Genomic DNA, 257,004 nt, shown 5'->3' on the forward strand with positions numbered 1-257,004 from the left:
GCCCGCTCTGATTGCCTTCATCGGAGGCAAAGCCCAGATCTTATTGCTGTCTCCTGGCTTAAAGCCACGTTTTCTCCCATCAGCACAGTTCTCCCTTAGTCCCAGTTTTAAGTCCGTGCTGCTCAACAGCTTCCCACACAGGTGTCCTGGAGGCCAGGCAAGCTCTGCACCTCTTAGTCACGTTTACTTGTGCTGTTAACATCCTTTGCGTCTTACTGTCTCTATCTGTAAGATAAGGCTGTCTTCACAGCACTTTCAGGAAGGGTTAAAGGACTTGGTATTGGTACCTTTCTTCTAGGGCCTTTGTGAAGATAACAACACAATGTGTGAGCACAATGTGTAGAAAGTTTCAGAATGGTTCAATAAGTAGTAGTTATTGATATTTATCATTATTATAGACTAGAAAGGAAAAGTTGCCATCATGAGATTAGGAGTCAGGGTGGAGGTGTCCATAGCCTCCTGAGGACCCAAATTCCGTTTCTAGCACCCACAGCAGGTTGCTCACAAACTCCTATAACCCCAGAACCCGAGGGACACACACACATACACTAAAAATAAGTAAGTAAGAACAAGTCCTGATATTTGTCAAATGTTTGAAGCTTAATATTTTTTACTTTCTTCTTCATCTTAAAGTTATATTAAAATACTACTCTTTCTATTTCTTTTCCAAATATATTATTGAAAAGTTAGGTAACTTTTGTCAGAGTTTTTTTTTAAAATATACAACATATAATCAAAGCTTTTAGTGTTTTAAGTGACAGCCAGATATGGAAGATTTGTTATGATTTAAAAAAAAAAATAGACTGCCTCAGGTGCGGTGGCTCACATCTGCAATACCAGTGCTTGGAATGCTGAGACAGGAGATTGCCATGAGTTCAAGCCCAGCCTGGGCTGGCTACATAGTGAATTCCAGGACAGCATGGATGTTGTGTTCATGTTTGCTGGGGAGATATGAACAAAGAGCTTTTCACCCCCATCAGAGCAGCAGTAACATGCGAAAGGAATGATTCTACCCAAATCCAGCTTAGATTGTTTATTGGGCTTCCTTCCAAGTCCAGGAGTAAGCCCCAAACAGCTGTAATACTTGAAGCATTACAGCCCAGCGTGGGCGATGACCTCCCAAACCCCACATAGATAGAGGCCCTCCTTTAGCCAGCTATAGAGTTAACCTTTCACCAGCTCCTCCAGAGACCACATACAGCTGGGAAGGTATGCAGGCCAGAGGGAGCAGCTCAAATCGCAGGGGAGGGTCTGATGACCCTCCCCAACATTCCTACGAGGGACTCCCAGTCTTGGAAAAAATTGCTTATGGGTACTCACACCTGCTTTAAATAAGATGGTCATGGCTGTGATGGTGTCAGGACAGCATTCAACAACACTGAACTACTTAAAGAGACCCTGCCTAAGGAAACAAAAACAAAACAGAAGCTCAGACATGGTGTTCAGTCTCTCTGCAGGTTCATCTCCTTGTAAAATCAGCATACCCCTGCGATACAGGATGGCACTTCAGACTTGGAGAGGCGTGGTTTCAGACATCACTGCCCTTTTAAAGTTCACTAGGTTTTTCTTTGCATAAGGTGTGAGCTAAATACTGCCGCACGGAAAGATATGACTATGGGCTCACCACTAAAGACTGGGGGATTTTATCGAATATCTGTGCAACTAACCGATAAGCAAATTTTACCTTCATGAGCCTTCCTAGCCCTTCTCTGGGGGCCTGCAGCTAGTCTTGGTGCCAAGGGTCCCTGTTTATCCTTTGCCTTTTGGGATCATTTCCAGTTTATGTGGCATGCCTGTTCATACACCCGTACATTGTGCCTACTCCGAAGAGTTGGATTTTGGGCAGTGAACGAGATGTATGTATTATAAGTCTGAGACCTAGGTATGGCCCTTGTCTAGAAAAGAGTTTCTCAAAAGATTCAGTTTTAAGTTGTATTTTTCTCAATGTAAAGGAACAAATGAAGTGAGCAGAGGTTCCAGATGTGAATCTGATTAGCTTAAAAGCAGGAAATAACTGTTACACCAGTTTGTGCTGGCTAGTTTTCTATGAACTTGACACAAACTAGAGTCATCTGAGAGGAGGGAGCCTCATCTGAGAGGAGGGAGCCTCAACTGAGAAAATGCCCTGACCAGATTGGCCCATAGGCAAGCATGTAGAGCATTTTCTTCATTAGTGACTGATGTGGGAGGGTCCAGCCCACTGTAGGTGGTGTTGTCCCTGGGGTGGTGGTCCTAGGTTCTATAAGAAAACAGGCTGAGCAAGCCATGAAGAGCAAGCCAGTAAGCAGCATGGTCTCTACATCAGCTCCTGTCTCCAAATTCCTACTTTGACTTTCTTCCCTGACTTTTCTGGGTCATGGACTACAAGCTGTAAGACGAAATTAAACCTTTACTCCCCACATTGTTTTTGGTCATGTTGTTTTATCATAGCAATAGAAACCCTGACTAGAACTCAGTAATTATACAAAACTACTAGCTTGCTTTCAGCAAATAATTATAGTGGCCAAATTACAGGAGTCAGGAGAAAATTAACTATTACCTGACCACCTCATAACCAGTTAACAAGACAAATAGCAGGCTGATTTCTCTTGGCAAGCAATGATAACCTATTTGAGTTTGGTTAGATCCCGGGTTCTGTATTTTTAGGGTCTGCAATTGTGACCTGCATGAATCAATCACTTGAGGCAGGTAGAACACACAGCAGCCTGTAATTCCAGCTTCAGGGTTCCTCCAACACCCTCTCCTGACTTCTTCAAGTACCTGTGCTCACATGTACATACCCCCACATACATACGCACAATTAAAGATAAATCTTTAAACCGGACAGTGATAGCACACACCTTTAATCCCAGCACTGAGGAGGCAGAGAGAGGCAGATCTCTGAGTTCAAGGCCAGCCTAGTCTACAAAGTGAGTTCCAGAACAGCTAGAGCTACAAAGAGAAACCCTGTATTGAAAACCCAAAATAATAGATAGATAGATAGATAGATAGATAGATAGATAGATAGATAGACAGACAGAATACTAAAAATATAGAGCACAGTATCATGTGGAATTTATGCCTATTTGACTGTAAATCACAAGGCTCCATAGTAAAATCCTTCTCAAGGACCAAGAAATAACAACATTTTCTAGTAAAATTACTTTCTACACTTGAATGAACAATGTGGAAAGATAGCAATTCTCCTATCTACCCAGGTCAAAACAGCCCATGAGGACCACTTGGTTCATGACACCACAAACACCCAGTGGGCGTCTTCACCATCTAAGTTAAGCTCATTTTATTAATATGTTTATTTACAGTTTTCTGATACAGGATCTCAGAATTAGTTTATTATTCATTTCAAAGAATCAGAACTCACCATTAAAAATAAAAATTTGTGCAAAAAGATTACTTTATGGTAAACTCTACCATGTAAATAATTATGAAAAAGCAACTTTTTGTTATTTTTTTCTAAAACAATATTCAGTATACATAAATCATTTAATAAATATTTACCAAGCCAGGCATGATAGATAGCTTAGACCTATAATCTCAGCACTCAGAAGGCAGAGACGGGAGGATCACCACAAGCTGGAGGTCAGGCTGGTACACATAGAAGTGAGTTCTAAGCCAGTTGGGCTACATAGCAAAATCCCGTCTCAGAAAAACCATCAGTAAATAAATATTAATAGAAAGAGCTTAACTTGCATGGTGAAAACACCCACTGGGTGTTTGTGGTGTCATGAACCAAGGGGTAGACATGGGAGTGTTTTGACCTGGGCAGACAGGGGAATTATCTTTCCACATTTTCCATTCTTTCCTCGTCTAGACAAGCACCACACCCCCTTACCAGGTGTTCTCATGTTTTCTTCCTGTAGCATAAGAAAGTAATGGTTTATGTTTAATGAACTTTAAAATGATCCTGCATGGTGTGCTTTGTTTTCATCCTCGAACTGTATCTTGGTAAGTACTGTTAGTGTCTCGTTTCTGAAAGAAAAAAAAGTAAGGTACCAAGAAGCCTTACTCTCCTGTAGTAGAGCTAGGTCTCAAACCCATGCAGTTGAGCCTTGAAGCAGCGGTCAGTCTCCCAGTACCTGGCCTCATCAATACTTCCTGTGATGAGTTAGCGTATCGCCTACTGCCTTATCAACTAAAGCAAAACTCTAAAGTTTATTTAAATATTGAGCTTGCTGCTGGAGATATCATTATCATTGGTTGAGGGCATTTGTTCTTGCAGAGGACTGGGGTTTAATTCCCAGCAACAATATGGTGCCTCACAGCCATCTGTAATTCTAGTCCAAAGGATCCAACATCTTTTTCTGCCCTCTGAGGATGCTGTATACATGTGATGCACAAAATACATGCAGATGAAACGCCCCCACACATGGAATTTTGAAATCAATATAAACTTTATACCCTTCGTTGTTATGCCCAAATCCGTGGGTCCCCACAAAAGCCAACAAAGGAGACCGAGTCCCATAAATAACAGCAAAGAGCCTTTATTTTAATCAAGTTTGCAAACTCCGTCTCTCCACATGTCCAACGTATTGGAATAACCGGAGAGCCCGGAGCTCAGTTAGAATTGGGTTTTTATAGTAGTAAAGATGGGGAGTGAGGGGTCTCTGAGGTTCAGGACCCTTGATTGGCTGACATTTGTCTAGGGGTGGGTGTCCTGGTGAAGTGCTGGTAGGTGTTTCCATCTACAGTGCTTGGAATCCCAAGAATTTCCTTTGAATGGTCTGCTCTTGGGTGAGAGTCGGGTAATATCAGCCTGCCAGGCATTGTCTCAGGGTAAACTATTGAGACTCCAGACTCCATTTACATTTCTCAACAGCCAGAGTCCCAGGTGATAATGATTGGAAGTAAAGAACTTCCTTTGGATGACCTGCCCAGACTTAGTTTTCATGGCTGGCCCCCACAGCGTAATATTTAGTTGACTTATAGAATAATTACACGACCTCTAAATGAGTTTTTGTCAATAATGAAAAATGTTTCACTAACTCAATTATGAACTTTATTCTCCTCTTCTCGGTTATAAAGCCCAGAATCTGGAACAGGGTCAGGGAGAGATCTCTTCGATAGGATAGAGGATATACACAGAAATCGTAAAGCAGTTAAATATCTGCAATTGTTAAAATGCAAACAAGCGAAGAGAGTGTACGGAGGTGACATTGCCAAATTTAATGACCTAAAACTCCAGAGCCTCTCATTTTCCTGAGTATCCTTTAATAGCTACAGAGTATAAGCCATGCTGCAATCTTTGAGGCTGACATAAAGAGCAAGATCTTAAAGAAGCTATTAATAATTGAGCATGTCTTATTCATTTAGTAAAATTAATAAACTTCAATAAATTATATTTATATCACTTGAAACAGTATTTTCTGACCAACTCTGTTCCTTAATTTCCTGAAAACGCTGTCAAATTTCAATTTTTAATGAAATCTGCACTTAGCATTGTCCCTTAAGTTAATAAATACTTAATACTCAACAGTGTGTAGAGTTGAGAACAGGCCTGCCTGCATCATTTGCAATAGTGATTGTTGTCTTCATCGTATTTGATCAGTTTTTCCATTCATTCATTCATTCATTCATTCATTCAGGTTTTCAGCCAGCATCTGTGGATAAGTAGCAGTTTGGGATGAATCCCTTACATGGTTGTTATTTGGGCAAGCGATAAAATGGTGTTGCTGCTCACAATGGAAACCATAGGGCAAGTGGCCATAGGGGAAAAAGGGGACAGATGAGTTCAGCTGGGGCATTATGAATCTGAGGAGCCTGTTTGACAGTCAGGCAAACAAACACAATAGGCGTATAATTGTGGACATCAAGTGAGACCAATTGTAAAAGACTTGAGCATTACCAGCGACTACAAATGATACCAGTAGCCACAAGAAAGTGGTTCTTGCCAGCAGTGGTAGCACACACCTTTAATCCTAGCACTTGAGAGGTAGAGGCAGGAGGATCTCTGTGAGTATGAGGTCAGTCTGCTCTATAAAGCTAGTTCTAGAACAGCCAGGACTATGCAAAGAAATCCTAGCTCCTGCCACCCCTCTAAAAATGGTTCTTAACCTAAAGACTTGGCAATCCTATGGAAGTCTACCAGTTGCTTTGGGATGTCCATTTCACCCTAAAATTAATTAATTAAATTTACATCTGCATTCACAAATTAAATACTGCAGTGCAAATTCTAATTGATCTTAATAATAAAAACCCAGAGTCAGATATTAGGTAATAAAAGCTAAAAGATCAGAAAAGCAGAGCAGCCAGCCACTATCTTACCTCTATGAAATCCTTAGACCGAATGGGATATCCTGTCTACATATCCTCAGATTGAATGCAGTGTGCTCCTGTCTCCTTCTGATTCCTCTCCACCCAGTCCATATCCCTTCCTGTCTCCACCTTCCTAGTATTGGGATTAAGCCTGTGTACTAGGATTAAAGGTGTGTGCTCCCACTGCCTGGCCTCGAAGGCTAACTAGTGGCTAACTCCACACTCTGATCTCTAGACAAGCTTTATTTGTTAGAGCACAAACAAAATATCACCACATTCCCCCTTTTTTGTCCAAAATAAAAAAAAGGTTCTAACTAATTTAAGAAAAACTATATACAACAAGTGCAATAACTATACACTATATATACAGGCAATAAATACATCAGCAATGCCTAGCTCATTTTCATTTGACAACTTCAGAGAAAATACTCCATTAGCTAACCTATCTTAATCTTGGTGAGTACTAACCTATCTTGGTGAGTACAAAATCTTGCACCTAATTTACTTTCTATCTTAACTTGCATTATCATCCAAAACTATCTTTTGATGTCTCTCAACTTTATACATTTTACACCTCTTTAGTAAGTTTCTTTTGTGAATCTTGTAAAACTATAATTATAACTATAAAGTCTTCAACTCCACCTGAGACCTGAGAAAGAAATAATATTAACTGAGTAAACAGGAAGTACAAACAAGCAACTTCCAAAAAATGTGAAAAATGACAATAACAGCTGGTTTCCTGCACAGTTGCTCATAGTTCCTCTGCAATATTAGGGCATCCATCTTTGGCCTACAGGCCTAAAATATTTGACAGATTTTTCTATGAAGCAGGATTTTTGAAGGACTGTCCTACCTTGTCTTCTCAAAGTCTAACAGGTCTTTATTTTTTATCTTGCTTGTCCAATTTGGACAGTATACTGTCAGCAGTTGAGGCAAGGGCACTTTTTTTTTTTTTGCCCAGTGGCTTACTTTTGCCACAGAGAAGGTAAACTTCGTATGGAGTGTTTTGATATTCATCATCTTCTCCAAAGTAGATTGGTGCTGCCAGGAGCCAACATGTCTTATTGGCATTAAAAAAAAAAGCTTATGTTATTAAAAAATCTTAAATGCCATATTCTAAAGATTTTTGAAGGCAACCTGTCTACTTAAAATATGTCTTTGTTTGACCTTAAAAATATACCAAATATGACTACAAGTTCAAATGTGATAGGTAACTGACTACTAACCTGCATTTCCTTATAATCCTAAATAGTTAGTAATAATAATTTTCAAGGGCTAAAAATTTGCATTACATTGTTAAATGAGTTGTATAGGTACAATACTTTGAACAAGATTAGAAATGTATGTGCACTATGTGATGGAGGAAGGTCATTGGTTAAAAAATAAAGAAACTGCTTGGCCCTCATAGGTTAGAACATAGGTGGGTGGAATAAACAGAACAGAATGCTGGGAGGAAGAGGAAGTGAGCTTAGACTCGATAGCTCTCCTCTCTGGGGCAGATGCGATGAAGCTCCGACCCAGGATGGACGTAGGCTAGAATCTTCCCGGTAAGCGCACCTTGGGGTGCTACACACATTATTAGAAATGGGCTAGTCCAGGTGCAAGAGTTAGCCTAGAAGAGGCTAGATATAATGGGCCAAGCAGTGTTTAAAAGAATACAGTTTGTGTGTTGTTATTTCGGGGCATAAGCTAGCCAGGCAACCAGGAGCTGGGGCGGCAGGAACACAGCCCGCAGCTCCCCACAACACACTATGTTTTAACAAAATTATCTCAAATTTGTATCAATATACAAAAATCCCTACCAGTGTAAAATAATTAAAACTAGAAGTTGCTTCTTTGGTTTAAAAGTAGATCCAATAATCTACCTTTTTATCCTATTTCTATATCCCCTTTTTCTTTTAAGAGTATATTTAATAATCTATCCTTATATCCTATCATATCTATATACCCTTTTTTCCTTTCAAAACAAGAACTGTGAATCTAAACTCCTCTGTTCAGCTTTTTTTCCTATTACCAATAGCAACTTGTAACCAACCTCCCTAAATGATAACAAATATCCATAACTCATTGAATGACCAAAATCACCCACCCCACCTCTTAGTCTGCGAGAGACCCCTCAAAGTATTTTCAGATGACAGAAGATTCCTTGATTGTCCCTTCATGATCTACATTCATGAGGCATCATGTTCTTAAATTTACTATCTGCTGTCTGGGAGTGACGACATCTTTAGGGGATTCCAAAAAGAAAATTTTTAGGTTAATTGTCAAATTCTGTGAGAGGTAGTTGTATCATTTGTTATCTAGTCTCTGCACAATGGTAACGTGCAGGGCTTTTCTCAAATTCTGACTGGAGTAGCCTGTGAAGCTGAATCATCTTAGCTAGTCACCTCAAAATTGTTCTGAGTAGATTATAGTCCAAAGCCAATCTTTATATAGTGTTTTTCAGTTTAGTGGTGTTATCATAGTCCTGATGGAATCATTATTATGGGATCCCATCATCTTTTTGGAAACTTCAGAGATGGCATTAGGTCAGATTTTCCCGTTTCTTGGTAATTTTTTCCAGATAGTTCTCCCTTCTTCTTTGGATTTTTATCTGTCCAAAGATCTTCAAATTCCTCAAGATGATTGTTTTTATTTTCCCAAAAAGACAAAAACAAAACCCTTCCCCAACTCTAAATTTGGGAAGTTCCCTTTTGACAAGTTATATCTGATCAAATGAAAAGAATTTGCTGGTCATAAAATTTAGTTTAGACTGAATGGTCATGCTGACTGATGAACTATCACCTCTTCTAATCAAGAGGACTCTCTTGTTCTGGCTTCTCTTAAAATTTTGTTTTATCATCTATAGGTGTTCACAATAGTCATTAGGTTCTTTAATTGCTCTGGGAAGGAGTTTTATCCTTAATGACAGGAAACAACTGAACTGAATTTGACATAGGGGCCTGCTAGAGACCCCTCAAGGTGTTTCTGGATGATAGAAGACTACCTTGATTGTTCCTTCTTGACCTACATTCATTAGTCCAATGCCTGCCCTTGCCACCTCTTCTGTATAATCCAGAAGTAAGAGGTTTTCTGTTTGGTTTATGTTTAGAAAATACATTGTTTCTAGGCACTCTCTGTTTATAATACCATTTTATGTGACCTTTTTACTGCAATTGAAACACTTGACATTATGATTTTTCTTCAAACCTCTGGAAACCACCTCTTCTATCCAAGCATCATCATGGTCATGAGAGTCAATATTGATTGTATCTTGGATCCCTTCCTCCAAGGGTGTTGATCTTGCCTTTAATAGCCTAATTATCCTTTTGCATTGTGAATTGGCATTTTCAAAAGCCAAAGATTCAATTATTATTTGTCTGTCTTCTGAATTTGGTATCATTCTAATTACTGCTGTCAATCTTTTAAGAAATCTGTGAAGGTTTTTTTTGATCACTGTGTGATTTTAGTAAATGACTCAATTTTCTTTCCTACTTCTCCAATTCTGTCCCAAGCATTTTTTTTTTTTTTTTTGATTTTTCGAGACGGGGTTTCTCCATAGCTTTTGGTTCCTGTCCTGGAACTAGCTCTTGTAGACCAGGCTGGCCTCAAACTCACAGAGATCCGCCTGCCTCTGCCTCCCGAGTGCTGGGATTAAAGGCGTACACCACCACCGCCCGGCTCCTGTCCCAAGCATAAAGCTGCTTTGAATTCAAGTCAGGGTGTGATCATTATATAGAGATTGCTTTTCTATATTTGCATAATCTCCTTCTCCAAGAAGTTGATTTTGGGAGATTTCCATACCTCTAACCCTACTTTGTTGTTCAGTGGCTTAGCCTCATCTTTTCACCCAGGTCCTCCATTGTAATTGAGAACCAGGCTTCAAGACTTCTGTAACCAAGTCTCTTCAGTCTTGAGGGATAATTCTATTACAAGTTAACCATGAGTTTAACATCTGTTTCACAAAAGGTGAATGAATGCCATATGAGACTATTGCTACCTTGAATCTCCATAAATCTAACATTTCCACAGGATTCCATTGAGCAATTAAACAGTCTTGAGGATATCTGTCATTTGGCAGTTTCTCTAAGATGCCTGGATATATTCAGGTTGGTTGTTTGAAAAACCTTAGGTTCAGAAAAATGCCTAAACCACCAACCAAACAATGTTGCAATAAAAAAAAAGAAAAGAAAAGAAAAACCTTAGGTTGTTCCTTTCTAACCTTATAATTCAATACTGAAATTAGTTCCTCTTTAAATTCCTCTGTCTGGATCTGATTATTTCTATGATCTGCTTTAATAAATTTTTCTAAGGCCTGTATCTTGACCGTTATATCCACCAACTTTTTAAAGAATAAATCAAGAATTATCAAACCAACAATAAAGATTATCAAAATGATAATTAACATTATGAAATCCCGGTTAAATTGATTATCCCTTTATTTAACTGTTCCAATTTTAAACCATTCATCATTAGGGGGTGAAAGCTGAAAGATCAGAGAAGCAGAGCAGTCAGCTACTAGTTCTTAACTCTATGAACTCCTCAAACCGAATGGGGTATCCTGTCTCTACAAGTCCTCAGACTGAATACCATGCACTCCTATCTCCTCCCGCCTTATATTCCTCTCTCTGCCTGGCCAAAACACAAAGGAAATGAGACAGTGCTTTATTAGGTCATTTTATAAAGTTTCTCTTATGTAGTGCACTGAAACATTTTCCCAAATAATACAGTGAACTCTGTACACAGGCAAAGTAGACATTCACTTCCGTGGGTTAATTAAAGATGTCTCTACTTCACTATCTCTCCTGTGATTGTACACTAGTGCTCAAAGAACTGGTTGTTCTGAAAGCAAGTACATGTCACCTGGATTGCATTCCATGGAATGTGGGCCACATTGGCTGTATAAATGATTGCAGAAATATCATTAACCCATATGATAACTTTTTCTTCTTTTTTTATTGAAAGCAGCTTTTCTCATACAAGATATTCTGATTACAGTTTCCTCTTCCCCACCCTCTTCCAAGATCCTCCCAGAACTCCCCATCCACCCAAATCAATGCCCTTTCTTTGTCTTTCTCATTAGAATGCAAACAGGCTTCTAAAAAGTAATAAAATAAAATAATAACAAACTAACTGGAATAGGATGAGATAAACAAAAGAAAAAGATCTAAAGAAAAAGAATGAGAAATAAACACATAGACACATACATTTGCATGCACAGAAATCCCATAAAAACACACCACTAGAAACCATTGTATATAAGAAAATGTTCTATAATGGAAAAAGGAAGGAAGGAATAAGGGTAGAAAGGAAAAAACTGAATTCATGCCCACACAAAGCATTATGAGACAAGGAACATCCCAAAAAAATCACTGAGTTCATTTTGTGTTGACCATCTACTGTTAGGCATGGAGTCTGTCCTTAAGTATGGTTGGATAGCCAGTGAGAGTCTATTGGAGAAAACTAGATTTTCCTATGCAGGTAGTTCCTTCTCAACTAAAGACAGCTTCTGGGTTAGGGCTGGGGGCTGTGTCCACTTTGCCTCTCAGTTCTGGAACCTTATCTGGCACAAACTTATGCAGGTCCTGTGCATACTACCAGTCTCCATGAGTTTATATGTGTATTGGCCTTGCTTTGTTTAGAAGGCCTTGTTTTCTTTGTGTCCTCCATCCCACTGGCTCCTACAATCTTTCTGTCTCCTCTTTTGCATAGCTTGCTGATTCCTGAGAGCATGGATTTGATAGACACATCCCATTTAGGACTAAGTGTTACACACATTGTTCTGTTGTGGGTCTTTGTTTTTGTCCCCATCTACTGTAGGAGGAAGCTTCTCTAATGATGGTGGAGCAAGAGCTGATCTATGTTCCATAATAGAACATCATCAGGAATCATTTTGTTGATACTTTCCTTTAGTAGAACAGTTGTGTTTAGGTTTCCTCTAAGTCCCTGGCCTGTCTAGTCTCATGTTCCTGGCCTCCCAAGCAGTGTCATGCATGGGCTCCATTTCAGGGAGTGGGCCTTAAATTCAATCAGATATTGGCTAGTTACTCCCACAAGCTTTGTGCCACTATTGTACCAGTGTGTCTTGCATGCTAGTCAGCACTGTGTTCTGCAGGGTTTGTAGCTGGGTTGGTACTTACCTTTCTCCCTGGTAGCATGCAGAGTACCTTCCAGTACCATGAACACTAGTCAGGAGTGGAAGATTCTAGGTAGATGCCAGCTCAACTTAATGTTCAGTGAGCTGTGTAGTTATGGTGACTCTTTGACAACTCTTTCTAATTTAAAGAAATATATCTTAGGTATCATTTGATACAATCTGCTCAAAGCTAGTAGTCATAGGAGCTTTTTAAAGAAAAAATGTCCTGGGCGGAAGAGACTCCAGAGGTATCAGCTTGTACGAGATGGCGAGCTTCTTGATTTATTTTCCCGTTACTGTGATAAAATACCCTGAATAAAGCAATTTAAGGAAAAAAGGTTTGTTTGGCTCACAATTCCAGATTACAGATCATCATGGCAGGAAAGTCACAGCCACAGGAAATGAGAGACCTGGTCACATTTCATCCATAGTCAAGAGCCGAGAGCAATAAAGTAATGCATGGTAATTCTCAGCTTGCTTTTCCTACTTCATATAGTCTAGGATCGCCCACCCAGGGAAGCGTACAACTCATATTAAATGTGGATCTTCCCACATAAATCAATGTAACCAAGGTAATTCTGTTGGAGACAGTGAGAATCAAAGCAGGTGGCAGCTAGTGTTCAGAGAAGTGACTGTCTGATGGAGGTTAATCCTGCCCAGCCAAGGCCTGCTGGACCATCGACTCTGGAAACTGCTGCTCCCATTTGCTAAGGCAGCTTGGTGTCTCCCCAATATCTGCACTGTAGTGTGTAATCTCATGTGATATGTATATGTAATCTTTTGATTACATCTCAAACTTCTGGGCACATATATCTGGATGGTCAGGAAGATGACTTTTCATTCATCTATATAATTTTGATGTACTGAATATATGCTGGACATGCTTCGTAACTAGATGTATTTGTCCCACAAGGACTATAGACACATAAAAGCCTGCTTTGCTCTTTTGACCAGACTAATTGCACTCAGTCAGCTCACTTTCACCTCAGAGTAAGTTCAAACTAGATTACTGTTGAAGGAGCTGCAAGCTGCGTTCCTGCCACCCAGCTCCCCCAGCCACCTGGCTAACTTATGCCCCAAAATAAAAACACACAAACTGTATTCATATAAACACTGTTTGGCCCATTTCTATTAATGTGTGTAGCACCACAAGGTGGTGACTTATCTTGCCTAACCCATATTTAGTAATCTGTGTAGCACCAGTCTTACCGGGAAAGATTCAGCATGTCTGACCTGGCGGCTTGCTTCATTGTGTCTGCCCTGGAGAGGGGAGGCATGGTGTCTGCCTCACTTCCTCTTCCTTTCAGCATTCTGTTCTGTTTACTCCACCCACCTATGTTCTAACCTATCAGGCCAAGCAGTTTCTTTATTAACCAGTGACCTTCCTCCATCAGACTACAGGCTGTTTGTGAATAGATCATAAGTTTAAAACCTTACAGCTATGCACAAGGTCAGAGTCACAGGTGTCCAACCAAGATTACTACACATAGCACCCTAAGAAAAGCATGCCAATTCTTCACTTGCCAAGTCTGCTGAAAATGACCTGTGTCTAAAAGTTGTCACTGGGCACTGTGTACCCCTGCCCCTACTCCATCTGGTCACAGCTTTACTCCTGAAACCTTGAAACCCTTGTGTTATCATGGTAAATGGCTTGGTTCCTTATCACATACCCTAGGAATGTACTTTTGACCAATAAGAGGTAATTCTTGTAACCTTTTCTTGGCTTCAAGCCTCCTATGGGGAGAGAGTTTTTAGGATAGGGGAAAGGAAGGAAGGAGGAATTAGAATTGGGACAGGAGAAATAGAACAGAAACAACGATAAAAGTCATGTTTGAAATAGCACATGAGTGACAGACTTTGTTTGCCCTCAGATACCCTAAGAAAAAAGTTTCTTGATGGTGGCGCATGCCTTTAATCCCAGCACTCGAGAGGCAGAGGCAGTTGGATCTCTGTGAGTTCGAGACCAGCCTGGTCTACAGAGCTAGTTCCAGGACAGGCTCCAAAGCCACAGAGAAACCCTGTCTCGAAAACCCCCCCACACACAAAAAAAAAAAAAAAAAGAAAAAGGTTTCTTTTGCTTGCTGTAGAATCTAATCTGAACCCTGAAGAGGACCTTGGAGCTAGACCCGAAAGGCCTGTTAACATTCTCAGAGACTAACCTTAATCTAGACAGTTCCTCACAAGTGTGCCCAAAGGCAGTTAGTATTAACTGCCACAAAAAGACTTAGCATTTTAGCTGTTTCTTTTTACTTTTCATGTGAATTAAATTAAATTTTAAGTTATAATAGACTCATTTCTGTTGGACAGTGCTGATTTAGAAACTACATAAGAGAAATGATAGATGACCACATTTACAAGCACTTTGTCTAATCCCAAAGGCTATAAAGACTGAAGCTTTACCTCCCTAAAATCCTTTAGAGTCCAGTTTTGCCAGCACCATTTGTTGAAGATGCTTTCTTTCTTCCATTGTATACTTTTAGCTCCTTTATCGAAAATTAGGTGTTCATAGGTTTGTGGGTTAAAATCCGGGTCTTCTATTCGATTCCATTGGTCAACTTCTCTGTTTTTATGCCAATACCAAGTTGTTTTCAATACTGTAGCTCTGTATTAGAGTTTGAAATCAGGGATGGTAATGCCTCCAGACGTTCCTTTATTGTATAAGATTGTTTGGGCTATCCTGGGTTTTTTGTTTTTCCATATAAAGTTGATTATTGTCCTCTCAAGATCTGTGAAGAATTTTGATGGGACCTTGATGGAGATTGCATTGAATCTATAGATTGCCTTTGATAGAATTGCCATTTTTACTATGTTGATCCTCCTAATCCAAGAGCAAGGTAGATCCTTCCATTTTCTGGTATCCTCTTCAATTTCTTTCTTCAAAGACTTAAAGTTCTTGTCAAATAGATCAATGAACCTTATCTGACACAGACATGACCAAATCAGTGAAATGTTTAGAAATGAGTGGGCAATCCACTCCTCGTTCACCTAGGAACTCAGGCTTCTGTCCCATGAACTGAAAGGCCCTGTATGATTGTTCACCAGTATCCTAAAACACCCAGGCAGCCTGAAGGTTGGAAGGGAAAGGGAGGAAAGCAAACAGCTTCCTTTGAAAGGAATGTGAGCAGGAAGCTGAACATGTGTCTTTCTTCATGGCCTTTTCAAATGGAGTTATGAATTGGTTACACCTAGTTACAAGGCTTGGGATTTCATTCTCAGTGAGCATACGTGCCCAACCTTAAACTCAAGGGATTCTGTAATTTTAAAGGAGAACAATAGTCACTGGGAGTCACATGGCAGTGTATGCCAAGTCCTTGTTTGGTGTCCTTCAGTCACGCTTACTTAGTAAGGTGCAAATAGGAATTTTTGATACATTCATAGTTTTTTTTTAAAAAATGGATTGTGAAAAATAATCTGATTAAAATATTAACTATATATAGTTTGTTAATTGAAACTCCTAACACTGCAGGAAAATAATGGGTTCCTGGAAAAGTATTAGTATATATAACACTCATTTTTACTGGGAAAACATGAAGTTGCAAAAGGAGGCATTTTTATCATCATGACTTTCCTTTTCTTTTCTCTCTGCATGAGATGTGCAGAGGTAATGTGTTACTGGAAGTGCAGTGAGGCAGCTCCCCTTGTGAGTAGCTAAGTCCCAGGAGACAGGGAGAGGCAGTTAGTAAACAGAACAAACCGTATCCATAATTGCAAGGGCTCCTAGAATGGTGATTAGCATAAACAGCCTGCAGGACGGTTATTTACTGTTCCACCTTTGGAGAGAGGACATCTGTTAGAAGTTGATAAGAAAGCTTAGTAGTTTGCAAAATTGGTTGATATATTTAATAATAGGTTTGGTGGGAATGGATAGGAATTATTAGTGCTGTCAACCAAGGAAACAAGGAGGTTTATTTGTTAAATAGAAGTCTTTCTCCATCATATCCATTCCCCTAGAATGCCAGGGAACCTGGAGTTTAGAAACTATTTATATGGATTTGTGAAGGGTTTTTCCACCACTTCTACAAAGCTGATTAATGGTTTCATTCATGGAACATGCTAGAACTATGCACACCAGCACAGGGCCACTAACCTCATGTGGCCATTGACCTTTTGAAATAAGTTAATTTGTAAGTGCAAATATACTTTTGGATTTTCTTCCAAGAGACTAGATTTTAAAGGCTTCTTAAAGTGTAAAATAAGGTCAATGATATGGCTCAAGAGGTAAAGTCACCTGCTTCCAAGCCCAATGCTCTAGGTTCAATTCCCAGAACCCATATGGTAGAAGAGAACTAGCTCCCAAAACCTGTCCTCTGCCCTCCACAGTCATGCGTGGCAGTGTGCGCCCATACACATACTCACACCACACAAAATGAATAAATGAAGGTGTAAGTTTAAAAAAAGAGTAAAATCATGATTTTTAATACTGATTAAATATTTAAATGACTACTTTAGATTGATTGGGTTAAATAAACTGTCATCACTAAGTTTTACCTGTTTCTTTTTACTTTTCATATGGAATTAATTAAATTTTAGATTATATAAGACTCAGTCTGTTGGGCACCTTTAATTTAGAAACTACGTAAGAGAAATGATAGGTAGCTATATTTACAAGGTTGAATGGCCTATTCTGCAGCACTTGTCTCACCCCAAAGGCCATAAAAATTTAAGCTTTTCCACCCTAAAATTCTTTAGACTCCAAACCAATGGAAGACCAATTGCATTTCCAGGATTATTGGTATTAGGGTAAGCCTTCTCTAATGATGAATGTTTTGTCATTCTGCTTAATACTCATCATTTATAACTATTCTAATTATCAGAAAGCCCATCCTCACACTGGGAAGAAATTTGTCCTTTGTAATTTCAATGTCTGAGCCTTTTTTCTTGAACATAATTAAGTCTAATCCTTGCATTATTTAGACATTTTGTTACGGAGACAAGTACCCAAGAGAAGCAATTTAATGATATGAAGTTGGTTATGGATTTGTTGTTGTTGTTTTGACTCTGCTTGTGGAGGTTTCAGCCAGTGGTCTCTGGCTCCATTGCTTTTAGGTCTGTGTGAGACAGAAACCTTAGGGGCTTACTTCAAGTGATTAACTCTACAGGAGATGACCTCTTAAATTATATCTCGAGTCCACGTGTGGGACTTCTAAGATGGGAGCAGGGCTGTCCCTAATGCTTTGGCTGGCTCTTGGGAACCTATTCCTTATACCAGATTACCTTGTCCAGCCTCATTACAGGGGAAGTACTTAGATTTATAACAATTTGATAAGTCATGATTTGCTGATACCCATGGAAGGCCTGCCCTTTCTGGACAGAAACAGAGGAGGAGTGGATGACAGGAAGTTGGGGTGGGGATGGAAGGAGAGGATAAAGGGGAAGCTACTTACTGTCAGGATGTAAAATAAATAAAATAAATTACACCTGCCAGGTCATTTGCTGCTGTTTTTCTGCCTGAGTCAGAAATCAGTCATTTTAACTTTTCTTAATAAAGGATCTCTCTGTGTGTATTTGCATGTATGTATATATTATGTAAATGTGTGTATGCATAGATATGTATTATATAAGTATGAGTGTATGTATATATGTATTATATAAGTGTGTGTGTGGCATGATTAATAAAAACCCAGAAACAGATATTGGGGTTCAACCTGAAGGTCAGAAAAGCAAAACAGACAGCCACTGGCTCTTACATCTACCTCAGTCTGAAATGGCAATCCTGCCTCCAAGAATGGAAAAACTTAAAGACTTGGAATCATATGTACATGATGAGAACCAGAAATTAATTGATTTGATTAACTTGTTAGAAATGTTCACAGGTCAAGATATTCAGACTCTCCAAAAGACAGTGATACATAGATTTGAAACCACTGAAGAACTTGTCAGAATGGATAAGCAAGGAAATCAGGTACAGACAAAAGACAATAGTAAAGACTTAACATTGCCAGTACCTCTCAATGACTTGCCAAGAGTTTTAGCTACTAATCCTGTTACTATTTCTGAAAAGCCAGCAAGTAGTAAATACCTAGAAGGATATACAGAATGTAAATAGGACCCTATGTGTATGAGAGATATTAAAGATATTAAGGAAGCATTAGTATCTTATGGCTTGCATTCACCATATGTGAGGCAGTTGGTAAAGACATGGGCTTCAAGAAATAAGGTTACTCTACATGATTAGCTTCAATTAGTCTCAGCTGTATTAGACCATGTATCACAGCTACAGTGGAAGTTATTGGAGAAAAGAAGCTAAGGCCCTTGGACATCAAGGTAGAGTCAGAGGGTTTGAGGCCTTCCAAGATCAAATTCTTGGTGAGGGCCATTATGCTGATTCAGACAGTCAAGCTATATACAATGAATACATCTTGTCTCTATGCTGTACAGCAGCCTTGAATGCTTGGAACCAGATTCAAGAACTACGAAAAAGAATAGAATCATATACTAAGGTTATACACAGCCCAAAAGAACCATTTAGCGACTTTTTTTAGTGCCTTATATTATGGTGGTTTTAATAATGCCCAATCCCCACAAATATGGCACTGCTCTCTCCCCATAACCTGGGAATGTAGTCTTGTTTGGATAAAGAATCTTTGCAAATATAACTAAATGGGGGATTTCAAGATGAGATCACTCCAGATTATCCAGATGGCCTTTAAAACACTGATGATGAAAGCAGAGCTGAAAGCTGTGTGACAATGAGTACGCTGCTGCCAGTGTTTTGATTTCAGACTTACTTTTTGTTAAGGTGGCCATGGTATTTTCCTCGGTATTGAATTAGGTTGAATCTACAATATAACCTTTCTTGGGTACAAATCATGTTCTTCACTCAGCTGTTATTTTGACAGTCTAAGCAAGTTATTATACCTCTTTGGGTTATTCTTTTAAGTAGTAAATTAGACCAGAGTATACCAAACTGATATATTGAAATGTTCTGATGTGAAGTACATAAATGAATGCCACCTGCAGTTTCTAAGAGGTGAAGAGCTTGTTGGGTGGTAGTGACACATGCTTTTAATTCCAGCACTTGAAAGGCAGAGATCAGCCTGGTCAATAGAACAAATCCTGGAAAGCCAGGGCTGGTTTTTGTTTTGTTATTTGTTTTTTGTTTTCTGTTTTGGTTTGTTTTTGTTGTTGTTGTTGTTGTTTTGTTTTTGAGAAAAAAGAAAAAAAGGCCAGGAACTTTAAATATTGTTCTGGGGTGAATATTATTCTAATTTCAGATAAGTTTGGAAATTCTGCCACCTTCTATGTCATCTTTCCCTCACTAATTAGAGATTGATTCCTGTTCCAAATTAGACCTCATAAATTCTCTCTTCCAGAGATTTTCAATTGAGATGTATTTATTTCATGTGTCTATGTATGAGAGAGGGTCAGTAAGTATGCATGTGCCACAGCTGTGTACTTGCAGTAGTCAGGGGACAATTTGAAGGAGTTGGTTCCCTCCCTCTACCATGTAAATTCTAGAGATCAGACTTGCGGCTGCAGACTTTGTGGCAAGAGCCTTTTTTTTTTAATCTGTTGAGCCTTTTTGCTCCCCAAGTCTCCTCCCCAGGGTTTAAGAAGTGTTTAGTTACACCCAGACTTCCACTGATTTAGACAGATTAGCCTCTAGTATATCACACTTTATTGGAGCATCTAAAATAGGTGAGACAAAGGTGCTAGTAAACAAACCCTAGAGGCCTGGGGAAGAGAATCAAAGACGCAGTGAGATAGTAGAAAGGGAAGCAAATTTTCCATTAACTTCACAGCTCTCCCAAATCCTAGCGCTAACTAGGATAGCTAGAGTGTGTTGGATTAGGTCATCAGCACAATAATAAAAGAGGGGCTTATTTTGACTCTTCGTTCTGAAGGTTTCAGTTCCGTGGTTTGTTGATGTAGGAGCCAGCCATGAGAAACAGACCACTCAAAGGAAGTTCTTCCAACCATTATCACCTGCCAGTGTAGGACTCATCAGTCAATAAGTTTAATGGAGGCCTGAGTCTCAGGAGTTTACCCTGAAGCAATACCTGGTTGCAGGAAGTATCATAAACTGAGATTAATTGAGCACCACTCAAGAACAGACCATCCAAAGGAAATGCCTAACTTCCAGCCACTGTAGATAGGATCACCTGCCACCATAGGATCACACACTCACCAGGACACCCCTAGACAAATGTCAGCCAATCAGGCATCTTGAACCATAGAAATCCCTCACCCCTACCTTTACTACTAAAAAAAACCAAACTATAAAAATCTAACTGAACCCGGGGCTCTCTGATTTTTCCAATGAGTTGGATGCACAGAGAAACCCGAGTTTGCAAACTTGTATAAAATAAAGGCTCTTTGCTTTTACTTAGGGGGCTTGGTCTCCTTGTTGGTTTTGGGGGGGACTTTGAGGATCTGGTCATAACATTTGGGGGCTCATCCAGGATCCCCCAAGTCCACCAGGACTACCACTGGTAGAGCATTCAACCAGCTGGTAAGTTTTTTGGGTTTCGTTTTGTGTTTTATGTCTGTGTCTTATGTCTTTTTGTAAGTGGTCCCAGGAACTGTAAGAGACTGTAGATGATCTAGGCGGGCATGTGAAAAGATCATAGGCAGGGTGCCTGGGGAGACATCCTCAGGGCCCTTCAGTATGAGAGTGGATCCCTCTCAGTTCTGTAGAGAGACGCGAGGGATGTTCCTGATGTCTCAGTTCTGTAGATAGACTGGTGAGTCGCACCTGCAAAACAGCTTGTGGTTGTCGTCTTTGGTTTGGTTTGGTGCCAAGAGGATTTATCTGTTCATTGTCCTGTGTATCTGTGTATTGTGTTTTTGTCCTGACTTAGACTGATGCTGACGATATGGGACAGACTCAAATCATGACTTCTTTGACTTTGATACTGGGATCACTGACTTTAAAGATAGGGCCATAAGCATAGGGGTATATTTTCCTAAAAAGGATAAGACAAATAACTTCTACCCGCTACCTTAAACATTTCATGGAAAGGAGTCAGTCTTGGCCTATAGTGCAGGGACAACACTGCCATACAAGCAAGAGTCTGTGGGACAGCACTCTTGTATGCACGGGTGGCTGGGCTGTACAGCCTTGTTGTTACAATGTAGCAAGGCTGCCAGCCACAGTTATGGGGGCGCAGATGTGCCCCAATAGGATTTCAAACACTAAACAAAGAATCTGGGGTTAATTACTATGGCTGGAGAGGTTTACAATCTTTTTCCCCCATGCTGCATACCACCCTGCCCCTCCCTTGCTGGTGAATGAGTCCCCTCAGCCTTCCCTGGGGGCTGCATGCTCTGCAGGTCAAGGACTGGCTATAAGTGTTCAGTGGCGGTGTTGTGACACTATAGCCAGCCTTCCCTCCACCAGAGCTGCTTTGGTCATTCAGATACAATGTGTTATAAATATCTGTCATCATTTAGAGGGGCTGGCTATAAATTATTATTGGTTAGGGTATAGAAAAAACTACTGTTTGTCTCAAATGTTTCAGGCTGGTATATGATTTTATGTATGTAAATTTAAAGTTATTTTTGTTATAGTTTATGCATGTTTCTGTTCTTGTTTAAAATATTGTAGACATGCAATATATTATATACCACTGAGGGAATCCACAGAAAGACTTTGGTAAGAGTTTTTATGTTGTCTGAAAAGTGAGAGAGACTTTGGTATATTGTCTGGAAGGTGAGGGAGAAAGCAGGAGACTGAAAGAATGAAGATAAGAAAAATGGATTGAAGGTATATAAAAGTTATAGAAGGTCAGAGGGGAAGTGAACTATGTTTGCTGTGGTTTCTCATACCTGCAAATATTGAATATGCTTGTTTTGTTGAAAAGATTGTCTATGTAGGTTTTCTTGCAAGCGTGGAGCTGAGACAGAAGTGGTCTGGTTATTTTTGCTGTCTCTGCCGCCATCACTGCTGTGACCACATTTACAGGCCTGACTTCAGAATTTATCACTGAGCTCTGGTTACTGAATTTGGATTAGCAGATATTCAGATGCTTTTGGGGTATAGATAATGTTAAACTGTCTTGTTTATGTGAACATTCTATAGCTTCAGATTTTTAAGTTTATTTTGTCAAATACAGTCAAAAATCTGTGAAAATTAAAATAAAACTAGTTAAAAGTTAATTAGTAACACCAAGAATTGATAACTTAAAATCTTTGCATGGGTAATTTTAAAGAAACCGTAAGACATGATTCCATTTTAAATTTTGGATTGAGACTTTTTTTTTCTAGAGTTAAAAAAAAATGGATGCCACATGATTTCACTGCCATTTTGATTAAAGGTGACCTTGGAGTGGGTCTAACAAATCTCCAAGATAGTTTGGACTGGGATAGATTTGTGCGTGATGACTCATGTCCTGTTCTAAAGACAAGATTTAAATCTCTCTCTCTCTCTCTCTCTCTCTCTCTCTCTCTCTCTCTCTCTCTCTCTCTGCCTGGTGATGGTGGCGCACGCCTTTAATCCCAGCACTCGGGAGGCAGAGACAGGCGGATCTTTGTGAGTTCAAGACCAGCCTGGTCTACAGAGCTAGTTCCAGGACAGGTTCCAAAGCCACAGAGAAACTCTGTCTCGAAAAACCAAAAAAAAAAAATTAATTAATTAATTAATTAAAAATAAATAAATAAATAAGTGTGTGTGTGTGTGTATGAGAGAGAGAGATAGATTTAAAGTATTAAAGCTGTACCTTAATGTTTTTACACTCAAAATTTTACCTAGCTTTGCCATCTAGACTTTGTTAATTTAAGAGTCACCCGGTGGTTATAAAGACATAAAGGGATTATAGGAACCAGCTGAAGTTTACAAATGTATGGCAGGACTTGAGTCCTAAAGAATGTGCAGTTGCAATAATGGATCTTAGCAGTTTTAGAAATGCCAGTGCCAGGTGATAGTCACCAGAAATACCAGCTACAGTGAAATGGAGCAGGCTAAGATCTAAAAGATAGGCTATGTATATGCTGTTGAGGTGGGACCAAAGAAGTACTTTATTTTTGATATTGCACATTTAAGAGATTTTAATTCTTTTAAAAAAATTTAAATAAATTTATAAGCCTGTGGGACATCTATGCTTATAAAATGTTTTATATTGTTAATACTTGTTAATACTTGAACTCAGAGCCATAAGCACCAAAAGCTAACCAGAAATGGAAATGTCCATTTCTTGTGATGCAGAAGACAATGACCTAAGCAGTTTGATAGAGGGTTTGGAAAGGCAGCCAAACCTATAAATCTCAACCTTTTGGAGGTTGTTATACAGGGGTAGTCTAGAACTACCTGCCTGTCAGGTGTTTGAATTGAATTTCACAACATAGACAAAACTGCACTTGTAAAATAACAATGGGAAAAAATTTGTGATGGGGGATCACTATTACATGGAAAACTATATTAAAAGGTCAAAGCATTAAAAATGTTAACTAATGGCTTTAAAATGTATTTCCTTGTTCAAGATCTATTCAGGTTTAAACATGTATGTTTAGCCTCCTTATCTTTGCTAACTTTGTTGGGTTTAAGCTATTTGGATAAACCAAGTTATAAATTTTTGTATTGATACTAAGAAGTTTGGACCTTCTCTTCTGGGGAAAGAATGTTGTTTCTATGTCAATCACTCCGGGGTAATTAGAGATCCAATGGCCTTGTTAAGGAAACGATTTATGATAGAGAACAGAACATTCAGCTGAACCTGGATGGTATGAAACTTGCTCAACTGGTCTTCTTGGTTAACCACCTTACTTTCAGCTCTTGGCCCCTGCCTTATCAACAGACCAATGCTGTTTGACTGATGGTGCTGAGGTCCCAGTGTCACTCCCTTGAGCCCCTGGACAGAAAGGCCCACGATTAGGTTTTGTCACTGCTACTTGTGAAGGGGGAAATGTAGGGCCCAAGGCAGCTTTCCCAGGGCAACTTGGTACATACCTGCCAAGGCAGTATTCTGTATGCTTCTCTTATCTTCATAGGCATATCTTTTTTTAGGTTGGGAAAGTTTTCTTCTGTGATTTTGTTAAATATATTTTCTGTGCTTTTAAGTTGAACTCCTTCTTCTATCCCTATTATTCTTAGGTTTGGTCTTTTCATGTTGCCCCATATTTCCTGGATATTTTGTGTTAAGCTTTTGTTAGATTAAATGGGTTTTTTTTTTTTGACTGATGAGTCTATTTCCTCTATTGTATTTTCAGCGCTTGAGATTCTCTCTTGAATCTATTATATTCTGCTGTTTATATTTGCATTTGTGGTTCCTGATTGTTTTCTCATGATTTCTGTTTCTATAATTCCCTCAGCTTGTGTTTTCTTTATTGTCTCTATTTCAGTTTTCAAGTCTTGAATAGTTTCTTTCATATGTTTGATTGTTTTTTCTTGGTTTTCTTTAAAGGATTTACTGATGTGTTCAAATTTTTTGTTTGTCTTTTTCTCCATTTCTTTGAGGGAATTTCTCATTTCCTCTGTAAAAGTCTCAAACATTCTCCTGAAGTTATTTTTTAGGTCATTTTCTTCTGTTTCATCTATATTTGGTTGTTAAAGTCTTGCTGTTATAGGGTCTCTTGTTCTTTGTGGTATTGCATGTGTTCTTACCTTGTCTCCTCATCTTTCCCTCTAATTTGGTGTGGTTGGGGCTATCTGTGACTCTAGTGATTAATCTTCTAGGTGCCAGTGCATCCAAGGCACAGATGGTCTGGATCTGCTTCTGTGAAGGTCTCTGGCTTGGGGTTGGTCCTGCAAAGGTCTCTGACTCCGATCTACTCCCTCAGAGGTCCCAGACTTGGGTGCGCCTGGACCCACAGAGGACCTGGCTCATGCCTACTCAGAGGTCCCAGATTCATGCCCGGACCCGCAGTAGTCTCTGGCTCTGGACCACTTGCTCAGCAGTTGCCCCCCTGTACCTGCTCCTATGGAGTTGGCTGTCTCAGATCCACAATGCTAGCTCTTAGACTCCCTCTTTTTCCTATTTCGCCCTGGGACATTAACAGCTAGATACAAACTTGTTCTGTTTTTATGACTAATTCAGTTTCTTTATTAGCTTCAATTCAAAATCATTACAGAGTGTGTCGTTCTAGTCTTGTGAAAGCTGCTAACTATTGTAGACTGTTGGGAAATACAAGTTAGTCAGTCATCTTTAAAGTACTGATATAATTAATTACAGGAATAAGCCTTATTTAGTTCCCTTTATATGTTTTCAAAGTCAAACTTAAAACAAGTAACTGGAGACAAAGTTTGTCTAATCAGATATACCTAGGCAGCCCCCATACTTCAGATATCTGAAAAATATGACATTTAAAATAATGATTAAAAAAAAATAAAATAAAATAAAATAAAATAATGATTAAAAAGCTTATTATATAAGACAGAAACTCCGGGATCCTAGCAGTAACCCAAGGTCTCCAAAGAAGATTATGGGACACCATAAAGTCTCCACCTGGATTATGACGACGCTGACCAATGGGCGAGATGCCCCAATGCAACACCTGCTGCCAGGACCTGGTCCAGACTGTGGACAAACAGCAGGACCGTGGAGAATTGATTGCACCACTTTTGCCTAGACAAAATAAGGTCAGTCTTTTCCATGTCCCTCTTCCATAGGAAAAGAAAAAAAATCCACCTTCTGGGCCTGGCTAAGACTGCTGTTTTATATACATCTGCCTCCAATGCTATGGGTATGACTAACTGTATATGGAACTGTGGTCCCTGTCATTTTTAATAGATTTGGAAACTATTTGGTCTGTACTCAGATGTACTTTATTTATCCTTCTGGGATCTCTGATAGTATTGATGGCTAGGGCAGTTATAATGTCAGTTTAGCAGCAAACATTATCCAGATCCTTCCACAAAGTTATAGCCAGCTTGTTAGCTCTAAAGCTACTAGGTCTCTTAAAAAATGTTTTAAGGTCTGAAGATGTAAAAATTCGTAAGCTTTGGGGTCTAAAAATGACTTAAGATGTAAATACATGTTAAGATATAAAAAAATGTTTCTGATTCCCACACCCCCCCCCACCCCCACACCCCCCCCCGTGGTATAGTTCTGATAAGCTGATAGAGCAATGGCTACTTACTGTTTGGGTCACAAACTCAAGATTTTAGATTTAGTCTAGTTGCCATTTAAATATGAACTAAAAGAATGTTTCTCATTGGGCCGAAGGCATCCCTGTCCAAACCATACATGGTTCTCTGGACAATAGAAAAATATACATGCTTCTAACCAAACTTCCAAAGACTCAACAGTATGAGTCTATTCCTTCTGTTTATAGATACCTGTTATCTGCTTTTTTTCTACAATATGGATTTTTTCCTTAAATACATAAATTTTAACTCCTCTTTCTAGTTTAAACTTATCTCAATAGGCTTCCACTTGGCTGGCAGATACATCTAAGTATCAGTTGCTGCCTACAACTGGCTCTGAATGGCAGTGAGCCCTGGACTTTCTGAAAGCTGATGTGGACCAGTCTAGCTGATATGAATGCTCCCTGCCCCTTCAACAGAGTCTGATGAGTGTCCCGTTGCCTGAATTTCATCCCTACCTTTGGCTAGCTTTTCAACCTGCTTGGGCCCTGATAACAACACCCCAATGTCAGCTTGAAGTAGTTGTTGAAAGAAACATGTTGTCCCATGTTCCCTGCCCAGAACAGGTTGAAAGGCTGAGACAAGGGGGAACTCCCTGGCTTGGGGGACAAAATAACCTACAGTGCCCATTGATATACCAGAAAAATAGGCCCAGAGTTGTCAATTAATGGATTTATTATCTAAAGTAGTTCTTAGGTCCCAATAATACCTCCTTAAAACCATGAGCAGGACTCATGATTAGGTCCTGTCATTGGTGCTTATGAAAGGGGAAGTGTAGGAGCCAGCCATGAGAAACAGACCACTCAAAGGAAGTTCTTCCAACCAGTGTAGGGCTCAGCCATCAATAAGTTTAATGGAGGCCTGAGTCTCAGGAGTTTACCCTGGAGCAATACCTGGTTGCAGGAAGGATCATAAACTGAGATTAATTGAGCACCACCCAAGAACAGACCATCCAAAGGAAATGCCTAACGTTCCAGCCACTGTAGATAGGATCACCTTCCACCATAAGAGACCCCTAGACCTAACTTACTCCAAACAGGCTCCACATCTTAAAAGATTCACTGTCGCCTAGGAATACCACACACTGAAGACCAAACCCTTAATACATCAGATGTGAGCCTTTAAAGGACATTTCAGACACAAATTATGCCAAGGAGATAAACCTAAAATGTGACCATCTCCTTTCTCAAGGCTTCTGCTGCAACGTTATTGCTTCTGGATGAATCTTTTTCCAAGAAGATTCTCAGCAGGGTTTTTTTTTTTTGTTTTTTTTTTTTTCTTCGAGACAGGGTTTCTCCGTAGCTTTTGGTTCCTGTCCTGGAACTAGCTCTTGTAGACCAGGCTGGCCTCGAACTCACAGAGATCTGCCTGCCTCTGCCTCCCGAGTGCTGGGATTAAAGGCGTGCGCCACCACCGCCTGGCTAGGATCAGCAGTTTTAATTAAGCGTGACAATGTCACAGCATGATAAGTATTCTGTAACTAGGGGAAAGAGATTTAAAGGCATATCCTTCCAGTTTTTATGGGTTTGTTGAATATAAAGAGTGTCTTTGTCTATTCTGCTCATAGAAACATACTTAAATGCTTTTTGCTTCTATGTTTTTATTTTATTTGGTTTGGCTTTTTTGTTTTATTATTATTATTATTGTTGTTGTTGTTGCTTTTGACTTGTATGTTTAATCCCATCTCCTTAATAGAGTCTTTACTTTATCTTAAAGTAACTTTTTCCCTAGCAAGAAGAAATTCCTGTTTTTGTGGCTTTAAATATTATTTGGCATAAAAATACCATCTAGACATCAAAAGACATGTATGTGAAGCATTTGAAACTCAGCGTGTTCTTCAGACTTCAAATGCCATCTGCTGTGTTTTCACAGCGTGGTGAGCACACTTTCTGAGGATGGGCCTTCCTGTAGTTTTGATTTCTTAAAGTGTATCAAGGAACAGGAATGGGCTAAAGCTTCTTTCCTAGCGGACCTCTTGGGAGAGACCTCAGCAGTACCCAGCTGAACACACAACTCGGGCATTTCTTCTTCTCACCTGGGCAGTCTGCCATACCTTGTCAGGTTCGGATGCCCGGCTTCCCACGGTAGGAGAGTGCCAGCACAGTGGCTTGAAAGGTGCCACAGAGAAATCTTCATAGAAAAGATTAAGGCTACATCAGAACGTCATCCACATTAAAAAATACATTACTCATTGCTTGAAATTTTTATAGTTATATACAAAGAATTTCGATCACATCTACCCCGACTTCCCTCCTTCAATTCCCCAGTGGCTCCCCCAACACATTTCCCTCCCAAATCCATGTCCTCTTCATTTTTTCTTTTTCTTTTTTTTAAAGAAAGAATTCCCTGACTGGGCAGTGGTGGTGCACACCTTTAATCCCAGTACTCTGGAGGCAGAGGCAGGTGAATCTTTGAGTTTAAGACCAGCCTGATCTACATAGCAAGTTTCAGGACAGCCAGGGGCTACACAGAGAAACCCTGTCTCAAAAGAAAGAAAACACAATAATAATAGTTCACTGAGTCCAATTAGTACTGTCCATATACACATGGGTGTGAGGCCATCTACAGGAGCACGGACAGCCCACATACACATGGGTGTGAGGCCATCTACCGGAGCACAGACAACCCATGTATACATGGGTGTGAGGCCATCTACTGGAGCATGAACAGCCCACATATACATGGGTGTGAGGCCATCTACCGGAACATGTATAACCTACTCCCAAAGAAAATGGCTATGCTTCCCTCCCTCCCCGCTCCAAGCCATCAACTGCAGATAGCTCCTCAACTAGCCTCAACTACAGCTGTCCCCTCATGAGCCCGTCTCCCATCTATGCAGGAAATACGACTGGCTTGATCTTGGGCAGGTCTTGTGGAAGTAACCACAGCTGCTTGTATTTGTGAGCGCAGCAGCTGTGGCATGTCCACGGCTATTTCACGGCACTCTTTCTCAACTTTGGGCTCTTACGTTCTTTCTGCCCCTTCTTCCGAAGAGCAGAGCAGAGGAGCCCTTTGACAATAGTGTTGTTGAATGATTCCTCAGGAAGCCGCATGTCCGTCTGTCATTTGTTCCCGCGGGGCTGAGGCTCTAACACGTGGCCTCATGCATCCCTAGGCAAGTGTTCCATCACTAAGCTGCATCCCTACCCCGTGGAGCCAATTCTCACTTGTTAAGCCTTCCTCTCCCTGCTTATGGGTGACTCCTCCTTGTGTACTGTTGTTAACGGTGCTGAACGTGAGAAAATGCACCAAAAGAATCCCTTAACCGGTGGGATTCTGGGAAAACAGCTCAATTTTGCAAAATTTATATTTTAATTATTTTTGAGTATTCTTTTTTTCTGATTTGATATGGCAATGTATATTATATTGGTAAGCTGTGTTTGTTTACTCTCACTGAGAAGTGGATTCTGGAAGCAGGGTTGCACACAGCTTCCCAACTCACATCCAAACATGCTTGCCTCAAAGTGTCCTTCTAAAGCCTTTGTCTGGGGACAGGCTAGCCCCCTAAACTCTGTGTCAGGGAGGGAAAGTCCAGGAATAAAAATATTACTCCCTTAAAAATGGCTAGAAGGTAAGCCCTTTCCAACAAATGTTACTGTTGCTTATCCCATGATCGAAAGGTGCTTTTGAGTGAAAGAGAGTGTTCACCCAGAAAGAAATCTCAGTGCAAATGGCTGCCTCAGGTTCCCTGGTCTACTTCTGCTGATGTTGTCAGGATCCCACCTGACGATGTTGTCTCTATCCACTCTTCTTCCTTCTTTTCCCTCACCTCATGGGACCTGCTCTGCCAAGGGCTTGTGGGAAACTCCAGCTGGCTGCCCCACAGGGGCTCCTCCGTCCGTTTCTGTTGGGTGTTTATCAGCTCCTGATTTGATGTTGCAAAGTTCCTGATATTTTTTTTAAAGACTTATTTTGTTTCCTGTGTGTGTGTGAGTGCCTGCACGTATGTTTGTGGACCATGTGTGTGCCTGATGCTTACAGAGACCAGATCCTGGAACTGGAGTTACCAGTGGTTGTGAGCCACCGAGTGGGTGCTGGGAACTGAACTCAGGTCCTCTGCAAGAGCAACCAGTGCTCTTAACCACCGAGTCATCTCTCCAGCCCCTGCCTTTCTTCTGTTCCTTGTTCTTTTCCTTGGAAGTCTCACCCAAGGGGACATCAGCTAATTGACTTAACAGGCTTCCCCGGTTGATTTCTACTGCTTGTTTTGAGCACTTGATCTAATATTTTGATATCTATATCTATCATCTGTCATCACTTACTATTTATTTTGACATACTATACATCTAATAAAATCCTCACTCATTCAAAACCCAAAGTGTGCCTGTCATAAATCATTGTCCAGAACAGACAGTAACACATCTTCACTGTGAGACATGGCCCAGAGTGGCAGATGCAGAAAGCAGCAACCACCAGTTAAAGTCCCCGCAGGGCAGTCCGTCCTCCCCACTTCACAGCTTCCTTCATTGTTTTTTCATGTGGATATTTAATCTTCTTACGGTGTTTTTAAAAAACATGACTGTGGTTTTCCCACATTATTAAAATTTAACACATCTTTCTAAAGTTGCTACACCCTAAAGCTCTGCATGTTGAAAATAAAATAGCACAGCAGAGATTCGGTGGCTTTTCTTGGAGTTTGTGACAACTGTGTGGTGGAGGAATGTCATTGGTTAAAAAATAAAGAAACTGCTTGGCCCTCATAGGTTAGAACATAGGTGGGTGGAGTAGACAGAATAGAATGCTGGGAGGAAGAGGAAGTGAGCTCAGATGCAGGGCAGCTCCTCTGAGAGACAGACGCCATGCTCTCCTCTTGGGGCAGATGCGATGAAGCTCCGACCCAGGATGGACGTAGGTTAGAATCTTCCCAGTAAGCACACCTTGGGGTGCTGCACACATGAATAGAAATGAGCCAAGCAGTGTTTAAATGAATAGAGTTTGTGTGTTGTTATTTTGGGGCATAAGCTAGCCAGGCTATCAGGAGCTGGGGCGGCAGGAACACAGCCCGCAGCTCCCAGGCCGGCCCACAGCTCATTCTACAACTGTGAGGTTGGAAGGTGCAGGCAGAGAACACGACCAACTGTCCTTCTTCTCTCCCCTGCAGTCTGCATGGGGACCGCGCCCACTTCATGTAGATGAGTAGGTCAGGCTGTATCTCGCTGTGGGTAATGATACCCCTCTTCTCTATGGTACAGTGAGGGGAAGGTCATCCCTAGGACAAGCCACTTGCCTCAGTGATCCATGGCAGAGCCATTACCCAGCAGGTAGGGTCTAGAGGAAATGTGGTTTGTAATGTTCATTCTGTCAGTCGTTCTTAGCAGTAAGTCATTTGATAGTGTAAGAAATTAATTTCAAATTAAAATGAATGTGAACGTGTTCTTAGAAAGCCCAAGATCCTGGCTTGAAAAAGTTGCACTGTCAACTCTAGAGGACGCATGCAGCTGCCGGACATCTGTCACTGCCATTGTGAGGTGGCTAGTCCTACAGGAACTGGCTTGAGCTTTGGCATGGCCAGCTTGATAAATAACCCGCCGTTCATCACCATGGCTTCAAGTTTAAGCCTTGGGTTCAACAACTAATGTTAGGAATGATGACAAATGCCATTGTGGGACCTGCTGCTGGAGCTGGAGGCCTAACGGACCTGTCTAGCCTCATCCAAGCAGGACAGCAGTTTGCTCAGCAGATCCAACCACAGAATCCCAAACTAATAGAACAGCTGAGACATCACATCCACAGCAGGTCATTCAGCAGCAGCATGGAAGAACATTCCTGACTTGATCAGGACCCTCACCCCCTGTACAGATAGTTTGTGGTTCTGACATGTCCACCTGTAGATAATAGCCAAAAACTAAGTAACCAAAACCACCCTACACGATGTCTGAAAATAAACCTGAGAGAGTCCATCCGTTTAGAATATAGTTTATCACAAACAGACTTGAACATAGCACAAACTCCTTCAGAAACAAATCATCAGTTACCTTGTTAAGTGCTAATACAGCCTTGGGACAAGGGCCAATCCATTTTAAAACTTTTATCATCATGTTGTATATCAGACTTAGTACAGCATATATTTGTTAAATGGTAGGGCTGTTATTGGAAAGTTCTTTAGCTACAGGTTTCCCTAGGCCGTGGTTTTGAGAGGACAATGACTAAGTGAAGAGACTTCTCATGCTGGTTTGGAAGAAATGTGCTTGGTAGCACGTCAGGAGAGGAGCTTCGGGATGTGCCCCCATTAGTAACACATGTCTGTTGTGGATACCAGTACTGTCTGTAGGGCAGCTTGTACTGGGGACAGGGAATCTTTAGAATGGGCAAGAAGGAGCGTTTGATGCAGGCGATGTTTTGGAGATACCAGATGCCTAAGTTTTCTGCCTCGATTTTAACTAATCCTGTCTGTAGTTTAGCATTGATAGCATTCACATGGTCAGTTAAGTACATAATAAAGCACACTTAGAGATCCTTAACGGTACTAGTCGGGCCAGTGAACACAGCTGCTCTGTTCATTGTTGTAGCCTAATTGTCACAGTTTCATTGGTGGGAAACTTACCTAGGGCAGTGTCTAGTTACACTTAGAAAAGCCACTGACCTGACGCCAAATTATGGAATTTCTAAGTGGAATTTAATTATGTGCCCATCTGCGATGATTTTATTTTTTTACTTTACCATTATTTGATGGGTAACAAAGGCATCTATCACTAACATTGCTCATCTATGGAATCCTCAGCTGCAGTTTGGCTCAGCATGACAGTCTTATGCTTCACTTTAATGTACTGCAATTTAAACATAACAGGAGACTTCCAATTTCTTATCATATTTATGCGTCTGGCATATGGTTAGTAGAAAGAAATGGCGTGAGGTACTAATGGCTTGACTCTAGGTGGATGAGAAAATTCTAGTTTCAAATGGAATGTGCCTATTAACCAAAAAATTGGTTAAGTGGGGGCTGTTATGATGATTTTATGGGCGATGAGAGAAGAGTGAAAGAGAACGTGATTTAAGATGAGACCAACCTCAGGGCCTTCCCGCAGCTCTTCTCAGTCTGTGCATTTAGGAGCTCGAGGTTTCAAAACTTTTTTTTTTTTTTTTTTTTGGAGGGTGTGGTAGCACACGCCTTTAATCCCAGCACTCAGGAGGCAGAGGCGCGTGGATCTCTGTGAGTTCAAGGCCAGCCTGGTTTACAGAGCAAGTTCTAGGACTGGCTCCATAGCTGTTGAAAAACAGAAATCCTGTTTTAAAAAAAAAAAAAATCAAGCCCCCCCCCCTTTGCCTTTTGTGGGACAGTGGTTTTGTAATTTCACTCTACATCAAGTGGGGGGGGTTAATTAATTAAAATTCTGGTGTAGGATCATATCATCAAATAAGATCACCATTTTAAACAGTGCTCCACGCAGTTAGGCCTCAACTTTAGAACAACATAAGGTCGCGTAAGGTTGGGGGTCTCTCCTCAAGTAGCCAACAAGCACCTGGGACAGCCAGGAAACAGTTCTGGTAGAGAACAGGGGAACTCTGACACAGAACTGGGTTGTGTTGGCTGTCACCCTCAGCATCAAGTGTTCTTCACACAGAGTGAAGTACTTCCTGCTTACATAAAGGTTAGGACTAGAGTCAAAGAAAATTCGAAGTTGACAACTAAAAGCCCAGTCCTCCAGTGCTGAATATGTTATTAATCCTAGAACACGCTTTCAGTTCAACAAAATTGGTGAATCTTCAACTAGGCAACAGAAAATACAAATTAACAGCATCAGAGATGGAAGAGAGAGTGCTTGCCTAGGAGGTGAGCCCATGGGTCCAGTTCCATCACTGCACTAAAAAAGAAAAGCATAAGAAAGGAGCAGATAAACTAGGAACAGATCCTGTGGGATATTAGAAGGGAAACTGGGGTGGGCAGCACAGGGCAGGTGGTAGTGTTGCCCAGCAGGAAGCCCTGGGTCGCCCCTTCCTAGTACTGCATGGAACTGGAGGGGCACCTGCACCTGTGATCCAACACTTGGGAGGTGGCGGAATTCAACACCAGTCTTGGCTGCACGGTGGGTATGATGTTAGCCTGGGCTACAGGAGACCCTGTTTCAAAAACAACAAAACAAAGTACCCAGTAGGATACAACTCAAACAACAACAACAACAACAAAAAAGACAATTAGAAAACACTATGACTTGCCTAGATTTTTGTATTTAACAACTTTGGGGAACCAGTCCTTGTGAAGAAGATACCCTGAACAGGCCAGACTTTGTTAAGAAATTTCCATACCTTCAATCAAAAAACAAAACAAAAACCCGATAAGCTCAGACGATCTCAGCAGTCAACTCCACCAAAGTCTTCAAGAGAGAATAATATCCATTCCATATGCCTTCCAAAAAACAGAAGAGGAAGAAAGAGTTCCCAACTCACTTGACCAGTAATATCTGATATGAATGACCAGTTCTCATCAGCGGCTGTGGAACACTGACTTCCTGTGCTAACACCCTTGGCTAAAGGTAGCTCTTCTTTTTACACAAAATAAAGGAACCGGTGTACCTTGGCTTTCACTTTGGTTTGTATCTATGGAAATGAATATACTGCCGGATGTCTCTTCCTACTTCCAAGGCATTTCTTTATTCAGTACACCTTTTACTCTTCAGGTCCCTCCATCACGTTGAAATAAATCATCACACCGCAAGCTATTTCAAGATTTTTTTTAAGTGGTCTGATTGTTCTAGTTGTCTTAAAATTCTAAGACACTTCCCCAAGTATTCTCCCCCTTGTCAGGAAAATACACTTGCTAAGAAAAAAGGATAGCATTTAATACTTATATACCTTTGAATTAGGAATGCTTGGCTCGCATGACCCCATTTCATTGGCATAGCTGAAACCGTTACTGTGCTATGTAAAACTAAACATGCCCTCTTTATGGAAATGGAATTTCATTAGCTGTACCAAATCATCAATCTAGTTTTTATAATAGTTGACACAAATCCTTTGTAAGATGACATCTTTTATTTAGAGTATGAACAGTATGTACCTATGTTGTTTATATACAGAAGAGACTTTGTAATTAAAAGTGTATAGCAGAGTAACTTATAATTTTGAATGAATGCAAATATGGTTCAGTTATGAGAGGATGCTTGAAATAATGCCGATAAAGACTGACTTGACCAGTCTCTGTCATCCTAAAGGAACCGACTTCTGTTCTCAATACTTGCATTTTGTTTTGTATAGACATTCATCAATCATGACTAATGTGAGGATCAAGCCTCCTGAATACACCTTTCATTTTTGGACCAAATAATTTGCCATGGCAATAAAAAATTACACATTTTTAAAGAAAGAAAGTTACAAAGATGACAATCATAGGCACGTGGGAGTAAGTGTTTATATGAACAAGAATTTTCATCTCTGTAAATATCTAGGGGTGTTATTACTAGGTCAGATGGTAACAGGACAGTTAACTCTCCTGTTATGCTGTTATGAATGGTGTGCTGTTCTCCAAAATGGCTATGACATTTTGCACCAGTGAGGACCGAGAGTCATGGTTGTATCCTCATCGGTCCTCAATCTTGTTTTCAGGTTGAGCTTTAATACATGTTAAAAAATAACATGGATCAGGAGGCAAGCATTGTTGCATGCTTCCGTAATCCTAGCGCTGAGGAAGCAGAGGCAGGAGGATGAGTTTGAGGGCCAGTCAGAGCCACAAAAGAAAACCCTGTTTCAAAAACCCAAGGACTGGAGATGTAACTCAGGGAGAGTGCTCACCTAGCATGTGCAAGGCCCCAACTTCAGTTAGCACCACAGTGCTAATCCTGGATGGAATCCAGGTAGAAGATAAAACTGGACGATTGCATGGGACACCCAGGGAAGATGTGCTCTTTCCTTCCTCCTTGCTCTCCATGTGACATCGTCTGCTGGAAAATAGGCATGGACTAGGGATGAGATAGAAACAAGCAATGAGGTGAATTCAGAGTTGCTCACATGAGCTCCCACACAAAGGCCAGAAAGCATTAGAAAGGAGCTGGGAGACCTGGCTTGTGTCATGCTTTTCTTTATCCAAAAGCCTTTGGAATTTTGAAGGACTCATGCCTCTGTGTATGGAAAAGAAATAAAAGCCAGTGGAAACCCCAGAGGTTGGCACCAGCTTGTGCATTCCCACCAGTGAACCTGCCGTCTTTGGAAGGAAGATCCTTTACTTTCTCTAAATTCTAGTTCTGTCCTTTGTATTAAATCTGTTCATTTAGGAAGTGATTTGACTTTGTTCCTAGGTTCCATACCATTCCTTAGACACTGCCCTTCCCCTCCTTGAACAACTTCTGCTATCAAAGTAATCCCCTTGCTTCAGGCCTACTAATATTAACATTTTGATACTTCCTGCTGGCCTCAGACCCAGGCGTATCTTCTACCACCACCAACACCCCCAGCACTTGCCTGAGAGTGTGGGACTTGAGGTTATTGCTAATTTGAATAGAAACAACAAGTGAATCAAGTGTATGGAAGGCATGAAGCCAGGAAAATAGCTAATATTCCAGATGACAGAATTAGGCCAAAGATTTCCATAAGCTAGAACAAAGAACAAAAATGAACTAACACACTGTAACTGAGTAGAATTCTGAGCTTAGATCTCTAAGTGTAAGCACAGGACGGGAAGTCAAGAGTTTCTGCTGCGAAAGATGGAAGTGTCATGTAAGTGACGGAAAAACAGATTATATTTCACATGAGTCTGTTGAATGGTGTACTAAATACTACTGTCTCAAAAAGCACAATAATTAAAATACTCCTCCTCCCCACCTTTCATATGGTGTGATGCTCTTGACCCCAGTTTACTGTAGCAGTCAGACTGCACATAGTGCTTAGAATATGGGCTTTAGTTGGGGTGTAACACACCCCAAGGCAGATAAAGAGAAATTAATGTATCTGTCTCCATGTCTTAATACAATCCAGATGCTGTACTACCAAGGTAGTAATGGATTTTTAGAATCAACAATGGACAGATTTCCTCCCTTATAAACTCAAGCTGTTCAAAGCACTTGAAACATTGATTGCTTCCCCTTTCAGATCGTGTTCCCTGGCTTTTCATCTGACACTTAAAAAAAAGAAGACTTTTATCTTTTTCTCTCCTTGTTCCACAAATAATGTTACCCAAAGTACCCCAGATCACTTGGCTATAGATTTTCCATCTCCTCCCCAAGAGCTTCAATCATCAAATTCTTATTTCTAGACTGACCTTTTTTGAACTCTTGTACTATTTAATTTATGGAATGTAAAGTATTTGGTCAATAAACATCCATTAGGAAACAAAGAAGTCTCAAAGGACAATAGAAAAATGTCAAAGGAGATTGACAAAACAAACCTAGTAGAGATTTGTTGCATTCTGAAAGCCTTTGTAGACAACACCATGAAAGTCCTTGTTTTGCCTGAATTGCGTTCTGGGAAGAATTATTTTCTTGAAAGAGTAGACTCATGCAATCTGAAGTCAGTAATAGAAGGGGGTAGGACTAGAAAGAAAGCTCAAAGCTCAATAAAGTGTTTGCCTTGTAAGCATGAGACCTGAGAACTCCTAGAACCTACAGAAAAAAGCCAGGTGTTGGCGCAGGCTCGCAATCCCAACCCTTGGTATCAAAGATCCCTGGGGTTCCTGGCTAGCCTACCTAGCCCAATGGGCAAGCTCCAGGCCAGTGAGAGACTGTTATGATCTGCTGGCCTGGTCTGTCACCCATGCACCCTGTCCCTTTAAGAGACAAGCCCTGCCATCTCCTAACCCCTCTCCTTTCAGGGGAGGTAACTTCTGCTCTTCCCCTTCCTTTCCTCCTCCACTTTCCCTTCCATAACCCACTAAATAAACTATACCCACTCTCTCTGCATGGTGTCTATCCATCTCTCACCTGCCCCACCGACCCACTGAGGTCTCTCACCTGCTGCCTCCCACCCACCTGGGACCCACAGAGTCATCAGGTGGTGGGACCCCACTGCCGCCCCTCAAGGAACTGTGCCTTAGCATTTTATCTAAACCATTACAGAGACTGTAATAGGTTTCTGAGGAACAAAAGTTGAGATTGTCTTCTGGTCTCCATACTCATGTGTATGTACCTGTACACATAATCACACACACACACACACTGGTAGTGGTTGAAGTAGTAAAGAAATGTCAACATGTTGGATGACTTGTTTAGAAATAAGTAGAGGGCTGACAAGCAACAATTTTTTCCTCACTTTCTCAGGAGTCAAAAATAATTTTGGAAATATGAATGTTTATTCTTATAATTTTATAGTTTTTTTTTTTTTTGGTTTTTCGAGACAGGGTTTCTCTGTGGCTTTGGAGCCTGTCCTGGATAATTTTATAGTTTTTATCATTTTTATCTGGATTATCTTCCCATAATGTTTGGAAACAAAAGCTACAGCAAGAAGGAAGAGGAAAGGAGGGGCATTCTTTGTTCCCTGCATTCCTGTGCCATGGAGGGAGCCAGGTGGCAGGGAGCTGAGGCTCCAGGGCAAAGGACTTAGCCCAAGATGCAGAGGGCACTGGAGGAGTTAGGCTGTTTTGAGGAAAACCCAAGGAATTCACTTAACTAGGAAAGATGGGAGGGGAGGGGAAGATCCTTTCAAATCCATGGAAAGAGAGGAGAAGAGGAAGGGAAGGAGGCAGGGGAGAGAAATGGAGGAGAGGGGAAGAGAGGAGAGGGGAAGGAAAGGGGAGAGTTAGGGGTCCAGCCCTTTGGAGATGTTGGAAAGCCATAAAGTAAGGTGTGGAATGGTGGGTACAGACATGATGGACACTGAGGAGCCCGTAGGTAGAAGTTGGGGCTGTGGCTGGTTTAGGAGGCGAAGGAGAGAACATCTTCATGCTCCAACTCTAGTTGTCTGGAAACAGAATGTGCTCCTGGGGAGACAGTGCATTTCCCATCCCTGGCAGGTGACCACACCGCAGGAAAGCCTTCGAAGGGAAATGCAGGCACGATGTGTGGGTCCACAGGATGAACCCACGCCTGTGAGTGTGTGGCCCACTGTGTGTCACTAGGCCTCTATAGAACACTCTCCTTGAAAAGCTGTCCCTATGTTTATGAGTCAAAGCACACAGGACATCATCAAAATTTCCTTGGTAGTACAGACTAAAAATGCTGAAGCCAGCGTTGTCAGCAGTAACAGCTGAGAGAAATGTACAGACTGGAAACTTGAAGGTGTTAGGAGCAGCCTGAGTCTTATGGAAAGGGAAGAACATTCCTGGTTCTCTAACATGTTTCACATGAGGAATTAGGGCTAGGTATGTAGCTCCATGGTGGAATGTTGGCCTAGCATACACAAGGCCCTAGCACCACAGAAAAAGTGAAATTGTACAGGGCTTACAACCAAGTTGTAAACAGTGAGGAAAGGCAGCATCTGCCTGAGAGCTTTGAAGACCTGGGGCTCCCACTGATGGGGGAAGAGGAAGGGCAATGGATGAAGGATCTGGGGCTCACACTGATGGGGGAAGAAGTGGAGCAATGGATAAAAGACTTGGGGCTCACATTGATGGGCAAGGGGATGGTCATGGATATTTGCAGATCAGTAACTAGGATTACAAAGAATAAAGAATGATGTCCGTGCAAGATAAACATTGTAAGATCTGTTTGGTGGCAGGAAACTGAGTTCCTTACTAACTTTCTGGGACAAAGAGGTTGCTTTAATTTAGAGCAGTGGTTCTCAAGTTGATACGAGACCCTTTGCGGGTTGTAAATCAGATATCCTGCATATCAGATATTTAAATTACAATTCATAACAGTGGCAAAATTAGTTATGAAGTAGCAACGAAATGCTCTTATGGTCGGGGCTCACCACAACACGAGGAACTGCATCAAGGGGTCCCAGCATTAGGAAGGCTGAGAACTACTGCTCTAGAGAGAGGAAAGGAGCTCTCCTTAAAAGTGGGTCCAGCCGGGCGGTGGTGGCGCACGCCTTTAATCTCAGCACTCGGGAGGCAGAGGCTGGCAGATCTCTGTGAGTTCGAGGCCAGCCTGGTCTACAAGAGCTAGTTCCAGGACAGGGTTCCAAAACTAGAGAGAAACCCTGTCTCAAAAAAAAAAAAAAAAAAAAAAAAAAAAAAAAAAAAAAAAGTGGGTCCATATTTAAAGTTACCCTCATGGATGGCAGTCTTTTCAAAAGACTATGATTAGTTGCTGTAGAAAAATATGTCAACTCTGAAATTATAAAATGTATTTGTTCATCCCTCATCTTGAGAGGATAAACATGTTTGTCACGACTCGACTGTCTTGTGAATAACCTCACAACACATAAGCAATGTGAATTTTGTTGCTTAGTTACACAGGGGAATCTCTTATTTTTTAAAATGCTTTGTGTAGCCAAAGAGATGACTTAGTGGTTCAGAGCCATTCTTGCTCTTATAGAGGACCCAGGTTTAGTTTCCATGCAGTGCCCCACACAGCAGCTAATAGCTGTCCCTAACTCCAGCTCTGGGAATCCAAAACATCTCACAGCCTCCATCTGCACCAGGCATGCATACAGTGCACATGTATACATGCAAGAAAAATACCCACACACACTAAAAAGTAAACATAAATACATCTTTATAATACCTTAAACCTTAATCAAGCAAAGTATCTTTTTATTTTATTACGTATTTATTTTAAAAATCTTTTTTTTTTGTATAGACAAGGTTTCTTGTGTCTCAAGCTGGTGTAGACCTCTATAAGTAGCTGAGGATGACCTTGAACTTTTGACCCTCCTGTCTCCACCTACCAGGTGCTGGGATTACAAGCATAAGCCACCATGGCCAACTGTTTGTTTTCTTTTCAATTTTTTTTCTTTAGGGATAGAGGTCTCACTGTGTTGTTGACATTGTTCTCTAACTCCTGAGCTTGGACAGTCTCCCTCTCCCAGCCTCCCAATATTTGGGATGCCACCAGGCTTCATGCAAAAATCTCATTTGCATCTTTCTAACGGGATTTAAAAAGCAGTACTAACATACTCCCTTCCCACAGAGTGGGGACCCAGCTGAGTCTGCAGAAGGTCTAGAGCAGCATCCATGAAAGAAGCCAGCTTCCTAGAAAAAGCTTAGGTAATGGCTGGGCTAGGGAATCCTGGGAAGATTTTCCCTCTAACTCTCTGCAGAGTAGTAACTGCATCTTCTTCCCTTGCCCAACCCAAGAGGAGAGCTGGCCTGATAGCAATGCTGTCCGTGGTCACCTGCTTGTGATGTGCACACCAGATTGCCTTGCAAGGGAACTTCTTAACCTTTTTGGATAGTTTACATCAAAGAGACCTTAGGAAAATCTAGTGGTGGCTGCCTACTATACTGAAAACTGGGCTTATAGTCCTTAGAGTGATTTTTTTTTTAAATGGCATGGTTTTTCAGCACTCTCCCAGAGACGTGAGTATGCAAAGTACATGGTCAAGTTTCATTATTACAGCAGATGTATCTCAGAAAGCTGAGGATGCATGAGTAGTTGTAGCATCCCAGGTCCTGTGCTGAAGGAACAGCATCCACCCTATCTGCTCGTCCCCAGCTGGGATGGAGGGTGTCTATCAATTTACTCATTCAACACATATCAAGAATTTTGTTGTGCGCAAGGATGCTGCTCCACTAGAGACACAAGAACTAAATATTGAAGGGTCCCTTCCCCAAAGGCATCGAGAAAGTAGATGTCCACAGTGGAGTGAAATAGGATAACCAGAGGTGGGTCAGTAAATTAGGATCAAAGCTCATCTGCTGGGTGCTATGGGAACAGAGTGGAGGGTATATCCTGATTGGTCCTGATTCTTCCAGGAAAAAAAAAAGAGAGAACTGGCCAGCTGGAGGAAGGAGAATCAGCTGCTTTTGCTAGGTGAAGAATGTGGCAAAGATTCTGAGCTGTTCAAGCAAAGGCAGGTCCAAGGGACTGCTCCCAAGACCTCCATGTGTCCTCCCTAGGTCACTACAGCCAATAACCATGTCATCGAAGAAGGACCTGTGAGCAGAGTTTTAAGTCAAACACTCCCACCCCCAACTCCCATATAATGAATGTCTCTAAAAAAAAAAAACCCTGGAGAGGTCATTCTAGACGACCTTTACACCCTGGAAGCTTGCTAGGCGAGCAGAGGGAAGGAGTGAGAAGTGTCAACAATTTTGAGTGCCTCCCACCCTTACTAGACTTGATATCGCTACTACAGGGTCATGTCATGAGTGGAAACCAATGCGAGCTCTAGGTTCTCCCTGGCAAGATGAGAGCCCTCCCGCCACAGCCACTGCTATTCCCTCCAGCGTCGGCCTCGAAGAGACGCACAGTGACTGCTCTGTGGACGAGCGGACTCATGGATGGATGAGCAACTGCAAATGTTAGTAAGTAAACACGGTCTCATTTGTAGTTACAGAAGAAGAAATGGTTTACTCAGTTTCGCCCACTGAAAATAAACTTAAGTTTGAACAGCCGTTCAACTACATCAAGAGTTGTTGCCCATTGCTGGACTGTGGATGCAATCCAATGCCCTGAACTGTAGCTTGTGTGTTATCAGAGCAGAATTTCAGTGGACATTACGTGGTGCCCAGCAGATTTCTCCCTGACAACAGGGAAGTCTCCGAAGCCAGCAAGGGTGACTCACCTTTCCATTTCTTTTTGTTTGCTTGCTTTTCAAGACGAGGTTTCTCTTTGTAACAGCGGTAGCTGTCATGGAACTCGTTCTGTAGACCAGGCTGGCCTCAAACTCACAGAGATCCTCCTGCCTCTGCCCTGCCCTCAAGTGCTGGGACTAAAGACTTGCACCACTACCACCCGGCTTTTTTTTTTTTAATTTATTTATTTTCACCTTTTCGTTCCTAAGGACCGTTCCTTGCAGCTCCAGTATGGCTTTTGCTTAAAAGACGAAGCCAGCCCCATCCCAAACAAAAGGCATCTGGACGGCCCTTCAGGGATGGATGTTTTATTGGAATACAGGCACTTGACAGAGTAAATACATGGTTACAAAGTGTTTTCAGGTTACTGGCTTTATAAAATGAATGCAAAAATAAAACCACAGTGTAGAATTCTTTTTCACCAAGTCACAGACTTGAGAAAGCAAATCCCTGGTCATGTGTGTTCATGGTAAAGAAGGCTCGTGGCACTGGCATTTCTCGCATGGTGAAACTTGTATGGTTTAAGACTCTGAGTCAATAATATCATTCCTTCTGCCATATTGAAATGACTAATGACACTTAGCACATATCACATAACTTTTACCCCCAACCTTGGGTTAAAGTGGGACCTCCAGCCTGCTAGGCCAGCACTCCATCTGAAACCATACCCTCAGGTCACACTTTACAAAAATAACAAATTAAAACTCCTTTTGTCTGGGAGGAGTGTGAAATCCTCTGAAGTCATTGGCTTTAATCTGAAGAGTTACACGGGCAAACATGAGGATCCGCCTAATAAAATCTACAGAAGATCAAACCTGATGGCCTGCTATTCTCCACACCCAACCTCTTTGAAACGACAACCAGAAAATTTGTGTTTGTGTGCATGCACTCGTGTGTGTGTGTGTGTGGTTAATGCATCATTCCATACACTGTGCCAAGTCACACAGGACAAAATGACAAGTCTTTTTTTTTTTTCAAGAAAAATCTCCTTCTTTGTGAAAGGTCAGTAGGTAGCATAACTGGTTTAAACCGGAGTCTTGGCCAAGGACCAGGAGTCTGTAACAACTTTGCCCAAAGCAGAGATTTGCCCGTTCAGATCACCAGCACCTTGCCCCCCATGGAGGCACCAGGACACACACAAATATGAAAGCGAGAGGAGCTTTGGACATGTCTCCACCCACACAAACTACTTGGATGCACTGCAGGTTCCGCACCCATATCCCAGTGGACCAGCTGCCTTGCCTATCTTGGAGAACTTGGCGGTGTGAAACACAGAAGAAGGGTTCTTGGTGTTCTCTACGATGTCTTGCCCCTTAGTGCCTATTCCTCTCTGGCCTTCCTGATGGGCACCAGCTCTCATCCAGTATCATGAACTCTCAATTACACTTAGCTTCTCATGGGGTGAGCAAAAGTGGGGAAGACGAGGGGTTCTGGAGTGGGGCTGGCATGAGCTGGGACTCCGTGATAGCCACGGCTCCCCGAGAAAGAAGGGCAATGTTTGTGCGGTTAGACACTGTTTTCCTGGCTCCTCTGCCTTGCTGGGCAGTGCTGCCGGCCATTTGGCCATCTGCCCCTTTAGCATTGGACTTTATTTATGGGAAGATTCAACAAGGTCAGAAAGTTAATGAAAAACCTCTCCCTGTCTAAAAGCAAGCCCCAAATAGCCCCTGCACAGGGCTGTGCCAGGTGTTCAGTTCCCACGTTTCCAGAGCAGTGTGAAACTCGTCAGTCCATGTGCTCGGCCCTGGGATGTTAAAGTTACTTGGCATGCAGGAAGCCATTATTCAAGGCTGTGAGTTTCCAGCAGAAAGAACAAACGATGTCTAATCCCTAATCTCAGTCCTTGAAGAAAGGAGGCTGTGGAAAAGACAGGAAGTAAACACAATTTTGGTTCAGCATGCTGAAGGCTAGGTAGAAGGTAAACAGGGACCACGGGAGATTGGCCGTAGCTTCCTTCCTTAATGGTGAGCTACCTCATGGACACCGAGTGCAGACATTCTATGAGAAGGTGAAATGATTCAATATGAGACCACACTGAGGTGATTATTACTCATCCTTTATGACTTGGAAATCCCAGAAATGCTTTGCGGAAGAGGTTGGAGGAGCTGGGGGTGGGGGAGGTCAGTAGCTAAATTCCTGCTCGAATGGCTGAAGTGTGAGATGATGTCTCTGAAGGAGATAGATGCTTGACAGCCGTGACTGAAAGCAAACTCCAAAGACCGAGCGTGAGGCGCTGCTGCTAACACGTGAAAGGAGCTTCCAGCCCGCTCCCTGGGGCTGCGGCTTTCGGGGAACCAGCTGGGAATTCTCTGAGACCCAGGAAGTACACCCCATGGCAGCTGAGTCCACTCATCCCTGATACCAACAGTTCCAGGCTGTACTCTACTTTAAAGGAGAATTCTTTTCTGTTTCCTTCAGAAAGAACAGTGGTCTTTTCATTATGGTATGCCCAGGCTTGGTACCTGATAGGGTACCTAAGAAATTCATTTGCTGAACGATCAAGCAATGTCTACCTTTGGTGATGTCTTTGGCAATGACATAAACTTGAGTGATTTCATTCATTCCTTTGTTCATTCATACATTCACTTGTTCCCTTATGAAAATAAACCAGGACTGTATGAACGGAAAGAGTGAAGGCGCTCAGGGTTTGAAACTTAAAAATTGAAAAAAAAAAACCCTCTTTTTTTCTAGACTAAATTCTCATGAGCCCTTTAATTTATAGGAAGCAAAACACCTAATCTTTTGTTTATTACTCTGCCTAACAGAGCATGCACTAGCTGCTCAAATAATGTCTGTGGAACTGGTAGCTTTTGAGTTAGAAAATTTAGCCACGCACTTTACACAACCTAAGGCTGAGTGTGCCGGTGAAATCTCTGGCCCCATCTGATTTTGCTTAAAGGATGATTAATTCAACAAAATTAACCAACAAGGAATTGATGGCAGGATTAGGAACAGGGCTTCTCGATTGTTCCGCAGACTCCCCACCTTGGAATTTTGCTCTGCATTGCCTGAGATCTACCAGCCATGGCTGACTGGGCATTTCACAGGACAGGGGTGGCTGGTGTTCACGACTTCCTCTTTCTTGTGACCTGGTAAGGGACAAATGCCACTTAAGAGGCCGTGAAGCTGACAGAGCAGGTGGCAAAGCTGGAGTCAGGGTAGACCTTTGCACTCTTGCTGAAAATACCTCAAAGTGTGGTCCCAAATTTGTGCCACATTTCAGTGAAGAGAATATGGAGGTGCCAGGTCCTGCTCTTTTAGTCTCTACCGCAGTAGTGCTCCTTCTCTGGAGCCCCTTTAACTGCCTTGCACCCCAACACTCCAGTTCTCTCATCATTTCTACTAAGATGCTAAAGCAATCATTTACAGGGAGCAATTCAGCTCCCCAGAGTTGGCCTCAGTGTTCACACCCTGTTTACATTTCCTCTAGATTTATCATTCGAATTAAGGAAATAGTTCATGATTTTTAGCAATCCACATGCAATCCCCTATAGATGGATACCTGTAACTAAAACCCTTTGACTGGTAGTTTTAAAGGGAAACCTACAGTCAAGCTGTTTTCCTAGCACTCCTCTGAGGGTTGTTCCGGGGAGCTCACATCGTAATTACTCACATCTGGGCTGCCGCTGCCTGGAGCATCCTCTACCACCCACTGGCAGCTATGCACCTGGGCAGCACTGGCTGGTTCTGTGTCCACAGCAGGGGCTGGGCTAGCATTCCCTCCCAGCACTTCTTGATCCCCAGAGACCTCATTCCTCTCCACAGAACAGAGGGGATTAGAACTTAACGCGGCATCTTCTTGCAGCGTGACTGCCGCGGCATGCACGGCCTCACCTCCTGCATGGGTGGTCTCCTGCGTGGAAACCATGGCTGGCGGCACCTTCTCAGTGGGCTCTGGAGCCTCAGGCGGCTCCCCTAAGGGACCCAGACAACTGGTGTCCTCAGGGAGCCCCCCATCAGTGGACTGAGAGGTAGGGATGCTCGCCTCTGGCAATGTCCCCAAGTCTATTCCAGGACCTTCAACTTCCGAAGGAGTAGGATGGGCCCCCTTCTCTCGGACTTCACTTTCTTCACGGTTGTCCTGCTGCATGGCAGCTGTCTGGCTGTCTTCTTCTTTTTCATTTTCTGGGGGAACAGGTATCCCCTCGTGCGTATCGTTTTCCATCACGGGGGCAGACTCCACGGACACGGTCACAGTCAACAACTCTTTCAGCTCCTTCAAGGACCCTGGAGTGGTGATGGACTCTGGCCTTTCACAGATTGGCTCTTCATCTCTAAGGGTCTCCCCACCTTCTGCCTCCGATGCGTGTGAGCTGAGGGGTCCTGCTGTATCCTCCACAGTGAGATCACTCCCCGCAGAGCTCACCACACTGGACACAGTCACCTGTTCATCCCCACCTGAAGGAGGACTGGACTCAGGGATGGGAGTACTTTCTTCTCCAGCCAGTGAGTCAGGCACAGCAGGCTGCTGCTTCTTTTCCTCTGGCTCCTGGAACACTTCATTGTCTGGAGCTCCTGGGGGCACGGCAGACACTCTTCTGGCTGGACTGGCCTGGTTAGACCCCATGGAGGTTTTGAGATCTGTCAGGCTAGATACACTTTCACTGGGCAAGGCCATGTTGTCTTCAAATAAATTGTGTTTCTTCAAGATAGCCGCCTCTGTTATCACTGGGAGAGACCAAAGAGCAAGGCATGGCATTAACACTCTGCCAAGCTAACACAGATGTTCTGATTTTACCCGGAAGTCAACGTTCCTGCCAGCTCCTCTGACTCTCCAAATTCTCAGCTTCATGACCCAGCTTAGGACAAACCTGTAGTGAGATTTTGTTTGTGTTTTAACAAATAAAGCTTGCCTGAAGATCAGAGTGCAGAGCTAAGTCACTAGAGACCAGGCAGTGGTGGCACACATCTTTAATCCCAGTGTTTGGGAGTCACACACCTTTAATCTCAGCACTAGGGAGATAGAGATAAGAGCAATATGGCTGGGTGGAAAGAGGAATATAAAGGGGAAGAGAGAGGAACTCTGGAGTCTGAGGTTTGGTGGAGACACAGTGCAGTCTAGGCAGTCTTCGGTGTGAGCATTACTTGAGGTAAAAGGTCTCTCTAGTGGCTGGCTGCCTTGCTTCTCTGATCTCTGAGCTTTTACCTCTTAATATCTGACTCTGGGTTTTTATTAAGAGCAAACCAACCTCTTCCAGGTAGCCTTTCCTGATGATCAAAACCTGCAAACTTCCCAGACTCCGAATCTTGGTAGCATTCATTCACAAATTTCTTCAACCAAGAAACCCTTGCTAGGTACCTAATCTGAGGCCAGCATTAATTCAGGAGAATAAAATAAAGTCTTGGCTTTCTAAGGGCTCAAAGTCTATATATAAGAGTCCCATTTACATGAGTGTCACCAGCTGCTAAGATGGGTAGTTAGTTTGGAACTCCACTATGACAGGGGCAGACTTCCTTATTTTGTCTGATTATATAGTGGGTATTCAGTACTAAGTGTACAGCTGAGAGAGTCTGTTTGGCCTGGAGTGTTTAAAATGAGCATTTATATGCACCTATCTCGGTCTCAAAGACATGGAGAGGAACCAAGAAAGTAACAACAGTAACAATAGTGCCTGACCATTTGCCCACAGACCTCTGTGCAAGGTTGTAGTGTCCACCAATGGCACCTCTAAGAGGGTGTCACTCGTGGTAGAGACAGAATGGCTAAGGGCAGTGAGCATATTTTTTCAGTAGCCAGCATTTGTGTCTGCTCTGACAGATGGCATCTCACAGCAGGTTTCAGGCAGAGGAGAGATTGTGGAGAAGAGGAATCTCCTTCCAGCTTACTCAGACATGTCTGCGGCAGGCTGTTCATGACCTTTGTGCAGACTCCATGTCAACACCTTTGTCTTCCTCATCTGGGACCCCCTGTGATTAGCTACTGTGACCTGAGCCTTGTGCTAGCCCAGTTCTCTTGTTGGAGGAGGTGTTTTAGTAATGAACACTAAATAAGTTTCACTCCCACAGACAGATGGCAGTCTCCTCCAAAGTATTTTCAATGTATAGCTATTCACAGTGTAATCCTAGACTGGGCCCCATTGTCCAGCGCAGCGGATGCCAGCCTCCTAAAGAGGCTCTCAGAGTGCCAAGCCATTGTCCTGTGTCTCTGGCTGAGTGGAGGGGAGGAATGTGCTGACAGAGCAATTGTTGGGCCCTGATGCTGGAGTCACCTCTGTTCAGCTGTGAAAGTCTTTTGCTGTTCTGACACAGAGTGGCAAAGACAGATCAGGACGGACCCTCAGTTCAGTCCCACTAAGCCCTGATTTCTTTCTTCTTCAGCGATAAAGCCTGAACTTGCAGAATTCACGCTTGCATTGAAAGGGGACTGGGCACACAGTGCACACCTCGAGGACGCACAGTTGAGGTTGGTCCTTCCTTCCTGCCTGTCCTTGCTGTCCCCCTGTGCAGCTCTTCCTCATTCTCACCTTACAGCCTCCCTGAGTTATTTCAGGAGTGTTTCCCATTGAGCATCCCCTCCAGGGCAGGACAAGTCATCTTTACCTTTCAGGGTTTCGTCAAGGAGGATCTGATACAAAATCTCTTCATAGACGTTCTCAACATGGATCATATTGGTATGATCTGCGAAGATGAACTGCTCGTATTTCTGAAGCTCCTGGAGAGTGAGAGATAAAAGGACGAAGAAGAAAAGATATTAATATCAGAGGAGCGCAACGCCAAGTCACAGTGAAATTCCATCTCACGCTATCAGAATGGCAAAAAAAGTCAAATGCTGGTGAGGGTGTGGAGAAAAGGGGAACCTCACACATGGCTGGTAGGTATGGGAGCTCGGTGAAGCATTATTTACATTAGTATGGACTTCCTGGGAAAGCTAAAATTAGAACTACCATGTATCCAGCTATCACTCCAAGACATGGAACCAACCTACATGCCTATCAACACATGAATGAATAAAGAAAATTGATGTGGGGTTCCCCTCTATATGCTGTAAGTATGCTTTATTTCCATTGGTTAATAAAGAATCTGCTTCTGCCTATAGCATAGCAGATTAAAGTCAGGTGGGAAATCTGAACAGAAATATATAGAGAGAGTAGGCAGAGTCAGGGAGAAACCATGTAGCTACCCAAGAAGCAAGAGGTAACAAGCTACGAGTCTTGTGGTAAAATATAAAATAATAGAAATGGGTTAATTTAAGACATAAGAGTCTGAGACCTTGGCCAAACAGTGTTGTAATTAATATAGCTTTTACGTGATTATTTGGGTCTGGGTGGCTGGGAAACTAAAGTGCAGTCTCCATCTACAAAATGGTGCCCACCATCTGAGGCATGGATCCATATAAGAGGGCTTGTAGACCCACAAAAACAGGAGCCAAGCATAGCTTCTTAGTAGCAGCACCCCCCCCCCAGACTGGCTCTGTTTGCTAGCCACAAGCAGAGGTGCAGCTTCTTCTTTAAGAGATAGCTTCCTGGTCCAAACTGGCAATATGACTGGCCCTGGCTCTTTCAGGAGGTCCCACTATAGAGCATTTAAGTGGAGTTTGTGAGCAGAGTGCCACAAGTTGCTTAATGGTGACATAGACCCACTGTGTCCCTGGAGCTGGGACAGTGAGAATGGCTTGCAGAGGCAGTGAATATACCTCCACTATGTTGGACAGGGTAGAGCCAACAGGCAAAGCTTCAGCATTAGTCTGAGCCACGACTGCTTACCATTAAAAAAAAATTCTCCTGATTAGAAAGGATTACAGATACATAATATGGCAGATTTAGAAAAAAAAGAACTCTGAATGGGTCACAGTGTTGGATAAATGTACATGGGCTTATGAGAAAGAAGAAAGAGTACAAAAAGTCATAGATTAAAGGAGTAAAGATAAAAAAATAAATATTAAAAGGTAATAGAGTAAAAAAAAGTAAGCCATGGAAAGATGGAATATAAACAGAGAGTCTGGATTATGCATTTTATTGTGCTTTCTTTGAATTTTTTGACTGCAGGGAGACATTTGATTTTGAGGGCTGCTAAGTTAAACCAACATATACATTTTAAAATTATCTTGACTTCAAAATTTGAGCCTAATAATATGTTACTTTGGAGAAGAGGTTCTGCTTTTGTTTCCACAGAAGATGAGAACCTATGGATTCCTTCCAGAATAATGTGGTTTGATGAAACAAGAACTCCCTAAAAGGTCTTCATGAAACCTAAAAATACTTTGCCCAACAAACAGCAAGAAGCAGTTTGGAGAAAACAATGCACAGATCCCCCAAATGATTGTTTATAAATGTTTGTTTTCATTTAGAGGGGGATATGATATAGAGATACATACTTTGCATTGGTATGAATCTTAGTCTATTGATGCAAATTTAAGGTTGATTTTTGTTACACTGTGTATATGTATTTCTGCTCTTGTTTAAGGTATTGTATTTGTACAGCTTATTTAAAATATAATATATAATTAAGAAATATGGATTAATAGATAGTCATATATAATAGTCAAACCATAGTTATGTTAGTTAGGTTTTCCAGATATACAGGAATATATTTCAGATGGTATTCTTCAAACCTTTCAAAGACCTACAGAATACAGCATTTAAAATGTTTTAAGAGCCGGGCGGTGGTGGCGCACGCCTTTAATCCCAGCACTCGGGAGGCAGAGGCAGGTGGATCTCTGTGAGTTCGAGACCAGCCTGGTCTACAAGAGCTAGTTCCAGGACAGGCTCCGAAACCACAGAGAAACCCTGTCTCAAAAAACTAAAAAAAAGTTTTAAGAACTTAGACTTTTCTCAACAATGAGATACATCTGTTCCTGAGAGCACCAATTTACTTTAGAGATAATGGGCACTGAAGAAATTCCTTATGGAGTTTGCTGTCATTGTGGCAAGATTAGCCATTTGGGCAAGAAACTGCTATTTCTTAGACTGCTTGACAGTATGTTGTGTAAACTGGACATGAAGGAACCCACAGGAAAAGGACCAGTGAACTTTGCCAGACTGAAAAAGGTGGGATAGTACTTAGGATTCCTGCTTCACAGAAGAAATTGCCAGACATTCTTCAGGACACAGAAGAAAGCAACTGATGAATTTTGCCAATACAAGGCAGAACAGATCATCAAATCTCCTGCTTCATTGAAAAGTCTGCTGAATATTATGGGCCTGTAGGCTGAAGATGGATATCCCAATGTTACATAAGAAGTCTGAGTGACTATTCAGGCAGCAAGATATCTCTGTCAATTCTAGAACTTTAAAAGTTGCTAACAGTGCACTTCCTGTTTAATTAGGTAATATTATATCCTTCTGGAGTCTTTGAAGAGTTGACAACAGATAGTCATAGTTTTCTTTAGTTATAATAAAAGATAAATTAGATATGATGTTAAAACTAAAACCTTCCTTTATATTTAGACAAAAAAGGGGAGGTGATGTAGAATTCCCCTCTATATACTATGAATATGTTTTAATGGTTAATAGAGAAGCTACTTCAGCAGGGCAGAATTAAGCCAGGTAGGAAATCCAAACAGAAATAGAGAGAGAGAGTAGGTAGAGTCAGGGAGAAAACACGTAGCTGCTTTAGGAGGTAGATGCCATGTAGCTGCCCAAGAAGCAAGAGATAACAAACCACAAGCTTTGTGGTAAAATATAGAATAATAGAAACAAGTTAATTTAAGATATAAGAGCTAACTTATACACCCGAGTCATTGGCAAAACAGTGTTGTAATTAATATAGTTGTTATATGATTATTTGGGTCTGGGAAGCTGGGAAATTAAAGCGCAATCTCCGTCTACAGAAAATGTGGTAGATACTCAATAAGTGGAAGTATGTCATATGCTGGAAAATGGATCAAGTGGAGATAAGTGAAATTTTCAGACCCATAAAGACAAGTATCACCTATTTTCTCTCACATACAGAATCCAAATTTAGGAAAAATCCTAAAAAAAAGACATAAGAGCCGAAGGAAGACTATTTGGAAAGAAGATTGCAGGAGAGAAGAGTAGGGACAAGGGAGGATGATGGTGTGCAAGTAGCTAAGATGCATTATGATCACAGATGAAAAGAAAAAGAAAACCATTATTTTTATAATTATTGTCTAATACTGATAACAGAAATTTACAAGATGCTTATTTTCAAGAGACAAGGAAATGTTGACTCCCACTTAACACCTCCTTGTAGAAGAGCAGGGGGACAGCAACTGGTCCTGACGGTTAAAGATGCTGAGATAACAATGCAGCCAATGTCTTCTCTTTGCCTGTGGCCTATGTGCTAAGCACCTTGCACTGTTAACTGTGGTAAGGGGGCACTCAGTCACTGATCATCCCCATCCTTTTCTGTGCACAGGGAATACATCCTTTGTACTTTAAATGGGAAAATAGCAGGGTTTTGTGTGTGTGTGTGTGTGTGTTTTCAGTTGTCTCAAGGCATTGTTTACATTAGTTTAGACCTTCTTGGAAAACCTAAAATTAGAACTACCACAGAATTACGTAGGTACCACATCCTCTTTTTCGTTATAATAACCAAAGTTTCCATCTTCATTTTTTTTATCTGATGCAAACAGTACTTTATCAAAGTAAAAGTTACATGCAGTAAAATGTAGAATTTAAAAGTGTAGCTAGATGACTTTAACTATAAATATATTCATGTGATCATAACCCAGGTCCTCTTCTAGCCCACACCCCTCCAAGAGATAAAGCACAGTCTAACATCTGTTGAGTTTTGGTTTGAGTTTTGCATATAAACAAAACCATGTATTGGCTTGTGTTTGCTTTTAAAATTTTTCTACTTTGCTGCATGGGTCAGCAGCTCATTCCTCTTTATTGATAAACATCATTCACTATATAGATAAGTTGGAATTGTTCATCCATACTCATTTGACATTGTGATTTGAATAAGAATGGCTCCCAAATGGTATAGGAAGTCCTTCTGTCTATGTATCACTTTTATTGGTTAATGAATAAATCTGTTTCAGCAGAATAGGGCAAGCTGGAGTTTCAAGCAAATAGAGGAGGAGAGAGTAGTCGTAGGTGGAGTCAGCGAGAAGCCATGTAGTTGCCGCAGGGGACAGATGATTGTGTTGGAGCCTGCTGGTAGGCTATGACCTCGTGGTGGTGCACAGATTAATGGAGATGGGTTTGTTTAAGATATAAGAGTAAGCCAGAAATACACTTAAGCTATTGGCCAGACAGTATTGCAAATAATATAGTTTCTGTGTGATTATTTCATGGTCTGGGCAGCTGGGAATGAACAAGTGGCTTTTACCTATACCCATAGGGTCATATATTTGAATGCTTAATCACCAGGATTGGCACCATTTGATAAGAATTAGGAAGTGTGGCCTTCTTAGAGGAAGTGTGACATTTGGGGTTAGGCTTTTGAGGTTTTAAAAGTCTACACCAGGCCCAGTCTCTGTCTGTGTGTGTATGTCTCTTGGTCTCTGTCTGTGTCTGTCTCTCTATCTCTCTGCCTATGGATAAGGAGGTAGCTCTCAAATACTTCCTCAGCACCATGCTGGCCTATATGTTGCCATGTTCCCTGCCATGGTGATAACAGACTAAACCTCTGAAACTGTAAGCAATCCCCCAATTACACGCTTTCTTTTATAAATTGCTTTGGTCATGGTGTCTCGTCACAGCAATAGGACAATGACTAAGACACTGAGTTTTTAATTAATGAACATTTGTGTGTACATTTTATTCTGTATGGGCGACTTAAGAACCAGTTCATCTTAGGTAGACACCTAGAAATAAGATGTAGATATATGTTCAACATCATTAGCACAGAAGCCCCTTTCTAGTTGAGAACCTAAGGATTCTGTTTTCCTCATCACCTGGCACTGATGGTCTCCAATTCCAAGACAGCTCAGATATGATACAAAATCCCTTGACTTTCCCAGTCTCCCAAAGGCTTCCAAATGCCTTGTTACCAGCATGAAGACCAAGCAGGGGTAAATAAATAAATGCCAGAGATGAATTCAGTGATCCAGGCACTTGATAGTGCTGAAGAGAGGGGCTCCCCTTAGGGAACCAAGGACTTGGCAAAGGGAGTTGATGTCTTTTGGTCTGATGGCAGCTTTCACCGCTGAGACATGGGGGTGGCTGTGGGCCTGGATTTTAGGGTTCCACCAATGCAAGGCAATAGGGCTCATTTTTGTCCACCTGAGAAGAAAGGTGGAAGACTGAGGTGACACAAACATCAGTGATCTCTAGAGCTGTAACAGACGGAAGAGGCACTGCCCAGGAAACACTGCTCATGGGAGCCTGGGTAAGCAGCACGCCACTCTGAACCTGTCTTTACTTCTATCACATGAGGAGTGTAAGTTCAGGCCTCAGCACCCCTTGTCCCTCACTCCCCTGTCACTCATCCACTGGCACCAAGAGTAACTCTGGGGAGTCCCCTAAAGAACCAAGCTCAGCTAGGGATACTGCTACCTTCCCCAGAAGCTGCTTCCCTGTGCAGCCACTGTAGTGTTCTCACATAGCATCTGTGTACCTGGCATCTGCCTCTATACTGTGAACTCCAGGGCAGCAGGGACAGTAACCTGGATCATATACTGTACATGCCACAGTACCTGGATCATGTTTCACACATTTTGGGGGTATGTTTGATGAATAAATAGAAAACATATTTTCATCTAGTTAAATAATTTTGTGGGAAGGGAACATAGGCATATTTTATGTTTCTGGGATGTGTCTAATTTTACAATGCACATCTTCCATGATGACACAATTGAACTGGATCAGATGCTTAATTTTCTGGATCAATATGGAATATTGACATCAAAATTTGGAGGGTGGTTAAGAAAAGGAAAATGCCACCATAGGCAATCCTAATGCACAGCTAGGGTAGAGTGGAATGTCACAGATCTAGGAAACTGCTACTGGAAGAACTAAGAAAAGCTCACTTAGGAAAATAAGGACTTCTATGAAGCCTCTACTATATCTACCTATAAACCTGGGGTTCCCAAAAGCTCTGACACTGATACAATGCCCTATATCACTGAAAACGCAGGGCCACAGGCTCTTTTGAAAGCAATCTCTCTCAGCTAAAAATGGCAAGATCTGTGGCTGGGGGGAATAGCTCATTGGATGAAGCATCATTTTGTCTTATATTTAGGTCCCCATCACCCACATAAAAGCAGGGGGAGGAGGCGGGGCATTGGACTGCCTGTAAACCTAGTGCTGGGGAAGCAGAGACAGGGTTCCTAGGCCAAGTTGGCTACATGGACTTGCTGATTGGCAAGCTCCAGGTTCAGTGAGATGGAGGAAGACATTCTGTGTCAGTCTTTGGCCTATACACACACAAGGCATACATACCTGAAAAGAAACCCACACTTGCAAAAACGCATGTATATCACACACACACACACACACACACACACACAGACACCATGCATACAGCTGCAGAAACCAAACAAAACACCTGCAAGAGGGGCATAAATTGAGCACATTTCAGTCCTCTCATGTTAAGAAACAGAGGGCCAGAAAGAAGGGGAGCCTCCTCCCATTCCCTCTCATGAAGAAGGTAGTGGTTAGATACGCTCCACACTTTCCTTGGGAGGGAAAATACATAGTAAGCAGCATCTCTGTGTGAAGAGACATTCTGAGGTAGATTAGTAATCCCTCAGGCTACTATCATCCATCACATATGGCCAGGGCACCCACACAGACCAATTCCTTTCTCCTTTGCTTCTCTCAGATCCTTTCCACCAAAGAAATACTCCAGGAATAAATACAAGACTGACTATGCCAATGGTTATCTGAAGAAAAAAAAAACCAGCATTTATAGACTAGGAAAACAATCAGAGAAGATTCCACAGTATAATGACACTCACAAAGGATTTTAACATTCAGTGCTTGGAGAGTCTCCAAACTGTCAAAAAGCCATTTAAAAATTCTTGGATGCTTTTTTTTTTTTTTTTATTGACTCCAAGGGAGAATGGGCCTTGAAAATGGCCAGGCTCCTCAGTAATGTTTTGGAACATGGAAGCAGTCATAGTAATAGTTGTAGGAGAGGTTGATGCCATTTGTGGAGAGCCAGCTGTGTCATAGATAAGTACTAACCGGATTCAGCTGGTGATAACTGGCTTCACAACCTTAGGCCTGCTATTCAACCACTTAGCTCCCCTCTTTAGCACTTTGAGGATGTGAATAGTCTCTTGCCTCCTCCAAGGACTGCCGTGAGATCATTTTGATGATTGATAAGAAATGTTTAACATTGTGCCTGGTGTATGATATGAACCTAACCAGATGGCAAATGTGTCATCCTAATTTCTCATTCTTGGGACACACAATACAAGCCAGGTGTGGAGGTATAATTTTAGCATGGCAGGGGTCCCAAGCCTGATGGATCACCTGGGCTATGTAGCAAGATACTGTCAAAAAAAGGGAGAGCTGAGATTAAAAGAAAAAAGAAAAAGAAGATACATATTGTAATGGTCCATCCTCTCCCTTTAAGAGGCAATCCCCACCCACTCCCTGCCCCATCCACTGAGGCAAACAGTTCTTCCTTCTGCTTCCAGCCTGAGTCCCTTTCTTTCCTTTCCATCTCTATCCCAAAGAGGCAGCTTCCTCTCTACTTCTCCTCCTCCCCACTGTTTCTTTTTCTTTCTCTGTCTCTGACTCTCTCTCTCTGCTCTTCTTCCTTCTCCCCTTCCCCCTTTCCTCTCCATAACCCACTAAATAAATGCCCACTTTCTCTGCTTGGCACACCTGATAGGTCTCTGTCTCTCATCCACTATGCAGCTCCCTGCTTGGAATCAGCTGCCTTTGTGGCCCACCATGGTCTTGGGACCCGCTGACCTTCATGTTCTGCCGCTGTGCCCCTCGGGGAACAACAGCGCTTTATTTTTACCATAACATTGGTGCTTGTGACTTGGCCACGCTTTCTCCACATTCCCTGCTGCCCACAGGCAGGCTGACTGAGGAAACGGGGAACAGGGTTTCTTTACAACCGCTCTGCACACCAGCACACCACTACGCACACCAGCAGCTTCAGTGGTGGGTTTTCCCCTTCCAGTCAGTCAACCACAGCCTTCACGTCTACAGTTGAGTCCTTCACTGGCATTCATCTCTGGTTGCTTCCCAGAGCTAAAAACGTGATCGGACAACCCAGGGTAGTCCATCCGTGTTAGCACTGCACATGCTGTATGGCGCATCCAATTTGGGGCCCAGGGTCCCTTGGATTTTTCTTTCTCTTTTCTCATAAGTGGTCCCTGCTGTGAGGGACCTCTTGGAGTGACCCCTAGCCTTTCTGGCATCCGAGTCAGGCTTTAACACCCTCCCTGTAGAGAGAGGACGCTCTTCTACAGGCCCTGCTCGTCTACAGGCCCTGCGGGGTTTGTTCGCTGTTTTCACAGGTTTTCCTGGTTTCAGCTATGGTATAAACCCTCAAACTATCAGCCTCCGGCCTGCAAATGCTCTGCCGGCGTCCCACAGGCTCCACTTCTCCTCCAACTATCCCTACCACCACTACCACTGGTCCTGCAGATTAGTTGGATCCTCGAGGCAGCTGTTTTCAATTCCAGCCTTTGCTGTCTGCCGTGGCTTGTTGCATGGCAGCTTGATGAAAGGGCGGATCACGCCTCTAGGTCTCTCGTTATGTTTAAGATTCCTGTGGCTCAAAAGAAGTGGCCTTTTCATACAACATGTGACCACTGCCATTTTGACTGAGGTCAGGTGACCTCACCACCATCTTAACTGACAGCCGGATCAGGTGACTAAGTCCCACTATCTTTACGGAGGTATACCCTGCCTGGTCCCCTGGTTTACTTATGTTTTTATCTCTGTTATATGTGTGTTTTGTGCAGTGGCATGCCTTTGGTAGGACCCACCAAGAGCATCCACTTCGTCCAATTCCTGTTCACTGTGTGCACGCACACATGCACATATAACTTAAATATACCTATGTTTACTGTTAAGTGTTATAATTGTCTGCCCATTATATCTCACTCCAGACTAACAAAGCAATAAGTCTCATGTTTTAAACTGGCATGTACTTTTAAGTTTCTTACAAAAATACTTTATATTTAATCCAATCCTGCTTTAAAATATATTAAGCTGTTCTCTACTGTTGTCAGTTCTGCTGTTAACCTTCTACTGCAAGCAGTTTTTCTTCTTTCTGTCCTTTTACAACTATAATAAATCTTACCTGCTAAGTTGAGAGCCAGTACAGTTGAGCTTGTACTCAGCTCTCCAGGCAGATTCTACAGTGTAGTTATAACTCATCAATACCTGGTAAACAGCCCTCAACTGCTCAGAGATCTGGGGAATATGGAATTTAAATATTTAATTATTAAAAAACTTTTCATAACAAAAAGAGACAGGTTGGCTCCTAGAAGCAGCACTCTACTTCCTGCAAAGAAGGCAGAAGACAAATGGGCACAGAACAACGTCCATCTGCAATTTTCTTCAGCTGTCAAGCACTGACCTCTGGGTAAAACTGCCTTTCATCTAAACTAAAGATCTCTAGACAGTGGACAGAATGACTGGAATCGACAGCCTAGCTGCTCAGGTCAAGGTAGGCTTGTCTTTCTACAGTTTGCTTAGCCTACAGGATCTTCTGGAGCCCGGCAGGCCCTGCACTAAACAGCAAAAGAAAAATATGACCCTCATCAACCATGGAGGACCCTGAGGAGTAGCTCTAGGCACCAACCAAGTAAGTTCTCTGTCGTTTTTCAATCAATAACTCATGTAAAATTTTATCCTTCTCAAAGATCTCCGATGCAGTTTGACAGCTGAGAGGTTTTGTCAGTTTAAAAGGAAAACCTCACCAAACAAATTTCAGTAAACTACAAATACAAGTTATTAAGGTATGTATCTGCAAGTTATAAAGATGTGAGGACAAATACACGTTATCAAATTTCTCTCTCATGCTGCCTTTTATAATCTTAAAAATACTTTTTATTTTGCAAAAAATATTCGTCACAGTCATTCCGATATAAGTATGCTGCTGTTTAAAACTTATGTTTTCATAAACCCAAGAAATTCTTGTGAGTTCCAGGGAGCTGAATTAAAGAATCCACCTTAAACAAGTCAGACACACCCCTCTCACTTCCCTGGTCCTAAAAAGTTTTTTTTTTCCTAAACTTAACTTTGTACTCTGTTCCCCAATACCTTAAACAGGTATAATAGACACCAGACAATTCCATACCACAAACACCGGACAGAAGCAAAGAGACCAGCTATGCCAGGATGTGACCAGCACCCAGCTTTCTCAAGTTTCCTCCAAGATGACGCCCACAAATAAGCAGGAAGCAGTCTTGAGAATCTGCAGTCCCAATTTCTTTAACCTGTTGTGCCTAACCTCCAGGCTTTTTATTATAAAAAAAAAAGAGATGGGAATGTAATGGCCTGCTCTGTCCCTTTAAGAGACAAGCCCCACCTACTCCCTCCCCCATCCACTGAGGCAAGCAGATCTTCCTTCTGCTTCCTGCCTGAGTTTCTCCCTTTTCTTTCTCTCTCTCTCATAGAGGCATCTTCTACCTCTCTCTCTTCTCCCCACTTCTCCTCCCCCCTCTTTCTCTCTCTGTTTCTCTTTCTCTCTGCCTCTCTCTCTGCTCTTCTCCCTTTACCCCTTCCCTCTTCTCCCTTTCCCCTCCATAACCCACTAAATAAATACCCACTTTCTCTGCATGCCATGCCTAATAGGTCTCTGTCTCTCACCCGCCACGTGGCTCCCTGTCTGGGACTGGCTGCCTTTGTGGCCCACCATGGTCACGTTGTCCACTGCCCACTGCTGCCACTTGGGGACCTGTGGCATTTTATTTTTACCATAATACATATTATCATATGAATTTCATAAATGATGGAAGTTGATCAAAAAAGTACAGGGGCTTTCTCAGAAGGCCAGAACTTACAGACAAGCCTTGAAGAAGCTCCAGACACTTCTTGTCGGTTGCTCTATCACACCTCATAATCATGGCTGTCCTGCAGCCCCATGCTCACAACAGTTTATGTCAGAGATTTCAGTAAACTCTTACGGAAGGTAGGAGAACAAATAGTCCTCTGTGATCACACTTAAGATCTTTTCTGGGTGTAGTGGCCAACTTTTGGTGCACATGCTGAATAAGACTGACAATAAAATGGGAGAACATCTCATCTCCTTTGGCAATCCACCACAGCCCTTGCTTGGCTCAAGTCCGGTCATTGGCCTTTGAGATTTCCTGTAGTTTGGGAGTCAGAAATCCTGAGCTATATGTGTGTGTGCATGGAGGCCAGAAAATGTGAGCCGATTTCCACACTGACCAAAGGTCAGAGAGTTGGAACTTACCTCTAGTCCTTCAAGGTTATTGTGTTTCTACCTCAAAGGTCCCACCTAGATTTAGAGCAGAGAGCTCTGCTCTATTAAGGTTATTGTCAACAGGTGTGGCTAATAGCCAGACCTTGTATTTCAGGACTAGAGAAAAAGATATGTTTCTATCTCAAAAGAAAGAAAGTCTCCGGATCCCTTAAGGAGATAACTTTGGATTCCACCTAGGGAGTGGTTTACCTACAGAATGTTTCAGTCTAGGGTGTGAGCATGACTTGTTTTGTTCTAGGTACTGAATGGTTAACTAAGGATGTAGCTTGTGCAGGGCAGTAGTTGCGCACACCTTTGATCCCAGCACTCAGGAGGCAGAGGCAGGCAGATCTCTGTGAGTTCTAGACCAGCCTGGTTTACAAGACAGGCTCCAAGGCCACAGAGAAACCCTGTCTTGAAAAACAAAACAAAAAAGGATGTAGCCTGCGACCTTCAACTGGCTTGTTTATTTCCTTGTATCATGTTAATGCAGCTTTTGTCTTATTCTTTCCTTTTGTGATCAGGGGTATTTTAAGCAATTGAAAATTAAGCTCAGGTGAATTCCAGTACTCACTGGAACTCCCTCCCTATACTATTCTATATGTCTCTCCATTTCATTATGTTCATTTGCGTCTTTATATTCTTTACTATATTTCTAAATCCCCATGCCTCTACCCTGGCAAGAGGTATTTTTGCTGAGGTTGGTCCATGACGTATGTGTGTGTGTGGGTGTGTATGTGTGCATATGTGTTGAAACATAGACTTTGTCTATATATTTGTGCATCGTCTCTGGCTGCAGTTGCACTACACAGCAGCACTGAGTGCTTGCAAGAAAAACGCCCACAAAACCTAAAACCTCTACCTGACCACCAACAAAGAATTCACCAGCCCTCTGGTGTAGTCGAGTATTTGCCAGTGCAGGAGCCCAAAACATATTCAAACGTAAGCACCAAGCGGAAGAGTGCCCATTTCCTTACTGGTTTGCATGTGGATGCCAGTGACTTCTGCAGGGTGGGCAGTGTGATTTGAATCAGTGCTTCCTGGAAGATCTTCTTCCGGATGGTGCTGCTGTCGTAATCATATTGCTGCGAACACAGAGACACACGCTAAGGAGCAGTTTTAATCCGTAACTTTCACTGAAACAAGAAAACAAAACGCCCACCCAGTCATCTCCCTTCCTCAGCCCCCACTAATTTCTGAGGATTCTCATAAGTTTGGGGCCTCAGAAATCTCTTTCTGGAACTCTAGCATAAACTGCGTCTTCGCTGTGGAGTCAAGATCCATGTCACCCTCCCCTTTTACAAATATGGAAACTGAGGCAGGATCAAGCCAAAGAAGTGATATGCTGTTTAAAGATGTGGCTCAAACTGGAGCGTGAGTTTCATTACCCCCCGAGCTGGGTAGACACAGGGGAGTCATGGATATCAGTTATGCTCTGTCCCGAAAGCAGGGTGGGTGGCTTTCAATAATGTCCATGAGGGGAGAGAAGACGTGACTTAAAGTTCCATCAACACAACGAGCACCCTGAACACCCCAAACTGCCGAGTACACAGCAGCACTGAGCGGTTCCATCAGAAACAGACCGGTGAGGACTAAAACATCCACCTGAAATTCATCAAAAAGTTCGCCCACCGCTAACTGGTTTAGTCCAGGGCTCGAGAGTACAGAGGCGTATAAGAGCACATTCAATCTTAAGAGTCAGCAAGAAGCCGGTTAGTGGTGACACACGTCTTTTATTCCAGCACTGGGAAGGCAGAGGCAGGGGGATCTCTGTGAGTTTGAGGCCAGCCTGGTCTACAGAGCTAGTTCCAGGACAGGTTCTAAAGCTACAGAGAAACCCTGTCTCGAAAAGCCCGAGGGGGGGGGGAGCCCATTTCCAGCCTGGTTTGCGTGTGGACGCCAGTGCCTTGTGCACAGGCACTCAGGAGAATTGCTGTGGGCATGTAAACACAATGGTTCAGCCAAAAGAAGAATGGCTGGAGAGGCACGCACTCCCATTGGAAGTCATAAGGCCACCAAGAAGAGAGGCTATGGGGAAAGGTAGGAGAAGTAGAACCACCAGGGCCAAGAGCCTGATTCAAACATCAGTAGGCATGTTCTTGCTGGAGGTGGAATCTGTTCTGTACTCATGGGACCACCCCTGGCAGGAACCTCTTTTTTTTTTGGTAGTAAATGGTAAGTTCATGGTTTTAACTGTAGGAGCAAGTTCATTTGAATAGGAATATGATAGTTTGAAAGAAAATGCCCCCACAAAGGGAGTGGCACTATTTGGAGGTGTGGCCTTGTTGAAGTAGGTGTGGTCTTGTTGGAGGAAGTGTGTTACTGTGGAGGCAGGCTTTGAGGTCTTGTTTATGCTCACGATATTGGCTGGTGTCTCAGACCACTTCCTGTTGCCTGTGACTCAGGATAAGAACGCTCTGCTCCTTCTCCAGCACCACATCGGCCTGCACGCCGTCATGCTTGATGCTTAACAGACTAAACCTCTGGACTGTAAATGTTTTCCTTTATAAGAGTGGCCACAGCCATGGTGTCTCTTCACGGCAATAGAAACCCTGACTAAGACAAGGAGACAATAAACAAGTCAAAAAATAAATGCTTGCAAATTGTCAGAAAATCTGTGACCATTTGGGCTGTCGCACAGAAATCCAAAATCACTGAAAGGCCAAATCTTGAAGAAGATCTGTCCTCTTATTAGAGAAGGTCCCTGGTACCTGGTGTCTGCAGAATACTGTAAGTTGCCACCTTCTAACTAAACATATAAGTACAGCTTTTACAGCTACCCGATGGGCTAGTAGTGAGGACTCTGTCTCTTTCCACACCAATTGCTCTTTTCCAAATATTTGATTTTTGGATCACTTGAACGTTTTTGCAATTACAGTGTCGCCTCTCTAAATAAAAGGGAAGTTAAGCTGGATATGGTGAAATGTAGCCAGTAGACCCAGGATGCTTGGGTTCAGGAATGCAGAACCATCAACAGCTGGACACCCATCACATAGGTCTATTTTACAGTCCATCCAATGTTTAAGGTGACTGCAAGGTTTCCAGGAAACCCCAACTCTAGAGCACATGTCAAAGTGTATGTGAGTCCCCCATGGTTGTGTATTTCCGTGGCCCCGTTAGCTCGGCTGGCTACAACACTGACCTTGAGGTATTCTAGGTTCCTTTCAACCCCAACACCTGACGATTGGGATACCTCCCTACCTCTACCTCCTTCCTCTCCTGTCTGCCTAAGCACTGGTGACTGATTTGACCTTACCCCTCAGTGCCACTGCTGGTGTGTTATTTGTGCTTCAATGGTCAACACTGCTTTTCATCGCGACAGTTTGGGCACCAGAGATCCTGCTGCCTGGGTGGCATCAAGATGAGGCCTGGAACTCTGGGTCCTACCTTAGATCCGATGGGACATCCCTCAGACCTGAGAGAATATCCTCAGACCCTACAGGACTTCAATCTTCTGTTCTAAAGCACTGTTTTCTGGAAGCCTGAGATCGCAGCTACAAGTGGATCAGGTGTAAACACCGTTTCAGCTCCAAGCTTGTGGTCCACGGCTGTGCTGAGCTTTAATAAATAAGTCCAGCTTCAGAGAAACGGCTTCCTCATCTGCCGTGGGGGGGAGGGGGGGAGTCTAATAAGCTCAGTGAGAGTCAAAGAAAATAGTTCATCTCTGGGGTCTTTTTCTTAACAGCCTTCAAACAGGCCGAAGAGACGGCTTTGTGAGTAAAAGTGTTTCCTGTCCTTTAGGAGGACCCAAATTCTGTCCCCAGCACCTACACTGGATGAGTGACAGCTGCCTGTACTCCAGCTCTGGGGATCGGAATCCTCTTCTGGCCTCCATGGGAACCCACATACAGGTGGTATGCATTCACATAGACAAGTGCAAACACGTATAAATAATAAAAACTAAAAAATATGAATCTTTGGAGTGACAACTTAGGAAAAACAAATCTTAGGAACATGAATTTTTAAAGGACTTTAAATAAGTACCAAATACATGCAATCTCCTATTGTCACGACGGTCTTATCATGGACTTATACCTAAAGTTCCTTAAATCCATCTCACGTGGCAGGTGTTCTTTCCCTTGGGCTGGCTTCTTTGGCTCTAAGTTTTGGGTTTTATTTAAAATGTTACTAATCTCGTACTTGGAATACTAGGCTGCAGCTGACCTAGTGTTATATTCTATGCAGTATCTGTCACGGTGTTTGCGGTGGCCAGCCTACACATTTGTCAGGTTGTGAAAGTAACCCCACAAGACTTCTAACGCGTTAGTGCGGACGACATGTGGTTCCTGAAGACGCCACTAGATGGCAGGAGAGGCATGAGAGTCACGCTAGGGAAACCGCGGGGAACAATGGTCATCTGTGCTTTGGAAACGGGGATGGGATGAAGGGGCGGTCAGGGCATTTCCCACTAAGGAACAGGAACAGGGGTCACAGTCTTGTCAGATGATCCCACAAATGAAGACAAAGCTCTTACCTTTAAGACACGGAGCTTAACCTTCTCGATGGTAGCCGCTGTTTTGGAAGCCTCTCCTTGGAGGTGCGGGGAGAGCAGCTGTTCAAATGTGAACACCGCGTTCTCCATGAGCTGTCCATCAATCAGGCCAACACAGAAAGAGACCACAGTCAGAGGCTGGGAACATGGGCCCGGCCTGTCTGCCTAGGCTCTGGCAGGAGGAGATGAACAGAGTTCCCCCATGGACAACTGAGGGGTGACACACGGCTCATCATACTCCCTGGATTGTGAAACAAAAAACCTAGTGGCCACTATGAGATGGGCAGAGGGTGGAAAACACCCTTCTTTATACATGTATGCATGTCTGTCTGGCTCAAAATGGCATCCTTATGTCCCCTCTTCTACCAATCATTCTTAACGAGAAAGAAGCCCCGGTACGAAGGGACTTGGAACCACGGTCTCATTGTAGCCATTCTCCTCCTCCATGCTCTGGTGCCTCAGACACAGATCACATGACAAGGTGGGAGAAGGGCCCACATCTAGAAGGACATAAGTCATCTGCAGCACATACTCCCTCTATTGACACCCTATTGTCCCATTCGGCCCTCTTCCTCCTCGAGGCTAGTGTTCTGGTTGGAATATGGAATGGTCCTCGTAGGCTCATTCCTGTTTATGAATACTTGGTCCTTGGTGGGAAGGCACTGTGTGGGGAGGCTATTGAATCTTCAGGATTTGGGACCTTGCTGGAGGAGGCGGGGCCTTGCTGGAGGAGGCGGGGCCTTGCTGGAGGAGGCGGGGGCTTGAGGAATCTATAGCATCGCCCCTCCTCCAGCTCAAGCCTTCTCTGCTTCCTAGTCACCAGCCATGATCTCCCACCTTTGAACTCCAGCATGACCTCTTGCCTTGATGGAACTGTCCCCTCTCAACCCGTAAGCCAAAAGGAATCCTTCCTGCCTTTTGTTGTTCCTGTTGAGTATTCTGTCACAGCACTAGGGAAGGACATTAACAGAGCTGAGAGGAGAGGCAGGGTCAGGGCTCCATGGCAGTAATTGCTACCACACTGGGAACAGGGCTTCACTGTTCAGGGATATGATGCAGCTCAGATGGCTTAGTTTGTAGTTGTGCCTGTGTTTGTTTCTCCAGGATCCAGAACTATCCAAGAGACTGTTTTAATACTGTTGCGTAATTTTGCCATTTATCCCTTATATTTTTTTTAAGGTAGGATTTCATTCAGCTTTGAATGAACTTGCAATGTGGACAAAGAAGACTTTAAACCCCTGATTTGAACCTCCTGCCTCGACCTCCCCAATTCTGGAATTCAGGTGTAACTCTAGGTATCTGGTAGCCTCTTTCAGCTTCCAAGGGCATCTGTCTGCTCATGGTACACATGAGGAGACATGCACAAAAATACATGGAATAAAATACACCTTAAAAATAAAACTCAAATATGAAGCTGTAGCAGGTCTCCTTGTAATGAGGCAGGGAATTCAGCCAGTGTTTCCAGACCCTGGCTGCATGTTCGAAACAGTGGGAGATAAGTGGAGGACATTCTCTATGAGTCTCAAATACATTATAAAATATATTAACATATTATGCACACACACACAAATATATATATAAAAAACATATGAAATCACTAGAGGTGGGGCACCACAACAGTAGTTCTTAAAATTTCCCCATGTGTTTCTAATATGCAGCCGAAGTCTGAAGCCTTGACTCAACCCATCAAATAATTACCAGCTAATGCTACTTTATTTCCCAGATTCCCATTTTCTGAGGAAAGACGAAGCCAGCTGGAAGGACACCGTGTGTCCTCAGTCAACCTGACTCTGGAAAGAGGCCTCAATTCCCTGAGTGCAGAGCAGCCCCGCCGCATCTGCCATCAGGCATTGCATCTGCCATCAGGCATTGCTCCTCTCCCTCCCTCCTCTCTTCTCATCCTCATCCTCCCTGAACACCCTTCAGTTCCCACCTCTTGCATGTAGTTCTGTGTCCTCTGGACCACCAGATCAACGTGAGGGAATCTGAAGCGGCTCTGGAGATCCAGCAGGCGCTCTGGAAGCAAGGTGACTTTAGTATAACAAGGTTCCATCTTCACAGAATCCAGAGGAAGCTTCATCAACTGGTCCACGTGCTGCATTTAGTGGAAGGAGAAAAGCAAATGCCCTTAGGTGCAGGACTCTTTCCTTGATATTACACAGTACTAAGAGCTACATTTGAAATGGTCAAGCATATGTTACGAGTGTTAGTTACAATTTGCACCACTCTAAGACATCTTCAACTGTTTTATTTTTTTCTGTGGTTCCCTAGGGCAGCTCTACCGCTAGGAAAGAAACAGAAGAACCAACGAATATCAGGAAGTCTCAGAGGCACACCCAAGCAGGGGCTCCAGTCTCTTTAAGTCCTCAGTAGTCTCCAAGTCCCCACTTCCTGAACTCAGGAAGCAGCCAGGCAGGCTCTTTGGCAGTGAAAAGTGTCACTGGGCCCACAAGTCTGCATAAGATTCTTTAAGGGGAGGAAACTTGTTCCATTTTCTAAGCTTAGCTTAAAATGCTTTTAAACTTGATCAGTGGAAGCTTAAAATAAGCCGGAGAATGGGCAAAGACAGGGAGGAAATGGCTGAAAATGAGTGCTCTCAAGAGAAGCCGTGTAAAAGGCAGGTGAGTGTGACTAACATAGGAGACCCTGCTGGGACTTTTCCAAGGGCCCACGCCGTTGGGATTCACAGTATTCACTTTAAAAAGCAAACAATGGAGCGGTCGCCCTTGGGATTCACAGGGGAAAAGTATTCACTTTAAGAAGCAAACAATGGAGCAGTCTGCTGAGATGGAATTAAAGGTTAAAGGGGGAAAAGCATGGTGTTACACCTCCTTTTGTCCTACAATTGTAAATGCATCAATTTCCTTTTAAAACATTTATTTTACTTTTAATTATGAGTATATATGTGTGTGTGTGTGTGCAAATATGTGCATGTGAGTGTACGTACCCATAAAGGCCAGCAGAGGGCAACAGATCCCTGGGAGCTGGAGCCACCTGACATGGGTGCTGGGAACTAAATTTGGGTCCTATGAAAGATCAGCATGTGCACTTAACTGCTGAGCACCAGGAATATTTTACTTAAAATAATTAATGGAATAGGCCAGAGAGGAAAAGAGGGTGTCTATCTTATTACTATCAAATTGTTGAAAGTTTAAATAAGTGATAACACCCCTCGCAGACCATAACATGGAGAGAAGGCTCCTTCCACAGACAAATCAGTACAATGCAAAATTTAAATTATGTTTTGAAGTTTGAGGTCAACATCTGTTAACAAGAAAATACCTTCCAACCTAGGAGTCTGCCCCACTGAAACAAAAGTGTCAGGATATAAGGAATGTGTGCATAAACACTTACACATGTGCCTATGATGTGACAAAATGTGTGTACAAAGTTATTAATTACAGCTTTGTTCATGGTGTCCGTGATAATGGGATGGCTGAATAAACCACCTCATTCTAAACATGAAATATTATGTTGTCATTACGAAAAGTGATTCAGAACCAGATCAGTTACCTTGGAAACAGTTTCATGAAATCATTTTGAAGAAGAAACCTGTAAGCAGCTTAGTATATAAAATAACTGTATTTTTCTAAAAACAAACAATGTAAGATAACAGCACTGAAATGTGTGTTTTCTATATTTTCTAAGAGGCAGAAAAAACAGAACAGTACAAGCTGAGTTGGTGCTATTATTATTATTATTATTATTATTTTTGGTGAAGAAGTGAGTTGCACCAGAAAATGAAGGGGAATAAAGGCAAGTTAAAACACACACACACACACATCCCCCTTACAGGCATGTTCACAAATACATACACGCACACACATACACACATGCACACACACACATCTCCCATATGGGCATATGCACACATACACATGCACATATACAGCTGTAATAAGAAGCTCGAGGCATTCATGAAATGATCTTAGTTTTGTACAATCACATGTATGGGCATAAAGAAATGAGGAAAGTACAGCACAGGAGGGTAACTATGGCTTACCACAATCTATCATGTATTTTATAATGAGCTCGAAGAGCTGCCAGCACACAGAAATGAAAAATGTTTAAGGGAATAGAAGTGGTAATTACTTGTTGGATTATTCCACACCATCTGCACATATAAACTGCTGAAACAGGCATGTAGAAGCCGCTTTGGCTAAAAAAGCATTGACTCCTCAGGTAGGTCCACAGGTAACTAAAGCAGGATAAATAAAATGCTGGCATCTCTACCTTCATTAAGGGCCTGCCTGTCCCTTTTACTTTGACTGAGGCAGAGATAAAGTCATTGTCCTAAGCCTACAGTCACGTTGGATCCTAGGAGGAGCAGTCTTACAGGATGTATCCACATACAGACAAGGGCAGATACCCTTGCGGGCGAGGCTACACCTGGAGAGAAGAGAGCCTCCTGTAGGGTCAGGTGGCTCCCCAGAGGTGCTAAGGGTGATAGGGACAACCTGGAAGCTGGAGAGGGAGAACTGGCGCAGTGCTCAGGGAGACCAGGACAGCTGATGCGGTCCCACCCTCCATTTAAGCCTAAAGCACATGCCAGCACTTCAGAGACAGACTTAGTCTCTGGACTCCTTTGTCTGCTCCTCTCCCAAGGTACCACATGACCCCCTTCCTCTGCCTGTCACCATTATTCATCTCTTTGATTGGCATGTTGTGACAGATAGCCTGTTGTGGCTGCTGGAGCCAGGCTTCTGCCTTCAAAGATCTGCTAACACTGTCACACCGTAGCTCATAAATGCGTACAATTACAATATACCAACTAAAAGAAAAAACCCTTTTAACTGATATCAGGAAGGGGGAGAGAGAAACAATTACCCTAACAAGTCCTATCCTTAATAATATGGTAAGTGCAAGGCAAGCGGCCAGTGTCTATGTCAGCAAAGCTCCTCCGGAGTTCCTGTTAGCGAAGAGCATGCCCTCCCCTACTTCCTGACTCAATAGACTGAGGTACCACTGGTTCTTGACAGGCATGGCTTTATATCAGGAATCTACAGCTGTGGAAACAAAGCAGCAAGTGTTATTTAAAGTAAGGAGATAGGTTTATATATGAACAAATAAAACGCGCTAGTACACACACCGGACTTTCAGTCAGTCAACTGGAGGGCTTGGGGGTGGAGGCAGAGGGACTAGGAGCAGTTGTTAGCAGTTCTGGCTGCTAATTTTGCCTCTTTACAGACATGGAATTACATATTTGAGTTGGCTGTTTCACTTGTACAAATATTACTTTTTCAACTTAGAAACCATTAATAAAGAAAATTAGGTGAATTTAGCTATGAATGGATGGATGGATGAGTTACTTGGGTAGATGGCAGGAATACCAGATAAATGGATGGAAAGGAAAAGGAAAGAGGAGAGAGAAAGAGAGGTTAGAGGGGACTCAAAGGGAGAGGAGGGGAGAAGGAATGGGAGGAGATAGGGAGAGAGGAAGGTCAGGGGGAAGGGGTGAGAGAAAGGCACCGTGAAAAGCAGCCCAGTACTGCTGGGAACTCGGCTCCCCCCTCCCTTGCTCTCCTACCTCCTTCAGCTGGACACTGTCCTGGGTGGCATGGAAGCTCTGGCTGAGTTCATCTACTTCTTTCTCGAAGAGTGCCCGCACTTCACTGAAGCCTGAGCTCACCGGTCCCATCACCTCCTCCAGAATGGAGGCCAGGAACGGCTGCACGCTCTCTCCACAGCTTTTCTCGGCTGGCTGAGCCACCATTGCTGAGGGAGGAAGAGGTCAAAGGGCAGCATGACTTGGGACAAAATTAAGATTCACGGGCCACACCACAGCTAAATGGCCCCTGGGTGATTCTGATGGGCAGAGCAGGCTGGTATGATGGATCCTTTGCCAGCATTCAACAGGCTGCAAACCCACTGGATGCTTTGAGACCCAGGGTGTCTCCAGGACATCTCCTGCTCCAAGCTTCATCCTGCCCTGGGAAGACTGTAGTTCTCTATTTGATCTCCACAAATGTGCGATGACCAGACAAGTTCACTCTCCACGGTCATCACCACAGATGAACACTTTGTCATAGCAATAGCTTAATTAAGGCAAAACCAAAATATCTTTCTGATAAGGATGATAGGCTTAGTGATCACATACACACACACTCATACACACACACACAAGAAATCATAGCAGGGATGAAAACACCCTCACAGTCATTCTACCCTCTAGACACTGTCTTTGGTCCCAGCTCCATGAAGCTGAGCGGAGCAGGGAATCAGCATGGCTTGGGTGCAGAGGGCATATTCCTGGCCGCCTAGGTTCAGAAGCAGCAATGTGGTTGTGAAGAAGGAGCACAATGCACGGATTGGGAAGACCAACTTGGTGGGATCCAGCGGATGGACAGCTCTTTCTATCATACAACCAAAACGGGAAGAACCAGCTGCCCGGGACGCCCTTTGGCCTTCCATGGGGGGAGACAAAGAAAGCTGGTCACATTAGATGACTTTGCCAAGGTCAAGACTAATGTGCAAATGCAGGACTGTAACTCAGAACTGTTTCAGTTATTCTGGGCATGGCATTCAGGAACTCACTGCGCTGTGGGTTACGTGCTCAAGACCTGTGCAGGGCCCAGCAAGATGGTTCAGTGGGTGAAGGTACTTCCTGCCAAGCCTGATGACCTGACGTGATCCCCAGGGCCCATGTGACAGAAAGAGAAAACTGGCTCCTAGCAGATGTTCTTTGACCTCCACACATGTGAAATATGCACACCCATGTGAGCACGCGCGCACACATACACAGACACACACATACAAAGAAATGATGTTTAAAAAAACAAAAGTCAGCATTCAAGCAGGTAGCACTAATCAGACTTGGTGGTTTACCAAGGAGAGAGAACGAAGATGGCAGTGGGTGGGGAATGTGGAGGGTGAGCGAGAGGGGAGCCGGGAGCGGATATAATCAGGATATATTGTATTCATGTGTGAAATGATCAGAGAATAAATAAAAGGCCCCTTTGATGATAGATTCAAAAACGAAACAATTTGAGTTTTGTAAAATTTTTTTAAAAAGACTTGTTTGAAACCCAATTGCAAAAGTTCTTGCCAAGAAGAATAAACTGCCGGTTAATCGGCTTCGTGAGAGGAGCGGCTGGAAAAGCATCTAATTGGGGTTTCAGGAGAATCCTGACCACTGACAACACACAGCGATGATCTCCCAGTGCCGGGGGGTGGCATTTGTCAGGTGGGTGGAGACGGGCCGTGGTCCTCTCCTCAGCATCCTCTGCCTGCTACCGCCTGCATTGTGCTCAGCCCCGACTCCACCCTTCGTCCAGTGTCCTCTCACCTGGACCTTCCTTCCTCCACCTCTGCTGGTAAACATCCTCTTCATCATGCCTTCAGGGTCCAGTTCATATGCCACACATCTGGGAAAGCCTAATGACCTCCCACTAGGGACAGCCTAATGACCCCCACCACTAAACTTCATGACCTGTGGCCTGCAGGTGTTTCCTACCAGGCTGAGTCAAGATTGAGTTCCACATATATACACTGTACCCTCTTCTAATTCAAGAGTCTCCCTGCTGAAAAGCCTAGATGGCTGGGGCTGGTGGAGCTGGAGGGGCCTGAGTCAGAGTCTGCTATACACGAGCCTCAGGTCGTCAGGGACATTCCTTAACCATGGTCTCAGATTTCTTATCTGTTAGATAGAGACCTTAGGAGCAATTATTCCGGAGTTACAGTGAGGAGGAAACAAGCTTACCATTTTCAGAGTACTCAGAATGGTTGTGACCCTTAAGGAGCCCAGAGCTGTGGGCTTTCTCATACATTCTAGTCACCTAATACTAAAGCAGGACCCTCCTTAAGAGGCCCCCAGTTTTCTGAAATGGTCCCTTTTGTTCTGGCTTCTCTGGGAGCTTTTTTATCAAATTTTCTTCCTGTCTTGGCATCTACAAAATGGTTCATGTCTTCCGTGTGTAAAAGTGTGTTGATGGGAAGCCTCTGGGTCCTCACGCTCACAGGAGCAGAAAAAGTTCGTACTGAAGGTAACTGTGGAGCAGAATCAATGGCTTCACTCCCAAGTGCCATATGGGTAGAAATGGAAAAACAACTCCTGTGGTGGTCTGAACAAGAATGGTCCCCATAGGCTCACACAGTTTAATGCTTAGTCATTAGGAAGTAGCACTAATTAAAAAGGATTAGGAGGTGTGGCCTTGTTGGGGTGGGTGTGGTCTTGTTGGGGTGGGTGTGGTCTTGTTGGGGTAGGTGTGGCCTTGTTAGGCTAGATGCAGCCACTACATCGGAGGAAATGTGTCACTGGGAGTGGACTTTTGAAACCCACTGTGAGGTTTCAAAAGTCCAAGCCTGGCCCATGTCTGTCTGTCAGCAGCCTATGGATCCAGATGCAGACTCTCAGCTACATCTTCCGTACCACGTGTGCCGCCATGCTCCCCAACATGACAATAGTGGACAAAACCTCTGAAACTGTAAGTGAACCCCAATTGAATCCTCTCCTTTATAAGAGTTGCTGTGGTCATGGAATAGAACACTAAGACAACTAAATGGTCCCCAAGCTTTCCCAAAACCCAACACCATTCACCAATGCAGCTGGCTTCCTTCTTTGTAGGTAGAGAAGCAGAGGCTGGGTTAAAATCCCTCTGCTATGTTTTCCTTCCTCCTTCCCCTCTTTCCTCTTTCTTTCTTTGCAATGCCACACTTTCTTTTCCAGCCTGGAACTCACCATCCTCCTGACCACAGCCTCCTGAATGTGAAAGATTACCAGTGAGCCCGCTGTAGCTGCCTGAATTCCCAGTGAGCCCGCTGTAGCTGCCTGAATTCTCAGGGAGTCCTCTGGACTTGCCTGAATTCCCAGGGAGCCCCCTGTAGCTGTCTGAATTCCCAGTGAGCCACTGTACCTCCCTGAACTTTGTTTTAGAAAAGGGTTTCCCATTACTTCCTTGCAAGAGTTATTTTAGGGAACAACAGCTACTCTGGAAGCTCCAGAAGATGGGGTAAAGGACTCTGGTCTAATTTCAGTCTGGGTAGTTAGGCCTGGATAGGTCTGAGAGAACTGAATTTTGGTGGGTTTAGGTATACACGGAATTGCACCATACACTCCCACTATATTGGCTGTGAGGCTGGACAATATCAAACAGAAATCACCCTGATGCTAATCTGTACCTGGTTTTGGAGGCAATGCAGAAACAGGCCCCCAAACACCACACACTTGCACAGTGAACTCTCTTCTTACCTCCTCGCAGGAGGAAGCATCCTATGAGTTCTGAAGCACACTGAGCTGCAGTATGAAGAAGCTAATCTGCAGGGCAGACAACACCCCTGGTAGACAGGCCACCGTGGGAGCACAGGATCTCAAGCTCCACAGCGAGCTCAGAAGGCACTTAGCAAACGTTCAGCGTGTGAGCAATCATCTGCTCCCCGACTATCCAGAGCCACTACTAAGGAACAATCACCGAGAGACTTACACTCCCTCCCTTCACAGAAACATTAGGCACGCTTTGCACATAGGGCTCAGGACTCTTAAGACTATGGAACTGCAGAAAGTACCCTACAGACCCTGCCAAGGTTACTGAAGGCCTCTGTGTAGGGAGGGCCAGCCATTTCCTGCCAAGGGCTGGACAATAGAGACCTGTGGCTCTGCGGTCCTAGGTCCGACTTAAGGTTCCAACAGCTCAGTTCTCTGATGTGGCCGCATGAATCAGCTTAGGCTGTGAACTTAAGGATGAGCACGACTGTGTTCAATATGACGTCATTTACGAAAACAAGCAGGACCAGGCCCAGCTTGAGGACCGCAGTTTGCCAGGCACACTCTCGTCAGGCCTTCCAATTCAGATTAGGAGACTAAAGTAAACAGAAGCCAAGTGCTACCCTCAACAACACTCGACTAGCTAGTATGTACACTGACTTGGGATCACAGATACAGATTGACCAATCCTAAGCAAAAATTGGAGGCTTTTCTCTCAAAGAAAATTATATTCTTTACCACGATACACAGGCACCCATCACCAGGCAGGAAGCAAATTCCCTCCATCTTGGGTCTACAAAGCATCCAGGGTAAGATGAGGGTCCTAATAATATGCCACTGCTTCTGGGACCCCAAATCCTGGGACACTAAAATTCCTGCTATCAAATGACACAGTCTTTCACTAGAACCTGGAATATCCAACATGCACCTCTTAAGCCTTAAGTCATCTTTGGTTTATGATACTGAATACAATGTAGACTTTACATAGCTGTCACATGGCTGTGTAGGAAACAACAGGGAATTCTGCACTTGATCACTGCAGACATTTTCCCTGGGCATTTCCAATCTGTGATTGATGGAATCCATAGATGTGAGAGCCCTGGGGACAGAGGGTCAACACATTCCCTCTCTGTGTGCATCTCCAAGGGGATGGCTCATTTATTTGGACCAGCAGGGGGTTACTCCACCAACCTCTGATCTTCCCAGCTAGGAAGTTCTTTGAGTTGACAATCTGGTCCATGTCGGAGCGGATGGTCCCTTCCAGGCCCTTTGTCAGGGCTCTGCACTCCTCCTTCAAGGCACTTAATCCTTCCGACACTTGGTGCTGAACCAGACCATAGGCCTCCTCCAGGAGCTGTAACACAGAGCAACGCATGACCCGTGACTAAAGGAGCTACAGAAGGGAGGAAGCAGGCACAGCGCAGACTCGCATGTAAACAAAACGGAGCACACATTCAAGCTTCAAGTTCTTATGTCAGTGAGACTGAGCAGGCTCAAGATAGACATTTTTCTACCTAGGAAGGAGTTATTTTAAAACAATACCACATGCCCGAAAAGTAAAGGGATGGGAATGTTCTCCTTGATAGCACAGTTGAAAAGCAACATGGCCGCTTACCCCAAACCAGGCCCGCTTCCTGTCGTTCTTCTTCCCTTTCAGTTTAGGCAGCAGATCGGTCTGAAGAGTCGGCAGGAGTTCCTCCATCACCAGGTTACTCAGGACCTGCAGGGTAAAGGAGGCCGCAGGGCATCAGTGGATGAAGGCCAGCTAGAGGTCTCATGACAGCACCCCTGGGCTACACAGGCTCAGAGGCAGGGGAGCGAGGACCGAAAGACTATGAGTGTTGACGCTGGGCATGGGACTTAAGGCTGTGCACATGATAAGCGCATGAAATCTTGGTTCACAAGTTCAGAGGCGAATATTCTTCAACATTCACAGGGAACAGAAGTGTCTCTATTCCTGTTTTCTCGAAGGGAAGAACATTTTCCTCAAATTCAAACTCCATGTTCATGCTAAAAGGACCTCATGCATTTAGAATGAGAAGAGAGCTTCTTTTTATTCCAACGTAATATTTTTAGTGATTATTTGGGAGTTTCACATAATGCACACTGATCACATTCACTTCCCAGTCCTTGTGACCTTCTCCATCCCCCAAAAAAGGAAAACAAAGAAAAAATACCAATACCAAAGGAAAAAAATACCGAGTCTATTTTGTGTTGCTCACTGGAGCATGGTCAAAACCCCAGTGTCCAGATCCTTAAAGAAAACCCGAGTCCTTCCCCACCCCCACCCTGCCGGAATCCATCAGCCGTGAAGAGCTACCCTTCAGCATCTCTATCACAGTTTTTAAGAGCTGAGAGGGAGCTTTCAATGGCAGATAGGTCATCCTTAAACAGGAGAATCAAGTTTGACTGTGACGGCCTGAGGCCGGCTGTTCTTCCAGGATCACTCTTTCTCAAGTCTCATGTCTTGTTCTCCTTACCCCTGCTCTTCCCACACACTCTTTCCACCCTTACAAAAAGAAGGGAGGGACAGAGTAAAGAAGAGGCAACAACTGCTGACCACTCCAGGCTCGCACTGCACTGCCCATTCCAGTCCTTGTGTTGACCATTCACTGCTAGCATGCCCAAGGAAAGAGCTAGAGGGGGTGCCAGGGGAGATAGAGCCGAGGTAATGGACAAAACTAGAGAAGCTCTTCAAGGTTAAACCTCTTCTAAAGAGACAGAGCCTAAAAGGACCCTGGAAAGAAGAAAGAGAATGTATCAAAGGGACAAGGGAGAAGATACTGGTGAAAACGGAAATGGACAGTGGGAACCAGAGAAGTCAAAACAGACCAGGTGCAGAGAGCTGAAGGCATTGTAGATACCAGTGTGTGTGTGTGTGTGTGTCTGTCTGTCTGTCTGTCTGTATACCTGGGCATTGCCTACTTTGAAGTATGATTTGTGAAATGGTGTATTGCTGGATATGGTTGCACATGCCTATAGTCCCAGTGCTTAAGAGGTTGAGAGAGGAGGATTGAACATCCCCAGGTCAGTGTGAGCTACATGGTGAGATCCTGTCTCAAAACAAAACAACCAAGACAAAGGCATCAGAATTGGTTCACTTGTCTTTAATTAAGCTCATATTGTTAAGCAACAGAACATTCATTGTTTCGCTGTGTCTTAAAGGGAGGGGCATACGTCCTTAACAAATGTCTCCCGGGCTGCATGGCTATGGGAGAAATATTTTTGCTTTATATTTTGGAAGGACTGTCTCTTGGTTCCCAGGAGAAGGGATTTCCTTCCAGGGACATAGAGCCATCTGGGCTAATGTCTAAGGCATAAAAGAGCTAAAATTCTTTCTTATGTTGTCTTCTCCCACTCTGCTTTCTGTATTTAATGTCATGGAACCCAGAGACCTGTTAAAATCTCAAACACTTTGCAGCAATGTCGAGAAGATGGAATCCCTTAAGAGAGCAAGCAGCTAGCTCCTTCTCTTGGATGTAGGTTATCAGATGGATAATTCTGCCATTTCCCTGTTGTTTCCTGAAAGCCAAGGTCGGCAGTGGGAATGCGCTCCACCACACACTAACTGTGAAGCACCAATCCTTAAGCCTTCCCTGTTGACGGAATGAAGACAACACTGTTTTAATGGCAGCTTTCCGTTACAGCCATCCACCGAAGAAGGGAGCGGGAAGTTGTTACACGCTTTTACTTGTCCACGTACTAGCTGGAATATCATGACTGTTTATGCAAAGTACCATTAAGAAGTCTGGACCCCGCTAGGCGAGCAATAGAAGATAAATTAGCACCAAATACTATGAAACAATTTGACATTTGTGGGCTAAGCATAATTAAGGGGACATCAAGAGTTTTCAGAGTGCTTTGTAGGAATGTTTCCAAATCTATCCTAAAGTTCTGTGCTGATCAAGGCCCCTGTTCCTTGGATCTGAGTGGTACTCCACACGTCCACTCATGAGGCCCCCACTCTTCCGCCTCTGCTCCCAGGGCTGACTTGGGGTGTCTTTGCTGCTCAGACTCACTTAACCAGGAGTCTTCTCAAGATCACAGCTCAGCTGCAAGAGCAGCCTGCAGCGATGTCTGCTAGGAGGGAGGACACTGCTAAGAAGGGCAGCAGGCAGCAGAGCACACGATCGTCTGTGAAGTGGAAATGATATTCATCCAAAAACAACTGACCCCCCCCTTCATAAAAATTCAATACATTGGGAAGTAAGGAAGTTCTTTCTGTGCTCGCTGGTCAGCCACAAGGCAGTGGACAGCCTCTCAAGGCTCACTGAATGTAGTCTTTCTCCAGGGCTCCATTGTGGCAGCGTGGAACTTGCTGGACTGAGCGACAAGCAGTCTGCTCCCCTTGAGCCCTTGGACTCCTGGGAAAGAAACTGCTGGGCTTAGTACAGCCTGAAGGGCTCCTCTCTGCTGCGGTGTGGATCTACCTAGGCGATGAAGATACAGAGACAGGGCTTTCACAGGCCTTGAAAATTCACTGATGGACTTGTGTTTGCCTCTCTTAACCACTCTCTGTGGCTAAGAGATGAATCCTCCCCACACTGTGCCTTCTTTTTTTTGGAAATTATAAGAAACTTGACATATGAAAATATCATGAAAATCAGCATGTTCAGCAATTCAATTCAATGGGTAACTCCTGGTACGCAGGTCCCACCCCGAGATTGGAACCTGTGCCCAAGAGTTACCAAGTCTGGCATGAGGAGAGAGAGCTAAGAGGGATGGAGACGAAAGCAGAACTTAATGAGAAATGACGTCACGGTTGCAAAGCCTTAAATGCAAGAATCATAATTACCCAAGTTTGTCCTTCTGCAGAAACTGGATTGGTTTTGAGCACAAGTGTGAATAGATTTGAGAAGACACAAATGTTACACACAAAGGCCAAAGAAACCCGACATTCCATTTGGGTGGGCTTGCAGTTTTCTGGTCTTTCCCACACAATGTTCCAAGAAATTTGCTCCTATTTTACAACTTAGGGTCTTAAAAAGAAAATATGCCTGGGAAAATGAGAAAGACGGGGAAGAGAAGCTAACGAGGGTGGTGAGTGGGTAGGGGTTGGGAATAGCCCTGAAGCTGGTAGGGCCTGTGGTGCCGAGGCCCGACCATACTCATCCCACAATGCCCTCCTCATCCCCTCACGCCAGCTCCATCCTGACACTACTTTGTCCCTCGCCTGTCCATTCAGGGTGACCTGACCTGGCCACTCTCCATAAGCAATGTCCTGAGTCTGTGGGCTTTTTGAGGGAAAGTAACTAATATAATAAATAAAATAACAAAGGTTCTCTGACCTCCCCATCAAATAGAATGCACTGAGTTTTAATTTTCATAATCTTATATTTTGAAAAGGAGAGAAGATGGTTGGAAATTTTAACTGCTGGGACGTGGAGATTAAAATTTCATCACACATACAGGAAACTAAATACGCCATCAGATTAATCGAAACGAACAAACCAAGCAGGGCATGGTGGTGGGTGCCTCCGATATGTGACTAAGGAAGCTGGGTTGGGTAAGGCAAGAGTTTGAGGTCAGCCTGAGGTACATGCTGAGACTCTATCCCCAAACAATAGCAACAAAGCCCAAACCACTCACTGACAGCCACACCACCATGCCCCAAACAAGCAAAGAGCACTCACGGATGGTCACACCACCGTGCCCCAAAACAACCGGAGTGCACTCACTGACAGCCACACCACTGTGCCCCCAAACACCAGAGCGCACTCACATACGGTCACACCACTGTGCCCCAAAACAACCAGAGCACACTCACGGATGGCCATGCCACCCTGTTTCCTGTCAGATTGAAAGCTGTGAGGAGGGGGTGAGACTAAGAAAGGAGGAAGCCCCTTCTGAGGGCAGGGTCTGTGTCTGACTGGACCCTTGGCCCTGTGTTACTGAAGGACTGTAGATAGGTGTGTCTACTTAGAGGGTCACACTCATGATCATCTGAATAATGTCCAGTCTCGGAGGAACAGCAACACCTCAGTGTGGGACGTTTTCTGGTCGTACAACCAGGCAGCTCTGTGGGAATCACGAACCAGTCTCCCCTACCTGGCTAATTTAAAGGCAAATAATAAATACACCTGGTCCCTGCAGCTACCTGACAGTTTTGCAGGTTGCTTTCTCTTGGGATTTTATTTGACAGTGCTCACAGCTCATATTGATGAGTAGAAAATATGTTGATGTTTTTACCAGCCTACAAATACAAATACTTAACATCCTGCCAGGCATGCTATTCTGAGACATTGCTCTGCCTGGACCTTTGCCTAAAATAACCATCACCATGTAGGCCTGCTATGCTCACGCAAGTTATTACTATGACAAGAATGACATATAAAGGGTCATTCAGCTCTCTTGCACCTTATATAGCACGTAGCACATTAGCCTAAAGGGAGAAGTAGACAGAAAACACACACACACACACACACACACGTTAGCCTAAAGGAAAAAGTAGACAGAAAACACATACACACATGTTAGCCTAAAGGAAAAAGTAGACAGAAAACACACACACACACACACACATTAGCCTAAAGGAAGAAGTAGACAGAAAACACACACACACAAGTTAGCCTAAAGGAAGAAGTAGACAGAAAACACACACACACACATTAGCCTAAAAGAAAAAGCAGACAGAAAACACACACACACACACACAACCCTGAAATACTAAACCCCGGAAAAGATCTATTAAGTATTTGTTTTCAGGATAAAGGAATGTGAACTGACATGTGATTAAGACTGTGAGTGAAGGAAGACAGGAAGCGAATGGCATAGCCCAAGCTCGGGAGATGATAAATCCCGGTCTAGCTCCATGGTTAGTGTTAGGCTCCTGGGTGGGGCAGAAGACAGCCTTCCTTTGCCATCTGTCCATGCACATATAACCCTGAGACCATCATCTGCACAGGCAGGACCATTCTCTCATGTGAGCTCTGAGCCACAAGTCCCCAGCATAATGCCTGGCATAGAGTGGGCACTCAGTAAAGTTACTGTGTGCACAACACTGTGAGGGTCACTTGGCTGTTCCGTGCCTCCCAGTTCCCTCGCCCAAGCTTCCCTTCCCACTCCTCAGGATGAACAGACTGAGGATCTGAACATTATGAAGTACCACACAGAGCATTTTAATGCAGAGCTCTCTGCTAGCTATCTGCTAGTTAAATGTGTTGTCTACTTGCTAGGCTAGTCAGTAGCAAATGCTTCTACTTCTTACACTCTGGGTTTTCTTTGGGGCATAAAGTATTGTAAATCTCAACTTCTCAAAGTTGTCCATGGCACTTCTGCAAAGTATCAGAGACTAAGAACTGTTAGAAACTCTAAAGTGTCCTTGGGTTGGGAATATACAAATACACGCGTGGGTGGACTGAGGAGCAAAGGAAAGCCTTATATTTGCCTTGCAGTGAAATGGACAGGAAAGACCTCGTGTCTGGCTTTGAGAGAGATGTTTCAGCAAAGCCTCTGCTATGTTTGGATTAATCAGTAGAGGCTGAGAAATTGTCTTGGAGCTGTTTAAACCTTGAAGAACTGCTGCGTCTGGGGAGATTCTGCACTTGGTGTACATGAGAGCTTGCAGCTGCACCGGCCTTGGTCCTAAGACACTCCTGGCAGACCTGGAGTTCCTATTTTTGATTATGGCTCCCCACGAACAAAAGGGACTGATATTTGTGGGGACTGTCTGCTTTCACGGGCAGCAAGGGCAAGATGACCTTAGTAGCCCAGCCTCTATTAACCTTGTGTGTGTTTGAATAAAGTAACTGGAGTGAGCTAGCTGGGTGTCAGTCTTTTCCACTGCTCCTTCGGAAAATGAAGACTTAGCATCTTGGTGAGCACCTCTCTCTACTGCAGCATCTACAACCCAACATCAAACATTATGTGGATATGTATAACATACTCAACACAGAGAGACAGGAAGCCTTCAGCTCAACTTCAACCAACCAGGAGCATGTCCACCACTGTGCACAAATGTCTGCCTTTGCACATTTACTGACCCAACAGAAGTGTTGTGGGCTGAATGCCAGGTCTGCTGGTCTTCATATTAGGTACCCAATGGCTCAGTGACAAGAAGCTTTCAGATAACTGAGGGAAGTGTTTTGGGAACCACATTCTATCCGGGCAGCTTTCTGCGGATCATGTGTTAAATGGCCCTGACCTCCTCCAACATAGACAGAGGATCCAGCACTCTGAGACCACATTACCTGGACTTCATCCCCAGTGATCATCTCCCACGAGCCATAGTGACCCTTCTCCTGCCGGAAGAACTGCACGGCTTCTAAAAAGGCTTGGGCTTCAAATGTCGTCTGCTTCATATAATCTAAAAGAAAGAAAGGGGGCTTTTAATAAAGAGAAAGGAGGCTTTGCATTTTTCTGTGGTTCTTCAAGTAAAAGGAAGTAGCATTTTCTGTATAACATTTCTATTATAAGTCACAAAACTATGAGAACACAGGAAACTAAGCAAGTAGTTCGTTAGGGGTCCATTTGTGTGTGTATATATATATATGTGTGTGTATATGCACCATATATATATGCACCATATATATGTATATATGTATCACTGTTTACTCGCCATCCACGCCAATAATTCCATCACTTACTTAGCGAAGCGCTCAGAACCACCATTACCTTCCCCTACCTCTCTCTCTCTCCTCCTCCCTCACCTCAAATGCTTTCCCCAGGCACCCAGTGAGTGCCACCATTAAACAAGCCTACCACACGAACAATCCATTAGTGGTACATCTGAACCCAAGCTAAAGTCCAATTTCTCTATGAGCTGACATCAACCCTTTCTGTCAAAAGCATGTCTATATAGAATGCTAATTTATGCAAATTAAAATGATAATTAATGACACATAGCACAGTACTATTTATTTAAGCACATCACCTATTTCATTGAGAACTGACAGAAATCCCAGAGGAGAGCATTGTTATCGCCTCCTTTGACGGAAGAGGCTGACAAGGCACAGAAAGCTGAATTAACTGCCGGAGGTCACACAGGCAGCGAGTGGAGAATCCGGGTAGATTTACCCTGCTTCCAATCATCACATTACACGTCCTAACTTGATGAGCTTGTCCCTCAAAAAGATATGGCTTTTCTTTCTTTTTTTCTTTTCTTTTGCTTTCTTTCTTTCTGAGACAGGGTTTCTCTGTGTAGCCCTGGTTATTCTGGAACTTGCTCTGTAGACCAGGCTGGCCTAGAACTCACAAAGATCCACCTGCCTCTGCCTCCCAATGCCTCTGCCTCCCGAGTGCTGGGATTAAAGGCATGCACCACCACCGCCAAGCAAATACTACATTTTAATGGTGTTATGTCTTAGAAATAATATCTCACCAGAAAGGAATGACTGACCAGTGGCAGGATTGAAAGTATGGAGCTGGGACTTAATAACCTTCTGGAAATTCCTTAAGCCACACTATGTGTCCTCCTTCCCAGCACCTAAAACTAGCTTGTGGTTTGTGGTTTGGTTTTGATATTTTTGCTTTTTGTTTGTTTGTTTTGTTTTTCTTAGGATTTGATGAAGTACTCACTCTATAGTCCAGGCATACTTGGAACTCACAATCCTGTCCCAGACTCCTGGGTGCTAGTATTACAAGCATGTGTCACCACACCAGCTAAAACCAGATCTTGGAGGAGGAAATGGTAACAGAATTGTAGAGATTTTGATGTGGGAAATGAACTTTAAAAACAATCATAAACCAGCAAGATGGCTCAGAGGATAAAGGTGTTTGCCACTGTGGTAGTTTGAAAGAAAACGGCCTCCAAAAGGCCTGGCCCTATTAGGAGGTGTGGCCTTGTTGGAGCCGTTAAGGCCTTGCTAGAGGAAGTGTGTCACTGTGGAGGCAGGCTTTGAGGTCTCAAATATACCCAAACCACGTCCAGGGTCTCAGGACCACTTCCTCTTGCCTGTGAGTCAAGATATAAGAACTCTCAGCTCCCTCTCCAGCACCGTGTGTGCCTGCAAGCTGCCACACTCCCAGCTGCCATGTCCCACCATGATGATAATGGACTAAACCTCTGAACTGTAAGTGAGCCACCACAATTTAATGTTTTTCCTTTCTAAGAGTTGCCGTGGTCATGGTGTCTCTTCACAGCAATGGACACCCTAACTAAGAAAGCCACCAAGCTTGATGACCTGAGTTCAATCCCTGAGATGCACTTGGTAAAGGAAAGAACCAACTCCTACAAGTTAGCTTCTGACCCTTGTCATGGCACACATACATACATACAATCAATCATTCCATCAATAAATGTAATTAAAATTAAAAATAGTCTAAACAGGCACTTTTGGGATTGCAACTTAATGGTAGAGTTCACTTAGCAGGCATTGGTTGATTGGTTGGGTTTTTTTGTTTGTTTGTTTTGTTTTTTGTTTTTTTTTTTCCGAGACAGGATTTCTCTGTGGGTTTGGAGCCTATCCTGGAACTAGTTCTGTAGACCAGGCTGGTCTCGAACTCACAGAGATCCGCCTGCCTCTGCCTCCCGAGTGCTGGGATTAAAGGTGTGCGCCACCACTGCCTGGCACAGGCATTGATTCTAAATCTGATAAACTTTACGCCCATCACACACACACACCCTTAATCAAATCACTCCTAGAATGGGGAAGCAGAGGGAGGTTAAAGGGCAAGCTTCCACTACAAAAATGGCACACAGCTCTCTTGCTAGAAACCACAGTCTATATATAATCTATCATCGTCAAGTATTGGTGCTATTAGAATGAAGGCAGCTGGCTCACTGCAGATGGGTGGCATCAGAGTTCTAGATCAGCAGAATTACTCAGTCATAAATGGTTGTTACAGGGACTGGGCATAACTTAAGACAATCAGTCTGCCCTGGCAGGTAGCAACCGAGTGTGGATTACCTTCCTTTGAGATTGGTTTACTAGATTATAAAGCACTAGGCACTTAAAAGAAGAAATACAGCTCAGGGCACAATGTCTACAAGAGTTATGGAGTCTTCATAGTCAGGGTACCATGAAGCCTAGGAGGCTTCGAAATCATGGACAAGGAACCAACATCTCTTAACATCAACACAGAGTTTTGCTCAAAGGGGAAAACTGAAAAAGTGGCCTGCCCCACAAATCAAGTTTTCAAATTGAAGTATCTTCTTTCTTGTTATTTTTCTTGGCTTGGCAACTCATTCAGTGTTTAACCTCAGAGGATTAGAAAATGAACATTAAGGTCGTCCAATACAATTGCCAATGCCAGCGGTGGTGCTCTCCCCACAGAGGGATGTGACCGGGGGCCCAGCACACTGGGAAGGACTGGATGGAGCGAGATGGAAACTGTAATTATCATGTGGAGACTCAAGATGACTCATGGGCTCTTATTTTTAACAGCTGTTTTCATTTTCAACCTAAGGAACCAAAGAGATGGGGAGAAAAGTGACTCTGTATTTAGATCAGGGGAGAATGGCCAAGAAACAGAGGTTTGGATCCCTCAGTGACAAGCAATCTGACTTCTCTTACTTCTTCCCAGGCTGACTTCGGTAACTGCAAGAGGTAGTTTATAACCTGTCCGGCCTTCTATGTCTACACCAAAACAAACTGACATGCATTCTGAAGAGAATACTGCTAAAGGTTTTTGGGGGGGAAATGGAAGAAAATAGGATTTGGAGACAATGATATTAGCTTTAGAAAAAAAAAAGCCAAAGAAGGAATGTCAGAAAGCGAGCATGCAATGGTCTGGGAATGGCACACCTTATCCTTAGAGGAGAAAGGGATAAGGGACAAAATGGTTACAAAAGAATCCACAGTTGGTCAACAGTGGAATCCAGGAAATAGAGAGCTGTCATCATTAGGACAAATAAAATTTTAACTTTTCTCTTTCTGTAGTCTTTCTGTAGATCTATGTTGCCATTTGTCGTTAGATTTTCAACTTATAAGCAAATTAAACAAATTAATTTATGAAGAACTTAGAGGGGAAATCTGCCACAGAGTAAGTTTCTCTGTGAGTGTCTATTCTGTTCAAAAATCAAAACTCAAAAGGCAATCGCTACTTCACTAAGCAAACAGCTGTGCAGCGCAGTTGTAAAATGACCTTCGTCTCTCTCTCTCTCTCTCTGGTTGTTTCAAGAGGCAGAGCTGAAGTCAGTACAGGTGTTTGAGAGAAAGCAGATTCCCAAATTACTCGATCAGAGTCCTGTTCTCAAGGGAACACATTGCAGCTGCGCAGCTGCCCTCCCTCCCTCCAGCCAATGAGGGAGCCGGGAGTTTAGCACCGCACCGTGGCCTCCAGCGTCAGTGGTTTGGGCTCTTCCGTGAAGCTTTCCCTCTGCAGGAAAGCAAGTAGGCCAGAATTCCCTTTTCCCACGTGCTGTAAGACTATACAAGGGGCCACATGTACCAGGGAGAGCAACTTAGGCATTTCTTAAAGCCTGATGAAGAAATTGACGGGGCGGTACTTCCCTAGCTGAAGGTCACACAGCTGGTCAGAGTATTAGTCAGGAACCGAAATCCTGCGTGGCCTTGGCATTCACACTTGAATCACAGACTTTGCGAGTCAGGAGTGATCTGACCAGGAGCTTTAGCTCAGTGCCGAGAACCTTCGGAATGTCGGAACAGTGCTCTCTTGGCCTTGGCTCAAACAGCTCTAGTGACAGAAAGCTCACAGTTTAATGAAATGATTCTTTCTGCTTCTGAACTGCTCAATTATTCTAAAATTTAGATTTTCCCCTTCTTTGGAGCCATTACGTTTCCGTGCAGCCCCACCGCCACACCACACACACAACCCAATTTCCCTCTTACAGAGTAAATTAATTGTCATTTCTCCTTTTCCATATGGTGGGGTTAAAATCCCAGGCATCCACTGAGAGGGCTGATTTTCCTTCAGCCACTCTTTAAAGAATTTACCCTTTGGATCTCTTTAATCTAACCTTTTTTTCTGCTTGGTGATCCACTCTTAATTCCTCATCCTCTTGGCTCTAGAACTCAATACATGGGATAGTCTCCCGCGCCCTTTCTGGCTTCTTCTTTAACGCAGCTCCAGTGTCCGGGTGACTCATGCCTTTTTTGAAATCCAATAAAATCCGTAAATGTTTTTCATATGAAACGCTTGTCAGCCTAAGCATCTCCTAACTTGCACTTCTGCTTTTTGACTTTAGGACAGCCTTTAAAGCTTAGCCACGTTAAGCGACAACTTGCTGTGATCAGCCCACTTATCAAACCATTGAAAAATCGCAGTTCTGCCCTATACCCCCTTTCATCCAAGAACCAGAAAATTTGCTAGAGTTGCCCTCTTTGTTTCTATCCAGTTCCCTGGGGGGGAAAAGTTTCCTAAAGTCAGGGGCACAGACAAACCCTGGGAAACTGTAAGCATTTTCGGAGACATGTGGGAGACACATTGTAGCCATTCATTCCACACTCAGTATCCCCCAGGACCAAGAAGTGTCTAGGAAGTCCAGCTCTTTTGGTCTCTACTGAGGCCCTCATCCACGCAGCTGCATGGAAAACTCATATTTGAGAGAGATGATTAAGAATTTTGCAAGGGAAACTGTGCTTTCCTAGGCCTCCTGGGGACAGTTATTCCGGGGGCCAGCCAGAGAGACATCATTTTTGTTTTTTTCCACTTGTACAGATTTATAACATGCCTGAGTGAATCGAAAGCCCACAGCTCCCAGGCCTGTGGAGTCGCTGTACACTGTAACTCTGGCTGCTGTTCCAGAGCTGGGCTTGGAAGTTGCCCAGTTCTTCTATCTGAAGGATAACCTACACCAAGCCCTGTTAACTGATCTGCCTAGCGATTTGGGCAAGTTATGTAACAGTGTTACTCCCCAGGGCTGCTGCGGTTCTGCCTACCACAGACACTTCTAAACTGTCCTCAGGGCCAGCTCATAGTGCCCTCCTCGGCCAGCTCCAGGGAGGATGTTTGTCCTGGTGTTTTCTCTAGAACAAGGAATGTAGCGGAGATGACCAAGTTCTATTGAGTCACTGCGGTGGATTAGAAACCATTTAATAAAATCTCCACATTACAAAAGGTTAGGAACCGAGTTTCAGGGTTAGAGCATGGATAAGTCACTCACCTCAAGATACTTTACCAATACTTCATGATTTAATGCCTCAAAACCACTTTGAGGTAATTCTGGATTCTCATACTATTATGCAACACATATTCTATATAATAATATTATATTTATATATATAAATAATAAAGACCCTTGAATATTTCTTACCCAGTTTCCATCCCCCAAGAAACATTTTTGATTATCATAACATGAAACTGATGTGGATGAAACTCAAATTTCTCATTCAGATTTCACTAATGTTACATGTATTTCAACCCCCCTCGTGTGTGCGTATGTGTGTGTATGCATGTGCACGCATGATAGTTTAATGTTTGAAATTATTTTCAAGGAGCATTTCATTGCAAAGTTTAGAAGCATAAAATTCAGGGTTTTGATTATATGGCTGAGGTATCTACCCTAAACTCTTCACTTTACAACTGATCTAATCAAGGTCTAAATAGGCCATTAACTTATATTACTAAAATTAAAGCAAAATAAATACAAATTTCCTAATTCGCTAGAATTAATAATGGCTGGAGTCCACTTTAATGGAAACTATTTATATATGACTAGCCTAAATAAACACCTATTATTACGTTATAGGGGCTAACCCCAGGTACCAAGAAGAAAACTGCTAAATTACCAGGCATCCCTGAAATACACCTTAGAAGACTATTAGACTAAAATATAAGTCTATTACTCACATCAAGTGTGTGCTAGTCAATGGGCATGGACCTATTAGGCGTAGAAGATGAACATGTCAGGAATATATGTACATACCTCTGAAATCCAGTGTCAGCTGCCCTAGGTAAGAATACAAAAGCCTAAGAACTCCCTCGGAGGAGATGGGGCCCTTCTCAACAAATGCAAAAAAATAAGTCTAATTGAAGAACAATTGTTTTGAGAAAACTTTTAACCACACAGAAGAAAACCACATAGATGAGCCATGACCAGTCATCTCATGAATTCTTAACTTGCCGATAAAACCTAAAAGACTACCAACAGAGAAAAGGAAACGGTGGCCTTTAGAATAAGTGAAGGCAGCCTGGCCTCATTTCCTTCAGATAAGATTAATCAGATTGACAGATTAGAAGACCGTTGGAAGACGTCCTACGTCTAGATCTTAGCAAGGCACTTACCAACGGCTTCCATGATTTTGATTGGTGCACCAAAGAAGTTCAGGTTGGCTAATAATGCAAATGGACCCAACAAAACTAGTTAAAATAAATGACGGGTGCTTGTTAAAGAGCTGAGGTTATTGACGTCATAGAGGGGAATCTGTAGGGTACCTTAATGTACGGTCACCTCCTTGGGAATGTACACATCTATCTATATAATCTTATTTACCTATTGACACACTGCAAACTGGGGTAGGCCCTGAGGATTTAAAGACAAAAATGGAGAAAGTTTTTGACTCCAAGGTCTCCAACGTTTGCTAGTTACAGAATCTGAATCTAAAATAAAATATAATGTGGACTAATGAATTTAGAACTTGCTCCATAAACATGACCATAAAATTATATGGCATGTGCCCCACACATTGCAGGTTCACAGCAAAAGACTGGTAAGTAGATTCTTTCTGTGAAATTCTAATCTTTAATTTCTTTCATATGTGTTATGTATATGAATAGTCGTATATAGACGACATTTGAACATCCCACAAGCGGATGAAATCTTATCCTCAGGTGCACACTATTCTGCCACTTAAAGTAAGTCATTTGTAAAGCACAAAACTTGAAGGCTGCCCCCAAGTCCGGGTTTCTGTGTTTCTGTGAGGTCAGTGTGAGCTGAGTGTGAGATCTAACCAGTCACCCACAAAGCGAGGGAGGCTGGGCTCCAGCCCTGGGGGTTACAGCAAAGTCATCGGTCGATTCTGAGATTTGCTCTTCCAAGCTTATCATTCTAGACTATCTCTCTTGAGAGAGCACCCAAAAATAGGTTGCAAATGTTTTTAAATAAAGGAAAAAAAGGCAGAGTATTTCTGAATTTGATTGAATTTGAAAAAGAATGCAGAATCTCACACAGCCTTGGAGAGAGAAATAGAGAAGGAAGTAATCCTGGCTACCGTAAAGATTTGCTGTAAGAACTTTGGGATGGAGAGATGGCTCAGAGGTTAAGAGCACTGGCTGCCCTTCCGGAGGACACAGGTTCTGAGTTCAATTCCCAGCAGCCACATGGCAGCTCACAACTGTACCTACATATCCAGGGTATCTGGCATCCTCACATAAACATACATGCAGGCAAAACACCAATGCACATAAAATAAAGAGAAATTACTAAAAAATAAGAACTCTGGCCTTGTTCCATGTAGATTCAGATCCTCGAGTCAGGACGGCAATAATACATAGTGACCGACTCTAATCCAACTAAGGAATGACTTTCTAACATCTAAACTGATCTTAAGTGAACCAGGTTCCAGTAGAATGTCAAAAGTTCTCCAACAGGGAAATGCTCTGTCATGGCTGAGTTACTTTGTAGAAGACCCGCTTGGATCCCTTTAGTAAGTCCTCTGAAGTCTCCCTATCATAGCAATTATCATTTTATAGCTAGTATGATCATGTCGGATATGTCTCTGTTATCCAGTAAGCTCTGGGAAGATAAGGGCTGCTGTTTGTATTAATCTCAGCTTCCTCAATCCCCAGTGCACATGATTAATCAAATGATCAAAGAAAGAGGAAGGAGAGAACAGAGGGATTAAGACGGTTGAGGGAGTATTAGATTAAATCTCCTGCAAGTTTCCTTCTAATCTGAGATTTCATGGTTACAGACAAAACCCTAGAGATGCCAATAATGAGACTGTCTTAACGAGCCCCCCCCACCTGCGCTTAATGCTGTAAAGAGCCACAAAAGGGATAGAGCTCTACCCCAGCACCTCCCAGATGTCAGTAAGCATCAATGTGTCCAAGATGACTTGTCCAATAGATTGCTGAACATCCTACTCCCACAGGTTCTGACTTGGTGGACCTGGGGTGGGGCCAAGAGTTTGCACATCAAATATGCATCTAGGTGAAGCTCACTCATGCTGCAGCTCAGCGACACTCTTAGAGAATCCTCCTGCTGCAGCATCGCAGTGTGTGTGATTCTCACACATCAGAAGGACCAATGGATAATAATTCCCAGTTGTGGTCCAGCAGGTCTGGGATTGAAGCCAGGGTAATTCTGTTGCCCTGGTGGTTTAAAGACACATATGGGGGACAGGAATGCACAGAAGACATAGGTATAGAAAATTCTGATGCTTGAATATTTAGGGTCTTGATTACCTTGTTCCCCTATCATCAGCATATTGGTGGAGGCTGCTCGTTCATTTCCCAGCTGCACATACCCGAAATAAGCACACAGAAACTATATTAATTGAAACACTGCTTGGCCAATCACTTAAGCATATTGCTAGCTGGCTCTTATATCTTAAATTAACCCATTTCTATTCTTTCATATTTTATCATGAGGCTTGTGGTGCGCAGGCGTTTTTCTCCTCCAGGGGAGGCTCCATGGCATCTCCCTGACTTTGTCTACTCTCTTTATAGATCTTTTCCAGCCTGGCTTTATTCTGTTAAGCCATTGGCTGAAAGCAGTTTATTAACCAATGGCAATAAAACATATTTACAGCATACAGAGGGGAAATCCCACATCAATCAGCAGATTAGGAAATGTCCTTTTTGTCAGATGTTCATCCACTTAATACAAACGAAAACTTATAGTTAACAAAGTAATATTTAAAAATGATACAAGGAGGAAGATTTATCTGAGAATATACAGGAAAACAGTAACTACTTGGGAAGGGTCAAAAGATACTGTTTGAAACCCATGACCATCTCTCCCCCTCTTTTCAGATGCAGCCACTGACTGGACACAAATCCTCGGATATAATCCATGTTAATTTCATTTTTTATTTCTGTGAGTGCAGTAGCTATGTGGCCACTATCCCGTATGTGACACACTTCTCTTCTCTAGGACAAATAATCTCAATACCCTTTGTTTTTACTTTATTTTTTCAAAGCCTTAAAAAATAAAAATGACCCACGTCCAGCCTCATCCAAATAAGGGTGCTGTCATTGGTTTCCTCTTTCTGAATTCCACAAAGTCTGCTGCTGTCTGAAGGTGAGAAGCATTGAAATGCTTTCCATGTCCGGGAGTTTATTTATCACACTATGTGACCTGACTACCTGGATGGCACGAGGCCAAGAAGATAATGACAGAATCAATGACTTTCTCTGGACAAACAAAGATGGCCCTGTGAGTAGGTTTGCGTCCCGAGGCACCAAGTTCAAAACTGGCACTCGAGGCTCTGATAACCACTCCCGCAGAGACTGCTGAAATGCCCTCAGGAGAAGGACGGCCCCAAACCTCAGCAAACCAAATGGCAGTGATCTCATTCTGTTTTGAAAAGGTGACTTTGAAAATGTTTTTCAGGCAGGTGTGGTTGATGCACACATCCAGGTTGCCTTTCTGCCCCAACCACAGAAACCGAGTCATTTGCTTCTCTGTGACATTGTGGAAAGTGATGTGTCTAAGTCCGTGCAGGCAAACCTTTACCACACAGCCTGGATGAAATGTCATGCATGCTTGTGTTTTTAAATAAACAGGGAAGATACCCTCCCGGCCACTGTCTGGTCTTTATTCTTATTAGAACTTTATCTGGTTCCTAGAAATGGCTACTTATGAACTTAGCTTAACATATTACGATAGCACAGGGGATGTCAAAGGGAGTCTTCCCGACTGATCCTATGGACAGCCCTCCCCTGTGAACCAAGAATACCAAAGTCTTAGCCACATCCGTGGGAGCACACTTTTCACAAGCAGAAGCAGGCAGTACAGGGACTGAACCAGGTTGACTCCAGAGAACGAATCGCTGGCCTGAATCGGCATCACTTCATCAAACCCTAGTCTGACATGCGACAGGGTCCAGCACAGTCTTACGGTGCTGTCTGGCGGTATTCCAAGCATCGTCATTACCAATGATGAATAGCTGCGTCTGCCTTGAACTTACCAAATTTTACAGTCTACAACATCTCATTTGATTCCCATAGCAACCTCATGAGGCAGGCAAGCCGGATGTAATCATTCTAGGTAAAAAAAAAAATGGGAAAATCCGAGAAGCAAAGAAATTTATATCACTGCCCAGGGTCATAGCAATAAATAACTCATTCTATCAGGCCATCAAGTGAGAATCAAAATAACAGGCAGACAAGGAATTTCTAGACTGATATAGACTCAATTCCAAAATGGACCTAACCTTACTGAAAACGTGTAACTATGGCCTGCCTTATCTAGGGTAATACATCTCACCTTCCTTATTTATGACTTTCTCTCAAAGACCTGAAAAACTCAATGGACCCTTACTCTCCTTTCCTTCTAAGAAAAATGAACGAGCAATAGCCCCTAGCGCCTGGAAACCTATCATCTGCCCTGCCTAGGAACCTGACAATTTGGGTTAATTTCATGGTGCCCTCCTTAGGTTTTGAGGGGCAGTAAACTCCGTAGGGCTTAAGTTCTTATGGACCAGGACATTTAAAAATAACGGGAACCCCAGCAATCATGAACCGATAAAAATAGAGTCTACATTCCCGACCCATGACGAGGAGCAGTTCATGTTTAATTTCTGGGTTAGCTGATCCCACACAGCATACCAATTTTCATAACTGCTTTAAGCCAAAAGACACTTGGCAAGCATTTTGCTATTGGGGTTTTTGAGGGCCTGGGACCCGGTATCAGTATGCATTGTCTCGCAAAGCAGCCACTTAGTACGACTTTACACTCGGGCTCAGCTGTATGATTTGTGAAAACTGGAGCGATGACAGTTGTTTTCAGGGAAGGGCACAGTTGTCTTTCTTGTTAAATAGCTGGCGGACAGCAAGTTTACAAGATAGAATTCCTGGCCGCAATGGGACGGCTAAAGGGAGAGTTCAGCTAGGGAGGCCGTGGAAAAGGAGTCTAGGATTGTCTGAACTGCAAAAGTTATAAAGTTATAGACCCGTCCCGATTTAGCGATGTAAAATGTACGTACAGTGGCTGGAAGGAGAAAAGTAAGAAACAAAAAGAGTTACGAGGAGTTTTATTCTGGATTTAACATCTATAAACTGTATTAACCATCCTTTTCGAAGATACATGTTGATTTTAAAAAACATTTAAAATATGCTAGGCACCCTCAGGAGGCTGAGGGCAGAAGGTTGCTGAGAACAGGAGGCCAGTGTGGGCTATGCAGTGACTCTAAGCCAGTCTGGGCTAGCTGGGGACCTGTCTCAAAAAAACCTGATGACAATGGTGGTGGTGATTATACATACATACATACATACAAACGTACGTACGTACGTACGTACGTACGTACAGATATACATTTACTTATCTGCATGACCATGAGCTGTCTTTATATCCCCAGTGCAGTCCCACGGCACTTTGCCCCTTAGATTCTAAAAGCGTGCCCATGAGCATATTCTAGCGTCTGTCATACTTATATGGTACCATGATTTTATAGTGCAGTAGTGACTGCCGCTTCTACCGTGGGGCTCGAGACAAGCTGCTTTGCTTCTGTGGGTCTAATTTCAAATGAGAGCCTGGCTAAGCCTCTAAAAGGCCAGTTAGTTTGTTATAAAATCTACAGTGATTTCCATGACTATATTCTTATTGGAGACAGAAAGGTCTAGACTCAAGACCACATGCCCCCTCTCTTTCCTCACCCTCTTGCCCACCCCCCAAACTCCTCTGTCTATGGGCTGTAGGAAGTCACCAGTATAGCCATAAGGATGCGTTCCATGACTGGTGTGCCTTTGCAATGCTTCCATTGGGCGGTTTGTGTACTCTCCACTCATGTTATTTCCCTCTCTGAGCTCATCAAATGGCAGTCTAATTAATTAACTGAACCCATAAAACAGTGAAAATATTTTGGTTTGCTACTTTATGCTCCATGCTGAGGTTAGAGCAAAACTGACACATATGGCATGAAATCATTGACTTAGTCACACGGGCTTGGTGCTTAAATGCCCCTTTTTCTTTTTCCTTTGCAAAATATAGACTGCCTGATAGAAGTCATTTAACACCCACCCAAACACTGAATTTTATAAAATTATATATACAGTTCTTCAGAAAAACTGTCATATATAGTTATATATAACTGTAAGGCTATTAAGACAGTCTACCTCACCAGAATTTCTCATTGATAAAATGCTATAGAACCAAATGCACTTTGTCCAAATCAAGACTATCAACTAGAGTATAGGTCAGTCTTTGATCATCCACGTTAACTTAGATTCCAAATCCTTAAAACTTTCTGCTTGGGTCTATGCTGGAGCTGTGTGTGTGTGTGTGTGGTATTTACATTTGAATGCTGCTGACTCTGTGTTCCAGGGACCCTATTTACTTTAAAACAAAGAGCAAATCTGCCCTATGGGAAGCCAGTATGTGTTTAGCGATTCTTCTTCATTCTTTGCTTAACCTGAGAGTTAGGTGGCATTTTAACAACGCTCATACAACTTGTTTCTTTTTCCCCCCTTTGCCCTTTCACTCCCCATACTGCTTTTGCTCACCTTTCATGTATCTATGAGGTCATTTCCAGACACGGTTAACTAAGGGGGATGACCCACCCTAAATGTGTGCAGCACTAATCCCATAGACCAGCGTCCCACAAGAATAAAGGAAAGGCACACACACAGAGATGGCACACACTGGCATGCACTCTCCAGGCTTCCTGGATGTCATAATGTGAGCTGTCCTCCCTCCTAGCCATGATGGACTAAAATCATGAACAAAATAAACCCTTCCTTAGTTGCTCCTTCTGCTCTTTTGAAACAGAGACAAACACTGGCTAACAGTACAGAGTTATCAAGGAGATGTCTCCTCATATCCTCGTTTAGTACCAAGCCTCCGGGATATGATGTAACTTTCACATGTACAGAAAGACTATCTCAGTCTAGACACTTCAAGGACTCAGTGGCCATGGGTGACTAGCGAGTGTCTACCTTATGGATCAAGGAAACTCAGGGTTTAAGAGGTAGTTGCTTATCCCAGTGAGGACAGAGACAGAAAGAACACATAACCACTGTACACCCAGTAAAGTTCAAACATCATTCAAAAAGGACCTGTTCTATATCAATAAAGGAAGCTCTGATCCATCAGTACACAGCTCACCTCATGGATTAAAGAGGAAATAAAATGACTTGTATCAAATCCCTGTGTAAATTAAGTTTGACTCAAGTTTAAGACCTTGGCAGTGTCTTACAGACCTCCTGATGGCCAGTGAGGAGTTGGTGCAGCTTAACTTTGAGGGCTTCCCCCCAATGCTGAATCCACAACAGGACTGCTTGGTGTGGTAGAAAATTGCTAACTACCAACGGACATAGTAGATGAGATCACTTCCAAACAGGATACAGCCTCACAACAACCCGCTTTATTTATAGAAACAGCTGGCTCACCCAACTCCTACTCTCTACCAAATAGAAAAACAGCCAAAGGGTTTGATAAATTTAGGTGCCTCTGGTACCTATTGTCAGTAGTGACTAAAACTTTGAGTTGCATGATGTAGTTACATCCCTTGGAACTACGTCAAGAATGCATTCAGTGATCAGATTCCCTGATGGTAAAACAGAGAAAGAGGAAATTAAAACAAAAAATCTCCATCCCTGCTGGATGGGTCAGAAGTTTGAATACATGACCACATGTGATTTGCTTCCTACATGCATGTGTTTTTGTAAGCCAGCAAGATGCTTCTTGTGTATTCACAGTTCCTGACGGCATTTTTGTGATTAAGGAAGACACAGTGGAATTACAGACCTTGAATGGGCTCTTAATGTCTCTTCAATTACCCCACAGCACAGCAGTGTTTATTCATTGAATAACTGTGAGAGCACATGAATTATTCTAGGCCTATTATCATTACTGATAATGGTAAAGACTACTGTGTATTAAATAGTGTGGGTTTACAGATCAAAACTAATTAGACGGAAGTTGTTTGGAAGATGTTGCTTTAATTTTTGCCCATCTCACATGTTAGAGCACTGGCACTCTCCTTCTCAAGCCGTTCTCCTTACCCCACCAGGTATTGCTTAGGCTCCAAGGGGGACATTTCTGAGTAGTCTTGAAGGCAGACGGATGTGTCATTAAGAAATCATCATGTCTTCCCAGAACTTTTCCCTTAAGCTGAAGGCTATGGTTGGATACTCCTTGACCAGGTCCCCCGAGGCTCCACGGTGGAGTTTAAGCCCCACTATTAAGACTAAGAGCTGGAACTCAATCTGACTACGGCATTGAACTGAGGGTTTTGGAGACAATTAGGATTAGACAGGAACTGGTTAAGAGGACTGACTCCTCTCCCCGAGGACCAAGGTCCATTCCCGTACCTACATATGGCTCACCGCCATCTGTAACTCCAGATTCAGGGGATCTGGCCATTTTGAGCAGCAGGCAAGCAAACGATGCACTGACATGCATGCAAGCAAAACCCAAACACATAAAATAAGATAAAAATCTAATTAGTACCACAGCATCTCTACATCTCCATGTTTCAAGTTCCAGGCTGGGCACTTTATTTGTGTGTTTACCGCAGTTTGTTCTGCAGTTCAGCCTGTATCTCCTCTACCCCAGCTATTATTGTTCACAGTATTTATTACATGTATCTATATTTATGATTTATTTTCTATTTCTACCATTGGCCCCTAACCATGCTCGACATATACTATACTCTCAATAAATATCTGTTAAATGAATGCTGCTCAGATCAGTACAGACTCTGAATTTCTAATTAAGATAAAATAAATATGAAACTTTTCATCGAAGCCCATATTTCTAGCTGACCAGTAAGTGCATTAGGCAGGGCAACATTTAATTCTAAATTAAAAACAAACATTACTACAGTCAAGAAGCCAACCAGGAATAGCAGTGAGAGTATGGGAAATCAGTTCACAGATGTTCACCACTGGAGCCCCAGCACCCTGAGCAAACACAGAGCAACTGCTTAATATGTGTTTCATAAAGGCATGCACAGCGACTTACTCTCCATGCACGTAGCTGTGGGGCAGCAAGGTAAGTTACACCAGCATAGGTTGAACTGTGGCAGGTGGAGGCATCGCAGGCAAAGGGAGGGGTCTGCCCCGTGCACAGAGGCACAACCCCATCCTCGCCAGGCAGCATTTCCAACTTGAAACACCCAAGCTAGGAAGCTTTCAACCCCACGGGGTGGAACAGAGATTTAATTTATGTCAGGTTCAGATGCAGAGACCTCCAGTAGAGTTCCATGGGGTGGGTTCCTGAGCACAGAATACCTAACTGTGATCACAGTGGGGGTGGGGGTTAAGTTGAGACACCAGGAGTAAAGGACCAAAGACAGCCTGGCATGTAGTAGGCTCTCCACGGCCACTAATACTTTCTTTTCTCTCTTTTACTCAACTGCAGGCTCAGGCTCTACCAGGGCAGGGAAAACGCCTATTACGACCCCCGGTCTAGCCCGTGAGAGTGAGCCAGGCTTTAACTTGAACTTCTAACATCACCCATAGACCAATTCATGCGATCATTTGAATTGTTTTTCAAAAATAATTTGTAGCGTAATGAGCTTGCAATTAGAATCCCAGCAGGCATTAGGAGCTAATTAGCTTCAATGAACACAAGTTAACAAATAAGAATATATGCTTAAAATAGTCAAGAAAGAATAGTAAGGGGAAATTTTCATATCAGGCATAATAGTGCACAACAAAAACCTATAATCTATGATAAGTCAAAATTACAACCACATGGTAGAGAAGAATGCCCAGATAACCTCAAGATATATGCATATCATTTTAATATTCAGTGGGAAAGTTATATTGTTTCATGAATGGTGCTGATACAACTGTCTATCCACTTAGGAAAAGACAGTAGACGGCAGAAATATTTTACATACGAAAAGGATTTCTGCACAGATGAGGGACTCCAGGGCAAAATCTAGCAATCCAGGAGCTGGAGAGATGACTTGGTGGTAAAGAGCACCAGTTGCTCTTCCAAAGGACCCAAGTTCCATTCTCGGCACCCACATATAACTTACAATCACCTGTAACATCAGTTCCGGGGACCTGATGCCCGCTTCTGCTCTCAACAGGCACCAGGTACACATGTGGGCGTATACACATACATGTAGGCAAAGCACTCATACACATAAAGTAAAATAATTCATATATATATATATATGTGTATCAATATAAAAATCTAAAAATAAATTAGAAACTACCTATATAATCTAAGGTTAAGGAAAATCTCAACAAAGGCAGGAAATCCAAAACAATACACAAGAAAAAGCAGACAGACATATCTAACTATATAAAAATTAGGCATCTTTGCACGGCAAAATATATTGTAATTAAAGGCTAATAGCAGTAGAATGAGTTAATGCTAACAGATAAATAATTAATTTGAAAAGATGTCATTAGTGGAGATATACAAATGGGTAAATATGGAAATTTTCATAGAACTCTTGTAAAACAATAATAAAACAAAAGGAGAATGAATGAGTGAAAATGGAGAATTCACACAGAGTGGAAATCTAAAGGCTGACAGCTACTAGGTGGGATGCTCGGATCCCACGGCAGTCGGGGAAGGCCCACAGAGTAAAGAAGAGAGCCATTCTGACCTGGCGGCCTGCCGGTGCTCACAAGAAACAGAAAGTCCTACCGCGATGTCGCTGCTGCCGAGGAGTGCTCTCGTGTGCTGTAGAAACGTGAAACTTTAGAGTACAGCTGAAGAGTAACCTGGTGGATCGGTTAAGTTAAAACTCATTTACTCACCGACCACACTTCCTGGGCACAGCTTTATAGAAATAAGAACATGAGGACTCATGTACAAAAGTGTTAATATAATCACGGAATTTAGTCGCTGTGAGAAAAAAGGGAAAGGCTGTTCTTAAGAGTTTGGCTGACCTGTGTAGAGCATGGCTGCCCAGAGCGGAGCATGGCTGACCAGTGAGGAGCATAGCTGACTAGTGTGGAGCATGGTTGACCTGTGTGGAGAACGGCTGACCAGAGCGGAGCATGGCTGACCAGTGAGGAGCATAGCTGACTAGTGTGGAGCACGGCTGACCAGTGAGGAGCACGGCTGACCAGTGTGGAGCACGGTTGACCAGAGCGGAGCATGGCTGACCAGTGAGGAGCATGGTTGACCTGTGTGGAGCATGGGTGACCTGTGTGGAGCATGGTTGACCTGTGTAGAGCATGGCTGACCTGTGTGGAACATGGCTGACCCGTGTAGAGCATGGCTGACCAGAGCGGAGCATGGCTGACCAGTGAGGAACATGGCTGACCAGTGTAGAACATGGCTGACCAGCATGGAGCATGGCTGACCAATGTGGAGCACGGCTGACCAGTGTGGAGCACGGCTGACCAGTGTGGAGCACGGCTGACCAGTGTGGAGCACGGCTGACCAGTGAAGAGCAAAGCTGACCAGTGTAGACTACAAGCCATGGAATATTATAATCTGTTGAGCAACGGGTTAGAAGCACGCCAGTTAATCAGTCTCCACAAGGCTGCACTGTGTACAAAAAACCAAGGTTGAAGAGTAAGGATCAGATGATCTTTTTAAAGCAGCAACCAAATAACAAACCTTATCATGTGTGCATGCACACGGGAAAACATGAGGAAGATACAGACTTTAACATTGCTTGTGAAGGAACGGAGGGAGAGAATGAGGGAAAATAGCCTAGCTGTTATGATATGATCGGAGTTATGTGCTCCTATAAACTGTGTGGGTGTGTGTATACTATATGAGTATACTATACTAAAACAAAACAAAGAAGGGGAAACACTTGACTCAAAAGAAATCACTTGGCTTTGCGTGTCTTACACGCACACCCCAGCCTACTGCTGCTACCAACAACCCTGTACTCAGCCTCGCCGCACCCACCTATCAGATGACGAGCACGAAGCACACCATGTGTAAGGTTATTTCCAGCACTGGTGTCCTTGTTCGATGCCTCCTCTTCCACAGTCACTAGGGTGAGAGAACTAGGTTTGATTTCTGTTTCCCTAACAGCACTGTAGCTTGTGGAAACCAGGCAACGGGATCCAAAACAGAAACTGAGCACATTCCACTACCTGCTTTCTGTTTCACCCACTCTGACTTTTGTTCTCTTAGCCTGGCCACGCTCATTTCCATGATGCTGTAACACTGTCACAGTGCACGAGCCATGTGCTGGGCCCAGTTGGCCTAGCCCACCATGCAACTGGAAGGCCTAGGTGCCAGTTCCATGGACAGAATTGTGAGGATGCCTTTGCTATGGAAACTGAGATCTGAGTAAGGAAAGGAGACAGTTAGTGATGGGGTGCACAGCAGTCAGTCTCCTCCATGGGTCACCCCATACCCTCAGATCACCCCCATAGCCTTTAGAACCATCATCGATCAGCAGTCACATGCTTCTATCATCGATCAGCAGTCACATGCTTCTACAAGCCCAAAATCAAAGCCAGAACTTTAGGAAAGAGTGAACTGAAGGAAGAGGGTGGCAGAACGCTCACATCAAGGTGTGGACTTGAGGAAACAGAAAATAAAAGAAGACCTGAAGAGCAAAGTCCCCTGAGCCAGCTGGAGAGGGCCTGAGCAAGGTGCAATCGGACATAAACTGTGCGGTTAATTCAGGACTGCAGCCTGAGATGGTGACAAGGAAAAGAACGTGTAGTGGTGGTCATCCAAGAAAGCCGAGGCTGTAGGAAGATGGAGACAAGAGTCAGATTTCAGTGGCGTGTGTACTTCCCTGCAGATATCACCGACAAACAGGAATGAAGGACACAGAGACAAATACCTCAAACTTACGGAGAAAATACATACTTTGCCAACATACTAAAAATTTCAAAATATTATGAAATCATCTTCAAAAGGCTGAGGAATCGTAATTTATAGGCTAATTAGCTTTAATTATCAACTTGTCATAGCAGGGCATCACCTGAGAAGAAATCCTCACTTCAGAAACTGTCTCGATCAGATCAGCCAATGGACATATGTGTGAGGGATTGCTATGATTTATCAGTCGATGCAGGAGGGTCCAGCCCACCGTGGGTGGTGCCATTCCTAGGCAGGTGGCCTGGGCTGTATAAGAAAGCTATCTAAGCAGGAGACTACAAGAGAGCCAGCAAGCAGTGTTCCTCAGGGTCTCTGCTTCAAGTTCCTGCCCTGACTTCCCTCAACGATGGGCTGTGTGTGACCTGAAAATATAAGCCAAGCAAGTCCTTTCCTCCCGGAGTCGCTTTTGGACAGTGTTTTATTGCAGCAACAGAATGAATCCAGAATGGTTTACAAGCTACCACTTTTATCTGAGATTAAACATCATGAGAGAAATATGTTGGTTTAGGATAGGAAAATGAAACAGAAACAGTGATTGTTTTGTGGGATATAATCTAAGGTATTACTTTATAAAATTATTTTTGTACTTAGTAATAATGTCTGTGACCTATGGGTCAGCAGTTATAATGATTTCCTCATATTAATCTTATATAATTTGCAAAGTAACCATGCGAGTGGGCACTGAGTGTCCCTGTGTAGACCCGAGAACAGTGAAGAACAGTGAGAGCCACACAGGTACTAACTAGTGTTAAAGTCAAGATTTGACCCCAAGATAGCCTGACTTGGCACACACCACTTACATCCACCGTGCCTAACACTTAACACAAAGAGCATCCCTTTGAAAGATGTACTCTCGCTTCAGAAAATGCCTCCTGCCTGCTTCAGGTCCACTTCATGAAGAGAGATTCACTACCACTTCCAAGTGGGTTTTTGTTTAATTTTGGTTTTGTTTTCCACATTTAGTTCTCAGTCCTCCTCGTGCACAACTCACTCTGCCCAGAAATGCCTCGGTCAAACTAAATACCGTATTTCTTCTTTTCTTTCTTTTGTTTTGTGGCAAGGGCCTCACTTTGGGCCCAGGCTGGCCTGGAACTTATGGCAATCCTCCTGCCTCAGACTCCCAAATGCTACAGTTCTAGTTGTGAGTCACCACAGCTGGCTTTAGCTCTTTTTTTCACGTGTTTTCTGAACCAAAGGTAAGCAAGATTGCTCTGTGAAAGGCAAAATATCATAGTATTTCAGGCTCTGCCAGTCATGGTACTTTCTGCCACAACTATTTGTCTCTGCATTCACAAAAGCAGGCAAGAACACCTGGGCAGACAGTGTGGCTGAGTTCCACACCAAACAACTGGCATCCAGGTTGGTCCTACAAATCACATACATCAACTCTTGCTCTAGATCACAAGGGTTTCAGGCGAATATACCATGTAATTTCTTCACAGATTCCTTCTCTAGAGCAGTCTAAATCAAACCCCCCTCTCATAACTTCTTTGGCACATGGTATACACACACCTCAGTCTGTAACTAGTTTTCTCTTTGATTACTAGTACGTCCAAACTGGATTCCTGACACCTAGCAATTGCTTGGGATAAAAAGATGCCCAGTCAGTATATGTTAGCAGAAGACTAGGGGCAGTGGAGGAAGAGAGAGGAGGAGGAGGGAAGGGAAGGGAAGGGAAGGGAAGGGAAGGGAAGGGAAGGGAAGGGAAGGGAAGGGAAGGGAAGGGAAGGGAAGGGAAGGGAAGGGAAGGGAAGGCAGGTAGGTCAGCCTTCATATTTAACTATGCTTTGTGTGCTACAATACAGTTTATCAGAAAGGCACAAGTACCTCTCTCCCTACTACTGTGCATTTTTTTCTTTCATTAAAAATCATTCTATGTGTATCATGTGTATCTGTGTCTTGCCTGCATGGGTGCCTGAGCACCATGTGTATGCTTGGCATCAGCAGATGTCAGAACAGGATACCGGATGCCTTGGAACTGGAGTTATAGACAGTTGTAAACCACCATGTGAATGCCAGGATTGGAATTCTAGAAGAGCAAGCTCTCTCAACAGCTGGGTCATCTCTCCAGCCCCACGACTGTGCATCCTTAAGGTATCATTAGAAAGCAAGTGTCGTCTGTCAGTGGCCACGGGTGGAGATGCAGCTCTAAGCTACCACAGGCTCTCAGCAGCCCAAAGAGCTCCCTTAATCGTTTAGGATCTCAGTTCCGGTGAAAGAGCATCCTTGACTTTGATACACAAAAGAACTTCAGGACGTGACGGTAGGAAGCAAGAGTTAGAGTTTATTAGAGATAGAAAGAAAGACCCAGGGAACGAATGGAGCATAGCAGAGTTCCGATCTAAGTGTCTGAACCTTAGCCATAGTTACCATTTTGGTGGCTTAAATAACATCTCAGAGGGTTACTAAGAAACCTTTTCTCTCTGTGAGAGAGAGATTAAAGGGTAGCTCCGGAGGTGCCTTGGATGGGACCAGTATGTATAAAACCGGGAGCCACTAGGATTATACAAGAGTTAAAAAGGGAGATTTCTGGTGAGATCTGAGACAAGCGTGGATTTATAGCTGGGAAGGGGGGAAACACTCAGGCTTGCATGATGAATACAGCATTTGGTGGCTCTGCCATCTCAAGTTCTCTCACCTGCCTCGACTTCAGCTCCTACACGACAGTGAATCTGTCTCAGGAATGGACTTGCTGTGGACAGGGGCCATCCCATCACACACGCTCAGGAAAGAATAACAACATTGACGAGTACGCTGTCACTAATTAGATCATCATGCATATGGCAAACAATGAGGTACAAACCATTTCATTTCCGTTTTATTCCTTCAGGAAGTGCAGAGAAGCAGGTAGTCATTTAGGATATGTGCTGTTGCGGTCTATGGACCGGCGTGATTACACCTCCGATCCGGCAGAACTAGTGGAAGCTGTTATCTTCCCTGCTATCATTCCAGCAAAGCTCTCCGGACAGTCTGAGGTCACTTTGGTGCGGGGACGAAAGCCTGCTCACGTGGAGAAATGTCTGGTTTCTTTTGTTGCTGATGATGTCATTTATTCTGAACCAACAGCAGTTACGATCACCAGTGTGACTGTCGAGAATTATATGTATAGTTATGATCACCAGTGTGACTGTCGAGAATTATATGGAGAATTATATGTCATCCGATGTAGATAATTTTTTTAATGTAAGGAAGGAACATTCCATGCGGTGCAGCCAAAGAACTCAGTAATTTAAAGGACGGCACATGAAACGTGCTTCACTCTCCCTGCCCAATCTTAGAAATCAACTTAACTTAGGTGGGTTCTCACTAGGTAACCAAGTAAGAATGCAGAAATACTGTTTTAGGTAAAACAGAAATCTAGACTGGAGGGCAGATGGGTGAGGAGAAGCGTGAGAAAAAGTTACAAGGTGGTGTACGTTTGGGAGGGTTGGGGGTAGGATGGACGGGTCACTGTGTGGACAGTCAAGAGAGAAGTCTGTCTCCCAAGAGCACGCGTTGGTTAACAAAGGAAGTAGACCTCTGCCCCGTAACTGGTGTGACTTCACCAGGTTAAGAGAACTTGATGCCCTTCCAGGAGATCCACGTTTGGTTACCAGCACCCATGTCAGGCTGCTCACAATTGCCTTCATCTCGAGCTCCACGATAGCTTCTGGCTTCTGCAGGAACCCATATGCAACTCACATATGGCACATACATACACATGCATGTACACACCTTCACATGTAAATAATTTAAAAAACAGATTTCTGAGGAAATCACATAGATCCTAAGGCCTTTGAAAAGTTAGAGAAATTCAAAGTGAGTCACTGGCCTAAGATTTAGCTCCAAAGGGAGAAGAAAGCAAAGAGTAGTGAGAATAGCAAGTCAGATGATGAGAAATATACTTTCAAGATTATAATGCGTAACAATCCATTTAACACAATTGTGAGCCCCTATTATATGTATTTCCATTTCAAATATGTTCCCTTCCTTTCAGTTACGAGATTTTTATTTCCAGAGACATCTTCATTAGCCCATAGGCTGGCAAAGGGAACAATACAATCTTCATTTTAAACCATCAAGTGTGAAACTAGAAACAAGAAGAGAAACGAGACAAGTGCTTCAGCACTGCTGGGGATCTCCCTGAACTTCATTAGAGCCAAACACAACGGTACAAATCAATCACACTATCAGAAAGCCAGTGACATTCATAACCACCCTTGGTAGTTCACCTTAGGAAACTTTTAGCTCATGAAGCATATGCAGAAGAAAGAACAGAAGTTTCACACTTCTTCCAGATAACCAGAAATCAATCTGTCTGTTCGTAGGCATTTGTCAGCCCCTGAATCATCAACAATTATTCTCCTTACAGAGATAGAAAAAGGACACGGCAGTGATCAACACGTTCTCTGGAACTAAACCACTCAGGCTTGGCCAAGCATTGCCATGAAATGGGATGGAATGGGCTTAAATGACATGCCTATTTCATGTTCCTTTTATTCCACTTCTTCAGCACCAGGAGAAAATGATTCCATAAATTCCCCACTATTGACAGAATGGGCTCCACAGACGCCACTTTGTCTGTTGGTCGTGACCTTATTTCTGTTTTGTCCCCAGAATCTACGACAATGGTCTAGACTCGAAACAACCTTTCTAAAACTTCTTTTGTTCCAACCTTTGCCTCTCCTGTAACTTGAAGGACACATTCGCACCATGCTAGTGGGAAACTGGTGATGGCCACTGCAGTGAACGGGCAGTGTGTGGTCATCTGATTCCCTTGGGGAGCTGAGGAGGCAGAGACGTTCACAAGAAATAAGAGATCTTAGTTCTTCTCCCAGCTGGTTCTGACAGAGACCACGCCCTAATCTCCAGCAGGAAAGAAGTTGACAGGGAGGTTGGCCTGGTAAGGTGTCAAAGTGGCTATTAAGATATGGCTTCTCTCCAACTCTGCTCCCTTTTCTAAGCCCCATAAAATAGGAGTGTCTCGTTGACTGCTAGATGTTGGTGATCTCAAGCGCGACTGTTGGTTTCCTAAAAAAATCACTAAAACACAAAATCAGGTCAAGGCAAGTTACCTCTCAGCAGTAGCTAAGAATCTATTTAACAAGTCAGCACTCAGCAGGCTGAGGCAGGCAGATTAGAGATCCAAGGCTAGCCCGAACATCGAAATGAGTTAGAGGCCAACCTGAGCTAGGTGAGATCCTGTCTTAGGCAAAGAGTCCAGTTAACAGAAAAAAAGTTCTGACAGGAAAACAAAGTAAAGGACACCTGTTAACAGTTGTTCTCAACCTGTGGTTCTCAACCGCTTTGGGAGTCCAGTGACACTTTCATAGGGGTCGCCTAAGGCCATTGGAAAACACAGATATTTACATGATGATTCATAGCAGTAGCAAAATTACAGTTATAAAGCTGCAACAAAAATAATTTTATGATTGGGGGTCACCACACTATGTGGAATTATATGAAAAAAATCACAGCATTGGGAAGGCTGAGAACCACTAATTTAAAACACAAAGAACTCGAAATATATGAACACTATGAGTTTCTCAACCCCATGCCTGCAATACATCCCACAACGTTATTCTCAGCTATATATTTACACAAGCCGAGCGAAGTCTGTCATCGGAGAACAGTTTGATGGCATGCAGCTGACCACAGAAGCGCCCTTTTGGGTTAAGGCACAACTTCAGGCTTCAAAGTGAAGACTTCAGCATCTCAATTGCCACCTGGGTTTCAACTGATGTCCAGCGATTCGCTTCCTTCTCAAACCAATACTAAGAAACGACATGTCAAGCTCAGTATGAAATGACTAACCTCAAATCACCAGGCCCTGAGCAGGAATTGGATTAGATTTTTTTCTTAAAGAGCAGCTAGTCAAATACCGGTTTAGAGGAGATGTTTGGTAAGAACCTAGTGAGAAAGAGTGGCCACCCAAACCACAGCTCCCTCCTCTGAGGGATTAAGAGTTTATTACCGAGACAAATAAGAGCAACTGAGACTGGGGTTCAGGTTGACCCAAATAGTATGTTCCAACACGGAAACGGTTCTCCCAGGCTTTCAAAGTGACAGAACAAAAGAAGTCATGGTCAATGAATCTTTAAATGTCCTGGTGGCTAAATGTCAGCTTGGTGGGCTAAAGCAAATTGGAGACGCTTGTACAGCAAGTTTCAAATGCTACCCCATGCCACCATTGGCTTTTGGATGGAGGAAGCCAGTGGCCTGTAAATACATTCCAAAAGACTCCCCATGACAGTCACAGGGTCGTTAACCTAGACTCAAAGGTGGACAACAAATGGCCACGAAGGCGCTAGAGACATCTCAAGAGGATATGGCTCTGGGCCTGCAACTTTGGACTCTCTACAGATTTTAACCAGCCCTGGAAAACTTTAGGCAGAGGTGTGGCTTTTTCTCTGGAAGCTTCAACTCATAGGAGCATACACTCTAGCTTCAAACTGCCTGGGTTTAAAACTTTGTGTTAAACCAGCTGTGGGAACCGCTGCTGCAGCCACCTCATCTACACAGCAAGAAGGAAGCAAGTAACAGCGGCCCCCACCTCACAGCCAGGCCTTGAGGGGCAACAGAGTGGTTTCCCAAGCACAGCACCTTAGGCCAGAAAGTGATTTTATCTGAAAGCAAAGTCCTTTTAGACATACTTCGTTAAGATGATGTCATTCCAGAATAGGCTAGGCCCCTGATATCTGGTGCGACCAGTGTTTTCAAAGGGGAAATTCGGGGTCAGCAAGATGGCTCAGTAGGTAAAGGTACTTGTCAAAGACCCGAGTTCCATTCCCAGGACCCACACGGAAGGAGCGCACCAGCTACTACTGTCTTCTGACCTCCACAGCCCACACACAAATTCATAAATAGACATATAATAAATGTAAGTGTCAAAGGTGAAGGAGGGGGCCATTCAGACACAGACACAGCCATGAACAGAAACATGGATGACACAGGGGAAATGCTGTGTGAAGACAAAGACGGGTCTCAGGGAAGCGCCTGAGTGCCAAGGAGAAAAGCCTGCAGTGGGTCCCCTCTCACTGTCCTCAGAGGAAATGGCCCTGCCTGCATCGTGATTTAGCCTTCCAGCCTCTAAAACTAGAGACACATTGCTAGTGCCGAAGTCACCCAGCCACAGCGACCCTGGGATACCACCACAGAAGCCCGAGTTCTTGGAGCTATTTGAAAGAGTTACCAGAGCTGGGCGGTGGTGGCGCATGCCTTTAATCCCAGCACTCGGGAGACAGAGGCAGCGGATCTCTGTGAGTTCGAGACCAGCCTGGTCTACAAGAGCTAGTTCCAGGACAGGCTCCAAAACCACAGAGAAACCCTGTCTTGAAAAACCAAAAAAAAAAAAAAGAAAGAAAGAAAGAGTTACCAGTGCCTAAGGAAATTCACAGTTGAGACGTTCTTCTACAACTCTAAAATACCCCAAACAAAAGAGATAGGCTGGCCTCAAACTTGCCAGGAAACAGAGGCAGGCCTTGAACTCTCGATCTTCTTGCCTCTATCCTCTCAAGTGCTGGGATTACAGACGTGAGTCTCCACACCCAGCTGAGAAAATGTTTTTGAAATAAATCGAATTATTCCCAGGACAGCAATTAAGCGGACTGCAAGCATTTCAGCCTCAGTGATGGAAGCTGGATGCCCGCAGAGGGCAGACTTCAGTGTGACGACAGAGAAACAATGGTTGCCCCCAGAATTTCACCCTGTTATAGTCCTAAAATAATTTACAAATAAAATCCCTGCCTTAAAATCTGCTCTCAGGACGAGCTTCAGGAGGGGCTCACAAGGCCCTAGCCCTGGCTGAGGAGCTATTAGCAGTGGCTGGCTGGCTGAGAGGGAGTTTCTGGGGTTGGGTGGAGGATGACCACTGGTATATGGGGACACACAGCTATGGGTGGCCTCATGCCCATGTGGACAGCACTAATTGAGCTCAGTGGACTAAAATAAATAAATAAAGACAAGAAGCTGGGAGGGAGATATGTTGGGGCGAACCCTGGGAGAAGGTGAAGGGTGGAAGGAGGAGGACACTATCGAGACACAGCACACATATATATAAGGACTTGACAAAGAAGAGCCTTGAGTTGAGATGCACTGGTGCGCTAGGTCCACCAAACACTGAACATATGAATGGCTCCAGCCTTACCTAAACTACCTCCTATTATTTAAACAGGGCGGGGGGTAGAAAAGCAGGAATACTCCCTAATTCTCTTTAGGGAAACCGGTTAGCTCAGGATTCAGCCCAGGGCCTCATGCATGTTAGGTGAGTGCTCGACCACTAAGTGACAAGCCCAGCCCTCCAATCCTTTTTATAAAGCCTGACCTTACATTAACCAACAGGAAACATACATGCCAAATACACTCGTCAACACAGATGAGCAGACTCCTTAAGATATTAGGAAACGAAATAAAAATCAAATTCCTATAAACAAGCGACACACGGAAAGTACTCACAGTGGTACTCTGAGTAACAAATGCTGGAAACAGCCCAGGTCCCTGTCCACAGCCAACCGAGTCTTAGAAATTACAGCATGGTAATACAATGGAATAGATTTAGCACTGGAAGTCAGTGGCTTACAATTACAGGCAATAACGCATGAGGCACTGGGACAGATATTAATAAAGAAACCATGGGAGGGGCGTGGTCAGAGTCCATGTAGACAGTTTGAAGGCACACTGGATGGCCATTCAGACGCGGTAAGTCACAAAGAAGAGCACACAAGCATCCGGGTTGGCGTCCCTCAGAGGATGGGTAACGAAGGACAGGGAGAAGCCTCAGGGGGGCAGTAAGACTCATTACACCTGCTAAATGCCATAGCATTCTTTCATATTTACTCAGTGTTTAGCTTAAGAACCCCAAAACAACTAATAGAATGAACCACAGTTGCTGATGGGGCTCTTTTCTCTCCTCCTCCAAATCTATCCATAACATGGTCTACACCCCACCAGAATTTCCTCCAAATTCTTCTAAGTGATGATTTTTTTTTGAGGTTTTTGAGACAGGGTTTCTCTGTGAAACAGTCCTAGTGTGCCAAACAGAATCCTTCATGATGCTGTCTGCGTCATCACCTATTAAAGCAGCCCTCTCTCTCTACTACTGTGGTCTCTCTCACTACTGTGTTGTTTTTGGTTTTTTTTTTTTTTTTTTTTTTTTTTTTTTTTGGTTCTTTTCGAGACAGGGTTTCTCTGTGGTTTTTGGAGCCTGTCCTGGAACTAGCTCTTGTAGACCAGGCTGGTCTCGAACTCACAGAGATCCGCCTGCCTCCGCCTCCCAAGTGCTGGGATTAAAGGCGTGCGCCACCAACGCCCGGCTCACTACTGTGTTTTGAACTTAACACATCCCAACTACAAGTTAAGATTAAAAAAAAAAAAAGCTTGAAATCTACTCAAATTACCCCACAGGCAGTTTTATAGTGATTTTGGAATATACCCAACCTCAACAATATAAATTTTAAATTTTCGCATAAATTAACTCTTCAATCAATTCTTTGCTTGCTTAATTGCTTGCATTATTAATCTAATTGGAAACTCTTAACTAGCAGAACTGCATCATATTTAGTGCCGAAATATGATGTCCAGCAGAAGTGAGGAAGGGAGTGGATGTTGGCGTTACTGAAACACTGACCAGTGTTTGACAAGAAGTATTCAAATGTAGTTCCCTGGCAACAAGGCTTTAGGCATCAGAAAACCTAAGACTGTTTTGGGGTAATGAACCCAAATGCCTAAAAGGCATGAGCTCTATTACTGCAGCCTCTGGGGAAGGCCCTTCTTCCACTTCCAGCTCTTACATTGCTTTGAGAACACTAAGTAATTTAAATAAAATCAAAAGCGTAAGTATTATAAAGTCATATTTTACATCAGTGACACCTATAGTGTTCCAGCCTGGGTACTCAAATACAGAAGAAAAATTTAATTTAAATTGTATAAAATCATATACATTTGCATTTTAGCTATAAAAAATTTAACTAGCATATAACCTATACTATCAAATACTTTATATTCCAGGTCTATCTAAGCTAAACAATCTGGCTATTTTTACCTAGAGGACAGAATAGTAAGGCCAGCTTAGATAGTATCACTAACCAAGAAACCAGGCACCCCAGGTCTCCGAGGACCTGAGATGACAGCTCCAGATGAGAGTAGTTTAAGAGTCGTGCTTCAAAATGTCCAAAAGATGGCTTGCTTTTTTGTAAAGTAATGTTGAGAGTCAGTAACTAGATGTGAAGGGCCAGGAGTCAAAGCGTCGGGTCCTCTTCCACTGACAGACAGTGACCTACTTAAGCTTTATCCTAAGTAAAGGCTAAGGCATAGAATAGGAGACCACAGAGTTCTTTCCCAAGTCTGGGGTCTTCTAAATAACCAGAAAGGCCCAGAAAAGGACAAGCGATGACTTCAGAGGAGACCTCACACCCACAGAGGGACAAGGGAAACATCTGCTGTTTCAGAGTATTGGCCATGTCACACGATAAACACAGGCAGACTCCAGAAGTGGTTTGCACAGAGAGAATGAGTTTCAGGGGCTTTCTTTAAGATCATCCCTTCTAAAACAAGAAACTGGTGTCTCATTTGTAGAAAAGAGTCATTACCAAACACCTTGTTCCCGGCTCATAAAAGGGGTGTGCTTGCGTACTTGGGGGTTCGCAGCTATGTGGTCATGTGCACACGTAGGGTCTTCTCGCACCAATTTCCCACTTCAGTTTTTTAGCTTATAGGTTTTCTATGCATTACAAGAAAAGGAACACATTTCTATAATTCCAACAAGGAAAAGCATTCTGAGAACTGTTTATAAAAATTGTGTCTCTTTTATTTTGCTTATCTCCCAATATGGTTCATTTGTTGCACATGGCCAGAAAATGGTTAGGCATAAGATAGAATTTTCCAACTCATAGATCTGTTTGTCCATAAACACGGGTACCACAAATTCAAAAGTATGTCCTCATCTATTACATAATAAAAATCACTCAGTATTTTCAGTGAGAATTGATTGGCGCCTACACCAGACAGTCCCTCGAGTAATCAACCTCCTTTGTAGGTATGACTAGACTGCGTGTTGATATTAAGTTGATGAAAATGAACCTGAGATCTGCAGCAGAACATAAAGCATTGTGTGGAAATAAATGCGCTAAAAGGATTGGCTGCATCTCATTTGAATTGTAAAATCCTTTTCTGTTCTAAAATCCAATTTAACTCAGCAACGTGTATTGAACACCTAACAATACGAAGTGTCGAAATCCAATCTAATCAAAGTGTTTGCCTTCACATGGGAGTTCTGGATAAGCGCTCCAGGCACACAGCACTGTCAGAGGAAGCGATTCTAAAATACAATCATTTAGAACATCGCATCCAGCTGCCTCACCCCACCACCAGAGCCCTTGGAGGTTACAAGTGTGATTGAATCGCTTTCAGGGTGTCCTTAGTTACATCGCTGTGTTCTCTTAACCTAAATCCTCTGGGTTCTTCTAGGTATTCTCAACCTACGGTCCTCATGGTTCCCAGATGTTCTACAATCCCCTCTTCCTGAGTGTTCCTAATGATGTAATGAGCACAGGCTCTTGTGCAGTGAAGTAGCGGCCATCCTTCAGACTAACGCAGCATCCTTCAGGCCAGTAGCACTGTTGAACTGGGCGCCAGCATTTACCTCCACTGCAGAATCACCACTTATGCAGTAATGCCGCATAATCCTAATATCTACTCCGTGTTCTCTTTTCTTCCAATCCTTTAGGGCAAGAACTCTGGCTTTCTATTGATGAATTCCCCCGCTAATTTGTGCTCTCTGATGAACACTAGGCTATTTGTTGTTGCTCGCCCAAACTTCCTAAGTGGCCTCCTGGCACCACAAAACGCTACTCTCTCCTATCCATGCTGCTTAGGCTATAGCCACTGTGACTCCTTAAAGGTAAATGAGGGTCAGGTCCCTTATCTACTTACAACTGTTAGAAAAAGTTCAATTTCTTAATATGTACTATAAAGCCCCTTTCTAGCCTGGGTCTAGTCCATTTCTCTATCTTCCCTCATCTCCTCTTGCTGAATCTTTGCCTTCCAGCTCACAGAATTCCTTCAGTTCTAATGGTCCATAATCTGTGTTGCTTTCCAGCTCTCAATTATCCCTGTCCTCTCTGTCCTACATCACCTGAGCCGGAGAAGCAGGTGAACACTGATAATGACCATTATCCACTCAGCCTGGGTTCAGCTCTGTATTTGAAGCACAGGACTGAGTCTGGAGAAGAAAGCTGCCTCAGAACATCTTGGCACTATAAGTCCCACTTTGTAGCACCCGACATGGCCAGGGCCTGGGAACTACACTGTGAATTCTAAATGGACAGGTGGCGGCAGCTTCTGTACACAGATGTCATGCAATAAAATTGAGATGGAATGTGATGTTCTTGTAAAGATTAATCTTGTAAGATCTTCTATCTACTCAAAAGAGAGGAACAAAAGCAAACCAGACATGTGTCCACTGCCCAGTACAGTTGGTGCTCCTTAGTGAAAACAGTCTTAGCAACTGCTCTCTCTCTGAAGGATGAAGGAGCATAGATCTCGCCACTTGATCTCATCTATCTTCAGACAACCATACTATATAAAGAGGGTATAGGACCTTTGTCAAGGTTAAAGAAGAAATACATATTTCTCTTAGGTGCAGCAGCAGTGTTTCTGGATTCAGAATGGTTATGAATATCTAGAACAATTAGGAGCCAACATTTTTTGAACACGTGGGCTGGGTTATTGTTGACCTGAGCACTAGGGGATGTATCATAGGAAGTCCACGTGGGCTGGCCAGTGGTGCATGCCTTTAATCCCAGGAGCCAGGAAGCAGAGGCAGGCAGATTTCTGAGTTTGAGGCCAACCTGGTCTACACAAAAAGTTCCAGGACAGTCAGGGCTACACATAGAAACCCTATCTCAAAAATAAAACAAAATAAAAATTTTAAAAGCCTTTATGGGATTATTGACAGAGGCTAATTTCAAGTACTCAACATCTAGGGCTCAGTTCTCAACAGAAATGTATAGTGGCCTTAGAGCCAATGGAGCGATGACCACAGCAGCCTGAGTCCTTTGCTTGCTTGTGGCAGAAGACAACAGTGGCAGCAGCCCCTAGAGCCGCTGGTCCTGGTTACAGCCACTATCTTATTGCCCTTTCTGAACAACTCGAGCAAATACAGTGAACTGGCAGCTTGAGGAAGCCCCTTAACAGCTTATTCAAGATCACACAATGAATAATAATAGGACAGAAAAAGGGATTCAGTAAAAAACAGTGGTACATTGTGTCATCAAATACAAGGGGGAAAATTAGGGGGTTGGGCAAGATGGGAAAACCGCCATGAGCTCATGGGCCTGCAACAACCAAGGACTGCTCTCTGTAATGCTCTGATGGCCTGTGCCCAACTGTCTGCATAAAGGCTCAGTGGGGGAACAAACGGTCTTTGGTTTGAAGACTATGCCACAGACCAGGGAAATATAACTAGACTTCATTGTCTTCGTGCCTTGACAACGTCCTAGAGAGCAGAGCCGGGTTCTGAATTGACTGAGATCTTCCATAAATGGTGCCTAAATGCAGGCTACACACCATCCAAAACTCCCCAGAGAAATTCCTATTATGTACAAGGAATGGGGAATGCAGCAAGTCCCTTGACTGGGCAGAACACATTCTCTTCAGTGCAACTTTGTACTTCCTGGGTTCACTGCCAGCTGTGTGTTCTTACTATACCAAGACCCAAAACACTGAGGTTCTAAGTATATTGAAAACTAAGCTAGTTCTGGGAAGACACAGGCATGATAAGGGGATCATTTTCATAAAGGCTCTAGTTAAGAGTCAATATTATGTTACTTGGAGTTGTTGTAGCAAAACAGAGTTACATCTCTCTTTTTTTTTAATTAGTCTCTATCGACACACACATTAAAACCAAGAGGAGGGAACTGGCAGGAGGGCTCAGGAGGTAAGGGCACTTGCTGCCAAGATTGATAAAATGAGTTTGGTCCCCAGAACCCACGTAGTAACAGAAGAGAATGAACTCCCAAAAGTTATCAGCTGATCTCCACTGCCATGACACGTGCACATACTTAGACACACATACACTATCCATCCATCATACATACATACATACATACATACATACATACATAATACATTCATACAAACCAAGAACTGGATGAGATGTGAGATGTAGCACCAGTGACTGTCACTCTGTGGAACTGATAGTCTCAGGGAAACCTCCAAACATGTAAATAAGTGCACATAAAATTAGCTACAGTATGTGGGGGGGGGGACTCAGCTCAAAACTCTTCTGTTCAGAGACCTCCCCGACAAAACGAACCTTAAATTCTGTACACGGCTGGAGGTATTGCTCAGGACTTGACAAAGGGCTTACTGAGCACATCCACAGAACTCCACGTACACAGGTACTCGTATCTTAAGGTGGGGAAGCATCGCAACATGACCATCATAAATTGAAAGTTCAACTAATACACCTGGCTGACATCCCAGCTTAGCATAGCCTGCCTTAGACAAGCTCAAATACTCACCTAAGCCTACTGTTGAGAAAAACTATCAACTGCAAAGCCTATTTTACAACAAAGTGTTAAATTCCTTCTGTACAATGACTGGTGAGTGTTTTGTCAACTGTTGGACTGTGAAACCACAAAACACAGCATCCAAAGTGCTCTGATGACCCAGTGGAGAGAGAACCCATCAGCATCAAGGCTTACACTGCACACAACCAACCCTAAAGGGTACCATCTTTGTACTATGTCAGCATCAGGGAGAGCATCACACTGCACACAGCCAGCCCTGATCGGTACCATGTTTGTACTATGTCAGCATCAGGGGAGAGCATCACACTGCACACAGCCAGCCCTGATGGGTACCACGTTTGCACTATCATGATCTGGAAGATCTTTAAGTTACCTCAGGTTTGGGATCATCTGGTCATACTTGCTCATTTGGCAATGACTTCCAGTTACTCCTGAACATATTAACTTTGCTCGCTATCAAATCAGAATTTGTGGGTGCATTTCTTCCTCCATTCTGTTTGCACTCAGACTACCAAAGAGAGCAAATGCTTCATGACTCTACGCTTATACAGGGTTGGCACAGACTAAGTCCCTCTGTAACATTTGACTGCCTACCTTTCTAACTGCCAAAGAACACAGTTCAGTTATCTGCAAGTCCAGACAAACCTGCATTCATATTTTTTTAAAAAAAAAAGTCAGAAATGACACACTGGAATGAAAAGATCCTGTAAAAAATAATGCTATCTTTAAAAGCTGTGCCATTTCGAATGTGGCCAGTGACATCACTTGGGAGCTTGTTAGAAAAGCAAAACCTGCCCCCCACCAATCACATTGAATCAGACTGCATAAGGGTAGAGTCGAAGCTCCTTTGTTTTAGTTAAGTTTTAACACATATTTTTTTTTAAAATCACGTATGTGGGTCTGTGTGAAAGTATGTGCACACGTGTGCAGGTGTCCATAGAGGCCAGACAAGGATCTCCCTGGAGGTGGAGTTACAGGCAGCTGCCAGCTCCCCAAAGTGGGTGCTAGGGACTAACTTCTAGTCCTTTGTGAGAGAAACAAACACTCGTTAACTACCAAGCTGTCTCTCCGACCTTGAATCAGATTCTTTCCCCAAATTCTTACATCCCTTCAAGTTTTAAGAACTACCTCCGTGGTTAGGGTAAGTCCTCCTAAGGGCTGTGTGCTAAAGACTTGGTCCCCAGCTGTGTGCTTGTGGTAGAATCAAGGGCAGGAATGGCAGGAGGTCCTGAAGATGACTGAGGGCCTTCAGCAGATCATGGGACCCCAGCCCCCTCCTCTCTCCTGCTTTCCTCCTGCTGAGATGCGCAGCCTCATCACAGGCCAGAGCAACAGGACCCATGAACCACAGAGAGCAACCTCCAAAACGTAAAACAACATTAGCTTCATCTGTGACAGCGACAGGAAGCTAGCCAACAGCAACGCTAATTGAAAAATCAAGTCTTAGACTACAATGAACCTCGCCACTGATCTTAACTGAGCAAACATCACACAGAAATAAACGAGGAGAGACTAAGGCATTACTGGGGTTACCTGGAATGCTCTTGCTGGCGTGTAATTAAAAAAAACAAGGAAAGCTGGGCACGGTGGTACAGGCTCATAATCCTAGTGCTCAAAAGACTGATGCAGGAGGTTTACGGCGAGTTCAAGACTGGGCTGCATAGTGAGCATTTGAACAGCTAGTATTATAAAGCAAGACCCTGTATTCAAAACCAACAATCCCCCAAAATGAACAAACAACATAAAAGTGCCAGGGAAAAGGAGTAGGAAGAATCATACAGTTAACGGAATGGCCAGGACAGTGAATAACCAGGAGACAGTCTAGAATAGGTGGCCTGCACCTGCCATCATGCTCTACGCTCTGTTCCACGGAGACTTCGGGCTCCTTGTTTTCCATGCTCACTATCCATGGCCCCCGCTTTCCTTCCCGAGGGCAACACCCTCTGAGGCTCTAAGAATTATGGTCACAGATGGCTGACCAAGGCAGTTGAGGAAATGTAGCCGTGAGGGAAGCGCCGGTTGAGCCTACCGTGATTCAGGTGTCTGATGCAGTCGTTGAGAAGCGCGCTGAACTTCTGCTGCTCGGCGGCCTCATGGAAACAGAAGTAGCCATGCCTGAGGTAAGGCTGCCACAGGTACACCGGGAAGGCCTTGGGCAGGACGACAAAGGGCTGCGAGTTCTTCTCACTGGAAGCTAGAGAAGCAATGGAAACAGAGATAGGTTTAAAGCATGAGGATGTGTTTCAGTCTGTAAATACTTATCTCAGTCTGTAAAAATATCTGGGGCAGCCACAGGCTAGCAAGGTGGTAGGGAAGCAGGGGTTCATCTCCTCTCCACCCCTACTGCCCACACAGTCTGTCTTTCCCCACAGGTATAGTCCACTCCTCTGCAGAGACAGACAGACAGCCAACACATCTCCCCCAGTTCCCTTCTGTTGACTGCATGCAGGCACCTCTGGGGCTCGCCGGCTCCATGCAGGCTTCGGTTTCCCCAGGTTTCTTCCCCCTCTGTGGCGAACACTTGCTGACTGCACAGTGTGGTCCTATTCTCAGTCAGTCTGCCTCCTGCCGCATCAGCTCCTCAACCCAATGGCTGGAGTCACTAACACCACCCTGGCCACCAGCCCGTGGCTTATCTACTCTGGTCTGTGACTTGTGTTGCTGACAAGAGCCCACTCATTTGGACAACATTCCCTCCCTAGTTGAGTGTGCCTCTCTCCTGGCTCTCAGCATGTCTATCTTTTTCCAAAAAGTGTTATGTTTTGCACCTACGGCTTCCTCTGCCACCCCTCTAGCTCCCCTGTCAAGCGTTGGCATTTGTCCAGTTGCATGTCTGGGTCCCGTCTACTTTTGGTCTTTACCCCGCCAAAGGGCGTCCATCCATTCCAAAATTTAACGTTTCCCCCTTATCGCCTTCCTTCTTTCCCATCATGCTGTTTTAGAGGAAAATCATTTCACCCTTCACGGGGTGGTTCACATGTCACTTCCTCTGGGGAGCCTCCACTGGCACCTGCCACCGAGACAGAATTATGTGATCGCTACTGTTCTCCTAAAGTATGACCCTGGCCGGTTTCCCTCCCTGGCACCCACTGGGGAGGAAGGGTGGGCAGATGAGCCCTGCTCCTTTATTCTCAGGAGAACCCCTCTCTGAAGAGTGGCTCCGAGAGGGTGGAGGCCACTTCTGACATAACCCTGTATCCTCAGCCCATAGTAGAGTTGCAGAACCTAGAAGATATTCAGCTTCATCATGTTGAATGAACAGATATGCTCTGTGGATGTAAAAATTTTAGAGGCCCTGAAAAGACAAGACTAGGGGGTTACAGGTCTAGTTCAGTGGTAGAGCAGTTGTCCAATATCTGGGTTCAAGTCTATCAACACATGAGTGAGCGTGCAAACACACACACACACAAATGCACACACACATACAAACACACACACACACACATACAAACAAACACACACACACACTGGAGCGGGGGAGACAGACAGATACAGAGAGAGGCCTATTTCCCCACAATCAATTCTGAGAAACCCATGTGAAACTATGCCTCTCTTCAGAAGCCCTAGCCAGCCTAACCCCTGCATCCCTATCACATGACATCACACTTGGTTAAAAGATTCCATTTCTTTCTACAGCCATGGGAACACAGAGAAGGTACAGCATGTTCTGGGAGCACAAATCTCTAGGAAAGGAAGGAAAGGGGGCACCCTCGAAGAGGCTGGAGCATGCTGGGCATACCTAGAAATGGATCAGAGTCATAAGGAAAGCTTGCATAACTAAGTCAGCTACTGGGAAATTCGTAATCCAAGGTACAAACTTCACAAACTTTCCAGCCTCCCTTGTAATAGGGTAGCCCACTGCTCCTAAGTTGTGGCCAATGGGAAATAACCTAAACTGCCATATCAACCCCCCTGCAGGTATCCTTAAAGAAAGTCACCGCCTCCTCCTCTTCCTCCCCTTCCTCCTTCATGCCACATGGAAGGAGCTATAGCACCAGAATTCCCTCTGCTGTTAGAATAACAAGTGCTGATAAGTGCCCAGACTTAAAGGGGAGAAAGCCAGAAGAGCCCGTGTCCTTGACAAATCTGAGGATCTGCCACATTGACCCTGGAGTGGCACGCCAATACTTACATGAAGACACTAAACCCTGCATTTTTTTTGGGGGGGGGGGGTTTCGAGACAGGGTTTCTCTGTGGTTTTGGAGACTGTCCTGGAACTAGCTCTTGTAGACCAGGCTGGTCTCGAACTCACAGAGATCCGCCTGCCTCTGCCTCCCGAGTGCTGGGATTAAAGGCGTGCGCCACCACCGCCCGGCTAAACCCTGCATATTTAACTTGAATTTCATTGTGTGCGGTAAACCAGATCCTAACTAATAAAATGCCAGGAGATGGAGTCACTACAGTAAAGCATGGGGGCACTCTGACAGGCCGCCCTGGCAGAACATTCCACGGAGAATAGACATTTATCCATTAGCCTCCAGTGCCTCCCCTCTGGCAACGCCGGAGCCTCCCTTTTTAAAGGTGCTTAAATCTGTTCTTTTGGGTAGAAGTAACATTCTACCCGAATGGGGTAAATCTGATTAACAAGGTTTATGAAGCAAGTCTTCGTGCCCTTTCCAAGATGTCACAATTTCACACAAATGACAGAAAGTAACACTGACTCTCTATATCAGAAGCTTCAGCAAACCCTATAAAAATCCACTGCTATTAGCCCCTAGTTACCTCTAGCTAAACCTTCCATAACAATTTTCTAGATTCCATCCATCTACAATTTTTTTTCTGAGTTGAGTTACAAGAGTATCACAAATGATCTATTGAAGCATATTCTACTTTTAGAATTCAGCAGGCCACACCATACAACAGAAATAGTCATTGAAAAGCTGTGTGAAGCCCTGGGCTATCTAGGCATGAGTCACACTAGCTTTATACTTTTCATTCTTTCCGACATGAGTTCATCAATAAATTCATAAGTGTACTGTTCTGACAGATTACGTTGGAAAGTTCTGGAGAGAGTCTCAAGAATCAACATGCTTTAGCTGCTGGTACATAGCCAATGCGGCAGATAGGTAGACATTGGAAGAAAATTTCATGTATTTCCTAGGTAATGAATACATAAAGCATTGCTTTAGCCTGAATTATTTAGTAATAATTTGATAATCTAGTTTTATTGTCCGTGTCCTATCTATAATTGTATTATTAAAAACACCACACTAAGCAATCTACAGCAATAACAACTGATGGAATGATTATATAGTTCTCCATAAATTCTAATGAAATGATGATACCCATTAATATGACCCAGGGCTCTCTCCAAGAAAGCAAGTAATGAATGTGCGCTGTGATTTACACAGAGGCAGATGGAGTTATTCTATTATGCACAGCCCGTGAATTCCTATGAAATGCCCTATTTAGCCTATATAGTATCCATCATTTTCTCTACATAAAAAATAAGTGAAATGGATGAGAATCAAAGAATTTTAAAGCTAGAAAGATTCTTCTAAAAATTTCAAGTTTAAAGCGCTCCATTTTAAAGCAGAAGAAACAGAAGCCAGAGGTGCCCAGGGCCTGCTACCCTGAAAACGTTTGCTAAGAAGCACAGGGGGAGCCACATCCAAATCCACGCCCCAGTTCTCAGGCCAACGCTCCTTCTACAGCAGAGCTCGGCTTTACTTACAGACAGGTGAACAAAGGTGGTGCTTTCTTTTACTCCGTAGCTATGAGTTCCTGTGGCATTTATTTAAAATGGTCTTACTTTTGTCAGCTTAGGATATTGTATTGCACATCTCTGTAAAATGAGATAATAATCCCTAACAGGTCAAGACTTGCTTACTAGAAAAATGAAATTGTACGTTCACGCCGGATGCCTGACCTGTGTGTTTCTGCCGTCTTGAGTGTTGTTACCAAATTCTAAGGCGTATCCCTAGCTCTAAGATACCTGACCGCCAGCAACATATAAACTGCCCTTGTGACACGGATGTGAAGCAATAGAAACGGGGTAATGTCGACTTAGTAAACAAACTCCACTTTCTAACTGAAGATGGAGTGTCAGGATTCAACACAGGTTTCTCCACCTTGGCACTACTGGTCCCTTGGGTCACTCATCTGTCTCTTCGGGGTTGTCCTGTGCATTATGGGTTGTTGAACAGCATTGCTGGTCTGAATGTCTACATCACTCACCTCCTAAGTCTCCGGAGACTGACAAACGTCCCTCAAAGGGGACTATTCTCCCTCATCAAGGACCACTGGTCTAGTTACACAAAGTTAGTTAAGGGAAAGTCAGAGCAACTCACCAATGGGGTCTGGGAAATGCTTGTCAGACAAGAGATTATATTCTTCTTCTGAGGTTAAAACCTTGCCTCCAGCTGGAAGAATTCGGCTTTTAGGAACAGCTCCTCTCTGATAGGCCTAAAATAAAAAGACATGGATGATTTTCTCCAGTACATATATTTTTAAAATGTCAGAAATTTTTAAGAAACCAAACAAGTCCAGACACATATATCCAATGACAGACATCCCTATGCTATGTCATTTGGGGCCACTTATTTAAATTTTTTTGGTTTGCATTCTTGTTGTTTACAAGGTAGTATTTTTTTTACTTCTGTTTAATGGTCACTCCCAGAATGGTAAACTAGATTCCCTAATCTCAAAGAGACTTCCAGGAGGTGTGTTCTTAAATGGAAAAACGGAATATCTGTAACTACTATGTCTGTATGGTGTTCACCACTTCAGACGCTGATGGCTCTGACTCATTCTGATAACCACAAGGTTGGCTCTCTCTCTCTCTCTCTCTCTGTCTCTCTCTCTCTGTCTCTCTCTCTCTCTCTCTCTCTCTGTCTTCCTCTCTGTCTCTCTCTCTCTCTCTCTGTCTCTCTCTCTGTCTCTCTCTCTCTCTCTCTCTCACACACACACACACACAGAACAGAGTACTCAGCGGACGTGGGCTCGTGGGCTCGTGGGCTGAGCGACACTGTGGAACAAGTTAACTACACTGATAGTTACCATGGAGTTTCACCAAAAATACAAAGATGTTGCCATAATAAATGTGCAGTCATTTGCCCTCCGAAATGACTGGATTTTTTGCAGTGAAGTCGTTGAGATGAAAGGGCAGCTTTATGACATCAGAAGATATTCTGACTGGCAGATAAGACATTCTGCTGTCTGAGAAACCCAAATGAGATCGGGTACCCTGATTGGTGCCTAGGCCAACGTGCCCCAGGGACAAACAGGTGAGATAAAATGCTAGTGTGTGCATCCGATCAACAGGATGTTGTCAAGATAAATTACTGAAAGTAGTAATGTAGGGGCCAGTTGAGAATTGAAACCAAGAAGTTGTGGGACTCAAAAATCTAAAGTGCGCCCTTGGGAATAACTAAAATAACATTGACCTTGGCAACAAACTCAAAATAACAATAATACATTCTCCATCTGCAAGACAGTGCCTGGAGAGCCCCAAACAAAACAAACACTCAGAGCCCTACAAAACTTGTTTTAAGACTTGGAAGAAACACTAATCAGCTGCTTAAACACACTGGGGACCCAGAGCATAGCAGGAGAATCTCTATCTGTATGGTTTTGAGATAGTGTGAAGCAACTGATTCAAACAGGGCTTAACTATGGACTTTGGACTTTGTTTGGGGGTATAAAAAGCTTCTAAATTGCAAAAAAAAAAATCCAGTTATATCTGAGGGCAAATGACTAAGAACATTACATCATTTGACACTCAAGACGGCGCTAAGAATTAGATATTATCTCCATTTTACAAATGAGAAAACTAAAACAGAGGTCCAATAATGTGCAATGACCCTGTGGTGACTGACAGATTCTGGACTCATTTATCAAGTCCCCAGCAAATGTGAGGGAAATTTAGATGAATTATGAAATGAGAACTCTCTGATGTCCCTGCGCTCACCACCAAACTGGACTTCTCGACAAAGTAACAAGACATTAGTAAATAGTTAATGTCTAACTCTTTCAAATGATTTATATTTACTTTATGTTCACTGATGTTTTGCTCGCATGCATGTCTGTGTGAGGGTGCTGACACTCTCAGTTCAGTTGCTCTGGAACTGGAGTCACAGACAGTTATGAGCTGCCATGCGGGTGCTGGGAACTGAAACCAGGTCCTCTGTAAGAGCAGCTGGTGCTCCTACCCACTGAGCCATCTCTCCGGCCCCTTGTTAATATTTAACTCTTACATGTGATTTTAAGAAATATTTCTATAAATTAACAAACAAGATCTTGTTATAGTGTCCAACAATGATCACAAACTACATGGACTTTTCATTTAAATACCCAGGTGATTTCTAGAACTATGTAATCATTAGTGGATTTACTAATCACATTTTTATAACCTAAACAAATTCCTTGAAAATAATGAACAAAGAAAAGAAAGAATAAGTTTCAAATTGAGAGAGACCATCTTTAAATGTAAAAAAAGAAGAAAGATCACCAAAATTTAATTCATAAAAAAATTTCATTTACTGTTAAATGTGAGTGAAAAATTCAATAAATTTAATAACAAGCTCTCTCAATTAGTTAGAGACAATCATATCAACAATTGTTCTGTTCTGGACTAAACCCTGGGCTGGCCGTATGCTCGGTGCGTCAATGTATTTGTTTATTTCATTCTAAGAAATTGCTATTCTATTGCCATTCTGAGAAAAGAAAACTGAGCCTAAAAGAGATACCTAACCTAGCTAAAGGCATGTATCTGGTAACTGTCAAAGATGTAATTCAAAGCCCATAATGTTAACTACTCGTTGGGATACTGTACCTCACTCCAGTCCTCTAAGAGGACATTGTAAGATGATATGTGGGATGTCTTTCTGTATGCTATGAATACGTGTTTCTCTCATTGGTTGATAAATAAAGCTCCTTTGGCCTATGGCAAGACAGGATAGAGCGAGGTGGGAAATCCAAGCAGAGATACAGGAGAAGGGTGGAGTCTGGGGGATGCCAACAGTCACCCAAGAAGCAACATGCCAGAGCACAACCGGTAATGCCACAGCCACATGGCAATACTTAGATTAATAAAAATGGGTTAATTTAAATGTAAGAGCTAGCTAATAATAAGCCTGAGCCATCATCCAAACATTTCCAAATAATATTAAACCTCTGTTATTTAAGAACTGGCGGGTAGGAGAGAAAGCTCTGATTATAGTAGGATATTTATGAAAGGTCTTTGATAATTTGATACTGTTGTTTGTAGTGTGTTGACAATTGGGGCTGTGGGTTGAATGAAATCCTAATATAGGGGAGTATTTCCAATGGCACCTGAGACTGAGTCTGGATAAGAAATGTGTGCAATGTGAGGTTTCAAAGGATCTGCTGGGATCATCTGAGCTCACTCCTCAGTTCATCTGAGGCTGAAGGCAAAGTAAGTCTCATGTCCATAGTTTACTTCTAGCCTGTGACACAACTTGACCTAAACTGTGGATTTCCAAATTCACTGCTCACTGCTCTAGCTTCACATAGTCCCTCTATGAGGGAGGAAAGCAGAAACATTAAAATCTGAAGTCCTCCAGGTCTAGATGCTTTACACACCTGATCTCACTTTTCTCTTTGTCCAGACAAGGCAAATAATGAGAGAAAAGTCTAACTGGATTAAAAAAAAAAAAAAAAAACCCTAATTCTAAGTGGAATGAAGTATTCAGGGCATGCTAAGTTAGTAAGAGCCCCTGCGATGCAGGCACTATCGCACTGAATAACCCACTCCTCAGTCATGTGTCAGATGTGATCCTTAAGGTGGAATGATACAGAAACAGGGCAGAGGGAGCAGTGAGAAGCTAGTGACTGAGAACGCTGGGGCTCAATGAATGATCACTGAAGAGGATCCTACACAAAACACAGGCCTCTTAGCAAACCTGTTCCCACATGCATCCTGCTACCACTTTTCCCAAGACTATCTCTCTCCTAGACTGCAAGTATGGGTCTGATCAACTTTTATCTATTCAGATCCGTATAAAACATTTAGCATACAGCAGATACTCAACATATACCTATTCATTGAGATGAGTACCCAATCAACCAATTGCCATGGCCAGGGCATGTCAGTTAACACAGACAAAGTTTTAAGACAATAGCAAGAACTGATGGTAACACAGGCGTATCTTACCTCTTTGTTCTCATAGCTTTCCACAGCAAAATCATTTTTAACCACAATGTATCTGTCCTTCCATTTTCTGATGTCTTCGGCAAACTGTGAGAGTTCGGCTTCATACAAAACAGTTCCTGGTTCCAAGGGGGGCTTAAAGAAGATGAATATGATTGATTGTCACAAAAGATAATACACCTTGATCATACTACATTATTCTTGATATTCAGGAAATAATCTAGAAAATTATAATGTGCAGCAATTCTTGAAAAAAAAATGTTGCTTTCTTTTAGATACCACAATTTCCCCTTCCTATTCTGCCAAAGAAAATGAAGACACTTGTTACATGGTATGTTTTCTGATTTTTATTTCCCCCTATATGGATTAGGAATCAGAGAATATCCTTTGTGTGCTTGATAAACTGTAGGCAATGAGAGAGGCAGTGTAATGAGTTCATACCCAGGTGTCTACTTTAACTCACTGACATGCCTCAAGGTTATTTCTGGACTCAGTCAGCTGTTTTCCTATTGTCCCGGTTTTGTTGCTGTTGTGACAAAAATACCTTGACTTCCCAAAGCAACTTTGAGAAAAAAGAGGTTGTTTGGCTCACAGTTCCAGGCCACAGTCCATCATTTCAGGAAATTCAGGGTGGTAATTCAAGCAGCTAGTCACATCACATCCAGTCAAGAGCAAAGAGAATAAGCGCATGGATGCTTGCTTGTTTGCTTGCTTGCTTTCCCCTCTCTTGCATAGCTTAATGGTGCTGTCCATAATGGGAGGGTCTTCCCTTGTCAGTTATCAGCTAAGACAATCTCCCAGAGGCATCCTGTGGTGATTTGAATGAGAGTGACCCCATCGGTTCATATTGGAATACTTGATTCCAGATTGGTGGACCTGCTTGGGAAGGATTCAGAGGTGTGGCTTTTCTGGAGGAAGTGTGTGGCTTTCAAGTGTTGGAGGGGGCATGGGTTTTGAAGTTTCGAAAGGCTTGCACCATTCCGAGTCTCCTTCTCTGCTAGTTGTATCTCAGAATGTGAGCTCTCAGCTACTGCTCCAGTGCCATGTCTGCCTGCCTGCTTCCATGCTGCCGGCCATGATGGTCATGGACTGTGGAACTGTGAGCCTCAAACTCTGTCTTCTATAAGTTGCCTTGGTCATGGTGTATTATTGCAACAACAAGAAAGTACCTAAGACACATGTCCACAGCCCCACTTCGTGTAGACAATTCCTCATTAAGTGTCTCTTCCCATGTGATTCTAAATTGTATCAAACTGACAGTCCTGCCAGGTGTGGTGGCGCACACCTTTAATCCCAGCACTTGGGAGGTAGAGGCAGGGGGATCTCTGTGAGTTCCGGGCCAGCCTGGGATACATAGAGAAACCCTGACCCAAACAAATACTAATTAAGAGTTCAAAGCAACCATCTATACATCACATCTTTTCCCAAAACAGTGGAGACCTAGGTTGTAAACACTTTACCCAACTTGCTGCTTTTTAAGGAGTGGATGTTTGGTTGCAGAACAAGTCAGGCCAGCAACAATCAGTTCTGCCTCTGTATTCATAAGCTTCCCTCATCAATCCTGGTATGTGTGCTTTAGAGGAGTTTCTCTCAGATTCCTCATTAGGTCCTTACTGAATTTCCTGTATAAGGAGACCACTCATCCTGCTTTGCTGCATGATTTCCACATCACTGTAAAATATAGGAGTGTGCCGCTTGCCTTACATGTCACTGACATGACATTGATTTCTCTGTTACACAAACATGCGTCCTTCAAAACTTATCACTTTACTTTAAAGCAAAAAAAAAATCATAGGATTCACATGGAAGAGACAGGTCTATTTCTTTTAAGACTCATCTAAGGGGTGAAATAAATTTCTATTCCAAATTCCAGGGCTTAAAGACTCTGCTGACAGATAATGAGGCTCCCTCCTATCTCGCCACATTAAAAGATAAAGAGGACCTCACTCACCTCTTTAAATGAGGCTGAAAGCAACTTTATGGTCCTTATGCACAGCTTTTCTCAACTTGGCCACTTAATCAAATCTGTGGTCTCCTGCTAGACTTATTGTGTCTGAGGCTCTAGGTTTGGGGAACAGAACTTGCATTGGTTTTGCTTAGTCTGTTGCCCAGGCTGGTCCCCAGTTCCTGAGATCAGGTGATCTTCCTCATTGTCTCCCCGGGGCTGGGCTACAGCCACACCCCACCCCACCTGTTTTGAGCTTGTACTCTTTTCTTTTCTGTCTTTAAATTTATTTACACATTTTGCGTGTACGAATGTTTCCCCGTATATGGGCACATGCACCACGTATGTGCTTGGCACCCATAAAGGAAAGAAGAGGGCATCAGGTCCTTGGGAGCTTGGGGTCTGGAGTTCTGGATTTTGTGAGCCACCGTGTGGTGCCTGGAACCAAACGCAAGCCCTCTGAAAGAGCAACAGGTTCTCTTCATCGCCAAGCATCTCCCTAACTCAAGAGCTTGCATCCTTAACATGCTCCCTAAATTCTGAGAGTATTTTGTGGGATCCCCATGCTGCTAAATTCTCTGGGTAACTCAGCCCCACTCCAGTCACTGACCCCCTCATCTCTCATTGCTCTCTTTCTTGACTCAGTTTTCCTAACCCTCAGGGTGTTTCTGTCTGGATTCTCTCCTCTTCGGGATCTGCAAATGTTGCTGAGGTCTGTGCTTTTTCCCTGTCTCCATCCTCCATCCATCATCCAGGTCAGAACAACTAACCACCTGGCCAACATATCCACAGATGCGGATAAAAGCCACTGCCACCACCACCACCACTACAACCACCACCATCATCCTCTCAGGGGCTAGAGAGCTGGCTCAGTGGTCAAGAGTGTTGGCTGTTCTTGCAGAGGATCCAAATTCAGTGCCCAGCACCCATGCCAGGTGGCTCACAACCCCCTATAACTCCAGCTCTAGAGAACCTACCGCCATTTCTGGACTCCCTAGGCACCCCCCACATACACACACTTAAAATTTGTGTCACTCCACTTTTTTAGATAAGTACCATATACCTAAGTTAAACCAGGACCAGGTGAACAATCTAAATAGACCTGTTAGTCGCGAAGAATTAGAAGTTGTTATAAAAAACCTCCCCACCAAAAAAAGCCCAGGTCCAGACGGCTTCAATGCAGAATTCTACCAGAACTTCCAAGAAGACCTAATACCTATACTCCTTAATGTATTTCACAATATTGAAACAGAGAAGTCATTGCCAAATTCCTTTTATGAAGCTGAAGTTACTCTGATACCAAAACCACACAAAGACACAACCAAGAAAGAGAACTACAGGCCAATCTCACTCATGAACATTGACGCAAAAATACTCAATAAAATACTGGCAAACCGAATCCAAGAACACATTAGAAAAATTATCCATTATGATCAAGTAGGCTTCATCCCAGAGATGCAGGGCTGGTTCAACATACGAAAATCTATCAATGTAATCCATCATATAAATAAACTGAAAGTAAAAAACCATATGATCATTTCATTAGATGCTGAAAAAGCATTTGACAAAATTCAACATCCCTTTATGATAAAGGTCTTAGAGAGATTAGGAATACAAGGGTCGTTCCTAACTATAATAAAAGCTATTTATAGCAAGCCATCAGCTAACATCAAATTAAATGGAGAGAAACTCAAAGCTATTCCACTAAAATCAGGAACACGACAAGGTTGTCCACTCTCTCCATACCTCTTTAATATAGTGCTTGAAATTCTAGCAATAGCAATAAGACAACATAAGGGGATCAAAGGGATTCAAATCGGAAAGGAAGAAGTTAAACTTTCATTATTTGCAGACGATATGATAGTGTACATAAGCGACCCCAAAAACTCCAGCAAAGAACTCCTTCAGCTGATAAACACCTTTAGTAGCGTTGCAGGATACAAGATCAATTCCAAAAAATCAGTTGCCCTCCTATACACAAAGGATAAGGAAGCAGAGATGGAAATCAGAGAAGCATCACCCTTCACGATAGCCACAAATAGCATAAAATATCTTGGGGTAACCCTAACCAAGGAAGTAAAGGATCTATTTGACAAGAACTTTAAGTCAATGAAGAAAGAAATTGAGGAGGATACCAGAAAATGGAAGGATCTCCCTTGCTCTTGGATAGGGAGGATCAACATAGTAAAAATGGCAATTCTACCAAGGGCAATTTATAGATTCAATGCAATCCCCATTAAAATCCCATCAAAATTCTTCACAGATCTTGAGAGGACAATAATCAACTTTATATGGAGAAACAAAAAACCCAGGATAGCCAAAACAATCTTATATAATAAAGGATCGTCTGGAGGCATTACCATCCCTGACCTCAAACTCTATTACAGAGCCTCAGTATTGAAAACAGCTTGGTATTGGCATAAAAACAGAGAAGTCGATCAATGGAACCGAGTAGAAGACCCTGATTTTAACCCACAAACTTATGAACACCTAATTTTTGATAAAGGAGGTAAAAGTATTCAATGGAAAAAAGAGAGCATCTTCAACAAATGGTGCTGGCAGAACTGGTTGTCAACGTGTAGAAGAATGAAAATAGATCCATATCTATCACCATGCACAAAACTCAAGTCCAAATGGATTAAAGACCTCAATATTAGTCTGAACACACTGAACCTGATAGAAGAAAAAGTGGGAAGTACTCTACAACATATGGGTACAGGAGATCACTTCCTACGTTTATCCCCAGCAGCACAGACATTAAGGACAACATTGAATAAATGGGACCTCCTGAAACTGAGTAGCTTCTGTAAAGCAAAGGACACTGTCACTAAGACAAAAAGGCAACCCACTGACTGGGAGAAGATCTTCACCAACCCTGCAACAGACAAAGGTCTGATCACCAAAATATATAAAGAACTCAAGAAACTAAACTCTAAAATGCTAATGAACCCAATAAAAAAATGGGGCACTGATCTGAACAGAGAATTCTCAACAGAAGAAATTCAAATGGCCAAAAGACACTTAAGGTCATGCTCAACCTCCTTAGCGATAAGGGAAATGCAAATTAAAACAACTTTGAGATACCATCTTACACCTGTCAGAATGGCTAAAATCAAAAACACCAATGATAGCCTTTGCTGGAGAGGTTGTGGAGAAAGAGGCACACTCATTCATTGCTGGTGGGAATGTAAACTTGTGCAACCACTTTGGAAATCAGTGTGGCGATTTCTCAGGAAATTTGGGATCAACCTACCCCAAGATCCAGTAATACCACTATTGGGAATTTACCCAAGAGACGCCACATCAAATGACAAAAGTATCTGTTCAACTATGTTCATAGCAGCATTGTTTGTAATAGCCAAAACCTGGAAACAACCTAGATGCCCTTCAATGGAGGAATGGATGAAGAAAGTGTGGAATATATACATATTAGAGTACTACTCAGCAGTAAAAAACAATGACTTCTCGAATTTTGCGTGCAAATGGATGGAAATAGAAAACACTATCCTGAGTGAGGTATCCCAGACCCAAAAAGAGGAACATGGGATGTACTCACTCATAATCGGTTTCTAGCCATAAAATAAAAGACATTAAGCATATAATGTGTGATCCTATAGAAGTTAAATAAGAAAGTGAACCCAAAGAAAATCATATAGTCATCCGCATGGAGAGGGGGAAGTAGACAAGATTGCAGGGCAAAAACTGGGAACTGGCGGGTGAGGTGGCATGGGGCAAAAGGGAAATGGGATGAGAAATATGAGAAGGGGAGGATGGGAGGAGCTCGGGGGATTGGGATGGTTGGGATATAGGAAGGATGGATACGGGAGCAGCGAAGTATATATCCTATCTAAGGGAGCCATCTTAGGGTTGGCAAGAGACTTGACTCTTGAGGGGTTCGCAGGTGTCCAGGAATATGTCCCCAGCTGGTACCTTGGGCAACTAAGGAGAGGGAACCTGAAATGACCCTATCCTATACTGATGAATATCTTGCATATCACCTTAGAACCTTCATCTGGCGATGGATCGAGGTAGAGACAGAGTCTCAATTTGGAGCAACGGTCTGAGCTCTTAAGGTCCAAATGAGGAGCAGAAGGAGGGAGAACATGAGCAAAAAATCAGGACCACGAGGGATGCACCCACCCACTGTGACAGTGGAACTGATTTATTGGGAGCCCACCAAGGCCAGCTGGTCTGGGTCTGAATAAGCATGGGTTGATTCCAGACTCTCTGAGCATGGCGGTCAATGAAGACTGATGAGAAGCCAAGGACAATGGCACTAGGTTTCGATCCTAATACATGAACTGGCTTTGTGGGAGCTTAGCCTGTTTGGACGCTCACCTTTCTGGACGTAGATAGAAGGACCTTGGTCTTCCCGCAGGGCAGGGAATTTGGACTGCTCTTCAGTATCGAGAGGGAGGGGGAATGGAGTGGGGGGAGGAGAAGAGGAGTGGGGATAGGGGGAGGGAAGCGGGGGGAGGGGGCAATATTTGAGAGGAGGGGAGGGAAATGGGAAACGGGGAGCAGGTGGAAATTTTAATTAAAAAAGAATAAAAAAAAATTTGTGTCACTCTATGTGGTACTTTGAATAAATACGGCCCCCATTAGGAGGTGTGGCCTTGTGGGGGGGTAAGTGTAGCCTTATTGGAGGAAATGTCTATCAGTCCTTTGCCTGCTGCCTTTGGATCAAGATACAGAACTCTCAGTTTCTTCTCCAGCACCATGTCTGCCTGCATGCAGCATGTTTCCCACGATGACAATAACGATCTAAACCTCTGAAACTGTAAGCCAGCCCCAACTACATGTTGCCCTTTAGAAGAGTTGCTGTGGTCATGGTGTCTCTTCACAGCAATAGAAACCCTAACTAAGACACTCTATATTTGGTACCCTGCCATAGGACTTTCCAGTGCACTTTAAATTAAGCCCTTGCAGGGGACCTACAGGGTCTGGTCCCCATCTGTCTCCAGGTGGTCACTGTCACCCACCCTCTCTCACTCACAGAGCTCCCAGCAGGCTCACAGTCTCAGGACCAGAGGGTCTTTCCACTTCCTGCTCCATCTTCTTGGGATACTCTCTCCATGGCTACTCACTACCTCTTCCTATTTTGTCATCAGAGGGCTTCCTTCCCAACCAACGTCCCTCTAAGGAGATTTTTGCTTCACTTTTCTCTGTAGTTTTATCATTACCTCACCATCACCTGCTCTCAGTTCCTCCCATTGTTTATCGTCTGTCTCCTACATGTGAAAACAAACTCCAGGAAGGTAGGCAGTTTATTTTGAAACACACATGTCAGATCAAAGACAATTCAGAGGAAATCATGTTTGATCATTGACCAAAACAAACCTAATCACGATTTTTTTTTAGACTGACCTTCACAACAGCAAGCTAAATTTCCTCGTATCAAAACATCAATAAGAAAAAAAAAACATATAATGAGATTTGAACCTGTCTAGCTTTCTTTTCATATAGATCACACAAATAAAAAAGAAATCATATAGACTCTCACATCAAGGCAGTATTTTTTAGCATAAAATGACTTAGAGTAGTTTTTAAAATTGTAATTCACATAGTTGAAATATTAGCATCTATACTCATTTCTCCAGTGAGGGGAAGATGTATTCAAGTGTCCATGGCTTACCTTGGTCCTCAGGAACTGCGATGTTGGATCCCGTTGCTGCTCCACCTCACTGCGCACGTGACTACAGAAAGCCACAGAATACTGTCGGCTATAGTAGGGGCTGAAGTTTTTGATAGAAGCCTCAGTTTTTCCTGAAAAGACACAAAAATCAGAATTGTGAAGTGTAGCATGCCTCACAGGATAGACATCAAACTACTTTAAACACACACACCCCAACCCTGCATCTCCCAGATACCCCTGTGGACCGGGCTATGTCACCAGCCTGCTCCCCGGGAATGTCGCTACCTGCTGCACCTGCTTCAAACCCTCTCTCACCGCCTAGCATCCCCCAGAGGAGCTCAGAGTCCCTGGGACCATTCAGTAGTAAGAGGAGTCTCCTTCCGTGTCCACTTCACCCACTGCTATGACTGTAAAAGCAGTCTGTCTTGTCTCCTATCCACGCCAGTCTGTTATTTATTCCCCTACATGACTGCAATCCCAGTGTCCACCCTTCCAGACTCTGTATCTGCATTACTCGTTTTTCTTCAGCACCTGAAAGTTGAGCCTCTAGTCCTTTGCCTCCTCAGTCCTGGATCAAAACACAATCCTGAGGTGGGAAGATGGCTCAGTTGGTAAGGTGCTGGTTACACATGCAGGAAGACCTGAGTTTAGACTCCAACATCCACGTAAAAAATCCTAGTGCTGAGGAGATGGAGATAGGGGACCCAGGGGTTTGCGGGCCAGAAGATTAGTTAAATTAGTTAGATTCGGGTTCAGTGAGAGACCCTGTCTCAAAACACAAAAGTGGAGAGCGACTGAGGAAGTCACCTGACGTCAACCTCTGGCCTCTACACACATACTATATGTGAACACACACACAAGGTGGGGGAGGAGTGGAGGGAGAAAGAGAGAGAGAGAGACTTGTGCTTCTAGGCTCCTAGTTTAGGAGACTTTGGGCATATAAAGTGTCATATGATTGGCATGAGGTAGAGGGAGGAACTGACTTAAAAGTCTTGAGACCTGGACTATAGACCCTATTCTAACTGTGAGACAGACATCACCATCTAACCTCAGCCAACTTCCTCAGCTCTGCAGGCCTACTGTCCCTGACCCTGAAGGGGCATAGACTTGGATCCTCACTGTTCTTTGGGATCAGGCAACACTGAAGCATAATCCTGAAGGTACAACTACATCACCACACTGACCAGCAATGATATTTTGGTCTCTTGCTACCAGGGATGAATTTTGCTGTCAATCATGAAGGATCTGGAGTTGGAGGAAGGGGAAAGAGCCAGTTGCCTTTCCAGCCCTTGCTTAGCATGGGGGAGTACAGAAGAAGAAAGGGCGAAAGAGTGTCTGAATCCGATTAGAAATCATCTTGGCCTTTCGGATGCTTGCTTCGAAGTATCAGTATCAGCTTCTCCATCTATTTGGACAAGCAGTTACAACAAGAACAGGTAGGATAAGAGCTTGAGGGAAAATAAACCAGAAATAACTCTCCAAAATATTTTAAAATACTTCATGAGAGGCTTGGCTTAGCTTTTGTTTTTCAAATCTGATATTTTAGTTGACAGAGAAATATTAAAATATAACTTACTGGCAAGATTTGCACAGATCTATTATGCATGTAAAATGCCAGAAATTATGAGGAATCTGAGCCAGGTATGTGGAGATGTTTGGTAGGAGAACCCTGAATCCCGTAGCCTCCTGGTTGGATGCCCATGAAATCACAGCTAAGAGCCATGTGTTCAAATAACCTCTATCAACAGACACACCTACTTTTGCTTGGGCATTTTTCATTCTTATAATGTGTATGAGAAAAGGGAGTTCTTTTGTATTCCCTTAATAAAATGACATTTATGGGTTATATTTATGGGCTTTAGTAATTATTACTTGTAAGGTCCTTTGAGACCCACTAATAATAGATTCTGTAGAAATGCAAATAAAAGCCCCTATAATTTGAATCAGGCATGCTTCTGCTTGCTCCCTGAGTTTATGGTATTACAATTAATCAGTATTTGCATAATACTTTAATATGCTCGGGCTTTATAAGCATCTAATTGGTTATTATTTTATTAGCTTTTATTACAACGCATAAATAGTAATCCTATATTCTTGTCTATAATTTTCTTTCATAGGAGTGGGACATCTTCAAGAATTCCCACAATGAGAGTGAGTCTCACTTTACAGAAACGTGAAAACGGTGAGGAAAATTTGCCCTTTAATTCCAGGCAAGCACTGTTCAGTCTGTCCGAAGAGTGCCATGCTAATTGTTGGTGCTAATTTTTGCTCTCTTACCAGCACGAGAATGAAATGACAGGAGGTGACTCTTCTTTTTATAATGATATCTGTGAAGCTTATTAAAGCCGATTTTCTACTACCTCACCACACCACCTGCAGAAATCCCCTGCTCCTACCAAGACATCTTAAAGTCACCCCTCCCAACACATGAGAAAAATGTTTTTGGGATTTGAATATCTGCCCACGGCATCATCAACACAGCACCCCCAAGTCACACGTAAAGAAAAGATTGCAGATTTCTCTTAGTGACTGGTGCAAATGGAAAGAAGATAGCTAACAGCATCACAAGACCCAAGAAGAAAAGCACCAAAGCTGGTCTCCAAACACATCACATCTAGACATTAGATTAGTTTGTCTGGACCTACACGGGAGCACCTAATGTAAAGTCTTTGAGGACGGAAGTAAAGTCTGGGGTTGGGACAAAATATCAGTGTGTCAGGAAGACAAACTCTGGAGTCAGATAGAAATGGGCTCAAGTATTTCACCACTTGGTGGCTGTATGACTTCCTAGGAGTTACCTTTTCTTCCTTCACACATGAAAAATGATGGTGGCTTCACAGAATTACTGTAATGACCACACAGAATACCTCAGTAAAGTACTTGGTGTCATTGCTGGCCCACAGGGAATTGAAAGTGGCTACAGCGCTGGGGATGATGGCAGTGATGGAGCCCCTAACCAGGTACCAGGGGAAATTCTTCAGTCTGAACTAATGAATTAAGAAAAAAAGGGCAATCTGTCTACTGTGCTCTTGAGTGGACACATCTTGGCTTGCAGAACTGAGAGCAGCTGCCCCTCCCATTGCAAGCCTGACACAAATATTACCCACATTTCCATAGATGTTTCTGGCTTAAGATGCCCTCTGTGTATCCCTGAGTTAAAAATCAACTACATAATGCCAGGAGTAGTGGTGCATGCCTGTGATGCAGCACTCAGTCACCCAATGAAAATATGGGCTAAAAGATGATGCCCTGTCTCAAAAAGAAAAACTAAATTAAAAAACAAAAACCTCGTCTCCATAAAACATTAAATTATCAATTGAAGGCAAAAGCATAGTCAGTATCTGTGTTACACTGAGCCCCAATCTTTCTGCCTGTAAAATACAGATAATGACGAACCTCATCACAGGATTTTAGGAAGGGTACATGAAACATTACACATGTTTAAAAAGGTATCTAGAGCAGCACTGACCATTGGTTAATTGATACATTTTAAGTATTATTCAGTATTCTTTCTGAAAACACTCAAATAAATGGGTCAGCTCATAAGTGCCCCCAAAAATAAACTCTAGGGAAAACTACTCACTTTCTAATTTTCAAGATTCCAGAGTATTGGACTTCCATCATCCCCCCCCCAATTCAGTGTGACACCCTCCTTTCTAAAAGTGTCGTAAGCCACACTGCTGGGGCTTCCAGCACAAGGAGGCGAATGAGTCGCAGAAAGTCGGGACCCATCGGCAGGGCTTCTTCTCCCTTTGGAATATCAACACTGTCGACACAGGCACAATTCTGCTAATCCTGCTCTGTGGCTCCAGCCTGTGCAGGGCATCGTATTACAACAATTTACTCACTCGATTCAATCCTCACTGACACCAAAAAAGGCCTGTTCCACAGCTCTCGCCACAACCCTTAGCTTGGTTTCGGCTTTCTGCAGAAAAGGCATTTGTGGGCCCTTCCAAAACCATTTTCAAACACGAAGGCACAAAATCTTGGTGCCTGTTCAATTCCCTTCTCTCTGAATCCTAGTTTCAACCAGATCCTGTCCCCTTTATTTCTACACCATTTCAAGCTTTATTTTTATTTTTTTATTAATGTATGCTTGTGTGCATATGCCTCGTGTGTGCAGGTGCTCCCAGAGACCAGTAGAGGGCATCAGATCCCCTGGAGCTGCAGATCAGACAGTTGCCTGCTTCACAGTGTGGATGCTGGAAACTGAACTCAGGTCCTCTGCAGGGCAGTGAGTACTCTTAACTGCTGATCCATCTCTCAGCCCCTTTACACTAATTACTGAATCCATCCCCTTTTCCCCACCTCAACCCCTATATTATCTATCAGGCCTTTATTAACCTCAACCTCCTAAGAATCTCTTAATTTGCTCTGTGCAAGCACAGCAAGATTAAATACTTAGCTCTCTGCTCTAAAACATGAATGAAAATGTGCAGAGGAGAAGGGAATGCAGCAGATTCTAAGAAGGGCTAGGGTCTAGGATGATGGGACAGGATGACAAAGACAATATGGCCACTGGGACACATTCAAGATAAAGCTACCACAAGCTGCAAAAGGCCAGATGCTAAACTGAGGGTCTGCCCTGGAGAACAAAGTCCCGGCATTGAGACTGTTGGGACATTCAGTTTAAGGCCATAAGGGACAGACCTCATTAGTTACAAAGGTCACAGATCTCTGGGTCCTGGCCTGACAAGTTCCAGTCACATGGAGAAGTCACACTATGTCACTTCTTGTGTGGCCATCCTCAATAGCTCCCACTGCCTGTAACATCTCAGGCTGTCACTGAAAGAGGCCAAGCCACCTGTCTGATATCTTCCCACTTGCCCTCAATCCAAGCCCAGGCAGTGATTATCATCTAATCCTTCCCCATTCCTGTCTCCCCGTAAGAGTTCCATCATTCACCTTCACACTCTTCAAGCCCAGAGGCCGATGCCAACCCCAAAAGGATCCTTTGCAGACCTGGCCAGCTGGAACTAATCTCACCACCTTTGCATTCTGCCGCTTTTGCTACAACTGTGCAAATACGTCCAATCTCCCCTCCCAGGGGTACTGTACCTGCACACCCGACAAATATTTGGTGAGTGGAGGGGAGAACAGCTGAGCAAATATTCAAGACTAAAGAAAACCATAATGCATAACAATAATGAAACCCATGACATCATCCCAGGAAGGAAGGTTGGGGCTTACCTAATTATTATTATGAATCCCAATGCATATTTGCTTACAGAAATCAGAATTTTACAGGTTAATTCCTTTTAAAGTTTTAAATAAGTTTTACTCATGAAAATACTTGAAATGATTAACAATCACTTCTTGGTTTGTTTGACCTGATCAGTCTAAAAAGACGGAAAACATGTAACAGTCTGGCTGAAATTTAGTTTGAAGAATCTGAATTTGCATGTTTTCTAGAACCGCGGTTCTCAATATGAGGGTTACAAGCCCTTTGGAGGTCACATGACCCTTTCACAGGGGTTGCCTAAGACTGTTGGAAAACACAGATATTTACATTGCAATTCATATCAGTATCAAAATTACAGTTGCGAAGTAGTAATGAAAATAACATTATGGTTTGGGGTCACCACAACATGGGGAAATGTATTGAAGGATTGCAGCATTAGGAAGGTTGAAAACCACTGGTCTAGAAGGCTCTTTGATAGATAGTGCCCACAGTCACATGGTTCCCTCAAATCCATTTAACAGTCGTGAGGTCTCTGCTCTGTCGCATTGCTTATGGTCGTAATGCTTCGTAGCCGTTATTCCTGCTGTTCAAGAGCTATAAACAACCTAAAATCTTCTCAAGGGGGGGAGCTGCCTTTATTTCAATTCCTTTTACAAAACTAGTTCATAAGAAAAAGATACAAGGAATTAAAACACCATTGTGTCATGAAACACAAAACAATTCCAACACTAATTTTGCTGTATTCTTTCCTAATCTTTTAAAATTATATTACAGTTTTTATCTGGTGTTATTTAGTTGCCATTTGATCTGTGGATTTTCTTGTAACATGGAAGAAAATCATTGTTTTTAAGATGTTAGTTTTCTATTACAAAAGATAAAGGTATAGATATAAAAACTTTAACAAGATGGCTCTTTCACTAGAACTAAGGTGACCCACATATGAAGAGAAAACTAAGTGGGTTTTGGTACAGTTTCTTAAGACCTACCAAGGTTGCAGGTAAAGATTAATTTTGGTAAATAAGAAAAAAATCCCTCCAAAATTTCAATAATTTTAAGATATAATATATGCCAATGTGTATTTCTCCTGGGTTGGTAAAATTGAAGAGATTTCTAAGTCCCCATGAATTATAGCATCAGCTATGATCTTGGGTTGCTAAGCACCATAACTTTACACCTTAGGGTGGAAAATTGGAAATCCCAATTCACAATACAGAGGTGCAAAAATCTAATTACATACAATGATGCCCAAGGACTCTCTTTCTTCAAGTAAATGCCTTAGAGAATGAGGATAAATTGGATTCTCCATAATTGAAGTAAAGGGAGGGAGAGAGAAGAGGGAGGAAAGGGGAAAGTGGGGGGAGAAAATGAGAACACATTTATTACCGGTGCTGGGTGACAGGCTGTTAACAGACTCCGGTAGGAAATGGCAGAATGATTCATGGGCAGCCTTGACTCTGCAGATTCCACGGACTTCTTGCAAAAACTCCAGCGTGAGCCAAAAGGTGAGATGTGTATAAACCAACTTAAGCTCTCCATGATTTACTTTGGATGTTAAACCGCAGAGACACACACAAATATGTACGCTTCCACAGGAGATTACATTAAGCATATTAAAGTCTCCAGCAATCACTAAGGGTTCAGTACACATCTGGATTAAAAGCAAGCCTATCAGGAATAAACAACACAACCCAGTTTTCTGGGTTTCTAAACTCAAACTCAGAGGTCCAAAGTGGTGAGAACAGTTTGCAATGAACTTGCCCTCAGACTATTAGAGACCCTGTCCATAGAGCAAGCCCGCACATCTGGCAGCGTGCTGTCTTTAAAGGCATGCGGTAGAAGAGAAAGTGGGAAGTACACTTGAACACATTGGCACGGGAGACCACTTCCTAAATAGAACCCCAGCAGCACAGACACTGAGAGAAACAACTGATAAATGGGACCTCCTGAAACTGAAAAGTTTCTGTAAAGCAAAGGACACAGTCAACAAGATAAAACAGCAGCCAACAGAATGGGAAAAGATCATCACCAACCCCACATCGGACAAATGGCTGATCTCCAAAATATACTAAGGACATGAAATGCATATTTACAGTTATCAGAAGAGCTGAAAGCGGACGTTACACATAACTAATATTGCAGTCACAACTGCATATTATTAATTCGTTTCATATACATTGTAGATTTTTGCAAACTAGCCTTTTGTTTTGAGACAGGGTCTCATTTTTTTTTATTCCAGGCTGGCCTAGAATTGACTATGTAGCCCAGGTTGGCCTCAAATTTATGACAATCCTTGTGCCAGGCATGTGTCACCACACCCGCGTCAAACCGTAATTAATAATACTGTTTCTCAGACTGATGAGATAGCTCGTTGGTAAAGGCATTTGTCTCCAAGCCTGACAACTTGAGATGGAAACCAGGGACCTGCGTGGTAGGGCAAAAGAAGGGGCACAAGTTGTCCTCTGACCTCCACACGCATATAAAAGCACAAGGTTGTGTGGGCACACACATTAAATAATAAATAAATACAAGTCTAAATATTGAAGGTTTTAGAGTGCAAGGACGATCTGAGGATGATAAAAGAATTGTTTCCACTTGGCAAAGAGTAACATTTAAAAACAGTCGCCTATTAGGGTAGGTGGGGCTTTATAGTCGGATGCAGAGGAGAGCTGCGCTCCTGTTGTGAAATGTGACTCTGTGTCCCAGGTTTCTGGCTGTCATCCGTTTCCCTTCCTCTGAGCAAGTCACTTGACATCCTCCTTTGAGCCTCTCTCTGGGAGCCCATGGTCTTCAGCACCAACACACCCAGTGGGAGGCTTCTGGGTTTCAAAGGCATCAGAAAAGATTCTGTCCCTGCTGGAGGAGCTGAGCTTACAGCAACACCAAAGTTTACTAGAGAAAGTTGCAGGTCCAAATCCCATTCTGTTGCTTCCACTGCTTCTTAGGAACATGACCTTAAGCAAGTTTTACCTCTGGAACACGTTTTGCAGATGTGGAAGCCATCTGCTCATCCAGTTGGCTGAAAGGCATATAAAGGGATCCTTTCAGAAGACAAGAAACTCTCCAGATAAAGGATACAAACATTACAGAGAGGTAATTGCTCACAGATGAAGAAATGTCCTAGGCTTAAAAATGTGTTATCTAATAGAAGCCTCATCTGTGGAGCAGGTGAACGTATCCATCATCTCAGCAGTTTCTTGCTTGAGATTGATATTCTAGTGAGCTTTAATTAACTCCTCTTTACAGTCTGTAAAAATACGTCAGGCTTTCATTTTAAAAATGAAAATACAGACCACAAATCTCTCTTTCTTTTCTTGCTGCTATATTAAGATTCTCCTCAATGGCTTGATAAAAAGTAGGAAATTCTATTCCCTCTTCCAGACCAAAATCTTCAGACTAAAATGAAACTACCTGAGAGAGGCCAGAGGAGCTGTGGGCAGTGTGGCTCTCAGGCGGACTCTTAGGGTAGAGCTAGTTTGGTGGATTCAACAGCACTGTAATGAATTGGACACGGGCATTCATCAGCATCAGCAAAATGCCTGAAAATGTAATACCCGTGAAGTCGGGGCTCTGACCTAACACACCCAATCGTGAAAGTCCAAACACATCCAATCGCTAACATCCAATATTCTCTTTAGACTCTCTACAGAACAGAGAAGCACTCTGGCGCTCCAGGGAGTGTGTGTGTGTGTGTGTGTGTGTGTGTGTGTGTGTGTTAGGGTGGGGGTGGGGTCATGTTCCATGATCCAAAGCGCTAGGCTCCTTTGTTTTGCGTGTGAGCAGGCATGCAGGGGCCATAGCACGCCTACAGAGATCAGAGGACATCATGGGGGACATCAGAGGACAACATTCTCTCCCTCTACCACGTGAGCCCCAGGTTTTGAATTCAGTTTGTCAGGCCAGGCAGCAAGCACGTTTACACACGTTCACCCACCAAATCATCTCTTCAGCCTGGAAATTATTTTTGAAATCAGATGAGTTAACTAGGGATGGGATGTAAGAGGAAACAGCAAGTGTGTAACTATGCCAGGGAGATGTAAGACAGACAGACAGACGAGAAGAGCCAAGTCCTCCTTGATGTCAGGTGAGTAGGCTTTATGAGACAGAGGGGAAAGACCTCAGTAGGGTTAAAGGCCTGCATTCTAGTCCATTCCTGAGTCTGCTGCTGCTCTGGGGGCATATCACACAACACCCGCAGAGGATCCCAAAGCTTAGGAGACTCATGGGTATTCCCATTCCGCAGACGTGTTCTTAAGGGATTATAGTGGGATTCCCTCAGCGTCCAGGAAGCTCTTGAGCACAGCACACAGACACCACAGGAAAAGTGACCACTTGCAGAAATGGTCTGTGCTAATAATGTTTCTGAGGCCCTTCTCATCCAGAAAGCTGATCTGATTAAAAAAGGACCTTCAACATATGTGTGTGTATATGTGTGCATGTGTGTGTTAGTTATACAAGGGTGATAAAGGAATGTATACGTATGTGTATATGCTAGCTATACAAGGGAAGATAATGTGTCATTTTATATTTTTCATGTATCTAGTTTATCCTCCAATTACTACAGTAGCAAACAAGAATCAAGCACTTATAGTTAAATCAACAATATCATGTAAATGTTACAATTAAATAAATTAAAATTTTTAAATGAACAGTTCAAGTGATGTTCTCAGGCCTGTTTGTTGTTTGTTTGTTTGTTTGTTGTTTTGTTAGATTTACTGCAGTTTTTTCTTACTATTTTTGTGTTCCCCTGTTTGGTATAAAGCAGACCCAATAGTATTTATTTATATTATCAGATCAGTTCCTGAGTGCTGGGACTAAAGGCTTGCTCCACCACTGCCTGGAGTATTTGCCTGTCTTCCTCACAAGGTCCCATAGCTTCCTGCTACATGGCAAAGCGGGCAAAGCTGTGTGCTGGCTCCATTAGAATAAAAAAGAGCCCAGCTTTGACTGGACCTCCACCATTTGTCAAACTGTTTCTCATCCCCAATTCCAGTTCCACTTTTCAAAAGTGGCATTACATCTTCTCGAGTGTCCTCAACCCCTTGCATACTCTCTCTTTACTCTTAGAAGACTTCCTCATTTTTTTTAAAAAAAGGAAATTGAAGTTTCATTTCTCTCCAATCCAGCTCCAAGTTAATCTCACAATCAACTGTATACTTTCTTCCTTCCTGTTTGACTAAAACAGAAGTGAGGCCATATTGATCACCCCCTCTGTCTTGGATCATCCTCAAATCCTGAAGGAAAACGAAGCAAAGCCAATCTCAATCTCCCTCTCAGTCATCTGTGGCCCTTTTCTTCTCTTGAAAAGGTGTTTCTAAATCCCCTGTTCCCAACCCACCACTCCATCACCTACTTCTCCATCATCCACTCCTTCCTCAGCAACTCAAAGGTCAAAGGACAGACTGTGCACTCAAATGATCCCTACCTGTGTGTCTGCTGCCCCAGACTCTCTAGACCCCTCATATGTATGTCCGACACTCTCCTGCTCAGGAATTCCACATGAAGTCCATCAGGCACTCCAAAACTGTTCTCCAAGTCACTGGAAAGATTCATCCTTGCCCGAGCGTCTGCAGTGAAAACCTCAAGTTTCCCCTTTGTTCTCTGCCTTCCAGGACCATACTCACCAAATCCTACCCTTTGACCTCAGGTATGTCTCCGAAATGCAGGCTTGCTACCAACATTTGGTACAGACCTTCATCTGTTCCAAGAAATGCCCCATCAGTGAGCTCTTACCTTCCCCCCTGCCTCTGCTCAGGCCCCTACAAATCTGATCCTCAGTCTGGGCACAGGGGTTCCTGCTAGTAATCACAGCACTCCAAAGGCAGGGGCAAGATGATTGCTCCCTCAGTTAGTGTTATCTTGGGTTACATATGAATTCCAGGCCAGCCTGGTCTACAGAGTGACATCCTGCCTCAAACAACCAAATTAACTAATTCTGACCCTCACCCCACCAGCAGAGGCAACAGGCTATACAGTGCATAGTCCATCAGGTCTCTCTTCTAGTGAAAATCACCTCGCTCTCCCCGCCCCCTTCCCCCCCCCCCCATCTTTTGGGCTTGGCTCCTGTCTCTACCTTCTCCTCTAACCACAGAGTCCTCTTCCTCTGAGGCACTGCTGAGGTCACCTTGCTCAAGGCTTTTAAGCACAGCAAATTCCTGACCTCCTGCTGATAATGTCCACTTTTCCTGGAACCAATGACTCTGAAAAGCTCCAATTCATCCTCAAAATCAAACTGAAAATCTGCCCCGAAGGTTTTGCTGGCTTCCAGTCATCAGCCACACACTTGGATTGACGTGGATGGCTGCTCTCTTTGCCACGCTTCCGCATTCACACAGCCCTTCACCTAAAGCCCAGTGGGACTCTTTCTACACCATACTGGTGACCAGTTTAGGTGTCCTTTCTCTCTAGTACAGCAGTTCATTGAAAATGTATTCCTTTTGTTGGGTTCCTGGGAAGGAAAGGTCAGCACAGGACACATAAATAAGACTTCATATATATTTGTTGGTTTGCCATTTAGATACTAGCTCCATATCATGTATCAAGCTGTACGCCATCCCAGCACACCATCCCAGACTCCCTCCCTCGGACTCCAGAGAAAACAAATGCAAAACTAATTATCCACACAAACAGAACACACATGCCAATATTTAAACTTAAAACTCATACATCTGAAATTCTCTAGGAAATTCCAGTTCAAAACTGCTGTTTCTTCATACATAGTATATTTATTTTCCCTTCATTAGAAAACTGGAGAGTTCAAATAAATAATAATTTGTCAAAAGGCTCTTTCTAAAGGAATGTGTTTAATTATGTGGTCACTTGGCATGAGGAAAGCTGGGAAAAAGTGAGCCACAATTAAAATTCTAGAACAAAGAGAATTGTCCTGAGGTATAGGTGAATCAGGCTATCCCCTAGGGCTAAGGAGAGGTGAAGTGAGGTAAGTAATTCCCTTCCTTTTCCCCCAAGCCCAGCTAAAGCTCACCCTTCCTCAGGGAGCAGCAGAGAATCAAAACCGCATATTTACAAAGGTGATTTTAAGGTAAAATGCACTCAGGACCACGCATATGTGGCCCAAAAATACTTAGTTGATTTAATCTAGCTCTGTGTGAGGCAGGAAAAGTCAACTTTAAGCAATCCGGTTATCAGAAGTTATTTACTTACTGGGAAGGAAGATAAGACCCAAATTTACTTTGGAAATAATTTACAGAGACACCCTGGAGAAGAAGAGGTGAATGCAGTCTCATCACTAAGCTGCTGGTTTCCCCAGGGACCTCCGCGGTGCTGCTACTGTCTATCTGGGGAGCATGGCAGGTGAGGAATGCAGGGCAGCTGTCTGCATATCAGCTTCCCGGGACAGGCTCTGGCAATGTCCTCAACACTGAGCACAAACTGAGCACAAACCGCACTGGAGTGGACAATCCCTTCTGTGGGTCACAGGCTCTTCAGCAACCTCCATATACGTAACTAAGTATACAAAACACAAATAATAATCCAAGAAAGTTTTTATCCTACATACTCAAAAGTAATCTTCAGATAGAAAAAAATTCCCTTACAAGGAAAAGGGGTAAAAGCCTTGTCTCATTCAAGTACCTAGACATAGAGAGAAAAAAATATACAGCTTCGTTGTTAATATTTTTCAGTAAGATGTGTCAACCAAAGAAAGGAGGAAATGAGGCAAACAATAAAAAGGAAGTGGGTTTGAGTTTTCATCTATGGGGCATCAGGACTAAGACACTGCAATGTGCAGACATGGGGGGGTCAAAGGCATTGTCTGCTGCAATGTGCAGACATGGGGGGTCAAAGGCATTGTCTACTGCAATGTGCAGACATGGGGGGGTCAAAGGCATTGTCTACTGCAATGTGCAGACATTGGGGGTCAAAGGCATTCTCTACTGCAATGTGCAGACATGGGGGGGCGTCAAAGGCATTGTCTACTGCAATGTGCAGACGTTAGGGGGTCAAAGGCATTGTCTGCTGCAATGTGCAGACATGGGGGGGGGTCAAAGGCATTGTCTACTGCAATGTGCAGACATGAGGGGGTCAAAGGCACTGTCTACTGCAATGTGCAGACATGGGGGGTCAAAGGCATGTCTACTGCAATGTGCAGACATGGGGGGGGTCAAAGGCATTGTCTTGAGAGCAAAGCTCAGAGCCTGTGAGTGGATGATCACAATGACATCAAGTGCATTACCATTAGCCTTTTACAACCATGTGAATCAAGAGAAATCAGGAAAAGATAAAAAATTATAAAGAAAGTTATTTAAATTACTATCAAATGCATGCAAATCATTAAATAATAATCTAAGGAAAACATTTTAAATATGGAGAGACAACACCAATGATTTTGCATATACAACCATCTAAGACTTATCTATATTCAGTAGTGGTGCAGGAGTTCCTTTTGTTTATGTGTTGCTTTCATTGGTTAATCAATAAAGAAACTGCTTGGCCTGATAGGGCAGAACTTAGGTAGGCAGAGAAGACAGAGTGAATTCTGGGAGAAAGAAAGCAGAGTGGCAAGACGCCATGGATCTCCTGCCTGAGGCAGACACTGGTTATAATCTTGCCCGTAAGCCACATTAACGTGGCAATACACGGATTAATAGAAATGGGTTAAATTAAGATGTAAGAATTAGCCAATAAGAAGTTAGAGCTAATGGGCCAGGCAGTGTTTAAATGTTTCTGTGTGATTTTTTTCAGGTGTAAGTTAGCTGGGCGGCCAGGAAAAACAAGTGGGCCCTCTCTCCTTTACAACACGGTAGATCTATTTTTATTTCTTTTTAAATTTACATTACAATGTGTGTGCACGCATGTAAAGATCAGAGGACAATTTGTAGTATTCTGGGTTTTTTTCTTCCACCACGTGACTCCTGGGGGTAGAATTCAAGTATCAAGGCTTAGTGACTGGCACTTTATCTACTGAGCCATCTCACCCACCCAACCTTATATACCTTACCTGTAAAAGTTGATAATTTGTCTGCTGCTTGTAATATAAAAACATAAGCAAATAAAAAGTTTGTCATATCAAATATATATCCCTTGATTTAATGATACATAATAAAGTATAAAGCACGGTGATGTTAAATTGAGTGTAACTTATGGAGAGGTACTCATAAAAAGGATCAAGTTGTAAAAATATATCAGCAAAGAAAATAAAAACACCATGAACATAAACTTTCTTCCACAGAGGGATCACAAAGAAATAAAAAGGGAAAACCTACTGAGTAGACAAAAATGACCGGAAGGAGGTATGTCAGAACCCATGGATGCTTCCTTCTGTTTTCAGATGGAACCATATGCTGCATAACGTACTGCATCTCATAATAGGACAGATTTTTATTGAAAAATAGTACCAAAGCATAATTAACTGTTCAGAAAACACAATATTTGCCTAAATAAAATGGTTATATGATAACTAGGTGATCACAACATGAACCATTTGTCACACCAAAACCCAATTTGAAAGAAATAATTCAGGGTGTCTAACAAACAACTACTTTTCTTCTCATTTAAAAATTTCATTACCCTAAAATCATAATTTTTAAATACTTGCAGAGAGTGCTATCCCTTGACCTCCTAAAAGATAAATAGTAAATCTGGTCTTCTAAAAGACAGGTAGGTATATGCCAACTTGATTTTTGTGAACAGCAACTCACTTGGAGACTTTATTTTCTACACACACACACACACACACACACACAAATTCTCTGAGGCACTCTTTTTAATAAACAAAACTCACTTTTATGAGCATTTCTATCTAAAAGTAGGTCTTCTTTTTCTTCACCCATCAAATGGATCCTACATTTAAACTTGAATTGTGTTTTTCCCTTAACACAACAACAGAGCAAGCACTGGCGAACTGTGTTAGCTCTGTCACTGCATAGTCAGTCGATAAATATCATATCCAATTGATACATTATCTCAGGATGCTAAGAGGAAGATGTCTGTTGTTGAACACTATGTTTGGGGTTTTTAGATACGGTCATATTTCATCATCCAGGCAGCTGCCAAGCCTGTCCCCAGCAGACTAGCACTGTCCTCTGGAAGCAATAGTCATGGTGAATCGCAAACAGGAATTAAGAAGTATTCTACACCGGGGGATTCCTGAGCAATTGGCCCACTCTTTTCCATGGTGAAGCTTGTCCTGCTCTCGTGCTAGTGAGCCTGGTGCCACAAACAGAAGCAGCCAGAATGGTGATTATTCTTGCACAGAGTTTTTTCAGAACTACCTATGGTTTGCTGAGCTTTTCTTTGCCCTCTTCCACAGTTTCACTCTGCCCTTTTCTAGTCAATGACCGGAGCAAAAGGGATTGCCACAAAACTCACACCCACCATCCTGCGAATCATGAACCATGAAAAGTCTGCAGAGATTACACTCTAGGCACTCTGCAGAGGAGAAAGTTTGAAATCCGTTCAATTCAGAGTGATGGCTGCCAAAATATAGATAAAACAGACTTTTTCAGCTAGGAAGACGAGAAGAATGACGTTTAATTTTCTTTGGCAGGTTTCCCACATCTCTATGTGTAGGGCACACTCTGTAATCAGGGAATCCCTGAAGTGAGCATGCTCAAATGGTGATGAAAGAAACTGACTCACGGAGGGTAAGTTAAGTGATTTCAATACAAAGGGATACTAATTATGAAATATGGGACAATGGGAACTAAACCAGACAAAACCATCATCATCATTAAATGAGCTTCCAACTTCTGTGTATAACAGGCTGAGAGCAGCGATAGTCCTTGCTTCTTCGTGTACCAATTTGCAGAAGCAGTTCAGGTGTGGATGTTCAGTTTCTGCCTCCCTCCCACTCGGCAGAGCTCTTTGCTAAGGTGAATGTGGTCAGTGTGCCTGCATTTAGCGGTAAGGCACGTGTTAGCATGCACCAGGAAACCAGAACCACAAAGTGATGCAATTTAGTGCAAGCAACCTGGTCCTTTGAAAATAAAGGAGCTGGACGCGGTGGTGCACACCTGCAATCCTTGCACCTGGAAGATGAAGCAGCGGATTAAGAGCTCCAGGCTGAACTTGGCTACTTAACAAGTTTAAAGCCAACCTGGACTACACGAGACAATCCCTGCGATAAGCGGGGAGGTATGGTTCTAGGAAGATGGTTTAGTCTGTACGGGCCTGGAGAGCAAGCGTGAGGACCTCGGCAGAGATGCCCAGCATCTGTATAAAAGTTGGGCCCAGCGGAACACATCTGTAGCTCAAGCACTTGGGACTGGGGATGGAAGCAGAGATGGGTGGATGGCAGGGAGAACCCAGGTTCAGTGAGTGCCATACAACAGGCGTGGGTAGAAGGTGGGTAGGGGCCGTGGAACTAGAGAGATGACTCAGAAGTGAAAGAGCTCTGGGGGCTCCTGCAGGAGATCTGACATTGGTTTCTGGCACCTACGTAGCAGTTCACGCCTCTTTGTAACTCCACTTCCAGCAGATCTGACTCCCACTTCCAGCCTTTACAGGCAACAAGCATCCATGTGGTACACAAACACACAAAATAAAAATAAATCTTAAAAAAATTAAGTAAGGTGAAGTGATCAAGGAGAGACACTTAACATGAACCTCTGGCCCCACATACATGTACAGTGTGCATGCAACATGTGTATAAAACACAGAGGGGAGGGGGAGAGAGAGATGGGGTGGGGCAGGGTGGGGATACTTCTATAAGAGTTAAGCTGGCCTGTAGTCCTGTTTCTAATACATTACATTGTTTCCTAGATGCACGTTTTATCATCTATAAATTTGGAGTGTGCCTTTAAAAGGTGGGGTTGCATGTACCCCAGGCTAGCCTGGAACACACTGTGTAGCCCAGAATGACTGGATTTCTGACCCTCTGTCAACCACACGTGCCACCAGACCCAGTTTTATGCACTGCTGGGGATCAAGTCCAGGGCTTCATGCATGGGTAGGAAAGCCCTCTACCAACCGAGTTATAACCGCTGGCCCCAGAGTGTGTCTGATAAACAGCGAGACCGTCTTCCAGTTGCCATCAGGATGTGGTCATGCACGCACAAACTTAGTCATAGCTGTGGCTGTGTATAGTTAGTGTTTAACTTAATGGGCACTCTACATGTCTTTCAAAATCACAGATTCCAAACTGAAACAAAAAACTAAAACTATGGTGTAAGCAGAAAAGTATGAGAATGGGGTTGCAGGATAAGTTCAGTGATAGAGGACAAGTCTGGAAGGCTGTCCGTCTATGAACCCTCACTCCATTCTCTAAAGTCACACTCAATTGCCTTCATCATAGTCAAACGATGGGGAAAGGGCGCTGGGTTGTCGTTCACTACAGAGAGATGAGTAAAGGACCGCTTGTCTCATGCCAAGCGATACAGGAAAACAAACAAAGGTGTCAAAGCCCAAAAGAGATGTAAGAAATGGCAAAGCAGTGAGGAGCCCCCTGGATGTAGCACAGGATGGCCATGAAGCACAGTTGGCACACATTTTCCTAAGGGCTCCTGAATCCATGCAGAGCTTGCAGCTGAGGTCACAGTCAAGCCCACGAAACCCCATGGCTCTCTCTTCCTTCAGGTATGACAATGGACCCATTTAGTTCTGCATATGCATTCTCTGTGTGTGTGTGTGTGTGTGTGTGTGTGTGTGTGAGTGGTGTGGTGTGTGGTGTGTGTCTGTCCATCTGTCTGTGTCATCACCGCCAGGGACTGCCTAAAGCCCTTTTGGAACAAAGGAGGGACAGCACATGGAAAGTACAGTCATAAACTCTCAATAGTACAGTGGCCACAGCAACCTGGGGAGGAGGAAAGGGTTTTTTCAGTCTATGCTATCACTATTCATCATCCAAGGAAATCAGGGCAGGACCCTGGAGACAGGAGCTGAAGCAGAGACCATGGAAGGGTGCTGCTTACTGGCTTGCTCCCCATGGTTTGCTTGGCCTGCTTTCTTATAGAACCCAGGACCACCAGCCCCCGGGATGTTACTGCCCACAATGGGCTAGACCCTCCTCCATCAACCAGTAATTAAGAAAATGTCCTCCAGGCTGATCTGATAAGGCAGTTTCTTAATTGTGGCTCCTGCCTCTCAGATGACTTCTAGCTGTAAAACCATACGCACAGTCTTTCTTTCTTTCTTTTTGGTTTTTGGTTCTTTGTGTATGCCTGGCTGTCCTGGAACTGCTCTGTAGACCGGAACTCATGGAGATCCACCTGCCCTAGACTCCTAGAGTGCTGGGATTAAAGGAGTGTGCCCTCCTGGACAGTCAATCTCCTTATCTGGGGTTTTTCCAGGGAAGGGGCGGGGAGAGGGATGTTGATTGTTACCATACAAAAACATCTTCTTCATCCTTGCCAGGAACTGACTAAAGCCCTTTAGTAGCAAAGGCGGGACAACACATGTGGAAAATAGAGTCATAACTCTCAATAGTCCAGCGGAGACAGAGAAATCAGACAGCATTAGCATAGACTCCCTAGTCTACTTCAGAAAGTCCTGTCAGTGCTCTCTTGAGAGCCAGCTCACATGTGCCACATAATCCCTCCTCTTCCATAACCTGTCAAACTGTTCTGCTGCAAGACCTGCGCTTTCCCAGGTCTATGCAGCACCCCTGTGGGAATCCAGCTCATTGTTCAAAGTTGATTCCGTCAGCATAAGGTAATCAGTACCCATTGGCTGCCCAGAGGATCCGCGCTGTTCTGGCCTCTCCTCCCATAAGCCCTTTGGGGTCCGTCTGACTGCTTTCAATCTCCCCTTGCCTTGCATTCCCTTCTCTGACATTTAAGACAACTGGAGGTCATGCTTGGCGCTTTCCCATCTGTTTAGATAATTTCATGTGCACATTTTCAAACAGGAGTCTCCATAGAGCCCCTGGGCACAGGAAAAATCTAATGCTCATAAATCCTCATTCATGGCAAGAGTTCCACTCAAGACCATAAACTAGATTTATTAACTTTTGCATCTGAGGCTGTTCCCATAAATATTTCAGCAGCACCTATTTAATGTTATTATTATTTATATCTCTATTACATTGGGACAGGACTTGTATCTTACTCTATTTTATGTATAGTTTGAACACCAGCTACAGAAATGTCTGGTTTAAATATGACCCAGGTATGTCATTCTTGGGCATATATCCAAAGAACTCTAAGTCAACATACCATAGAGATACTTACACATCTATGTTTATTGCTGTATTCTTCATAGTAACCAGGAAATGGAAACAGCCTACATGCCTATCAGCAGGCAAACAGATAGAAAAAAAATACGGTATCTATACAACATGTAAGTTCATTCCGTGGTAAGGAAAAATACAACCATGACACTTCCAGGGAAATGGATGGAACTAGAAATCATTGTTAAGTGTAATAAGTTCAACAAATACTGAAACCTTTCTCCTGTATGCCGAATCTAGGTTTAAAATTAAATATACATGTGTTTGTGTGTGTGTGTGTGTGTGTGTGTAGGTTATGAAACTAGAAAGGAGATCAAAATTACTTTAGATAATGATATATGTAAAAACTAGTTTTGTTTATTATTGTGTGGACGTCTTGTGTGGTGTGAGAGTGAGTGTACACCCGAGTTCACTTGAGTATAGAGGTCGATTTGGGGTGTCAACCGCTCTCTGCCATGTTTTTCAAGACAGAGTCTCACTGAACCTGGGGGCTTACTGTTTTAGCTAGACTTGCTGGCCAATGAACCCCTGAGATGCACCTGTTTCTGCCCCCAAAACACTGGGGGGGGGGTTTACTTAGAAAGAAATCCATTCATCTACATCATTATGAGCAAACCTTGGACTAGGATTTCTACTAAATATACTGCCACCGGGCTCGAGTTGAGCTCTCGGCGCTAACAGCTCCCGAGGAAGAAGTATGCTTCTGTTGAGAGCTTAGGTTGACATCTTGAAGGCTCTTGATTGAATTGGTGGGCCTGGATTTGGGTGTTGGAATTTAGCCAACGAGGTTTCCTTTTGAATCCATGATTAATCCATAGCCTCGTGAAGTATTTTGTCCTTCTCATTCCCGCTCTCACTCTGGTTCCCTGTAAGAGTCCGGTACGAGCCCGCTTCACACAATGTCAGGAGATCGGTCCTTAAGACCACCCGAAACACTGTTTTTCTTTGGCCTTTGTATGTAAGATTTGCATCTTCTGAAACCAGTTCATACTCATGCTCAAATTCAAATCAGTCTCTGCAGAAGGACAAACTACGATCATCGTGATTCTTGAGTTTAAGGCTTTTCAGCCATGATGGTATTTTCTCAGTAAGATTTTGGTCTCCATCCCTCTTAGCTCTCTCTCAGGCTATACTTGATAACTCTTGGACGTAGGTTCCAAACTAGAACTTTTCTACCAGGGCAGCAGGGGTCCTGGAGACCATTAGCTAGCTACACACTGAATCAAATTGAAGCTGCTAATTTCCATCATGTTTACCTATATCAAGTTTCTTATAATTTCCTCAAAAAAAAAGGCGGGGGGGGGCATTTATCTCTTAGCCACAAAGAGTGGTTAAGAGAGGCAAACACGCGTTCATCAGTGAATTTTCAAGGCCTGTGAAAGCCCTGTCTCTGTTATCTTCATTGTTTAGGTAGATCCACACTGCAACAGGTGGGAGCCCTTCAGGCTGTATGAAGCCAGCAGCTCCTTTCCCAGGGGCCCAGGGGCCCAGGGGAGCAGACTGCTTGTCCTTTCAAGCCCCAGGGCATTCCTGTTCAATCTGGCTAGAGAGTTCCATCCTGCCATAATGGAGCCCTGGAGAAAGGCCAAATCCAGCGAGTTTGAGAGGCTGTCCACTGCCCTGTGGCTGGCCAGTGAGCTCAGAGAAAACTTCCTTGATTCCCAATGTATTGAATTTTTATGAGAAGGGGAGATCAGCTGTTTTGGATGAATATCATTTCCACTTCAGTGTCTCGAGTGATCGTGTGCTCTGCTGCCTGCTGCCCTTCTCGGCAGTGTCCTCCCTCCTAGCGAACCACTGTCTGCAGGCTGCTCTTGCCGCTGAGCTCTGATCCTGAGAAGACTCCTGGTTAAGTGAGTCTGAGCAGCAAAGACACCCAAGTCAGCCCTGGGAGCAGAGGAGGAGGGTGGGGGCCTCATGAGTGGATGTGTGGAGTACTACTCAGATCCAAGGAACAAGGAATTTTAGGACAGATTTGAGAACATTCCGACAAAGCATCTGAAAACTTTGTTGTCCCCTTAGTTATACTTATCCCTCAAATGCGTCTTTGAGAGCAAATCAGTGGTTCCAGGGGTTCAGAGTTGAGAGGAGCCAAAATGATGATGAGTTTTGATTGACAACTTACTGCAATCTAGAATCACTTGGGAGGAGTCTCAGTAAGGGACACTGTTGAAATATGTTGACCTGTGGGCATGTCTGGGAGGATCTTTTCTTAATTAGATTACTACAGGTGGGGAGGCCCACACTGTGGGCAGCACCGTTCCCTAGGCTTGTATCTGGACTAGAGGGCTGAGCACAGGTAAACATACACACGTTTATTCTCTCTGCTCTTGACCACGGATGTGATTAGCTGCCTCGAGTGCCTGCCTTGGCTTTGCTGCAATGATGACCCGTGACCTGGACTTGTAGACAGAATGGAGCAGCTATTGTCATCTCCCATCTACGCCTGTGACGGAGACACAAATAGGGAAGTCCAGTCTACTGAAAGGCTTGCACTTACCCTAAATTAACTAAAGTACACGAGCTTGTCCACCAACCCTATCCAAATATAGCTATGCTGTCAGATCCCATCACCAGACTGTGAAAGGAAGATAGTGTAGACGCTAAAGGAATGTGTGTGTGTGTGTGTGTGTGTGTGTGTACGCGCGTGCGTGCCTGCTCTGCCTGAACTATGATTGGGCTGCAGTCTGAGGGTCCTGAGGAAGAAAGAATGCCAAGACAGCTCACAAATTCCAACCAGACAGGCTTGGAGGAAGAGTGTCTTCCTCCTTTTGATCTGCCGAGGAGTGAAAATGGATAGCTTGCCAGGAGAAGTGGCAGTGGGGAGCCACCGAAAGGAACTTCCTAATCTGGACTTCATGTTGACCATACCAACAGAGCATCCCTAATTCGGAAATGTAAAACCCAAATGCTCCAGAATTTAGAACTTTTTGAGAACCAACAGGACCACGAGTGGAAAATTCCACAGCCCAAAACTGCTTAGGCAAAATTAATGAAAATACTGTACACATTATTTTCAGTCTTCATGCATGAAGCATATATGAAACACAATGAATTCTGTGCTTGGATCTTGGACCCCAGCCCCAAGATACCTCATTATGTACCTATAAATACTCCAAATTCTAGACACTCTGGTCCCAACCATTTCAGGCAAGTGACACTCAACCTGTATTCCCATACTATTGCATCTTGATAACTGTTTCTTGTGGCCGATGCAATAAATCACTTCACAATTAGTCGCTTAAAGTGACAGAAACATATTCCCCCATTGCCCTGGAAGTCAGGCATCTAAACAAATATTACTGGAATAAAAATCAAGATAACAGCATATTTAATGCAAGGGTTAGCCTATTCTTCACATCTCCCATATTTGGTGACTGCCGGCACTCTTGGCTCATGAGTGTCTTACTCCACACTGCCTCGGTCTTCATATTATCGTCTGTGTTCACCAAGCGTGGGCACAGGTCTGTCCACCTCTACCTTTCTCTTATCAGGATTCATGTGGTTGTGTGGATAAGCTCAGGTTTGGTTTGTTTTGGTTTGGGGGACCTTGATTGTATGTAACCCAGGTTGGCTTTGAACTCTTTGCATAGCTAAGGATAACCTTAGCTTCTTCCTGTCTCCACCTCTCAAGTGCTAGAAAACAGATGCATGTGTTAGTTACTACACCAACTTTCATCCCAAGATCTTTAACCAAAACTGAAGAGGAAAAAAAAAACAGAAAACCTTTCTCCAGATAAGGTAATATTAGAGGTTCTGGGAACCAAGACCGTCTTTGGGCGATATTCTTCAGCCTATTCTGTGACACCAACAACACTTATGCCCACTCTGAGAATAGAACTATTCCCAAAGGTTCTCAGATGGCGCCTGGGAGCAAAGCACTTCCTCTTATCTCTCTCCTCTTCCCCTTCCTCTGTTCACGGGAATGTTGATTTATAAGGAATAAACCATGTTCATCATCCAAGAAAGTAAGAAATGTTAAGTAATATAAATGTTCAAAACTGATCTGATAAAAGCATCTAGCTGTTTGCTCCTGATTTCCCTAAGGGGTTCACATCAGAACCCCTCTTTCACATGGTTCTGGAGGCCACACAGCACTCATTGTCTCTTTCCTGCTTAAGAAAGCACCCCCAGCCAGGCAGTGGTGGCGCACGCCTTTAATCCCAGCACTAGGGAGGCAGAGGCAGGTAGATCTCTGTGAGTTCGAGACCAGTCTGGTCTACAAGAGCTAGTTCTGGGACAGGCTCCAAAACCACAGGGAAACCAAAAAAAAGAAAAAAGAAAAGAAAGCACCCCCACTCCTTTCTTCATCCTGGGCTCCTTCACAGAAAGCAAAGGCCAAGGTGACTTATTCCCTTGCAAATGGGTAGGGTCTGTATATTGTTTGATTTCTTCACTGATTATATCACTAAGTACTGCTTTGCTCCCCTGATGAACCAGACACTGTGGTAACTGACGGAGATGGAAGGAGGAAGGCGGGACTGACCCCTCCGTTACAGTGCAATCAATGGAGCGCCATGGTGAAGGAAACATGGTGTCAGGAGGAGCTGACGCAACTGAGCAAGGTGATGAGGTAGGAGCTCAGCCTCTTGAATGGCAAGGAACAGTTTACCAATCCCAGTTTACCTGTTTCTCACTGTGTGACCGTTGGGATGGCGTTTGAGCTCTGAGCTTTTTTTCTTATCTTACCAGTAAAGCAGAGCAAAAGATTGCTCACTCTGAATAACACCGTGATGACTAAGTAACAGAAACACTATGTAAATCGGGTTGATATTGCAGGTACCAGGAACATCTAACTCCGCAGGAGGGCCTGAGGCAGCATGACACAGAGAAAGAGCCCGAACTCAAAAGCTTCAAGTATGAGTGCATGCTCATGAGCAGTCAGAATGGTGTAGTCAGGGGGGTCAGGGGGTGGCTAAGGAGGTAGGTAGGACCTTGTTTTGTAGGTTAATAAGAATCTGTTTCTAATGGGGAGGTCACATGCTGAAACTTTACAGACGTACCAAGGGTAGTTTGGGGATCACACACACACAATTAGTGTCTGGGAGGTCAAGCGCAATAACCCTACCAAAAGGATATTTTAGTACAAAGTTGGGCAGTGACAGAGAAACAGATAAAAGAGGAATCAAATAAGGGAAGTTCTGGAGTTAGAATCTACAGTGTAGTGGTGGGCTGTCTAGAGCAGAGGGAAGAGATGACAACCTAAAGAATCTCAAGTTACAGTTGCAGTAAAAGCAGTAAGAAAATCAATTTCTCTCTCTCTCTTCCTCTTTTCCTCTTCCTCTTTCTTTTCCTCTCCTTTTCTCCCTTTCCTTCCCTTTACTGTCTCTCTGGGTTTTCTTTTTTTTTAATCGAAACCAATCTTTCCTTATAAATCTAAAAAGAAACCCAAGCTGGTACACAAATAGTAGCATATGTCCAACATATTTTTTCTGCTTTCAAGTGGTTGTTTTGGCATCATGAAGCCACTGTAAAAGTATTTCTAAGTCTTGTTTTTACGTTCTAAGGCTTTTACGTTCATAAAATGCAACAATTCTGATAGACTTCTCAAATTAAGGCATATTTCTGGCCAATAACAAATTATAGAGTATCAACAAGACTTAGACGCCAATACACATAAAACCTTAAACGCAGAGTTTTAGGTTCTTCCCAGTAATTATGAACAGCATCCCAAGACCAGCGGCTAAATCGAGGCAGTCAAATTGCTACTTGGGTAGGTTGCGTTACTGAACAACCATTGGCTAATTTGCTTCTGAAGCAAATTGGTTGTCATTTCATCCAGGAACCATTGTGGGTTGCTTGGACTTTATGAGAAGTTCGCATGTCTCCTGCAGTCTAGCCTCCTTCACCATGCAGGGCACGGGTTGAACTCTTGCTCTATGTACGCAGTGGGGCATCAGTTGCCATGCAGGGCATGTGCTGAGCTCTCGTTCTACGCAGTGGGATTAGAAGCCCGGAGCTCTTACGAAGAGGTCGGTATCCAGGTGAAGTACAGCACGTTTGTCCAGGGCACAAACTACCGGACACCATGTGAGTGCTATAAATGAGTTCAGAGGAGAGTCACAGTCGCCGGACGAACAAAGGAAGGCAAATACAAAAGGAAAACAAAAATCTTAGGTGGACAGAACCTCATGGTAAAAAGTTGAAAAATGACAAGGTCAAGACTGGCTTCTTTATTGATTGCCCCTGGAAAAGCATGCTCCTCTAACTCAAGCTCCTTTCCCTAAAATATTTCACCTCCCTTCTTGTTCTCTCAGCCTCTCCCCACCTCCTGCCGCCCACTGGTCTCAACTCAAAGCCTACTGCCTCTAGAAGCTTTCTCTGTCCTTTTTAGGTAGAATTTCAAGTTTCTTTTTTTTTTTTTTTTTTTTTGGTTTTCGAGACAGGGTTTCTCTGTGGCTTTGGAGCCTGTCCTGGAACTAGCTCTTGTAGACCAGGCTGGTCTCGAACTCATAGAGATTCACCTGCCTCTGCCTCCCAAGTGCTGGGATTAAAGGCGTGCGCCACCACCGCCCGGCGAATTTCAAGTTTCTTTTTGGAGAATTTACAAAACTCCTGGGGGGTATATCTTAAACATACCTACAGTGCTGGTGAGTCTGCACAAGGCAACGGGCCAGATTTCTAGCACAAAATAAATCCAAGTGTATTGGCACACCCCAATAATCCCAGCACTCGGGAAGCACAGGGAGTTTGCAGCCGTCTTAGGCTACATGAGACTGTCTCAAAATATAAAATAATTTACCACTGAATGGTTCAGAATGACTGACAAAGATTACTTATCTTTATATTTCTAGACTCCACATCGCACTTGGAAGATGCTGTATCAACTGAAATTGGTTGAAAGTATCTTCACAAATTAGGAGAGAACATCCAATGAGCAAATGGCTTTTTAAGGTTCAGAAGAAGATCGTGCATGCATAAGCTTGAGAAGAGGAAATAGATGAGATCTCCTGAGTAAACTTGGGGCATGGGAACATGAGGAATCAGGATGGTTGAGCCGGGGGCAGGACGGAGAAGGAGAGCAATGAAAGAGATAGAGGGGGCCATTGGGGGTTAGGGAGAAATCTGGTGCCAGGGAACTCCCAGGAACCCACAAGGATGACCCCAGCTAAGACTCCTAGCAATAGCGAAGAGGGGTCCTGAGCTGGTCTTCTCTTGTAATCAGATTGGTGACTATGCTAATTGTCATCATAGAGCATCCATCCAGTAACTGACAGAAGCAGATGCGCAGATCCAGATCAGGCACTGGGCTGAGCTCCAGAATTCCAGCTGAAGAATGGTAGGAAGGATTATATGATCAAGGGGGTCAAGATCATGATGGAAAAACCCACAGAGACAGCTGACCTGAGCTTTTGGGAGCTCATGGACTCTGGACCGACAGCTAGGGAACCAGCATGGGACCGACCTAGATCCTCTCCATCAGGGTTACAGTTGTGCAGTTTTGTTTGTGGGGCCCTAGCAGTGGGACCAGGACCTAACCCTGGTGCATGAGCTGACTCTTTGGAACCTATTCTCTATGGTGGGATGCCTTGAACAGCCTTGGTGCCAGGGGGAGGAGCTTGGTCCTGCCTCAACTTGATATGCCATGCTTTGTTGACTCCCATGGGAGGCCTTACCCTTTCTGAATAGAGATGAAGGAAGAGTAGATGGGGGGGTAGAAGGGAGATGGGAGAGGAAATGGGAGAAGAGGGAGGGAAATTGTGGTTAGTATGTGAAAGGAAGGAAAGAAGGAAGGGAGGGAGGGAAGGGGAGAGAGAGAGAGAGAGAGAGAGAGAGAGAGAGAGAGAGAGAGAGAGAGAGAGAGAGAGAGAAGAGTTGAGTACACAGTGGGGATCTCAGGAGTGAGGAAAAGACAGAAGGAGCAGGAAAGTGCTGGAGCTTACAATCTGGTGAAGGAAAATCAGGGAGAGCCTGAGAAAGAGAGAGCAAGATGGAGGAAAACTGAGAACCACAGGAAGTGATGCCTTCTGGTGAAGGTTTGTCTCCAGCACAAGTACTGGACAGAAAAAGAAGGAAGTTGGAGAAAAGAGGTTTCATGAGCAAAAGCCATTGGGAATACATAAAGTACTATTTTTCAATAATCAAATGACAGCACTAGGCATACAGGGTGATGGGCAGTGAAATGACAGTAATGAATATAAATCCTTATCTGGACAAAATTAAAGGTTGGTGGTGAAGGAACATGGCAGCATTGGGTGGTCCAGGAAAGAGTGATTCAGAAGAGCAAAAGAGCAGAGTTCTGGCAGCGGGGTGGAGACTGAGATGAAGATACACAGAAGGCGAGGGACAGGCAGACTTTGTGGTTTGTGTCCATGATAAGGAGAAACCACAGTTCGGCAACATCTCCAGAAGCGGACGGGGTAATGGATGAAGGGTCACGCTGATCTGTATTCTGGAGCAGCATGGGAAACAAGTGCTATTTAGAGGCAGTGCTGGCAAGAGACCCCAGCAGCCAAGCCCATGGAAGTTGACTGGACCCAGGCTGGTCAAGAGTCTGCCATTCACGACCAGATACCTAGTTTTGAAGAAATGAGTGATCATAAGAAGAGACGTATTCTTGTGAATATATTTCTTCAGCGGATCCAGTCATCACTCAGAACTCTAAGTTCTTCAAATTCAAACCACAAACTTCTCCCACACCACTCAACAATATGGCTTTAAAATATAAGAAAGAAGGCAATTTCTGATCAGTTATTTTAAAATGCTTTTCTGCTGACTGCACAGTGATTAATTTATGCTGTGCTAATTAGCACAAATTAGCATATCCTCCTTTACTATGTTAGCTATCTGGGAGAGAGGATTTCCCTACCATCTGAAAAATCCTGTGACAATAATGCAATTTCTTATTAACTTATAAAGCAGTTCATTAACAAACAAGTTAAACAAAGCTCTTATATAATAATATAATGTTTCTCATTCTCTGAGGAAAAGGGCCCTGGCATATTCACATGTCCAGTCAATAGACAAAATAATCTTTGTAAAAACGTGTTTGTCTTACATATGAGAAGGAGTGCTGAAGTCTCCACCATTCCTGTGCTCATTCTGCATGAGACCCGCTGAGAGGGTGGACTTCCTCCCTCCCTCAGCGGGCTAAAGAGCAGCGTGGGTGCAGCCACAGCGGACAAGGCCTCCACACCCCCTTTCGGATGAGCCATTCTTCGTCTCAGTTATTTTCTGGTTCCCATTATGGGAACAGAGTTATCACCATGACATCACTTACAAATGATACCCAAACCAGTAGGGGATTCGGTTCACTGGAGGCAGAAGGGGAAAGGGAGAGGACAGGGCTTAAAGCAAGGAGTTGAAAGACAAATAAACTAGAGCCACTGGAAGGTACCCCGCATTCCTCCCTTCCCAACTCCAAGTTCTGTTCTAAATTAGGAAACCTACATGTCTAAAATGTCAACACTTTCATTTAAAGAATCTGGGAAGAGTCCGTGGGTCTCGTGGATTCCGATCCCGGGGGGGGGGGGTGCAGAGGAGCACAGCACGTCTCTTTGATACTAGTTTGCTTTACTCTGGTTGCTAAAAATCATGCTAAATGGTATCACAGATGGGACCCGTCGCCCATGCTCCTGGAGTATCCGTGTAGACAGGGTTAGGAGTGGGTTGAGCATCACCTCAGCCACTCAGAGATAGACAGAGGAAATCATATTTGCTGGACTGGCACCAAATACTTGCAGCACTTTGACCTCCAAGCACCTAAGGTCTGGTCCCCCAGTAGTGTGAAAGATTAGACTGTATCTCTAGGACCTGGAAAGACAGACAAGAGCATCAGGAAGGAGAGGTAGTTCTGCATTTGAAAGCTTTGAGCTTGCTGCCAAGTGATGGCTTCGGCTGCTCTGGTAGGCATGGAGCACAGATGTGTCTCTGACAAGAGGGTGTTCGCAGTTCCCAGGAGCAGAGGGAAGCTTCTAACCCCCGGATGTGGAGACACCTGTGTGGACAGGTGATGATGAAACAGGGGCCAGACCTTGATGCAACTTCCCACCGCCCACAGCTGAACAACAAAAAGCAAAGACGATGCACAACATCAAAAATGACTTACGGTAAGACGAAAAACCAACGCAGGAGAACAGCTTAAATAAAGCTCACGGGGTTGGGAGCTCTGTACTCAAATACATGCAAACTACTGAGCTGTGGAGCCATTTCTGAGGAAGCCAGGAACGCTCCTAATGAAAACTGTGTAGGCCAAGAGCACGGCTTCTACTCTAACTTCTATTTTCTGTGTGCACAAAAGTGATTTTTAAAGTCCTTTTAGCTGTTTCTACCTTAAAAGAAGAGATGCGCGTGGCTAGTTTAAAAAAAAAAAATACAAAAACATTTAGCTTTGGAGCAAATCTTCGCACAACGGAGAAAACACAAATGAAATTGACAGGAGCCTTGTGATTTTCATCACCTGCTTGTAGGGAAACCTCTGCCAGTGTGTTTAAAGGAAAACTTGAATCTCTCGGATAGCTATGCAGCGGAAATGCACCACTGGCGGCCATTTTCACAAGATTTTGGTTTCTGTGCTGGGCTGTCCGCTGATATGTCTGATGGGCCGCTCACACTCCGCACCGGGTAATGACTAGCGAGCGTCATCCTTCACTCCGGAACTGTGCACTGGCACTTCAGCCTGTCCCCATCTTCAGTCACACTGACTATGAAAAAGGCACCTCCACGAGACTTGACAATCAATGCTATTTTAGAAAACTCTTCAGCATGGACAAGAAAATGTCATACGTGTATAAAAGACTGTACTGAGGATATAAGCGAAGTGGTTTGCTTATCTTGGAGAGAAAGCAACTCCTTATAATCTAAGAAAATGGGTATGAGTTCTGGCTTGGTGAAAGCATTGGCCCTGGGGGGACATGTGTGATAGACATAAAATTCTGCTATGCCGAATTCCCGGGCCCTCAGGTACTTAGGGAATCACTAGGAATCACTACGGTGAATCCTTCTAAAGCTAACAGGACTGATGTTCTCAGCTACAATTGATCAGGGCGAGTCCCACTGGGAACCTGTTGTTATAAGCTGAATTTCCTCCATCTCATTCCCATCATGCTTTACTGCCTCACCACAGACCTTAAAGCAACCAGGCCCAGTCCAAGGACCATGAGCTCCCCCCTCCTCTCTAAGTTGTCTGTTTCAGGCACTGTGTCACGGGGACAGAAAGCTGATAGACACATCTGGGTGGCCAACAAACAGAAAAACAGTGAGTTCAACCAGAAAGAAAAAAAAAAGGCGATTGCCTCTGAATTCTATTGATTCTTTTATTCAGACCTAAATTTATTTTTTTAAATGACAACTCTTGCAATTAATATAGGCACTTGATCCTTACAACTTTTTTGTTCGTTTGTTTGTTTTTTGTTTTCGAAACAGGGTCTCTGTGTAACAGGCCTGTCTGTCCTCGAACTCACAGAGATCCGCCTGCCTCTGCCTCCTGAGTGCTGGGATTAAAGGCATGCACCACCTCCACCCAGCCCATGGTTTCTTAAAAGCCAATTCTTTTTTATTTCTAGCAGTGTAGACATTCTTGCAAAGGCCTGAGGCTAGCTAGGATCATGGGTTAGTGGTTTGTGTATTGTAATGATTACATTCTAGAACTAATTACTAGCAAGATTCACTAACCATCTCTTGTCAGCATGGAGCTCACGCCTTCCTCTCTGCCTGTGCATCACTGGCTTCCTGGTCTACAGCGTGAGTGCCAGGACAGATTCCAAAACTACTGAGAAACCCTGTCTTGAAAGGAAAAAAATAGAGAAGAAAGAAAAAAGAAAACGAAGAAATCATGAGCTGGAGACCAAAGTTCCAGAATCACGGAGTCTGTGGCCTTCCTCTCCCTCCATGTGTAGGGATGTGGAAAGGTACTTTGGGGGAAGCAACAGGCTGCAAAGGGGTGAATGGTGAGTAGGATGTCGTTTCCTGTTTGATACTGTTGAGTAATTCAATGGAGAACTTTGTAGAAAGAAGCACATCTCACAAGGACAGTGAAGCAAGTCCTGGACAACATTAGTTTGATATTTAGGTTGAATTTTTTAAAAAAAAAAAAATCAATGATCACATAAAATCACAAGGCCAGTCACCACGAAAGCCTAGTCATGTCATGGGGAAGAGAATGATGTCAGCGGAGCCCTGAGACTCCTTCCTATAAGGGCAGGTTTCTAAAGTTATACTCTGGGGTTGGGGCGTCTTGACAGTTATATGGGGGCAGAACTTGAGAAATAGATTATAAATACAGCCTCATAATAAGTCCTGGATTTGGTTATACTACAAAACATCACATTGGAACAGGAGAAGGGAGTCGCCTGTATGAAAGCCCGAGCACCCCTGTGGTTAGGGTGATGAAGAAGCACTCAAACGAGAAGGAAGGGAAAGCAGAAAACGCACTATTGATGAGCTAGATATGAACAGACAGTCAGGCCAAAGGGAAGAAATGGGCGATGTGTTACTGATTCAGTTTTCAGTGTTGGCCCAGAAGCAGGAAGCGGTGCGATGGGGAACTTCAGTGACATTTGACTGCAGACTCCAAACCAGAGGCCGAAAGTCTGGCAAAGCTAAGGCTTTGGGCTGAATAGTGACTTCATGCTTCTTAGGAGAGGAAGTAACCAAGGGAACTGCTACTTGGGGGAAAAACCAGCTAGAGAAACTTGGGTGAGCGCAATGACATCATTATAGACATGGCAGAGCTGCCTTATCCTCATACCACCCACACACGGTTCACTACCCCTGTAAGACGTCCCTGCTGGTGACCAGAGAGCAGAGGAGCAGTTCATCCCATGACTCTTAACGATCTCTGCTCCACTCCCCAGGTAAAAGTGTTTGTCAACCACCAGTAAGGGCTTCCTTCTAACCCATGTCCTTCCTGGGGATGGCAGATACATTGTTTATACCGAATATTCCAAGCTGAATAAATATTAGTGCCAAAAGAAAAAGGCCACCATGAGTGGAATGTTTCAGTGTTTGATAGCTACTACAAAGAACTGCTATTAAGTTATGTGTAGGCAGGACAGCTGGATAGACTGTTCGCAATTTTAAATCTGTAAAGAACATAGGTGGGGTCTATTGCCACATTTTTTCATAAAGCCTTGCCAAACTTTAAAATATATGGAGATCAAAGGTTGGCCATGCCCAGTGGATGCGCCACATACACGCATGTATAGACGGCACTAACTGGACTTTGTAAATGATTTTTACAAAGGGGAAGAAAGGAAAAATCAGGGGAAATGAAGGAATTTTGCGGGGGTTCAAGACAGGGTTTCTCGGTGTAGCCCTGACTGCCCTGGAACTCACTCTGTAGACCAGGCTGGCTTGAACTCACAGATGTTTGTCTCTGCCTCCTGAGTGCTGGGATCAAAGGTATGTGCCATCACTGCCCTGCAAGACAGGATATTTTATCTGGGAGGAGTTAAAAGAACTGGCATTGCGTATAATCAAAATATGTTGTATGCATGTATGAAATTCTCAAAAAATAAATTTAAAATATATCTAAAAATCTAGATTGACAATAATATTTCAAAACTTACAACATGGAACTTGAGTTCTTTTAAAAAGACTTTATACCAAAAGATTGATAAGTAAATAATATTGTTTCATCAGCATATTTTAAGTTAAAATAAAACATTCAAATCCTGTGGCATAACTCAGGGGTGGAGTGTTCACAGCCTGTGCAGTGACCTGGGTCAGTCCTCAAGGGGAATATGGACTTGACTGGAGGTGGAGTTCAGGGACCGAGTGCATGTTTAGATGTACAAAGCCCTGTATTCAAAGTTCTATTACAGGAGCTAGAGTGAAAGAAAGAAAATACACAAGGCATGGGTACCTCCCAGTTCTGCAAATGAAATAAGATCCTTGCATTGTGCTTTTTATGAAGTTACTTTATCTTTTTGCTTAATTGTTCAACTCTCTTCCAACAACAGCATAAAGGCTTCTATCCTAATATTTTTAATAACCAGGTTGGGGAAGGCTGACTATGTAACAGTAAAGCCTCAGCTTCAAGAGAGCAGACTTCAAGAAGTAAAAACAGAACCCAGTAGCACACACTGACATCCAGGTTGCCTATCTGTGTGCACTCACGGACTGTGACTCTAAAGTGTCAAGACTGACTTGTACTGTGACCTCTGCTTTCAAAGGGCCTGAGATGGCAAAGACAAACAGGGTTCCTTGGGAGCAAATGTAAAAGCGTGGGGTTCTCCAAAAAATATGTCTGATAGATTGACAGTTACAACTCATATTAGTCACAAAACTGGGGGTGGGGGTGGCTGGAGAGATGACTCAGCAGCTAAGAACACTGTTTTAGTGTTCCAGAAGACCTGGGTTCAATTCCCAGGACCCACATGGTAACTCACAAATATCTGTAACTCCATTTCCAGAATATCTGAAGCCTTCATCTGGTCTCTGCTGGCCCCAGGAATGCACATGGTACATACATACATACATCAAGACAAAAACAGCTATACATGTAAAATAAAAATAAATACATCTTTAAACACACACACACACACACGGAGATGACACAGGCACTGCATATTACTAGTGAACCTAATGGGCAGTGAGTGATCAGAAACGGGGTGGAAGGAGCAGAGAGGGTGAATGCAGCGGGGGGAGGGGGTGACGGGGGACACACAGCTGTGATGTGGTGGTTACAGCCAATACACACTGCATGCACCATCAAATCCCGTTAATACACACATTTACTGTGTGGTGATAAAAATAAATAAAAAGTACAATGGGGAAAATAATTATCATCTAGTGCACTTTAAAACACACAAGTAAGATTACTAAGCTGCTGTCTACCATCAGAGATACTGGGGGAGTTGAATGATCGGGTTCGAACCTGATTCCCCGAAAGATGGAAAGGAGTAAGTAGAGAGTTAGGCAGGGTACACTTAACCTTGATCTTATGTTTAACGCCACGGCAGGTTAGGGAGTTGGTGCTAATACACGGTTGGAAATCTCATGGTTTAAAGGAGCACAACGTAGGTAGTGTTTCTTTCTAGGCTAACAGCTGCTGTCGAATTTACTAGAGAAATAATAGACATGTATTTCAAAAGCCGCACGGAAACCAGGATGACTGCTATTCGGTGCAGAGGACCATCGATCCTCAACTCTGTTTGTTTGTTTGTTTACTTATTTTAAAGAATCTGGCTGAACCAGAAGCAGATATAGCCTAGGAGGAGCAGAGAGTTCAAAGCAAAGGAACGCACTGTTCCTCCTGCCTTGCTGGCTGTTGGATCTAGGGATGGGAAGTCAGAGCCCTGAGATCTCTGGAAAAGTGTGGCAACCACCCCAGATTGCCTAGGAGGGCTAGGTAGACAAAAGGCAGCAGTGACAGAGGCCAAAACCCCCATGGTGGGGTGTTGCAGGAAAAGGGGGTGATAGGAGATAGGAGAAGTAGTGATCTCTTCTACTTCCAACGGGCAAGCTCCCACAAAAAGCATAGGAGAGGCTACTAGAGGTGGGATAGGGTGTGGGAAGTTATGATTTACCAGCTTCCGGGGTTGTGCTGTGGATTGCTATGATTTGGGTATGGTCTGAATGTGTCCCCAAAAGCTCCCAGGCAATGTCAAAAGGCAGTGAAGTCTTTACTAGGAGGAGCCTAGTGTGAGGTAGTTAGGTTTTTAGGGTTAACAGTCTCAGAACGGGTTGATGGAACACTTGATGGGTGGCAATGGGTTCCACTAGAAAGCATTCTAATGAAAAAAAAGCCTGGTCCCCAGTCTCTCTGGCTTCCTGTTCCGCTAGATGGGGTGCTCAGTCTGCACGTGCACTGGCTACTATGGTACCATCCAGTCTGAGGTCCTTACAGAAAGCCAAACAGATGTGGCGACTTAAATTTGGACTTTCCAACACTGTCTGCTCCATAAATCTCTTTTCTTTATACACTGCATGGCCTCAGGTATTTTGCTATAGCAACAGAAAACAGGCTAAGACAAGCATAATGAAAAGGTGGGTGTGGACAGTAGAAATGCTTTCACAACATTGTGAATTCATTTGATGCCCCTGAATTGCTCACATACAAATCATTAAAATAATAAGCATTGTGTCACTTATGTTTTACCACGGTAATAAAACAAAAAGCCTGCTTTTGACCAGAGACCATGAAGACTTAGATGTGAATTCCAGATTCGTTTCATTTAGGCTATCTTCCTACACAGACAGAAGCCTTGGTACTGACTGGAGGCTGCTGACCAGAAGCAGTCGGGCATGGGCAAGGCAGGGTGGCAGAGGACCTGGCATGGAAACCAAGTGTGAGACAAGTGACAAGGGTGGGAACTAGGAAGAATTCAGCCCTGGCACAACTCACTGGCCAAATAGCTTCCTAAATATGGATTGACTGACTTTAGGAGACGCGTGTTCCTACTGTTGGGGACAGGAGAAGCTGCTGTGTCTTTGGTAAGGGCACTGAAGCAAGGGGTGGCTTTTAATGACCTTTAAGTTCCCTCCCAAAAGGGCAAGCAAGGGATGTTTAATCCTCTGCCTTGATCTCCTGGAACCACAGGACATTTTCAGAAATGATGAAGAGTGAGGGAGACGGCTGGGAGAGGGACTCGGGTGACTGAGCTACCCCATCTCCTCTTGGTGAAGAGCAGTGGGCTGTTACAGAGGAAGCAGTAGGAGGACAGAAACCTTAGCCATGAGAATTGCCAAGCATGACAGCCATCAGGTCATAAACACATGAGATTGGTTTCCCGGAATCCTTCAGTTTCCCATAAAGGACCGTTTAGGTATGTTTCTATCTTAGAAAAATGTAAACGCCTAGAGAGGGGGCACATTCCGGTAACCTAGCCCTGGGGGGCAGACAGATCCCTGGAGATCTTTGGCCATTGAACTCCTGCTTGCCTAGTTCCAGACTAGAAAGAGACTGTGTAGCCGGGCGATGGTGGCGCACGCCTTTAATCCCAGCACTCGGGAGGCAGAGGCAGGCGGATCTCTGTGAGTTCGAGACCAGCCTGGTCTACAAGAGCTAGTTCCAGGACAGGCTCCAAAGCCACAGAGAAACCCTGTCTCGAAAAACCAAAAAAAAAAAAAAAAAAAAGAAAGAGACTGTGTCAAAAAGAGGAAAGCAGTGGGCAGAACCTGAGGAAGTGTATCTGAGGTTGTCCCTAGGAGAGAGAAAGAGAAAGAGAGAGAGAAAGAGAGAGAGCTTATTTAAAACTATTCTTTCTTCCTGTGACTCCGTGCTCGGAGGTTGACATGGAAGAATTTCATGTTCCATAGTGAGCTCCAGGTCAACCTGAGATAGATAGGATATATTATGAGACCCTACCCTCTCCCACCCCCCCATCGAGATAGGATATATTATGAGACCCTACCCTCTCCCAACGCCCCCCATCGAGATAGGACATATTATGAGACCCTACCCTCTCCCAACCCCCCCCCATCGAGATAGGACATATTATGAGACCCTACCCTCTCCCAACCCCCCCCCGACCGAGATAGGATATATTAGGAGACCGTACCCTCTCCCAAACCCCCCCATCACCATATAGTGAATAAGAACCTTTCCCTCCCACAAATGAACTGAGCACTCGAGCCAGTCTTTGTTAACTCACAGGCAGATTCCAGACACAATATATTAAGGTGGCTCTGACAAAGGGACCAGGGCCTGAAGGTGAGAAGGTGACTTTCCCCCAGGCATCCAGGATTGCTTAGCCCACCGTGATGAAATTTACAAAAGGTAACTGAGTTATATAACTTCTTCCGCCAGAATAATTTCCTTCTCATTTTCCGGCAGACAGGCCCTGGCCACACGGTCTTGGCACTCCATCATTCTCCTGCAGTCGAGCAGGGGCCATTAAGCAGGTAAAAAGATGAATTGCTAGAGATGATGACGCTTGCCTCCAGCAGCCCAGCCCAGGAAATGCACTCAAGAACAATAAAAATATCCAATGACCTGTCAGGGAGATGCTTATGCAAATGAGAACATCGCCATTCTGCTGGGGCTCGTTCATCGAAAGCCCGTCATGAAATATAGACGGGAAAGCTGCAGCGCTGCAAATAAGGAACTGGCTTCAGATTAGAATATGCTAGAAATGAAAATTCAGGTCCTAATGCCTAACTCGGCTATAAAAGACGACGATGATGGACGCGGATCAGAGCCCAAGCTCATTTCCTTTGGAAACAATAACTCCATGAGATGAAGTGACAGCTCTCGTGGCCCTCATGAACGATACTACGGGGTGCTGAGAAGTCTTTGCAATCCTCAGATGTAAAATACATCGTAAATCTACCTCAACAGAACCTTTCTGCTCTTACATAGTGAGAGATATTTCTGACCCCCTTCGAGGGATCCGGGAGCTAAGAAGAAGTCGAGGTAACTGAAGGAAAGCACAAGCAGCAAACTCCTGGTGGGAAGTGGAACTGAGCTCAGGCACTGAGCCCAGCCTCCTCCTCACAGAGCTGGACAGGAAAGAGCACCCTAAGTAAAAGCCAGGCTTCGTCTTCCAGGAGTACTTTATACAGGAGACCTTCACAGCTTCCCTGGGGCTTGGGCTGGCCCTCTGCAAAAATACGCTTAACAGCACCTATCTCGGAGGGTATTTTAATGAGCTCCAGCTTATAAAGCTCTAAACCCAGTGCCTGGCAGGTAACCAAGGCCTCACTTAACACAAGTCAATTGCTGTCCGATGAGACACCCACGTGCCAAATCCACTCGAATCTCTAACAGTGTGACAGAAAATCCACTTGAGTCCACTTGCGTCTCTAACAGTGTGACGGAAGAAGGAACTCGCCACTTGCCCCCTCAAGTATGCCTCCCCCACCGAGTCTCCCCACGTCCATAGCTGTTCATATCAGAAACTTAGGAATTAACACACACACACACACACTTTTATTGAAATCGGGTTCTTTTCTCATACAGTATGTGATATCCTGACTACAGTATCCCCTCTACTCCTCCTAGCTCCTCCCACCTCCCCTCCCTTTCTATCTCTCATTAGAAAGGGGCAAGATTCTAAGAGATAACAATATAACAAAATAAAATATGATAAGATAAGACAAAAAAAACATTGAAGTTGGACAGACAAATCAATAGAAAGACAAGAGCCCCAAAGCAGGCACAAGAACCAGAGAGCCACTCGTTCACACTCAGAAGTCCCATAAAAATACTAAATTGAAAGCTATAATATCCCCAATAATCCTTTAGCAAATTCTGCAGGCTCTACCTCTCCCACACACTATAACCACACTCCTTTCCGTTGCCTCCAGCTCCCGCACAGCCCCAACCACCACATCCCCTGAGTGTCCGATAGCTCTCCCATGTTTTCCTAACTGACCTGCGTCCTTCTTGTCCCATTAAGAATCTGTTCTCCTTCCACTCAACAATCATTCTACGACATTCCGAACACACACACACACACCCCGTGGTTTGCCCTGCCAGGCAGAGCGAAGGTTCCAGTGCTTGGATGAGCCAGAGAATCCCTCTGGGCTATGGCTGCTCCTCTCTCCGCGTCCTCCAGCCCCTGTCCACAGGCCCCACTCCTCATTCTTCTGGTTTTGTTTCGCGATGCCTATTATCACATGCCGTCATGTTACTACTCCCCACCGCCACTTTCCTGAGGAGAGTCTCTCAAGGGCAGGGACTTAGCCCTTTCATGGTCACCACATTTGGTCAAACAGGGCACATAGTCTGCGCTGTGACCACAGGGAACGACTGGCAGTGAATGCTTTACTCTGAGAAATAAAGTATGGAAACCAAAATAGATTCGTTTCTGTTTCCAGAAACGAAAGAGGTTTGAAGTAATATAAAATTAACCTGCAGTCTTTGAATGAATCTGAGGTTGGAGAGATCGTTCAGTGGGTAAGATGCTTGTTGCACGGCATGAGGACCACAACACGATCTAAAGAATCATGTCAAAAGCTGGGCATAGTGGTGCACATGCTAGTCATCCTAACACTGGGTGGCAGAGCCAGGTGGATCCCTGCCAGCGGAGTACCAGGTTGTGTTCCGGCCTTCCGGCACATACGTGCACAAACGAAATGAAATACTAAAGTCTTTGGATGTGGTTAAACTAATAAGGTATGCCAAGATAAATGATAAAATAGCAACCCACTACTAAAAGTTCACGCCCCACACATAGTATTAAATACCTCACAAGGACTGGCATCATGCATCTCTGTAAACACCTTTTGAGACATTGTTATTCCGTTTTGCAAAGGTGGGAAGGCTACACTTGTAGCCAGTGATTGAAATGGGAGGTCTGCCTATCGAGACCAAGCTCCACAGTGAAAGAAACCTACGCAGAGAATCACGCCTTATAAGGATTCACCGACTCTGGGGGGTGAAAATGAGATACATATTATAAATATTATTTTGAAAGTTCTTAATACAAATCTTTCAAATCTTTTTTCTTTAGCCTTTTTTTTTTTTCTGAGACAGGGTTTCTCTGTAGCTTTGGCTGTCTTGGAACTCACTCTGTAGACCAGGCTGGCCTCAGACTCACAGAGATCCACCTGCCTTTGCGAGTGCTGGGATTAAAGGCGTGTGCCACCACCGCCAGGCTCTATATAGCTTATATCTATTTTGTGCTAAGAGAAAGCCATGTTAAATACTATTGCTCCATATATATATATATATATATATTATTGGTCCATATATATATATACTATTGGTATATATATGTATGTGTATATATATATCTTAAAGCATTCAACAATCAACAAAGGTAAACACACAAGACCAGGGGTGAAAGAGACTGACCTCAGGCCTCTTTTCAACAGAGGTGAGAGCTGTCATGTTCCACAAGCTTCTCTGCCCGTGCTTTGGATAGCACAGAGCTATAGTAGACTTTAAATCTAGGACTGGAGAATTTGTTAGTCAGCAGGAAAAAAAGGAAAAGGCTTATCATCTTACGGTTTAAATTCATAGCTCTGAATTAGGGTATCATTATGATCTAGACTAGAAACTTCATTTGGGGGTTTGGGGTTTGGTTTGGTTTGGCTTGGTTTGATTTGGTTGGAAACCACATAATAGGAAAAGAACTGAGACCAAAAGGGTGACTACCTGGATTCCAGTCCTGTATCTGCCACTATGAGCAGCGCAGGTAGGGACTGCTCAGCCATCCTTTCAGCCTACAGTAACGGAAGATGCCTGCCCTTGAGACTCCTGGCAGCACTGTGGACCCTCTAGGAATCTCTATTCAAGTCCAACAGTACAAAAAAAAGGACACATGAATGATAGATGTGAGCCACAAATGTAATTCAAAAAATTTGTTTGAGATTTTACTTTATGCATATTTATCGGTTTGCCCGAATGTGTGTCTGTGTGTGTCTGTGTGTGTGTGTGTGTGCACCATGTGTGTGCCTGGTGTCTACAGAGGTCAGAAGAGGATTCAGATACCTGAAACTGGAGTTATGGATTGTTGTAAGCCACTGTGTAGGTGCTGGGAACCAACCCTGTGTCCTCTGTAAGACCAACAAGTGCTTTAAACCACCAAGCCAATTCTCCAGCCCCTTAAATTTAATCTTAAGGCTTCTAATAGATGCATTAAAAAGTTTTTTAACTTGATTATTTCCAATTTATCATACTGTGTTTGGTTCCATAGGGACAACCTTGTATGACTTCAATATGTAACTACTACTGATGACAGGCATAGTTCAAATTCTTTCCCTCATTGTAATACTTCAGAAATTGGTATAATTTGAGTTTACAGCTTCGAAATTTACAGTAAATCATCAAGCTGACACCATGTCCTAATTCCAGCTATCCACATTTCAGGAGCTTCAAGGACACACGCTTAAACAGTAGAGGCTTAGAGGAGTCTGACGTGCCCTAGCCACAGCCTTTCTAGCCTCTCTTCCTTGAGGAATCTACTTAAGAGCATAGAAGGTCTTCATAAAAGGTCGAGGTCCAGAGGATAAGCAGGGAAAAGTGACATCAAGAAAAGAATTCGGGCCGGGCGGTGGTGGCGCACGCCTTTAATCCCAGCACTCGGGAGGCAGAGGCAGGTGGATCTCTGTGAGTTCGAGACCAGCCTGGTCTACAAGAGCTAGTTCAAGGACAGGCTCCAAAACCACAGAGAAACCCTGTCTCAAAAAACCAAAAAAAAAAAAAAAAAAAAAAAAAGAACTCGGCTTTGGAAAGGAATTTCCAGTAGTAATATACAAAGGGATGCAGTGTGGTTGTCAGAGCTCCCGGGGAGATGGGTGGGCAAAGTGCTTGTGGCATAAGCATGAGGCTCTGAGCTTGATCCTTGGCACCCACATAAAAGCCAGGCATGGTGACACAAGCCTCAGTCGCTGTGCTGCAGAGGTGGAGAAAGAATACCCTGAGGGTGGCTGACTAGCCAGGGTGGCAGATTGGTGAGTTCCAGGTTCAATTAGAATATGGATGGTAAAAGGATGCAGGAGGAGACACCAATGTCAATCTTTGGCATGTTCTCTCTCTCTCTCTCTCTCTCTCTCTCTCTCTCTCTCTCTCTCGGTTAAGTAGAAATGGCACATCCCACTTCATGCCTGACTCACAAAACATAACCACACAATCTTCCTCTTCCTTCTTCCCTTAGACCAAGCACAAGGTCCATCCGAAGGTTTTTTGTGGCCCTGAGAACAATGGAGCCAGGAGGGCAGGGGCTCCTAAAATCGGGATCCAAGGAGCACCACGGACTCTGTGGGTAGGATTCGGGAGCTCCAGAAGTTGAATGCCGAAAGATAGCATCTTTATTTCCCTTAAGCTCCAATTCAGCATCCTGCTCAGTGATGGATAAAGGCAAGGAAGCGCTGTGGAATTAGCAGACCTTGTCATATGCAGAGATCACACGTGTTCTCACAGCGCACTTTAATTCCCACGTATCCTAAAATAGTACTTGTTCAAAATGACAGCAGTTATTAATCCTGCCTAAGACCTTTGTCATTAAACAAATGAATAAAGGAACACATATCTTACTATATACCACAGGATTTCCAAAATATTTTTACTTTAGGCATTTTAGTAAAATAAGTACCTAAATTTTAATCCTGGAATAACATTGGCTTCTTTTTCCTTGTTTGTTTTAAAATGTCATCCTGATAATAATAAATAAATGAATGAAATGTCATTCTGAGAAGCAATCTAAAGGAGTCCATGTTGCATTTGTACTAATGAAAAGATGGCTTGTCCCTAAACAATGGCAACGTCCATCCACCTGGTCTCACTGGACCACTGAGACCCAAGGCTGCTTCCTTCAGCTCTGAGCCCATCCTGACTAATGTCCATATGAAACACAGCTTCGGGTCACTGCCGCATGGGTCCTACTTCAAGCACATATGCACTAGAAAGAAGGGAATTCGCATGGTAGTACATGCCTGCAAGCTCTCAGCACTCCGACGCTGGCAGCAGGAAGATCAAGAGCTCAAAGTCATACTTAGCTATATAGTAAATCTGAGGCCAGTTCGGGCTACATGCAATTCTGTCTCAAAAATAAAAATAAAAAATAAAAGGAATATAGAAATGAATAATATAATGTAATAAATATAATGTGCTCCTCAGTTCTACCATCCCTACAATTATGCTAATCAATTTTATTTTCCTATCAGTAATGGCATCTGGTCTTTGCAGAATAAATAATTGGCTTTCACATTCTGCCATATAATACCTAGCTCACACATTTGTTCTGTAGACTAATTAATGTTTGAGTGTTTAAACACAATGGCTCTGAGGAAGCAATGGCATTATAATGTGTTGGGACACTCTAGTATTGTAATTAGTACTAATTAGATTCTTTTCAACAGCTTGTTGAATCTACAAATGACTGCATATAAGGTATTCGGCTTTTCTTGTTCACCATGAAAGAATCAGGCACAAGAGTTTAAATAGAAACCTTTGAAGTCACTCTTCTCAAGGTTCGACACCAACCACTCCCCTAAAGCCAGGAAGGGCATTAGGAAGACACCTCTGTAGGAACTGCCAAGCCTTTGCAGGGGTATGCCAGGAGACTGCTCATGTTGGGTAGCCAGAAGTGTTTTGGATTTCCCCTTCCAATCTCGAGACCAGCGATCCCATATTGTGGTTGAATCAGCCATCGTAGGTAGGAGTGACCCCTCTCCATCCTTCCCTTCCTTCCGACCTCGCTCCCTTTCTTCTTCCTTTCTCCCACCCTCTCCCCGTCACTTGCCTGAGACTCCTTTCTACCTCACCAGGCATTAATGCTGTTCCCATTTTATATAGGAGAACCTGGTCCATCTGGTCCGTAGATTAAAACTTTGCAAAATATTCAGCTTCAGACTCAACAAGTGCTCAGGAGAGTGTCATGTGTTTTTCACATTTGACAGCTCCATTAACCTTAGCCATTTAGGCCTTGCTCTTCAAATATATTCTCCTTTATAACGAAGAAGTTGACTAATGTCATCATTTTTTTTACAGAAAAATAAAAAGGCCTGAAATTCTTCTTTTACCTGTTTGTAAATTTCACAATGTTTTCTAGCATTTGGATTGATTTTAGTTTCTGGATTAAGCTATTTATGATCTACCATCCCACGTAGTAAAAATATTCATCTCAAAAAATAGTAGATCAAGCTGGGCGGTGGTGGCGCACGCCTTTAATCCCAGCACTTGGGAGGCAGAGGCAGGCGGATCTCTGTGAGTTCGAGACCAGCCTGGTCTACAGAGCTAGTTCCAGGACAGGCTCCAAAGCCACAGAGAAACCCTGTCTCGAAAAACCAAAAAAAAAAAAAAAAAAAAAAAAAAAAAAAGTAGATCAGGGGCTGGAGAGATGCACCGTGGTTAAGAGTGCTTGCTGAGCAAATGTGAGGTCTTGAGTCTGAACCCAGAATTGGTGTACACATGCTAGGCCTGTATCCCTATACTCTCCAGTGGTGGGGTGCAGAGACAAGAGGCTCACTGGGCATGCTGGTTGTCAGTCTAGGCAAAAACATAAGCTCCGGGTTCAGGGAGAGGCTCTGCCTCCAAGAAATGAGGTGGAGAGTGATGGAAAAGGACACTCTATGTGCTTGGACTGGTTAGGTTTACACAAACTAGAGTCGCTTAGGAAGAGAGGACCTCAGCTGAGGAACTGCTTCCTTCAGATTAGCTTGGCGGCATGTCTGTAAGACATTTTCTTAATTGTTAATTGATCGCAGGAGGGCCCAGCCCAGTGTAGGCAGTGCCACCACTGGGCAAATCCTCAGTTGTGTAAGGAAGCAGTCTGAGCAAGCAATTGGAAGACAGGTCAGTAAACAGTACTCTTCCATAGTCTGTGCTTTAGCTCCCACCGCCAGAGTCCTGCCTTGTAAAACATAAATCCTTTCCTCCCCAAGTTGCATTTGCTCATGATACCACTGCAATAAAAAGCAAGATAGGACACACCCTCCTTGCCTTCATGCACACCCATCCATGTACATACCCATCCATGTACACACACATCCATGTACACACACATCCATACACACACACATGTCCATACACACACACATCCATGTACACACACACTACACTCACCTGTGCATATGTACATACACATCTACAATTTGTATAAATAAAAAAAAACAGATCATTTAGAATTGAGAAGTAAAACCAAAAGATCAAAAAGTAAATGTTTTAACTTCTACCCTGGAATAAATCACAGGAACAAATTTCTACAAGACAGTCTCGGAAATCTAGGAGAATACTAGCTACCCCATTTCTTTTCCTCTGCGACATTTACGTGCTAGGCACATAGTAGGCACTTAATAAATGTCAGCTTTTACTATTGTCAGTATCATGCCACACACGGAGAGTTATTCTTAATTAAGAAGTGACATCTCAGTTGGTTTGCATAGGTCTTAGTCATGCTCCAAAGTTCTTATTTACTTTTAAATTTAAACAGGACATTTCAATTCTTGTTATTTATTTAATCCTTCTCTACAACACAGCCATTTTAAATATTTATACTCCAGATACTACACGTTTGCGATTGTTGCTAATAAAATCTATCATTATTCTAACGCTAAGCCTGTGTTTCTTTGCTTGGGCAATTACTCAGACACATCACCTCACACATTCAGGATGACTTGCATAGGAAATAATTTTTTAAACAAACACATTCAACCCAAATTTGGAAAATGTTCTGGATTCTTTTGAGCAAAACATAGAAATTGTTCCATGCCCTGAATGAGTCCCAGAGTCAAGGGGACCTGACCACTACAAATGACAACCTTTCAAAAGAGAATTCATGTTTTGCCTTTATCTCTCAACCGACCCCACTCATCTGCCCAGACCCAGATCAACCCTGGGTCCCCAACAGCTACTCCTAGGGTCCCCTCAGTCCTCTGCAGAGGGACAGAGAAGGCTGCCAGCAGGTGGGCACAGTTTCTTTCTCCCCAGAGCTTCCAACAGGGAACAGAAACAGAGAAGTCTTGTAATCTTCCAAAATACTGGCAACTGAAAGTATGCTTTCAGTTTTCATTTCTCTTCTCTTGGCATTTACGTCTTCCTGTCATATGGAACATGTTCCTTATTGCTACCTTAATGTTGCTGCTAAGTTTATTACACCTGGAAATCCCGAGTCTCTCTGTCTCTGTCTCTGTCTGTCTCTCTCTCTGTCTCTGTCTCTCTCTCTCATTATGGACATTTTTCCATTTCTTCAATTTGCCTGGTAATTTTCCAATGGATGTTGAGCTTCACGGGTTGCACATGTTGCACGTGAAGGGTTGAGTCCCCTAAGGAACCAGGCTTTTGATCGGGCCTCCAGTTAAATTATTCAGGCTGAGCTGGATTCTTCTTTACTCTGCTTTTGACCTTGCATTAGCACAGGTCCAATGGTCCAGAATGGCCTGTGGTCCAGGGCTCATTTCTGTCACCAAGGACTCTGTCCAGTACCTGTATATTACCTGATCATTCTCCCTTGCAAGATGGGAGCATGAGCTACCTCTACCTCTATCTGCCCCAGAAATTGCCTGGCCCTATAAACCCATAAGCACATGGTCTTCTGTGCTAGAAAACAGCTTTCTATGATTTTTTTGGTAATTTGCCTCCTTTATGTTCTTTATTCTCTAGTCAGACGTTAAAATTTTTATTGACTTTTTAAATACTGTCTCCTTCACCTTTCTATCTTTTGATGTCTGTACTGTTATTTGAAATATTTCAACTTTATTATCCAAGAAACAGTAAAAATTGATTTTTGATCACAGGATTTTTTTATTTCTAAGAGTTCTTTCTGTGTTAAAGTTCTTTTGTTATACGTGTGTATGGTGCAGGGGTGGGGACGGCTCACACTCGTGCACATGCCCAGCTGTCATGATGTGTGTGTGGTAGTCCAAGGACAATTTTGTAGAAAGTCATTACAGTTTTTAATTTCTCTCCTTTCTTTCTCTCATGGAGCTCAGATTCATCAGTCAAGAATCACGGCCCGGACACTGACCCACTGGCTGCAAATGTCACAGTGAAGTAAAGTTGGAACCTGCTTTCCCAGTGCACACACTCGAGTGATGCTAAAGCAGCAGCTATGACCAGGACCTCCCTCCCATCAAGTCTCCCCACTTCTCACTATCCAAACACACCAGCACAGCACCCTTCTTCAGCCCCCGCTAGCCCTCCCTTCTTCCTGTCCTATGGGAACCCCACAGGCTCTTGCCTAGTTTTCTGGCAGTCAGCAGCTATGATCTTAAACACCCTATCTAACACACACCTCTTCCCCCACTATGGATCCTGTCATAAGCCCCTTCTATTCCTCTCATGACCTTTATCAAATGGGTAATTGTAGTGAAATTTCATTGGTATTTTAATGAATAAAGCTTACCTGAAGAGCAGAGAGTAAAACAGCCCCACTGGTCAGCCTTACAGACCAGGCAGTGGTGACACACACCTCTAATCCCATAGCCACACGAGTTTGCCATAGAAACTGGGAGATAGTGGTGCATGCCTTTTTTTTTTTTTTTTTTGGTTTTTCGAGACAGGGTTTCTCTGTGGTTTTGGAGCCTGTCCTGGAACTAGCTCTTGTAGACCAGGCTGGTCTCGAACTCACAGAGATCCGCCTGCCTCTGCCTCCCAAGTGCTGGGATTAAAGGCGTGCGCCACCACCGCCCGGCGTGGTGCATGCCTTTAATCCCAGCCCTCGAGAAGAATATAAGACAGGAGGAGACAGCTCTCACACACAGTCTCATTCTGAGATTTCTGGAGGCAGGATCGCCATTTCAGACTGAGGTAGAGGTAAGAGCTAGTGGCTGGCTGTTTTGCTTTTCTGACCTTCTGGTTGAACCCCAGTATCTGTCTCTGGATTTTTACTAGTTGTGCTACAAGTAATCTTATTTACCTACCCAATTACCACTTCTTGTAACTCCACTTGATTTTGTTCAGGAATCCCATGACCTTGCTGCTCACCGTGGGCTTCAGCCAAGCACTAAGCCAGGAATGTTCTTGTTTGACTGGGTTAGACAGCCATGCTAATTCAACACTCTTGCCAGCGATGACTTAGGAAGGAATGTGTGACTTGCTCTGACCAGGGGGCTGTCAGTGAAGTCTGTTAAAAGACAGACTTGAAGACTGTGCAGTCTCCCATGAATTAATGAGTCCTAGCAATGAGCACCATGGCTTCCTGCATTATAGAAAGAGAGGCAACTACACATGCCGGCAACCAGCCTTCCAGTGGAGAAGCCTGCGCTGTCTGTCTGTGCGCCTGACTCCAGGACTGACCCTCAGACTGATCTAGAGATTGCTCCTCTCTGTTGTAGAAAATACAGAAGAATGTGTCGAATTGCACTATGAGCAAACTCCAGACAATGGAAAACTCCATCTGTTAAACAGATAATTGGCAAGGAAAGAAAGACTTAGCGGAAAACATTAGCATACAAGAGGCTTGAAAGAAGACATATTTAAGTATATAAGACAACAGGGATTAAAACCACAAGGAAATATGAAGAAGTCATTACAAAATATGAGATTAGGTCTATTTGTGGGACTCCTAAGACTGGGAGCAGGGGCTGTCCCTAATGCTGTGGCTGGCTCTTGGGAACCTATTCCTCATCCTGGATTGCTTTGTCCAGTCTTAATACAAGAGGAGGTGCTTAGCCTTACCACAATTGGATATGCCATGCTTTGTTGATACCCAAGGGAGGCCTGTCCCTTTCTGAATAGAAACAGAGGAGTGGGTTGGGGTAAGGGAAGGGAATGGGAGGAGAGGAGGGAGGGGAATTTTCAGAGTCTGACATTAGTGGCCTGGTAGACTGTGACTGAGCAGTCCTAGATAACCCGTGTGTAGCCCCTCCTGAATCTAGGATGGCTGAGACTTCCCTCATCGTTAGGATGGAGCAGAATAATGGGGTACAGCACATCACAGAGGAAGGCTCCAGCTATGAATAGAACTGGTCACAGAGCAAAGAGATGAACACCGATGCTCAAGTCACCTTTTCGTCAGGCCCGCATTCAAGCTGAGTCTTCCCTCCTCGACTAAAACCTTCCTGTAAACACCCAGAGACACTCAGAGATGTGTTCCCATAGCGATTGTAAATCCAGTCAAGTCGATAATGCAGATCACCCCTTACAAGGCTTCAGCCATATGTGACAGCTATTTTTGGTGCCAACTTGACTGAACTGATTGGAATTAACTAAAACCCAAGCATCTGGGTTCACCTGTGAGGGTTTTTTTTTTTTTCTTAATTAAATCATTTGAAGAAGTAATTCATCCTATTTTGGATTTTTTTTTTTTTTTTTTTTTTTTTTTTTTTGGTTTTTCGAGACAGGGTTTCTCTGTGGTTTTGGAGCCTGTTCTGGAACTAGCTCTTGTAGACCAGGCTGGTCTCGAACTCACAGAGATCCGCCTGCCTCTGCCTCCCAAGTGCTGGGATTAAAGGCGTGCGCCACCACCGCCCGGCTCCTATTTTGGATCTTTGAGGTGAGAAGATACATCTATAATCCAGATCTTTTGAGGAGGGAAAATGCACCTCGAATCTGGGCAACACCTTGTGCTGGCAGCCTATACAAAGGACGGGGAAGAAGGAAGCTTGCTCCCTGTTTGCCTAGTTTAGTTGCTCTTGCTTTCACTGGGAATATCCTACTTCTTCAGGATTCTGGCACATACTGGACCAGTTGATGCATCCAGCCTTGTAGACCGAACAGCTACTGGATTCTTGAAACTTCCACCGGTAGACAGTCATTGTTGGACTAGCTGGAAAATACCCTGTTAGCCATCCCAATAAATTCCCTTTAGATGATAGATAGATAGATAGATAGATAGATAGATAGATAGATAGATAGATAATAGATAGATAGACAGACAGACAGACAGACAGACAGACAGACAGACAGACAGACAGATAGATAGATAGATAGATAGATAGATAGATAGTTCTGTTCCTCCAGAGAACCCTAATACACCATAAGAAGTTCTAGCAGCTTCTAGAGCCTCGAGCGTTCTAGCAAACTCTGGTTTATTATTTTAAAAGTCTGGTACTCTGCTGAAGTGACCGCATAGAAATGTACCTGGAGAGAAAGAACTCCTCAGGTGTGCCCAATCACCAGCTGACATGCCCAATAACCGAAGTCACAAGAATAACCACCTATGAAGACAACCAGAACCACCCAGCTGGATCAAGTTGAGATAGCAGAATTGTAAGCAAATAAATATAAGTGCCAGTATCTTTAAGGTGGTTTGTTTGGGGGGGGGGCTGCTTTTGGAGAGACGAGGGCACATGGAGACTTTTGCAGTGGCCAGTGTGGTCCTTCCTTCAACCTGGGTGATGGCTGCAAGCATGTGACTTACAATGATTTGCTGAGCTATGCATCTGTTCTGTGTGGTTTTCTACATCTGTGTTTTATTTTAAAATAAAAATAGTGTTTAAGAAGGAAAGGGAAATAAATGTCCACGTGGCTTGGCAAAGAGAAATAGGCTTTTCTTCCAAAATTCCTTCAAACCTTTTAAGCACCATTCCTGGGATCCTAGCAAAAAAAAAAAAAAAAAAAAAAAAAAACCTATTCTTTAATTCTGACCTCATACACTCATTTCATACATTAAGCAAGAAATATAAGCTTTCTTCATGTACTGGCAATTTGCAAAACAGAATTAATTGCTTTCATATTGCTAAACCTTTTGTTTTTCCTAAGTGAGAAAAACTAAGCAGTACCAAAGAAAGGGCACTTTAAAAGCTGGCTCCCATTCTTCCTATTGGCAGCGATGTGCTATTTTTCTCTTTTAAATGCATTTCCCAGTTTCAGAGAACAAAATCTGTATTGCATTTGTGTGAGCGCTTGAGTGTCTGTATGTGCATGTGTGTATTGTGTCTGTATATGCATGTGTGTATGTGTGTCCGTGTGTGCATGTGTGGGTCTCTCTGTGTGTATGTGTGTCTGTGTGCTTGAATGTGTGTGTTTGTGTCTGTGTGTGCATATATGTATTGTGTCTGTATGTGCATGTGTGTATGTGTGTCCATGTGTGCATGTGTGGGTCTCTATGTGTGTATGTGTGTCTGTGTGCTTGAATGTGTGTGTGTTTGTGTCTGTGTGTGCATATGTGCATTGTGTCTGTATGTGCATGTGTGTGTGTCCGTATGTGCATGTGTGGGTTTCTCTGTGTGTATGTGTGTCTGTGTGTTTAAATGTGTGTGTGTTTGTGTCTGTGTGTCTCTGTGTATGCTGCATTTTAGTTTAAAACTATGAGACTCGTTTCCTCGGCGCTACCTGTGAGGTGGCTGCCATCTCCTTTACGGCATCATGGCTGCCCTCCGGCCTCTGGTGAAGCCCAAGATCGTCAAAAAGAGGACCAAGAAGTTCATCCGGCACCAGTCAGACCGATATGTCAAGATTAAGCGAAACTGGCGGAAACCCAGAGGTATTGACAACAGGGTGCGGAGAAGATTCAAGGGCCAGATCCTGATGCCCAACATTGGTTATGGGAACAACAAGAAAACCAAGCACATGGTGCCTAGCGGCTTCGGGAAGTTTCTGGTCCACAACGTCAAGGAGCTGGAGGTGCTGCTGATGTGCAACAAGTCTTACTGTGCTGAGATTGCTCACAATGTTTCCTCCAAGAACCGAAAAGCCATCGTGGAAAGAGCAGCACAGCTGGCCATCAGAGTCACCAATCCCAACGCCAGGCTGCGCAGCGAAGAGAATGAGTAGATGGCTTGCGTGCACATTTTATTTGTGTTTAAATAAAACCACAAAAACTGCCGACTTGGTATTTTCAAAAAAAAAAAAAACTATGAGACTCTTAGCCTTCATGTCCTATGCTTTCTAAAAAGGCCTTCAACAGACTGCGCCAGATGAACTGGGCTTTATTCTTGTCTTCCTGTCCGTTCTCCTCCGTTCCCCTCATTCATTTCCCATTGCATATTGTTGCCGCGCTCACTTCACGTCTTAGAGTGACAATACCTCACTTTGCTAACAGCAAAGTAATCAGAGTTTCTGTTTAGGAGATTAAAATTCACCGCCATAATTCACACTGCATATTTTATAAAGCTTTCACGGTATGTGTACTTCAATTAAATTCTAAATTCCTGCTAAACTTGTGTTCCTTCTGTTGCATTTTCCACCTGTGAGCTCGGTCAGATGCTTCCAAAGATTATAATTGAGTAAAACTACCATCAGTTCACAGTTCTGAGGAAAAATCAGATAATTGGGGGGGGGGGGGTAGAGCTCAGTTGCCAGAGTGCTTTCCTGGCATTCGGGGTGCGCTCTGGGTTCTCCCCATAGCACCTCACAACCCTGACCTGTCCCAGCACTCGGCAGGTGGAGGCAGGAGGATCAGGAGTGGAAGTCATCTACAGACACAGAGTTCAAAGCCAGCCTAAACACATGAAACCCTGACTTAATATAGAAACAATCAAATAATAAAAATTGGTATTGTCATCTTGGTAGTTATGACTATTAGAAACCCTTGTTCATGTGGTCTTCTCATAATCAATGTCTACATAAAGGAAAATGTTTTATTAAGACCAGGACTTATGGATCTCTGTGAGGTCGAGGTCAGCCTGGTTTACTAAGCGAGATGCAAGACAGCCAGGGCTACACATAGAAACCTTGCCATGAAAAAAAAATAACCAAAAAAAGACCAGGGCTTAAGCTGATGCATTTATGTCAGTGTGTGTGAGTGCCATGTGGATGCACCTGGTACAGCATCTTTTCGGATGTCAGAAGACAATTTGAGGAGTTCTCTCCTTCCACGATGTGGCCCTGAGGATTGAACTCATGTCCTCAAGCTCCTTCACCAGCTGAGGCATCTTATCAGCTAAAAGTCAGGTCTTGATTCAGCATTGTGCTCTATGCAGTTCAAGGCTCATATCAAAATTCATGGAGAAAAGCTGAATTCAAAATAAACCCTTCTCAAATAATCTCAAGTCACAAAATCTTTTCTGGTTTTGAACATTAGATTTGAGATTTCTTTTTTTTCTTTTCTTTTCTTTTTTTTTTTTTTTTTTTTTTTGGTTCTTTGAGACAGATGTCTCAAGTAGCCTTGACTCTCCTAAAATTCGCTCTGTAAACCAGACTGGCCTCGAACACACAGAGATCCTCCCGCCTCTGCCTCCTGAGTGCTGGGGTTAAAGTTGTGTGCCACTACTACCCAGTGGATTTGGGGTTTCTTAAAGATAGTCTTTCATTCCCAGTGTCTTGATTTCCATTCATAAAGATGGGTAGAAGCAGAAGGTAATTAGTGACACTGGATGGAAATTCCCAGTCTTCAGTAATTAATGTTGCTTCAAATTTCTATTCACTTCATCAGCAGTTGGAAAATATATATAAAGATATATAAGGGTGTGTGTGTGTATATAAATAGTATTTTTATAGATCAAAATTTATACTGGACCTTCCCCTTCTTTTTGCTCTCCCTCTCTATTCTTTCCTGGGAGCTGCAATTCCCCCCTCTCCTAGAAAGAGGTTGATCTAGGCTAGGGAGAGAGATGGCTCAGTGGTTAGGGTGAGCACCGCCCCAGGGCAGTGGTGTAGCTTTAATGGCAGCACTAGGGAGGCAGAGGCAGGCTGCCCTAAGGCTAATACCAACAGAATACTGATTACCATTCTCTATAGTCTTTCCATCAAGTTTTCCTAAAGGAACCCAAATGGCTGGGATACACTGGGCCACAGATAACAGAGACATTTATATTCATTAAAATAAGGCTTCTCCGTGTACAATAGCAATTCCACAAATAACACTGGCTTATATAAGACACAGCTGATATCTCTCTTATTAAAGTCCAAAGGAAATTAGTCTCAGATTCTTATGGAGGTTCTACTTATGTGAATCCCACAGGAACTGAGGCTGCTTTCATCCCTCAACTCTGCTCTATATAGATTCCTTAAAAGAATAAGTCATTGTCCAAATTGGTTGATCCAGACAGCATCAAGGACAGGACCAAAAAAAAAAAAAAAAAAAAAAAGCATTCCTGTCCACTTTGACCTCTGTCTGGACCAGTGACTTCCTTGAAAGATGTGACACTTTTACTTAAATCCCATAGACCAAAAGTCAGCTGCATATCCTCATCTCTATGCAAAGGAGACTGGGAATATCTTTATTATGAGGGTTCATGTGGGCACTTAAACACTGTATGTCCCGCTGTTGGAGACAGAAGGGAAAGCACTATTAGGAGATTACTAGCAATCTTTCTCATCTCTTCTTGGTTTTTTTGAGATTGGATCTTATTGTTGAGTAGTAATTTCCTCGAGGCTAAAACCTTCCATCTTGGAGGGAATTCTTTTTTTAATTTTTTATTCATTTTACGTTCCAATTACAGTTCTCTCTCCCTCCCCTCCTCCTGCTCCCTCCTCCTCCCAACAACTCACCCCCACCCACTCCTCTGAAAGGGTAAGGTCTCCCATGGGGAGATAACAAAGTCCGGCACGTTAAGTTGTGGGCTGAACAAGGCACCCCACCATAGGGAGGGGGTCCCAAAAAGCCAGCTGGTGCACAGGAATAGATCATGGTCCCACTGCCAGGGGCCGTGGAAAAACTTCTTAAGACATAGACATAAAGAGAGAGTATATATATATATGTGTGTGTGTGTGTGTGTGTGTGTGTATATATATATATATATATATATATATATATAGAGAGAGAGAGAGAGAGAGAGAGAGAGAGAGAGTAGAGCAGCAGGATATTTTAGGACAGGATTTTTACAAGGAGGTAAAACAACAGGATGTTCTAGGGGGAGGTAAAATGCATCATTCTGCAAGGAAGAGACGGGAAGCAAACAATTCAACATAGCTTCAGGACATCCCTGAAACTGAACAGCTTCACTAGGCCCCTCCCTCAACAAGAGTGTATAAACAAGCAGTAAAGACTGCCTAGAGGGGGCTGGAGAGATGGCTCAGCGGTTAAGAGCATTGCCTGCTCTTCCAAAGGTCCTGAGTTCAATTCTCAGCAACCACATGGTGGCTCACAACCATCTGTACTGAGATCTTGTGCCCTCTTCTAGCCTTCAGGCATAAACACAGACAGAATATTGGATACATAATAAATAAATAAATTATTTTTAAAAAAAAAAAAGTAAGACTGCCTAGAGTCACTCTCAGACAAAACAACCTGCACCAGCAGCCTGGAAGAAGCACTGACTCCCTCAACTGTCTAGAAGAAATGAAGACCAGCCAAGCTGACTAGAAGAGATTCACATCAACAGTCACCTGGAAAGGACCTTTCCGACCTGCTGAGCTGCCTGCAGGCTGTGCAGTGTGCTCCAGATTGCCAGCTATTCTGAGCTAGAGCAGGCTTTGATGATGCAGCTCATGCAGAGGACCCGGGTTCAGTTCCCAGCATCCAAATCAGGTGGCTCACAACTACCTATAAGTTCAATTCTCGTGGGGGAAGGGGGACTACTGCTCTCTTCTGGCCTCCAGGGGCACCCACACATACATGGTACACACAAACACACAAAGGTACACAGACATACACCTAAATCATAAAAATTAACCTGAAACTCATTAAAGGTATCAATTCATTGATGACTATTTAGAAAAAAAAGTCATTGAGCCCTTCCTTCTCAGGCTGTCACTGACAGTGAGTTCAGGAAAAGATCTCTTCCTCCTCCCTCTCCTCATTCAGCCGAGACTGGCTTTGAACTCTGGCTGCTCCTGTCTTCACCTCTTGCGTGCTAGCATTGCACACGGGCATCATGGCACCCAACTGAAGAACAGTTTCCTTAAGCGCTTGCTTAACTATTTCCTCCACTCAGTCATCAGGTTGGTGGCAGGCACCTTTAACCACTGAAGCCATCTTGTGGGCCCTAAGTAGGTCAGACACAGTTTCCTTAAGTACTTGCTGGTAGCAGGCCCACAAGCGCCCACCAAACCCATGCTGCGCCGTCCCCTCCAGGACTCGCTTACACCGTCCTCTACGGACACCCTGTGTGGAGGAGCTCAGGCTTGTTTCCTTTTTCATTCTCTCAAAGTGCCATAGTAGTTCTACTTTGCTGCAGTTGCTTTTCCTTTGTAGAGGAGGGAGCGTGTAATGTCACAGCGGAGTGAGAAGGGCGTTCTGTGGGAGCTGTCTCTCTCCTCCTGCCTTGTGAACTAAACCCAGGCCACTAGGTTTGGCAGCAAGTGTGTCTACCTGCCCAGCCATTTCGTCAGGCCTTCTTTTAAGAGTTGTATTACAGCCGGGCGGTGGTGGCGCACGCCTTTAATCCCAGCACTCGGGAGGCAGAGACAGGCGGATCTCTGTGAGTTCGAGACCAGCCTGGTCTACAAGAGCTAGTTCCAGGACAGGCTCCAAAGCCACAGAGAAACCCTGTCTCGAAAAACCAAAAAAAAAAAAAAAAAAGGAGTTGTATTACAAGCCGGGCGGTGGTGGCGCACGCCTTTAATCCCAGCACTTGGGGGGCAGAGGCAGGCGGATCTCTGTGAGTTCAAGACCAGCCTGGTCTACAAGAGCTAGTTCCAGGACAGGCTCTAAACCCTGTCTCGAAAAACCAAAAAAAAAAAAAAAAAAAGAGAGTTGTAATACATTTATTTGTCTGTTTATGGAAGGCGCATGCGTTCCACAGTGTGTAGAAGTCAGTTCTCTCTTTAACAAGTAAATTCTTTTCTTTCTTTTTCTTTTTTTCTTTTTGGTTTTCAAAGACAAGGTTTCTCTGTGTAGCCCTGTCTATCCTGGAACTTGCTCTGTAGACCAGGTTGGCCTCAAACCCAGATTATAAGAATCCAACTCAGTAGTTTTACTGACGGCTGGCCTAAAAGTCAGTGCAGACAGAGCGCTAGAGAGTGCTGGTGTTCTCAAAGTACAGCTGCTTCAAACAGATACCAACTTAAAATGTGTAGACTAGTTACTCAGTGCCCTGGCAAAGTCCAAAACAAGTTACTGCCTCAACAACAGAAGCTTTCAAATCCACGTTTCACTGTGGCCACTTTATGAGGAGCAGATCATAAAACGGTATTTAAACTCGACCTTCAATCCTCCAATTGTTTTACTTACAATTAAATCAAAGCTTGAGGATATTTATGGGCTAAAGGATAGGCAGAGAAATAAATGTAGGGTTATGGTTTTCTTCAGGGATCTGAAGCTTCGAAACCACCGGGAAATCAGAGCCTTGTGATCTTCCTTTGCTCAAGCAGGAACAATTCCCAGCAATTTTTCCAAGGCTCCTTTCCCTTCTGGTGTGATCTGTGCTGTCTCGGAAGCGCAGACTCATTATCCCCAGAGGTATTTTAACTCTTCTCTGCCTTCCCCACTACACACACCACGAAAGCCTTCTTCCCAAGCCTCTTCCGAAGAGCGAAACCCTGACAGGGGATGTAATGACTGTGGTTTTACTCGCTTACACATGTTCATTGTGTGTGCATTACATATTGATTTTGATAAAGAGAGTGATACTTTTCCTCATTTGAGTACAATGCTTGCAGCAAGCACAACAAGATCCCAACCTTGAAATGTGTAAACTAGCTTATCTCCGACCTAGCCAAGGGTCCTGCTACCCGCAGAAGTCTAGGCAGTGACTTTAAGTGCTTCTAACTATGTAGTGAAACAGCTTATGGGCGCCATGAGCACAAATCTGCTCACAGGTGAATGTAAGCCCCTTGTTAGTGTTGTGACATCTCTGAGCCCCGTACTGGGGAAAAAAAGCAAATAACAATTCTAAGGGTAAGGTGGGCTTAGTCTTTAGCTAAGTAAAACATCCATTATTTCTCTCTTCCACAGAGGGACAAGTGACTAAGTTTTATCCCCCGACATTGTCAGTTGCTGATGATTCTCTACGTGGAAGTACAGAAGCAAGAATCTGGGTAATCAATTATAACCTCAGCCCTTCGTGTGCCTTTGTATGGTAGCCTTTAACAAATGTTTTGAAACGTCGCGACTGAGGACAAATATGACTAAAGAAATGGGTAAATGCTTTCTATATAGGCATTACCTCAAGGTCCAGAAAAGGGGCATCAAGAAAAACCTCACTGTTTCTTTTAAAGAGAAAACTTGGAGCCGCCGCGTACATATTTTCAAATATGGCACTTTGGAAGCCAGGAACGGGTCTCATCAAATTTACAAGCTAGCTAGAGCGTCAGTGGCTGATGGCAAGATTGGGGGTAGGTGGAGCAGGAGCCAAAGACACCGAAAGATAAGGAGTCAAGACTTCCTGCTGTTTCTGTTTGGTTTGGTTTTGGTTTCTTCAGCCTGTCTCTTTTGACTAAGTCACTCCTCCGTTATCTCAAGATCTCCTAAAAAGAGTTTCTCCCATCTACAATTTTAACAACTGTTGCAAAACACGCCAAGCTTCCCCTTTTGCTTTCCTCCTCTCTGGGGAAAGAAAGGAACCATCCAACCTGAAAAGGTGACGACTTCATCCTTTCTGTTTCTGATGAAATCGCCCTGCAATTGGTGTGAAGTTCGGGAGAGGTGTGGCCTGCGCTGCACTTTACAAAACCCGGCCAGTTGACCCAGAGGGAAATTCTGCTCGACTGGCCAGGAATCCCCCCTACCTCACCCCACCCCACCCACACCCACACAAGGAAATCTCCAAACTCGAGGGGATATCCCCAGCAATCTCTGCGGCCACTTTTGGAAACCACTCAGAGCCAAGCACAAGCAAGAGAAATGTTTCCCCGCCAGGGAAAGAACAGATCCTGAGGGGAGAGGGACGCGCGCGTGAGGGGCTGGGGAGGCTGGGGTGGGGCGGGGGAGAAGGGACAACGACAGAGTCCTCTCAAGTCTTCCTGAGAGGACTTGCCTCTCCGGGGCGTCCAGGCGCATCCCGCATCACCGCATCCCGAGTCTCCTCCCCACCCGAGCCGCGCGGGTGCTTGAAACACAGGACACCGGGCTCCGGGAGGCGAGTGCGTGTCTAGGTGCCCAAAGCCCGCGAGTGGCACCAGCTAGCCCGCGCTCGCTAGGGGGTACCGGTGCGCAAGTGACCAGGCTAGCCCTGGCAATGCGCTGCCCTGAAGGTGACTAGACTAGTCCCGGCTCTATGCCGCCCTGCAGCCCCGGAGGGGCGGTCGTACCTCGGATGTAGGCGCACTTGCCCTCGTCCAACTGGCTGGAGGCCGAGCCGCCCATGGCCGCGGTGCCGCACGCGAGGCAGAGGACTGACACCGGCTGTCTGCTGCTAGCTGCTGAAGGTGGATGCGACAGGGAACTGGCGCTATAATTAAAGGGCCAACTTCCTCGAGAGGCGTCGCCGGCGCGGGCGCCTCCTCCTCCAGGTCCGCGCCCTTCGAAGACGTGTGGGCTGGCCCGGGGGCTGTCTTCCCGCCCTCGCTCCGCTGTTGAGCCCCCGGGGGGCTATCCAAGGAACTCAGGGACAGAAAAAGGACTTCCCTCCTCTTGGCTGACTTTTCACCAGTTTGGAGACAACCCAGACACACCGTGGAGAAAGTAGAGAGAATGGATCATCACTTCCAGGTGACCGTAAACCTCTGCCAGCTGGAAACTTCATTACCTCTGTCCCACAAGATGGAGATCAAAAGCCCATTTGCCTTCCTGTTCTCCAGCCACCTGTCCAGAGCCTGTTTTCAAAGCCCCCCTCCTCTCCCAGGGAATTCCCTTGCCCGGAAGTATGGGAAGCTTGGAGGAGCCATACCTTCCTGCAACCAAGTAGTTGGACTTAGGAGGTAGGAAGTGAAGGGAGAGCTGGGGAGAGCAATGGAAAAGTCTAGCGAACACCAAATGGATCCCGTACACTCTAAGGTCTGCCTGGGACTCACGGACCTGTCCTTGAGGGTCTCATCTTACCGTATGGGAAATAGCTGGTAGGAGACCGCAGTGTTCCTTTCCCGGCAACTGCCCTTCAGCTTGGCAGCCTCAAGCAAGATCAGCCTGGGCAGAGGGGTCGCCCTGGTTTCCTTCTGTTCTTGGTGGTCCGATTTTTAGCAATTCCTACCAATTTAGCGGAGCCTGAAGAGAACTTTAAGCCAGTTCTCCAGAACATGACCGCAAATGTTTCTCACAGCTCACACCCCCGTCTCCCCCACCCTGCATACATCCGTCTAATTCCAAAGTGTGTTCGATGTCCTGCAAATTCTTACATCTTCCCCTGTCCTCATTTCGCCAAGGAGAACCTAGTGTGTTACTCTCTGGCTGCTCCATTTCTTTCCAGTCAGCTCTGAACTGTTAATATCCCTGGGCTAGAGAGTAGTGAGCTGGCCTAGCATTCTGAAAGCTCTGGGTTTGAGTCTCATCATCTCAAAAACAAGGTGTGGTAGTGCACGCCTGTAATCCCAGCACTTTGGGAAGTAAATGCAGAAGGAGTGGGCTACACAGAGATTTGGAGACTAAGAGGCAGGAGGAGGTCAGCCTGGTTTACCGGGCAAGTTCCAGGACAGTCAGGGGCCAGAAGAGATACACAGAGAAATCCTGTCTTGAAAAACCCCTGCATGCATGTGGTAGACAGACATGCAGACAAAACACCTATACACATAAAAGAATATCTTTTTAAAATATACTGACTGGCTCTTGAAGTATTTTTTTTTCTGAGTAGTACTAATTCCTTCTATTACATAAATTGATCCAATTACACCTCAGAATTCTGTTCTATTTTGAGCACAGCCGACTTGGATCTCCTGCCCAAAGCTGGTTTAGTTTGTCTCTACTGTATAGTTTATCTGCTCTGGAGAAGCAAGGGATTATTCTGATTTACCGCTCTTCGCTCCGTCATGAATTCCCAAGTGGAAAGATTTGTGTGGAGCCGAATCGCTAGTCCCGAACTGGCAAATTCAGCTTTGACTCTCTGACTGGTCATTTGACCTGGTCAGATTGTCTAACTCCCGCCTTGTGGTAGCCTTCTTTTCTCACTGTGAAAAAATGCTGAGGATAATCGGCTTATCAGAATTAGTGTCTCTCAGGCCCACAGTTCAGAGGTTCAGCCCAAGGCCAGCGGTCACGTGGCTTTCAAGCTTGTGTCCGCACACCAGCTCTTGAGGTGGTTTTGTTCTTTGTTATAATTTATTTGGAGGTTATTCTACCCCATCTCCACCTTGTTTTTTTAAGACAAGGCTTAGAAAATCCAGGCTGGCCTGGAACCTACAATTATTTCTCCTATCCTGTTTCCTTACTACGAACACACCCCTGGCACCTGGCTCAACACCTCATGGCAGGAACATGTAGCAGGGTTGCTGGTCACCTCACAGCAGGTGGGAATGTGTGGGCGGGAGGGGGAGAGAGAGGGGCCGTGGTGTCTTAGTATCTCCTTCAAAAACACTCACAAACCGGGCGGTGGTGGCGCACGCCTTTAATCCCAGCACTTGGGAGGCAGAGGCAGGCAGATCTCTGTGAGTTCGAGACCAGCCTGGTCTACAAGAGCTAGTTCCAAAGCCACAGAGAAACCCTGTCTTGAAAAACCAAAAAAAAAAAAAAAAAAAAAAAAAAAAAAAAAAACACTCACAAGACTCTAGTTCCTAATAGTTCCCACCCTTCTACATCCCACCCTTCTACAGCACCACGGGCTGAGGACTAGGGTTTCAATAGATGGACATTTGGGGACCATCCCTATGTGGGTTTCTTCAGCAGTTACATGGAGATAGTTATACTCGCCTTATGGACCATTGTCAAAATCAAGTTTCGGTGGGCTTTGAAGCACTTAATGTATCCCAAGGAGCATAGTAAGAGGGCAGTGGGTGGATGCTGGGGTTGTTATCACAAGAGCAAGACTGGAAACGAAGGGCATTTCTGCCCCTCCCTCCTGAGTGCGGGCTTATTTTAACTGACCCTTCAGATCATTCATGCTACATCAAGAAACAGGAGTTTTCTACCCTCCTGCCCAAAAACAAAGATAATCTCTCTCGATGGTTTATAGGAAAAAATAAGAAATTCATTATTTTAATCTTTTTTATTTCCTTCAGGTGGGGAACATATGCAACACAGTGGTCATGTGAGCATGGAGGACAACTTGCCAGAGTTTGTTCTCTCCTGATCTACCATGTAATCCCAGGAATTGAACTCAGGTCATAAAACTTGGCCCCTCTGCCCACTAAGCCATCTAGCTGACCCCCAGAATTCTTTTTGTTTTTTAATTTTAGTCATAGTATTTAATCTTTGCAAATCCTGTGTGAGCATCATTTTGTTAATTACACATTAAAACGAGTCTCTGAGCAATTCAATAACTTTATGAACCCAATTCAATTTCATACAACTCAAACCAGCTAGTTTAGACATCCCCTGTGCGATGCTAGTTTCTGCCAGCATCAACGCATTTTGCTTTGAAATATTTTTAAGGCCACCTCTCTTAGATCAATATCACAACCTTAAATCATTCACATACTCACTAAGATATAATTCATATACCTTAAAATTCACACATTTGGATTATCCTTTTAAAGACAAGATTTTAATAAATATTGAATACTCTTTTGGGGGGCAGATTTTGAGACAGGGTTTCTCTGTGTGATGCTGGCTGACCTAGAACTCGCTCTTATAGTCCAGGCTTGGCCTCAGTCTTGCAGAGATTCACCTGTCTCTGCCTCCTGGGTTAAAGACACATGCCACCACTGCCTGACCTATAGTTAATACTATTAAAGCTTGTGTGCTTGGAGATTTCCTTACATGTCACGGAACTATGAACTCCTTATTTTCTGTGTTCCCATTTAAGATAGAGGGCTCTGTTCCTGGGCTATGTAATTAATTGCTCGCTGGGTGAAACTGGAGCTGTAACTCTGTCGTTGCGTGATTGCTAAGTACATGAGGTACTACACCAGTGATCCAATTTAATCTTCATAAGCCCAATAAAGGAAGTATTATTTTTATTACCATTTTTTGCAATGAAGTGGACAGTTTAGGAATGTGACTAAGGTTGCCTGTGTGTTCTGGGTTATCTGATACTACACTTTATCTTTTTAAACCCTGTGCTGGTGCTTTGTCCTAAAACTTGATTTTGTTTGTTTTTGTAAGTAACCTAGGTTTTACTACAAAGAATTAAATGACATCGTTAAATTAAAAGAAAGAGCCAGGCAGTGGTGGCGCACACCTTTAATCCCAGCACTTGGGAGGCAGAGACAGGCGGATCTCTGTGAGTTCGAGACCAGCCTGGTCTACAAGAGCTAGTTCCAGGACAGGCTCCAAAACCACAGAGAAACCCTGTCTCGAAAAACAAAAACAAAAACAAACAAAAAAAATTAAAATAAAGGATAAAGCCAGTATCGGTATCTTTGCATAAACCCAATTATCAGTTTGATGTAAATTCTTACAGATTTACTGATTATGAATGTACGTGCAGTTATGATTTTAATTGTATATAACTTACAGTAGTTATTTATTCAAGTAAAATGGTCCTTTAATACATAATTTTATGTATTTTTGTCATAATTTTATCCAGAATATTTCTACTAAATCAATATCTAGCTCCGGATCAGTGATATTTCACTGTATAAAAAGCGCTTACTTCAGCCACTCTCCAGCAGCTGTGAAGGTGCCTCTTTCCCCTTGCCTCCACCACATTACAGATTTTCATAGTGTTTTTTTTATCAGTCATTAGTCTTTTCAGTATTTGTCAATTTAGGCATCCAAATGAGGATGATATTCTGTTGTTCAGATTTGATGTTCCTAGCAGCGAGCCTTGAATTTCTCCCCCATGGACTTTCTAGCCATCTGTGATCCTTCTTGTGAGTTTGGAAGGATCTTGACTTAAGCAGTAGCAACACCAGTCTTCTTGCTGTAACATATCCTGCCGGTTAAGCTTCTTCTTATTATTGAAACAGTATTTTCCGATGTTTTTTGTTGGATTTTCTCCTCTGAACACTGGGCTCACCGTAGGCAGACCTGTCAATCAATCAATTAAGTCTGTCTCTGGCATCATCTGTGTTTCCTCAACAGTCAACAGTCATCTTCATCTTTTTTTTTTTTTAACGTAATGTCCAGCACCTAACCTCTTAGAGTATGTGGCTTGTGGGGTTTTAATCAAAATGAATTGGTTATTGGAAGTCACTTTATGAGTTTTTTTTTACAGCATTCCTCTACTTCTCAGAGGCCTTACAGTTCGCTGAAATGAGTTAATTTCTTCTATCAGGGCATCAGCTTCAGGGTGGAAAAATAAAACTGTTTCTACCCTTATTCTCGCACTAACTTGCTTTGTGGTTTGGGGAAATAACTCCAGTTATCTTTCTTCCCTCATGTTTATTTGTTTGGGTGTTGTTTTACTTTATTTTTAGTTTTGGGTTTAAGTTGGAGTATATGGTATGTGTTGCTTGTTTGTTTGGGTTTTTTTTTTTTTTTTTTTTTTTTGAGACAGGGTTTCTCTGTCTGTGTAACCCTGGCTGTCCTGGAACTAACTCTGTAGACCAGGCTGGCATTGGACCCAGAGATCCGCCTACCTCTGCCTCCTGAGTGCTGGTTGTTTTGAATTTTTTTGAGACACTCTTTAGTAGCCCAGGCTGGCCTCAAAATTATTAACCAAGGATGGCCTTGAACTCCTGATCCTCCCACCTCTCCCCTCCAACCTCTGGGATTGGAAGTGTGTGCTACCAGATGAACTCACAAAGACTGTGGCAGCCTGCACAGGGCTTGCACAGATCCAAGGTAGACAAGGTCTCAGCACTGAGAAGGGGAGGGAGACACAAGCTCCCATCCTCAAGAAGCTCTCTCCAATTGACGACCATTTGCAAAGGAAAAATTAGTTTTCTCCAATACTCACTCTGGCTACACAAAACACACTTGGGGATGGCCCCTGCTCAACAAAAGCAAACTCAGTAGTATTTTTGTACATTTTTAGTCTCATGTTGCTTTGGGCATTTTTTATCTTACAGGTCTTTTGTTTGTATATTATGGTTTCCAGTTTTGTGCTTTTATGAGTTTTGTGTTTATGTGTGTGTGTTTCTTATGCTTTCCTTTGTGTGCTTATTGTTATTTTATAGTTTTTTGTTTCTTTTACTTGCTTTTTTGCTTTCTAAAAAGAAAGAGAAAGAACTTGACTAACTGGTTGGATAGGGAGATGGGGAGGATCCAGGAAGAGATGAGGGAGCGGAACCATGATCAAAATGTATTGTATAAAAAAATATATATTTTTAATTTAAAGAAAATGGGAAAAGTATGTGCTATGTCCAACATAACTCCAGTTTTATAAGGTTTGTATTGCAGGCCTTTAGGTTGAGATTATATGAAAAGCAAATATCATGTATGATACATTTTACATATCACACTAGTATGTGTTCTCTAACTGAAGCTAGTGTGACGACATCCATGAAAAGGTGCTCTTGCTGCTTCTATGGCTGCTGTTGTTTGCTTTTGATCAATATTGGTTCTTTATCTTCACGTGTTTATTACAGTACTTATGTGACCAGCATCGCAGACTAGAGGGAGAGCCCATACCAGTAGAAGGAAAAAGTACATCTATTTTTTAAAATTGCTTATTAATAATTGTGTGTATATGTATGTGTGTTCACACTCATGTGCAGCCCATAATATGTGGGTGCACGCACTAGTGCCACAGCGCTTACTTGGAGGTCGGAGGGCAACTTAGTGTAGTCGGTTCTCTCTTCCACCTAAATATGGACGCAAGGGTTGAACCCAGGATCTCAGGTTTCCAGGCTTGCATGACAAGAGCTCTTACCCACCAAACCATCTCACTGGGCCCTACATTTTAATTCTATGTTTGAAATTTTATATATAATATATGTTAGGCTGTAGTATTGGTTGATATACATACATGCACACACAGCTGTTTTCAAAATACTCTATAGAAAACTAAGCTGAGGGGCTGGAGAGATGGCTCAGAGGTTAAGAGCATTGCCTGCTCTTCCAAAGGTCCTGAGTTCAATTCCCAGCAACCACATGGTGGCTCACAACCACTGTAATGGGGTCTGGTGCCCTCTTCTGGCCTGCAGGCATACACACAGACAGAATATTGTATACATAATAAATAAATAAATATTAAAAAAAAAAGAAAGCTAAGCTGACTAAACACTTTCTGGAGGGAGCCAGCCTCTCATGGATATTCTGTAGACAGTACTCAGTTGGGGTCTAGAGTGTGTAAAGTCTGGCTTTTAGAGAGAGATCAATTTTGGTTTTTCTTTTCTCTTTTTCCTTTTTTTTGTTTTTATGGGTAAGTGTTAGCACACACTTTTAATCCTTTACTCAAGCAGAGGCGTTCAAGGCCAGCCTTGTCTACATAGGTCTGACCCAGCTAGGGTTACATAGTGAGATCTTGTTTTCAAAAAGAAAAGAAAAAACAAACATAGACTATTTTTGAGTTAAGAAACATTTATTCCCCCCGCAACTGACAAAGGTCTGATATCCAAAATATACAAAGAACTCAAGAAATTAGACCGTAAAAGGTTAATCAATCCAATTATAAAATGGGGCACTGAGCTGAACAGAGACTTTTCAACAGAAGAAGTTCAAATGGCCAAAAGACACTTAAGATCGTGCTCAACTTCCTTAGCAATCAGGGAAATGCAAATCAAGACAACATTAAGATACCATCTTACACCGGTCAGAATGGCTAAAATCAAAAACACCAATGATAGCCTCTGCTGGAGAGGTTGTGGAGAAAGGGGCACTCTCATCCATTGCTGGTGGGAATGCAAACTTGTGCAACCACTTTGGAAAGCAGTGTGGCGGTTTCTCAGGAAAGTCGGGTTCAACCTACCTCTCGACCCAGCAATACCACTATTGGGAATATACCCAAGAGATGCCCAAACATACAACAAAAGTATATGCTCAACTATGTTCATAGCAGCATTGTTTGTAATAGCCAGAACCTGGAAACAACCTAGATGTCCTTCAGTGGAAGAATGGATGAAGAAAGTATGGAATATATACATATTAGAGTACTACTCAACAGTAAAAAAACAAATGACTTCTTGAATTTTGCATACAAATGGACGGAAATTGAAAACACTATCCTGAGTGAGGTAAGCCAGACCCAAAAAGAGGAACATGGGATGTACTCACTCATATTTGGTTTCTAGCCATAAATAAAGGACATTGAGACTATAATTCGTGATTCTAGAGAAGCTAAATAAGAAGGTGAACCCAAAGAAAAACATATAAGCATCCCCCTGAATATTAACCTTCATCAGGCGATGAAAGAAGACAGAGACAGAGACCAACATTGGAGCACTGGACTGAAGTCTCATGATCCAAAAGCTGAGCAGAAGGAGAGTGAGCACGAGCAAGGAACTCAGGACCGCGAGGGGTGCACCCACACACTGAGGCAATGGGGATGTTCTATCGGGAACTCACCAAGGCCAGCTGGCCGGGGACTGAAAAAGCATGGGACAAAACCGGTCTCGCTGAACATAACGGACAATGAGGACTACTGAGAACTCAAGAACAATGGCAATGGGTTCTTGATCCTATTGCACGTAATGGCTTTGTGGGAGCCCAGGTAGTTTGGATGCTCACCTTAATAGACCTGGATGGAGGTGGGTGGTCCTTGGACCTCCCACAGGGCAGAGAAACCTGCTTGCTCTTTGGGCTGAGGAGGAAGGATGACTTGATTGGGGGAGGGGGAGGGAATGGGAGGTGGTGGCGGGGAAGAGGCAGAAATCTTTCATAATTAAATAAATAAATTAATAATAATAAAAAAAAGAAACATTTATTCCAATGTGAACCATGGCAAATAAAGGCTTAGAGTTAGAGATGCTGACTCGAACCAGAGACATTTGGTGCCTAATACACCTTCAAATCCAAAAAGACACCTTTGGGAAAAGCTATAGCCATGTTGCTGCCCGGTAGCCAGATTCTACTGAAGACCTAAGAAAGCTCCACCCATCTTGGGGGGGGGGTAGATATTGAGTTTAGTGCACAAAGGGAAGAGCGCCACCTGCTGGGATGCCAATGATACTCCGTGCCTGGGCGGGGCCTCCAGGCCGAAGGAAACGTGAACACCAGTCCTGTGAGGTTTCACCTAGCCTGCCTCCAGCTAGAGCTGTGTAACAGTCATTTGACACCCTTGTGGGTTCCTTACAAACGCTTCTTTTTTTCTCAGTTCACAAATGAATAGCTGTCCTAGAACGACGTTTCCCGGAGGTCCAGTCTATTATTTAATAGTGCAAGCTTGTACTCAACATGTACAATATTCATATTATATTAATTTTAATTCGGTTTATAAAGAGCAGTTTCCTGTGTTCGTTATAGTACAAATCACCAATTGACTAATTCCCGCAGTCAGGTGTCAATAGCTGCTGGAAAGAAGCTTGCCTACTTTCTGACTTTGAGTCTGGCGTGCGTTAAGTGGAGAGCTGGGAAGAAGCTTCGGTTGGTGACCCTCGAGGACACATGGAATCAGCGGGACTGGAACGCCGAGGCGAAGACGGCTATCGCAGCGCTAGCATTTGCGCAATTTCTCCGTGTGGTGGTTTTCAAATATAGAGTGAGTTTTAGTAATGCAGACCACATCCCCCCACACTTGTGAACAGTTACACTCACAAATGGGATGAGGAGTGGCGAAGAGATGCCCAGAAATTTATTAATGGAAAGAATATACTATTCCTAGTTGGCATGACTGACTATCCCTGATCAAATTGTCTTCATCCACACCGCTTTAAATTCTGTCTCCTGTCAATGGTGTACCACTTATCTCCCTTAAGTTACACGTTATAACGTTATCATATGAAATACAGTTCTAGTTGATCAGATTGCGTTCCACTTAAAATTGAGCTAAAATGAACTCACTCCCAGAGTAACATTTGAAGGGGAAGAATGAACAAGTAAAATCTGAGTGCTTACATACAGGTATTACACTAATCTATTCCTAACCCAGGCCAATCACGGTCTTGACTAGGATTATTGGTTTTTAAGGAAGACTGGCATCCCCTCAGGTTGCTAAGCTAACACACTGAATCCTGAGCTGCCAACCAGAAAGAGAGTACCTGCTTGAAAGAAGAGGCACTCTGATGAGGGCTCATTAGTTTTATCCGGATTTATCCAGTTCTACGAAACAATAAAGCTGCCTGGGTTTTTCTTGGTTTTTTTGTTTAAGTATGAAGTGGATTTCTGTCTTCCTTCCCATCCTTGAGCGTTTTGATAAATATGGGGCTTAAATAGTGCTTATTTGCAAGATAAGATCATTCTACAGCTGTATTATATCTTTATGTGTGGCTGGTTAAGACAAATATAAATGGACACCCTTTTCCATGACTGGCAGCAGCATATGCCAGCAAGGGTCAGTTCTTGCGGTGTACGGCCATTCATTTTTCTTAGTGATCTGTCATTCTTTATAGTCCATTTGGAAAGTGATTTTCTTTTATCCAAGACATCTGATTGATTATCAACGGTATTATACACCAATTCCAGCTTGGATTTAAAGATAGCTGGCTCAAATTTTGCCAAGAGACACAAAGTCTTTCTACAAATTACAACCTGTGAGCACACACAAGCATACACGTGCACACACAAGCACACACACACACAAGCACACACGTACACAAGCACACACGTGCACACATTTCCAACTTACATCTGACTCTTTTTTAAAATAGATTCAAAAAATTGTGAATTTTAGCTCCAGTCATGATACAAATAAAGAGGGAGGCACTGCAGAATTTGGATTTGAGTTAAATCAGATCTGCAGAAACTCTAACGCCTTAATGGTTCTGCTTTATGTGATGCTATTAAAGTTAGAGCCATATAAGTTACATAGCTTCCTCCTGGAATTGTTGTTGGGAATTACTGCTGCAAGAGCTATGATAACTTTAATTTGGAGGGTTCCTAGGTGGAAACGCTACACAAAGTACGTATTAGTAGGAGCCCTGCTAAAAAACAAAACAGCATCTATCCCCCAAGTTGCCTGGGTTTCGTTGCTGTTGGTATAGCGCCTACTCCTTTGAAACACATGCTCCCTTATCTAAATGATAATAACACCAGGCTTCTGTTTGGCACTCAGAAAACGTTTGTTGAGTGAGTGAATGTTTTACAAGATGCAAATTGGTACCACACTTTATTTTTCTGTAGTTGCTCCAGATTCTAAGCCACAGTTCTATGACTGGAGCTGGACGGGATACCGGGTCACTTTTTTCTAAACTTTGGGTCCCGATATTGAAGAAATTGAGACTAGAAGAAGCGAGGTGACAAGAGGTAGCAAATCAGGCAGCAAACATTTAGCATGTATTCCTCTCACAGCAGGGGGGATGGGCGTATGCACTGTTTCAGATAACAGAGACAGAAGAGCAAAATCCCGCCTTCAAAGAACTTCTGAGCTCATGATGAGAAACAGGTAGATGAGCAAACTATGAAAATGCTAACACAGAGTGTTGGGGTGAAGAATTGCTGGAATATGGAAGAGATACCGTGGTTTGACTGATTTTACAGCCCGGAACTCTCCCAGAGACAGAGCAACGTGAAAGCACTATTCACAGATAGGGAAGAAAAGCTTTGTAAATATCTCCAGGACTTGGGAGATAGCTCAGAGCTTGTCACAGAAGTGTGAGGATCGGATTTCACGTCTCCAGAACCATGCAGAAGCAGAGTGGCCATGGTGGTTACTTGTAATCACAATACTCAGGGACAGAGAATCCCCAGGGCAAGCTGGCTGGCTAGATTAGCTGGAATTGGTCAGCTTTGGGATGAGATAACCTGCCTTAAAAAACAAGGTGGAGACGAACTGAGAAAGATTCCAGAAATCAACTTCAGGCCTTCGCATGCATACACACACGTGTGCATATCTGTACACACATGCACTTACATACATGCAAAAAACGCATTTGAACATACTCTCACATCACACACCAAAATGAATAATAATAATAATAAGAGCAGAAAGGAGACAGGAACACATTTGACATGTTTAATAAAAAGAAAAGCAGCCAAAGTGCTTCAGCTGGAATGAAGAGAGGAAAACAGATGAAGGGAGAAGAGACAATACCACAACCTGTCACACTCCATGACCTGGAAAAGGAGCTGAGTTTTATCACAGAATATGCTGAGAGACTGTTTAAAAGATTTTGAGGCAGAGCTGGAGATGAGGTTCAGCCGATAGAGTGTCAGGCCCTGGATTCAGTCCCCAACGCAAGATAAACCCCATATGTGGGAGGTAGCACATGATTGTAATCCCAGCTCTCAGAAGGTGGAGGATCAGAAGTTCAAGATTATCCTTGGTTGTTGATAAACTAACTCTAGGCCAGTCTAGGATACATAAAACTGTCTAAAAATAAATTAGTTTATTAAAAGGATTTTGAAGAGAGGATTTTGATTTGCATTGCATTTATTGGTTGCAGGGATGGAGAGCAAAGCCAAGGCCTTGGTAGTGGTGAGCATTGAATTACCCTTGAGGTACACATCTGGATCTTCATTGCGGTTTTAGAAAAATCACTCTGACTGTCGAGGGGAGAATGGAACAGGAGGGAGGGGAGAGATGTGCCTGAGTGTCTGCTCTGGGGATATGGCTGGCGGAGAACAGGCGGCCTGTGATTCACAGAAGGGAAAACAGCTTTGAGAGGAAGAGTCGGCAGGGAAATTCTGCAACTATTGAGCCAGCACAGCAGCCTGTGTAGAGAAGCCAAGTATGCACTTCCGGGCCTGAGACTCCGGCTTCTAGGGGAGCGCTTGGGCTGAGAATATCATCATTAGCAGACAGGATGAGAGTCCCCTCAGGGAGGGGCCGAATGTTATGAGAGGGAGCTGCTTGCAGGAAGCTGTGGAAGGTCAGGCAGGGCTAATGTAGAACGGAACGGACCTTATACGAAACTCATTGTTTTCAGCATTGTCAAGTGTACAAGTCACCACATTGTGCAACCATCATCACCGCCAACCCCACTGACCCAAACAGAAATCCTGCCATCATTAAGCAGTCGCTCGCCACGCCTCCCTCTCCACAAGCCTGCGAGCTGCCAGTCTGCTTTCTGTCGCTGCGAATTTGCCTAGCCTGGGTTCCTCATCAGAGAGGTTCGGAATATTTCTCCGTTTTGTTTCCACATGATTTCTTCTTTAATTAATTTTTTTTTTTTTTTTTTTTTTTTTTTTGGTTTTTCGAGACAGGGTTTCTCTGTAGCTTTGGTGCCTGTCCCGGAACTACTCTTGTAGACCAGGCTGGCCTCGAACTCCCAGAGATTCGCCTGCCTCTGCCTCCCGAGTGCTGGGATTAAAGGCGTGCGCCACCACCGCCCGGCTAATTAATTTTTAATTGTACGTGCGGGCGTGTGTGCCTGAGTGTGGGTGCTGGTAAAGGCCCGAGGAGGGGGTCAGCTCCTCTGGAGCTGCAGTTGCAGGTGACTGTGAACTGCCCGACGGAGGTACTGGGACCAGAGCTCAGATCCTCTGCGGAGGGATACATGCTCTTAACCAGGCAGCCATCTCACCAGCCCCACCTCTTCTATCATATTATTCCACTGAGCAAAAAGTCTTCAAGTTTCACATGTAACGTGTCACAACGTCATTCCTTTCCACATACTGTGCCATTTTGTTTGTTTTGTTTTGTCTGTTTTGCTTTAAGACAGGATCTCCCATGTAGCCCAGGCTGGCCTCAAACTCATTATGTAGGTGAGGATGACTTTAAACTTCCGGTCCTCCTGCCGCCATCTCCTGAGTGCCAGCATTACAGGTCTATGTCCCACAGCTGATTTTCCATGGTACTAGGGACTGAACCCAGGGCTTCATCCTAAACCCAGGGCTTCATTCACACTAGAAAGTCACTTTACCAACTAAACTACATCTCAAGCGTCCATATTGCACTTTTTGTGATCAGGAAATTGAAGCAAGTAGTATAGTCATTGTGGATACATCAGGACTAAATCCAAGATTCTAGTTGCACGGTTTGCTGGGGAAGGAAGGAAGGAAGGAAGGAAGGAAGGAAGGAAGGAAGGAAGGAAGGAAGGAAGGAAGGAAGGGAAACAAATGAACTGGGAGGCTAGGATTGACAGCTAAGTGCAGGAGAAGAGACTTTTAAAAAGAGCCCCAAGGCATCTTGGAGTTGGAAACTACTAGATAATCTGAGAACCAGATTGAAAGCTGCATTCCCACTGATCACAAGGCCTGGTGGGCATTTGCCTGAACAGTTCAGGGAGATGCAGGCATATGTATAGCACCTACGTATATGGCCTCTTTTTCTTTGTTGTCTAAAGAAGAAGGTACGCCTGGCGGTGGTGGCGCACGCCTTTAATCCCAGCACTCGGGAGGCAGAGGCAGGCGGATCTCTGTGAGTTTGAGGCCAGCCTGGTCTATAAGAGCTAGTTCCAGGACAGGCTCCAAAACCAGAGAAACCCTGTCTCGAAAAACAAAACAAAACAAAACAAAACAAAACAAAACAAAAAAAAAGAAGAAGAAGAAGGTATAAGAGAAGCTAGAGAAACACATCAAGAATGGGTCCTCAAGCAAGGAAGGATGGAGAAGCTGAAGGGCGGGCTCAGTCCACATGACAGAGGAACTTGCAAATGGAAGGAGAGAAATCCCAGATTATGTCCCAAACTGGATTTGGCCAGCCTTGTTGAGAAAGGCAGCTTCATTTAGAGAAGCTGATTGAGCCTGGAGACACCATAGGGATGAATACAAGAGAAGTAACCAGTTGGAACTAAAGTAACCAGTATCCTGTACACGCAGGATGGACACCCCCAAATCTCTAAGGCAGATGGGGAAGCTGTCTACCATTTCTGACTACTCCTATGCTGATGTTCACTCTTCTGAAACCTCAAAAGACATCAGTGCAATCTCTGCTCAAAAGAAAAGAGTATTCCGGTTTTATATAGAGATATAAGCTTAATACCAGCATGTGGGAGGCTGGGCTAGGAAGTAGGAATTCAAGACTATACTGTGTTACATATAGCAAGACCCTGTCTCAGAGGAAAACGAGAGGTTCTGAATGTTCCCAATTCCTACAAGGGAACACTGTGAATGTCTCTTCGAGCAAATGATTGAGTTTTAAACAAGAAGCTCAGCTCATTAAACAGCAATTACCTACAATAATTTTGTCTTGTAGTAAATACATCCACTAAGCTCCCACATCTTAGAGTTTACTACTTTTGATGAAAATGTCCAAGAACAGGGCCAGCAAGATGGGTCAGCAGATACAGGCACTTACCACCAAGCACAACAACTTGCTTCATTCCTGAGATATACACAGTGGAAGGGAAAAGTGACCTATACACACACACACACACACACACACACACACACACAGAGAGAGAGAGAGAGAGAGAGAGAGAGAGAGAGAGAGAGAGAGAGAGAGCATATAAATAAATAATTAAATCTAATTTTTTAAACCAAGACTATAAAAAAGTTATAGAACCATGGTTCTCAACCTGTGGGTCACAACCTCTTGATGTTGACTGACCTTTCCACAGGGGTCCCTAGGGATATCCTGCATATCAAATATTTATATTATAATTCATAACAGTAGCAAAATTATGGGTTTTATAGTAGCAATGAAAATAATTTTACAGTTGGGGGTCACCACAACATGAGAAACTGTATTAAAGGGTTGCAGCATTAGGAGGGTTGAGAACCCCGTTATAGAGGTTACTTTGCATGATAACTATCTTTAGCCTTTCAAATATATTGAGACTTAATCTGAAGTCTGATATGTGGTCTATCTTGGGAAAAGAACTTTTGAGAAGAATGACCAATTGCTGTTGAGGGGTAGAGTGTTCCATGCAATGATGGTGATCTCTGTTGTCTATTTGTTTAGGCTGAACTGTGCATAGGAGATTGATGAGGTATATAAGAGTGTTTCCAAAGAGGATTAACTATAGGGGAAGAGATGCCCGGAATATGGGTAGCACCATCCAAACAAGTGGAGGGCCAAGACAGGATAGCAGGCAAACAGAGGAGGAACCCAGCTAAGTTAAAGCCATCCCTCTCTATACTTCCAGTCCTTCTCACGGTGAGGGGGTAGCCCCTGCCATGTGCTCCCAGCACAATCATGGTCTTCTCTATGGGCCCATAAACAGCAAATTCTTTCCGTAGCATCTACGTGGTTCATTCCAGGAGTTAGAGGCCAGCCTGGCTATCTGGTAAGAACTTATCTGAAGATAACTAAACACTTCAGCCTGAGGTACATAGGGAGGGAATTCCAATCTAGGCTAGGACACAGAGTGAGATCCAGTCTCACAAAAAGATGAAAAAATTAGCAAAAAAATAAAATAAAATAAATAATAAAAAAAGCTTCTGTTTTGATTACTGTGGGCTCTGTCTGCTGGTGCTAAGAATCAGCCAGAGCAGTGTATTTAATGTTGTCTTGGGTCTTTTCTGAGCTTAGGCCCTGGACTACTTTCTTCTCTGTTTGTTGTTGCTTTTGAATAGTCTGGTCTTCGAGGCCTGGCTCCCAAAGAAAGAAAAAGAATGCTGAGGGACTGAGGAAAAGGCATCATTCCTTTCATTCTCTACAAGACATTCCAGCCAGATGGGAAGGGACCCTGGGAAATCATAACTGTATCTAAGCTCATAACTCTTTATAAGCTGTGACCAGTATTAACCATCGATGTCCAAAGCATTTGATATGTAGAGGTGAAAGCCCTTTTGCCCATCTTAGTGCCTGGAAGCTACAGCTGAGCTTTGCCAGATAGGTGCAGCTGCCTACTCTAGCGAGATGTCCTGTGCTAGAGCTGGAACTGACTGATTTCCAGTGTGGTCTATTGTGGACTATTCCTTTACACTACATGACGATATGTCACTATGATTGGTTTAATAAAAAGCCGAACGGCCAATAGCTAGGCAGGATTTCCAGGGCAGAGAGAATGCTGGGAAGAAGGTGGAGTTGCGAGCTGAATGAGGAGGAAGCAAGTCATGAAGAACAAGAGGTGAAAGCCACAAGTCACGTGGCAGCATGCAGAAGAATAGAAATGGGTTAATTTTAAGTTATAAGAGATAGTTAGAAACAAGCCTAAGATATAAACTGAGCTTTCATAATTAATAATAAGTCTCTGTTTCCTTTTTCTGGGGAGCTGGCTAGTAGGACAAAAAGAAATCTGCCTACAGTAGCCGCATCAGACAGACTTTGCCAATGTGGTTGTTGTCAACAGATTTCTGATGCCTCTACTCTGCCACATTCCCAGAATTTGTGATTGGGGTGGGGGGGGGATCCCTGAAAGCATCACAGGCTAGATGAGAAATGATTCGTGTGAGGTAAGAAGAAAACTCATTCAGTGTGACTTAGGGCACTAGTGCGGGTTCAAACCTCTGGAGTCAGACATCAGGCCAGTTTATTTTAGAGATATTTAAGTCCAATTATCCCAGTCCCATGTTCACAATAAAGCTTAAGGCAAAGTACATGTGACCACCACCGTGAAGATGGGTCCTAGAGCTTAAGGGACCAAACAACACAGAGGTCAGCAGCTTTAAAGTGCTTGTGACACCTGCAATCTACTGACTGAGAAACAATGCAGATCTAGGGAGGGGAAGTCTGCAGTAAACATTCCAAGGTGTGTGGGTGGGGCGTGGCCCTGCAGAGAGATAGCAAAGATCACCAGGTTATTAAGCGTCCACCCCCGGCCTTCTGGGTGGAAAGCAGTTCACTCATTTTCTCCATAAGGAATGAACATTCCTGGGTTCTCTAGTGCTTGTCTGTGAGCACTCGTGCCTTCTACACCAGAACCCTCTTACCTATGAAACCTCTTCTGTTCTTGTGCCTCCCATCAACCCTATGGAGAATCTCACCACTCTAAAGATTTGCTACCGAATTATTCTCCTCAAGCTAATTTCAGCTACCTCTTATGAAGATAATTTTCTTCACCTTCCTACATCTCATAAGACTCCATATTTATCTAGTCACAGACCATCAAGCCCACTGTCACTATGCTTATTAAAGGTCTATTGTGATTTGAATCTGAGATGTCCTCCAAGGGCTTATGAGTTCAGAATTTGGTTGCAACTGGTGGGCTTTGGGAAATGATTGGGTCCTGAGAGCATTCTTGATGGATTCATAATGTGATAATTGATTTAAGAGGCAGGGCCAGGGGCAGCAGGGCTAGAACCACACCCTGCTTAGACTCATCATCCCCACCACCTCTCTCTCTCTCTCTCTCTGCTATGAGATGAGGTACTTGGCTCTATGGCAGGCTTCCCACGGTGGCGTTCAGGTCTACAACAATGCAGCTATCTGACCGTGGACGGAAGCCCCTGAGACTGTGAACCAGAGTAAAATGCTGCACCTTTAAGTTTTAGCTAAAGAGGAAATGTCTCATTAACTCAAGATGCTAAGCTGATCTGATCAAGAAACAAAATGCAACCAGGCAGTGATGGTGCACACTTTTAATCCCAACACTAGGGAGGCAGAGGCTGGTGGATCTCCAAGTTCAAGGCCAGTTTGGTCTAAAAAGTGAGTTTCAGGACAGCCGGGATACAGAGAAACCCTGTCTTGGAAAAAAGAAAAAAATGTAAAATGAAATAAGAAGGGAGAGAGAGAGAGAGAGGGAGGGAGGGAGGGAGGGAGGGAGGGAGGGAGGGAGGGAGGGAGGGAGGGAGGGAGGGAGGGAGGGAGGGAGGGGGAGCAAAAATGCTGTTTCATCAGGGAGGCAAACCACAAACCACCAACAGAGAGGAGATTTCACTGCATTAAGAACACTCATTACTGGAAATTTGAAAAGCTATGTTTCACACACCAGAGCACTTAAGGAGCTGGGAGTGTAGCACAGTTGTAGAAGGATTGCCTAGCATGAACAAGGCCCTGGGATCGGTCCCCAGCATCACATAAACTGAGCATAGTGGTACCTTGGAAGAGAGAGGCAAGAGGATCAGAGGTTCAAGGGCAGCTCTGTTACCATGGGCATTCGAGACCAGCTTGGCCAAGATTCTGTCTTTCAAGGAAGAAAACAGTAGAACACTCCAGCAGTACTCTACTTCCAGGCCAGCCTCCTGCCCTCTTACAGTGTGCTCAGTTAACTCTTCTTAAAAAGAAAAGCTGGGGCTGCCAAGGTGGCTCAGAGGGCAACGTGCTTCCTTTGCAAGTCCACTGACCAAACCTCGATCCTTGGAATCCATTTACAGGTGAAAAGAGAGACCTAGTTCCACAAAGTTGTGGAACATGGGTACTATGGTGTACTTGTCCTACATACACAAATGCACACACATCGCACACACACACATGTACTCACACACACATACACATGTTCCCACATACACTCTCATACACATCTACACACATGTACTCACATGAACATGTGCACGCGTTCCCATACACATATGCATGCAAACATGCACACATACACACACGCACACAATGAAGACAAATGTTTTAAGGAAAAGCACATAAGTCACTATTCATATTGACTGCATAAAATATATATAAATAAAATCACCTAGTCATTTAATAGACTCTGAGAGCATATACTACATCCAAACAAAATATATTGAAACAATCCATTCTCTCTAAATCCTCCAAAAGTTACTCCATACTGCAGTGACCTTGGACCTTCTGGCTCTGTCTCCTTTTTTTTCCATCTTCCAGAGACTGGCTTGGAGCAGCATTAGCAGGAAGTAACAAGCTACAGATTGTTTACTTCACACCTCATGGTACCCCTAGCAAGAACGACAGCTTGTAATCACTAAACAAATTAAATTACTGGAAGGTCAGCTTATGATGAGGCCACACTAGATAGATAATTAACAGATATGGGTCACCAGCCTGTCTGCCAAGAATACACTTAACAATGTGATAAGAAACACTTACTAGCGTCTCCTATGTCTTATCATTTCCTATAGATGCTCTCCTTTAACCCTTACAGCCAGGCCACAGGGGAGTCTAAATATCTTTATTTTATAGTTTGGAACACTGGGCTGAAAGAAGTTATTAATGCAGCTAGCACGCCAGGCAGAGTGGTACTCATCTATAACTGCAGCGTGTGGGACAGCAGCAGGAAGACGGTGAATGAAGGTCAGCCTGAGTACATAGCGAGACAGAGACTGGGGTTTGGCAAGATGGCTCAGTGATAAAGGCTCTTGTTGCCAAGCTCGATGGCCTGTGTCCAACCCCCGGAACCCACATGGCAGATGGAGGGAACCACCTCTTACAAGTTGTCCTCTGACCTCCACAAACATGCCAGGTCACACGTCTGCCCCCCAGTGAATAAATAAATGTGTGGTTTTAAAACTGCTTAAAGATCAAGGGCTGGCCGGGCGATGGTGGCGCACGCTTTTAATCCCAGCACTTGGGAGGCAGAGGCAGGCGGATCTCTGTGAGTTCGAGACCAGCCTGGTCTACAAGAGCTAGTTCCAGGACAGGCTCCAAAAACCACAGAGAAACCCTGTCTCGAAAAAACCAAAAAAAAAAAAAAAGATCAAGGGCTGTCGGGGTTACATAATGAGACTTGTCTCAAAATAAATTAATAGTAACTAAGAAGTGACAGAACCTTGTATAAATTCAGTATTTTTCTGACTCAAAGTCTATATGCTTTTTTATCTTTTTTGGTAAAACACTTTTGGTTGGTTTTGGTGTGTGAATGCCAGGCAGATATTCTGTCAGTGAGCTACAGTCCCATCCTTTGCATGCTGTGAATACTGTGATGTTTTGTCACATGGGGACGCTCTTCATTAAACTACTCAATCAGAGTTAGCATTTCATCTGAAATGGGGAAACAGTGCAGCTTCATCGTTGATACCATGACTCCATGGAGCACATGCAAATCAAGTTGCGTTTAACTCACTTATAAATTTGTAATTCTGGCTTTAAGAAATTTAAATCCTTTCAAGAAAACGTTTTAAATGTTTTTCAAACAGCAATCTTATTTGTGTTTGTGATGAACCTTACATACTTCCTGAAGAATTTATTGAATCTTGGCAGGGGTTTATTTCACCCAGAAGATAAAGCTAAATATACACAAATGTTTTTTGGAAAGCTATTTATTTAATAATTTAATTGTTTCTTTATTAATTTTGAGAAAGGATCTCACTGTGTAGCTCAGTCTGACCTGGATCTCACTATGTAGACCAGGCTGACCTTGAACTCACAGAGTTCTACCCTTGAGTGTTAGGACTAAAGGTATGCACCACCATGCCCAGCTGAAAGAAAATTCCTTTCTTATAGTTTTTATCATAAGGTATGTTTTCACACCTATCGGTCCTTCACTTCCCTAAATCTCATTTAAATTGTACAGCTGCAATTTGGTCTCGTCCTCCTGCCCAGACCCATACCCAGAACCATAGACAATAAACCTTGATGGTTTTGTGTCTATAAAGATGTTTAAAATGAACGGCCTTTTCACTCTCCCCACAAAAGGAATTTTAGATATAGATGATTTAGATACGATAAAACTGTTCACATTCACCCAACCATGGTGACATAGGTCTGAGGCCCCTGTATTTGGAGACTAAAACAGGAGAATCAAGTAAAAAAATCTCCAAATAAGACTTGGGGAGGGGAAGAATATGATTAAAATATATTTAAGTTTAAAATTATTTTAAAAAATAAAAAATATTTTTTAAAGGCTCCAAATAAGCCAGGCAATTGTGGCTCACACCTTTAATCTCAGCACTCTGTGATGCGAGGCAGGAGGATCTCTGTGGGTTCAAGTCCAGCCTGGTCTACAGAGTAAGTTCCAGGATAGCAGAGCTATATCAAGAACCCCTGTCTTGAAAAACCAAAAAGTAATAAAAATCTCCAATGGGGCAACAAGATGGCCGAATAGATAAAGGTGCTTGCTGACAAGCCTGAAGACTTTTTTTAATGTAATAACATTTTATTTTTTAATATTTATTTATTTATTATGTATACAATATTCTCTCTGTGTGTATGCCTGAAGGCCAGTAGAGGGCACCAGACCTCATTACAGATGGTTGTGAGCCACCATGTGGTTGGTGGGAATTGAACTCAGGACCTTTGGAAGAGCAGGCAATGCTCTTAACCACTGAGTCATCTCTCCAGCCCAAGACTTTTGATCCCCGAACTCACATGGAAAGAGAAAATAAATTTCTCCAAGTTGTTCTCTGAGTTTCAGACATGTGTCATGGCATTTGCACGCGCGTGCGCGCGCGCACACACACACACATAATTGCCAAAAAATGTAATGCTTAATTTTTAATTTAAGAAATCCCCAAATGGATAGAGAATAGTCTTTAGCAGAGTAGTGCTGCCAACCAGCACTAAATAAAGTCAAGAGATTGGCTAGGTTTTTGTTTTCCAGACAAGATCCCTGTGTAGTCCAGGCTGGCCTGGGGCACCTTCTGAGTGCTATGGTTATCAGCAGGTCCCATCACACCCAGATGGCTTGATTTTGTTGCTGTTGATGGTTTATTTTTCTTTTCTTTTCTTTTTTTTTTTTTTTTTTTTTTTTTTTTTGGTTTTTCGTGACAGGGTTTCTCTGTAGCTTTGGAGCCTGTCCTGGAACTCCCTTTGTAGACCAGGCTGGCCTCAAACACGCAGAGATCTGCCTGCCTCTGCCTCCCGAGTGCTGGGATTAAAGGCGTGCGCCACCACTGCCTGGCGATGGTTTATTTTTCAAGACAGGGTCTTGCTATGGAGCACTGGTGGCCTAGATCTCACTATGCAAATGAGGCTGGCTTGAACTCGTGGGTGGTCTTCCTGTCTCTGCCTCCTGAGTATTGTGGTCACAGCTATGTGTCACTTGACTGCTTTGGCTTAATATTTTTAGGGTAAATTTACATCTGTGGTTGAAGAGGGGTTAATATTAAATATGTAAATGAGTTAATATAACATCCTTTCCTGAATTAGACATAGCACCAAGTGAGAAACAAAAGCTGCTAGGGTACCACTGATCCAGTCGGTTGCTGAGGCTCTAAGCTTTGGACAGTTGGTTATGAGATTGACAAAAAAAAAAATAGCTATCGTATCCATTTGGAAGAAGATTTAAGGGAACAGTCGTGTGTGTGTGTGTGTGTGTGTGTGTGTGTGTGTGTGATAGGTACTGGGAATGGAACTCAGGGCTTTGCTGTGAATCCCCAACAAGAAAACATCCACCTTTATACACTATTAATTAAAGTATGATTGTAACTTTTCAGCTGGAAAGTTTAATAGTGTAATTATTTTTCAGGCAGACATAGTGTTGCATGGCTACAATCCTAGCACTGAAGAGATCCAAGAAGGAAGATCCGGAGTTCAAGGCTAGCCTTGCATACATGAGATCTATCTCAAAAACCTTTTTTAATTGTGTGTGTTATCTGTGTATACATTTTTTAAATTATGTGTCTGTCATCTGTGTGTACTTGTGCACATATGTGTAGTGCCCTGTGGAGGTCAGAAGAGGGCACTGTATCTGCTGGAGTTACTGTAATGATTGTTTTGTCTAAGAGACAAGTCATGCGATTTCTCGGAAAATTAGGAAACAACGTTCCTCAAGACCCAGTAATACCACTTTTGGGTATATATCCAAAAGATGCTCAATCGTGCCACAAGAACATGTGCTCAGCTATGTTCATAGCAGCATTGTTTGTCATAGCCAGAACCTGGAAACAGCCTAAATGTCCCTCGATCGAAGAATGGATAAGGAGCTGGGTGGTGGTGGCGCATGCCTTTAATCCCAGCACTTGGGAGGCAGAGGCAGGCGGATCTCTGTGAGTTCGAGGCCAGCCTGGTCTACAAGAGCTAGTTCCGGGACGGGCACCAAAGCTACAGAGAAACCCTGTCTCAAAAAACTAAAAAAAAAACAAAACAAGAATGGATAAGGAAAATGTGGTACATTTACACAATGGAGTACTACACAGCAGAAACAAATAACAACAGCTTGAATTTTGCAGGAAAATGGATGGAGCTAGAAAACATTATTTTGAGTGAGGTAACTCAGACACAGAAAGACAATTATCACACGTACTCACTCATAGGTGGTTTTTCTTTTTTTCTTTTTTTCTTTTTTTTTTTTTTTGGTTTTTCGAGACAGGGTTTCTCTGTGGTTTTGGAGCCTGTCCTGGAACTAGCTCTTGTAGACCAGGCTGGTCTCGAACTCACAGAGATCCGCCTGCCTCTGCCTCCCAAGTGCTGGGATTAAAGGCGTGCACCACCACCGCCCGGCTTCATAGGTGGTTTTTAAACACAAAGCAAAGAAAGCCAGCCTACAAACCACAATCCCAGAGAATTTAGACAACAATGTGGGCACTGAGAGACTTACATAGATATAATCTACATGGGAAGTAGAAAGTATAACAACACAAGAACTCCTGAGTAAATTAGGAGCATGGGGACCTTAAGGGGGAATTGTAGGGAGGGGGAAGATGCAGGGAGGGGAGCAGAGAAAAATGTAGAGCTCAATAAATATCAATTAAAAACAAAAAACAAAAAAGAGACAAGCCACGCCCACTCCCTCCCCCATCTGCTGAGATAGGCAGGTCTTTCTTCCTGCTTGCTGCCTTAGTCTCTCTCTCTTTTCCTGCTCCCTCTCAGAGAGGCAGCTTTGATCTCTCTTCTCTCTCTCTCTCTCTCTCTCTCTCTCTCTCTCTCTCTCTCTCTGCCTCTCTGTTCTTCTCCCTCTCCCTTCCTGTCCATAACCACTAAATAAATATTCAACCTCACTCTGTATGGTGTGCCTATCTGTCTCTTGCCGGCCACCGCCACATGGCTTGCCACTGGGGACCAGCCACCTTTGGAGATCTGCTGCGTGGTCTCATGCACCATCCCTGCCTGGAACTGGCTGCTCTCGGGACCCCTTGCCCACTGTCTGCCACCACCGGGGATCACACAGCAATTGTTAATAATCCACTACAGCTACAGTTATAGGTACTTCTCAGCTGTCTGACATGGGTGCTGGGTGCTGAGCTCAGCTTTTATCCAAGAGCAAAAAGTACTCTTTACCACTGGGTCCCTCTCCAGCCCCCTCAAAAGCTGCTTTTAAGTTTAACATTTTAGCATTTGTATGACCGGTGGCATTTCCATCTGAAAGGCTTCCTCCTATAGAAGTAGCCAGTGCTGATGGGATACATGTATATGGATGGATGTAAATCTTTCACAGGAAACGTGTGTAAAGATGATTATCATATTACTTACCCCAGGTTAGTGGGGATCTAGTTGACGAGTACAAATGTTTGCATCACCCAGGCATGGTGGCGCAGGTCTGTGACCCCGGTTCACAGAGATTGAAGCAGGAGGATCAACCGTACAAGGTCATAAACACCGCACGTCTCTCTTGTCTGTGGATGTCATGTTCGAATTTTTAGGTTTATGTGTTTATCTTAAAAAGCCAGAAAGCTAGAAAGGAGTCATTAGAGAGCGTGCATGGCAAAGAGGCCTTGAGGCCGCAGCAAAATGAAAGTTCAATGAGACCAAAGAGAGACGGATGTTGTAGGGGTCAAGTGGTGGGAAGGGCAAGGGTTAGCTAAGGGTGTATGAAAATGAGACACAGTACCCGCCTGCAACAGAGCAAGAGGCAAGATTAATATTCCTCGGGCATGACACTTACAGGGCTAGCGACATGACTAGGTAGTCAAGTGTTTGCCCAGAAAGTACAAGTCTCTGAGCTAAAATTCTAGCACAGAAAACAAATGTCTATGTGCTATGGACTATAACGAGTATGACTTTAGGCCGGGCGGTGGTGGCGCAGACCTTTAATCCCAGCACTTGGGAGGCAGAGGCAGGCGGATCTCTGTGAGTTCAAGACCAGCCTGGTCTACAAGAGCTAGTTCCAGGACAGGCTCCAAAACCACAGAGAAACCCTGTCTCAAAAAACCAAAAAAAAAAAAAAAAAAAGTATGACTTTAATGTCTGTGAAATTGACGTAAAAATAGCAATTCTTTGACAGCATCTGATAGCCAGCCTCTGCTCTGTTGGATTCCATCTCTAGTGTGCCTTGTTTTGAGTTCCCCAGAGAATTCCCTTGACCAGGGAAACTGCTACCCTATGCTGGGTATTGGAGCCCAGACCTGAAATCCCAATACTTGGAAGGCTGAGGCAGGTGGATTATATGTTTAAGGTCAGCCTGATACTCACTCGACCTTGTACTGGAAAAAGCTGAAACCCCTTTCCAGTGAATGCATCTTCCCTTGAGGTTAGAGAGCTCCTGCAAGCTCCCTACAGAGACTAGCACTATTCTACTTCTCTTGGAAGCGGGAGGGTGGTAATTCTTTTGTTTTGGTCTAGTGGTGGTTTCTAAACCTTCCTTTCACTTTCAAAGAGATCTGTGCTGGTTGTTTGCTTTGGAAGAGGTTATTATCAACCAGTGGCCCCCAGATCCTGCTAGACTCCTATTCTAAGTCAGGTAGTGCCCGTGTGAGTTGAATTTCGTGCCTGCGCTCCAGTCTAGACACACATCTGCCTTGCAATGACAGGTGACATCACCTCTACATGGCAATATGATCTTCCTCGACATGCTCAGTGGCTGAAAGCACAGTGTTGTGGAGAAACAGTACTGTCTGCATGGTGGGGGTGGGTTCACGAGAGGAGGAATGATGTATTTCTCCCTTAGCTTATCATAATTAGAGATATTTGTGTGAAAATAGAATCTCTGTTTCTTAAGTGTTGCTCAGCTCCTGCTGATGGGCTCTCACTCACAGGCAGCGTCCTTTGTGATATAATAGTTAGTTGCTGTGGAGATGATTATCCTGTCATGGAGAAGAGAGATATGAATTTAAATGAAGAATACGCAGCAGGAACAGAGGAAGCCAAGCACTTCATCTAATTTAATTTTCTCTTGCCTTTTTAATATATGTTACATCATAAACTTGGATGTATCAACTTAAATAATAGTTTCAGGGCTCGTGATGAATAATGTCAAAGGAAATTTTACAAGAAAAGGCCAGTCAGAATACTGCCATTCCGTGTAGAGACAAGAATCAGGTCAAATCATAAAAGCACTCGACAATAATAAGCATTTACTACCGAGCTATACTCCAACTTTTAAATAAACAAACTGTTTCGATAGTTCTGTCATCACTGAGCTTTTGATGAGTTGTTGAAGTGGTTTAGGCGTTAGCCATCAAGTTGGAAGCTAAAGTCAGCATAGACAATGGATACTGGGTCTAAAACAGAAGTAGGTGGTTAGATCTACCTGCCCTTTATGAGTTGTCTTGGGCAGGCCAGTTGCCACCCCCTGAACTTTAGTTTCATTAATTCTAAAGTTAAGATAAATTTGTAAGGTGTTTTTCAAGACTCCCCAACTGGTCTGGATGCCTATGACTTAGCTTTTTACACCTACGTCGGTATAACAGATAAATTATGAAATCCCAGTGAAATTGTATTTCTTACTCTTGTAAATTCCAATGTAGGTCAGGCAGATTTCTTTCCTTTGGTTCTCGATCCAAATTTTCGATAGTTGGGAGAGGGAGAGACGAGATGAGAGAAGCACACCAGCTGTTTAACTTCCTAGACCCCAAACAGGCACACACTGCTTCCATTTCTAGACCCCTGGCCAGAGCCCACCGCCAGAGGATCCCCCCACCCATAAGGGAGGCTCGGGAATGAAGTGGGAATCACGAAGCCGTAGGTGGATAGTGAGAGTCTTGTCACATCCTCAGCTCCCTTTAGTGGCACTTGGACAACATAGTGCAGCCCAAAGATTTACAATTTTACTGATGAACCCGCTGGGATAACAAAGGCTGGACAGGGGTTGAAAATCGGTATGATGACTTGGTTGAGATCATTTTCATCTAAAACTAGTAAGGAGACAGAAGGAAGGATGTACTTGAAGTTAATTGGGGAAGCAAGATGGTACATGGCCGGATGCAGGACAGCAGTGCATATAACTGTTGAGTTCCTCCCTGAAGCATGTTTCAGATCCAGCAGCCTTCCCTCCAAACACAAAGAAATAGAGTGCCCGTCCTTCAAAACTTCTGATGGGTTTTACAGTGTAAAAGTTAACCCCCCGGTCTTGTGTCTAATAAGGCCCACACAATACAATAGTGACATGTCTTCAGTCTCTTATTCCTCTCAGAAACCACAGCATTCACTCCCATGAGGCGGTCAGATGGCTTCACTGTGTTCATCTCTGTCAGAAAATGGAGGTCTCTGAGAGGACATATACCTTACAGCATTGTGTTTGTTTTCAATGAAAAATGTTTTTTTTTTTAAAAAAAAAAACGAAATTCTTATTTTCCCCTTTCACGTATTTTATTTGGCCTTACAGGTGGCAACGGGTCTTTTTGCTAATTATTAGGAAAGCGTTAAGTTCCTTGCAAGAGGACTCAAAGGCTCCAGCTGGAAACCATGATACAAATCTTGCCTTGGGGTTGGTGAGTGACTAATGGTTATGTGACTTCATTCCTGACTCCTCGGGCCCTCCGGCCCTCCTTAGGCTCCTCCGGCAGCCCTTTCCTCTTGAAATCTGCTTGGGAAATGTGGTTGGGCCCATTCTTCCTGAAAGCTGAGCCCTGACCCATCTCAACATCACATGATTCACCTCCTAGTCTTTACAGTAAAGCTGCTTTCCACAGACATCCGGAGCCAGCTTCTACAGCTGGTAACTAAGGACCTCAAGGGATAAAGATATTTTCCTTGAGTCTCCAGGGCTGACTAAGTCAAGGCCGATACTTCTCTTCGTGGTCTGGGCTGATGTAATATATCCATAACCTGAGTGGGGTGTGGTGGTGCAACTGGTGATCCCAGCACTCAGGAAGCAGACTTGAAAGGACGGCCACAAGTTCAACACTACCCTGGTCTACACAGTGAGTACTGGGCCAGCCAGCACCACATAGTGAGGGCCTGTTTAAAAAATAACACAGGAACAAACAAAGAAATGAAATCCCCAAACATCCTCAGCTGGATAGAGAATGAGCAGAATTTTATTTCTCGTTTTGAAGAGGACTCTGCTTGGTTGCAGGATTCAAACTTCCTGTTATCCTTACATGGCAAAAAGTGGGCAAGAAAGCTTTCTGGGGTCCTTTTTTATTATGGGCACTGATTCAGTTTCTAAGCCTTTAGTCCTTATAATATAATTGCCTAACAAAGGTACTTCTCAGTGTCCTCTGGGGCTGGGATAGCAGCCTGTGAATGATGAAAGATGCAGTCATCCAGGTCCTCACAGTATTCAGCACCGGAGGCTCTGGCAATGACAGAAGACAGACTGACAGCACTGCTGGTAACCTCTGAGCCTAGTTTCTAATGCGTCAGTTCTTGCTAACTTGTTCTGAAGATTTGATGCAACCGCAATAGGTTGCTCTTGGAGATTACTAAATGAATCCTGAAGTTACACATGCAGAAGTAAAAGCACAGAAGAGCCAACAGAGCAGTTTGTGGATAGACACTACAGGATTGCTTTTTTTTCCTAGTTTTTCAAGACAGGATTTCTTTTTATAAATTTTATTTTATTTATTGTTTTTAATTGAGCTATACATTTTCCCTCATACCCCTACCTTCCTCCCCTCTCCTCATCCACCCTTTCCCTGTCCCCCACACTCCCAATTTACTCAGGAGATCTTGTCTTTTTCTTTCTTTTTTTTTTTGTTTTTTTTTTTGTTTTTCAAGACAGGGTTTCTCTATGGTTTTGAGCCTGTCCTGGAACTAGCTCTTGTAAACCAGGCTGGTCTCGAACTCACAGAGATCCGCCTGCCTCTGCCTCCCAAGTGCTGGGATTAAAGGTGTGCGCCACCGCCGCCTGGCTCTTTTTCTTCTTTTTTTTTTTTATTTAATTATTAAAGATTTCTGCCTCTTCCCCGCCATCTTTTTCTTCTTCCTAGACAGAGCCATGCATGTCTCTCTTAGGGTCCTCTTTGTTAAGACAGGGTTTCTTGGTATAGCCTTGGATGTCCTAGAACTAGCTCTGTAGACCAGGCTGGCCTTGAACCCACAGAGATCTGCCTGCCTCATCTCTCAAGTGGTGAAATTAAAGATGTGTGCTACCACTGCCGAGTTAGGATTACTATTAAGCTGCACTAATCAATAAAAATAAGGCAATAGGGCCAGCAAAAAGGTTCAGTAATAAAGGTGCTTGCTACCAAGCATGGCAGCCTGAGCTTGATCTGCAATCCCTTCATGGTAGAAGGCAAGAACCAACTCTGGAAAGCTGCACACACACACACACACACACACATACATGCACACACATACACACACATACAAATAAATGTAAATTTTTATTTAAAAAATAAATTAATACAATAAAATGGGGAATCCAGAAATCAGTTTCCATAAATTTTGTAAGCTAATCTTTGACAAGAAATCAAAATCAATACAATGGAAAAAGATAGTTTTTTTTAAATAGAATTCTTGTTTGTTTCTTTCTTTGATTTTTACTTTTTGGTTAATCTTTAAACGAAAGGGAGGGGTGTGCTTCACTTAGCCCATGCTAGCCTCAAACATAGCATGTAAGAGATCCGACCTTGAACTCATGATCCTTCTGACTCTACTGAGATCAAAGGCATGAACCATCATTCCTGTCCTACATTTTGTCTTATGAGACAGAGTCTTACAGTGAAGCTATGACCTTGTAACTCACTACGTAGCCAGGACTTTGAGCTACTAGCAATGAACTACAGGAATGAGCAACTAGCAATGGATGACTTAAAGATCATCTCTTCAACAGATGGATTAAGAAAACTGGACAGCCATATGCAAAAAATAAATAAATATTGGTGAGTCTCCAGGGGTTGCGCAAAGATGGGGGGACAGACCATAAAAGTGTATTAAACCAGAAGCAAACTTTATTCCAGGAAAAAGATTAAAAAATTAAAAAAACAAATCTCCATGGCACACAAAAAGCTTATCAGCTGGCTGAAACCACAGCTAGAGATGGACGTGTAAGGTTGTGGCAAAGGACAGTTTCTGAACTCCACCTTTTTATAACAACAAGCAACAAGCATGAGTCATGAACAAAGGAATTTTTACAATCTCCAGGGAAAACTCAGATACAAATTGTCTTTTTTTTACAATTTCCATTTACAGAGTTTTTCAGTTAAACTAGTGTTTGTATTTAGTCCATTGTTTTCCCCTGGCACTCCCTGACAGCACTTACCGAAGCTCTGCACCTCCCTGCCACTGCCAGTTTCACATAGCAGGGAAGGGTATGGGAAAATGCACAACCAAAAAGTCAGGCACATCCCATCATTTAAAAGTTAACTCAGTTCATATCCATTGTTGATCACAATGGCCGGGAGGTTATCTTTGGGCTAATTCTCAGTTTACAGAGCAACCCTCAGTTTGCAGAGGATTGTCTCAGCCTTGCAGATAGCGCTATTTTGTTGCCACTGTTAATAGTTAAGCTGCTGAGGAAGCTGCTGACAGTCTGCTCTCGTTCTCCTAGGCTTACAACTTTATTTCTCTATTCATTTCTGGAGTCCACATTTCTATATTCTTATTCTTGGACTCTTCAGTATAGGTGCTGATCTTATACCAAAATATGCAAATGCACACAAGCAAAACCTTAAATGTGGAGGACGTATGAATGTGTCCCTGTAATCTTAGTGCAAAACCAACCACGAGGACCCTAGAGGATAAATAAGGGAAAACATGAATGGCTTTGTGTGTGAGGATGGGTTTTCAAATACAGCATAAAAATATGAAAGGAGCTGGGCGGTAGTGGTGCACACATTTATTCTCAGTACTCAGGAGGCAGAGACAGGTGGATCTTTGTGAGTTCGAGGCCAGCCTGATCTACAGAGCAAGTTCCAGGAAAGGCTCCAAAACTACAGATGAACCCTTTCTCAAAAAACAAAAATCACAAAAAATATGAAAGGAGTAGGTGAGCTTCACTACATTCAAAACTTAGCTCTAAAAGATACTGTCAAGAACTGGAGGTAAGGCTCAGTGTTAAGAGCATGACTGCTCTTGCAGAGGACCTGGGTTCAGTTCCCAGCACCCACAAGGCATGCATAAGTTGTATTTACATTGTACATTTAGAGAAATGAAAATGAACATTCACACAAAAACCTGCCCACAAATATTTAGAACAACTTTGTTCCCAGTTACCAAAACTTATTGTTTTGTTTCATTGCAGGGTCTCTTTGTGTAGTCCTAGCATCCTGAAACTGTAATGTAGACCAGGTTAACCTCAAACTCACAAAGATCCTACTGCTTCTGCCTCCAGAAGTGCAAGGATTAAACATATGTGCCACCGGCAACTACCGAAACAAATAAAAAATTGAGAATTCCCTTCAAATGATGAAAGGATAAATAAACCACAGCAAACCAGATATTAGAATATTAAACACTAAAATAAATGAGCTATCAATCTACAAAAAGATGTAGAGACTGGCAAGCTAGCTCAGCTCAACAGATTAAAATTTGCTTGTCTTGCAAACCTGGAACCCAGATTAAAAGAAAAAAAAAAAAAGCAGGATGCAGTGGCTCAGCTGGTAAAATGCTTGCCACACATATGTGGAGCTCTGACTTAGAGTCCCCAGGACCTCTGTGAAGCTGGATGTGTGCTAGAGTGTGCATCTGTATCCCCAGAGCTCCTACAGGGAAGTGGGAGGAGTCAGAATTCCCAGAATCTTGTGGTCCACCTAGTCTGCTTTATTCAGCAGAGAATGGTGGACGGTGAGGACCAACATCCAGAGTTGTCCTCTGACCTACTGTGCGCAGGTCACATGCTATGGCACATGCACTCCCCATACTCACACTTGTGCACACAGGGTGGGGATTTCTTAAAGATATACTCCGTGAATAAAGCCTCCCCGGAGGCTACATACCATGTGGTTCTGGAAAAGGGACAGCTGTGGGGAGAGTAGAAGAACCTGACTTCCGGAAATTCAAGAAGGTGAGATTAGGAAACAGCACAGAGGACTTTCAGGACATAAAACTGCTTGGATACCATGAAGGAATTGTGACAGTTAACCTTGAGTGTCAACTTGATGGCTCTGGAATCCACTCAGATTCAAGCCTTTGGGTAGGTGTGTATGCGAGCATGTTCCCAGGAAGAATTGACAGAGGGAAGGAGATGCTCCCATAGAATGTTTGGTTGACACTTACTGGAAGGTGGCAGGGGGCACATATATATGAAGAAGGTCCAGAAAAAGGCAGCTTGGCTTGCTTGTCGACCCGACTCCGCCTCAGCCTCTTGCTGGTGAGTTCCAGTCTTCCTGTGTCTACTGTCATGCTCCACTAACATCGGAGTTTAACTTCTGCCTTCCGAGATGTACAAGGGACCAAAAGTTCTCCCAACATCCTCCAGTGCCAGACCGGGGCTCCTGGGGTATCTGGCTTCCTGAACTGTGTAGCTACTGGATTCCCAGCTTCTCCAGTGTGCAGGTAGCTATTGTTGGACTACCCAGCATCTATTCTATAAGCTACTCTAGTAAATCCCCTTTAATAATATTTATACATCTATCATTCTGTACATCTATATCTATACATCTATAACATCTATACATCTATGTAACATTCTCTTAGCTCTATTCCTCTAGAGAATCCTTGCCTAAGAAAAGTATCTTAGCGTATTTCTGTCAAAGCCCATGGAGCCCACAACATGAAAAGTGAAGCCTAGTCAGCTACAGTTTTTGTTTGATGGGGGCGTAGGTTCATCAGCTGCCCAGCTTTGGCACTCTGTTGTCTGCTGTTGAAAGTCATGAGTACTGTGCCTTTAGAAGGTGGGGCCCACACCAGAAATCAGCATCTTCAGCTTGACCTTGCTATGAGCCTAAAACTGTTCTAAAAAAATCAAGGTAAGAGCACTGGCTGCCCTTCCAAAGGACACGGGTTCAATTCACAGTACCCATATGGCAGCTCACAACTGTCTGTTACTCCAGTTCCAGGGGATCCGACACCCTCACATAGACATGCATGCAAGCAAATTGCACCAATGCACATAAAATAAAATATTGACTATTAAAAAAATCAAGGCATAATGAGGCATGGTGGTACACACTTTTAATTCCAATATTCAGTAGGTAGAGGCCAGTTTAGCATGATTTACATAGGACGTTGCAGGCCAGCCAGGGCTACATAGTAAGACTGACTCAAAAAAAAAAAAAAAAAAAAAGAAAGAAAGAAAGGAAGGAAGGAAGGAAGAGAAAAAAGCAAGACAAGACATAAAGCTCAGAGAAAATATTCTAAAGAATTTGTATTAAGATATATAAGAGTCTTAAAGATCAAATAAAAAATAGAAATACAGACTAGAGAGGTGGCTCAGCAGTTAAGGGTATGCTCTACCCTTGTAGAGAGAACCCAATTCAATTTCTAGAACCCACACTGGGTGGCTTGTGGGCAGCCATGATAAACTAAGTATGGACAGGTCACCCAAAGGAAGTTCTTTATTTCCAACCATTATCACCTGCCAGAGTAGGACTCAGCCCGCAGTACATTTAATAAGAGGCCTGAGTCTCAGTAGTTTACCCTGAGGCAATACCTGGTTGCAGGACTCAACCACCGCCCAAGAACAGACCATTCAAACGAAATGGCTAACATTCCAACCGGTAGATAGGATCACCTGCCAGCGCACATTCACCAGGACAAATGTCAGCCAATCAGGGATCCTGAACCTGAGAGACCCCTCAGCCCCACATTTACTACTATAAAAACCCAATTCTAACTGAGCTTGGGGGCTCTCAGGTTATTCCAATACATTGGACATGCCGAGAGACTGAGTTTGCAAACCTGATTAAAATAAAGGCTCTTGCCGGGCAGTGGTGGCGCACACCTTTAATCCCAGCACTCGGGAGGCAGAGGCAGGCGGATCTCTGTGAGTTCGAGACCAGCCTGGTCTACAAGAGCTAGTTCCAGGACAGGCTCCAAAACCACAGCGAAACCCTGTCTCGAAAAACAAAACAAAAAAATAAATAAATAAAATAAAATAAAATAAAATAAAGGCTCTTTGCTTTTACATATGGGACTCGGTTTCCTTGTTGGCGTTAGTGGGGACTTCATGGATTTGAACATAACATGGCTCACACTACCTGTAACTCCAGCCCCAGGGGAATATGATGTCTCTTCCTCTCCAAGTCACTAGCATGCATGTGTACAAACAACACAGAGACACATACACATTGTTCTACCGGAATCTCCAGCTCACTCCTGCTTCATCCAGAAAGCCCCATTCCTCTCTCAGCAAACCCCGCCCTCTCAGAGTCTCCAACAAAGAAAAGGCACCAAAAAGCCCAATTCCGCATTCTTGGCGGCTGCAGCAGCTCCTTTCCTGACGTTGCCAGTAGCCCAAGATCCCGCCTAAAGCAGTCAGGCACAAACTCAACTTATAGAGGTCAAGTCACCACCCCCTTGCCTACAGGCTATAGAAGCTCACAGCTTTACTTCAGTCGTGTGACTTCTCTGCCCCATCTCTGAGAGGACTTGAGGACTCATCTGGGAGTTGCTTTGTTCAAATAAACCTGTTCTTTTACTTTTCTAGTTCTGGTTGATCTAGCTTACTGCTTCAGAGGAGAAACCTGTAATAGCATTTACAGAAAACTAAAACTAAACTAAAACTGTTATGGTTTTCGTCTCTTTAAGAGACAAGCCACACTCACTCCCTCCCCCATCCACTGAGCCAGGCTGATCCTCAGCTTCCAGTCTGAGCTCTCTCTCTCCCCCTCTCTCTCTCCCCCCCTCCCCAGAGGCAGCTTCGCTTCTGCCTCTCTCCCCACTTCTCTGTCCCCCTTTTCTCTCCCTCTCCCTGTCTCTCTCTCTCTGCCCTCTTCTCCTTCCCCCTCTCCTCTAAGTAATAAATATTCAATTCTGATCCATACGATGTGTCTGCCCACGTGTCTCCCACCTGCTTGCCCGCCCACCCACCTGCTGTTGGGAACCTGCACCTTCTGGGGACTCACTGTCCCCTGCCCAGTTTCTCAGCCCTCTCGGAACCAGGCACCGGGACCCGCAGATGGACAAAACCCACAGCTTGCTACTTGGGACCCGCCATGAACAGAAATCATAAAAAAAAAAAAAAAACAAAAACAAAAACCTAAAACTAAAAATTTTCAAATCTTTAAGACATATGAAGACATGCCAGGTGTCATGGTGCACATCTTTAATCCCAGCACTCGGTGGCAGAGACAGGCAGATCTCTGTGAGTTCGAGGCCAGTCTGGTCTACAGCGTTCTAGGATGGTCAGGGCTACTCACACAGAAACCCTGCTTCAAAAAAAAAAAAACCCAACCAAACAAACAAACAAATGAACAAAAACAAAGAAAAGAAAGAAAGAAAGAAAGAAAGAAAGAAAGAAAGGACAATACAACTGAAAAATAGGCAGAAAAAAACCCTCGAACAGATATTTTTTGTTTAATTTTTTGAGACAGGGTTTCATTATGTGACCCTGGCTGTCCTAGAACTCACTTCTTAGACCAGGTTGGTCTCAAACTCAGAGTCTTGTTGTCTGCCTCTGTTAGTCCTGAGTGTTGGGACAAAGGGTGTTCAGCACCACTGTCTAGCTGGTTTGTTTTTTTTTTTGTTTTGTTTTTGGTTTTGGTTTTGGTTTTTTTGAAACAGAGTTTCTCTGTAGCTTTGGAGCCTATCCTGGAACTAGCTCTTGTAGACCAGGCTGGTCTCGAACTCACAGAGATCCATCTGCCTCTGCCCTCTGAGTGCTGAGATTAAAGGCGTGCGCCACCACCGCCCATCTTGCACAGACATTTTTAAGGCTTTGCTTAGTACTTTTTCATTTTTCATATAATATATTTTAATCACACTCTTTCCCCTCTCCCAAATCCTCCCAGATTCTCCCCACCTTCTCCTTACCTCCCTCCCCATCAAAATTCATGTTCTTTCTCAAAACAGACAAAACAAAAACCACCGAGCAATAGCAAAAAAGCACACACACACACGCACACACACACGCACACACACACGCACACACACATGCACACACACGCACACACACGCGTGCTCAGTCAAACTGTCGAGCCTGTTTTGTCAGCTCCTCCCCAGCCTGGCTTGCCCTGGAGTGTAGATGAAATACCCAATGTCACTCTGTTGAAGAAAACAGATTTTCCCCTGTCCCAGCAGGTGTCATTTCCACCACCCACCACCGGCTCTTACGGTCTCTCTTTTTCCTCTTCCACACAGATCCCCGAGTCTATGAGGGAGGGGTTTAAAATAGACATTCCGTTCCTGGCTGAGTGTTCCAAGGTCTCTCATGTCTGTACATTTTGGAAAAGAAGATAGACATGTCCAATAAGTGTATGAAAAGTTGTTCAGCTTTCGTACTCACCAGGGAGATGTTAGTTAAAGCCGTGGCGAAATGCCCCTTTGTGCCCAGGGTTACAACTGGAAGTACTAACAACAGATGCTAATGAGGGCGTGATGCAAGCGGAATCCTTACAAGCTGTTGGCATTCTCTAAAATTATGCAACTACATTATAAACCCACCTAACGGCGAGCAATTTCCTTCCCAACCATTTATCTGGGATAGTGAGATGGCTCAATGGGTTAAAGCACTTGCCACCAAGCCTAGGACCCAAGGTGGCTGGCTGTACTATGGCACAGTCTGACTACACTCATGAATAGCACATTACATAATAATAACACATAAATAATAGCAATTACCATTTTTAAATTAAAACTATTAACCCAAAGAAATGAATATACATATTTACAAAAAGACTTGAGAAGGGGTGTCAATGGTAACTTTATTTCTGACCTTCAGGAACTAGCAACAGCGAGCGGAACTCTAGCTGCTAACCAGCCTGTTGCCCTATTGCAGTATACTCCTAAAGCTATACTTCCTAAAATAAATGAAGCATAAAGATTAAAAGCTAGAGACAAACTGAAATATCTATCAACAAAATTATGAATTAGAAGTAACTGTAATATATTTCTAAATATTTCACATAAAATAAATATTTCATAATAAAAATGTTAGTACAATACCATGAATCTCTAAACCAATAGCTCTCAACCTTTTGTCTATTTTTTATTTATTTATTTTTGGTTTTTCAAGACAGGTTTTCTCAGTAACTTTGGAGCCTGTTTTGGAACTTGCCTCAAACTCACAGAGACCTGCCCATCTCTGACTCCCTAGTGCTGGGATTAGAGGCGTGCGCCACCACCTGACTTTCATCATCACCACCCTGCCTCTCAAGCTTCTTAACAGTTCCTCATGTTGTAGTGACCCCCCCCATCATAAAATCATTTCATGGCTACTTCGTAACTGTAATTTTGCCACTCCCATGAATTGTAATGTAAATTCTGATATGCAGGATATCTGATATGAAACCCCTGGGGAAAGGGTTTTCCACCCCAGAAGGTACTGGGACCCACAGGTTGAGAACCCCTCCTCTAAACTATTACTTGTAACCAAAGAGCAAACTAAGTATAATATTGTACGTGTCCATCGCTGTGGCTTTCTAAATGATTTACCTTGTGGTGACTGCAACCAGCCTAAAGAAAGGGATAGGAACAGTGGAGGGTGTGCGGGGATGTTAGACAGTTACCGCTGTGACAGACACCAAAGAGATGTGACGGAAGGAGAAAAGATTAATTCTGACTCACGCTTTATAGTACGCGGTTGTTCGTCAGTGTTGTTTGTGGGCTTGTGGTAAAGAAGAGCATCATTGAGAAGAGCATCATTGCAGAGGGGGCCTGCCATGCAGCACAGCTGTTTACCACATAACAGACAGGAAGTAAAAGTCAAAGAGCTACGAAGGGCCCACGGAGCAGGTGTGTCTTCTGAGCCACACCCCCTGTGAACAACTCCCTCCAACGAGCCCCTACCTTCCAGTTATGCCATTGAAGGGACAAAACCAACTCTATTTTGTGCCAGGCCCCAAGGTGGCTGTCAGCAGAGTAACCCAGTTGCTCGAGGTTGATATCAGCAGAGTGGAAAATCCCCAGACTGGAGCCAATCAGAGAGTCGCCCGTACCCATTATGTCCATAATAATATATTTGTGATTTTATTTTTGCTTCTATAAACCTTGTCTAAGAACAGTGGGACACCTCCTCTGCACACACACAGACACACACCCCCACACACCCCGCTGCGTTGGTGTGCAAGATGAGGCTTCTATTGCGATTTGTAGAATTAAATCTTGCTTTTGTATTTTGGGGAGTCTGTGTCTCTGGTGGTCTTCTTGGGGTCCCCGCGACTCGGGCACTACACCATCATACTATGAATCAGTCATTTGAGGAAATATTTTCTATTCAAACTATAACTGGAGCCAGAAAGGTCATGGTCATCTTAGAATGCAAAAATTTGCCTTCAGTCTGTGTAGAAGCCTCTGTGATCGTTTAACCCTTGCATTGTATGTATTTCATGGACAACACCAAAGTCTGCCTCCAGCTCGAGCTGTACAAGGGCTTCCTTGGACCATAGCTGACAAACCCACTGAGTATCTAGGCAGCTGAATTGGAGAGCCGATTCCTCAGGTTGCCCTGAACGAACAGTTTGTCCCAGAGGCACTTTTTCCTTGAAAGGAGTTTGCCCTTGACTCTGTCAAATGCCGGGTTGGCTGTTTTTCTGGGTTTCCTCAAACCACTTTCCAACCCTGCTGATGCAAAATAGTTGGTGGTGCTAATCTCTTTACCAACCAACAATCCTTGGTAACAACTTTCAACACACTCCATTTCTGGCCAAACTGAATGTTTCTTTCTCTGTGTCCTTTGTTTTCAAAGCTCCCAATTTTTACTTTAAATCTGAAAAAAAAAAAAAAAAAAAAAAAAAAAGCAGCCAGCAATAACTGTCACAGACTAAAAGCTGGGTCTAATTCATGTCCTTCCTACCCTGCCTTCTTGAAAGCCTTTGGGCAGGGACGAAGCTTTGAGAAGTTCTTGGCGACAATGTAACAGGAATGTTTCTAGTCAAAGTCCTGAACACTCATGAATACACTTTTCTCTCCACGTTCCTCTCTGCATTCCCAACCAAACTGCCTAAACATCACTTTAGGGCTTCTCTAGTTCACACCCCCAACTTCTCCAATTCCAAGACCTCTGGACGACATGCTCCCGGACTTCAAAGGAACTGTTTTATTTCTCTGTTACCAATTTTCCCATTATACAAACTTTCCATTGCTGTCACACTGCCTGGGAAAAGCAATTTGCAATTTTAGGGAAGAGAACTATATCTCTTCCCCACTCTTTTTCCTTTTCTCTGCCTCCCCCCAATTATGATGTTCTACTTTATCTCAGGGTCCCAGTAATTGGACCAAGTAACCGTGCTCTGAAATTTTTCAAACTATGATCCGAAGTAAATCTACCCTTCTGTTCTGGCTAGTTTTGTTAGCATGACCCAAGCTGGAGTCACCAGAGGAGAGAGCCACAATTCAAGCCTGTAGGGCATTGTCTTAATTAGCAATTGATTGGGGAGGGCCCAGCACTGTGGGTGGTGTTATACCTGGGCTGGTGGTTCTGGGGTCTAAAAGAAGGCAGACTGAGCAAGCCTTGAGGAGCAAGCCAGTAAGCAGCATCCCTCCATGGCCTCTGTATCAGCTCCTGCCTCCAGGTCTTCACCCTTCTTGAGTTCTTGACTTCACAGCTTTTGATGATCAACTGTTATATGGAACTGTCAGTGAAATAAAATCCTTTCTACCCAAACTGCTGTTGGTCATAGTGTTTCATCATAGTGGGATAAACCTAACTAAGATACCTCCCTACATTGTTTTCTCAATTTTTATATCTCAGCAATGAAAAGTCCACCATAGGAGCTCTCTAGGCATAATGAAAATAGCCTGTTTTTTTTTTTAGCAAGTATTCATGACATTTTCGCACATGTATAAAATGCATCTTGGTTATATCTACTCTTGTCACCTTTCTTAACCCCTTCATTTTCTCAGGATCTCCCCACTCTCCAAGTAGACTATCTCCTACTTTCCTGTGTTTTTTGTTTTGTTTTGCTTTTTCAATCAAGATTACTTATATAGGAATTCTATATAAGGATTCTATATCCTTATAGGAGAGAAAATGTATTTGTCTTTCTGAATCTGGCTTGTTTTGCAGAATGTGATGATATCCAGTTTTATGTATTTCCCTGCAGAGACATAATTTTATTCTTTATGGCTGAATAATATCCCATTGTACAAATATGCCACATTTCTTTTTCTTTTTTCTTTCTTTCTTTCTTTCTTTCTTTCTTTCTTTCTTTCTTTCTTTCTTTTTTCTTCTTTTTTCTTTTTTTCATTTTCAAGACAGGGTTTCTCTGTGTTGCCCTGGCTATCCTATCCTGGAACTCACTTTGTAGAGCAGGTTGGCCTTGAACTCACAAGAGATCCACCTGCCTCTGACTCCGAAGTGCTGGGAGGAACTACACCCAGTGGAAGAATGAATCTTAATTGAGAAAATACTTCCGTAGGATTGGCCTGCAGGAAAGTCTGTAGGGTATTGTCTTGATTAATGATTGATATAAAAGGCCCTGCCTTCTGTGAGCTGTGCCATCCTTGTACAGATGGCCGTGGAGTGTATAAGAAAGCAGGCTGAGCAAACTGTAATGAACAGGTCAGTAGGCACTCCTCCAAGGCTTCAGAATCAGTTCCTGTCTTCAGGTTCCATCTCTGATTTCCCTGGATGATGGACTATAAGCGTAAGGCGGAAAAAACCCTTTCCTCCCCAAGTCGATTTTGCCATAGTGTTTTATCACAGCAATAGAAACTCTTACTAGGGAGGGAAATGGGAGGCAGTGGCAGGGAGAAGGCAGAAATCTTTAATAAATAAATAAATAAAAGAACTCTTACTAAAATGATTGTTATTGTTTTGCTTTGTATGTTTGTTTTGAGACAGAATCTCACTCTGTAGCCAAGCTGGCCTAGAGCTGTACAACGCAGCCTGACCTCAAAGTTCTAGAAACTTCTGCCTTAGCCACTCAAGCACTGGTATTGGAGACATGAGTTCTCATGCCTAGCTTTAAAACATACTACATTAATACTTTATCATTTTCCCATTGATGGGCACCCAGGCTGATATCATGTGTGGTTATCACGGCTAGCATTGTAGTAAACAGTGGTGTGTAGATATTTGTATTGTATGCTAACTTTTATTCCTTTGGATACAACATAACAGGGGTTGTATGATAAGGGGTTGGAGAGATTACCAACAGCATATAAGTGCTTCTTCTCCCCTAAATCCTTGCTAACCTATGCTATTTGTTTTCATAATGATTGCATCTGACTGGAATGAAGTGAAATCTCAATGTAGTTTTTTTTTTATTTATTAGTTAATAGTGTTGGGCTTGAATACAGGACTTTGTGTATGCCAAGCAAGCAATTTATCACTGAGATATGTGCCCAAGACCTTCAGTGTAGCTTTGATTTGTATTGCCTTTAAGGCTATAGATGTTGAACGTTGTTCAGCATTTACTGGCTAGGGAATTGATTAAGGTATTGGTTACATTGTGTGTAAAGTTGTATAAAAATTTCCACTACATCTTTAGTTAGAATTTCTATTGCTGTGAAGAGACACCATAACCACAGCAACTCTTATAAAGGAAAGCATTTAATTGGGGCTGGTTTACAGATTCAAAGACTTAGTCCATTGTTGTCATGGCAGGAAACGTAGTGGCACACAGGCAAACATGGTGCTGGAGAAGGAGCTGAGAGTGTACATCTGGATCAGAAGCAGCAGGAAGAGAGAGTGAGTCACTGGGCCTGACTTGAAATTTTGGAACCTCAAAGCCAACCCCCAATGATATATTTCCTCCAAAAAGGCCGTACCTACCCCAACAAGGCCACAGGTCCTAATCCTTTAAATAATGCCACTCTCTATGAGCCCATGGGAACCATTGTCATTCAAACCACCATGCTCTATAACAAGGAAATGTGAGCACATACTCACCCTGTATTAGTCAGTTTTCTCATTGCTGTGACAAAATACCTAACAGAGGCTATTTAAGGGAGAGAAGATTTATATTGGGGGTGGTTTGGGAGGGTACCAAACACCACAACCTGGAGGGTATGGTGGCTGGAGCTGTAGTTCTGGCAATAGGGACTTTCATGAAAGTGTATTACATCTTAGACGACAAAGCAGCAAGCCTAGGCTGGAAATGGAGCCCACTCATAACTCTCAAGTCCCACCCCCTCAACAACCTACTTCCTGTAGCCCGGCTTTGACATCAGTGTTTTTGATCTTTGCTGTTCTTACAGGTGTTAAGATGGAATCTCAGAGTTGTTTTGATTTGCATTTCTCTGATGGCTAAGGATGGTGAGCATTTCCTTAAGTGTCTTTCAGCCGTTTAGATTCATTTGTTGAGAGTTCTTTGTTCAGATGTGTACAGCCCCCCCCCTTTTTTTTTAATCATGAAGGGATGTTGTATTTTGTTGAAGTCTTTTTTCAGCATCTAATGAGAGGATCACATGTTTTTTTTTTTTCACTTTGTTTATATGGTGGATTGCATTGACAGATTTTTGTTTATTGAACCACCTCTGTATCTGTGGGATGAAACCAATTTGATCATGGTGGATGATGATTCTGATATGTTCTTGGATTCGATTTACCAGTATTTTATTTAGTGTTTTTGCATCAATGTTCATGAGTGAGACTGGTCTGTAATTCTCTTTCTTAGTAATGTCTTTCTGTGGTTTGGGTATCAGGGTAATTGTAGCCTCATAAAAAGACTTTGGCAATGTTCCCTGTTTTTATTGGGTGGAATAATTTGAGGAGTATTGGTATTAGTTTTTCTTTGAAAATCTTGTAGAATTTTAAGCTGAAGCCATTTGGTCCTGGGCTTTTTTTTGAAGGGGGGAGACTTTTGATGACTTTTTCTATTTTTTTTAGCAGTTATAGGTCTATTTAATTTGCTTATCTCATCTTGATACAGTTTTGATAAGTGATATTTATCCAGAAAATTGTCTATTTCCTTTAAGCTTTCCATTTTTGTAGAGTACGGGTTTTCGAAGTATGACCTCTGGATTTCCTCTGTGTCTGTTGTTATGTCTTCCTTTTTCATTTCTGATTTTATTAATTTGAATATTTTCTCTGGGCCTTTTGATTAGTTTGGATAATGATTTGCCTATTTTGTTGGTTTTTCTTGAAGAACCAACTCTTTGTCTCATTGATTCTTTTTTTTTTTTTTTTTTTTTTTGGTTTTTTTCGAGACAGGGTTTCTCTGTGGCTTTGGAGCCTGTCCTGGAACTAGCTCTGTAGACCAGGCTGGTCTCGAACTCACAGAGATCCGCCTGCCTCTGCCTCCCGAGTGCTGGGATTAACCTGGCTCATTGATTCTTTGTTTCTATTTTGTTGATTTCATCTCTCAATTTGATTATTTCTTGTCATCTATCCCTCCTGGGTGAGTTTGGTTTTTTTTTGTTGTTGTTGTTGTTCTAGAGTTTTCAGGTATTCTGTTAACTCACTAGTGTGGGATTGTTCCAGCTTCTTTATGTAGGCATTTATGTGTTGTGAACTTTCCTCTTAACATTGCTTTCATTGTGTCCCATAAATTTGGGTTTGTTGTATGTTTTTTTTTTTTTTTTTTTTTCGAGACAGGGTTTCTCTGTAGCTTTGGAGCCTGTCCTGGAACTAGCTCTTGTAGACCAGGCTGGCCTCGAACTCCCAGAGATCCACCTGCCTCTGCCTCCCGAGTGCTGGGATTAAAGGCGTGCGCCACCACCACCCGGCGTATGTTTATTTTTGTATATTTATATTTTGTTGTATGTAATCTGTTGTATGTTTAAGAATAGGAAGTCTTTAATTTCTCCTTTTGTTTCTTCCTTGACCCATTGGTGATTCAGGTGAGCATTGTTTAATTTTCATATGTTTGTGGGCTTTCTGAAATTAGTGTTGCTGTTAAATTTTAATTTTAAACCATGGTGCCGGGCATGATGGCGCACACCTTTAATCCCAGCACTCAGGAGGCAGAGGCAGGTGGATCTCTGTGAGTTCGAGACCAGCCTGGTCTACAAGAGGTAGTTCCAGGACAGGCTCCAAAACCAAAAAAAAAAAATTTAAGCCATGGTGATCCGATAAGATACATGGTGTTATTCCAATTTTTTTTTTTTTGTATCTGTTGAGTTTTGTTTTGTTACCGAGTATGTGGTCAATTTTTGAGAAGGTTCAATGAGGTGTTAAGAAGAAGGTATATTCTGTTATGTTTGGATGGAATATTCTATAGATGTCTGTTAAGTCCATTTTAGTCATATTAGTCATTTTAGTCAAATTATCTGTTAGTTCCCTTATTTCTCTGTTAAGTTTCTGTCTGGCAGACCTGTCCAGTGGTGAAACTGGGGTGTTGAAGTCTCCCACTTTTAGTGTGTGTGATTTAAGCTTTAGAAGTGTTTCTTTGACACATGAGGGTGCCCTTTAGTATTTGGGGCATAGATGTTCAGTATTAAGATTTCCTCTTGATGGATTTTTAGTGTGACTAATATGAAATGTCCTTCTTTGTCTTTTTTGATTGATTTTAGTTTGAAGTCTATTTTGTTAGATATTAGGATAGCTACACCAGCTTGTTTCTTAGGTCCATTTGATTGGAAATTTTTTTCCCAACCCTATACTCTGAGTCAATGTCTGTCTTTGAGGTTGAGGTGTGTTTCTAGTATGTAGCAGAAGGACGGATTCTGTTTTTGTATTCAATCTGTTACCCTGTGTCTTTTTTTTTTTAAGTTTTTTTTTAATATTTATTTATTTATTTATTTATTTATTTATTTATTATGTTTACAATATTCTGTCTGTGTGTATGCCTGCAGGCCAGAAGAGGGCACCAGACCCCATTACAGATGGTTGCGAGCCACCATGTGGTTGCTGGGAATTGAACTCAGGACCTTTGGAAGAGCAGGCAATGCTCTTAACCTCTGAGCCATCTCTCCAGCCCCCCCTGTGTCTTTTTATAGGTGAGTTGAGACAATTTATATTAAGGGATATTAAAGACCAGTGATTTCTAGTTCCTATTATTTTAGTTCGTTGTTGATAATGTTATTGTATGTGTTTTTCCCTTCTTTGGGATTTGCTACTGTGAGATCATATATTGTCTGTGTTTTTGTGGATGTAGCTACCTTCCTTGGGTTGGTGTTTTCCTTCTAGTATTTTGTGTAGGGCTGGGTTTGTGACTAGGTATTGGTTAAGTCAGGTTTTGTCATGGAATATCTTGCTTTGTCCATCTATGGTGATTGAAAGTTTTGCTGGGTATAGCAGTCTGGGCTGGCATCTGAGGTCTCTTAGTGTCTGCATAACGCTTGACCAGGACCTTCTGGCTTTCATTGTCTCCAATGAGAAGTCAGGTGTAATTCTGCTAGGTCTGTCTTTATATGTTACTTGGCCTTTTTCCTTTGTAGCTCTTAATATTCTTTTTTATTTCTGTATATTTAGTGTTTTGATTATTTTATGGCAAGGTGAGGTTATGGATTTTTTGGTCCAGTCTATTTTTTGTTTTGTAAGCTTCTTATATCTTCATATGCACATCTTTCTTTAGTTTGGGAAAGTTTTCTTCTACAATTTTATTCAATATATTTTCTGTGCTTTTGAGTTGGAGTTCTCCTTCTTCTATCCCTATTATTCTTAGGTTTGGTCTTTTCATGGTGTCCCATATTTCCTGGATATTTTGTGTTAAGCTTTTGTTAGATTTAATGTTTTCTTTGACTGATGAGTCTAATTCCTCTATTGTATCTTCAACATTTGGGATTATCTCTTCCATCTCTTGTAGTCTGCTGTTTATGCTTGAATTTGTGGTTCCTGATCATTTTTCCATATTTTCCATTTCCAGAATTCCCTCAGTTTGTGTTTTCTTTATTGTCTCTATTTCAGTTTTTCTAGTCTTGAATCATTTCTTTTATCTGTTTGATAGCTTTTTCTTGGTTTTCTTTAAGGAATTTGTTGATTTCTTCCAATTTTTTGTTTGTCTTTTCCTCCATTTTTTTCAGGGAATTTTTCATTTCCTCCTTAAGGGCCTCAAACATTCTTCTAAAGTTATTTTTAGGTCATTTTCTTCTGCTTCATCTATATTGGAGTGTTCAAGTCTTGTTGTAGGGCACTAGTTTTTGTTGGTGTCGTGCTGCTCTTTGTGGTGTTGAGTTTGTTCTTACCTTGTCTACCCATCTTTTCCTCTGATTGATGTAGTTGGGACTGTCTGTGTCTCTGGTGATCAATCTTCCAGGTGCCTGTGGATCCAAGGCTCAGATGGTTGCTTGTGGTGCAGTCAGGGGCACAGTTCCAGTCACCTTGGAAGTTACTCAGTATTATTGGAGGTCTCTTGAGTCTCCCAGGGGTAGTTCTCCAATTCCCATGGTTCTTCAGGTGGTTGGCTTGGGCCTGCTACAGTGGAGATCCCTGGCTTGTGTCTGGTCCCATGGAGGTCTCTGGCTCAGGCCTGCTCCCTCAGTGGTTGCTCCCTTACCTGCTCCTATGGAGGTTGCACTTAATATTATTCTTTTTTAAAAAAATATTTATTTATTTATTTATTATGTATACAATATTGTCTGTGTGTGTGTCTGCAGGACAGAAGAGGGCACCAAACCTCATTACAGATGGTTGTGAGCCACCATGTGGTTGCTGGGAATTGAACTCATGACTTTTGGAAGAGCAGGGAATGCTCTTAACCGCTGAGCCATCTCTCCAGTCCCTTAATATTATTCTTAAACTAAAGTATTTATTATGAGAAGTGTTTTCCCAACAAAGATTTTAAAGGTTTTGGGGTTAATACTTACATGATAGCATGTACCTGTGATCTGAGCACTTAGGAGTAGATGCGAGAAACATTAGGAGTTCAAAGATATCCTGAGCTACATGGTGAGTTCAAGACCTGTGTGGAACACATAAAACTCTGTCTCAGAACAACAAAAATTTAAGAACTGTCGAGATGACTCAGGGAGTAATGATATATGCCGCCCAACCTGACGATATCAGTTTAATCGCCAGGCCCCACATGAGAGAAGGAAAGAACGGGCTCCAGAAAGTTGTCCTCTGACCACTTCCTCTTCCCTACCTCCAAAGGGGGGGGGGGAATAATAAATATCATTGTTAAGTTTTTGAAAATAAAAAATATAACTGTAATTGTAAATGACTATAATTCATATGGAACTCATGTGGAAAAATTGTTCTTAGCTGTACATCATTAAACTAATATTATTTTCAATATTTAGATATTTAGATGTGATTTGTTGTTTTCTTGGGTTTTGCTTTGTGTTGTTTGTTTGAGACAGCCTCAGACTCAGTCCATGTCAGTGGATGATCTTGAAAACCCTTGCTTCAATCTCTCCAGGGCAGAGATGTGGTTCTAGTGTGCTTCTCTATTGCTGTAAGAAACTGACCTAAAGCACCTTGCAGGGAGGGGAAGGTTTGTTTGGCTTATTGGTTATAATCCACCATTGAAGGAAGCTGTGGTTATATGGCCCCTACAGACTCATGTGTTTGAATGCTTGGACGATAGGAAGTGGTCTTATTAGGAAGTGTGGCTTTGTTGGATTAGGTATGACCCTGTTGGAGGAAGTGTGTCACTGTGGGCACAGGCTTTAATGTCTCATATGCTCAAGCTATACCCAGTGGGGCACAGTCTCCTTCTGCAGCCTGTGGATTAAGATGCAGAACTTGCTGGAGAGATGGCTCAGCAGTTAAGAGTACTGTCTTCTCTTCCAGAGGACCTAGGTTCAGTTCCCAGCACCCACATGGCAGCTCACAAAAATGAGAGAGAGAGAAAGAGAGAGAGAGAGAGAGAGAGAGAGAGAGAGAGAGAGAAACTCCCAGCTCCTTCCCCAGCACCATGTGTGCCTGCATGTTGCCATGTCCCACCATAATGATAATGGACTGAACCTCTGAACCGTAAGACAGTCCCCATTACATGTCTTCCTTTATAAGAGTTGTCGTGGTCCTGATGTCTCTTCACAGTAATAGAGACCCAAATTATGGCAGAAGCTAAGGCATGAACTCAAAGTAGACACCAAGAGGCAGGAACTGAAACAGAAATCACGGAAGAAAGTTGATTACTGTCTTGTTCTTCATATCTGGCTCAGTCTACTTTATTTCTATACACCCCAAGACCACAAGCACCCCCAGTACAGTGAGCTGGGCCCTCCTGAATCAGTTATCAATTAATCCCCTACTCACCCACCCCCACACCACAGACATGTCCACAGGCCAATCTAGTGCAGTCAAATACTCATTTGAGTTTCCCTCTTCTAAGAGGATTCTAGTTCATATCAGACTGACAAAAGCTAATCAGCATGGTTTGCACCACCACACCTGGCTTTAGGTAGCGAGGATGAACTCTGAGCTCCGTGCATGTTAAGCAAGCACTCTACCAATTGAGCTATAGTCTCAACCCTGAAAGAATACATTTTTAAAGTTTCATTTAAAAGAAAGCAGATGGCAGACAAAATGTGTTGCTGAATTCTATGTGATATCTGAATTCCAGATGAGACAGAGCAAATGGGAATTGTGCAAATGTTAATATTTACATATCGGAGCTGGATTTCCGGGAATACTTTACTTCAGCTTAAGTAAAAATTACTCAGAAAAATTTTGAGTCTTTCTGTAGATGAAAATAATTGCATTTCAAAAGCTAGAAATTTTTGTAAACTTAGAGATTAAGAATTGGAGTTCTGGTTAATTTGAAAAGATGTTTGGAAAACTTTCACTCTGACGAAAATTAGCTTTAGAGGAACTAGAGCAGCTCCACAGTGAGGATTCTGCTCTTTGAAGTGGAGAGCGCTTCCTTGTGCCCTGGGAACCACAGATAGCCTCCTCCAAAACACATCTGCCATGTGTGCTAAATCAGTATATAGCACATAGTAAAATCGGAAGAGTATATGCCTGTAGGATTTGTTTCCTATTCTCAGTCTTTGCAAATAAGAAGTCTTCTTTGTTTACATTAATATTACAGCAATAGATAGTGCACAAGGCTGAATTGCTGGCTTGAGAGTATCTGCTGACCTTGCAGAATACCAGAGTTCAGTTTCCTGCATCCAGGTCACAACTGCCTGTCACTCCAGCGCCAGGTGATCTGACACCCTCTTCTGGCTTCTGCAAATAATTATACACAGGGGCTGGAGAGATGGCTCAGCGGTTAAGAACACTGCCTGCTGTTCCAGAGGTCCTGAGTTCAATTCCCAGCAACCACATGGTGGCTCACAACCATCTGTAGTAAGATCTGGTGCCCTCTTCTGAATAAATAAAGATTTAAAAAAAAAATAATAATAATTATACACAGTCCACACACACATACAGGAGCATCCACCTACATATAAATAAAAACAAATCTTCAAAAAGAAAGTCTGGAACACAGAATGGGCTTTACTCTTTTTGTTGCTGGTTGTGTGGGGTGTTGGAGATTAAACACACCATCATGGGGTTGCCAGGCAAGTCCTCTACTGAGCTATGTCCCAAACTCCACAGAAAGCAGCCTAGAAGAATGAACCTAGGCTCAGGCCAGCAGAGGAGTTTGAAAGGGCCGATCTCTGCTATCGTGTCCACAAATTGAACATTTCATGGGGTTGGACTTCTTGTGAAGTCGTTTTTATTTGAGCATGTTGAGTAACTGAACTTACCACAGCACAACGGTATGCTGTCTTTTGGCTTATTCGGTTTTTCTCCCTTTCTTTCATTTAAATACAAATGTGTTATTCAAGAAACCAACTATTAATGCTAGGAAGCCAGTTCAAACACAGTGATAAAGGGTGTGGATTTTCCCACCTTGTCATTGGGAGGTCATTCAGAAGAGTGTTGAAATTCATCAAGCCTCCTTTTACAGTTCACAGGATGGACACAAGGGCATCAGGGCGGTAGTTTCCGCTGAGGGGTGTTCAAAGGGTAAGTGAGGTGGCGCTTTCCACACACTCTGCACAGGACTGGATGGACACACTTTATAAGGCTCCTCTAGTTTCCAGGATCAAAGCTAATGGTGCATGCCTGCAGCTCTGTGAGTGAGAGTCGCTGTCCCTTAGTGTACGATCAATGGTGATCCAGGGAGGGTTATTCAGCTGCCTTCACTCACCTTCGTCACGTTTGGTCTGGGGCTGGGTCTCCAGTGACATGCTGAGCTTTTTGAGGACAGCAGCTATGTTCTATCTTAAACATTTTTTTTTGAGGTACTGAGTTTTGCTAGTCACAGACCAAGTCTTTTAAAAAAATCATATATGCATTTATTTAGTGTGTGTACATGTACATATTTGTGTAGGTCAGAGGACAACTTGAGAGATTGGTTCTCTCCTTCCACCATATGAATCCTGGGGTTTAAACTCAGATTGAGTCTTGGCAGAAAGTATCATTACCCACTAACCCATCTCCCAAGCCTATTTTTAGACTCTTTTATTTGTGTGTGTGTGTGTGCGTTCACACATCATCATATGTCCAGAAGAGAGCATTGGATCCCTGGAGTTGGAGTTACAGCAGTTGTAAGCCACCTGACTCGGGTCCCTGGGAGAGCTGCAGGTGCCCTTCACCTCCTAGCTATCCTTCCAGCCCCACATGTGTAGATCCTTGGCAAGGGAATAATGTATAATTGAAATTGCATTCAGACACACTTAAAATGACATTTTACAGCTGAGTTCTTTTGTTTTCTTTTGTGTTTGTTTTTACACAGAATTTTGCATGACCTATATTGTCCTTGAACTTGCTATGCTGCCAAGGCTACCCGAAGCTAAACTTCTGATTCTCCAGCTCATACACCCCAACTGCCGCCATTACAGTCCTGTGCCACCATACCTGGCTACGTTTGACTTATCTTGTGGTTTGAAGTAATTAGAAAAAAGTAATTTCCTTTATTTTAATCTAGCAAAACAACATAGGACAAGTACAGATAAAAGGATATGTATTGTGCTTTCATTTCAAAAAGGATATCCAGCTTTGCCTTGTGGTGAGTTGTGGTTTGTTTTGTTTGAGATGACAATGTTGTGGTCTTGGCTTACCTCCAACTTCTGGGCCCAGGTAGTCCTTAGCCTTTCTTAACTTTCCAAGTAGCTGGATAATCACTGTCACACCTGGCAGGTTTAGGCCTTTTCTTAGGTTATGTGTTGAGGGTCTCGTATTCCAGGCTGACCTTGAACTCTCTATGTAGCCAAAAGTCAGCCTGCCTTTGCCCACAAAGAGCTGGTATTAAAGATGCGCCACCATGGCTCGCTAGGCTTTCACTTTCTATGTGATGGGGTTACAGGTATGCCCAGGCACATTCAGTTGCTGGGGGGTCAAACCTGTGGCCTCATGCACATTAGACAAGCACTGTATCATCTGATCTACCTCCTCAGCCCCACTGTTAGGCATTGTGACATTAGATACCTACTAGATATGTACAGATGGGCATAGTGGTCATTGGAGATAAATTAAGAAAGATCTGCAGCTGGGCGGTGGTGGTGCACACTTTTAATCCCAGCACTCGGGAGGCAGAGGCAGGAGGATTCCTGTGACTTTGAGGACAGCCTGGTCTACAGAGTGAGTTCCAGGACAGTCAAGGCTACACTGAGAAACCCTGTCTCAGGGGGAGGGAGGAGAAAGGAAGTGGGGGAAGGTAAAGAAGAAAGAAAGATCTGTAAGTATAAAACTGGAGTAGCTTATGAATTTGGAGAGAATGAGATATGGCAACATGTGGGTGGTATTTAAAGCCATATAACTGACTAGGATCCCCCAGGGAGAGAGCATAAATGAAAAAGAGGGGAAGTCAAAAGTAAATCCTCCATTTTGTAAACAGCTTTTGACTACATTTTGAGAGGGGGGAACGATTGAGATCATGGATAGATGGGTAAACAGCATCACTTGTCCAGCACCACACATAAAACGGGTGATAAGTGACTTATTTCTGGTAGTAGAAAGGGTATCCCTCTATAAATTTATCAGGGTTAATTGAGACTGGTAGGGATAGGTTGCAAATTAAGATTGTATCAGGGAAACCAGTTCCAAGGACTTATCGGGTATGTCAGACCAGGGAAAAAGTGTGACTTTCTCACCAGGACCTATAAAGTAGTATGTTAAGGATTAATTACTTCTATGTAAAGATGTGTCACGTTTGTTTAATAAGGTAAAGCTGTGTCGCTTTGCCTGCTTAAGGAACCTGATTGATCTAATGAAAAGCTGATGCCCAGTAGCTAGCAGTAGAGGGACAGGCAGGGCTGGTAGGCAGAGAAACTAAACAGAGGAGGAATCTAGGTTAGAGAGAATGAGGAGATGCCTGGGGCCAGCCAGCCAGGCAGCCGCCAACCAGTCATGGAGGAAGCAGGAAAGTACAACGTAAGGAATGAGAGAATGGTAAAAAGCCCCAAGGCAAAATGTAGATGAAGAGAAACAGGCTAAAATGAGTTATAAGAGCTAGTGGACAAACACAAGAGAAGGCTGAGCATTTGTAGCCAACATTAAGCCACCATGTCATGATTTGAGAGCTGGTTGCTGGCCCAAGAGAAAGCCCACGGGGGGGGGGGGGGGACACGACTTGATCCTGCCTCAAATTGATTTGCCATGCTTTGTTGACTCCCACGGGAAGTCTTCCCCTTTCTAAAATGAGACAGATGGGTGAGGAGTGGATGGGGTGGGTGTAGATGGGAGGTGGGGGAGAATGGAAGGAGAGGAGGGAGGGCGAAGTGTGGTTGTGTTGGACCCTAGAGTCCAAACACTGAGGGGGAGTTGCCCCCAGAGACCACCCCTCACACCACTGCTGCTGTAAAAGCATGAAAATTTTATTAATTCTGTCATGACAGGGTCCCCCAGCATTCGGGAAGCTGAGAGACCTCGAATAGCTGGTACAGGCTACTTTTAAAGGAAAAAGCCACGAAAGCAAGGGGGGTTGTTCTTTGACTATTATGATTGGCTTATTCGAAAGGGCTATTACCAATAATTGGCTGGAGAGCTATTGCCAGATCAGATGAGGTAAGAGGTCATTTTGACCCTATTTGCCAGGGACTGAGTCAAAACATACATGTATGGGTAATTGTTCAGGAACTGAATCAACATCTTAAAGGTTATCTTGCCCCAATTTCTGGAGAATATATGTGCATGTGTAGCTGTTAGGTCCTTGGTTCCCAGGGAAGGAGGGGAAGAACTAAGGCACGGAGGTTGAGAGGGTTCAGAATTGTCAGAAATGGCTTCCAAATTGTCTTGAAGTTTTACAGTTGGAATGTAAAAATAAATAAAAAGAATTAATAAAAACAAATTAAATAAATAAAAGAAAAGAAAGCCTGCAACAGCGGTAGACACCTAACGTTGAGACAGAAACAGCCCCACACTAACCTATCACCTGATACCTGGTGTGTACACAGGGCTGATGGGCTGAAAACTCCGGATTGTCCCCAGGGCATTAGCTCGGTTCTGTCTCCTGTTGACGTGGCCTGCTTCACTGAGGTCCGCCCACCCATCTGTTCGTTCGTTTGTCTAGGCCGGCGTGTTAGTCATTTTTCTGTTTCTCTGATAAACCACCATGATCGACACAACTTCGAGAAGAAAAAGTTTATTTGGCTTAAGGTTCCAGAGGGATAAGGGTCTGTCAGGGCGGGGAAGAGTGGTAGCAAGCGTGGCAGCAGGAACCGGATGCTGAGAGCTCGTGTCTACAATGGCAAGCAAGAAGCAGAGAGAGCTGGGCGGTGGTGGCGCACTCGGGAGCCAGAGGCAGGTGGATCTCTGTGAGTTCGAGGCCAACCTGATCTACAAGAACCAGGACAGGCTCCAAAGCTACAGAGAAACCCTGTCTCCGGAAGCGGGGGGGGGGGGGGGGGGGGAGCAGAGAGAAAACTGCAAGTAGGGCAAGAGCCTAGGTTCTCAACCGTTGCCCCTTCCCATACTTCCTCCAGCAAGGCCACACCCCCAGCTCTCCACCAAACGCCGCCAGCAGCGGAGGATCAATTGTTCAAATGTTGGAGGCTATGGGGGGAAATTTCGCTCTCAAACCACCACAACCTGGAGGCTCCAGTGTTGTCTCTGCAGCTGACAGCTGACTGCATTTTCACCTCAGACCTGATTCTCCCACAGCCTGCTTTCTACAAATGGCTTCTTTCAGGTTCTGGGATTGTTGGCTTGTTAATTTGCACTTCCGTTTGCGTTTCTCGCAGCTCCCTTCTGAAATCTCTTGTTCTGCTTAGCTCTTTAGCAAAGTAATTCTATAATAGAAGATTGGAACGGGGGCAGAGGCTGGAGAGATGGCTCGGGGGTTAAGAGTGTTGGATGCTCTTCCAGAGAACCTGGATTTGATTCCCGGCACCCAGACACATGACCTTCTGTATCTCCAGTTACAGGGGCTGGGACACTCTCGTTTGACAAGCGTAGGCACCAGGCATGCGAGTGTGGGCTGGCACACAAAGTAAAAGATTGGACCAGGCTGGGCGTGGTGGTGGTACAAGGAGGCAAAGTTCCTGGCTGGCCTGTTCCACAGAGCAAGTTCCCATAAGTACATTATCTCCTTGAGGGTGTAACTATTCTTCCCATCTCCTCAGTATGGCTTTAGGTGAATTAGCCTTCCCAAAGAGTGGTCTGTGGGCCAGTATATTGGCAGAACCAGGAAGATTATTAACTTTTAATGGAGGAGGCACTGGTATGTAATGTTCTAATCTTTGGAGCATATCAGAAAGTCATGTCTCCATTCAGGACCAAAAGTAGATTAGATTCTTTTGACCAAAATGGAATAGCAAAGGAAATGACCAAAGGAAATGGAAATCAAAAGATTCCATTCTTTTGACCAAAAGGAAATAGCTTTCCATTCATGAGCTTCCATAAAACCCAAATATCCATCTTCAATAGCCTCCAAAACTACAGCTATGTTGTTCCCTCAAGAATTAAGACCCGGGGCTGGAGAGATGGCTCAGAGGTTAAGAGCACTGACTGCTCTTCCGGAGGTCCTGAGTTCAATTCCCAGCAACCACATGGTGGCTCACAAACATCTGTAATGAGATCTGGTGCCCTCTTCTGGCCTGCAGGCATGGAGGCAGAACACTGTGTACATAAGAAATAAATAAATCTCTTTAAAAAAAAAAAAAAAAAAAAAAAGAATTAAGACCCTAGAGTCAGGCATCGTGACATGCACTTTTAATTCCAGCAATTGGGAGGCAGGGGCAAACTGATCTTGGTGAGTTCAAGGCCAGTTTGGTCTACTTAGCAAGTTTCAGGACAGCCAGGGCTACATAGTGAGACCTCATCTCAACAACACAAAATAAAACAAAACAAATTAGAAAAAAAGAGTTAAGATCCTAAAATCATTTAAGAGATGGGCTGTAATTGGGGAATAAAAATATAACCATTTCCACCATAAAAATCCAGCTTTCTGGTTCCACAGTTGTTCGTCAGAAAGGGTTAATGCCTGGACCAGAGTTCTAGCCACACCCTTGGGTGTCACTTCCAGATCAGAACACTCATCTATGGAGAAGAGATAAGGGAAAAGCAGGCCTCCCTTCTGGCCTCCCTGGCGCCTGGCTAGGACAAAAGTATTGAGAGACTAAGGACAGTTCTGGCTTTGCGCCGAGGGGGAAAAACTGTTCACTGGAGTCCTGTGTGCCGAACATTCCAGACAGTTTCCATGTCCTGACTTCATCAGCAGCCCCACGAGACAGCTGCTCTCATTGCTGACATAGTCAGGAAGAACAGAGTGGACAAGAAGCAGAAAATCCCTGCTATAAAACCGCAGGATCTGTCTGCAGTGGCCCACTTCCTCCAGCAAAGCTCTACCTCTTAAAAGTTCCACACCATCCCACCCAGACTCATGCATGTGAACCTGCAGGAGACATTTCACAGTCAAAGGACAATGCTCCCTTTAGTGACCACCGCCCATCCCAAAGAGACTGTTATCTGTTTGATTTGCGATTACCAAACACAAACCCAGAGGCTTTTTGTCTGCAGTTATCTATTGACTCTCTTGGGTACCCACAGGGATCTAGAGTCAATTTGAGGGGAAAGAATCTCCCAGCTGATGGGTGTCTCTCTGCCTTCCTCAAGAAGCTGGTCATGTTCCGGTTGAGCCATTTCATTCTATTATGGAGCTCTTCTGGGTCCTGTTATCCCCATTAGACTGATTCTAACATCACCCAAGACAGCGTGGGCACTTCAGTTTTTAAGAGTATTCTATTTCTGCCGGGCGGTGGTGGCGCACGCCTTTAATCCCAGCACTTGGGAGGCAGAGGCAGGCGGATCTCTGTGAGTTCGAGACCAGCCTGGTCTACAAGAGCTAGTTCCAGGACAGGCTCCAAAACCACAGAGAAACCCTGTCTCGAAAAAAACCAAAAAAAAAAAAAAAAAAAAAAGAGTATTCTATTTCTTTCACCCAAAGGGTATCTTTCATTAATGTCTCATAATAAGGTAACAAATGTCCCTTAAGTAGGAATTCTCTAGTTCAAAGTCCTAGTCACTATAGCTTGGTGGCACTCACTGGCTTTTCCAAGAGACTCCAGTCCAGGCTTGTGTGCTTCCCATAAGCTCTGGTCCAGGCTTATGTGTGGCTACCATACAGAAAATGTGTTTATGCCAGAAACCCAGCTACACCATGGCATCAAGCAATCTTATTGGTTCCTACTTAGCATACCCAATTACCCATGCCTTCTCTTTTCCAGCCTGAAACAGTATCAATTCCCACAAAACATTTAAGTAAATGTGCTGATTTAAATGACAAGTGCCTCATAAGTCTTGGGCACTTGAATACTTGGTCCCCAGTTTGTGGCTATTTAGGGAGGACTCAGAGATGTGGCCTTGCTGAAGGAAGTGTGTCACTGGAGGTGGGCTTTGAGGTTTCAAAAGACTCCTTCCATTTTCCTAGTGTGTTCTCTGTCTCCTGCCTGCATCTATAGCTGTGAGTTCTCACCTGTTTCTGCCACCATGCCTTTGCTCCACCGCCATGGTCTGTAACCCTCTGTCTGGTCCCATAAACCCAATTAAGCACGTTCCTTTATACGTCGCCTCGGTCATTGTGTCTTATCACAACAATAGAAAAGTAACTAAAACAGTAAATGAAGCACAATGCCATCAAAATTGTTAAGCTTCTACTTTTTATTATCATACCAACTTTTACATTTTTCTGTTCTCTTAATCAGACTCTGATCCACCAGTGAATCTTGGCACAGTGAACCGAACTCCCAGATCAGCAAATCTTCTGTTATTCTTTCTATCCAGTCCTGACCATTAAAATCACTTGTGTATGGAAGGCTTTGGATCCTCAGGAGCAGCAGAGCCAAAGGACCCCGCCTTTCTTGTCGATCTTTGTCTTGAGTAATGTTCATGATTATTGTTCTGGGCAATTTCAGATCGTATTTTTCACAATAACTTTTTCTTCTCAGTTAAATGTCTCCAAATTGTAAATAGAGCAAACTTGTTTGGAATCCCCTTAAGACTGTGTTGCATGAGTTCATTTCTTTCTTTCTTCATCTTCTTTATTTTTTAATACAGAGTTTCATGTAGACTGGGCAAGCATTGAGTTTGCCGTGTCCCTGAGGATGACCTCGAACTTTAGATCTTCCTGTCCCATCTCCCCATGGCTGTGATTAAGGCATGTGCCACCACACCAACCTGCATGCAGTGTTCTGATTGGACCCAGTGTTTGGGACAGCCTATCCAGGCATCCTACCAACTGAGATACACTCCCATGCCCACTTGTTTTGTTTTAAACACATCCATTTCTATCCTTTTCTTTTGTCTCTTGGCGCTACAGATTGTGTCCCAGAGCCCTGTGCTTGCTAAGCACACAGGGACGAGGGCCTGAAAAAGAAGTAGGTCAGACACCCTGTGGAAGTGGAAAGAGGAAACCCTAGAGGTCAAGAGAAAGAAGACAGCCATGTGGACTGGTCAGTGTCTAGTCCAGGCTACCTGTAAGCCACAGAGTACTCTGCATACACAAAGACAGGGCCACATTTCTCGAGCAGCCCCCTTGACTTCCCCTCCCCTCTCATTCTAGCCAATACTGCTTACTTGGTAGTCTAGACTACCCATCACAGTGTACATAACTGTATATGGGTGACAAAAAGAGACGCCAAAATTGTATTTGAAAACCTATAGTATCCACTCATTTTGTTGTTGTCGTTGTTTGGTTTTTTTTCCCTTACAAATAAGAGTTCTCTGGAGGGGCTGGAGAGATGGCTCAGCGGTTAAGAGCACTGACTGCTCTTCCTGAGGACCTGGGTTCAAATCCCAGTGCCCACATGGCAGCTCACAATTGTCTGAAAATCCAGCTCCAGGGGATCTGACACCTTCACACCAATGTACATAAAATAAAGCTAAATAAACCATAAAAATATTTTTTTAAAAAAGAGTTCTCTGGAGCCTATGCATGTACATTAGAGCTGTTTCCCTGAAGAAGCCTCAGAGCCACCTCTTTTTCAGAACCCTACAATAACCCCGTAAAGCAGTAGGTTCATTTTTGTCATGGCCAGAAACCAGAAATGTTTTTGGTCTTGTCATGTTGGAGGCCAGAAATGCAAAAAGTATTTAGGGACTCTGGTTCCTGGTCTGGCTCCTGGATGATCTGGGGGTGTAAACTCTTGAGGGTGGAATGCCATAGAATATCATAGAAGTCACTGAAGCTGTGGGTCCCACCATCCCTCTTAACCGTGTAAAGATAAACGTTAGCTTTGCCACTCACTCCTTAGGCATTCGGATCTCATATAGGTGGAGGCATCTAGGCTCTGTTGAGGTCCATGGAGGGACTGCTATTTTCTTCCGGTCAAAAGAGAGGAATCTGCCTCTGGTCCAGGGTAAAGTCGTGACATTCTGGTCTGTTGCAAAGATTAGAATATTACAAAGTATTGCCTCCTCTCTTAAGAGTTAATCCAGTTAGGCCTGGCAGTGAATTACCCAGCCAGGAGTCCACCTCCTAGAAAAACTGATTTACCCAAAGCCATGCTAAGAAGTTAAAAAGAATTATCCCTTTGCTGGGTGGTGGTGGCACATGTCTTTAATCCCAGCACTCGGGAGGCAGAGGCGGCCGGATCTCTGTGAGTTCTGCCTGGTGTACAGGAGCTAGTTCCGGGACAGACCCCAAAGCTACAGAGAAACACTGTCTCGAAAAAACAAAAACAAACAAACAAACCGAAAAAAATTCTATCCCTTTAATGAGATAATATAGTTAATTCTTGCTCCAGTGCAGTCTTTACCAGTTTTCTGTGTCCTGCCAGCTTTCCTGAGTTGCTCAGAAAACTATAATTTTTTTTGTCGGTCTTTTTTTTTAATCTGCTGCCTCCTCACTCCCAAACCCAAATACTGGCCAAAGCCTGAACATGTTTCCCCCAGACAGTTTGCGCTTTCTCATTCTTCTCTGAAGTCACAATACCCTTTTGCCATAGTTGCTTGGTTAGTGTGGCTACTTGCAGAGCTGTTACAGCCTCTGTCTTCTCTCTCTTCCTCTCCCTCCTAGCAACTGATGGGATTTACAGTTTGCCTACCCTGGTGCTTTGTTTCGTCTTGTTTTTGTTTTTTTGTTTTTTTTGTTTGTTTTTCGAGACAGGTTTCTCTGTGAAGCTTTGGAGCCTGTCCTAGAACTCGCTCTGTAGACCAGATTAGCCTCGAATTTTCAGAGATCCCCTTGCCTCTGCGTGCTGAGTGCTGGAGTTAAAGGCGTGTGCCACCACCGCCTGGCTGACCCCAAATTCTTGACTTCCTTTCAAATTCATTCCCAAATTATTTTCTTTTCTTTTTTTTTTAAATTATTTATTTATTATGTATACAGTATACAATATTCTGTCTGTGTATATGTCTGCAGACCAGAAGGGGGCACCAGACCCCATTATAGACGGTTGTGAGCCACCATGTGGTTGCCGGGAATTGAACTCAGTACCTTTGGAAGAGCAGGCAATGCTCTTAACCACTGAGCCATCTCTCCAGCCCCCAAATTATTTTCTTAACAAGACAAAGAACCCAGCCGGGCGGTGGTGGCAGGTGCCTTTACTCTCAGCACTCAGGAAGCAGAGGCAGGCAGATCTTTGTTAGTTTGAGGACAGCCAGAGCTACACAGAGAAACTCTGTCTCCAAAAAAAGACAAATATAAACTAAAAACCAAACAACAACAACAACAAAAAGACCCAAAAAACAAAGAACAAGACTAATAGTCCAAAGATCAAGCCTCCAGCTCCCAGGTAATGACACTACAGATCCCCACTGTCTGTCTGCCCCACTTGTTTTGGTGGTTTGGCTTACTGGCCAGCCACCAATTGTGAAGAGCAGGCTGGCCTTGGAGGGGTCATCCAGCCTCTGCTTTCCAAGTGCTGGAATCATAGATATGTGACACCATGCCCAGATTTCCATTTTGTTAATTCTTCTTCTTTTGTTATTTTTTTTTTCCTTTTGGCTTTTCAAGACAGAAGTTATCTGTGTAGCCCTGGATGTACTGGAACTTGCTCTGGAGACCAGTCTGACCTTATATTCACGGAGATCTAGTGCCTCTGCCTCCCAAATGTTGGAATTAAAACTTATCACTGCTGGCTTGTTAAGTCTTAATAATGGTTTAAAGATGTCCAATCTTGGGGCTTCTAGAGGACCTGGGTTCATTTCCCAGGACCCAAATGTAACCTCAGTTTCAGGGGATCTGGCACAGACTTTTATGCAGGCAAAACACGAATGCACATAAAATGAAAATAAAGACTTTCACTATTTCCTCTTATTTTCATCTTTATTGCTTCCTTTATCTGGTTATTTCTTAATAACCATTTAAAAAAAACCTTTCACTTTCTTGGGATAAGTTCTCTGACTACTCCTCTGGCCTTTTCATGTTAGCTGTTAATTGACTTAATGTTTTCATTAGCATCTGCAAGTCCTTTGAGAGAAGATAGAAAAGGGTGCATCTAGAACTGTCTTTCCATTTGCAGCAGCAAAGATTTAACTTAATGTGCCCTTAACCATAGCATAGCATTTACCATAATGGTAACAAGTATATTCAGTGGTTGAATATTGCGCTGGCTGGTCTTATGTCAACCTGACATACAAGCTAGAATTATGTGAGAGGGAACCTCAATTATGAAAATGTCTCCATAAGATCCAGCTGTAAGGCCGGGCGGTGGTGGCGCACGCCTTTAATCCCAGCACTCGGGGGGCAGAGGCAGGCCGATCTCTGTGAGTTCGAGACCAGCCTGGTCTACAAGAGCTAGTTCCAGGACAGGCTCCAAAACCACAGAGAAACCCTGTCTCGAAAAACCAAAAAAAAAAAAAAGGATCCAGCTGTAGGATTTTCTTAGTGATTGATGAAGTTAGGCTCAGCCCCTGGTGGGTGGTGCTATCCCAGGGCTGGTGGTCCTGGGTTCTATAAGAAAGCAGGCTGAGGGCGGGCGGTGGTGGCGCAGGTCTTTAATCCCAGCACTCAGGAGGCAGAGGTAGGCGGATCTCTGTGAGTTCGAGGCCAGCCTGGTCTACAAAGGGAGTTCCAGGATAGGCTCCAAAGCTACAGAGAAACCCTATCTTGAAAAAAAAAAGAAAAAAGTAAGCAGCGCCCCTCCATGGCCTCTGCGTCAGCTCCTGCCTCCAGCTTTCTGCCCTGTTTGAGTTCCCGTCCTCACTTCCTTCTATGAGGAACGGTGTTAAGGAAGTATAAGGCAACGGAACCCTTTCCTCTCAATTTGCTCTTTGGCCATGGTGGTTTGTCACAGCGATACAAAGCCCTATCTAAAACAAATATCTTAGTCATATAAAAGTGTAGCATGAATTCTAATTGTTCCTAATTATAAAAACCCATACTCAGCTATCGGGGTGAAAGCTGAAAAATCAGAGAAACAGAGCAGTCAGCCACTAGAGAGTTCTCGCCTCTCTCTACCTACCTTCACTGAAGGGTGACCCTGTCTCTATGAATCCTCAGACTGTAAGTCTCTCTACAAAACCTCAAGACTGCATCTCAGCTCCTGTCCCCTCCTGCCTTCTATTCCTTTCTCCACCCAGCCATACCACTCCTGTATCCAAATTTTCTAGCTCTGGGATTAAAGGTGTGGGATCACCTTTGTGTGAGCTTTCTTCTTTTTTAGACAGATTCACAGAGACCTGTCTGTCTCTGTCTCCCGAGTGCTGGGATTAAATGTGTGTGCCACCACTGCCTGGCCTCTATAGCTAACTAGTGGCTTAGCTTTGCACTCTGTTCTTCAGCGAGCTTTATTTGTTACATCACAAACACAATATCACTACATAAAAGCTAGTCCCCGAACCATATGGCTCAAATATGACATGTATTTGCTGCATTTATTTGAGATGGTCCACATGCCGTGCTAAATGACAAAATTTCGACAAATATACTATTGCAGAATTTAGTTGGTTTTATTTGCAAGTTCTCAAATCAGACATCAGTCTAGACAAAAATGGTTCAGAATGTTCCTCTTCACCACTTAGGCAGGTTATATTTATAGCCAGAGGAATGGAAATAATATGCAGAAAATGGAAATGAGATACAGACACAGCCCAGCTGTACCCAGCTTTCCTGTCTTATTGGAACATGTTTTGAACTGTCGGCCACTTGTGACTGAGGCTCAGCCAGTTCTCGTAAGAGTAGGTGATGATCCACTTACATGGTGCACTGTGCATAGAAAAGGCTTTAAGTGCAACTGAAATAGAGAGGCTGCTTGAGACTACACTTCACGAAGGGAGGCCTCTTTCTCTGCATAAACATACTCCGCAGTAGCTTTGATCCAATCTACTAAGTTGGTGGTGTCTTCTGCATGTGAGCATCAAATTCAGCCTCCCACGACATCCATTGCAAAGGTATGCCGAGGCGCAGAAAAGATGAGAGCAGGGAGTTTGTTAGAGCTAACAGGAAATAGAAAATAAAAGGCCGAGCTGGGGGAGATGGCTCTATGGGTAAAGTATGTGCTACACAACTGTGGGAGCTGAGTTTGGATCCTCAGCACCCATCACATGAACATCTGTAAACCTAGTCCTGGCAGGCAGAAGCGGGAGGATCCCTGGGTCATACTGGTCCACCATTCTAGCCAGATGGCAAATTTAACACGGTGTCTAAAAAATGAAAGCAGGCCAGTCGGTGGTGGAGCATGCCTTTAATCCCAGCACTCGGGAGGCAGAGGCAGGCCGATCTCTGTGAGTTCGAGACCAGCCTGGTCTACAAGAGCTAGTTCCAGGACAGGCTCCAAAACCACAGAGAAACCCTGTCTCGCACTCGGGAGGCAGAGGCAGGTGGATCTCTGTGAGTTCGAGACCAGCCTGGTCTACAGAGCTAGTTCCAGGACAGGCTCCAAAGCCACAGAGAAACCCTGTCTCGAAAAACAAAAACAAA

The 257,004-nt window shown here is 43.5% G+C and overlaps 2 protein-coding genes across 2 annotated transcripts; one reads left to right on the forward strand and one right to left on the reverse strand.

Annotated features, from left to right (window-relative positions):
- Positions 1-45,595: 45,595 nt before the first annotated feature.
- Positions 45,596-193,603, reverse strand: Niban1 (niban apoptosis regulator 1). Its single transcript, XM_057770625.1, has 14 exons — positions 193,431-193,603; positions 134,844-134,974; positions 127,267-127,398; positions 123,443-123,557; positions 119,182-119,346; positions 83,063-83,178; positions 76,489-76,593; positions 76,065-76,227; positions 71,202-71,389; positions 67,608-67,769; positions 65,657-65,767; positions 62,160-62,267; positions 49,471-49,582; positions 45,596-47,598 (listed from the first exon to the last, which is right to left on the reverse strand). Exons 1-14 carry the CDS (start codon positions 193,483-193,485, stop codon positions 46,493-46,495), a joined length of 2,769 nt encoding a protein of 922 aa, XP_057626608.1. The 5' UTR covers positions 193,486-193,603; the 3' UTR covers positions 45,596-46,492.
- On the forward strand, positions 185,701-186,141 carry LOC130875011 (60S ribosomal protein L32-like). The gene has a single exon (XM_057770626.1). The coding sequence runs from the start codon at positions 185,724-185,726 to the stop codon at positions 186,129-186,131; it is 408 nt and encodes a 135-aa protein (XP_057626609.1). The 5' UTR covers positions 185,701-185,723; the 3' UTR covers positions 186,132-186,141.
- Positions 193,604-257,004: the final 63,401 nt, after the last annotated feature.

The sequence above is a fragment of the Chionomys nivalis genome, chromosome 5 (assembly GCF_950005125.1).
Source record: "Chionomys nivalis chromosome 5, mChiNiv1.1, whole genome shotgun sequence".
Taxonomy (NCBI): Eukaryota; Metazoa; Chordata; class Mammalia; order Rodentia; family Cricetidae; genus Chionomys; species Chionomys nivalis.

Bases quoted from the DNA above. Each gene is read 5' to 3' on its own strand.
- LOC130875011 (XM_057770626.1), top strand. From the start codon at position 185,724: ATGGCTGCCCTCCGGCCTCTGGTGAAGCCCAAGATCGTCAAAAAGAGG.
- Niban1 (XM_057770625.1), bottom strand. From the start codon at position 193,485: ATGGGCGGCTCGGCCTCCAGCCAGTTGGACGAGGGCAAGTGCGCCTAC. The intron at 76,594-83,062 runs GTAATGTGGTCT...TTTACCCTGCAG, and splicing joins TCACTGGGGATGAAGTCCAG to GTCCTGAGTAACCTGGTGAT. The intron at 67,770-71,201 runs GTAGGAGAGCAA...CACTAAATGCAG, and splicing joins ACAGTGTCCAGCTGAAGGAG to CACGTGGACCAGTTGATGAA.